This window comes from Equus przewalskii, chromosome 13 (assembly GCF_037783145.1).
Source record: "Equus przewalskii isolate Varuska chromosome 13, EquPr2, whole genome shotgun sequence".
Lineage (NCBI taxonomy): Eukaryota > Metazoa > Chordata > Mammalia > Perissodactyla > Equidae > Equus > Equus przewalskii.
In genome coordinates this window covers 46,934,589-47,222,946 of record NC_091843.1, presented here as the reverse complement: position 1 = coordinate 47,222,946, position 288,358 = coordinate 46,934,589, and the positions used below count along the sequence as shown (strand labels likewise).

At 40.7% G+C, this 288,358-nt stretch overlaps 2 protein-coding genes, 2 long non-coding RNA genes and 2 pseudogenes across 14 annotated transcripts; 3 read left to right on the top strand and 3 right to left on the bottom strand.

Annotated features, from left to right (window-relative positions):
- The first annotated feature begins 96,546 nt into the window (after window positions 1–96,546).
- GRAMD2B (GRAM domain containing 2B) lies at window positions 96,547–226,498 on the top strand. Of its 9 annotated transcripts, none has more exons than XM_070569369.1 (14): window positions 96,547–97,263; window positions 169,869–169,988; window positions 172,964–173,075; window positions 175,738–175,804; window positions 176,725–176,828; window positions 180,563–180,658; window positions 182,719–182,790; window positions 182,890–182,970; window positions 185,610–185,721; window positions 186,251–186,373; window positions 186,937–187,024; window positions 187,940–188,044; window positions 195,232–195,325; window positions 198,602–199,869. In XM_070569369.1, the coding sequence occupies exons 1-14, from the start codon at window positions 97,028–97,030 to the stop codon at window positions 198,641–198,643; spliced, it is 1,452 nt and encodes a 483-aa protein (XP_070425470.1). In that variant the 5' UTR covers window positions 96,547–97,027; the 3' UTR covers window positions 198,644–199,869. The 9 variants fall into 9 exon arrangements, with proteins under 9 accessions (XP_070425470.1, XP_070425466.1, XP_070425469.1 ...); XM_070569365.1 differs by lacking the exon at window positions 198,602–199,869 and adding an exon at window positions 225,471–226,498 and having other exon boundaries at window positions 96,991–97,263; XM_070569368.1 differs by having other exon boundaries at window positions 96,991–97,263; window positions 198,578–199,869.
- Window positions 121,945–131,910, bottom strand: LOC139075105 (uncharacterized). The gene is made up of 3 exons (XR_011525158.1): window positions 131,712–131,910; window positions 131,272–131,403; window positions 121,945–122,194 (listed from the first exon to the last, which is right to left on the bottom strand). It is a non-coding gene; the product is annotated as an uncharacterized lncRNA (long non-coding RNA).
- Window positions 200,645–201,535, top strand: LOC103557500 (ferritin heavy chain pseudogene; annotated as a pseudogene).
- Window positions 209,432–210,487, top strand: LOC103557454 (sorting nexin-15 pseudogene; annotated as a pseudogene).
- On the bottom strand, window positions 210,578–234,928 carry LOC103557447 (uncharacterized). Of its 2 annotated transcripts, XR_546470.2 has the most exons (6): window positions 234,774–234,910; window positions 223,323–223,426; window positions 219,940–220,100; window positions 218,859–219,013; window positions 213,522–213,659; window positions 211,334–211,881 (listed from the first exon to the last, which is right to left on the bottom strand). It is a non-coding gene; the product is annotated as an uncharacterized lncRNA (long non-coding RNA). The 2 variants fall into 2 exon arrangements; XR_011525157.1 differs by lacking the exon at window positions 213,522–213,659 and having other exon boundaries at window positions 210,578–211,881; window positions 234,774–234,928.
- A 12,267-nt stretch (window positions 234,929–247,195) lies between these two features.
- ALDH7A1 (aldehyde dehydrogenase 7 family member A1) lies at window positions 247,196–285,866 on the bottom strand. Of its 2 annotated transcripts, XM_008529976.2 has the most exons (18): window positions 285,612–285,866; window positions 284,282–284,335; window positions 283,385–283,450; window positions 277,038–277,118; window positions 276,339–276,462; window positions 272,985–273,117; window positions 271,217–271,261; window positions 267,734–267,811; window positions 265,820–265,917; window positions 261,373–261,414; window positions 258,780–258,874; window positions 256,531–256,615; window positions 255,238–255,344; window positions 253,387–253,503; window positions 252,366–252,463; window positions 252,085–252,158; window positions 248,813–248,888; window positions 247,196–247,477 (listed from the first exon to the last, which is right to left on the bottom strand). In XM_008529976.2, exons 1-18 carry the CDS (start codon window positions 285,801–285,803, stop codon window positions 247,423–247,425), a joined length of 1,620 nt encoding a protein of 539 aa, XP_008528198.2. In that variant the 5' UTR covers window positions 285,804–285,866; the 3' UTR covers window positions 247,196–247,422. The 2 variants fall into 2 exon arrangements, with proteins under 2 accessions (XP_008528198.2, XP_070425464.1); XM_070569363.1 differs by lacking the exon at window positions 261,373–261,414 and having other exon boundaries at window positions 285,612–285,855.
- Window positions 285,867–288,358: the final 2,492 nt, after the last annotated feature.

The window sequence follows — 288,358 nt, the reverse complement described above, 5'->3', positions numbered from 1 at the left end:
TGGAAATCATGGAATAGACATATTTCAGTGACAAATTTAACAGAAAAGAGAAAAACTGAAGGTCTGGATGAAAATTAAAAGACTGTGAAATAGGTGTGGGTTAATAAAGGTCGTACTAGAAAAGTCTTGCAGTTACATTCAAAATAGTTAAACATATCAGTTGGGCAATTCATTATTTTCTGATGAGCATTTTATGAATCAATTTCTTTACAATTCACAAATGAAAGACAAGAAGTACTATTATGCCAGGCATGCTAAGATGAGAGTCCATTCATTGTAACAAGAAATTAACATTCTTTTGAGTAAGAACGATCAAAGGATCTGACCTCTCACCTCCCTCTGGAAGAAAACTATATGTTCCAAATTCCTCCTGTCTCTGGATAACGCCACAATAAATCAAACAGTTGGAAGTAGGAAAGACTTAATATCTCTGATAGGAAGCTCTTTGTGAATCCAAGAGTAATTCTCCATGATTCCACAAACCTGTCGATTTCATGCTGTCTTCCTGAACCCTCTATTCTTTTAACTGCTTGATTTTATTACTGATTGAAATTTATATCAGTTATGATCATAATAGCTATATATTGTGTAGTATAATTTTAATAATTCAGTCTACACCATTGCCCACATGCAATAACTTCCTAAAATAGGGAGTGGACATCAGGGCTACCATATTTTTGCACGTAGCCCCAGACTTGTTTGCACTAATCATTTCTGAGCATGCCACCTCTCAGAGTGGGGCTTTGGGTGGCTAATCCTTGTTCCTTTGGCCTTTCTGTCTGAGGTCTGAGAAAGTGAGGATACAGTCAGTGAGCACTAATTCACTAGCGAAAGCTATAATAGAAGTCGTTCAATGTCTCCCACAAGACAGAGGAACGTGGTACTAAAGAAAAGAAGGGAAGAGGGAGTCAGGAACTCAATCATTTGAAGGACCAGTGTGATCACATCAGCACTGTGGAAATTTGTGTTAAAAGATAGTTTTTTAAAACATAAAATCACAATTCTCATACAAAAACAAGATGAACACGTGTTAAGATTTTATTTAACTCAATTAATGAGGGAATCAGTAAGATGTTAAAAAAAATTCAAATGAGTATTCAAAGGACTCATATATGGGTAATGCTGAAATGAATTTGCTCTTAGATGCAAAAATGGTCAATATTCAGGGGCAATAAAACGTAATATTTGGAAGTCAAATGGGGGGGACATCAATTACATTGCCACACGTGACAAAATTTATTTGCCTCTCACTGAAGAGGAACCATTTGCTTTACTGTGAACATCAAACCTCTACGTCGCCTATAATCTTTGCGCCCATTTCTAAATATTTCACAATTTTTCCTGACACTAGTATAATCCCCTAGTCCATTCTTCTGGGTTTACATTTTTCTTTAATATCCAATTTAATATCTAAGCCCTGGCCCCTAAATCATCAGAAATCCTGCGCCCTTCCAGATGTAATTGACAGTCCCCCCTTTCCTCACTCCCTAAAATCACCACAAAGAGAAGGCTGCAGGATTCAACAGATTCCTCCCAAGGGTTTGGGAATAACAGAGGAAATTACAACACAGCATAAAACAACATCTTAACATTCCTGAAGTTTATTTGGCTATCTCCACGCAAGGGAATTTCTCCCTGGCTGCTTTACTCCATGGAACTCATCTAGTTGCCGTGTTCCTGGTCCCCTCCTTGCTACCTTCATCGATGGCCTTTTTCCCATCTCTCTTCTCTTAGTTCCACGGACCCCAAACACCTTAATTCCAGGGATACCCATGTGCGTTGGGGATGCATGCCCCAACAGAAGAACACTAAAATTTGGCAGAGCACAGTAGCCCTTTTCTATCAATTTTCTTCTTCCAGCTAAGGTCAAAGTGGTGATGGTCAGGGAACTTGAGTTTCAGACCTAAAAAAGCCATCGCCACATTTTTCTAAATAACTCAGACAGCTATCCTGGATTTTCATCCTTGCCAGGGGAAGAACCAGCCAGAGCTTTGAAATTATAATTTTCCTTAACATGCCTCAGGTCAAATTCTTAGACAGTGCTCCATCCACCACAAAAGTATAGAAGAGAAGGACCAATAGTAAAATGTAGGTGTTCCCCATTCCTGGCAAACCACGTAAGTAATGTCAGTTTTTTTCTTTTTCCCATAATAGTATGTATGGTGTACATAAATTAAATTCTAAGTACTTTTAAAGGTTAGAGACAACATATAAACTATGAATATGTAAATCAAATTAACAATATTATTAAATCACCAATCATTTTCTTCTGAATATTTCTAGGAGCTAAAATTATAGACTCTAGAACTTCTAAGAGGCAGATAATAATAAAAGCAGCTCATTTTTAAATGTATTATGTATACTTACAATAAAGGAATTAAGATGGCTCAGATCAATGACACCTCTTCATCAAATGATACAAATCATTGAAATCATTAAAACCAGGATGAAAAGATTAAATGAATAGAGTAAAGGAAAACGGAAGGAGAGAAATCTCCCTTTTGTTTATTGTTGCTATTACAAAACTCTCTCGAGTACAGCATCTCTTTTGATTCTCACACCCTTCCCTGGACAAGGTAGCAGCCATGGCAATATTGCTTGACCATAGGACTGAAGACATACAGTGACTTTTACAGACAAAATAACTAAGGCACACAGAGGCTAGATGATTTGCCGCAGTCGGGAAAGTCTGAAGTGGCAGGTCCAGGTCTGGAAATTACATCATCTGACTCCAAGCCCAAGCCTCATTGCTTTCCACCATACCACCTTGAGGTTACAAAAACTAAAAAATCCTAACTTGTAAGATAGGTGTGACTAACAATATACTTTTAGAATTGTCTAGCAAATGCAACATATTTAATGCTAAGACCCTAGATTTCAAGTTGATTGGAAATTTACAATAAAACTTCAGTACCTTGGAGAAATACCCTTGAACTATAAGACCCTCAGCTGACAGAAGCAAATAAATGTCCCCAGAATTACTATCTGCCCCCTAGGCACCCACAGTCCCTAACTCCTCAAACCTCTTACCACCTGGCTGAGCTTTCACCCTAAACACTAGGTCTTGAATTGCTTAGTTAGTACAGAGTTGGGAAATTCAAACCTACTTTATTCAGGGGACTCTGATTGTCACATCATCCTTCCCACTATAATCACTGCAGCAGAAGAAATGTCGAGGCCAATGATTCAGCCCTGCAGCTGTTACCTTGATTATCTGGCTGCTAAATCCTTTTAACTGCGTGGATCTTCAATGCAGGAACATCCTTACTTCCAGCTGGGCTATCATCCCAGGCCATTTCCCTTTCTAAATTGCTGCTACATTTTCCCCACGTGCCTGCCTATACAGGATCAGCTCCTAGTAAATCTATCTACAATATAGGAAACATCCCACAGATAATGAATTTTACCAATATCACACAATAACTGTCAATCATAGCAGCTCCATTCCCCTCATGCTGACAACCTAAAATAAATTAACACATTTGTTCCTGTTCTTACAGTTTGTGTTCTTTAGATACTTCATGTTATTTTTATCATGGTTATTCTGGGGATATATATATTGTGGGGGGGGGGGCGATTTATCAACTTCTCTCATGGTGAGATCTACCTATGACTATATTCTTGAAAAAAATTTTTACTAAATCATTTAGAGCTTGCTGTTGGAAAAAGAATCTATTCTAAAAGGATCTAGTACTTAATGCTTTGAAAAGAAATTGCCTTCTTAGAATTTCAAACAGAAGAGAGAATTTTCTGAAGCATCAACTACGTTTTAAAAAATTATTGTTTTCTAATGTCCCCTACTCAAAAAATTATAATAGAAAAGTAAAGTCAACTTTCACTTAAAGTCAACATGAAAAACTAGCTACATATTTTTTCAAACTTCTTTTGTCTTTCAAAATTATTGAATTCCATCCTCTCAATAAGAGCTGTTTTTATTGTCTTGCCATATTTTGTCAAACATCCAAATCTCACAGATTTGAGACTAAGATTAAGCACACTAATAGAGAACAATTTTACATCAATTTTAAGATGAAGCATCTTTCCGTGTCTTGATATATGGAAGCAAGTATACTTTATTTCATGAAATCAAACACCTTCAAAAGTTCTTACACTAGACATTAACATACCTGAACTATGAAACACAAGTAAGGGGCCCTCGTCTACTGTGCCTCAGCTTTTCCCATGTGACAGCTTCTCAGTGAAAAAGCATTGAATTAATAAGTACTTAAAAGAATGAGATTTATGTATGTCAATGCACCAAAAATGTTTTTTTTTAATGAGACAAGTAGTTTGGGTTCTTTCCTTTAACAAACAAGAATATGGTCCACTCTTTCTTTAAAATTCATCAGGAGTTGTATGTGTGTGTGGTTGTGTGTGTGGGTGTGTGTGTGTGTAATATATAAGAAGTGAAGAACAAGAAAGGTGGAAACAGAGAGGAAAGAACAGAAATTCTACCAGAAAAGGTAGAAAGAAAACCCCCTCATACTAGGTAAGATTCACCCAGAAAGAAAGAAAAAAGATATTGTAGGAATAAGCCCAGAGTGGTAAAGTCCTACACTTTGTCTGTGTTTTCCATAATGCAATAGTGGTACCCACTCCCCATAGCCATGGATTGAAATAATCAACCCACTAGCTACTGGCACTGAAGCCCCTTTCCACCACCACACAAGGAATCCGGGGCTCACCTAGGGCCTAACAGTTGTTCCTGGGCCATTACTAGGAAGCATCTTCATTGGGTGTCCAAAGAATAAGGGAGCTAAATTTAGAAGCCCAAGTCAGGCCCCTAAGTTACTTCTGGTCAGGCTGCAAATTAGATGACCTGGAGCGAGTAGAGCAAAACTCCTAGTCACATGAAGACTGGCCAACAATTAAAACTGGACTTAGACCCAGCTCAGCTCCTGGGCCCTCAGCCAAGCCCATCTCTGACTGTGATCTGTGCTTCAGCCCACTCGGGGTACCTTGTTGTTATCCCAGCTCTGGGCCCCAAGCATTCAACCTCCTTCTCCCTTCTTCTCCCCTATTGCCAGCTTCCCATCTGTGCTCTTTTTATCCAGTTGCTCCAAAAGTCTTCTCTCATTTCCTTTCATGACAGCTTGAATGGCTATTCAGGAAAAGCCATTTATATCCATAAAATAAGATTGCAATCATAAGCAATAAAAAGTTAGTTCCCAATCCATGGAGAACATGGAGGGTTGAGGAGTGGGGTCAAGGGGTAAGGAGAGATTTGCATGGCTCTGTTGTCAGAAAACATAATTGCATGATTCTTTTCCCCTGACCCCCTCTTTGAGTTACAGAAAGAGTCAGAGAAAGGAAAAACGTCACTATTGCCATTGAACAACATCTAACATTCACATTCCGTTACAGAAACTAAGATTTCCCAAACATGCACCAAACTCGTGAGCAACAGTTGAATTGGCGTTTTGTGTATGTAATTTCCACATTTTTCCTCTTCATTATAGCAATGATAGAAATTAGTAAGGTGACAGGAAATACAGAGAGAGAAGTGAAAAAAGAAAACGTTGCCACATTATTGAACTACAAATGGCGCAGCCACACCACAAGACTCCAAAGATAAAAATCTAATGTGATGCAGGAAAGTGATGGAAGAGGAGAGGGAGAGAAAGCTGGGAGAACGCTGTGCGAGTGTAAGGAAGCAGCTTTTCTCTTTGAAAAGCAGATGAAGGTTAAGCCCTTGGGGAACTCTGACTGATGATTCCCTTTCATGAACCAACACATCTTAAACACATTTCCCTTGAGAAGTGGCATCACCATTTCATTTCATGTTCAAGGTCACTAAAATGCTCCAAAAATAAGTTTGAAGCAGGAGCAAAAGGGAAGAAAGCAAAAAAGCAGCTTTGACAACAAAATGATGATGTGAACAGGTACACTGTGCAGTGGTTCAAGGCTCTTAACCAGATGGGTCATTTAGCCCCTGTGGATGTGGCCTTTGCGTCTCTTTCTTCCCCTAATGACGCAGCCTATTTTCAATGGCTGCACACACATGGGAAGAAAGATGACAGAGGACATGCACAGTAATCAGAGCAATTAGTTTTGGAATATCACATAATACTGACCCTAATACAAATGACACAGTTCAAAGAAAAACTGAAAGTCTAGTGTTTCTTCAGGGTCACTGTCAAGAGTCCCTGAACAAGCAATGTCACAGTGAGCCTGGACTGTGTTATGGAAGGTGGCATAAATGGCCCCAGTATATTAAATGCACCAGATTAACTCAAGTCAAAGTTGGGGATTTCTTAGATTTTATTTGCTTCTCAGTATTTAATCCAATACCAAGTCCTGTTCTCTCTTTTCCTGCAACCTCACTGACAACTACCGTTACCCTTTATTTGACTTCTGTTCAGGCTGCAGATCCCTGACATCTCCCCTACTGCCTGCAACAACTCCCCAGATGGTCTCCCAGCCTCTGATCACTTCCAAACTTCAGCCCAGTCTGCATTTCATTGCCAGATCCATCTTCCTAAACCACTATTTATAAAACAACTTGTTCCATTGATTATTCCTCTGGCTGTTTAATTAAACTATCCCTTTCCTCTAGTTCTTTTTCACTAATGTAAAACATGCTTTGGCTTCCCTTTATTCTAATAACAACAACAATAATAATAGCCTATTCTCTTAAGCAAATTGTCCCCTCCAGCTACCACTGTGTTACCTCTTTTCCTTCACCATCACCTATTTGGAGAGCGTGGTCTTCGCTCAGCATCTTCATGTCTTTGACACCCTTCTACTCTTCAACCCACTGCATACTGCCTTCTGCTCTCTCTACCCTCCTCCACTGAGGCTCTGCCTACCAAAACCATCCACATCCTTCCAATTGTCAAAACCAAGAGCAGAGATCCCATCCTTCCCCTTTGGGATATTAGTGCAGCTTTTAACACTGATAACCAAGCTCTTCTGGAAGTTTTTGAGATCACACTCTTGATTCATCCTCCCCTTAGATCTTTATTTTTTGCCTTCTTTTCTAGCTTCTCTTCTCCTATCCCTCTGACTTGAGTGTTTGCCAGGTTCCATCCTGGGTGATACTTGCACCTTCCTACCCCCAGCACCCAACCCAATACTGCCCCTTGCCCTCAGGAGCCCCTTAATAAATGCAGGTTATTGATTTACAGATTTTTCAGATCGATTGAGTCATTTATCTGTCCCAAAGCTCTCCACTGCTTGCAGGGTAAAGTTCAACCTCTTCAGCCTAGAATTAAAAGCTTTCTGCCATCTGTTCCTCCCTTCCTGTTACACCTACCATTTCTCTTCTCCAACACAAACATTCCCCCAGGAATCCCATCACACTCCTCACTGGCCCAATTCTGGACTCAGACTTTGCTCAAGCAGTTTCTTTGTCCTGATGTATCCTTACCCCCTAGTCTTTTATGCCTATACCAATCATACCCATCCTCCATGATGTGCTTCAAATTCTCTCTCTTCTCAAAGGCATGCCTGACCACTCAAAAGAACAGCCATCTTGCCCTCCTCATACTTTCCATCAATTCTTCTCTGTCACACATTTAGATGCATACTTCATATTTACTCACCTGTTTGGGGAGCAATCTGGGAGGGGTAGAAGAATGTATGTGTACTTAATAGGTATGATGCTTGGGCTTGTGAAGAAGCATAAGTGTGCACACACATGTGGGCCTGTGGTGAGTTTCCCCAGAAGGCAGACAGTGTACTCATTAAATGTTTATGGACATCCCCTATTGTCAAATACAGCAACAGACATCTACTTGGAGCTCAATAAATACTTGGTAGAAACTGACTTTAAACTGCCAATCTTTATGTGCTCCATCCTGAATGATTCCATTGTTATGGACTTGAATGTGTGTCTCCCTCAAATTCATATGTTAAAATCCTGACCCCCAATGTAATGGTATTAGCAGGTGTGCCTTTGGGACATAAGTGGGTCATGAAAGTGAAGCCATCGTGGGTAGGATTAATGCCCTTCTAAGAAGAGACACAAGAGAGCTTGCTTCCTCTCTTTCTGCTCTCCACCGTGTGAGGACACGATGAGAACTCGGCAGTCTGCACCCTAGAAGAGGGCCCTCACCAGACCTTGACCATGGTGGCACCCTGATCACAGACTTCCAGCCTCTAGAATTATGAGGAGTAAATCTCTGTTGTTTGTAAGCCTCTTAGTCTGTGGTATTTTGCTATAGCAGCCAGAACTAAGACACCATGAACCAATACATACTCTCCAAAACAAACCCCTGGGAGTGCTGGACGTGGCACAAGTTTTCCTGAGGAACTGGGAAAGGAACTCATCCAATGGCCTCCTCCCAAAAAATAACCCAGGCTCCAGCCACAGATGAATGAATAAATAAAATGTGATATATACATACAATGAAATATTATTCAGTCTCAAAAAGGAATTAAATTTTGATATATGCTAGAATATGGATGAACCTTGAAAACATTATGCTTAGTCAAATAAGCCAGATACAGAAGGACAAATTTTGATTCCACTTACATAAGATACTTACAATAGCAAATTCATAGTGTCAGAAAGTAGAATAGACGTTACCAGGGGCAGGAGGGAGAGGGCAGAGGGAGTTATTGTTTAATAGGTACAGAGTTTTGTTGAGGATGATGAAAAATTTGGGGTTTAGGATGGTTACACAACATTGTGAATGTATTTAACGCCACAGAATTGGACACTTATGAATGGTTAAAATGATGACTATTAAATTATCTGTATTTTACTACTACAAGTTAAAAATTAAGAAAAAAAGTAAGCCAGGCTCTCTGATGAGCAGACTTCAGTGAAGGCAAGAAGCCCCAGTAGCCTTGCCTGGCAACCCACCTCACTTCCCCCTGCTGGACTGCACACTCGCAGTTGACCCAAGCCAGCTCAGAGACAGAAAGTCTCACACTCTCTCGCAGTGTGCTGGTGCTTCCTTTGGCATCTCCATCAGTAGGCAATTCCTCCTGAAAACAAAATGTACCAGAAATTCAAAACACACTGGAACATCTCAGCAGCTAAGCTTCCCTGCAAGGAGAAGAAAGATGTAGTCCCCAGGAGACTTTACCTCTCTCTTGAGTAGTATGCCATATTGAGCAAGAATCTTCCACTCTTTGAGCTTCAGCCTACCTACAGTAGAGAGGGAAAAATAGCACCTACTTTGCAGAGCTATTGTGTTATTTTGTAGTTCAACAGATGTATGATACATAAAACACCAGTAATGGTGTCTGGCATAAAGCAGAACCTCAACAGCGGTAGCTGTTATTATTAATAGTAGTCGTTTAATATTTTTTTTATTTTACCAGCATTATGCCTTCCAGGAATGGATTTCAGGAAGTTGTCCTTTCAAACATCATCAGGAACATTGACACTCGTTCTCATCACTGAATCCCCAAGAAAAAGAACTTGTACATTTATCAGAGATTTGACAGCAGTACATCAAAAAGAACCTATTGCAAACTACTGATGGGCGTTGGCTGTCACAGAGAGTGACAAAGGAACAGACATAGAGAGAAAAGTTTCAGGACCATTGGACCTGTAGACTCACGGGTAATGGACCTTCCTAGCCCCTCTAGGCTGTGCCAGCATTTCTGAAGAGGAGAACAGCTGTGCTACTGTAGTTGGTGACACCACAACTAAATCTAAAACAACATGCCTGACAAACGCCCCTGAACATGAGGAAATAATGTTCGTTCTGCACTTGTGACTCAGCTCTCAGATGATGTCAGCCCTTCCTGTAAGAGGGGACCGTCTCTGTCATTCATACGCATTCTGTGGCCCAGGTGTGCGGTGACACAACTTCAAGCAGAGATAATAATGGAAATTAAAGATGAGAGAATTATTAGGTCAGCAGGCCCTCTGCAATACTCAAGAAAAGGTAATTGGATGCTTAAAATGAAAAACGTAAAACAGATAGAGGAGATACTGCTCTATGCTGAGCACTCACAGGCGAAAGCAGAGTGAAACAGCCAGGCTCAAACAAGAAGAGTCAATACTAAGGTTTGAGGGGGAAAAGTCCAGAACATGTTTCATCTTTGTGAGGAAAGGGCTCTTGGACTTTCCTGTACCAATCTTCTCTTTGCAATTTACCCACGCTGGGTCTGTATAACCATGTTCCAAGACAAGTGCTGACAAATGGAAAAACAACAACCTTTGGAAAATGGTGGCAAATGCTTGGCATGTGAAGGAATGGTAAAATCGAATCATTTCTTGGAGTCCTCAACAAACACTGAAGAGGCAAAAGTTACCAAGTAGGAAAAATGCCCACTTTCTCCATAAGAGGAAAGAACAAAGATGTTGCGTTAAAGTCTTCATGGTGTCTTTTGCTCACCCTGATGTCCACGTGGAAACGCCACATAGAAATGCCCACACTCCATCAACTACATAAACACATCTTGAAGATTCTGGATGGATCATGACAGTAACTTAAATGCTCTCTAGACTTACAAAATATTTGAAATATTTGAGGATAAAATGAGAGAAAAGGGGTAATTGAAATTTTTTAAGGCATTCAACTACATATATTTTCTTTATATCTTTGATAAAGAGTATAGTTTAGTATTTTATAAGCTATTCAACACATATTTGGTAATATAGTAACTTCTATATAACCAATGATGGAAATAGGGATAAGATATAAGAAGCAACATTGAATATATTTTAGTTTTATCAATGCCTATTTCTACTGCATATTGTTTATAAATGCATGTATACACAGACATATATATATGTATACATGTACATACATAAATATACCATATATATGTATACACACACATACATATAATAGAAGCTAATTTTTTTATACTAGTTTCTTTTTTATCATCTTTTTTATTGCAGTAACATTGGTTTATAACATTATATAAATTTCAGGTGTACATCATAATATATTTCAAATTCTGTGTAGATTACATCATGTTCACCACCCAAAGGCTAATTACAAGCCATCACCTCACACATGTGCCTAATCCCCCCTTTCGCTAACCCCCTCCATGCTTCCCCTCTGGTAACCACCAATCCAATCTCTGTTGCTATGTGTTTGTGTCATTGTATTTATCTTCTACTTATGAGTGAGATCATACGATATTTGACTTTCTCCCTCTGACTTATTTCATTTAGCATAGTACACTCAAGGTCCATCCGTTTTGTCACAAATAGCTGGATTTCATTGTTTCTTCTGGCTGAGTAGTATTCCATTGTGTATATACACCACATCTTCTTTACCCATTCATCCTTTCATGGGCACCTAGGTTGCTTCCAAGTCTTGGCTATTGTGAATAATGTTGCGATGAACATAGAGGTGCATGTATCTTTATGCATTTGTGTTTTCAAGTTCTTTGGATAAATACCCAGCAGGGGAATAGCTGGATCATATCTTAAGATCTATTCTTAGTTTTCTGACGAATCTCCATACTGTTTTCCATAGTGGCCGCACCAGGTTGCACTGCCACCAGCAGTGTGCAAGGGTTCCCTTCTCTCCACATCCTCTCCAATGTTTGTTGTTTCCTGTCTTCTTAATTATAGGAATTCAGTTGGGTGTGAGGTGATATCTCATTGTAGTTTTGATTTGCATTTCCCCAGTAGCTAATGATGTTGAATATCCTTTCGTGTGCCTGTTGGCCATCTGTATATCTTCTTTGGAAAAATGTCTGTTCATATCTTTTGCCCATTTTTTAATTGGGTTGTTAGTTTTTTTGTTGTTTGAGATGTACGAGTTCTTTATATATTTTGGATATTAACCCCTTATCTGATATATGGTTTACAAATATCTTCTCCCAATTGTTATGTTGTCTTTTCATTCTGTTGATGGTTTCCTTTGCTGTGAAGAAGGTTTTTAGTTTGATGTAGTCCCATTTGTTTATTTTTTCTATTGTTTCCCTTGCCTAGTCAGACACGGTACTTGAAAATATGCTGCGAGAACTGATGTCAAAAAGCATACTGCCTATGTTTTCTTCTAGAAGTTTCATGATTTTGGGTCTTATAGTCAAGTCTGTAATACATTTTGAGTTAATTTTTGAGTATGGTGTAAGATAATGGTCTACTTTCATTCTTTTTATGCGGCTGTCCAGTTTCCCCAACACCATTTGTTGAAAAGCCTCTCCTTTCTCTATTGTATGTTCTTGGCTCCCTAGTCAAAAATTAGTTGTCCATCTATGTGTGGGTTTATTTCTGGGCTCTTGATTCTGTTCCATTGATCTGTGCATCTGTTTTTGTGCCAGTACCATGCTGTTTTGGTTACTATAGCTGTATAGCAAATTTTGAAATCAGGGAGTGTGATACCTCCAGCTTTGTTCTTTTTTCTCAGGATTCCTTTGGCTATTCGGGGTTTCAGGATTCCTTTGACAATTCGGGGTCTATTGTTCTATATAAATTTTAGGATTCTTTGCTCTATTTCTGTGAAAAATGTTGTTGGAACTTTGATAGGGATTGCACTGAATCTGTAGATTGCTTTGGGAAGTATGGACATTTTAACGATGTTAATTCTTCCAATCCAAGAGCATGGAATATCTTTCCATTTCTTTGTGTCTTCTTCAATTTCTTTCAACAATTTTTTTTACAGTTTTTGGTGTACAGATCTTTCACCTCTTTGGTCAAATTTATTCCTAGGAATTTTATTCTTTTTGTTGCAATTGTAAATGGACCTGTATTCTTAATTTCTCTTTCTGCTACTTTGTTGTTAGTGTATAGAAACACAACTGATTTCTGTATGTTGATTCTGTATCCTCCAAATTGACTGTATTCATTTATTATTTTTAAAAGTTTTTTAGTGGATTCTTCAGGGTTTTCTATATATGAAATCATGTCATCTGCAAATTGTGACAGTTTCACTTCTTCCTTTCCAATTTGGATCCCTTTTATTTCTTTTTCTTGCCTGATTGCTCTGGCTAGGACTTCCAATACTATGTCAAATAAGAGTGGTGATGGTGTGCCTCCTTGTCTGGTTCCCATTCTTAGAGGGATAGCTTTCAGTTTTTCTCTGTTGAGAATGATATTAGCTGTGGGTTTGTCATATATGGCCTTTATTACATTGAGGTATTTTCCTTCTATACCCATTTTATTCAGAGTTTTCGTTATAAATGGATGCTGTATCTTGTCAAACACTTTCTCTGCATCTATCAAGATGATCATGTGATTTTTATTCTTCACTTTGTTAATATGGTGTATCACATTGATTGATTTGCAGATGTTGAATCATCTCTGCACCCCTGGAATAAATCCCACTTGATCATGGCATATGATCTTTTTAATATATTGTTTTATTAGATTTGCTAGTATTTTTTTGAAGATTTTTCCATCAATGTTCACCAGTGATAATTTTCTTTTTTTGTGTTGTCCTTGTCTGGTTTTGCTGTCAGGATAATGTTGTCTTTGTAGAATGAGTTAGGAACCCTCCCCTCCTTTTCAATTTTTTGGAAGAGTTTGAGAAGGATAGTATTGTTTTGTTTGACTGTTTAGTAGAATTCAGCAGGAAAGCTGTCTGGTCCTAGACTTTTATTTTGGGGGAGATTTTTGGCTATTGTTTTGATCTCCTTTCTGATGATTGGTCTATTCAAATTCTCTATTTCTTCTTGATTCAATTTTGGAAGGTTGTATGATTCTAAGAATTTATCCATTTCTTCTAGATTATCCAATTTGTTGGCATATAGCTTTTTATAGTATTCTCTTATAATCTTCTGTATTTCTGAGGTGTCCATTGTAATTTCTCCTCTTTCATTTCTGATTTTATTAATACGAGCCATCTCTTTTTTTTTTCTTGGTGAGCCTAGCTAAAGGTTTGTCACTTTTGTTTATCTTTGCAAAGAACTAGAGAAGCTAATATTTATCACAGACCCCATATAAGCCAACATTTCTAAATTCTTTTTTTTCTTTTTAATTTTTATTTTTTTCGGATGTACATCATATTTCAAATTCTGGATACATTACATCATGTTCACCACCCAAACACTAATTATAGTGCATCCCCTCACATGTGACCCTAACCACCCCTTTTGCCCTCCCCCCTTCCCCAATGGTAACCACCAGTCCAATCTCCAATGCTATGTGGTGGGGTTTTTTTGTCATTTTTATCTTCTATTTATGAGTGAGATCATATGGTATTTGACTTTCTCCCTCTGACTTATTTCACTCAGCATAATACCCTCAAGGTCCATCCATGTTGTCACAAATGGCTGGATTTCATCATTTCTTATGGCTGAGTAGTACTCCATCGTGTATAAATACCACATCTTCTTTATCCATTCGTCCCTTGATGGGCACCTAGGTTGCTTCCAAGTCTTGGCTATTGTGTATAATGCCACAATGAACATAGGGGTGCAAGTATCTTTATGCCTTTGTGTTTTCAAGTTCTTTGGATAAATACCCAGCAGGGGAATAGCTGGATCATATGGTAGATCTATCCTAAATTCTCTGAGGATACTGCAAACTGCTTTCCATAGTGGCTGCACCAGTTTGCACTGCCACCAGCAGTGAACAAGGGTTCCCTTCTCTCCACACCCTCTCCATCCTTTGTTGTTTCCTGTCTTGTTAATTATAACCATTCTGACCGGAGTGAGGTGATACCTCATTGTAGTTTTGATTTGCATTTCCCTGATAGCTAATGACGTTGAGCATCTTTTCATATGCCTATTGGCCATCTGTATATCTTCTTTGGAGAGATCTCTAAATTCTTTAATACATTTAAATCTAAATTCTTTAAATGTATTAATTTATTTAATCCTACTAACTCCCCAGGAATAGGTACTATTAGAGTCCATATTTATATAGACAAGGAAACTGAAACAAAAGAAGTTTAGTAATTTGTACATTTCCTGCAGATTCTGTTTGGAAGACAAGCAGTTAGACCCCAGAATTCATGTTTTTAATTATCAGGATAAGCAGACACATACAAATGCATATTTATCTGATAAATGCACATTTATCGACCAGGACATTTTCATGTATAAATTAAGCACTGAGAAGGCCTTTTAATATTCACTGAACACATTGAAATAATTGTTCAAAGATTTGAAAAAAATTGTTCCAAACTGAGACTAGTTTGGAAAATCTGGAGCAAGATAATCCACTGAGATTTGAACACATTATGTTAAAGATTTTTTCCCTTCTTTTCTTTAATGCTGTTTGGAGTTTTCATGAGCTGTGACGTCTCAAGGGAACAAGTCAAAGTATTCTTGCAGAAATTCTGAATACCACTAAAACTAGCTGTCAACCATAAATCAGTATCTAGCTATTTTCCAACCTATTTATAAAAGTGTAGCTGTGAAATACATCTAAAATACAAATCTGAGTACATTTATCTGAAGATGGTACTTTTAGCAATAACCTTTCAAACAAACAAATGCCATCTGTCAAAAGCAGAATAATTGCAGTGTGTCAAAATGTTGGGGGTGGAGTACTTAAGTTACCCATGTAGCTGGTATGATAAATAGTGGAATTTCACCTGATGTCAGCTCCACTCCAGCTACCCCAGCGCTTAATGCTAGCACTAGCTCAGATCTGGTTTTTACTGAAAGAAGAAGAAATGTGTCAGAACCAGACAGTGTTTCTGGATTTCCAGTGAATACTCTCAGAGGTTCTAACATTTCATGCTCAAGATGAATTCAAGACTCCAAGATTAACTCTAGCATATGTTCCACATCATATTCTGAATCAATTTTCTCTTCAGAGGTATTAGCCTCTTGTCCTGGAAATTACACAAATGCCACATGTTTCTGATGCCCCTTTCTATGTTCATTCCCAGCAGCTGCACGTTAGTTTCATTAAACAAAATCAACCAGGAAAAATGAATACAAAAAGAACTTTCAGCCTCTTTGAAGCTCAAGATTTATACAAAAGTAGATACATGCCAGAACCATATGAGGTTCTGAGCAAATGCAGGTGTCATTTATTGGTATTCTTTCATTTGACAACAATTTTTGGATCACCGATTCATTGTCATATACATTCAATTGGAAAGCTCTAGGCATTTTGTTTAATTATAGTCGACCACCTGATGCATATAGAAAAGTCTGATCTCTATCACAATTCATAGTTCTTAAGTAGAAATCTGGGATAATCTAAAATAGAGATAGAACTCTGCACTGTGTGTGAGGGGGAAAAAAATGCCACATTATGTTCTAATTTCTAGGTACAGAGAAATCCTCTGAATTCTCTACCAAAAAGAAAGCATAGCATTTAAGAACAACAGCGTTGCAAGTTCTGCTCAATCATTTTAGCTAAACAAAGTCTTGATTTCAAGCATTTGATGTATACATAACAAAAGAAATCTAGGTAGACAGTAGTGTTTTGTTTTGTTTTTTTTTGAAGAAGATTAGCCCTGAGCTAACTGCTGCCAATCCTCCTCTTTTCGCTGAGGAAGACTCGCCCTGAGCTAACATCCATGCCCATCCTCTTTACTTTATATGTGGGACGCCTACCACAGCATGGTGTGTCAAGCGGTGCCATGTCTGCACCTGGGATCCGAACCAGCGAACCCCAGGCCGCCAAAGCAGAACGTGCGCACTTAACTGCTGCACCACCAGGCCAATCCCACTAGTGTTCTTTAAAGAAGACAATTGAATATCCACACTGATTGGTAAAGGTAGCTACTAATTCTAGCGTCATGCCATATTCCAAAGCTGAAAAACAATATTGTTTCTCTTATAAGCAAAACCAAAATCAAAAGGCTACTGTTGAACAATTTATTCTGTGAGCTGTGGATTTCAAAAATCCACTTTGTAGAAAGGAGTTAGGTGCAATTTGCAAGGTTTGGGGCACTCTGACTTTTTGCAAATTGTGTGCAGAAGTCGAGATGGCTCCGCACAAACCTGTGTGTAGTTAGCATCGTCAGCTGCTGTCTACTGAGTCATTCCATCTAGTGTGCTGAGTGCTTTGTACATCACTTCTAATCTTAACAACAACCTTTCAGATTAAGAAACTAAGGCAAAGAATTTTATACACCTGCCCCAGAGCCACGTGATGCTGAAGAATGTTGGCAGGCCCAAAACCTAGATCTTCTGACTGTGAAGCTGACCTCTTTCTTCTAAATCATGTTCCTCCCAAATGTGCAGCAGTGACCATCCTACTGCAAATCACTCAATATAGCTTATGTCTTCATTTTTTAAAGCCACAAAAAGATGTGATAAAGATATTAACTAGATTTATTGTGATGATCATTTCACAATATACACAAATATCAAATCATTAAGTTGCACACTGAAGCTAATATAATGTTATACGTCAATTATATCTCAATAAAAAAAGTGTGTGATGAAATTATATTACAGCTGATCTAAAATTCCTGGCAAAAATAACAAAGTCAGTAAAAAAAATAAATAACTTCAAAAAACGATGGAACAGACAGCAAAGTATTATCCTAATTGTTCCCCCTAACCACTACAACTGATTACAATATCAAAATCAGAACTATTCTAGTAAAAGTTTCATTTATTTTGGATTCCTTTCTCCTAGTTTAACTGGGAATTCCCAGGAAGAAAACTGGATGAAAGAGAGGTGAGATATTTTCTCAAAGTGATAGCCGTTCCCTTCGACTAACACAGTCAGCACACTAACCACTTGACTCATGAAATGATTTACTTATTTAAAATATGCATGTGCCTTGGAAGGCAGAAAAATACATTTAGTAGACCTATGCAGCAACATGAAATATGTGTGTATGTTTTAAGGGATAGGGGTATATAGATATACTGTAGTCCCCCCCTTATCCACAGGGGATATGTTCCAAGACCCCCAGGGGATGCCTGAAACCACGGACAGTAACGAACTCTATATATACTGCTTTTTCCTATACATACACACCTATGATAAAGTTTAATTTATAAATTAGGCACAGTAAGAGATTAACAACCAAAACTAATAATAAAATAAATTATAACAATATACTGTAATAAAAGTTACCGTAGATCTTAGCAACCTCGGCATACAATTTTTTCTTCTTTTTTTATTGTCAAGAACTTTCACCTTTTTACTTAAAGGAAACACTTTATGGCTTCTCTTTGGCATATCCAAATTGCCAGCATCACTACTCTTGTGCTTTGGGACCCTTATGAAGTAACTAAGGGTTACTTGAACACAAGCACTGCAATACCGAGACAGTCAATCTGATAACCGAGATGGCTCCTAAGTGACTAAGTTGCAGGCAGCATATCCAGCAAGGATCTGTCCGACAAAGGGATGAGTCATGTCCCAGGCAGGACAGAGCAAGACAGCACGAGATTTCATCAAGCCACTCAGAACGGCGCACAATTTAAAACTTAAGAATTATTGATTTCTGGAATTGTCTATTTAATATTTTTGGACTGTGAGTGACCCTGGGTAACTGAAACCATGCAAAGTGAAAACACAGATAAGGGGAGACTACTGTATACATCAAGTGATTTTATAAAGTGCACAATTTGAAAATTTAATAATGGAAATTTTAATAATAATGAATAATGGAATTTAATAAAATTTAATATCAACTTTGAGTATTAATGTTCATTTTAATCACTATCTGCTCCCAGGAAAATGTCAGTTGTTGATCCTTTTGTGTAACATATATATATGGTTTCTGTGGTATTACTTTGACATGTTATGAAATTTTCCCCTAAATTACAACAGTTTCATCATTTTTCATTGTACTTTCTTCCTGCAGGATTGTATTTCACATGGTTACTGGTTCATCCGTGAAATCTTTTTAAGAAAATGTACCGGCAGACCTGGACGAATTACCTGGCTACCTCCTATCACACCTGCTCCTTTCAGACCCTTTTTTTTTTTTTTACAGAATCTGTATAAATCTGTCTCCTCATCAAAACCACACACTTTGAATAAATTTAAGATTGTGCTCACAGAGGCAGTTCATGAAATCATTCAGCACCAAATGGAGAATATCCTCAATGGCTTAGAAAATCAAAATGAACAGTGCGTCACTAAAGATGGTACTTGTGCTGAAGTCTGGATATTTGAATTGGATGGTGTTAAAAACTCCATGAAAATAGGTTTGCATGAGATGTTTAAAGTTTGCTTCTATGATGTACAAAAAGTTATCAAATTTTAAAATTGCAAAAGGAATTTATAAACACCCTGTATTTGTAAAAATCCCACCAAACACCTCAGAGGATCTCTCTCCCAGGATTGGCAAAATGGTAAGAGAAACCTTAACTAAATTAGGAGTCAGGAAGGCCTGTAGGGGGAGCTGTCAAGCCCTATCATACATGCTCGATTACTTCAAAGAAGAGACTTACCTTGCATGTTGGACAAGAAGTAGAACTACGTTACTACTGAAGGAAGATTTGTCTCTCTACCTGGCAACAACCCAGCCGATGAAAAACACCACAACTCAGCCAACGAGAAACTATTGCTACCCAGAACTGTTAGCCTGGGCAATGAACTTTCCTCTAGAACAGCCCCACCTTACTCCCTCTTTTTCTCTGTAAGAGTAAGCTCTCCTCCTTTGTTCTCCAGATTTGCCTACGGTTCACCACAGCATGCACATTCCAAACTGCAATTTGACTTTTCCCAAATAAACTTGTTTTGAGGATAAAGTAACTTCAAATTTGCTTTTTAAGTTGACAGGATGGAAAACAGAGGTCTCAGTTTCACAGCTGTGATGTTAACCATGAAGCAGGGCCTCTTCCAAGGGAGACACATGCCAGTAGAGGTACAAATGATAGGCTTACCATATAGGAATGAACAAAATGCTCAATAAATGGAAATTATTTTTATATTACTATGTTGTCATGGGTTTTAGATTAGCTTGAACACTTTCTTCTTACCTTTGAAAATAATAACATGTTCTTGGGTCAGCCCAGTGGCACAGCAGTTAAGTGTGCATGTTCCATTTCCATGGCCCAGGGTTCACCAGTTTGGATCCTGGGTGCAGACATGGCACCGCTTATCAAGCCATGCTGTGGTAGGCGTCCCACACATAAAGTAGAGGAAGATGGGCACAGATGTTAGCTCAGGGCCAGTCTTCCTCAGCAAAAAGAGGAGGATTGGCAGGAGATGTTAGCTCAGGGCTAATCCTCCTCAAAAATAATAATAATAATAATAATAGTAACATGTTCTTGTAATCTACCTTAGGGGTTGACACCATCTATATGCATGTTTGGGAGGCTGTATAATATAAAGGGAAACATTCAGATTCAGAATTAGAAAAACTTAAATCTACACCCTGTATACATCTAACTCTAAGCCCACTGGGGAGGAAGTCAAATCTTTTATATAGGAAAGTTATAATATTTTATTAAGAAATATCCTTAAAAATTAAGTAAAGTTAGGGCCAGCCCCAGTGGCCTAGTGGTTAAGTTCAGTGTGCTCTGCTTTGGCAGCCCAGGTTCAGTTCCTGGGCACAGAGCTACACCACTTGTCTGTCAGTGGCCATGCCATTGCAGCAGCTCACATACAAAAAGAGAAAGATTCGCAACAGATGTTAGCTCAAAGCAAATCTTCCTCAGCCAAAAAAAAAAAAAAAAATAGTAAAGTTAGTTTATACTTTCCTGATTGTTCTTTTCTTTCCAAAATGTGTTTAGGAAATCTCATTTGAACATGGGCTTTGAATAATGAGTTCCATCCATATATATAACAAGGTTAAGATTACACCACGTATCATAAACTGTTCTAATCACTTTACATTAATTATTTCATTTAATCCTGACACAATCCCTGGAAGGTAATATTCTTATCCCCATTTTACTATTGAGGAAACTGAGTCAATGCAATGAAGTGACTTCCCTAAAAGCATACAGCTCTAAATGGCAGAGCCAGAATTCAGACCCAGTTCTCTCTCTGCAAAGCCTTGGCTGTATACTCTATTGCCTCTCAAAAATATCATAAGGTAGATCTCATTGAGTCCCTAGTCACTTTCTCACTATACGATACGTTTAAATTTGAGGACTTCAGTAGAATTTTACCAAACCTCCAGCATTAACCAGCTTAAGGACTAGAATTTAACCATAGGCTATAAGGAAAAACTGCAATTTAACTTTAAACCACAAACGCCACTCAGAAATAAAAATCTGTTCATAGCTTAAACTGAAATGTAGATCTTGCTTTCTGGAAAAAGGGAAAAAAACAAAAGAAACGCTTTCCGGGGCTGGCCCGGTGGAGCAGCAGTTAAGTTCGCTCGTTCCGCTTTGCTGGCCTGGGGTTCGCTAGTTTGGATCCCAAGTGTGGACATGGCACCACTTGGCAAGCCATGCTGTGGTAGGCGTCTCATATATAAAGTAGAGGAAGATGGGCATGGATGTTAGCTCAGGGCCAGTCTTCCTCAGCAAAAAGAGGAGGATTGGCAGCAGTTAGCTCAGGACTAATCTTCCTCAAAAAAAAAAAAAAAAAATAGGGATGGGGGAATTTTGGGGCCAGCCCCATGGCCAAGTGGTTAAGTTCGTGTGCTGTGCTTCAGCTGCCCAGGGTTTCACCGGTTCGGATCCTGGGCTCGGACATGGCAGTGCTCATCAGGCCATGCTGAGGCAGCGTCCCACATGTCACAACTAGAAGGACCCACAACTAAAAATTCACAACTATATACCAGGGGGCTTTGGGGAGAAAAAGGAAAAATAAAATCTTTCAAAACAAAACACTTTCCGCGTGTCAGCCGTGAGTCAACGAACCACACCTTATTTTGAAGTCACTCAGGTAATATTAACCTCAGATACAGTGCAGGTTTTGACTGTAAGAATGTGAGATCTGAGGTGAGTATGTGAAGAGACGCGTAACTCGCCTGGACCAAGCTCCCTTTCACTCAGATCTGTCTCCAGACAAGGACCAGCCACTGAGCCTAACTCTCAGGAGCAGCAGGCTCCACTGGTCATACGAGGAAAGTTGTACCTAGAAAATCCTTACAGCAGAAAGACACAGCATCCGTCCACCCAGAAACACCCTCCCATCCTCCATCCTCCGTGGTAAAATCTCTCTCCTCCTTAGGACCATTATAAAACACGTAGAGGTCCAGTGCAAAGTGAAAATGCAGAGCTCCTTTTTCAAAAATAGACTAAGAATTTCAAGAGAGCAACAATACAACATTAAACTAAGTGTGGAGCCTTCTAACCATGGGCCCTGGGTGACTGCACAGGTCACTTTCCCATGAAGTCAGCCCTGCTGCTCCTTAACACCCATTCCTACAAACATACCTCATGTCTGCTGGACTTGGGTGACTTTTATTCTCGTTCTCTAGATAGATAGATAGATAGATAGATAGATAGATAGATAGATAGATAGATAGATATAGTATATATATATATATATATATTTTTTTTTTTTTTTTTTTGCTGGGAAAGATTTGTCCTGAGCTGACATCTGTTGCCAATCTTCCTCTTTTTTTTTTCCCTCTCCAAAGCCCCAGTGCATAGTTGTATATTCTAATTGTAGGTCCTTCTAGTTCTTCTACATGAGCTGCTACCACAACATGGCAACTGACAGACAAGTGGTGTGGTTCCACGACCAGGAACCAAACCGGGGTCGCCAAAGCAGTGAGAGCACCAAACTTTAACCACGAGACCATCAGCGCTGGCTCTCTTTTGTGTTTTTCCACTGGGCAAAATTGTTGGTGAACGTGGGCCTCCAAAGTGCGGGTTTGGTCCTCGCTCAACAGCCCACTTGGTTCTGCAGGCCGTCCTTCACTTGGCAAGGCCGAGAGCTCACTCTGACATCACAAGCAACGCATTATTCAGAAATTGATGATCCAACGTAACTCTGTGAATTAAGACTTCTAAACTGAGCCCTTTAAGTCCTGTGGTCTTTCTTAAGGCTCAGTCTAGCTTAAAACATAGCTGATTCACAAGTATGCCTTGTGTTTGCTTCCTTTCTCAAATCCAAACACATTTATAACAAAAGGGATCAGTGCAATGTGTCCATTAATCCTCTTCCTTTCATAAGTTAAAAAACATGCCACAGCATGTACTTCAGCTGTTTAGTCCTCTTTTTGTGTTTCAGAGCCTCCCCACCAGTAGAACCGCATGATCATTTGCACCATCTGTGCATGGGAGAGAAACGCACTCTTACCCAAGCCAAGGCTAAGTGTGTTCTATCAAGAAAGGAACCAACTCATCAGAGAAAGGTAATGCAGGCAAGCTCCTGCCAGAAGACTCACTGTTTCTTCTCTTTCTCTCTCTCTCATTTGAAATTCATGAAGATGAAGTGCAGCTTTGGTTTCCCATCAGTGAGATGAGCCTTAATACACTCTTGCCAAGAGCGAGCTAACACAGAGTAATTGTTTTTCATCTAAATTGCATGTCCAACCTGCTTAGTCTTCAAAGAACATAGATGCTACAGCTTTGATACCCAACTGCAGGATGACAAAGGAGAGGGCGCAAGGCACATGGGCGCGATGAGAATTTTTAATCACCACCTATCAATCTGCAAGCCCTGGAACTCTGGGACAGTAGGAGAGGAGATTATTCATAAGGTAGATAAGGTTCCATATTTCATTCGAGACCAACTCTTTTTTTTTAAGGGGAAAAAAGTGATTTAGAGGGAATTAAGATTCCCCAAGGTGTTTTTAATCTCTTCTCACTCCAGGGCCAGGTGCCTCATGCAGCACTTAAAAGAGTTTCAAAAATGAAAGTAAATGCCTAGAACACAGAAAAGAGATATCCATCTACACAAAGCATCTGCCTTTGTTTAAGAAAAAAGTAGTTTCAGCTTTATGAACTTCACATCCAGACGTTTTATAATTTTGACCCTTTGCTTCTTATAGACTTTCGTTCTGTGTACACTACAGCCAACACATAAAAAGAGGCAAAAGTCATCAATATCTATTTTTTTGTATATATATCAAACTTTATGTCAGTGAGTGAGTTCATTTAATTGCACATAACAGCAGACTGTTTGCAAGGAGAGCTATGTGATGTGAATAAAACCACCCAAAGAAATGGAATGATCAAATCTGCTACCAATACCACCTTTAGCAGCTAGAGATGCCACCAAAAAGCTGTGTGGATTTTGTCATTGATCTTTGCGCTTCATTGTGCAACCAGGTGCCAAGACAAAAGATTTGATTCTGTTTATTGTGTTTGTTCCAGTTAATTTAATTCTTCTTGCCTGGTTTAAACTTCTATTTTCTAATTACATTCCTAAGCTCTGCCGAGACCGGAGCGCTACTACACCTTTGCTTGCGTGTAGAGAATATGAGCGTGAACTAAATTACTTCTGCAGCTGTCTGTAAATAGCGCTACTGTCCTCTGTGATCTAAATGTTAGAAGTTTTGACCCCAGACAGCCCAGAAATAGAAAGTTTCTCCCAGAATGCCAGCAAATAAGAGAAAAGACACTAGTAAGTCTACAGGGTAAGAAAGTAAGAGCAGGGGAAAGTGTGTGGTTGGAGATGTGGGTATTAGTGTCAGCTCCACAGCTAAATGCGCTGTACAGCTGAGTCCACATCACCTAAACCCTCTGAGCCTCGGTGTCACCTGTAAATTGAGAGTCCTGGACCCATCTCTAAGGTTATTCTTCCAGTAGAAAAGTCTATAACTTCAAGCTCTGTGCTTTCCTCTCTTAACGGAGAATCAATTTCTCTTTTGGAACAGAACAGCTTTTTCTAAAGGGAAAGTTTTGGCAAAAAACCAACTTTGGTTAACTGTGGCTTTTATGTAAAGGAGATACCCTACAATCATCAAGATGTTATTAAACACTAGAAAGCACCAACTTTAATGGTTTTGAAAATAAAATGTCAATTTTCAATGCTTACACTGTAGATATGTGTTTTTCTAGATCCAAACTGAAGAAAGAGAGAGATCTTGGATATGGATGTTTACTGGAGACCCATCATCCGACATTTCATTACACAGTTAGAAATGCTGTAAGAAATTTCCTTGAAACTATCTTATGACTTAGAAGGTTGGCACTACACCCATCGAGGTCCAGGTATTTCTCAGATACCCAACTCAGCTTATGTATTTGCCAGGAAGTTGAGACTCTTGGTTGGGGTTTTCAAACAAACCAACTTAAGCAAATAAGGGTATTTCTTGATTTATGTAACCGAAATTTTCAAAGGTATCACCAACTTCAGTCATAGCTGGATCTAGACACTTCGTGTCACCAGGGCTTGTTCTCTCTCTCTCTTTCCATCTCTTGGCTCTGTTTCCTCAAATGTTTGCTGCATTCTTAGGTAGACACTTTGTATATGGCAAACATGGCCCCTTGGCACCTCTTACATGGAGCCCAGGGAGGAAAAGAACATACATCAACTACAGATTAGGATCTCAGTATCATAATTGTCTTGTGTCTTTACACTAAACTAGAATAAATGAAGCCGGTTGGTACTGTCTGGTGATTAGAGAGCCCAGCTGAAAATTTCTGAAGGAGGCAAAAGCACTGAGGTAGCCCATTAGAGATCAGGGCTCCATTTGGTCTCTGCCAAGACATACTATTTCATTCTAATACCAAGCTCTCTGTGGCCTGATGCAATGATATTTTTAACGAATATGGTCACAAAATTCCTTTACTTTACCTCAGTTTGCAGAAAGACACATGATATGTACTAGAGATCCATAAGTATGATGAAAAGAGAATATTTGGAAGTCCAGGATTCTGGTTCTGACCCCAGCAGTTTGAACAGTCATTTAAACTCTCCATTTCATCATTGATAAAATTAGAGTGCTGAGTGAAGCCACTCAAAGGCTTGTTTGGGGTTCTGAAATGTTATGAATCTGTGTAGTGCTGACCTTGCTGTCATAAGGCTGCAGGTTTTGTTTTTTGCTTTCTTGATACGGTTCTTTCCTCAACAGGGAAATCTACCATTCAGAACCCTGAGAAACACTGACACTGAGTAGGCGAGAAACATTCTGCAAGAGCTGAAAGCACTCAGCAGTTTTGCAGGAGGTGAGTAGACAGGCCATTGGCTCAGTATCCTGAACACTTTGGCTTCCACAGGAAAACAGGCAAGCACAGAAAACAGTCAATCCAGCTTCAACAGGAGCTGAGTGCCCACGTATTGATCTTCTGTCTGACCAGGTCATGGGGTGCTGGTGTACATTAAGTAGGGGAAAGACTGAAAATTACATTAATTCAAATGGCTAAATCAATATTTAACAATGCAGTTAGTGGTAGTTGACCCTAAATGCACCTTTAATAAAACAAAGGTGATTCAGGCCAGCCTCTGGCATATGCCATTCAGGGATATGAATTAATACAGAATAGATACGCTAAAGACCCCTACCAAGGCAGACACCTTTGCAGATTGGGCTAACTGCAAGGAGAAGGTCGAAGCTGCTCTCTTACAAAGGCAAGAGATTCATCTGATGCTGTATCTTCATTTATCACTTCTCCCTGTCTCAAGGATTGGACAGCCTTGATCTCAGCATATTTAAAAGTAGGAAAAGGATTTCTACAACTATTTCCCAGCAAATTATAAATCTTTAGTGATAGCTTTGTAACCTTGAGCACTTTTTTCACAAACAAACATAGATGTTACCAGTCATTACTCTAGGAACCCTGACTGTCTTACTGTAACATGATTTGCATGTATTTGCATATAAACATATCCATTTGTACTCCACTTGCATTAAGAATTACTGAAATAAGTTTGCTTATATTACAGAGGATGCAAAAAAGAAAAAAGGAATACGGAGTAAATAGAGGCAATCTCTTCAAGATGTTAGAGAACCATCTCAGATGTTATTAGCTATCAGGCTCACAGATGTGAGACTTTTTTATATTGCTTTGCTGCCTGTAAAATGTCTTAAGCTACAGAGCATTATGGTTATCACTACTAAGGACTTGGTGATAACTCTAAGAAAAAGGTCAACCTAAGACTCTATTTCAATATATCTTAAGGCAGCAGGAGGCTCTAGGGAATACCCAAAGGAGCACAGGGAAGTTTCCATGATTTCGTGACCTAAAGATGCCAGTGCTGATGGTGCTGTTTCCCTTGCATTCTTATTTGGCTGCAAGGACAAATGTGTGATAATTAGAAACCTCTCCTGAGACACTGCCTTTTGATTTGTTGTTTGGTGATGGCTACAGTTCCTCTGCAGCCCTGCTTCTCTCAGGTTAGTCTGCTGGTTACCATGGCAATGTGGCTCAATGCATGCTATGAGCTAAATCAGCATTCTGTCTCATGCAAGCTACTGACAGTAGAACTTCACTGAGAATTGGGGAAGTTTCGAGGTTGAATGCAAAATCAATTGCTTGAAAATATGATCATATACTTAAAAGGATGGAGGGACATTCCACAGAACAAGATCACAGTTTCTTTGTCATCAAGGACATGGAACAAATATCTGATCTCTCATAGGGCCAGCCACAAGCCTTCTGGGCCGGGCAGGTGCTGGCAATAAGTGTTAGGTTCTCCAGCTAATGCTGAGACATGAACAGAAGTTGCCTATGACCTCAAGATAGCCAAGAAACAGCTTAGTTCCTGGAAATTCCCTCTGCCCAGGGCATCCCACAAACAAACCACAAGGCACACCCACATTTTCAAACAGCCTCTATGTCCGCATATTGACTGAATTTAAGAATAACTGTAGGAAGTTCATAATGATAAATGCCTACATCAAGAAAGAAGAAAGATCTCAAATAAACAACATGACGTTGCGCCTCAAGGAACTAGAAAAAGAAGAACAAACAAAGCCCAAAGTTAATAGAAGGAAAGAAATAACAAAGATCAGAACAGAAATAAATGAAATAGAAACTAAAAAGACAATAGAAAAGATCAATGAAACTAAGAGCTGGTCTTTTGAAAACATAAATAAAATTTACAAACCTTTAGCTAGACTCACCAAGATAAAAAGAGAGAGAACTCAAAATCAGAAATGAAAGAGGAGACACTGCAACTGATACCACAGAAATGCAAAGAATCATAAGAAACTACTTTGAACAATTATGTGCCAACTAATTGGGCAACCTAGAAGAAATGGATAAATTCCTAGAAACATACAACCGATCAAGACTGAATCATGAAGAAGTAGAAAATCTGAATAGACCAATTACTAGTAAGGAGATTGAATCAGTAATCAAAAACTTCCCAACAAAGAAAAGTACAGGATCATATGGTTTCACTGGTGAATTCTACCAAGCATTTAAAGAAGAATTAATACCAATCCTTCTCAAACTCTTCCAAAAAATAGAAGAAAAGGGAACACTTCCAAACTCATTTAACAAGGCCAGTACTACCCTGATACCAAAACCAGACCAGGATGCCACAAGAAAAGAAATTACAGGCCAATATCTCTGATGAACATAGATGCAAAAATATTCAACAAAATATTAGCAAACCAAATTCAAGAATACATTAATAGGATCATACACCATGATCAAGTGGGATTTATTCCAGGGATGCAGGGATGGTTCAACATCCGCAAATCAATGTGATACACCACATTAACAAAACAAAGGATAAAAACCATATGATCATCTCAATTCATGCATAAAAAAACACTTCACACAGTTTAATTAATGATGTCTTTTAAAAAGGAGTAGATGAAAATTAAAGTGAATGTTAAAACATGGTCAAGATTAACTTACTTTTGTACTTTTCCCTATATATGTATTTCCAAATGAGCTTATAACTTAAAAAGCTAAAACTCAAGAAAATATTGATTACTGTATTTCTCATCTCCCTGGCAATGATGCCTAAAATAGTTACAAATTCACATTTATTGATACACCTGGCTAATTCAGTCAGTTAAAGAAGTTACAGAGATAACATGGTCATGTAAGTTATGCATGTAAATTATTAACTGCATGTAAATTACATATTTTTTTCTTTATCAAACCTATAAGCATTATAATCTATAAGCCAATAACCCAGTAACCTCTCCCAGAGGCCTTATAAGGGAGGCTTTGATCTCTAGGAGGATAAAGAGAAATGGATTAATGCAAACAAAACATTGTCATTAGAAAAACAACTGAATTTCAGTCCATAGTATTATTTTCATAAGCAAACATACCTTTTTTAAAACAGGACCTAACATTTGTCAAACAAATATCCAGATCTGAAAGTCTGGTTAATCAAACACAAAACACTCACATTGGTAAAAAACCAGCAATGTGGGATACAGAGAATAGTTATTGTCGCTTCTAACTAAGAAACACAGTAAGTTTCGTTCGAAGTGTGAAATTTAATTCCAGGATGCAACAAAATTTTAACAGTATCAGGGGATTTCCACTTCCATTTAAGATGTGAAACAAGGGGTAGCCAACTTTCTCTGTAAAAGGCTAGAGTAAATAATTTTTACAGACCATATGGTCTCTGTTGCAGCTACTCAATTTGAAAAAACACATAAAATGAGCATGGCTGTGTTCCAACAAAATTGTGTTTATAGAAACAGGTGATGGGCAGGATTTGGTCCACAGATCAGTTTGCCAACATCTAATGCAGAAAGTCGCAAGTAAATGTTCTCACTCCAACAACAAGAACAAGCTGACTATATTCAAATAATAATTTTTTGCAATGTACATAGGAGTGCACATATCTTTTCAAATTAGTGTTTTCATTTTCTTTGGATAAATACCCAGAAATAGAATTTCTGGATTATATGGTAGTTCCCTTTTTAATTTTTTGAGGAAACTTCATACTGTTTTCCATAGTGGTTGCACCAATTTACATTCCCACAAACAATGCGTGAGGGTTTCCTTTTCTCCGTATCCTCCTGAACAGTTGTTATTTCTTGTCTTTTTGATAATAGCCCTTCTGACAGGTGTGAGGTAACACCTCATTGTGGTTTTGATTTGCATTTCCCTGATGATTAATGACATTGAGCGTCTTTTCATGTGTCTGTTGGCCATCTGTATGTGACACTTCATTTTTGTCATTGAATACTCTGCATGCTGGTCTTGAAAGGGAGTTTTTGGTTACTTTGCCAACACACTTCTGAGAGTCCTCACACACTTTTAGAAAAGGCCATGGAAGAATCTGGAAACACAAAATGGAGGTCTACTTAACAGTTCCCAGCTTATTTTAAAGAAAGTAATAATAATCTTTCATTTTTAAATGAAAAAGTAAAAACAGCATAAATGCTAAATTAGACAGGACACCAGGATGTTAGGAATAAATCAGGTCTGTCTCAGCCAAACAAGCTTATGTACTCCCAAACTTAATGGGATTGAAAAGTCACTAGGGCAAAGACTAAGGGCTGACTACACAAAGTCATTCACAGCTCCTTTCTCCTTTTACTTTCTCAACTTTACAGTTGGAAAGTTAGAACACCTTCTCATGCTCCCTGCAACTACTAGCGGCCTCAAGACCCAGTTCTAGCCAATGATTTGTAAGCAGATGCCACTGGGTGGGGTCTTTGGAGAAAACTTCTTAAAAGAGGCAGACTGGCATGTCCCTTCAGCTCATGGCCCTTCAGCCTTCCCCTTTCTATTTTCTTGTGTTCAAATATGATGGCTAGAGATCTAGTAGCCATCGTCCAACCATGAAGAATGAGGCAAGATGCCAATAAAGATGCCCGAGCACTTGATGATATTGTTGACATCATGGAGCACGGAGTGGCTGCACCAGCCTCTGGACCTCCAATTATGTACAAAAAATCCTTCTCTGTTCATATAGCTGTAGCAGGGTTTACTCCTGTTTGCAAAGAAACACTTTCCTAATTGAAATGCATCCAAGTTCTTTCAATAAAAATTGTAACATTCATTACACGCATAGAAGGGCTTCTTTCTCTGCTATTCTTCCCTAAGCTAACTCTACCTTAAATGGAACTTAGATGATTTATGGCTGGTATATGTTAGATCTAAAGTGTCATTTGAATTCGATAATTAAAAAACACACACTAACAAGCATTCTTAATACAATTGCTTTCTTTTCCAATTATTAAGCACGTTCTAGAGGTTGCCTGATATTTAACTTTTATGCATATAAGTCATCACAACTTTATTGAAAACTCCCCGAGGGCAGAGACAGGACCACATACTTTGGCTGACTTTGTGAAATGCATCAATGATTGATTGGAAGCACTTTGCACGTGCTTTTACTTTCCCAATAGCAGATGCTATTAGAAGTGTTTTCTCAAAGCTTTATGTTTTAAATGTTTTTAAAAGCTCTAAAACCTTTCTCTGATTCCAAGTTATGCAAAAACTTGGGTTGAAAAGCATATTTTTCTCCTTTCTTAGATTAGTTTTTTGGGAGGTTTTTTGTTTGTTTTTTGCTGAGGAAGATTAGCCCTGAGCTAACATCTGTTGCCAGTCATCTTTTTTTTTTTTTTGGTTGAGGAAGATTGGCCCTGAGCTAACATCTGTGCCAATCTTCCTCCGCTTTATATGTGGGTTGCCACCATGGCATGGCTGACAAGTGGTGTAGGTCCGAGCCTGGGATCCAAACCTGCAAACTCGGGCTGCCTAAGCAGAATGTGCCAAACTTAGCCACTACACCACAGGGCCAGCCCCCTTAGATTAGCTTTAAGTAAACTGAATTTTATATCTCTGTTTAATTTTTTTTAAGTCGATTGGCAAGAAGCCAGCTTTCAAAGTTGTGTAAATTAACCACCTGGGTTAGTTATAAAAAAAAAGCAAATAACTCATTTCAATCCCCCAAATCTATTTTTTACTTCCCTTAGAGTAGATCTGCTTTTAAATGAGAGGATGATTGTAAATCACTCTGAATTGCCCATAGACTGTGTTATATTGTTCCCCAAGATGAACTTTAAGAGGCATCTTATGATTTATGTATTTCTGATCAAAATAAAGACAGCCTGATGCATTTGCTGTGCGAGCAATTTGCATTCCACTTTATGTACTTAGTCAAATGCCAGGTACACAAGTGAGGTAGAGGAATGAAGAAAACAGAATAGGAGTAGGTCTTAGTACTGGAATTTACTTGGTTTTGCAAGATCTATAAGCGAATCACTTGGTTAGTTACACACTGTTCCGCTGGGATCCACTTGATAATACCTATGTGTGGATCAATCTTTCTTCCCCAACTAGACTGGTAACTTGAGGGCAGGAAATGTGCCTTTTATACATCATTTTCTATCTTCACTGCATGATGTGCTCCTGGGCACATAGTTGAAATGGAATGAATACCATTCAAATGATTGACTGACACCTCGTAAGTTGATAGCTATTTTAGGAAAGTAAGCCCTTCCAGTGATTACCAAAGAGAGAAGGATAGATTGTCCTTGATTCCCAGTATTTACAAGCACATGTTTAATAAGACAGCTCTCAAGGGCATTCCTTTCCACTTTGAAAATCCCTTGGAAAATATTTAGCAACTATTCTTAAAATCAGTATTGACTTGAAGGAAAATACTTATAAATTCTTTCAGACTTATTCCTTCTGTATTTTTCTTTTTCCTTATTGTATCCCCTTCTGCTAAAAACAAAAATCAAGCAAACAAGAAAACTTTCAACAATCCTCGCTTGTTTACTAAATTAACCAACCCTTTACCTTGACTTCAAAGCCTCCCAATTTACCCTTCTAACTATATCTGCTATTACAATTCTTTGTTCCAGCCAAATCACCTGAATTCTGCAATCCTGGACACAAGTCATGCTTCCCTGCCTCAACCTTGTCGTGCTGTTCTCTCTCCCTGCAACACCTTCCTACGGTCTTTGCCTGTCACAACTCTACTCATCTTTGAAAACACCTCCCAAATTTTACATCATCCATGACTTTCCCAAAGGGATATGAAGTCTTCCACTCCCTGATGTTTTGAAAGGTTTCCTAGGGCTCTTACTTGACTTTATTATATAAAATGATGAGGTATGCTTTAAACAGTTTCAGCTGCCTGTTACATGGAACTAGAAAACACCATTTATTAGGCGGTAACTGTGCCAGGAAACGTTAACTCTCTGCATGTTGTCATTTAATCATCACAATCCTTATTACTATCCCCATTTTACAGACGAAGAAGTGCTAAGCACAGGGTGGGGACTCAGATTTAAGCTTACATATGGCGTGACCAACAGTCCTGATTTGCCTGAGATGCAGGGGTTTCAGCGTTAGAATTGGGACAGTCCTAAGCAAACTGGGATGGTAGGTCATTCTACTTACGGAAGCTGGGCTCTCTCAAGAACATCTTCAGGCCATTCCTCACACTCAAAGACTCAGAAGTAGGAGAGGGTGGCTGTCATGGTCCAGCAGTCAGGAGCTTCCCCTCCCACACACACTCCCCCCTGCCCTAGTCATGGGCAGAGCCCGGTCAGAGTGAGCTGCTGAGATGAAGGGAAGGAAGCCCAAATGGGTGTGGGGTGGAGGAGATCTCCCCCCACATCTAGCCCCATTCCCAACTCCTGACTAGGGAGCATCTTCCCCCTGAGCTTAAGTGAGATTCTCTCACAGGCCTAACAGCCAAGCTTTGAGGACTTTGATAGGAAACTGGTTTCCTTTTGATAGGAAACCACCTGAATACCTCCACTCACACTCCCCACGGGAAAAACAGAACAAAATGCACATCTTTGCAGAGTTGCAAGAAGATGCTGGAGAAATACAACATTCTGCTCAAGCCCCTGATCAACCAGGTCACCCAATCCCTTTCGACACATCAAAGGAAGAACTAACCCCTCTGGAAACCCTGACTGTTCCAGACACACTGATAGACTCAATGCCGACAATTCTGTACAACCGGACAAGAGCAAACAGCCATTTGGCATAAACTGGCCATCCAAGACTTTCTGCTCCAGAGGAACAGACTAGCCCTCAGAAGCATCCTGGGTAGCCAACTTGTGCAGAAGCAGGCCAGGCTGACATTAGCTTCAAGTCTAGTGAGTAGGTTTCCCCATGGTTCATTTGGGCCTGATTATGATGTGATTACTCAGACTCAGTGATTCCCAAGCCTGTCTGCTCATTAGAACCACCTGTGGAGATTTTAAACCTACTGATGACCTGACCTTACCCCAGACCAATTAAACCAGAATGGCCAGAGTGAGGCCCAGGGGAATCTAATGTACTGCCAGGGTTAAACCCACTGCTCCAGCCTACTACCCCTCCAAGTGCTGTGCCTGGACCAGCATCATTGCTGGTTTGTTTTTATGCTAACAGGTAAAATTATGCTATAAAATAAAATTAATTCTGCATTTCCCTTGACTTCCAGTATAACAATAGAGGTGTCTCTGGCCATGAGAAAATGGCCCAAGGGGCAGAGTTTGGGCAAGAAAGATTTAATATAGTGATTATGTATATGGAAGATGCTTAAATAAGATAGAAATATGACTTTGTGATACTTAAGTCACAGGAGTTCCTCTCTACCTATCTCCGCTTTCCTTCATTGGACCCACCCAGTCTTTCTTGATTTCCTAGCATTTTCCCTAAATTTGAAAGTCTCTTTAATGAGCACTCCCAGGTGTCAAATTTGGCTTCCCACCTTTATCTGGAGAGTTTCCTCTCATAAAGCTATACTGGTTCAACACTCTATCCTTAGATGTTTTACTCTCACAATCTAAGTGCTAGTTTGAAGATCATACTCACCTGCTGCCCATGCCAGAGCTACCCAGACTTCGGTTAAGTACCAGCCTGCTGCTTCCACTCATTAATTTGGACCCAGAAAGTCGGTATAAATTTCAGGATATTGCTTTGTTCATTTTAAATAATTTATAGAAAAGAATCTATTGGAATGATACTCTGAAACTCTTGTGGTCTGAATTCTCTAACATTTACTTTTTTTAATTATCTTAATCACAGTAATTATTTTTCTAATGTTACATTAAAAGTGGCAGTTTAAACTGTTGGACAGGAAGAGGCTGTAATTTAATGAAGGGCATCTTTCTCCACATTGACATGGACGTTAAATCTTTTTTTTTAAGATTCTAATGTGGTCTAATTACTTTAATCTAAAATTCTGGGTGTGGATGTTTTATTCATGACTTTCTAGATGATTGAGAAAGTTTTTGCAGCTCCTTTGAAGCTCTGACTTTCGAAATATAACAAACAATGAAGCCGTCATATTTTCAAAATGCTCAGATAGAGGACACTTTTGAAAGACAGTGTAATTGTGAATCAAAGCTTAATCAGCTGCTGTGAAATGAGTTTTTAATTATTTCATTGCCCCTGATATGCTGGAGTTCACCAAGGTTAAGAGAATGACCTCACACATTTCCTCTGAAAGGGTAGAATTTTTTTTCCTTTGCAGCATTTCACTTTGAATATTCAGAAACGAAGTTGTTCTGCTTCCCACGAAAATACTCCTCAGAAACAATCTTTCACACTAACCCTTGGCTAATCTGGCACAAGAAATGGAAAGTGTCACTCATTTTTCGCTTACTGAAATGCACGATTTCTGCACTGGGATAAGGGCTTCTGAATCAGAATACTCACCCCTCCCACTGAAAAATTCACATTTTCCAAAGCAGTTTGTAAGCTTTTTAAAAGAGGATATCAAAAAGGTTGCTCAAAGCATAAATCTTTAGATTTCAGAATTCTGAGTCAAAATAACTGGTTTTATTTCAAGTGGCCAAAAATAATATATACTTTTCCAAACTGGAGAAGAGTGTGTTTGCAGAAGGAGGCTCTCCGGGGAAGTCAGTACTTGATGTCACTTCATGTAACATTCAACTCAAACAAATATCCATCTGTAGCAAATGGAACCTGCCTGAGCTGAGAGTGAAAGAGACACGCGTAAATAACTTCTGAAGCTTCCTGCCTCAAATGTAGACATTTATATCTTTATTCTAATTTCTGGCCATTAAATAAAACTAAGGGATCAGAGCTTAAATGTTTAAAGTTCCCTAAGAATGGTAAGAAAATTATCACACCACCACACGTCCAAAGCAAAATCAAAAGACTTTTGATTGCACATCTATTGCCATATTTTTCCTTCAGATTGTAAAAAGTTTTGCCAAATGAAAATCTAGGCTCTGCATAGAAATCAGCACTAACATCTTGACCTCTTCTAAAGCTCTCTCTACAGACGAGCCTGACCTGTGATTCCCATGCAGTTTTTAAGGAGGGGCATTTAAATCATTTTTCTGAAACTCAAAATCTCTCTGGTTCCTTAAATATATATATTCAATCAAATCAAAGAAACAGGTGAGATGTTGCATGAAGCATGACTCAGAGTTCCTGTTGACAGTTTCCCTTTCTGAGGAATGCAAACAACCTTGGGCTCATTTAATGAGAATAAACAGGATCCTGAAGCAAGTGTTCCTGGTAGGAGAGTTGTCATTAAAATGCTGCACCAGAGGTTTGATTTGCATAAGATCTGATTACATTTAGTCGCTGTTCACAAATCTGTGCTGAATCAATGTCAATTCATCAACACACAGGTTATCTTTTCTGCTCACTTTAGAATGGCCTCAACTTCTAATTGAGAAATACAGCATTGGATATCCCACGTGTGCTTCTGTCACATGCTTTGTTTGTGCTAGTTCTTGGCTGAAAACAGAGACCACTCAAGTCTTACATAGCATTTCTAAGGTTGGGCAAATACTATGTAATTTATCTCTTGAAAATGCCATCTAGGAAAGTATCTGACATCTCTGCCATTGGAGATAAGTAACATAAGAGCCAAAAGACTTACTAGAAATGATAGTAAAAGCTAGCATTTCCTGAGTAATTACTAACTGCCAGATCCTAAGGTAAGTGCTCCCCAAGCACTGAACCTTCTGGCAGCTAATGTTATTAACCCCATGTTTCCAGATGAGGAAACCAAGGCTTAAAGAGGTTACTTAATTTGCCCAAATCACAGGCTCCTCATTGGCGGAGTCAAGACTTAAACTCTAAAGTCCATGCTCTTAGACCCACACTTCCCAGGAGCTGAATTATCAATGTTCCAAGATTGTACAGACCCAACCAAAGTTAAAGCTGAGCTCTGCTCTCAGTAGCACTGTTGAAAATCAAAACTTCAGAAGCAAGTCCACCTCACAGGGACAAAAATCATTCAGAAGTGTCATCAAAATGCCTTGACCTCTCACTGACACTAAGCCCAGGGGAGGACTTGAGTTCCCACCCCCCATCTCCTATTCTCTACCACTGCTTCCTGGTTATTTACATCCCAGGCACTACCTGCTCCAGACCTTAATGTTTAACCACAAGGAAGAAAAACTGACAGAAAGCCAAAGTGATGCTTTTTGTAATGCACTGAAGCTCAGTTTGTGAATTTCTACTGTGGACACTGGAAACACCAGTTAGAAATTGGTGATTGATAGTATTGTGAGGCAGTAACAATAACAGAACTAAATAATTCCCAAAATTACTATTAAGCTATATTGACCACCTATGTAATTGCATGGATAGTGCTACAAACAAACAATGTCTGCTGTACACCCAAATATACCTATGTACATTAACACTAAGCGAATGGAAAGCTTTGCAATTAGAAATCAACCGACATGCAAATGCTGGGCTTCTGTTGTACGTGGCTGTGGTCCCAGTTCCACTCACACTGTTGGAATACAAGCAAGGCTTTTGTGTATATTATACTTCTTTAAGAAAGATTTTAAAACTCAAATACTGGGAGCCCTAGTCTTTGTCAGAATTGAGGCTTCCCGTGCCACAAATGCTGAATATGGTAGTGATTTAAATTGCTGGAATATATGCCCTAAGGAAATACACCTGTTAAAACAACAAAAAAATCTAGATTAAAATGAGATCATTTTGTGTAATTAAGAGAGATTTATGTGGCTGAATTGCAAACATATCAGTTCATGAATAACATATACTATATTCCACAATGAAGACTATTGCTTCTGGATAGATTTGGCATGTCCCATCAAATCAATCAATAAATATTTATTGAGTACCTACTATGAGCAAACCACAAGGATAGACACTAGGTAATACAAAATGATTAAGACAAGTCCACTACTCTGAAGGATATTACTATCTAGAAGACAGCCTGTCAAGAAAATATTACTAGGCTTGTTCTTAAAATTAAGCCGAATTGTTCACTAATCTATCTAAATCCCTGAGAGAAGAACTACGGTTTCCAAATTATTCCATCTCATCTGCTGTTGACTGAATTGCCAGAATTCACAGAGGCGTCATATGTGTAGCAAGAAAAAAGTAGTGTTTTTATATTTCAACCTAAAATATCTGAACTCCAAATTAGTTCCCAAGACATTTTGAATCATCCTTTTGTCTTCTCTGAGTAACTCTGTTACACTTCTGCCTACAGATCAGTCACTGATAAGTTTCCCTCTTTCACTGAGGAACAACATTGGATTTACCTTGGCCTGGGGAAGGGAGGCATTTGAATAATATTTGGATCAGTTTTACACCCTGATTAAAGAACAGAATGTTTCATGTGCAGTCAAAACAAGAGTCTAATGAGCATTAGACAGACTAGGTAGTGTTGGAGTGAAGACCTCTTCTCTGTGCACTATGCCGGCTGTTAGCTAGTTTCTCCCTCATCTCAGTGCTTCATTCCTCCCCTATCATTCCCCAAAATATGGAACCCACCCCTTTCTTCCCCCTCACCAATGCTGTGAGATGGATCTGAAGAAGATGTAACCAACTCTCCCTCTCTATTCCCATATTCTAGTACAACTCCTGGTTTCTGCTTGTGTCAGTTATTGTAAACATCTTTTACCTGGTGCCTAGCCTCCAGCCTCTACCTCTGAAAGTCGCCTTAAATCGCCACCTGATTAATCTTCTCCCAACAAGAATTTCAGCCTCCAATTACTCGCCATTGCTGGCAGAATAAAAGACAAAACTCTTTCCTACGGCGTTTAAGTCTCTCCACTTCAAGGCCCCTTGGGGACTGAATGACCCACATCCAGGTGATTATGACAACGGAAAGCATGCCCACACACTTAGGGAGACAGTTTTTCCTCAGGGAGACTTAGACGAACCTCATGCCAATCTGCAGATGCACGTGAGCAGGTCTGCTGTGGTCAAAGTCTGGGTCTGTTTCTAACCTTGTCTATGTTTTTCTGGGATGCATCTCACCGAATGAAAATGCTGAGACTCTAATTCTTAGTTAAATACAATTTTTTTTCCCAAGGCACGTAAGTTAACAGGAAAAGACACATAAGCATTAAAGAACTTGAAAAATGTCAGGATGACATACGTTTCCATAAATTGCTAGGAGTTGTGCAGAAGCGGATTCTCATGTGAAATGTACATTACTAGTCCTGTTTCCCTGGAAGCCAAACTAGAAATCATTATTCTATAAAGATTTAAATAGAGAAAATCCTGGGTCTGCCTTCCCCAAACTGTCCAAATTTTATTAATTTTCTTATCCATTCTACTCATATCTTTATTTTTCAGATGCTGCTAAAGCTTGAGGATATTTTAACTTTGGTATTTTTGAAAAATAACAAAATTATTTCCTGGAAAGGAATGTAATAGAGTGCACTAAATTTGAAATTCCCTGAGAGTAAGCATTGTTTTAATTATATTTGCAGCTTTGTTTTCTATCCAACTGCCTGGTCATTATTAGGGTGAGAAGAGTATGGGGAAAGCATGGGGTAGAAGGCAGGGATTTCAGCCCTTAATCTGTTACCTACTAACGACAAGATCTGGAGTCAAGCCCTTAACCCGTCTGAGTCTGAATTTGCTCAACAGCTGAAGAGTTAATAATACCACCTACGTCACAGGATATTGTTGTGAGGACTACATGAGATCATGTATTACAAGGTGGTTTGTAAATGATACACACTGCATAATATTAGTTATTATCACTCCCAAGTATGGGCTTCAAATCATAGAATGAGTAGAAAATAACAAGAGAAAGCTAAACAGCTGCAAAACAAACACCGTCTCAATCAGGAATGGCAATGCCAAAACCTGAAAACCGTCTTATCCATGTGAAAGTTGTCCTGTACTCTCTCTCTACAACAGAAGGGAAAAAAGATGAAAAGCTTTTTAACATATGGTGTATTGGATTTGGTTTCTATTCCATCAACTGAATTTGCCAAATCCAATAACAAATTGAAACAAAAAGTTTTGTTTTCAAACTATGTGGTTTATATGTCAAAGTAATTTGTATCACACTAACCTTCCAACTGCAAACCACTATAAATGATGGACAAAATACATAAAACAGATAAAATACATGAAACAAAGTCAGTAGAGATCAAATAAGTTAGCCATAACTTGAAGGACCAAGTCGCAGAGAGAAGACAAAAAGTAGATGTGCATTGGGGGTAATCTTGACATTAGCCTCCCCCTTTTCACCTTACACCATTTTCTGGCTCACTGCCTAAGAAGAGAGCCAAACTGAAAGCAGTGACCTAGAACTTGCAGCAGTCTCACTGAAAATGATTGATTGACTGATTGATAACTGAATTTAAGGATTCCATAGAGGAATTTAGTAGCAGATTAAAGAGAGTAAAAACGATCCTTGATAAACTAGAAGATAGGTCTGTAGAAATGTTCAGATTGAATCATGAATGGAAAAATGGAAGGAAAGCACGGAAAAGAGCTTAAGAGTGACACATGATTAAATGTTCTAACATACATATAATTGGAATCTCAGAAGGACAGGGGAAAGAATAAAACACAAGCAATATTTGAAGGCACAAATTACCAATATGAGAAATGAAATGGGAGATATTCCTACAGATATTACAGATACTTAAAAAGATGAGAGGGTATTACAAGCCACATAATGTTCATGGATTAGAGTCTCAGTGTTGCAAAGATGTGACTTGTCTCCAAAGCAATCTATAGATTCAAGGCAATCATATTCAAAATTCCAGGAAGACATTTTGTGGAAATTTAATAAGATATTTTAAAATGTATATAGAAAAACAACAATGGTCTGATAGTGGCAAAGACAATTTTAGAGAAGAAGAACAAGGTAGGAGGACTTATACTAGGAAATATAAAGACAACATAAAACTAGAATAATTAAAGTAGTGCATTATTGACGCAAGAATAGACAACAGATCAACAGAACTGAGTCCAGAAACTGATGCACACATATATGGTCAGAAAAGTACCATTGCATTGCAGTGCAGTTTGAACAATCATTTGAATAAGTAGTGTTGGATCATTGGTTATCCATATGGAAAAAAAGTTACTATTGACCTGCTACTTTATACCATATACCAAAAGAAAATCAGTTCCAGTTGGATCATAAATCTGAATATGAAAGGTAAATAATAAAGCTTCGAGAGTTAACACAGGAGAATATATTTATGATCTTAGGAAAGATTTCTTATATAGGACACAGAAAGAGCTAACCATGAAGAAAAACATTGATAAATTGGACACCATTACAATTAAGAAAGTCTATAAATCAAAAGATACCATTATAAGAGTGAAAAAGGCAAGACCCTAAGTGGGAAAAGATGTTTACAATATATATTTCCAACAAAGAACTCAATTCCAGAATATATAAAGAAATATTACATATCAATAAGAGAAAAACAGACAACCCAATTTTCAAAAATTGGACAAAAAAATCCTGAACAGGTATTTTGCAAAAAGAAAATACTTAAATTGCCTAATAAGTATATAAAAAGATGTTTAACATTATTCATCATAAAGAAAACAAGAAACCAATACGTAGTCACTAGAATGGACAACGTTTTTTTTTTTTTTAATGACAAAACCAAGTGTTAGTAAAAGTTTAAATCACCTGGAACACTATCACTAGGAGTATAAGCTAACAAAACCACTTTAGAAAACATTTTGTCAGTGTCTGCCAAAGTTGAACATACGCATCCCTATAACCCAGCAATTATAACAACACAAAAGCATAAAAATATGCAAAAAAGACACAGATGAGAGTGTTCACAGCAGCCTTATGCATAATTTCCCCAAACTAAAAACAACCCAAACATGTCTTAGCAGTAGAACGGTAAACAAGTTGTGGTATAGTCTTTCAATAGAACACTGCACAACCAGGGTCAGCAAACTGCGCCCTCGGGGTCAAATCCAGCTCTGCCCATTTACAGTATTGTGTATGGCTGCATTTGCACTGCAACAGTTGAGTTCAGTAGTTGCAACATAGACTATATGGCCTACAAAATTGAAAATATTTACTATCTGGACCTTTATAGAAAAAGTTCGCCAACCTCTGCTATACAGCAAAGAAAAAGAATCAGCTGTTACTACTACTACTAATGCTACCAATGCTACTACTGCTGTGCACAACAAGACGAAGCCCAGAGAAAACAAGCCAGACATAAAAGAATGCATGTCATGATTCAGTTTCAGTAAAGTTGAAGTACAAACAAAATTAATAGAAGCCAGATAGAAGTGGTGATAGAAGTCAGAATGGTGGTTACATTTTGGGAAACATAACTTGGAAGAACAATGGTGCAGCTGATCACTCTCTCTGAACTTGACCGTGTCACTTGTAAGTAAGGATGAAGCAAGCAGAACTGTGGAGAAGCACCCACACCTGACTGCACCCTCCCCACCGCGCCACAGAGGCCACAGGCACATCTCTCAGAGCATCTCATTACAGTCGCCCAAGGGGGGAAGACAAAAGGAGGCAAAAATCAATCCTTCAATAGCTGTTGGGCAGTTTAGATAAAAAGCTATCACGAAACTCCTCTAATCCCTATGGGTTTTAACTTCTTTGTATTTGAACAGTAGAAAAAAACAATGAACTACAACAATCTGAACTAAATAGAGTGTTTTAATGTCAACGAAAAGAACACGTCCCCCCTACGTCCACCTCCTTATTCAGATGAGGGAATGGAATTGCCTGAAGCACGTCAGAGTATTGATTTCAGAACAATGATTAAAATCTAATGGAGTTAATCAGTTTCACATAGAACTATAAATTTCATCCAAAAACGTGATAAATTGCTGAATAAGAATATCTGACTGTTCATCTACTCAATTTTTAAAAATTCAGATTTCATTTTCTGACAATGTTATTCATTTTAACTGAGAGAAATAGTCATACCATCTAAAGTGCTGGACATTATATTCTAAGAAGGGGAGGGAGAAAAAGAATCATTTGGTTCTTTATAGGGGTCAAATTATACATCAAATAAAGTATGAAGTTCCTTCGCCAGATACATTTCATAAAGTTAAATGGTTCTTTCAAGATTATGCTGACAATAGAGTCTTCAGTCTTTGTTATAATATAGTCTACGACCTTACTAATAAGGATAATAATGTATCATCAAAAAATGCTGTTAATTGAAAACTGCAAGTCTAATTAACCAGGGATGTGACCATGCATAACATGTTATTAATAGAATGAAAAGATTGCATTACCCCAACTGCTACCCAGAAAAAAAAACTACAAGGACAGTCCAGCAGTTCAAAGACTCTTCACATCCATTTTGGCAAAAGTTACTGATGATATTTTCCTTTCATTAAACTGTAGGCTTCATAGCAAAATGACTTGAAACCATAAGAAGAAAGTAGAGCCAGATTTAAAAGATGAGTCACAGGCCAGCGGCTAGGGGTCCAATCTATAAAGGGCCCTCAAACACGGCTGGAAGACATCAGAAATATGGTGCCAATTAATTCATGTTTCCACATGAAACTCTTTACATAATGGGTAAAATATAAATCGGTCCTACTCCCAATGAATTAGTTCCCTCTAATGAAAAATATAAATACTCTGTCCCAGTGCTCACCTCTTTCCACTGAGCATTTTGTAATGGACACATACAGGAAGGTTAGGGCCCTACAATTTCTTGACAAACCTGAAAACAGCCGGCTGATAGTTTCCAGAAGTCAGCAGTTATGGCCAAGCAAAATTTCAACACTCAAACGACATGTGCTACAGGAATGTCTCTAGAGAAAAATGGATTCATTTTATTATCTAAATTTTAAATTCTATGCCTCCTAAGAAGTTCTCCTATATCAGAAAAAGTCTTTTTAAAAATCTAACAAGTAAACTGCACTACAAGAAAATGGAACTCATTTTTCCAGTACTAAAAGAAAGTGTCTAGATCAAGATGACATTTTGAGAGCAAGTTAAAATCTCCTCCTTTCAACAGCTAGCACTTATAATAATAGATTAAATACAACGGATATAGATATAAATATGAAAATAGATATATTTACAGTTGAAGAGAAGAAAACAAAATCTTCATGTATTATAAATAGAGAGAAACTCAGTAATAAACAAATACTTCAGCCTCATGGCTCAAAGAAGTTTGGATCTGGGTGTGGGAAATTGAGACTAGGGCCTCAATGGTCTCATGGGATTGCTATCAAATGTCCCCCGTACAAGACAGAGGGCTCAAACCAGGCTCTGCTATTAAAGCTGGTTTGTCCAAAATACCTGTGCCCCCATGGGCACAATTGTGGCTGGGGAAGAAGCAGAATCTCGTACGGGACACAGAGCCCAGGCCTTTCCCATGCAGAGTACAGAGCTGTGTTCGCACCAGCTGCACAAAGCAAGATCCCACACTGAGCAGCCAACAGAAGATCCATTCCATAGGGCTGGGAGGGAGGGGTTTGAGGAACTTGCTAACAGTCAAGGTGGCTCTGTTCACTGAGCTAGAGCTTATTTTGATTCTTTCAAAATAAAGAATAAATCATAAAATTAGATAATCAAAGAAAGAGGCAAAAGTTTCAGAATATGAGGAAACCAAAAGACTAATCCAAATGTACTTCAGTTGCCCTTTATTCTCTACCATCAAACAACATTTAAGCAATAATCAGACATCATCCACTCATGTAGCCCTCTGTTTGTGAGGTATATTTTGCTTCAGATAATAAAGTAGAAGTGCATCCCCATATCCACCCCGCATTCACAGAGAATAGACAAAAAAGATTTTGCCCACAACCAAGAGATGGCTCCAAACTGGGGTGGTGTGCTAACTTGTATTTTTAATCCATCCCCAGGTAGTGACAATTCAGTGATACCCACATCCTCATGTGCAGCATGTTCTATGAGCATGACTCTCTCCGTTCTATAGTATCAAAATTAAATAGCAACCTGGAACCATTTTTGGAAAGAAATATTTCTTAACAGAAATTCTGAACTCACTACATGTTTCTTTTGCTGCAATATTTTAAAATTTTATTTCTGGTAAAGGTGTATATAAATCTTAGCAGGATTAGCATCAGCAAAAGAAACAACTGTAACAAATTGTTACATCTATTTGCTTCCCACAAGGAAACGTATGGGAAGGGTTAGTAGTCTTCAATTCTTAAAACAAAAATTTGATCAAAGAGCTTCTGAAACAATACACTTTTGATATGTTACATTGATAAGTTTTTTATCTTGTTCAGCAAATGGACAAGATTTATTTGAGGTTAAAAATATATATTTTATCTATTAAGGTAGAATAAAGATAATTGTTGGTAAGGCACTGAAAAGAACTTTAAAATAAGTGTCTAAGATCCTTAAAAATGTAAAAGTGGAATTAGAGTTCATAAAATAAAAGTAAGAGAATCCTAGAAATCAACTTTGCAATTGTTGAAATTTAAACATTTAATAAATAGACTATATAGTGTATTGGGCACAGCCAAAGAGAAAATTGCTAAAGTGGAAGATGAAATTGGGGAAATCACCCAGAACATGACATAAGGAGATAAGATATGGACATACAGAAGACAGATATAGAAGTCCCAACATACAGCTAAAAATGCCACAAGAAGACAATGGTAGAAAAACAACATTCAAGGAGATAATTACAGAGAATTACATAAAGCTGAAGAAAGACATGAAACCTTAGGTGGAAAAAAACCACTGAGTGTCAGGCAGGATAAATTTACTTTAAAAATCCATGCCTAAGCATATTGTGAGTAAAACAAAAAAATATATATCAAAAATAAAGTGAAATTCCTAAAAGCTTCCAAAGAGAAAAGGCATAGTCTACTAAAGAACGACAATTGGATTGATAGTAGCCATCTTATAATAACAACACTGGAAAAAATCTCAGTAACAGAAGTCAACAGAGTGATATTTTTGAAGTTTTATAAGAAAATAACTATAAACAAATTGTCATTCTAAACTGAGGGCAAAAATAACACTTCAGATTCAAAAGAGCTCAAAAAATTTATTACCTACAGACTTTCATTGGAAAGTGCTATTATCAGCAAGAGGAAGAAGAAATTTAGAAGTAGAAATGAGAAATAAGTAAAGTAAGCAAAGAAATTGATAAAACATACTAGCAAATTAAATAACGGTTGATGTAAAAAATAATAGGAACAATATTATATAATTTTCTAAATGTTGGAACTTAAATTTTATCCATCAGCCATACAGCATTGGCATCCAGTGGCCTGTGGAGGGCAGCAAAAGCTTTTCATCTTGTTCAGTAAGGGCTGGAGATATTTATCAATTTTATAATTTGTTAAGGAAAAAAATTTATATCAACCAATTCGAATTTAAAATAAAAATAAGAATAGAAGTAAAAAGGGAAAATTCATACTGAAAAAAGGGAATACTATCCAAGCAATCCAGAAAAAAAAGAACTGTAAACATATTTTGGACAATCCATGTGAGTGTCTTCTACACGTCCTGAGTATAGTATCCAGTTTTGAGTAATTTCACAGTCATGATTGAAAGGCAATTCTGAATAAAGTAAAATATTATATTTAGTCCACATACCAAATCTCTTATTTTAATTATATGAAAACAATTTATATACTTTTTTAATGAAATGTAATTTGTCAATTTCATATTAAGCATCGAGGTACCCTTGGCACCAGGTGTATCCCTGCCCTCGGTATATTCCACCTGATTTCATTTGATTGCTTTGAGCCACCAAAATATCTCTGCTAAGATTCATGAAAAACACAGTTCTCTTCTTTTAATTGTCAACTGAAATGGCTTTCTTATTTAGTATCATGAGGCAAGACTGATTTTGGTAAAGCCCCTTTTAAAAAATATGTATAATGCGCTTCCTTTTAGAAAATATGAAAAATGACTATGTATCAGATTACAGCTACAGAGAAGGAAAAGAAAAGGTTACCTGATACAGTCCAAATTTTCTCAATTAGCAACACCAAGGCTGTGTCAAGATCGTTATTGTCCTACTACTTAAAATGTAAAACCATTGTTTAATCTACCTTCACCACTGTCCTCATATCCTAGCCTTCTTACTAACTTACTCACTTACTAAATCTACTAAGCTTGCTAAAGTTCTTATTTCAAGGTCAGAGTGCCTGATGACGAATTACAGAAAATTATAATTACTATTCTCACATATGCACCCTCATACATAAGGGGAATTCAAAGCTCTTTCAAACCACGTCTATTACCATTCTTTGTGAAGAATTCTTCCCTGGGATGAATTTCCCCATTCTATAAAGCAGAGATTTGAATGTAGGAGAAATAAACAAATTTCCATTTCCTACGTCATGCAGCACCATAGCAGTAAGACAAATAGCAAAAGAAAGCCCAAAGCTTTTGCACGTTACGTGTCTTAATATGTTGAACACCGTACTAGTTCACAGAGAATTGAGTGCCTTATAGAATATATAGGACATATTTTAATTTAAACTAAATTTAAAAAGAAACAGAAAAATGAAGAGCCTTTCCAACTAGTTGTATAAAGCAATGTTAACAGAAGAGCTCAGCAAAGACAGTTTTCCACCTTGAAGAAAAAGTTGTAGATTTTTTTACTTCTGAATAAGCCCTTCCACCTGTATTTATATGTACTTCAGTCTAATTGAAAATGAAAAATCTCCAAGTTAGAGAAACACAGTGACATTGAGAGCCTAAGGCTTGACTTACAAAGTAATTCCAACAATAATATTTTCATGGTTGCAGAAAGTGGAAAAACACAGATATTTTGGCTTGTAGTATTAAATTTAATTCATAAAGTTTAGTAGCAATACTTTGGAGGATAGAGAAAAGTCAGCTTTCAATATAACTAGTCCAGAAAAAAATATATATTGCTATTGCAGAAATTGCCTACTCAAAATTTCAAAGTATAGGCTTTAGGGTTCTGAAACAGGGGAAGATATAAATGGTTTATTATGTATCGCAGATTGCAGAAGTATCAAAAAGATTTCCTATGGTTAACATAGCTGCCTAAAATCAAAGAATAAAATAACAGAACAAACAACAAAAGATCTTTTTCTATTATTATTAGTTCTCCTATCATTCATAATAAACTAATAGGATTCCAGTTTTTCTAGTTTTCTAAACAGATATTATGAGGTCCATAAAAACAGCTAGAGGCTAGCTTATTTTCCAAAGAAATTACATGTTTTTAAGAAAATAAAGAAAAGGAAAGAAAAAGTCTTGGTTTGTGAGTATATGCACATATATGTCATTTGAGGGGCTCTCCAAATATAATAGAAACCACTTACAAAGATCAAACCACATTCTTTCATTATTATCTGGCCATATGTCAGGGCACTGATACATTTAAGACTGCTATGTGCATTGAGTCACATGCACCCCTATGTACATTGCAGCATGATTTACAATAGCCAAGACCTGGAAACAACCTAAGTGCCCATCAACAGATGAATGGGTAAAGAAGATGTGGTATATATACACAATGGAATACTACTGAGCCATAAAAAAGATGAAATCTTGCCATTTGCAACAACATGGATGGAACTTGAGAGTATTATGCCAAGCAAAATAAGTCAGACAGAGAAAGACAAATATAGTATGATTTCACTCATATATAGAAGATAAAGAAAACAACCACCAACACATAGATATAGAGAACAAATCAGTGGTTACCAAGGGGAAGTGAGGTGGAAGGCAGTAAAGGGGGACATTTGTATGGTGACAAGTGGAAACTAGACTTTTTGCAGTGAAGACAATATGGTCTATACAGAAGCTGAAATGTAATGATGTACACTTGAAATAATGTTATAAACCAATGTTGCCTCAATAAAAAAAAAAGAAAGAAATGAAGAAAATTTCCCCCAAAGAAAATAGTAAATGCACCATCTTCTTCACGTTAGCATTTTAACTATATTAGGGGAAAGAAATTGGAAGCAACTTCAAATGTTCAAGTAATGACTTCAAAGTGGGTTTACATTTTGCATTATAAAGTACAAAACCTGTAATAAAATAACAATATGCTTTAAAAATACACTAAGTGAGGAAAATAATTACATTTGTAATTTAAATGAAATTCTGCAGTTCTTTTTTTAGTTAAGTATAACTGACATATAACTGCAATTCTTCATTTTTAAAGTATAATTTTCCCATGATCTATCTGACACCAAATCCTATTTCACCTTGGAAATAAACAAATACCTTTTTCCTTTAATTTAGTTCCAATATTGTTCTACCTTTTCAGAAGCCTAGCAAATATTTCACTTTATTAATGGTCTTTAGTTTTCAATCAATGGAAATAGCACCTGTCAGAAAGATTGTCCTCACTGCCATCACTCCCAAATTCCTTATTTTTTTAATGGCATCCTCAATCAACAGCAAGATTTGATAAATAACAATTACTAGCATTTCAGTTCTATTAGATAATCAATATTAAAAATATAATGTGGCTTCATCAAATAAGTTTGCAAAAGCATAAACCTTATTAAAGCTTATATTCTACACAAATAAAAACAGAAATGTAAACATTGAAAAACAACTGAACAAAGTGATTAAAGGGATATCCAAAAACAGTTGGTTTCATGGCTGAATTTTTTCACATCTTTAATAAATGGATATTTTGATTCTATTTATACTTTTCTAGGCCACAAAGAAAATTTTTATGGAACCATTGTAAGAGTAATTAAGAATATTAAACTTAATGAATACAGCATAAAAAATAAACTTCCAACCAATCTTTTTATGATTATGTATATACAGGTGCTAAATAAATATAGACTCAAGAGGTTTTATTAAGAATATTGTACCATGATCAAATAAGATCCTTACCAGGAATAAAAGGATAGTTTAATATTAGAAAACTATTTGAAGCAGTATCTAATTATATGCAAAACATATGATTGTATATGTGAAAACCCAAAAATATTTTCTCAAAAAAGCTATTAAAATGTAAAAGAATATAGAGGGAACGTACCTCAACGTAATAAAGGGCATAGATGACAAGCCCACAGCTAACATCATACTTAGTGGTGAAAAGCTGAAAGTCTTTGCTCTAAGATCAGGAACAAGACAAAGTGCCCACTCTTGTCACTTCTATTCAACATAGTGCTGGAAGTCCTAGCCAGAGCAATTTGGCAAGAAAAAGAAATAAAATTCTTCCAAATCAGAGAAGAAGTGAAACTCTCTCTATTTATAGATGACATGATATTATACATAGCAAATGCTAAAAGACCCCCCAAAAAACTATAAGAACTGATAAATAAATTCAGTAAAGTTGCAGGATCTAAAATCAATACACAAAAATCAGTTGCATTTCTATACGCTACAGCAAACTATCAGAAAGAACAATTAAGAAAATAAGAAAATCTCATTTACAATTGCATAAAAAAATAAAATAAAATAACCCCTACAGCAATTTTTCCCACACTTAAAAAGTCTCAGATCAACAGTTACTGTTGTCACAACAAAATTCCTGAAAATTTAGCTCTTAAAACCATGGTAAATATTTATTATCTGGCATGGTTTCTGTGGGTCAGGAATTGGGGGAAACTAACAGGATGGTTTGGCTCAGGTTCTTTCATGAGGTTGCAGTCAAGAGCTGCAGGGCTGCGGTCATCTGAGACGTCACTGGAGCTGAAGGATCCACATCCAACATGGCTCCCTCACATGGGAGGCACATTGGTTCTGGCTTCTGGTTAGAGAATTACCTCCAGGGGGCTTACTGAGTGACCTTGCAACATGGCAGCTGACATCCTGCATAGAAAGTGATCCAGGAGATCAAGGGCAAAGCCACAATGTCTTGTGTGACTTAGTCTCAGAAGTGACACATTGCTATTTCCACCACATTCTATTATTTAGAAGTGAATCACTAAGTCTGGCCCAGACTCAAGGGGACAGAAAGTAGGCTCCACCTTTTGAAAAAATGAATGTCAAAGAATTGGTGGACATATTTTAAATCACTACAGGAAAAAACTTAAATATCTAGTAATGAAAAGCTGGTTAAATGAAGTACGACCATTATCTCCAAATATTTTTTATAGCACACCCCTTCAGTAAAGAAAAAAAATTTATAAGTACATACTCCTAATATGAAAATACGAATTATATTCCTATTCCAATTATATACACGTACACTTGACTAACGTACTGCATATGTTACAAAATATACACAAAATGTTTTAAATTTAAATGAGATAAAAATAAACATAAAGGGAAGAGCTAATGATTTCTTCCCACACCTCCACGAATGTTGAGACTCCTTGAGGTGAATGTACTTATTTAAGAAACCACTGAAATATATGCTGTCATTGAAAAATGAAGCGGTTCTATGAATACAGACAAGAAAAGATGTCCAAATAAGAGAAGCAAAATGCCAACCAGTTTGTATATGTTGACCCCATCTTTGTAAAGAATGCAAACATATGTGCTTACACACACATTTAAAAATTATGTAAGACTATAAAGAAACTCTTAGGAATAGTTATCTCTGGGAAGGAGAATCAGTCAAGCTGTGATGAGAAAAACAGTTTTATTTATCTTTATATTCCCTCCTATAACTTTGGAATTTCACATATAGATGTTTTCATTTTTATAATTACAAATTTTAAATGTTTAAAGAAAATAAATGAAAATTAAAAATAAGCAAAAGATACGAAAAAATAGTTCTCAGAAAACGTGAGTAAAAATGCTTCTTAAATTTTTTTTTTTTTTTTGGAGGAAGATTAGCCCTCAGCTAACTACTGCCAGTCCTCCTCTTTTTGCTGAGGAAGCCTGGCTCTGAGCTAACATCCGTGCCCATCTTCCTCTAGTTTATACGTGGGACGGCTACCACAGCATGGCTGCCAAGCAGTGCCATGTCCCCACCCGGGATCCAAACCAGCGAACCCCGGGCCGCCGAGAAGCGGAACGTGCGAACTTAACCGCTGCGCCACCGGGCCGGCCCATCTTCTTAAATATTTTTTTAAATGTTCAACTTCACTTATAATAGAAATGTAAATGAAGTAATGTAAAGACACCACTTTTTACTTATCAGATTGGCAAACACCCTAAAGTTTGATAACACACTGTCTTGGCAGGGGGAAGAGTCACTTTCGTTCTTTGCCATAAATATTGTAAATGGATATAACCCTTATGGGGGCCCATTTGGAAATATCTACTAAAATTTAAAATGCACATACCCTTTAACCCAGCAATTCCACTTCTAGAAATTTATCCTACAGACATATGCAAATAACATATGTCCAGGGTTATTTGTTGCAGTACAGTTAATAATAGCGAATGGTTGGTATTAACCTAAATGACAATTAACAGGTGTCAAGTAAAATAAATTGTGATAAATCCATTCTATGTAGTATGATGCAGCTATTTAGGTGAACAAGAACCTCTTTACATATGTGTATATAAGCTCAAAGACATATTATTAAGTGAAAAAAAAAAGCAGGAGCAGAACACTATGTATAGTATGCTACCATATGGATTAAATTTTCACATACTTTACAGATGAGGACATCGAGGTCCAGGAAGACTAAGAAGAAGCCAAAGACCCCCCAGTGGTCAGGGGTGGGGCTACAATATCACACCAGGAGATCTTGGCCAGAAGCTACGCCATCCCTAGAAACTAAAGGGTGATAATAGCAACACTTTGTTGGAAGACACAGTTGTAATTATTCACTCTTCATAATAGTCAATAATTATCAATACAGAAGAGATTTTTTCCAGTGATATTGTCTTAACAGACTTTACAGATGCCTTTCAAATGGAATCAGCAGAAATGCACTAGAACAGCAATCAGGAAGTGTAGATTCTAGCCTGACCCTTCCGTAACTTTAATTTCTCTTGGCCTTCATTATAGAAGATGGACTAAGGAAATATCTAAGTTTCCTTTCAAAATCCAAACCCATTATGTGACCCAAGTTACCTGGATGATCACAAACCCTGCAGCATTTGCGGGCCTCCATTTTCTGCAAAGCCAAGTCAAATGGTTCATGTGCCTACCCCAAGTCATAACAGGGTCTAGCCTCCCCACCTCTTCCTCTTTCCAAAGGTCGTTTTGCTAATGTGCTTAAGACAACAGGAGTTACTTTGCACCCACCCCTAAGCCAGGCCACATAGAAGGCTACCTCTCTGCCTTTGGCCATGCACTCAATCATGCTGCAATTAGCTTCCATCCCTTACTGGTGGTCACTGCCGAGAGCCCGAGAACTGACATCTCTCTTCCTTTATCCCATCACAGCACCACTAACACAACAACACATGTTTTCAGGTATTACTGAAAGAATACAAAGCAAGACAGAAACAGCTTCGAATCAAAAATGAGGGAATGCCCTACTGTCTATATAGTGTTCAAATCACTTTACTGCAATGAGGGGCTGGGGTCAGTGCCTCTTCCTAATAAGGAAACAGGAGAAACTCTATTTCTTCCCCTTTTCCAAGCCCACTGCTAACAACAAAACTCCCTTTATAAAAAGTACAGTAATTTGTAGTAGTAATTTGTAGTTATGAGAGGGATGTTTAACCCAGCAAAGTTTGGTTTTACTCTGAGTAGGTGTTTGTTTATAGGCTCCATATAGTGGAATGCCCAAGGAGGTGACTAGCAGGGAAGGTTCATGAGCTTTCTTGTATTTAATCACCCATCCCCTGAAGGTCATAACTCAATAAAGAAGGAGAAAACACAGAAAACAGCTCCCTGTTTCCCCTAATTAAAACATCATCTCTGCAACAGGTGAAAACAAAGCCTTCAAGTTTCCCTGTGATTTAAAATCTCTTCTATCAACAGTGTGACAGAGAGCAAGAAAATTACACACCCTTGGAGCAAGACAGTGAAAATATATTACTGCCCTGTGCAGGAAGATGCAAATTGCTACAGGTGATTTTTTTATATACACATATAGAAATAAATGCACTGGCCAAATCTGTTCCTAAATACTACAGGGTATATTGGATATGTCTTCTAGAATTGAAACAATCCCAAGTCTTGTGTAACAATAGTAGGAACAATTTTATTATATCAATGGCAATCTACAGTTAGTCTCTCAAAATCATTTAAAATGACCACATGAAGAAGCCAAAGGGCAAAATAGTTGCCTACATGGCATCTTCCAGATCTTTAATGATATTAGCAGTCTCTCAGATTACCTCACCACTCTGTATTACTTTGTATTAACTCTCCAGATAACTGCCTAAATAATGGCAAACAGTGTAAGTTCTAGTACTGCCCTTTTAGAATTTCCACCCACAGGTGTTTTTAAATTACCTGGGTCCATTCTTGTATGGAGGCTGGCATTCTCCATCACTTTAACAGATGAAAAGATAATTTTTCAGGGAAACTAATGGCTCTGTTTTTCCTACTTCAGGAATTACAAGTACCTATTTTAACCCAACAAGAGGATATAACACTTGTACATATCTAGGCATCCAACAAAGGAATACCTAAACATATAAAGCAATTATTAACAGACATAAAAGGAGAAATAAACAGTAACACAATAATAGCAGTGGACTTTACACTCCACTCACACCAATGGATAGATCATCCAAACAGAAGATCAATAAGGAAACATTGGCCTTAAACAACACATTAGACCAGATGGACTTAGTAGATATACATAAAACATTCCATCCAAAAACTGCAGAATACACATTCTTTTCAAATGCACATGGAACATTTTCCAGGATTGATCACATATTAGGCTTCAAAACAAGTCTCAAAGAATTTAAGAAGACTGAAATATACCAAGTATCTTTTCTGACCACAAAAACATGAAACTAGAAATCAACTACAGGAAGAAAATCAGAAAAGCCACAAAAATGTGGAGATTAAATGAAAAGCTAGTGAACAACAATTGGGTCAATGAAGAAATCAAAGGAGAAATCAAAAAATACCTGGAGACAAAGGAAAATAAAATACAACATGCCAAAATCTATGGGATACGGCAAAAGTGGTTCTAAGAGGGAAGTTTATAGCAATTCAGACCTACCTCAACAAAGAAGAAAAATCCCAAATAAAAAATCTAACAGTACACCTAAAGGAACTGGAAAAGAAGAACAAACAAAGCCCAAAATCAGCACAAGGAAGTAAATAATAAAAATCACAGAAGAAATAAATGAAATAGAGACTTAAAAAAAAAAAGAAAAAATCAATGAAACCAAGAGTTGATTCTTTGAAAGATAAACAAAATTGACAAACCTTTAGCTAGACTCACCAAGAAAAGAAGAGAAAAGGCTCAAATAAATAAAATCAGAAATGAAAGAGGAGAAATTACAACAGACACCTCAGAAATAAAAAAGATTATAAGAGAATACTCTGAAAAGCTACACACCAACAAATTGGATAATCTAGAAGAAATAGATAAATTCTTAAAATTATACAATGTTCCAAAACTAAATCAAGAAAAATTAGAGAATTTGAATAGACCAATCACCAGTAAGGAGATCAAAAGAGTAATCAAAAACCTTCCAAAAAATAAAAGTCCAGGATCAGACAGCTTCCCTGGTGAATTCTACCAAACATTCAAACAAGACTTAATACTTATCCTTCTCAAACTCATCCAAAAAAATTGAAGAGAAGGGGAAGCTTCCCAACTCTCTCTGTGAAGCCAACATTACCCTGATACCAAAAGCAGACAAGGACAACACAAAAAAAGGAAATTACAGGCCAATATCACTGATGAACCTAGATGCAAAAATCCTCAACAAAATACTAGCAACAATACATTAAAAAGATCATATGCCATGATCAAGTGGGATTCATTCCAGGGATGCAGGAATGGTTCATCATCCACAAATCAATCAATGTGATACACCACATTAACAAAATGAAGAATAAAAATCACATGATCATCTCAATAGACGCAGAGAAAGCATTTGACAAGATGCAGCATCCATTTATGACAAAAACTCTGAATAAAATAGGTAGAGAAGGAAAATACATCAACATAATAAAGGCCATATATGACAAACCCACAGCTAATATCATTCTCAACAGAAAAACTGAAAGCTAACCCTCTAAGAACAGGAACCAGACAAGGATGCCCACTTTCACTGCTCTTATTTAACATAGTATTAGAAGTCCTAGACAGAGCAATCAGGCAAGAATAAGAAATAAAAGGAATCCAGGGAAAGGGAGAAGCGAAACTGTCACAATTTGCAGATGACATGATTTTATATACTGAAAATCCTAAAGAATCCACTGAAAAACTTTTAGAAATGATAAATGAATGCAGTCAAGTTGCAGGATACAAAGTCAACATACAGAAATCAGTTGTGTTTCTATACACTAACAACGAAGTAGCAGAAAGAGAAATTAAGAATACAGGTCCATTTACAATTGCAACAAAAAGAATAAAATACCTAGGACTAAATTTGACCAAAGAGGTGAAAGATCTATACACCAAAAACCATAAAAAAATTGTTGAAAGAAATTGAAGAAGACGCAAAGAAATGGAAAGATATATAAACAATGGGACTACATCAAACTAAAAAGGTTCTTCACTGCAAAGGAAGCCATCAACAAAATGAAAAGACAACCTAACAATTGGTAGAAGCTATTTGCAAACCATATATCAGATAAGGGGTTAATATCCAAAATATACAAAGAACTCATACATCTCAACAACAACAAAACTAACAACTCAATTAAAAATTGAGCAAAAGATCTGAACAGAGATTTCTCCAAAGAATATATACAGATGGCAAACAGGCACACGAAAAGATGTTCAACATCATTAACTGTCAGGGAAATGCAAATCAAAACTACAATGAGATATTACCTCACTCCTGTCAGAATGGCTGTAATTAACAAGACAGGAAACAATAAGCGTTGGAAAGGATTTGGAGAGAAGGGAACCCTCATACACTTGCTGGTGGGAGCGAAAACTGGTGCAGCCACAATGGAAAGCAGTATGGAGTATCCTCAGAAAATGAGGAATAGATCTACCATATGATCCAGCTATTCCACTGCTGGGTATTTATCCAAAGAACTTGAAAACACAAATGCATAAAGATACATGCACCCCTGTGTTCATTGCAGCATTATACACAATAGCCAAGACTTGGAAGCAACCTAGGTGCCCATCAAGGCATGAACAGATAAAGAAGATGTGGTATATATATACAATGGAATACTATTCAGCCAGAAGAAATGATGAAATCTGGCCATTTGTGACAAAATGGATGGAACTTGAGGGTATTATGCTAAGTGGAATAAGTCAGGAGAAGAAAGCCAAATACCGTATGATCTCACTCATAAGTAGAAGGTAAATACGACAACAAACACATAGCAACAGGGATTGCTATGGAATTGGAAGAATTGGATTGGAAGAATTAACATTGCTAAAATGCCCATACTTCCTAAAGCAATCTACAGATTCAATGCAATCCTTATCAAAGTTCTAACAAGACTTTTCACAGAAATAGAGCAAAGAATCCTAAAATTTACATGGAACAAGAAAAGACCCCGAATTGTCAAAGGAATCCTGAGAAAAAAGAACAAAGCTGGAGGAATCACACTCTCTGATTTCAGAGGGGCTTACCAGAGGGGCTGGGGGGAGGGAAGAGGGTGAAAGGGGTGATTAGACACGTGTGTGGTGATGGATTGTAATTAGCCTTTGGGTGGTGAACATGATGTAATCTACACAGAATTTGAGATATATTACTATGTACACCTGAAATTTATTTAATTTTATAAACCAATGTTACTGCAATAAAAAAAATTCTTAAAAAAAGGTTCCTATTTTCCTGAGCTCATTGCCTCACCCTCCAACCCACAAATGAAAAATATTCTGTGATATTTCCTTCAGAATTTGTCCGGCTTTCCTGGTGATTTCCAAGTGGTTCTAATCCTATGGTTAGTAATTTTCCAAAGAAGAACATGCTAAATTGTTCCATATCCAGTTGATTCAAACATGGGTGTGAGGTCCAGTGTCCTGGCAAAGATGAGCAAGTGCAAGGTCACCTGGAGTCAAGTCAAGGCACTCCCCATCGCCCTCCCCTTAGGGCTCTGGCAAGACTGCTGTCACCTTGAAGCCATTGCTTCATCAGTAATAGAGGCACATGGTGGACCTTTCATCAGTTGGTGTCCAAGGCACTGTGATTGAGTAGCCTCTTTGGCAGCAGAGTGTACAGCTGAGGCAATCGGAATGCTTTTAGCCCAACAAGAGGTAGAATGGTGTCCCAGTTAGGAGCTCGGCTGCCCACCAGCTGTGTAATTTTGATGGAGTCACCATTTTCTCAGTTAAAGTGGGGATAATAGATAAATCATGAGTTCTTTTTGAGCATTAAATGAATTTGTACATATAAAGTGCTTGGAACGGTGCCTGGCACAAAGTAACTACTCAATACATAAATGCATTAAGTACAATTAGCTATCATTATGTTACTTTTGGTTCTTAAAAGTCTGGTGACCAAGCCACAGGACAAGCTTTCCAATTCACACTGACATTCTAAGGGGCTAATGCCATGAAGTCTGTTGGCTTAGATAGTATGGTCCCCATCTTGTAGATCTCATTTAAAATAGGCAGGAGCTGTGTGGGTATGGGGAGTGTAATTATCCACCCCAGTAGGCCAGGCATGATACAACACCATGGATTTCCTCCTTAGTAATTTCTCTAATTCCATTCGAGATGGTTTTCTAGGAATGGAGAAATTTGACCGTTCCTCTAACTGGCTGCCACTCTCTCTTTGCTCCCATTATCCAGATCAGCAGTTTGGATGGATGGGGTAGCTCATTATACAAATAATGCAAATAGACTCCCTCCTACTCTGAACTCTGATCTTTACTTCCAGAGCCTGGCTAGGCAGCCAAGTCAAAACCCCTTCTCAATAAGTACTGAAAGGGGTGGGGATCCAGCTATTCCCTGTCACTCTCAATGGAACATGAGGCCATCCAGGGCCAACTGCCCTCAGCTTTGAGCTTTTAGACCAAAATTATGAGACAACAGGAAAGATCCCATTTGACATCCTGTTACATTTATACTTATTTTGCCCTATAACTTCTTTACCTTCCAATGCATTTGGAAACTCCAGGTCACCTGCAAAATGTCAGTAAAGCTATACACAAGGAAAGAAAGAACTCTGAAGAGTCCCTTTTGAGGTCAGCCAGCATGGGAAATAGCACAGCACTGAGCATTAAAAACGGCCACTGATCAAGTTTAACCAAGGCAAGGTGACTTGACTCAGAACTTCCCAAAAAGAGTAAATAAGAAATAAAATTGACTCAATTCATTTTGGCAGGTAACAGATAGAGTTTGGTTTATTTTCTTCCTGTCCTACAGAATAATGGGGTTTCTTTTAAGCAAAGGAAAAAAATAGATGAAAGGAACAGGGCAGACCCCAGGTCAATTTTTAAGTAAATTCTCTGCTTTGTCCAAAAGCAGTGCCGACTTCACATCAGGCACAAGAAAACTGAGATAAAGACTAGACAATCAAAACTTTAATCACTTGTCAATGCCCGTGAAGGCCACAGGGTACTGAGTAACAGGCTGCAGGATTTTGTGAAAAGCAAGTCCAGTCAGAATGCAAACATCCCCTCCTCTGAGGGGACAGACCAAGGAGAGATGATGGATTTGCTCCTGACTTGTGATTTTATTCTGTCACACACAAGGTAATAAGGTAGTGATCAAGGCTGCCTCCAGCCTTAGGGTTTAAAATATTCTCAGGCTCACACAATACAATAAAGAGTTGATTATCAAACATTATTTTAGAAAATATAACATCTTATGTCTTGGATTTGGGGTTTATACATTTGTCATTTCCTACACCAGATACACTGACAACTCTCACTTCTACTGATAATTAAAAGAAACTATAAATGTCTTTTATGTATAGCATAATTATCACTTTTGCCTTACATAATACAATTTGCCGCTCACACATTACCATTTTATCTGGCCCTTTAACTATGGATAATGATCCTTTATGAATCAAGCCCACAACCTGGAGATTTTCTATCTCATGTTCCTTTGGACCCTTGCAAAAACAATACCGAACGCCTGCAGTGTAAAATTAGGCCTAAACTTAATTATCTTGTAGCCTATTTCCTGAGTTTAATTAACTTTTCTGAGTGGTTTCTACTGCAATGAGGACTAGGCCCATTTTATATTATTTAGTGTCATAATTTCCCTTCTCTCTCAGTTCCAAGGACACCACGAGCTCCCTCCAGTCCTAATTGCCGTGGCAAATGCAGAGATATGAGAACTGAAAAACAGCTATAACCAAAATTAAGAATGTGCTGCTGTGCATACTAATATAGGAATGGAAATCTACGAGTGTGCTATCTATAATCCCTTCTAGCCTCTAAATGAACTGACTTTAAATATTTAATTATCTTGTTAAGTAAATTCAGATTATATATTCAAATCCTCGTCATTACAGATCATCAGGCTGTTTCAGAAGGAGAATAAATTGAGGCCAGGCCAACAGCCTTTAATAAACTGGAATATGACATACAGTTTACAGTTTACTCCATCCTTCTCTTCCATGCTTACGGATACTGCTTCTCTGGACTCAAAAAGACTGGATGTGGCAAGATATCCTGCCTCTATAGACTGTCTGAACCACTCCCCCATGAGGAGTAGAGTGAATGTGGCCTTTGGAGCCCAACAGATTGGCATCAATCCAGGCTGTTCTATTATTAGCTCTATGGCCACTGGCAAATTACTAAGTCTCTCCTAGACTAGATTGGCCCTCTGTTGAATGCTGGTAAAGGCAAATGCCCCACTGGGGGATTGTGATGATTAAATGAGATAACCAGTGAGCTCCCTCACCTTTTCCTGCCTCCATACAAAATGTTTTGGGAAGAAAACCATTTCCATCCAGGGAAAGCTGTAGGTTGACTTTTAACATGCAAATATGTTTTGTGAATGGCCGGCCGAGAGGGGACATGAACAGGAAAACAGACTTGGAGGAGGAAGGGGCTTCTCCTGAGACAGGTAAGAATAGAAAAACTGGAGGAAAGGTTGTAAAGACCTAAATGTTGTTTATAACAACAACAAAATAAACAGAAAAGACAGTAGAGGGAGGAAGGAAGAGAAAGAGAACATAAAACATCCAGAATATGCTGATGTAAAAAGGGCAAGAAAGAGGGCCACAACATCTAGGAGAGTCTATGCCCAAATCAAGGATAATCCAGAAAGAAAACAGGAGCTCTCCTAGGTCACCTTCTAGCTTCTGAGTCACTCCATATTTGTCCATGATTTTGGCACTGCTCTGCCCAGAGCCTGTCTTCACACCACAGGACCAGGGGGCCACTGAAGGTCGGTATTGGGAGATGCTGCAAACCTTTCTGATGCCACCAGACACTTTGTGCCTACCCACCTCTCCACTCATTCACTCATTCTTGCTGCTGGTTCAGTCACATAGCTGAGATTTTCCTTGTTTGAAGCACATTTTACAGCCTTAGTTCTTTAAAGGAAGAGTGTCTCACCACTGTCCTGGGTCAGAGGGACAACTCGACCAGGCCACGTTCAGTTGCTCCTTGGTCCCTCCTTGAGTAGGAGGGGAATTTGCTCCACACCAACATCCACCTTGTAACTGTCCAGGACCCAACTTCCCCTTTGGGAATAAGGGGAGGTAAAATGAGGCATGCTTAAGATTGTTCTAAGCCATGGGAAGGGGCGTCGCCACTCAAAGAAGACAGGACACAAATTGATGTCAATAGTAACAGGCAGGTGCTGGCCACATGAGATCCTCACGTGAGAGCAAAGAAAAGGACAATCACTGTAGATCTTTGGCTCAGGTGCCATGTGATGCTACAACTTAGACTAACACCAATGATCATGGCTGATACTCGCAATGTTCCTCCCTAGGCTTTCAGAGGTTGTTGTTCAGACTCTAAAACACTAAATATCTCTGGAAACATTCTTTTCCCCTGTGCTAAATGTCCTATATCTGAGGATGTTGGGGTTGAACTAAGCAATGACATGGCAATAACTAGGGCAATGACATGTGCCTGAGATCCTGGCATTTTTGTTTTGGCCATTATTGCTGTTCTCACAGCATCTCACAGACCAGGAAGAATTCCCCTCCACACATTCATCTTCTTACTGTTTTCATTCAGAATGTTCAAACCTACCTTGTCCAGGAAAACAATTCTCAATGAATTAGTCCAATATCTGATTTCATTCTTCAAAAATAAGAAAGACTCCTGGATAATAAGGGTCTATATTTTTCACACACTTAGTCCATAACCTTGACCATCACATGCCCTCACAATCCACATGCTAGTCCTTATTTTACATTAAAATTAAAATACGTCGCTTCGAGATTATACTGAGCCACAGAGGACTTTGATCTGAAGTCCTCCCTCCTGCGTCTCTTTCCCCAGCCGCCCACACACTCCACTGCACAGGCCTTAAATCATCCTGTACACCCTGCTCTTGTACCTGCCAACATCATCCACTGTCTAAATGCAGCTAGCAGCTGTTTATTTACAATTAGATCTGCCAGCTGGAAAGCAAACATTCTACGTTACCGAATCAATCAATGTTACAGGGAGAGAAAAAAATCAGGTACAGCATGAAATGGAGGACAGGAACATTACATTATATTGCAGCTGCCCTTGTCCAATGCCATTAGATGTTCTCAGCACCAAGAATTAATATAACTACAGTCTATGATCAGCTGTCTTCTAGTCACAGATTTGACATCTAAGAAATACAATCTAGTAGAGGTAAAGATTTGGGCCTTGGAAGTCCATAGCCTTCATCTGATGACATGAAAACACGGTCCTAAGGGGTGGTTCTCTATCGGGGAATCAGGGCCTCTGCTTCACACTATGCTTATCAATTTTATTTCCTCTCTTATTCAAGTAGTGATTAGGACTGAATCATGTATTGATATTAGGCTTTTAAAACAACAGCATATTACCATGTAGATTATTTGGGGGTATCCTTTCCTTCTGGAAATCTCTAATAATGATGAGTAGCACCTCCTCATCATAAAGTGGCCCCACACAAGTAATCCTCCCATTTTTATTGATTTATATATTTACCTATGTTCCTGACTTTGATTTAAACTTGCCTGTTCGTTCGCAAAGCATAAGTTAAAATACATTTGCCTGGTTTAGTCTTCGAAATTAGTAAAGCAAAAGAGAGTCACAATTTAGTAGGAATACAGGAACAAAAGCATGACAGTATGGCTTGGGCTTAAAAACTAACGCTCAAATTGGTGAGGCTCTTTCTTTATCTGCAGGATCTTTGTTGTTTCAATTTTTTTTTGTAGCGATTGATGGGAATCATGATAGAGAAGGAAGGGCTACTAATTATAAAATTGGAAGGTCACTAAATGTGAGACTCCAGTAGACAATCCAACATTTCTAACCCAAAAAATTCCTTATGAATGCATTCATACTTGTCAATGTGCCTTAAAACTCACTGCAGTTTGATCGAGCAGCATCGTAAGTAAACTCTATGAATGTCCTTCTCTGGTGCTGGTGTGCTATGAATTTGCAGGTTTCCCCTCTCTGCGTGCCAGCTCCTGATTGAAACCTCTGCTGCACTTGATGTAAATGCAGAAACATCTGCTGCCGCCACTAACAGCTCACTGGAAACGTTCAGCCAAGGCTGCTGCAGACCCCCTCTGCCCTCATTAGAAAATATGCTGGCAGGGGCCGGCCCGGTGGAGCAGCGGTTAAGTTCCCAGTTCAGCTTCTCGGCCGCCTGGGGTTCGAGGGTTCCGATCCTGGGTGCGGACATGGCACGACTTGGCACACCATGCTGTGGTAGGCATCCCACGTATAAAGTAGAGGAAGATGGGCACGGATGTTAGCTCAGGGCCAGTCTTCCTCAGCAAAAAGAGGAGGATTGGCAGTAGTTAGCTCAGGGCTAATCTTCCTCAAAAAAAAAAAAAAGAAAAAGAAAATATGCTGGCAGTCAACAGAAATACAGTAAAACTTGGAGAGCTTAAGGAATCTGGAAAAGACCATGAAGGCCTTCGGGAAAATAAATAAAATATTCTTGGCCAAGTAGTGGATTGGCCATTCATGAATGCAGAGCTTTCGTTAACAGCTTCTCATTTTCTATATCCAGGTTTTGTTTAAAATTGCAGGCCCAGACTCCACCCTACTTTTATATTACCTGGTTCACTTAAGCTCCAAAGTAGCCTTATGGACACCTAGCTTCCCAGAATACCTGGGAGAGGATGTGGTTTAAAATAATAAGCAAACGTTGGCCAATAGGTAATTAGAGATTTAACTTGCAGACAGGTCAGACTGAAGGGAAGGCAATCAGATCATCTCAGGACCTCTCTGTGTATGAGGGGATAAGGTCCTGAACTAAAGTGAGATCAACAAAAACTGAAAGAACAGTACCAGTGGCAGGGAGACTATCTCAGCCACACAGTGCAAAGTGTGGGGCAGTCATTTGCTTCCCTGTTCATGAAACCAAATATGAACATTGTGGATTGAGATGAAGCCTTTCTCTCTCTCTCAACAGCTCACCAAGTGCAAATCTTGCATGACCTGCTCAAAGTCACTGTGTTGTTACGTTTCCTTCGTTCTCTTTTCCTGTTGTTTTGCTCCTGGAAGACTCTCTTTTTTCTCTCCCGCCTGACATCCTCATTTCCATCCCTCATGACATCCAAGTAAAATCATATTAGTTTGGATTATTTGGTTGAATGCAACAAAAACGGGTTCTGGCTAACTTGAGCAAAAAAATTATTGTTGTCTGTTTAAATTTATATTTCCAAGTTGCTTTTTCTGGGCTCCAAACATGATAAATGTTAAAATGTCAGTTGTTAGATCAAGCCATGACACCAGCATGATTGTGAAGTTGGCTTTGTTTCTAATCACTGGAACAGGGAGAAAAGTTATCATAATATACCAAAGATAATTGACAGATGCCCCATCTCTCACTTATCATTCGTGAGGCCACGAAGGAAATTCAAGTACAAAGGGAATTCAAGCCTTCTGTGACTCAATAAAATTGTGTTTTACAGGAAATACATTCTACTTATTCTCATATAAAATCGCAAATAATTACTGCATAGAAAATTCTAACCTGTCCTTGACGCAATGCTTACTTGTCAACTCCACAAGTCTTACTGCAGTAAAAGAGCATAAACACCAGGTGGCAGCATTATATCAGCAAAGATGCTCAGACTCAGAAACTCAAGTACGTTTACAGGAATTGTCTTGGTGCAACGTCCAATCAATCTACATGCCTTATAGGTCTCTTCTTAGCTGATTAATTTTAGAATTTACTTTTAATAAATTATTATTATTATTATTTGAAATCTATTATTATTGTGACCTAAGCCATTCACTCTGAAATAGGCCTTAAATTCTTGGAATGTTAAGAGTTACCAATACCTTTAGGGTTAAGTAATGCAAAACTGCACAAAAGAAATTTTTTAATGAATTTTTTTTAAGTAGGGTCTTTGTTTATTATTAACCTATTTGTGTTATAAGCCAGCCCTGGTGATCTAGTGGTTAAGATTTGGCACTCTCACCACCCTGGCTGCAGCCTGGGTCTGTTCCGCAGTCAGGGAACCACACCACCCGTCTACTGGTTGCTATACTGTGGTGGCCACACATTGCTGTGATGCTGAAAGCTATACCATTCATATTTCAAATACCAGCAGGCTTCAGTGGAGCTTCCAGACTAGGTCAAACTAGGAAAAAGAAACTGGCCACCCACTTCCAAAAACATTGGCCGTGAAAACCCTGTGAATAGCTGCAGAGCATTGTCTGATATCACTCCGGAAAATGAGAGGATGGCGCAGAAAGACCAGGCAGGGTTCTGCTCTGCTGTACACAGGGTCACTAGAAGTCGGAATTGACTCAACGACAATAACAACCATAAATTTGTGTTATAGGCTCCTGGGAGTGATGAACGCTGCATTTTGCCAGAGAAATCCTGGATTGTTAAGATTTGTGTTCTGCAATCCCAGAAGTACTCTACAGTAGCTCAGGAGACAGCCTGGATAATGAGCAAAGAATCTCTTTCAAAATCTAGGAATTGCACTTCTGTGTACTCCAGAGATAAAATTTCAATCTCAGTTGTAATGCTTAAAAACCTGGTCTCCAACCAAATGAGAATCAGAGTCTCTTCTCTCACCCACCCCCTTTCCTTCACTCATGCCTCAACTTTGTTTTCAGTCTGCCACAGGAAACTGCCATCTCCTCACAATTCAAACATGTATTTTACCACAACAAAAAATTACATGTGTGTTTACGTGTGCACGTGTATCTGATGCCCGCCCTGATATCAGTTCCCCTACATTAAACCCAGCGTATATGGGGTTAAAACCAAAGCACTCTTTCCCTGCTTACTCTCTGGGTCCCTGGCTCCAGAATCCACCATCTACCATGGAGACAGACAGCCAAGGATAGCCACCTGGATTCCTTATCATCTCCTCCTCCTTCCTGCAAACAGCGTCCCAAGGCCAAACACAGGCTTGTGGAAAAGCTCTGACCAGCAAGACCACTGACTCCACCCCTCTACAAACAGCCACATTCCTCACAAACATTTAAAACCTCTAACCTCTCATCTTTCCGGTAGATGGGACAAAACAATGAATTTGAGGGCTCACTCTCCTCTCCCAGTTGATATCATCTGAAATAAAAATGGTTTCCTTGCCATAAGCTTGGCGTTCCAGTTTTTATTTGGCCCCTCTTGTGTGTCGGGTAGGGAACCTATGTTTATAGGTGCTAACATATCCATAATGCCATTTTCTACCTAAAAAGTAACAATTCCTTAATGTCGTCAAATATCCAGCAAGGGTTATAATTTTCAATTGTCTCATAAATGTCCTCAATTCTTTAAAAAATAAAACAATTTTACATACCTTTTACTCTTCCTGGCACCTACCCCTTACACAATTACATCTGGCTGAGGTCGTCAGATTTGGACTTGTGAATCCATTGTTGGGAGAAGCAGGTCAAGGCCAATGAGCAGGTTTTGACTTGAGCTGTCTGACCCTGAAGGTTCCCTCCCAAAAGGAGGACAGATTTGCCTCCATTAATAAGAATTAGCAAGTAAGAGTAGCTTCCAAACACGAGTATGGTCTGAGGATCCTTGCTCATTAAAGTCAGTGGCCGAAAGAGACAGGCAACTCGGAAATCGAGAGAGGTAGACAGCTGTCAAGCATGAGCATCAATGAGGAGATTGAAAAACCAAGCAAGACCTATCCCAGATAGCAAGGTTTCAAGGTAGAGGCCTACCCCAGGAAGGAGAAATCCATGGGCCACAGGTCATCTCAGGGACCAGTGATGCTACAGGTAAACAAGTGGGGTGAGGGCTGGCCTAGTGGTGCAGCGGTTAAGTTCACACATTCCACTTCTCAGTGGCCTGGGGTTCACTGGTTCGGATCCAAGGTGTGGACATGCCACCACTTGGCAAGCCATGCTGTGCTAGGCATCCCACATATAAAGTAGAGGAAGATGTGCACGGATGTTAGCTCAGGGCCAATCTTCCCCAGCAAAAAGAGGAGGATTGGCAGTAGTTAGCTCAGAACTAATTTTCCTAAAAAAACAAAAAAAAATGACATTGAATGAATGACTGAAGAAGTTTCCCTTGATATCTGAGTTGATATTAGATTATGTCTCTCTCGGTTCATTCAACTCATTTTTGGGGGCTGGCCCCATGGCCGAGTGGTTGGGTTCTCACGCTCTGCTTCAGCGGCCTAGAGTTTCGCCAGTTCGAATCCCGGGCACAGACATGGCACCGCTCGTCAAGCCACGCTGAGGCTGCATCCCACATGCCACAACTAGAAGGACCCACAACTAAAAATACACAACTATGTACCGGGGGCCTTTGGGAGAAAAAGGAAAAATAAAATCTTTAAAAAAAAATTGTTATAAAACAAAAAACAAGTGGGGTGATGTTGACACCCACCCAATTCCTTTATTTTCTCCTTCTACTAAAGCGATTCTTGATATATAAACTCTTTATATAAAGCTGATAATGAAATAAATCCAAGTTTCTATAGCTTTACAAAAAGTGGCTTCTAAAGTCTTAGCCTGGGGAAAAGAAAATTTTTATTTTCACATACACAGCCCTCTCCTAGTCCAGAGAAAATTGCCACATGTGTGGAAAAGAAAACTCAGTGCTCCCCTAGATAAAGAAGATTAATAGCAGGCTCTAGCTTTTCTGCCAATGGTGCTTTTTAAAAAGGGAATTTGTTTCACGTAAGAACACTTGTACTTCTTCCTTTGTAAGTCTGAGCCCTTTTAACTCAGACACATGTTAAAATCTCAGAATAGGTTCCTTAGATTTGTGAGCCTGCGCTGATTTTTCTCCTATGATCTGCGTTTCTAGTCTTGTCCGCCTTTCCACAAATGGACTCAAGTGCTCTGACTCCATCTCCAAAGAACGGATCTCTGCAGAGAGGACCCATAAACCCATCAATGACACTGTCTTTTTAAAAAATTCAAGAATTCCTCATTTGCATGGCTTAAAGACTATCTATTTTGACAACATTAACTAGAATCAAAAACTCAGTGCCGAAGTTATGGGTATAGTAATTTCACTGACATTTTGAGCTCCCATTTTGCTAAGATGGTAAAAACTCAATTTTCATTAATTTGGAGTTCCTTCCTTTTCATTGGTTGTATCTATGGTTTGGGGAGTTTATATAAAGTCAGGGGCTTGAGATGTGTATTCCGTCATTCTTTTGTCATCATCCTTGAAGGTGTCCTCCAGGCGGCACCCAGGTGCCCCAAGGGCTGAGAGAATCCACACCTTTGTGTGGATTGAACATATACCTGGAAATCCTAACAAAATGAGTCAAAGTTAGCGGAAGTTCACCAACTTTGTGCCAATAATTTTTTTTCTCAAACCAAACATTAAGTGGTGTGTCCAAGTCTGATGAATTCCATGAGTCAGAAAATCTCTGCTCTACACAGGAAAAAAATCATTCCCTAGATTCTACAACTAGTATCTAACATTTTCCTTATACAAGTATTTTTCCTAGGTCTTTGTGTATCAAAAATCTAGTTATGGGGCCAGCCTGATGGCATAGCAGTTAAGTTTGTGAGCTCCACTTCAGCGGCCCAGGGTTCGTCAGTTCAGATCCCAGGCACAGACATATGCACCGCTTGCCAAGTCACACTGTGGTAGGTGTCCCACATGTAAAGTAGCGGGAGATGGGCACAGATGTTAGCTCACGCTCCATCTTCCTCAGCAAAAAGAGGAGGATTGGCAGCGGATGTTAGCTCAGGGCTAATCTTCCTCAAAAAAAAAAAAATCTAATTATAACTCATCTTTATTCAATTCTCTTAAATCTTCCTTTCCTTCTCTTTTTTTTATTTTTTATTTTTTATTTTTTTTTACTCTTTAGTGATTCTAAATTACACACTATGGAGTGTAACTAATTTAGACTTAGCATGTACAGATCTGGCTTTAATTCATACTGGTAGGTACGCCATCTTCCCAAATAGATATTGTGGGGATTAGGATTGGCCACTCCAAATGTGTCTCTTTGCCTTGATTATTTTTAAGAACAAAAGACTGAAAGAAACTTTGACCTTCCCCCTAACTACCTAAAAGAATTTAAGATAGAAAGGCCTGACCCCAGGACAGGCCATCACCACAGATAAATCCAGGTATTGGTAGACTGTGAGGGTCCTTGCTAAGCCCATTCTAATCAAAGTTCTGTCTACCGAAAAGTTGCCTTTCCATTTCCATATGATTGCCTTCCTCCTCTTTGAAACCCCAAACCATTGCCCACAAAATCCTCCTTTGTCTTTAGCTGAAAATGGTATTTCAGATGGTGGCTTTAGCCATTCTGGCTGAGTTACTCAGTTTTCTTGGGTTTCTCCCATGTATACATGTTTTTAAACCTTGTTTGATTTTTCTCCTGTTATTCTGTCTCCTGTCAATTTAGTTCTTCAACCAGCCAGAAGGACCTAGAGGGTAGGAATCGTCTTCCTCCCCTACAATGTATTATCCCAAGGGTAACACCATGCTCTTCATAGGGCGTTTTTGTGCCTCTTTTCTCCTGTCAATCCCCACTGTAGTAGGTGTTCAACAAATGCAGGCCATCCTGTATTTCCCTTATGACAGTGGCAACATAAGAGTATGCTATCAAGAGCGTGGGCTCTGGACTCTGAGTGCTGGATTTAAGGACCAGCTCTGCCCCTTATTAACAGGGTAATCTTGAGCAAACTATCTGTATTCTTTATGCTTTAGTTTCCTCTTCTGTAGAATAGGGTAATAATGGTTCCCATCACATAGAGTTGTTTAAAGGAATAAATGACTTAATGTATACCATAAGCACATAGAAAAGTACATGGCACAAATATAGGCCATTTTTAAGATTTCCATGAAATCAAGTCATGAAACAGATCATTCTAAAGAGAATCATGTTTTCTTACACTACTCTACAAGAGTACTACACACTTGGGTAGTTTTTTTCGTTTGAGGGTTTTTATTTGTTTGTATAAAGACTGGCATCAAATGACTAGTGGCTACACCAGCAAAATTCTATGGAAACAAAAATAGGGCAAATGTAAGCCTTTGTAATTAATCAAAATAGTAATATGACTCAAATTTCATACTAGTACACCAACCAAACCTCTGTTTGTGTAGGTAAGTAACAGTCCATCTTAAAAAATCTTACTCTAATATCCACTCTCACTAGATGGCAATGCCCATATGTACCAAGAATGTCTAAATATAAAAAAGGAAAAGTCAAATAATTGTGCATGTCTTCATTTAACAGCACACCTCCAGAGGGCAATCCTCATGCATTTTCTATAGATTTTACCAGGAAGAAGAGGAGGGCTTACCCTTTTGACAAAGACCCTAAGGAATTATAATTCCCAAGACATATTCCTTTGATATTTTGGATACTGACTCCTCCAGGTTTGCAAGATTCAATCTTAGGGTTTTTTCTTCTGAAATCTCCTATGAAAAAGTCACAACCAGAGACAAGCAAGTGCTCCTTAGCCAAGTAACTATGTGTGTGTTGATTTAAAATCCTTCCAAAGATGACTCTCCCTGCTGTGAAGAGGCCTTCTTAGCCCTGAGCATTTCATTCATCATCCTTAGCTTTGCTGAAAAAAAGTTAGCTGCTCATCTCTCTCTAAAGATCACATCCACTGTGTTCAAGACAAATTGCTTCCTTCTTAGAGCTTTAAAAAAATATGTTTACTTCTAAATCCTAATGAAGATATATAACTTCAAAAGCCACAAAATAGAGGCCCCGATACAGCTTTTGAGTGAATCCCGAGAAAGGTCAGTCAGGTTGTAGGCATAAGAGGTTTCTGCTGCCTTGAATCAATCCCTTAAAGTGTTCCTTCCAGCTCTCTGCAGCCTGTGCTACCCAGCAGCCTTGGAAGATCAAGGAAGGGCCATCCGTTGGCAATGACTTGCATGTCTGACACAGCAACAGAACAATGAGATGATTTTTTTTCCTTAAGGGAGGATAATTTTACACATCTTTCAAACAATATGCTCAGAGGAGAAGACCAAAATAGCAGCAGAAAATGCTTTCCACTAAAGGTGGAATGACAATTCTCTTTACCCAAGCCCTTAGAAGGCAAGTGGCTCAGAGTTTTCCACCAGACAAGGAGGCACTCCGAGAAACATCAAGGTCCAGAAGAGCTCAAACCTCCACTCAATCAAGTACAAAGACACAGCTTTGAAGGACGGATACCAGCTGCTTCTTTCCTCCCAGAACCTCCCAGTGGTATACATCCCAATCAGAGGGCTTCACAGCAACTTTATGGAAAAGTGAGAGGGAAACGAGGTATGGAGATCCTGCGCGATTTTCAAAAGAGCTCTCAGCAACGCAGTGGAAGATGAGGACAACAGCTTTCCTGATTCTGATAGCTACATTTCATTTTCTCCAACCCAAGAATTGATCCTAGGTGTCCAACTACTAGATGACCAAAGTAACACAAGCTTTTCTTTTTAAGAGAACTAGCTGAAAATATAATGCGGAAAAGCAAAATATCATCTTAACAAGAGTCTCTGTTGTCCTCAAGATACTCCAAGCCACAATAATCTCTCCTGAATGCAGGAAGCACAGATTCAGGTCCAGTGGTTTTCAAACCCGGTTCCGTGGAGCCCCTTTAGAGCGCTCTGGAGGAGTTAGAAGAGCCAGATGGAGCTCTGCCTTTCCACCCCAACTGCAACAAGAGAAGTGCTAAGCTTAACTGCTTAAGGGGGTCCAGGATTTTTAAATATTTTTTAACAATCTAGACAAACCCTATCCCTTTGAAAATGAAGGAACAGAAGCAAAGAGAAATTAAATAACTGGAGAGAAGTACAGGTAAAAGAACAATTGGTGAAAATCAATATGTAAAGCAAGCAGCTAATGCCTGGGGTCTAAAGAAGAAAAGGAGGGGAACTTGGGTTATCCTAGGATCCAGGTGGATGAGCACTTTCAAGAAATGATTCTTTTGAGCCAGCCCAGTAGCATAGTGGTTAAGTTCGCACACTCTACTTCAGCAGCCCAGGGTTTGTGGGTTTGGATCCCAGGCACAGACCTAAACACCACTCATCAAGCCGTGCTGTGGCAGCATCCCACATACAAAATAGAGGAAGATTGGCACAGATGTTAGCTCAGTGACAATCTTCCTTAAGCAAAAAGAGGAAGATTGACAACAGATCTTAGCTCAAGGCCAATCTTCCTCACCAAAAAAAAAAGGGGAAGGAGAAGTGAATTCCTCATAAGCACATAATACAAACCCAAGATGGACTTTGTTGATTGACTTAATATTGGTCCCTCTTCCTTTGAATATCATTTGCACATTTTTTTTTTTTTTTTTTTTTGGTGAGGAAAGTTGGCCCTGAGCGAACATCCATTGCCAATCTCTCTCTTTTTGCTTGAAGAAGATTATACCTGAGCCAACATCTATGCCATTCTTCCTCTATTTTATACGTGGGATGCTTTCACAGCATGGCTTGATGAGCGGTGTATAGATCCATGCTCAGATCTGCAACCCTGGAGTCACCAAAGCGAAAGCACTTCACCACTACACCACTACACCACCAGGCAGGCCCCTGAGCATCATTTTCTTATAACAGTGAAGTAACGAACAGGAGCATGACCACTGATCTCTTTCATCATAAATACATTTATCCTCCTGCAAATTAATCTTATTCTTTTCTGTTTCTTCTCTTTCAATTCTAAAATCCTCCTCTTTTCCTTGACTACCTCTTCAAACCCCAACCCTTATAAGAGGTTTCATTCTGAATTACTGAAATAAATTTGGTTCCCCACAATTGCATGTAAGTTGTATTATCCAACAGGGTCAATTCAATCTTGCATCTGTGGCCAATTTCATTTTGTGAAAAACTCAGGAAAGAATACTTAAAATCATGCAAGAGATAATATAAGATTGTGAGTTCCATTCATATATTGGTACAATGGAACCAGATGATATGAGGAATCACAAACTGGAAGGGTCCTTAAGAGGCCATTCAAACCATCACCGCCACCTTCAGAGAGCAACATCGTTAGATTCTGACATTAAGAAACAATTTGAAAAGCATCCAGAGATAAGCTTTAACAGACACTTTAAGTGAAATAGTTCCCCTGCCTTCTCTTCTCAGTTCAATAACCTCATTTCTACACTCTGTTCCCATATTTTTATTTTCTATTTGTTACCTTTTGACCCCCTCTGTATTCCTCTTGGTTCTGCATATCTCCCTCTCATCTTGAAATGCCAGACTATCCACTAGGTTTCAATAATTGTCTGAATATGAAAAAGACCATTTTTCTAAGTTCCTACGTACTATATTCTTAACTGGACATCTGAGTTGCTTTTTCCCAAATTACCCAAAAGCCTACTAGCAACTAAATATTACATTAATATTTTAATATACTATATATTCTCTTGGTCTTTTTTCTCTGTAGAAGTATGCGTGGATGGATGGATAGATAAATAGATGGACAGATAGACAGGTAGATAGATTTGGAATCTTTTTTTTTTTTTTTTTGAGAAAGATTAGCCCTGAGCTAACATCTGCTGCCAATCCTCCTCTTTTTGCTGAGGAAGCCTAGCCCTGAGCTAACATCCATGCCCATCTTCCTCTACTTTATACGTGGGATGCCTGCCACAGCATGGCTTGCCAAGCAGTCCCATGTCCACACCCGGGATCCAAACCTGCGAACTCCGGGCCGCTGAAGTAGAATGTACGACCTTAACCACTGCGCCACCCGGCCAGCCCCTAGATTTGGAATCTTATTGCTCATGTTTTTGTAAACTTTTTTATTCAACAGTATCTTTTGGACATCTTTCTATAGCATTAAAATAGATCAACATTATTGTTTTAATGCTTTTATAGTATTCCATCATAAGTAGCAATAACTCATTTAAATCCAAGATGAAGTTTTCCTCCAGGAGTGGCTTCCTCAGTCTAGTTTAGAGTGGATTCTTCTGGCAGTTTCCTCCCTGGCCTCCTGTCTGCCTTCCCCTCTATAACCTACTATCCACGTGGTTGCTGACTTTTCCTTTCTAAAACGCATGGAGGATCATGCTACTCCCCATTTTACAATCCTTCTACTTTGGGTTAAATCCGAACTCCTGGGAAGGCATCGAAGATCCTCCCCAAATATGGGCCCAGCCTAGGTTTCCGGCTCCATTCCCCGCTCCCGCCTCCCCCAGCCATTTCTTGCTCCCCATTTCCTAATCCACTAACAGAACCACTTCTCGCCATTTCCGGCTCATCCGTAGAAATTGAAGCCTCTGAGCTTTGCCTGCTTCCTGTAATGTCATTCCCCTCTTTGCCTGGCAAGTTCCCCCTCCTCTGTTAAGATCCTCCTCTTCTCTGTAGCCTTCCTGTCACCAGGAGAGTTAGTTGCTTTTTCTCCGTATGTGAAGTCATTTCTACATTCCTATAAAATGGTGCCTATCATACTGTTAGAATTTTTCACGTACAAGTTTCTCTCTCTCACAATTCTAGCTTTATCCCTAGTGTTTTGTACACTAAAAGCCACTCAATAAATGTTTATTGAGGTGAATTCAGTCCCTCAACCTGTGGACCAGGGTTACAACAAGATGGGCATTTAGTTCAGCTTAAATTCTAGGTCCCAAGGGTGAAGTGTATTTCCACCATCCCAATTATAGCCCTGATAAATCAGCAGCGATTGAAATTGCTAATCTGTTTTTCCTCCTCTAACTTGCAGCTTAAAGTAATACCCTCGATATGCAGGGGATAGAGTCTCAAGGATAGTATCACTGATAGGATTTCAACTCTTTCTACTGGTAGAAGGGAATGATGAGTTCGGACCCTACATGAAACATTCTAGACAGTCTGCAAACCTCCTGGAAGAGGTGACAACCATGAGAGCAGTCAGTACTGTTATAGAAAGCAATAAAATCTGCCAACAACATAAAACTAACATTCAAGTGTGAATTTTGGCAAAGGTGAAATATTTCATTAATTTTACCAGTCTATAGGACTTCCTTTTCCTTTATCCTTCCAAGAAAGAATACACAACTTTTCTGCTGAATAGAATCAACTAAGAAATACTAAATGACATAGCCTAAACGGTTTTTCCAGGAAACAGAGAAAAAGGAGAAGTTGCCTAGATAGCATTGGCTTCAGTGATATCAGTGTTTAGTTTTCCGTTTCCTCTTAGGGTTTCTTGGCTTAGTGAGCGTGATGATTCTTTTCTCAATAAAATGTGGTCCTACAGCACTGCGATGCTAGTCATGTTCTGTTTGGATTTGCTTTATATTGTTTTGTTCTGTTTCTGATTTCCACTGATTTATTGGCTGTTTGACCTCCTAAATGTGGTTTATATGGAGACAGAAACCCAGTAAAAGCAAAATGAAGACTGCAATGAAGTGGGTCTGAAAAAGTAAACAAATGTTGCCAACTTAACGATTCTTTCCTAACAAACTACTAGAGACACCCAACCTCAGATTTCCCGTGAGAGTCAATGAGAACCACGCTTCCTTTAGTGTCCCACTTTCTAAAGAACTGTAACAAAGAAATAGAAAAGTGTATAAATCAGAAGTGTACTGCGCATTAAACTTTCACAAAGGGAGCCCACCAGTGTGCCCATACTTAGATCACCAGCAGCACCCCAGAAGCCCCACGTGCCCGCTCCCCAGCCCACCCCGCTAGGAGCCCCTATCCTGTTCTCACTGTGGATTAGCTCTGCCTGTGTTCGGACATTACATAAATGGACTCATCCACTGTTTACTCTTCTGTGTCTGGTTTCTTTTACTCCAAATTATGTTGGTGAGATTCATCTTCATTTTCACATGTGGCAACAGTTTGTTCACTGTCATCATTATACAGAATTCTCTTTTTCTTCGTTTGTTTCAGGAGCATCTAAACAAACAAGTGTTCTGAGGGTGACACTTTGAGACACGTGGATCCCAGTGTTAGAATATAAAAGCTTCAATCAAAAGAAGACGCAGTGAATCAGATGACCTTTTGAAACAGCCTGAAGTCAATTGTTAAGAAACAGCTATTCGAGGAGAGAAGTGGAAGAGTAAAAAGAGCCCCACGAGGGGCCGTCCCCATGGTCGAGGGGTTAAGTTCGCCTGCTCCGCTTCGGTGACCCAGGGTTTCACAGGTTCGGATCCTGGGCGTGGACCTAGCACTGCTCATCAAGCTATGCTGAGGCAGCGTCCCAAATAGCACAACTAGAAGGACCTGCAACTAGAATATACAACTAGGTACTGAGGGGCTTTGGGGAGAAGAAGGAAAAAAAAAAAGATTCGCAACAGATGTTAGCTCAGGGCCAATCCTTAATAAATAAAGAGAGCTCTGTGAGATAAGCCAGTAAAGCAGTCTTAGAAAGAAAGAACTGAGTCAGGGATCTTGGTTCAAAAGAAAATAACATATGCCTTTCTGCAAAGTTTTGATTTAGGGTGTCTTTGTTCTCACCTCTTGAGCAAAATCTTTCTTTTTCTGCCTGTCCACTCCTGCCTTCAGAGCCCCAGTTGTTCTGAAGGCGGCGCCTCTGTTAGGGATCAGCTTGGGCCACACGTTTTTCACACATTGTATGATATCTGATCAAAAAATCCTTCACATAAAAAGGCAATTGCAGGGGCTGGCCCCGTGGCCGAGTGGTTAAGTTCACGCGCTCCACTGCAGGTGGCCCAGTGTTTCGTTGGTTCGAATCCTGGGCGCGGACATAGCACTACTCATCAAACCATGCTGAGGCAGCGTCCCACATGCCACAACTAGAAGGGCCCACAACGAAGAACATACAACTATGTACTGGGGGGCTTTGGGGAGAAAAAGGAAAAAAAATTTTTTAAATCTTTAAAAAAAAAAAAGGCAATTGCATTCTGTTTCTGCCAATTTTAAACACAGGTTATCAAAAGCTCTCTTTGTAAGTTTTCGATATTTCCATTACAGTGAACTACTACTTAGTGAAAGTTTATAAGTTACTAAACTGTTGTTACCAGCTAAATCTAATTAAGATCCTGACATTTTTACTAGTGCTTCATAAAATTACCTGCATATAAAACATGGCATTTTTATTCTGTTATGAAAATGTTTATTAGAGCAGTTATCAAAATGGTCTCATTAATATTGATACCATATTCTAAAATACAATATCCTTTTCTCCCCTTAAAAAAAAGTAAATTCACAAAAAACTTTGTTTTTTATAAATCAACTCATTTGAAGTACATTTAATATAAGTTTTAAGAGATATTAATTAATTGAGTCCAGTGAATCTGAAAAGTATTTGTTCTCAGAATCTGTTTTCCTCTACCTCCTTCTACTTATTGGAAGGTTAACTAAAGCTGTCACAGATTACAAGGGTCTTGGCTTAAAATGTTTATCAGGAGCAAAAATAGGGGTATTGGAATATTTATCAGGGTATTAGTAAGAGAGGGTAGGAGTGATCTGCCAGCACAAGTAGTTTAAATTCTAGTTTTAAAACCAAATCTAGATAGAAGAGGACACCCAAAGTTCATTTCTTTGGCTACCAAAACCTACTGTAGTAAAAGTGGTCATAAACTATTTTAGCTCCTTCATCAAGAGAGTGAGTCTGTTTCCCCACCACGTGAATCTGAAGCAGACTGTGACTGCTTTGACTAACAGCATGAGCCAGAAGTGACATTGTATGACTTCTGAGCTTAGACTTCAAGAGACCTTGCAACTTTGCCGTCACCGTCCTGGACCTGTGGCCTCCGTGGGAGAAAGCCTGAGCTAGCCTGCTGCAGGAGGACATCGTGGGGAGCAAAGACAGGCTGTCTCTGCTGAAGTCCCAGTCTGTGCTGGTTACCTTTATGTGTCAACTTAACTGGCCTAAGGGATACCAGCTAGTTGGTAAAGCATGATTTCTGGGTGTGTCTGTGAGGATGTTTCTGGAAGAGATTAGCGTTTGATTCAATAGACTGAGTGAAGAGTCTGGGCTCACCAACGTGGGCAGGCATCGCTCAATCTGTTGGGGGTCTGAGTGGAACAAAAAGGTGAAGGGAGGGTGAATTCTCTCTTTTTGAGCTGGAACATCCATCTTCTCCTGCCCTTGGGCATCGGAGCTCCTGGTTCTCCCGCCGTTGTACTCCAGGAGTCACACCAGCAGCCCCCTGGTTCTCAGGCGTTCAGACTGGGAATGAATTATACCACCAGCTTTCCTAGTTCTTCAGCTTACAGACAGCAGATCGTGGGTCTTCCAGGCCTCTATAACTGCATAAGCCAATTCCTATCATAAATCTCCTCTTCTGTATATCTATCTACATCCTGTTAGCTTTGTTTCTCTGGAGAACTCTGACTAATACGGCCAGCACACTCCCAGAAGGCAACTACTTGAAAATACCCGCAGTAAGAGCAGCAGAACCGCCTAGCAGAGCCCAGCCCAAATTCATGAACAAATAAATTGTTGATTTAAACCATTAAATTTAGGTTTGTTACACATCAAGAGGTTACTGGGACAGCCACCCAGAGCCCATTTCAATATGTGACATACCAATTCAGTGAGGAAAACGGGCTAGCAAAGTTGAGGCTTTACTCTTAAGTCTCCACCTTTAAATTTCTACAGCACCACTCTGCCTAGTTTAGGCCAAATTTATGTCTAATCAGGACAATTGCAATTAACTCAACATCTGTCTCTGCCCTCATTTACTTCGCATACCAATTTAACCTCTCCATGTTACCCCCAAAGTATCTAGGATCCCAATTAAAATTTTCCTTGCCACCACTCCCCCCTTCAAACCCACTTCTACCTATGGGATAAAATCCTGAGCCTATCATTGATGACCCTTTGTAATGAGGCCCTTCCTGAAATAGGAGAGGCAGGAGTATTTACCCACTGGCCCTCTTCCCCACTGATCAAGTGTTGCTCCCAGAAGTATTAACCTTTCCTGTGCTTCCAAGCTGGGCATATGCCATAGCCTAGAAAGTTCCTCACAGCATCTGCAGCACCAAAGGAAACCCTAGGACATTAGGGGAAGCACTTGAAGAAAGACAGTGTCACTTTAAAATGAGTAGAAGCCTGCACAGAATTGTCCAGTACAGTCACAGTTGAAATCAGAGGGCAGCCAACCACATGTGAATCAATGTGCCACCTGTACCTGCTGTTCTGCGTCTGAGGTCATGTCTGAAGATCCATTTCCTTGGGAAGCCTCGAGAGGCCTTATGTAAATGGTCTCCTGAGAAATGCCAGGAGCTCCTCAGGTGGTTATGCAAACCCAGGATCTCCATGAATTACTAGATGTTCTCTTTTGAGATGATGTTATCTCAATTAAACTGATCTGTGGCCAGAATGTTCTTTCTAGACAAACTTACACAAGACAATCAGAAACATCTCTAGAGCCACCTGATGTGTGGTTATGTTTTAGAACAACAAACAACCAAAGGAGCTTCCATAACCCCAAGTGATCAAAATTAACAATATCAGAAATGGCATAAACTGGTATCGTGTGTTTTCCTTTAATTATTTTTATTGAGGTCAGACCGGCTTACAACATTGTATAAATTTCAGGTGTACATCAGCATATTTCAGTTTCTGTATAGACTGCATCGTGTTCACCACCAACAGTCCAGTTTTCATCCATCACCATACGTATGTGACCCTTTACCTCTTTCACTCTCCCCCTGCCCCCTTGTCCTCTGGTAACCACTAATCTATTCTCCTTGGCTACTTGTTCATTTGTCTTCCACATATGAGTGAAATCATACAGTATTTGTCTTTGTCTGACTTATTTCACTTAGCATAATACCCTCAAGGTCCATCCATGTTGCAGTAAATGGCACGATTTTGTCTTTTTTATGGCTGAGTAGTATTCCATGTGTATATACCACATCTTTATCCATTCATCCATTTATTGGGCACTTGGATTGCTTCCACGCCTTGGCTATTATGAATAATGCTGCAATGAACATAGGGATGCATAAATATTTTTGAATAATTGGATATGATGTGTTTCTTGATTTGATACAGTGAGAAGAACATAAACATCACTTCTTGCCAAAAACATATAATCTGAATTTAATCAAGAGGAAACATCAGAAAATCCAAATTGAAGGACATTCTAAACATAATTGTTTAATACTCTTCAAACGAGTCAAATCCAGTTTATTGAAAGATAAAGAATAAGGAATGTCACAGATTGGAGAATAAGGAGACATGATAATTAAACAGAATGTGAGATTCTGCATTGGATTGCAGAACAGAAAAAGAACTGTAATGGAACAATTGGAAAATTGAGATAAAGTCTATGTATCAAGTAATAGCATTGCATCAATGTTAATTTTCTGATAATCATACTATGGTTACATAAGGTGTTATCCCTTAGGGAATCCAAATTAAAGATATATGAAAATTCTTAGCATGTTTGCAACTATTTTGTAAGTCTGAAATGACTTTTTTAAGTCTTCAAAATGAAAAGTTAAAACCAAGTTTTTAATTGTAAAAGTCAATAGGATAGAAGATGATGGACAATTGAAGAAGACCCTTGAAATTCGGCAGATTACAGATGCCATCTGTCGTATTTAGTTGGATATTGACTGAGTAATGACTTGCACCCTGGTTTAGGACCACTCTATCCCACCCCCCATACACACACACCTTTTCATCTCTATTTGAGTTGAATATGTCACAAAACCCTCAGAAATTTTCAAAGTAGTATTGCTCAAAATTCACTTTTATTTTACAGTGTAAAATATTGTGTTTAAATACTTTTTCCAAGGGAAAAAGGAACAAAAAGGAAAACTCATTCAAACAAGAGGCTAATTTCCAGGAGGTTGTTCTGAATTTTAAAACCATCAGCTAAAGCAGAATCATCTGGGAAACTTGTTTTCAAAAACTCTGATGCCCCAGCCCTACGCCAAACCTGTTGAATCAGAATCTATAGGAGTAGGGTATTTGTACAGAAAAGTTTGAGAACCCTCATTTACGAAAACGACTGATCTTTAAAACAAGATTCTTAACCACTAGGTGGTGCCAGAATTTCAAAGATGGAACTTTCCAGTATTGTACACGTTTCCCTTTGAATAGACAGTGTATTCATGTCTCGTTTTTTCCTCTCTATTCCACATCTCCCCAACTTTTAGAAAAGGGTTATATCACACTGAAATAAATATATCATTATCAGTTTGACAAATTCTCCTTGAATTTATTTTGTTATAACAGACAGTCTTGTTCTGAGGGGATCTTGGGGCAGGTTTGTCAAAAACATGTACCCTGAATTTAATCAAGAGGAAACATCAAAAAACCCAAATTGAAGGACATTCTGAAAACAACTGTTCAATACACTTCAAGAAAGTCAAATCAAGATTTTTGAAAGACAATGATAGATTACAGAACATCACAGATTGGGGACCAAGGAGATGTGCTATTTAAACACAATGAGAGTCTGGATTGGATTGCAATTTAGGTTTTATTTTTAGCAAAATTGAAAATCATCAGAAGATTTTAAGGAGGAAAGAAATATGGTCTAAATTTTTTTTTTTTAAGGTCATTTTGGCTCTTGATTGTAGAGGGGACACAAGTGGAAGCAGAGAGAACAATTGACATACTGCTGTAATAGTCTAGACAAGAGATAATGGCAGCCTGGACTACTGATAGGAGTGGAAATGGAGAAGAGTGGTCAAATTCTGGACGTGTTCTGAAAGGACAGCCAATAAGACTTGTTGACGGACTGCATGTGGGGAATGAGGGGATGGGAGAAATCAACAACACCTGCACTGCTGTTTGATCAATGAGGGGGCGGGGGAAGCCATTTACAAAGGGTAAAGTGGGACAAAAAAGTTTAGAGGCGAGCTGTGAATTAAAAATTCTGTGATTTTTTAAAACTTTTTTTTAGCTTTTCATTTTGAAGACAAAAAAGTCTGTGAAATTTTTTTTTTTAATTCTGTGAACTTAAAAAAAATCTCATACTAAGTTTGAGATATTTAGTTAATATGGGAAAAGTTCAGGGGAATTATAAGATTAGGGAGTTATCAGCTTATAGATAGTATTTAAAGCTACAGGGCTGGATAATACCACCCAGAGAATGGATGTAGAAAGAGAAGAGTATCAAGGACTGAGTCCATTGACTCTGCATCAATGCTGTATTGTTACTCTCTCCTCAACAAGGGTGGAGTGGTGATCACAAAAATGATGAGCTAAGACCAATATCAGTAAAGTGAGAATAATAATACTCCATATGGTTACTGCAAGGAATAAATAAGGAATATATAAAATACGAAGACACGGCCTGACAGAGTAGGCACTCAACAAAATAAGAATTTTTTCCTATTTCCTTCCTTGGTAAAAGTGGACTCTGCAGTAAATTGAAATAGAACTAAAATCTCTTTATTAGCGCAGATGTCTTTACAGCCAAAGGAAGTCTTAAGAATCCTCTGTCTCCACATTTACAAGATAAGATTCTTCCCATAGGGAGGTAAGTTTCCAGGACCTCTGTTTAGTTAAGCCTGAGTTAATAAAGTTGAACAGACACATTCCATAGAGACCATAGAGACCTTCACAAAGGTGTCTAAGGGTTGAACTTGTGTGCAGCATTTCCCAACTTTCATACAGGCTAGAGAAATTGTCCACAGCCCACGGCTTAGGAAAACACTGGTTTACTCCACACCCACGCTTTACAGGTGAAAACGCTGAGGATGAGAGAGATGAAGTCGCCTAGCTTGGAGCTCATTATTTTCTAATCCACCATTATTATGATACTGCTTATTGTGACTAAAGTTACCCCACCTCTCCCGCCAGCCTTCCCCTCTCAGTAGCCTGTTCCTGCTCTTTTCCTAAAAGCTGAGTTTATGAGGTGTCTACGGTAGGCTTTCGGGTTAATGCGATGCCTCTAGAAGGCCTCGAGTTCCTTTATTTGGGTGAAATAGCACTCATGTGGCTTACAAGGAGTTGCCTAACTAAGAAGGACCGTGTTACATATCTATAACACGGAGTGGAAGGTAGATTTTAAAAGAATTTTTAAGCACAGATTAGATCATTAAACTGTTACCATATTTATGACTTTGCCTCCAATCATATGGTGACTTTGGATCCGTCCACATCGTGTAAAATCTCCAAACTTTCATTTCTCCTGTTGTTAATAATAAGAGCAGTAAAGTGAGGGTTAATATTTGCTAAAGCTTTGACCCATAACTCAAAGTTTCTAAATCAGCAGAAAATATCTTTACCAGTGATCAAAAGAACCTTGGACTAACTTTCTTAAAAGCAATAGCTTCTGTTTTTTCCTAATTCCTTTCCTTAACTGTATGGTTAAGCAGTGGAGAGAAGGAACAGAACCTTACCGAGGGCCTTTTCTCATCACCATTTTGCAGAGAAGAAAACTGGAGTACCCAGACTCTAAACACTTAGCACGTCTGAGGGCTCCTAACTCATGAGGCATGAGGCAGGACTGGACACCCGCTTTGTCTTACATGGAAGGAGTGCCACCCCTTTGATGCAAAAACCTGCAGTGCCCTCAGTAGAGGGGTGAGAAGAAGAAGGACTTCCTAACAGACCTGAGAAGAGTGAGTGGTGGGTACTGCTGTAAGCTTTGCATGGGGAGGCTAAGAATGGGGGCGGGAGGACCAGAGGGGAGGTTGGGGGGGAGGGGGATCTGGGGACAGGGTGGCAACAGTTTGTAGGTCTACCAAAATGGATTTTGAAATCCTTAATAGATGTCATCTACCCCACCTTAAAGCTACTTTTCCTCATTTCTAATGATAATAGGCCTCTGAAGGACATTAGGCTATTATCCCAGGAAGATTCCACTGTACTCCCTAAGTTTCCCTGTTCGCTTACTGAAACTGAAGACACTCTCAAAGTTACATCCATTAGGCTCAAGCAGTTGCCTGTAGTGAAAATGTAATTGCCTCTGGAGGAGCTATTATCATCTTACCCTCTTAGTAGTATGAATATAGGATCTGAGGTAGTAGGCTATTGCTGCAAACAAATCATCTCAAAACATATGGGTTTAAAACAACGATTTATTATTTCTCATGAGTCTACAGGTTTGTGGGTAGTCCTACTAATCTAGACCAATCAGACTTTGGCTGGGCTCAGTCATGTGTCTGTGGTCAGATGGCAGGTCAACTGGGAGCTGAGTGGTCTATGATAGCTGGAATGACTCAGCTCTACTCCCTTTGGTCTCACATGGAGCACACCCCTAATTCAGGCATGCCATCATGGTGACCACAGAGAAGCCGAAGAGAAAGCAAAAACTCGCAAGGCTTCTTGAGGTTTTTATTCAGAACGACCACAATATCACTTCTGCCACATTGTATTGGCCAAAGCAAGTCACAGACCAGCCCAAGTCAGAGTGGGCAGGGCCTATGAGGTTACCAGGCAAAGGGTACGGATACATAGAGGCCATTAATTTAATTGAGATCATCAGTGCCTTCAATCTAACACAGGATGGAAGGGCAAACGTTTTTTTTCTAATTTTGTTTTCTTTTCTTGCTTTCTCTTTTTTTTTTAGATTGGCACCTGAGCTAACAAGTGTTGCCACTCTTTTTTTTCTTCTTCTTCTTCTTCTCCCCAAAGCCCCCCAGTACATAGTTGTATATTCTAGTTGTAGGTCCTTCTGGTTGTGCTATGTAGGATGGTACCTCAGCATGGCTTGATGAGTGACACTAGGCCTGTGCCCAGGATCCAAACCTGTGAAACCCTGGGCCGCAGAAGTGGAGCACTCAAACTTAACCACCTGGCCACAGGGCCAGCCCCCAGGAAGGGCAAATTTTGATTAAAAGAGTAGGAAAGGGAGGATAGAGAAAAAAATTATTTGCATTCTTAATAATCTCGGGCATGGAAATCTCTTGTTCTATTATCTAGTGTTGAACTCAAGCAAACTGTATTCTTCCTTCTTATTTGTAAATCTTCATCTTAGTATTTCCTATGCAAGTAAATCATTTGTCTTACACTGACATTTTGTTTTGCAATGGTCTTAGATTAAAATTAATTAAATATTTAAAGATATCTAACCATTTGCGTTTAGCCCATTAGATTTTGTTCAATACAGAGTAAAAAAAAACTTTAATGTCATTTTATTATTATTCAAATTAATGAGCAACTTTAGTGTTTGCATTAGGGACATGATGGAAGAGCTAAAAAGAAGGAAGAATAAAAAAGATCAAATTCTCTGTGACTTTGCCTGCTAGCATAACAGTTTGATCATCAGAAAATATTGAGCCCCACAGTGAGGAAAGAACCATAATGAACACACGTACAAAACATGTTCTGGAAAAAAAAGTATATTCTGATTATAGAAAGCACAGATGAGCCATGAGAGGTAAAATGTTGATAATATTAATTAATAATGAATATCAAAGTTTTTACATTGGGTATGTTTAATTTAAATAATGTATAGTCATGAACTTATAGGAGTAAATTGAAAACCATTTGGGGAGAATTAGGGTGGAACCTCTGAGGTAGCACATACTCACTATCTTCTAAAGTGAGGAAAGACATCAGGATTGGAGTAAGACTTATGTCATCATGAGGAAGGGGTCCGTGAAAGTGACCCCACATCAGCATCAAGGTAAGATGGAAGTTCTTAGGCGAGAAGGTAATATTATCTTAGGAGTCACATAGAATGTCTCTGTGGTCATTTGCTGACCCACAGATGTGGGTTTCAGGTGCGGCTGACCCATCTCTCTGAGCAGACTCTGAAAGAGAAACCTGATGATATAGCACTTGTGAGGGATGAGCAGGCCACCTGGCTGGAAGGGCTGTCATTGGCCAGATCAGGAGAAAATTCAGAGTTCCTTCCTGGTACTCCTCAGAGTTTCTTGAAGATCAGTTGGCCTCTAGAAGATGTGGAGAAGACAGCAGGCCCTACCAGCAAAGAGGAGCATCCAGCAGACATTCCGAGCACAGCTCCTGCCCTGGAAGAGCATGCTCCAGGGGAAGGAAGTGAAGCCAATGGATCCAGACCTGGAACTGTAAGTGACAGGTCTCAGACCTGGAAACAACAGTTGAGAGTAGAGTATTGCCTCTTTGCCATGAAAGGTCTTTTTGGTATCTCAATGACAGAAAGTCTCCACATGGAGGAGGTCTTTGCTCGCCCATTGTGGGTATTTTCCTTGGTTATCATCAAGGGCTCAAGTAAAAATAAGAGGGATCGCACATGTTTTAAAGTACTCAGGAACCTGTGACACAAGCGCATTTTGCATATAGGTTTATTGGATAGAAGAACTGGCAGGTTTGAAGTTTTTCATGTTATTCAAGCTGGAAAAAGAGGACTCGAGCCGAGGGGGACAACGAGCAATGCTAGGAAAGGCTTGAAAAGTATGGCTGCAATTGAGGACTCAATCTATTCGGGAGAACTCAGCATTTCCCAGTTACAGGAAAACAGGATTATAACACCCTTGCACTGTCACCCTTGCCGTGTCAACTCTGTAGGTTTTGGTTTTAAGTTCCTTTTCATCTAGAAAGATAAGTTTGGTTTTAGGTTAGGTTTCTTTGACTTCCTTGTGAGCAGACACTCTGGGCGAGGCTTTTGGCTTTTTTGGCTTTTGCTTTGTTTTCTAGTTTAAATTTTGTAAAACTGCTAGCAGAGTACCAAGTAGACGTAAACATATTTAATTTTTTAAAATTCCTCTAGAGTTCCAAATGCAATTGCTTGAATATCCCTCAAAGAATCCTATCTTCAAAAGAAAGTGTTTTATGGGAAAATTATTAGGTTCAGCCCTAACCTGGGGCAATAAAGAGAAGCCTCCAGAAAGATGTTTGAAGGCTTCACCATGGATACATAGGAACACTGTGAAGGCAAACACCATCCGTGAGGCATGATGGGAACAGAAAACATAAAATGCAAATGGCTTGAGGAGACTAAGAATCATGTGCTTTATTTTCCTTCCCGGAGATTGTGTGTAATAGTGGAAAGACGCAGGACTCTGGATCCTACAAACCCGCATTTGAATCCCAGCTCTGCTGCTGCTTAACTGAATGTGCAGACTAGGAAAACAGACAATTTCTCTGGAGTCTGGTTATCTTATCTCCAAAATGGTGAGAAATGTACCTATTTCCTTGTGTTGTTAGGAGGAATAAATAAATTTCTATATGCAAAGTGGTAGACAGATAGAAATTACACAATAACTAAGTTCCCTTCCACTCTTTATCCTCCCTCTCAGAAAATCTGGAAACACTGGAACACAGTCTCTTGGAAAAACAGCCTGTGTCTCTGCAGCCCCCATTAGGGCCCAGCCTGGTCACCAAACCCCACTGTACGCTGTAGAGTTTTCACAGGTGCATAGGGCAGATGTAGAAATCAAACTCTAGTTTACCAGAAATCTCAAAGTGACATCTCATCTGTCTGGGCTAAAGGCTCACAGTGGCTATGGAGGCGTTGGTAAGCATCTCTATCTGAGTTTGAGTCTCAGCTTTGTCACTCGCAAGCTGTGAGACATGAGATCAGTTCATTAGACTCTCTGAGCCTTAGCAAAACGAGGATGATCACTCCTTTATGGAATCATTTCCAGCATTGCACATGAGTCTGTTAAGAAGCCTACCACCATCACCACAAATGTGGTGATTTTTTTTAAAAAACTCTGCCAACTTGTTACCCAATTGGGTCGTCTTCCACATTTTTTGAGAAGTAGTAGAGAATATTTTTCATTTGTTCATGAGCCATGTGCATTTCTTCTCCCATAAATTGCATGCTTATGACCTGACTCGCATCTTAAAAGATCCTATGAGCTAAATTCTCAAGACTAAACTATCACAGATGCACCATCTCAGTCACCTGTTCTGAATGTGGCCCAGCCTCACTGCACTTCACTGTTTTTTAAAAATTGTGGGATGAATGCTAAATTGAAGAGATGTCATCATCAGTCACATAGATATGTATTAGTATGTGAATCTCTTTCTCTTTGCCTGTCTTTAAGAGATGATAGTTCATGCTCTTCTAAATGCCTGAAGATTTAGTAGAGTGTCATCATTGTTAGTGTTCTTTGTCATTACCATTGATACAAACAGGTGAAATAACACATAAAACACAGGATTTTTAGGATTATCAAGAAGGATAAAGGGAAAATACCAAAAGTCCTGAATCCAGACTTATGTAGACATGCATAAAAAAAGATAAAAACACATGTCTGCAAAAGGAACTGTGATAATCAAATTCACCAATTGTAAATAAGTGTCTAAATTGATAAAAATAATTGGTTAGCCAGAAATAAACCCTAATATTTATGGTCAGCTCAGTTTCAGCAAAGGAGATAAGACAATTCAACGGGAAAGGAACAGTCTTTTCAACAATAGTGTCAGGAAGACTGAACTAAAGAGCAAAGTGCCAGGACAACATGCAAAGGAATAAAGCTGGATCCCTACCTCACAACACACACAAGAATTAACTCAAAGTGGGTCAAAGACTTTAGACTTCTGTAAATGCTAAAACTATAAAACTCTTAGAAGAAAACATAGGAGTAAACCACCATGACATTTGGTTAGGCAATTATTTCTTAGGTATAATACCAAAAGCACAAGTGATAAAAGAAAGGATTGATAAATTGGACATTATCAAAATTAAAATTTTTCTGCTTCAAAAGACTCCATGAAGAAAATGAAAAGAGGGGCCAGCCTGGTGGCATAGCAGTTAAGTTGGCATGCTCCACTTCAGCGGCCCAGGGTTCACCGGTTCGGATTCTGGGAATGGACCTATGTACCACTCGTCAAGGAGTGCTGTGGCAGGCTTCCCACACATAAAACAGAGGAAGATGGGCATGGATGTTAGCTTGGAGCCAATCTTCCTCAGCAAAAAGAGGAGGACTGGTGGCAGATGTCAGCTCAAGGTTAACCTTCCCCCCCCCCCAAAAAAAAGAAAATGAAGAGACAACCTACGAAATGAGAGAAAATACTTGCAAATTATATATCTGATAAGGGACTTGTATATACAATATATATAGGACACAACTCAATGATAAAAAGACAAATAACCCAATTTGAAAATGGGCAAAAGATTTGAATAGATTTTTCTCCAAAAAAGATACATAAATGGCCAAAAAGCACATAAAAGATGCTCAACATCATTAGTTATTAGGAAAATGCAAACCAAAAACATAATTAAATATCATTTCACATCCACTAGAATGGCTATAATCAAAAAGAAAAAAATAATAAGTGTTGGCAAGCATATGGAGAAATCGAAACACTCATCCATTGCTAGTTGGAATGTAAAATGGTGCAGCCACTTCGGGAAACAGTTGGCAACTCTTCAAAAAGTTAACCATAGCAATTTCACTCCTAGGTATATAACCAAGATAATTGAAAATATATGTCCACACAAAACTTGTAGGCAAATTTCCATAGCAGCGTTACTCATAGTAGCCAAAATATGGAAACAATCCAAATATCCATCAGCTGGAGAACGGGTAAATAAAATGTGGTCTATCCATACAATAGAATATTATTTGTTCATAAAATGGAGTGAAGTACTGATACTTGTTACAACATGAAGGAACCTTGAATATAACATGCTTAGTGAAAGAAGCCAAACACAAAAGACTACATATAATGTGATCCCATTTATATGAAACGTCCAGAAGAGGTACTTTCTCTCTCTGTAGATGAGATATGAAATGTCAGAGAGAGAAAGTACGTTAGTAGATTAGCAGTTGCCTAAGGCAGAGAAGCGGGAGGCAGAGGGATGGAGAGTAACCGCTAACGGGTACAAAGTTTCTTTTTGGAGTGATGAAAATGTTCTAAAATTAGACGATGGGGTGGTTGCATAACTTTGTAAATATACTAAACACTATAATCTATACACTTTAAACAAGTGGCCTTTATGTTATGTAAATTATATCCTAAACTGTTTTTAAAACCTTCAAAAATGGATAGCTATTTTAAACAAGGCCCTGTGATTTTATTATAAATGTTAGTAAAAATAATTATAAATGTTGGTAATAATAATTATAACAACTTCCTGCGTGCTTATTGTGTGCCAGGAAAATATTCAAAGTCTTTACAAGTATTAACTAATTTATTTTCCCAACCAATCTATTAGGTAAATACTATTATTATTCTCATTTTAGAGATTAGAAAACTAAAGCCATTAAGTGATCAGAAGAATTCAAACCCACAGAGTCTGTGTTTTTAAACAAAATATGTGCTGGCCCTGGAATCAAATCACAAAATATGGGAAGGAAATCCCTGAAATTCAGAGAATGGGGGAAAGTTTAAAATTAAAATTAATGGCAGAGCCTCAGAAAGTGCCTAAGAGTAAAAAATATATATATTTTGCTATTATTACTTCTCACAACAGCAGTGGAAAATGAAAGGCTGAAGGTTACGTGACGGTGTCCCTCTCTTGTATTGTAGAAAGACAATATTAAGCAGGTGGGCTGTTGCCAGGAGTCCCTGGCACGCCTACATTCGCCCATGAGTTACAGGAGGAGGATTCTGTATAGCAGCGTGGTGCGAACAGGAGCCAGACTGCCAGGCCAGGACCGAAGGAGAGCAGCCCTGGCTCTGCCACAAATTATTCATGTGACCTTGCGTAGGTCATCTAACCCCTCTGGGCACAAATGACAGATCCATAACGTGAAGTATCTTTAGCAGATGCTTTCTATGGTCCCCATTTGTTCTAAAATCTCATCATCTACCATCCAGTTTCCAGACTAATCTCAAAAACATCTCAGCCAGTGTTATGTTTACTCCCAAACAAATCTTCCTCAAATCTGTTTCCTGGAATTCTCCAAACACGTCTTTTCTGGCTCTATGTCAACTACCCCAGCCCCTGACACTCCAGCCGTGCAGAGGGAACTGAGAAGATGTGTCTGTTTGGTCCTCACTTTGCATGCTAGGGACTTTTGAAAAGAATAAAAATCTGTTTAGCAAATGTTGGATACACTTTCAGGATTACCAAACTATTCTGACAACCCTTTAGAGTAAAACATAATTCTGATGATGCTAAAATGTTCACTGTAATTATCTCTGGGGGCTGAGGATTACAGATGACTTTTTAATTTTCTTTTTTTATTTTGTGTATTTTGTCTTATGAACAAAAAATGTGTATTTTTAACACCTTATGGCACAACATTATGAAAGTAGTTAATGCCACTGGCTGTACACTTTAAAACAATGAAGATGGTAAATTTTACGTTACATATATTTAACCACAAAAAATAATCCCTTACGGGGACATTAAAAATCACATGATGTTCATAAATATTGCCCTGGAAACAATTACCAATTTGTATAAAATCAAACAAAGGCAGAAAATACAATGACTACTATGCAACTTGTCAGATGATAATGCTATTTAAATCAGAGAACACAGTCTGTCAAATCTGAGCCAAATTCATACATTTTACCAAACGGTGAAGTCGGAATGTTTCAATGTTTACAGTGGTTTGGGGAGTCAGATCCCACTGGCTCACAAAAGCTAACTGTCAGCATCTCTCCCCAAAGTCCCGTTCAGTGGCATCATGCTGGTAGCTTAAAAATCAGCCATGGTGGGAGTATTTACACTCTTGAAATTGGCAAATGCTACAAATCAGAGCTCTTTTTTTCCCCAAGGAAAATCAGTGTACCAGCACACTACTGTTTAAATAATAAATACACCAATCAACAGAAATTTACACTAACAGAATGTTTAAAATCAACGGTCTCAACTCATCTTATAAATTTAAGCAAGGGCAATTAAGAGCAGTGCAAAGACTTGCCCAAGTGAGTGGCAGGGCTGGAACAAGAACTTGCGTTTTCAAATTTCTTTCTCTTATATCACAAGCCAAAGGCCAAAAAGAAAGCTTGCCTTAAGTCTGACATTGCCATGTTTCCTGGAACTGCAAGATCAACTCTCTGATCTTTCTGGGAGCATACCTCCCTCTCAAGTCACCAGCTGCTTCAGGTAGTAACAGTTTTCCGTCGAGGGTAACATATATCATCTCTCTGCACCCTCTCAGAGAAGGGCTCAGGACTTAGGGGAGGAGCTAACCTCCTCTCCAATCATAATCATAGAAACCACAGAATAAAAGAGCTTGAGGGGCCGGCCCCCCACCCCCACCCCGTGGCCTAGTGGTTAGGTTTGGTGCGCTCCACTTCAGTGGCCACATTCAGTTCCAGGCGCAGACCTACACCACTCATTGGTGGCCATGTTGTGGTGACAGCTCACATCAGAACAGAGGAAGATTGGCAGAGATGTTAGCTCCAGGTGATCTTCCTCAGCAAAATAAAAAGAGGAAAGAGGAAGAGCTTTAGATATGATCTAGTCCATTAGTTAGACTGGGATATTCCAGGCTGCCTGGCAAGGGCATTAACACCACTGTCAACACCCATAGGCCCAAGTTTTTAACACTCACTCTCCCTCTGGGATTAGGTCATCCACAGTCACATGCAGCCACAGTTGATGTCACATTCAGAAAAGGAAATCATATCTTTCAATTCTATTATAATAAGACTCCACTCAACTTTAGTGAAAGCATAACCAGCTCAAATCATAATCTTCTCCTCCTCCTCCTCAATAGTATTTTCTAAATGTTTACTATGTGCAGGCTTCATGCTCAAACTTTACATTATCATCAAACCCTCAAAATAGACTTTTGAGGCACATACTATTCTTATTATCATTTTTGACAGGGGCTCGGAGAGGTTAAGCACCTTTCTAAAGCAACACAGCAAGGAAATAATGGAGCCAGCCTTCAATGCAGACAACCTGACCCCCAAGCCCACACTCCAAACCACGACATCACACAGCCCACTCCAGGAATGCGGGTATATTCACTCTACACCCAGACACTCGTTTTCTATATATGGCTACTCCATGAGGAAGTCTGAATCGCCAGAAATTTCCCCAGACCACACGCTTCTGTGCCCAGATGGCAGCAGTATGTGCTTAGAGTATACAGACTAATTTTATGAATCCTGCCCTGAACACAGCATAATCCACCAGATAACTCTTAAAGCACAAATATTTGTAACGTTGCTTACTTGTAGAGGAGATCTATTTATTTATAAATGGAAATTTAAATTCCGTGTGCCTCTGGAAAGCTTGGTTTGGAAGCTTTGCTTCTCTGGTGTTTTCAGTTTGGTCTTGTGCCTCAACATCCAATTCCCACACCTTGAGGAGGAGGAGGAGCATATGCAGGCATGTGTTCCCCACCCCCTATCTAGCCTAGCACCAGTAGGCATATTTGTTCCCTATTTGTGGACTTGAGAAGGGCTGGATATAATAACCAAAGATTATCATCATGGCACAAGACTAAATTCTTGGAACTATGGAGCTTGTTTCAGTGAAGAAAGAAAAAATTCTTATAGTAAAACTTTAATGAGCAGGGTTTAAGGAAGGAAAACTAGAGGTAGAGAAGATTTTTAACATCATCTGGGCCCAGGGTTTTAAACTCAAATGCAGGTTATGAGAACCAGTGACTCAAAGCAGGCAGAGTAAGACAATGAGGAAGGGTGGAGACTGCAGCAAAGTGCAAAGTGCAGCCGTGTCACAAGGGGGCACTACTACTTAGTGCCACCCAACTATTGCCATACTCTTGCCAGATCTGATTTTCTAGGCAAGGCCAGATAACCATGTTTTACATGAAACGTATAAGAAATTTCTACTTATATAGTAAATGCCAAACAGAACATGTCAGCAGGCCAAGTCCAGCATTATATGTCTTCCTTTGGTAGAAGGGGAAAAAAAAAGTCCAGAAACATTAACTGAACATACCAAGTGGCAGAACTCAAATTCATTGTTCTCTTTTCTATGTCAGACTCTCTTACAATCTCTATTTATAAAGATATAATATTGTGACTTATTGGAGAGCATCAAAAAAATGAGATACTTGAATCACTGGTGGTCTTTCTTAAAATTGTCTGCTAGTTGTCAGCTTTTGCCTTGTTTGGTTTGTTTTTTAATTTCAATTTCCATGAATGGATATAAAAGAGTCTCTGCTATCTTTATTTTAGTTGTATTCTAGTCATCATAGATTATTCATTTTTTGCCAGTGTGTAACTCCTTTTATAGTTCTATTGACGTAAACGTCCTACTCCAGTTGTTTATCTTTGATTGCCTGGTCTTTGTTTTAATTTTCACACACAAAAATGAAAGCTGTGGCAAAGGCTACGAGTGCCTTGAGCAGAGGCTGCATCCAACCAGTCAAAGGGGTCAGACAGTGGCAGCTGTGTGCCTGCTGATATGGATTGGGGCACAGCAGTCAACTGCCATTAATCTTAAAAAATTAAGCAGTCAGAATTCACATTTTCTTTCAGGGGTCGTGTGCCATCAGAACCTTATTCCCGTTTGAATATAAAGTCCAAACATAACTACTAGCAAATTTTGAAAGATTTAGCATAAGCAGCTCATATCAAGAAGTAACCTTCAGGGAGCAAGCCACAGCTGAATCCCACCCTCGGACAGGTTCAGGTTGCCCCTCCCACCAGGATCTGTTACATTTAAAACTTGAATGCCCCTGGGGAAGGCAGAAGCCCTGTGTTTTTCTACCACTCTGTTGGCTTCTAGTGCCACCTTATAGCTTTACTTACCTTTCTGGCACTTGAAGGCATTTCAGTTTGCGACTCTTGCTCTAGACTTTCAGCAAACCTCATCTTTGACACAATTTCTTATGATAAGGTATTAACTCAACATCTTACATAAGAGTTCAATGAATACTCTTGGAACTACTTCGGAGCTGCTCCCATAGGCTGGCAGTCGCTGCCTAAATGAAATAACCATATCACCAGATGATTGCAGTAATGGTCCAGTTCATCTCTTTCTGCTTCTGAAGCATCATGCCCATGGCTATCAAACCAATCTTTCATCATTTTATTCCCATTACCTACAAGACAAAGCTTGAACAGCCCACTGGCATTCAGGGTCTTTCATAATACAGCGTCCATCCAAATATTTAAGGCTCCTCCCCTACCTGGCCAACACAAACTCTCCATTCTCCCACACACCTGGTCCGTGCCTATTTATTTGTTCATGAGCTCTACTCTCATCCCTGTCTGTTTTTCCAATGTCTCCTCATTTTTCAGAGCTCAACTCAGACTCCACATTTTCCATTAGGCTTTTCTAAATCACCCCAGTCTCAAATGATCTTAACTCCTTTTAAAGGTGAATGCTCAATACACATTTGTTGAATGAATGAATTCTGGCATGACCACATTCTTATAACTACTTAGTTGTGGCCAAGTTGCTTAACCTTTTTAAGATAAGTTTCATTAGCAGTAAAAATGTGGTTTTGGCAAGGATTAAATAAGATGTTATTATGAAATTATCTAGCAGAGATGCTACATAGACTCAAAAGAGATTAGGTGGTTCAGGGAGTCAAGAAAAAATAGCCTGATTTACTGTCTTCCTCCCTCTTTTATTGTTAGTTAACTTTTCAATTCTGTATATTATCTCTTCCTAGCTACATTTTTGAAGCAAGGACCCGTTTCTTAAAATCTTTTTGTACCACTCACGGCAGCTAGCATGGAGCCTTGCTAATAAAATATTCTTGATTGAATGAGTACAAAGAAGGCTTCTCTATTAAAAAATATATCCAAAGACTGGCTGCTGACATTGGAATTTCCTTCTTAAGAAACATTTTGCTCTATGTTAAGCATTGCCTCCAGTTAAATTCCAAACCCGCCTCAGAGAGTAACATATTATGTTTCATTATTATGAATATCTGTGCTTATTAGACTTTTTTGTTTACAGGAAGCAGAAACTACCTTGCAGGTTGCTGCTGTTATATGAGGTAGTATGATTGGTTTGTTTAATCCAATACTTTAGTATAGCTTAGCTTATCCAGGAAGGACAAGGAGGGGAGCTGGGTGCAGTGCACCACCAGAATTGCAGCATGGTGGTACTGGGAACTGGGGTGGCCGCCTGTCACGGTTTGCCCAGCACTAAGGGATTCCTAGGATGCGGGGCCTTCAGCAGCAATACCAGGAAAACCTCCGACAAACTGGGATAAGTTGTTCGCTCTGTTTGGCTCTGGTGAAATCCTTCGTCTGACTTCAAAAGTGTGCTTAGAGTCAGTACTGCACACAGAGCGGCACAGAACTGTCCCTGGCTGGTTATCAGCTGGTTCGAGCAAAGTGCTGAGGAGGCCAAGGCTAAAGGTTTGATTTGCTAGGAAACTTTGCTCTCTTCCACAGTCAGAATCTGTGTGCTTCACTTAAGCCAGTCATTCCCCAATGTCATTGACTAATCACAAGGGGAACAAGGAGAGAGAGAACATAGCTGCTTGGGACCAAATCCTTCACTGCTCCTAGGAACACTGGTGGAGAGACACCGATGTTCTCCTTGTGCATGAACATTAAGTGACTGAAGATTGTCACATAAAGAAATTCATTTTCTGAACTTTCTGCTTAAATGGGTGCTAAATAACAGCAACGATAATATATAACAGATTTGGAAATTTCCACAGCATATTCTCCTACATAACTTCATCCTAATCCTGGGAGATAGGCATGGCAGATACCAAGCTCAGCAGGGTTGGGATCACTCGTGCTTGGTTACTCAACCAGCAAACAACGGAGATGGAGCTGGAGCCCTTGCCTTCTAGTGTCTTTTATTTGTTTGCTGTCGTTGTTGTTGTTTGGGTACAGGTCACAGCTTCCTGTAACGCAGCAAAATAGATAACGCTCAGGTTCCTTTGACTTTGTACCTTTCATTTTCCCAAGAACTCCAGAACTCCACAGGCCCCGGGGCCCTAGCAGCACAGCCTTCAAGCTCCCGCGCGTCTTGCCAAGCACTGGCTGCAACACGCTGGGGGGCTGGTTATTTCATGTATGTGCAAAGACATAAAGCACATCCACATTCTTCACGCTGCTGGTCAGGCCCAGGGGATTAGAAAAAGCACCTCTGCCGTTAATGCTTAGATGTTACCCATCTCTGCACCTCATCGTTTTGTTTTGTCTAAGTCTTTACTTTTCCATAGACTTTTCTGCCTTAGTCCACAGGGTTGTGTGGTGTTCGTACCAGTAAACTGAAAGCTAAATTTCCCAAACACGTTTATTTTTCCTTTAGAGCAAACGTGGGTAGGATGAAATCCACTCTGTGTTATACTTACATGTTACTCATTAACTGACTTCAAAAAAAATAGCCTCGGCTAGATTAGGAGTCATGTGAAAACAGAGCTTCCTGCAATGCGGGAACTGAGCAGAGCTAAATGTCAAGAGATTTTCACATTATTGGGGAAATTCAGAAATGAGCCTTTGAGCTTATTTCTTAACTTAGTGATCGACAAGCACACAATGATGAAGAAAAAGACATCGTCTTCCAGCGACATAGTGTTCCGGTTTGAGATTCCGGGCAGCCCAAGGAAGCCCAACGCTGAGGCCCCACACAGCTCTGCTGACAGCCCCAGCTCGGTGTTTCTCAGGTGGGTACATGCTGTCTGCCCCGCTGATGGCCTCTGCCACCTGACGGGTGTTCCATGGAGAGCTCCTTCCTCGCCCCTGAGGTAGCAATCTGCCAAGGGGAAAGAGAAGGCACAGCCTAGACATCTGGGTCAGTGGATTTGAAGGGGGGACATGGCAAGAGATGTGATCAGCTAAGCAAACAGAACTATTACCACTATTAAGGGAAAGTAATTGTTGGTGCCTTCTTTAGGACTTTTTAGTACCGGATAACTTGCCAGCTATGCAGCTCCTCAGTTCCCGATTCACTCTCAGGTTCATAGGAAGTAAAGGCAAACAGTTAACCCAAAAACCTTACTCTGGTGTCAAAATAGCCTGTGCTATTATTAAAATAGTCGCTATTAAAATATTAAAATAATTGCCCACTTTTTGGCCTTCTAGATTAAATATTAAAATAGCACTAGCTGCTCTGGTTCAACTATTTACTGTACATACAGTGATTTACAACAGCTTTGACCAGATCCAGAACATGTCCTTTTTAGCTGTAAATGTGAATATCTATATCAATACTATTCTGATAATTGCATATTTTTAATGAAAATTCATTTATTAACTCTTTATTCATTTTGTCTCATAATAATTCTCTAGCAACATATAAAAGGTAGAAATTAAGCGGAGTGGAAATCAATTATAAAAAAAGTTTCTCATCCAACTTTGATGAAAACTTTAATGTAACTTTCATGTAAACGTCTCAAATGAAGGCAGAGGAATGACCTCCACTCCTGAAGTTGACTTTTACATAGAACCATATCCAGAAAGCCAATCATTTGTTTTATTTTAAATCATTTACACAAAGAAGTGCTCAAAATTATAGCTTTTAAAAGTTAAATAGAAAACAAAGAAGTTCCATTTCAAATAATGGTGTTCACATATCAGAATGTCAGGTTATAAATACAAAATTAAATAATTTTAAGAAGAAGTTTTAGAGACTGAGTCTGAATTTATGCAAAATGTTGCTAAATACATCTTTTTGAAAGTTAGCTTAATAATTACACTCATCATTAAAATGATGCAATGTGGTTGTTTGAACAAGAGCACAATTTCTGTGATTGAAAATGTAAAACTCTTGCATTATTTCTATATTTTGCTGATTTTGCGTGTTTCTCAAATTGCTTTTTCTGCTTAATCCATCTCTAATGTGAACGCTAGGGCAAACTCTTCTTTGGAGCTCAAGCTCTCACCAAGAAAAATAAAATTAAATCAAAATGCATAGACATAAATAAACGTTAAAATTATATAAAATCCATGAAGTATAATTTAAATAAATGTAATACATACAATTTAAATGATTATAGATAAACAAATAGAAAATAAAAATAAAATTAAAAACTGCATCAACCTAAATTCAAGCCTCTTTCAAAAAAAGCCCAGGCCTATTTCATGTGCATGTTAGAATATTAAATATCAATATCTATAAGTGGGTTTTTTTCCCCCAATGTGTATTAGAACCAACCTAAAAACATTACACATATCTCCAAACAGTTTTGGCATTGGAGGAGTTTTATTCTAGTTCAAAGATCTATTTAATGTGTTATATATAAAATTATTGAAAATAATTTGTAGACGCATTCAGGTACATGTTGGTTAATTATTTGAGGGCAAAAATAAGACCAGATAAACACTTCCCTTTACCTTCTAAATAAATATTATTAATTTATGTGGCTGTTGTGCTATCCGATTATCCCTTCCATGAACTAGAGCTAATAAAATGTACTCTCAGATCAACAAACTACTTCAAGTAGGCACAGATACAATTTACGCAGTGTTTTTATTCAATCATTCAATTCAACAAAGACCTACGGAGTAACTATTCTATGCCAGGCTGTGTGGAAGGCACCGGGGATACAATCATAAGCAAGACGGACTTACTCCCTATGCTCCTTGAGGCTGTTAGTTTAATGTCGAAGACAGGACAAAAAAATTATGAATGAATACACACATACATACATAATTCGAATATTAATGTATGTTACTATAGGAAACAAATACAAGGCTAAGATAGAGAATAAGATGAGGAAAACTAATTTAGATGGAGGGGCAAGTAAAGGACTCTCTAAGGAAGTGATATTTAGGCCAACTTAGAGGACGAAAAAAGAGCCAACCATGGAATACCAGGGAAGGAGCATGTTGCCCCAAGGTGGGGAAGATCTTGTGTCTTGAGGAACCTGGGGAGAGGGACGCACGATGAAATCAATCGGAGAGAGAAGCAGAGGATGAAGGGAGTTAGAATTCTATTCTAATGGTGATAGGAAGCCACTGGAAGGTTTAGAGTAGAAGAGTATCAAGATGTGATGCTCACTTTAGGAGGGCATTCTGGCCCCCATAGATTATTATCTCCTGTTTTTTGCTCATTCAAGCCCTGCTACATCTTTGCCCATGTCTCCCAGTGGGCCTGTGTGAGACTGCCTCTAACGTATGTACCTAGGAGAGAAACTGCTGTGTCATAGGTGATGCACACGATTAATTTTACTCATTAATATTAAATTGTGTCCCAAAGTTCCGTATCATTACGCAGTTATGCAGTTATTCTGCTGTCTCAACAACATCTATATTGTCTAACCTTTTAACTTTTTCCAATTGGAAAGATGAGAAATGGCACATTGATGTGGTTTTAATGTGCATTTCCCTTATTAACACAGGAGGAGGATTTTTTCAACATGTCTATTTTTTAACTGCCTTTTTTTGTTGATGTAATTAAATTTCTAAATTGATCTTATATTCAACATCCTTGCAAAATCTTATTTTTAATAATTAATCTGTAGACTCTAAGAGGTTTTCTTTGTAGACGGTACTACTATTTGAAGTAATACAAATTTTGTTTCTACTTTTCTGATCTTTACTCCTTTTAAGCCTTCTTTATTTTATTATACAAGCAAAGAACTCCATTATAATGTTGAAGATAGGTAGTAATTCCAGGCATTCTTGTTTTGTTCCTGATTTTAAAGAGAATGTTTTCACATTTCAGGTTTCATAAGCCTTTCTTAGGTTAACAAGGTTCCCTTCTAATTAAGGTTTCTAAGAGGTTATTGAAACTATTGAGTGCTTTCCTGGCCTCCGCTGAGATGTTCCTCATTTGAAAATCTTTCACATTCACAATGTGCACAGTACCTCAACATTCAAAATTCACAAGAAATCATCATTTCCCAAAATATGCAGAACATTGGGCAGGCTTTGAAAAACATGAATTACTGTAAACTTTATAAGTACTTGACTGAAAAAGGCTCTGGTGAATTAATAGTTCCACAAATTAGTCATTTAGCAAGTAAAAATCGGAAATTTCTATTGAATTAATTAGCTTTTGGAGATTTATTATGCAAATCAGCCATTAGATCTATTGCTTTCAAGAAACTTGTTTTCCCAAAACATTTCTCTTTAGAGTATCACTCTATTTCAGTTTCCGGCAAAGGTGAAAGTTGCCCAGCAGAGCTAACGTGTAGAATGGGCTGCCACGGGCCTTGGGTATACAAACAAGGTCCAAGATGGCAACCAAGGAGGGCAAATATGAAGCAGCGTTAAGCAGAAATGTGGGACCAGGGTGGGACCAGCCCAGGCCTGCTCAGACTCCTGTGCTCTGAGTTGGGGACCACTCTAGGCTGCAGTCAACAATAACCTTGGCAGGTCCAAGGCAGCCTTGCCGTCACACTCATCATGCCTCCGCTTAGTGGCTCCAACCACTCTGCCTCTACTCCTCTACTCTTCCAGCTGCCAGTAGTGAGGGCAAGAGGAAATGTCTGCCCTTCTTCCTTTCCCTCTCCTCTCCCAAGAGCCTTGCTTTTTCTTAGCCAAACCCACTTCTCCTGCTATTTTTTCTTTCAGAGTCCTCAATTTTATTTCATATCTATTTGAAACAGCTAGAAGAAATCAAAAGTTTAAGAATCATCCATATCCTCACAACTCTTACAACACTATTTTCACTTTTTGTTGCCTTTTTATCTGTATCTATTTGAATATAGAGCATTTACATAGTTATAGCAATGGTATGTAGATATAGATATATAATTTTGTCTTCTGCTTTTTTCACCTATTCTCTATTTTTACATATAGTTATTATACTAACTTATGGATGACTGCACAAAATTCTGTCCTGTTTATTAGTAATAGCTTAGGGAGCAAACATTTATCTAGCACCTTCTGTCGGCATGTTACATAATTTAATTTACCCCTCACAGCAACTCTTCTTATTAGGACCCCCTCTTTATGGACCAGGAAACTGAGTGTTACTTGTTGTTATTTTTGTTGTTATTGTTGTTGTTAATAATATGTTATTTCACAATGAATCATGGGATGTAGGCTAATAAATAATTTTAATGCAAATGAACTTAAATCCTATAATGGAAGTCACAGATGCTATAAGGCAACAAAGCAGAGAACAGCTCCCTCTGCGTGTGGAAGAAGAAGTCTGGGAAGGCTTCCTGCAGGAGGTGATTCCGTGATCTCTCAGATAAGGAGGCTGTGTACGGGTATGAAAGGGTTCCGTGGAAGGCAAGGCAAGTGTAGGAAGGCAAGGAAGACAGGGAGGACACGAGGTGTCAGAAAACGAGGGGTCATCTGTGTGTCTAGAACACAGGCGAGTGGGAGAGAAGAAGCAGGGCTCATGCTGGACCTCAGCCTGCAGGCGGCTCGAAGCAGGGGCGTGACACGATCAGGGCTGCGCTTTAGAAGATCACTGGGTGGCCTGGAGGATAAATTAGAAGGGGCAGAGAACAGAGGGGAAGCTATGGCACCACCACTTCTCCTGCTGTTAAGGAAAGGATAGGAGTGCTATTTGGTACCTGAAAACAAGAACACAGTAGACATCTGAGCAGGACCCGTTTTCACGAAGTAAGCCTATGGCCTCAGCTCCTGTTCACTGGAGTTGTAGAGATCAGAGTAATATTTAGAAGCTGAAGGAAGCTGAGTTCTGGGAAATGGGCTTCCTTCTGCAGGAGCAGGGATAATGAGGTAGAAGTCAAAGAAACCAAAATTGGGTTAAGGGAATATATAATAGTATTAGTGTTCCGAGCATGTTGGTGGCCAGGCGGAGGTATTTCAGTGAAAGGAGTAAATCTATTTTTAGTAGGTAAGGTCGAGGTAGCAGGACCTATGAACTCTGCCGAGCCTCAGAGAAGAGTGAGGGGTGGTAAGTCAGAAGGCAGACAGAGAAGGAAGCGCACCAGGATGTAGTGAAATGGGGCCTTAGAAGTTAGAATGAAGAGGTGAAGTGCAGAGGACAAGGCCTCTTTGATAGCAGAGTTAGAATTTTACAAGCAGGAGAGAATAGAACTCCCCAGCAACTAAAGTTGCCAGGTGAGAATAGACCTACAGATTCTTTCCCAAACTTCGCCAGTCACTTCCCCACTGTCTGTTTATATAAAGCACTCATATTTTCTCAATACATGTCCTCTCTCTTGTCACCAGACTTTTGAACATCCTGGAAGCCTGAAAATTCCTATTCATCTTTCAAGATGTACCTCCTGAAGGTCTAGAATAATATCCAGGGAGACTTTCCCGTAGCCTCCTACTTCCACCCCTCAGAACTAGCAGCCTTTTCTTATTTATTGGCACCATTTCCCATGTTAACGACTTATCAGAATGTGCTACCACCAGAGGAGTGCTTATTATAAAGCCAGTGAAGCATAAGCTTCTACTTTCAGTTATACAGGCCCCTTCCGAGGCCCTGGGAGTGTCCCTAGCAAGATGTTCACATAGTTACACATTTCTGTAAACTTTTCAGACAGTATTTTAACCACAGTTATGATTGCTCTCTCTCTCCACTCCAATTTTCCCTCTTTCAACTTCTCCAGTCAGGTAGCCAGGCGCATTTTTGGCATTCTGAGCGAAGGGAAAGTTGTTTGGAGCTACATTTAGTTTGGGATTAGTGGAATATATTTATGTGATTTGCCATTATTTCCTTGTGCACATAAGTTATTGCTGGTCATCCAGGAATACTCCCACCACCCACTAAGCCAATTCACCCTGCTTGGCGATACAGAAGTACAGGGCCAGAGATGAGATCATGATATAAACACGTCCTAAAGGTGACATGCATCAGAAGTACGTGGGTAAAAGAGGAGAAACAAAGTTGGAAATGTACTGAGCCAGAAGCTAGTCTCTGGCAAATTCTTTCAGTCACCAGATGTGTACATTTTTTTTTTTTTTTTTAAAGATTTTATTTTTTCCTTTTTCTCCCCAAAGACCCCCCGGTACATAGTTGTATATTCCTCGTTGCGGGTCCTTCCAGTTGCGGCATGTGGGACGCCGCCTCAGCGTGGTTTGATGAGCAGTGTCATGTCCGCGCCCAGGACTCGAACCAACGAAACACTGGGCCGCCTGCAGCGGAGCGCGCGAACTTAACCACTCGGCCACGGGGCCAGCCCCCAGATGTGTACATTTTAAGTGGTGGATTCTGGTCTCACTAATGCCAAGTCAAAACAGAAATTGTCTCCTGTCAGGACTACATACTTGATAATGCAGCTGATATAATTATAAGTACACCAAACATCTTTAGGCTAAGTGCACAATTTCTCAGAATTCCTGTGTTTAGGGGCAAAACACAAGGTAATACTAAAAACAGTCCTTGCCCCTGTGTGTGTCACATAGCAGATCACATCTTAGCACAACATTATCAAGAAGAGGTTTGAATCTGAAAGAAAATGTCTAGCTATCAACAAAAACTAAGCTGTTTCTAGAGAAAAGACTAAATTATCTCTTTATCGAAAATACTCCAAAACTGTTGCCAAATGAAGAGATGAATAAGTATCAGCTAAAAGTTCTAAGACAATATCATAGCGTATGTCACGCAGTTAATTCACAGGAGTGTTACATTACTTTTGTAGATTTGGAGATGTTTATGAAATTTGTCAGCTTTTTCGATTTAATAATTTGACTTCTTTCCTGACTCTAAATAGATATTCACTTTAGTACCTAATTTTTTATTCGTAATTTTTCTTAAAGAACATCCTAAACTTCTATAGGCTTCAGGCCCACAAAACCTGGATCTGCCCCGGATTCTAATTCTGTGTCTGTGCTCTGTGACAAATCTGAGCTTTTTGTATCTATAGAACTTGACCCAGGCCATGTACGTTGTAGTGCTGAGCAAAGGAATGGATGTGATTCTGCCAGCTGGGGGAACGAACTCGGGAGTGGAATGCATGTTGGCTTGTTACTGCTTGTTATCAGTCCCTCATTTTTGGCAATTTTGAAAATATTTCTAGAAAAACTAATGTTACAAAAATGTTTTTGATCAGTGTTCACTACATTCAATTTTCCAGAACATCTAAAATTTTTTTTACAAAAGTACAATTTAATAACCTATGCTTTAATCCTTGACTTGTTTTTTAAAAGAAGTTTTAAAACCTCATGGAAATCTATTTTGGATGAGTTCAACCTAAAGTCCCCACTTTCATTAGAAGCTTTTTATTGTAACAGATAAAAAGAAAATCCGGTTTATTTACACGACTTCATATCGCTCTCTCTCTTTCTTTCACCTCTGTGTTTACCAAAACAAAACCAGGCAAGGGTAATTAAATTGAAAGTTCTGGGAGTTGCTTCTGTGTGTAACTATGTGGAGCTACACGAAGGCAAATTGGGAAGCCCTGCCAAGAAGTACATAAGTGATGAATGAGTGCTTCTGTGTAACCCAGCAGTAATAATAATAACCGCCTCTTCTATTTGCGCAGTGCCTTACTCATGGGAACTTTTTACAGACGTGACCCTATAAATCTTGGTGGCCTTTCACTATAATAGATGGATTATGGTTATCCCCTATATTGCTTAGATGAGGAAAGCAAGTAACAGAAAAGGAAAAGAGGTTTTCTGTTGTTGCTGTGTGGCAAAATTAAGCCGCTAAAATGAGTTCAGGTAGTGCATGACCAAAATGGCACTATCACACGTCGCTGACCAGTTTTTTCACCTGGCTTGGCTTCCGATTATTTGGGCTATTTCCAAAAATCAAATCCATCTTCGAAGGTCATGTAATTCAGTTTCTCCATCCCACCCAGAGTGACTTTTTCAGCTCCAGAGAGGTCACTGGTTTCAGACGCAGGCACACTACTCTGTTTGAAAGAGGAAAGTTAAGGAGACCTACCTGGGATTCTGATTCTGTGCTGACTCATTATGTGATTCTGTGGGTTTCAGTTAAATTTATCTGTAAAGAGACAATGGTATTTACACCATGTGCTTGTGAGGATTGGGGAAAGAACAGGATGATGAGTAGTTTCATTTAACAAATAGTCGTGGACTGCTTCCCATAATCTGCACACAGATGCTCTGTATGGGGAGGACTGCCTGGCATCCATCTAGTTTTGTCACTTTCTAGCTCTGCAATCTCTCCGTGCCTCACTTTCCTCAACTGTGAAGTGAGGAGAATCATAGGATGGTGGAGAGTATTAAATGAGGTAATATACGAAGTGCTTGGCACACAGCAAATGTTGTACTGCTAGCTGTGATCATTGTAAGACAGTGGGAGAGAGCCACAGGAAAATAATGGTACATCATTTATCACCTAGAGCTCTTAGAGGCTGGGAGTACATCCTCTCCTTTCTATCCCCAGCACCTAGCACATAGAAGAAACTCTGTTATAAGAAGAGACTCTTGTGAAGTAAATAAATGCCTCAGCCCCAGCTCCTCCTTCCAGGTGCTCCAATCTCTCGGCAAAAGGCACATCCCCCCGCTATATAGAGGGCAGGCAATGCGGACACACTTTGAAGGTTAAATTATTAGCCCAACTCTCCAAACTATAATTTCCCACAACATGTTTCCCGTTAATCCCCTTGTTGCAATACTTAGATCTAGGAATAAACCGCCCATTTCAAAAGCTTAGTGGAACAAAATAAACTTTGCCTAATGTGAAAAGCTAACAGCTGCCAGTATGATACTGGAGAAAAAGAAACCTTCCGTTTTATTCTCTCCAATAAACCCACAGGGCAGAGCAAAGTGCCGTGAACGAGCCTCACTCCAAACATGCTCCTGCAAAAGCAGAAAGAAACCTGGAAGCAGGAACAGTGAAGTCATACAAGTGTGTTCCTTTATCTCACAGAGTCGTCCTCTGGACTCTGAGAACGACCCTCTGTGACCCGCTGGGCCTCCCGAGTCACATCTCTTGCCGTCTTCATGCGCCATGAAGACCCTGCTCCAGCCAGGCACAGTAGTTCTGGGTCTTTGCCCCTTCCTCTCTGCCTATGACACGCTGGCAGAGTGAATTCTGAGCTGTCCTTCAAAACTGGAGCAGGTCTCACGCTTTCAGAAAGCCTACCCTGCCACCTAGGTCCCTCTCTCAGTGCTCACACTATACCTTTTGGTTACTTCCATTGGAGTATTTATCACACACCAAGTCACACTTGCTGTTATATTTGTCTTTCTTCCTCACTCTGCTGCCTTTGCTTTCTAACTAGCCACTCAGCACAGGTCCTAGCACAAAGTAGAAAACAATAAACGTTAGATGGATAAATAAATGGTGGTGTGTGATGGGTAAATAAAGAGCTCCCTGAGTTGATAAGCAAGGCTGACCCTTACTGGGGTACTGCTGACCCCATCCCAGGAAGGCTGAAGCTCAGCAGAACAGTCAGGGCACACAAGTCAAGAATCTGCTCAATGCGGGGAGGAGAGCTAGTGGCAAAGTCAAATGAGGTATCAGACCTTCTGACTCACAGCCCAGGACCGTCTCACTGCTCCACAATGATGTGATTAGATCTGAACTGGTTGCCTCACTGTCGTCCCAAATGTTTTATCCTTGCAATTGGGAAAAGAGAGGGAAAAAATTACAGAACTAAAAGGCTACAAGCAGCAATATAGGCTGAAATTTCCGTTTCCATAAATTAAATATAAACTTAATTTCACACTAAGTTTAAAAATAAACTTAATTGGGGCTGGCCTGGTGGTGTAGTGGTTAAGTTTGAGTGCTCCACTTCAGTGGCCCAGGGCTCACGGGTTCAGATTCCTGGTGCGGACCTACACACTGCTCTTCAAGCCCTGCCATGGTGGCATCCCATATACAAAATAGAGGAAGATTGGCACAGATGTTAGCCCAGCAACAATCTTCCTTAAGCAAAAAACGAGAAAGATTGGCAACGCTTGTTAGCTCAGGGCCAATCTTCCTCACAAAAAATACAATTAAAAAATTAACTTAACTATTGTAAAATTGAATTAAAATAGATTTGAAAGAAGTAAGAACTTAATAAACATCAAATTTTAATTTGATAAATAAGCCCTCCCACACGCCACACACTTTGATATCTTCACGCCCCTGCACTTGTTTTTTCTCGGCCTGGGATCCCCTTTCCCTGAAGCAGTGCCGCAGCAACAAGTATTTTGCATTTTTGCGATATCCTGTTGGTTACACAGGTCCCCCCTGTGTATTCAGCGTGGAAGGGAATAATACAAGGGTTGGAATACCAAGAGAGGGGGGTCGTATGGGGCCATCCTCAAGGCTGGCCACCACAATAGCTGCGGGGGACCCCAAAACTATGATGTATTTCTAATCTGAAAGGTAGGATATGGTGAAAGGGCAGTAGCCTTGGAGGCACTTAGACCCGTGTTGAATCACAGCTCCAACACTTACTGAACCATCTTAGTCCAGTTATCTAATCTTGCTAAACCACTGCTTTTCTCATTAGTAAGATGGGACAAATAATACCTACCCTTTAGGACTGTTTTGAGGATTGGGTATGGATAATATATGGTGGCTGGCAAGTAGGAGCAACCAAGAATTACTGTTATTACAATAAAAAAGTATGTGAAGTGTTACTATAGAAACATAGTTGGAAGTGATAATGCACACAGCCCTGTGTCAAACTCTAGGGGTTTTCTATTTGTTTTATTATCCCCATACGTTCTTTTATAACATAAACGATTTAGTGAGAGATAAACACAGGGAAAGAAAGAAGACAAAGCTAAAAAAATACATTTGAATACATGTAGAAACATGAAGACTTTAAAATCCAAACTTGAAGAGCCAAGCATCTGTCGAGCTATTTCCTTTCCCCCATATGGCTGAAGTCCATATTATGACGACTTTAAAGAAACATGAAAATAAGGTAGAGAAAAGACCCCTGCCAGTACTGAGCAAAGTAGTTTTCTCAAAATTACGGCTCTTCTGGAAAAAAAAAAAAAAGTGATTATTTCTAGAAAAAAGACATAGTGGTAAAGTTCTGTCTCATGTCAAAATGAAACATTTTTTTCCAACAGCGCTACTGGTTTACAGGTTAAACAATGTTCCATACTCAGGAATTTGAGAGTTAGTGCTTTGCTTTGTTGTAAATTTCTCCAAACTTAGTTTCTTCTCTGGTAAAACAAGAATAAAGACACTAAGAGAAGAAGCTTCTTCATATCTGACTCAAAATAGGAATTGTTTCTCCAAATTCATATGCTGAAAGTATCATGGAAAGAGCCCAGGCCGGGCCGTGACAGGCTTATGTGACCTGGAGCGAGTCACTGACCCTCTCTTTTTCCTCACCTCACAAAATGCAGAGATCTATTGTGAGCAGCATTTTCCAGACAGTGGAGAAATAAAAAGGAGGCAAAAGGTCAAGTGAGGGGATTTTTATAAAGTTACAAGCTCCTTCTGAGGAAAAAAAAGTGAAGAATTCTTTTCAGGTATTATTTTATTCTTATTCTTACAGCATTTTTAAAAAATGTATTTTAGTTGCTATCTGCAGTAGTGGATTTACGATGAAGCCGATGAAGCTGTAACGTCAGCACCTACCACTGGAATGAACCTCTTCTAGTTCAATACTTACTGTTTGCACCTAATTTTGTATTTTTTTCTGAAAGAAGTACCCTACCAAACTGAATCTGCTCTAGTTGCTATTGTTAACGTAAAGATGCATTTTTCAACCAAGAGCAATTTTGTAAATATTATCATCAGTGTTTCATACCAGTAAATGGGATATTATTTACTAACAGTTAACAATTCTACACAAGAAACTATTATTATGGTATGAAAGGGTATTTTCAAAATGATTGATTCCTGGAAAATATGGAAATGAAATTTATCCCTTACAGAGACATAATTTTTTTTTTTGGAACATGCATATTGTCATCATATAAGATGACGACATTATAGAAACCATATAATTCATAAACCATATTGTATACTAGAGTATATAAAATATATTTAATGTAGAATTTAATTTTAGAGTAAAACATAGATAAAAGTGGTAGCATCTTTATCTTCTTTCCTAAAAGAGAGAAAAAGTTATTGAATCTTTTATTTATCTACATTATTATATGCCACATTTTGGGGGTTTTGAAGAAGTAGAGATTTCGGAAATCCTAACGCTACTCTACTAGTAATAATTCCTATTTGAGTTGAGAAGCAGCATAGAAGAGTCGTTCAGTACAGCAGCTGCTCAGCCAGGCGGCCGGGGTTCCCATCTCGTCTGAGTGGCTTGGCATGTCTGTACTCCAGTTTCCTCTCCGTTAAAAAGAGGAATGATGGCTCCTACCGCACAGGGTTATTGTAAGGACTGAATGAGTTACCCCTCTGTGAGGTGCTTAGAAAACCTCCTAGCACATACAAGCATGATGTAAGTTACTTAAAACACCTTTGGCTGGTTTCTAACTTGGGCTGTCATCTCACGTACTGCCTTATCAACCTGGGCAATGATTGAAAACTTTGGGGGCTGGCCCCGTGGTGCAGCAATTAAGTGCTCACGTTCCACTTCGGCGGCCCAGGTTTCACCAGTTCGGATCCCAGGTGCGGACATGACACTGCTTGGCAAGCCATGCTGTGGTAGGCGTCCCACATATAAAGTAGAGGAAGATGGACATGGATGTTAGCTCAGGGCCAGTCTTCCACAGCAAAAAGAGGAGGATTGGCAGTAGTTAGCTCAGGGCTAATCTTCCTCAAAAAGAAAAGAAAACTTTGTTTTATCCCACTGTCATTTTTCCATTAGTGACAACACCTTGCTTCTAGATCACCTACTGAATTGCCACATTTTTAGTGGAAAAGACTATGTTATTCATCTTTGTAACCCCCCAGGGTATTGTTTAGTCTCTGTCCTTTGTAAGAACAAAAGTAATCCTTAAGTGTTGTTTTAGCATTGAAAGTTAATAGAGGAATAACTCAAATAGAAAAACGTGTAGTTTAACTTAAAGTAAATGTTTCATGGCATAAGATTATTATTTTTTTAAAAGTGTTTTTAATATTTTCTAAATTGTCCACATTAGGAAATATATGATGGCAATTACTCACCAAGAGTTTAACTTTTGATGATGAATAAAGTGGCAAAATTTTAGGCTGTTGTTTAAACAAAAGTTTAAAAAGAAAAAAGGTCTCTTGCTATTAAATATGAATAAGCACATCTCTATTGGAAGGTGCCTCATTTATTAGTCTACCTGCCATGCAGGAGCAGGCTGAGGAGACAATTTGACTTTGAACTTTCACCGATGTCTGGATTTATAATAACAAAACAGAGTGTGCGATCTTGTGGGCCTAAACCACTCTGTACCTGTGAACGCAAAATGATTGGCTCGTTAATATGAAAGTTCTGAGGTAATGCTGTAAAACATGGTAAATAGGTAACAGAAAAATCACTGTGACTTTTCTTAAAGTCTTTTAGCTAAGTGATGGGGAAGGAGTTTTGTTTGTTAATTTCCCTGTAGTTATATAAATGGCCCTTAATTAATGATAAATAATAATAAGCACACATCATGATGAAACATTCAATATGCTGACGCCCGTTTTTTGGTCTAGGGTTCTCCTTTGGATCCCAAAGAGCAAAAATAGCATTGTTTATTCCTGAATTCAAAAGAAATAACATTCTTCTGCTGTCTGCCTATCAGATTTTTCCATGGTGCCTGAAGGCTATATAACCATTAGCAAAGGTATAGTTTTATGTAATTTCAGCAGCCTTTCAGAAATGCATGGCTAGGAGCAGAGTAATAACTTTAGTTATGTCCCGTAATTCCTGATTAAGTCCAAATTTCGTTCCACGGCCTCTTAATAAAAATGACAACAACTTAACATTTATTAGATGTCTTCTGTGTGCCAGATAGTACACCAAGCCCTTTTCACAAATTAGCTAATTCAAATTCACAATAACTTATGAAACAGGAACTATTATTACCCCATTTTCCAGGTAGGAAACTGAGGCTTGGAAAGATTAAATACTAATTCCATGACAGAAGAACTGGACTCCATCTCAAGACTCTAAAACCAATGCTTTTTCTACCTCGCTGTGCTCCAACTCCCCCTGCCCTTAATCTCCTTCCATCATGGAGTAGCAGAATTGGGCTAACAGATATAGACCTCCTAAAGTAAGTTGGGTGATTAAAATCTGACATGAGAGCTATATATGAGTAACCAAAAGCACAAATTACAAAAGAAATAATAAGTAAATTGGATCTCTTCAAAAGTAAATATGAAAAACATTGTCAAGAAAGTGAAGACCATCCACAGAACGGAAGAAAATATTTACAAATTGGGTATCTGATAAAGGTTCAGTATCCAGAATATATAAAGAATTCTTACAACTCAACAATAAAAAGACAACACATTTAAAAATGAGCAAAGGATTTGAATAGCTTTTTCTCCAAGGAAGATATACAAAGGGCCAATAAGATGCAATGTGGTACTTAACATGATGAAATGCAAATGGAAGGAAATGCAAATGAAAACCACAGTGAGATAACACTTCATACCTACTAGAATGACTATATTCAAAAAGACAGACAATAACAAGTGTTGGTGCACACATAGAGGAATTGGAACCCTCATACATTGTTGGTGGGAATGTAAAATGGTGCAACCACTTTAGAAAACAGTTTGGCACTTCCTCAAATAGTTAAACATAGAGTTACATATGACCCAGTAATTCCACTCCTCAGTATATATCCAAGAGAACTGAAAACACATGTCCATGCAAAAATCTGTTCAAGGATATTCATAGCAGTATTATTCATAATAGCTAAAAAGTGGAAACAACCCAAATGTCCATCTACTGATGAATAAAATGTGGTATATTCACAGAATAGAACATTATTTGGCCATGAAAAGGAATGAAGTACTGTTGTATGCCTCAACGTGGATGAAAGAAGCTAGTCAAAAAAGACCACATGATTCTATTTATATAAAATGTCTAGAACAGGAAAATCTATAGAGATAGAAAACAGAGTTAGTGGTTCCCAGGGGCTAGGGGGAAGGGATGATGAGGATTGACTTAATGGTTACAGGGTGTCTTTTTGTAGTGATAAAAATGTTCTAGAATAAGTGGTGATAGTTACACAATTCTGTTTAGTGGTACTAAAAACAATGAATTGTAGGCTTTAAAAGAGTGAATTTCGGGGCCAGCCTCATGGCCTAGTGGTTCAGTTTAGTGTGCTCCCTTTCGGCAGCCTGAGTTCAGTTCCTGGGCACAGACCTACATCACTCATCAGCGGCCATGCTGTGGTGGTGACCCATATGCAAAATAAAGGAAGATTGGCACAGATGTTAGCTTAGGGCAAATCTTCCTCAGGGAAGAAAAAAAAAGGAGTGAATTTCATAGTGTATGAATTATATCTCAAATCTATTATCAGAAAAAAAGGTAACGAGAGATCCTAAGAAATCATTCCTTTTTTTAAAGTTCATATTCTGTAAATACAAAGTATATAAATAATTTTTTCATGACTATAAATTGGCTTCCTGATTTTCAAGAGAATTAACACATTTTTATTAAACTAGATCTTCTAGATCAATATTTTCTTTGTTTGCCACTTAACTTTTCAGAAACACTTCTCTTTTATCCTATCACTAAAATCATGTAGGGTTAAGATAGGGATGTAAGAGGATGAGTAGTGTAGAAGAGGAGTTGTGTCAGGGGTCCCCGAGACCACCCCACACTCAGAGAATTACTAGAAGGACACATGCAACTCAGCATATAGTTGTACATATGGCTAAGATTTATTACAGTGATATAGTAAGCTGGGTCATAAGGGAAAAAGATGCAGGTGGAGTCTGGAGGAATCCATTATAGGCTTCCTTACACTCTGTCTCTCTCTCTCTTATGAAAGGTCACAGAGAATACACTCTTCCCCTAGCAACAAAAATGTAGCAACATATGCACAATGTTTCTGCCCAGAGAAGCCTAGCAAAGACTTGAGACCCAAGGTGTTTAATTGGAGGCTGGTCACACAGGCACCCCATCCTTAACACATACCCCAAATTTCAGCTCCCAGAAGAAAAGCAGATGTTCAGCATAAATCATACTGTTTGCATAGTTTAGGTCCAATGAGCCACCTTTATCAGTCAGGGAACAGTGGGAACACTCCCAAAATCCAAGTTCCCAAATGCCAGCTAAGGGTCAACCTTGCAAACAGGCATTTCTAAGAATAGCAGTCTCAGGCCTGCTGTGGTAACTTTTCTGCATAGGCGTGAAAAACGAAGATCTCACAACCACCATCCGATGAAAACAAATCCTTGGGGGAAAGAGGAAGAGGACTAAGAGACTCTGGAAAAGGCTCAGCAGGGTTTCAGGATCAAGGGGACACTGGGAGGTTTGGTTCTCAAGTCAGAAGTCTACTGATACCCATGACCCTGGCAAGTTGGACTGGTTCAAGGAACAGACTTAGGGCCAGTTAGGCCTGATCACTCTGAAGTGGTCCCAGGACCATTGGCTTTACCACCATCATGGCCTTGGACTCTCCAGCCCTCCAAGTGAAAGTAAACCCTTGATGCTTTGCTAGAATCAGCATGTCTTTCGAGGAGAGGCAAAAGGAAGGAGAAAAGAAATACAAAGGTTCTTAGACTTTTATCTTTTGCCCCTGGCATTCAAGAAAGAATCCTCACAGATGAACAGATACTGAAATGGGCAACACCAAGAACAGAGCTCATGACATACCCCTGAAATACTTACTAGCCCAGCTGTTCTTATTATAAGCCCAGATGTGATAGTCAAAGAAGTAACCTTGAGAAATAAACCCTAAGCAGGAAGACCCTAATTTAGTCCTTTTCTGTACTGCAAACGCTTAGTAAGAATTTCCTTCTATCTCATGGCAAGGTGGAAGGATCTGTTTGCTGTCCCAGCTCTTTCTGGAACCAGTAACCACCACAAATCAACTAGAGCATATTTGAAAAACGAGTGGAAGGGATGTCTTTTTTTCCCAGAACAAAACATTTCTGTTATGTAAGAACTGTTTAACTTTGACTAGTGAGTTATAAAACATATCTTTACAGTACAGGACTCAAAGTGCACGTGGGAAAACAGTTAAGGACCCCGGGGCTACTTGGAATTTCTGAGACGTCCTACCTTCTCTGCCCCTTTCCTTTTACCCTCCCTTCTTCCTTTTCTCTTCGCTACTTTCACCCATCAGCTTCCTCCTTCTTTTCCCTCCTTCCTATTGTTCCCATCTCCCCAAACAATTAGAAACTGACTGTAGTTTCAAAGGATTCAAATAACTCAAAAAAACTGTTTTCTTTTACAATTTTATTTCTCTGATTACCCAAATGTAAGATATTATCTCAGTAACAGATTACTTCTAATAAAAATTCCTACCTGTTTGCATATACATTTACCTGCATCTTGCACATTAATAATTTGATTTCAAAATTACCTTCAGTAAATATCAATTCAGGAACATCAATAAATTCTCTCTGCTAAATTGTACCTTTAGCCCTATGAAAAAATAGATAGTAAATTCTTATTTAGTAGCAGCCTTTCAAAATCTTCAAAGCTCTGCCTTAACTATCAGGCAGTCACATGGGGAAACAGTTTCCCGGAATCAGACTCAGTAGTCCCATTGATTGGCTTGGCTTCCATGTAGGAAACATTCCTGGCAGAGATCACACAGGGAGGGACCTTTCATCTAACTCTCCAGGTTTAATCTTCACAAAGAGTCAGGTTATCTTGAATCCAAGTAAGTCAACTTAGAGACAAGCACAACAGATGAACCATTAGCAGGCTAAGGCTGCCTCCAAGACGATAATTATCTTCCATTTAATTTGCCTTCCATTGAGACCGGATTTTGTTAAGACTAAAATAGAAGTTCTCTTTGAAAAGCTTAAAAATCAATTCTTTCAAAAAATTAAAAAATTAGTTTGATATCAAACAGCATAAATCGACTCTAGAAAGAATAACAATCCTATGCAGGTGAGGCCTTCCCCCAACCATGGTGGGTACTATGTAAAGGTGATTATCTCAGAGGTGAGCATCAGAGAGTATGAGGGGACACTCAGATCTATGTCAGCTGAGAAAGAACCAGGGATATTAATCCGCGGAAGCAAAGCTCAGAGGCCAAGTAGAGAGAGCAGGGCATGAGGGTCAACTCAGATAGTGAAAGGTTTGTCACGTGGTGGAGCAAATCTACATGGCCTGAAGGGCTCAAATGGAACAACTGAGTGGGAAGAAATAACAGTTCAATCATAATAAAAAAGAACTCAAAACAACCAGAATTCTCAAGGATGAACTGGGCTACTTTGAAGGGTAAGGAGTTTCCTGTCACCAAAGGTGTTCAAGTCTTTGATAGATTCATTCAACATTCTGCATTCCTTTATCAAATATTTACTCTGGAGGCCCGACACTGGCTACACAGGTGAAAGAAATAGTCATAGTCCCTTCTCTCATCCAGCCTAGAGTCGGCCCGGGTGGTTTGGTGAGATGTACAGAGGGGACTCAAACATGCACCCAGGAAGGACCTGTGAAGTTTTTCCTAATCTCAAGAAACTGATTCTATGAAATAAAAGCCCTGGGTTTTTCTACATTTGGAGAGCCTAAAATGTTTTTTCTTAACAAGAATGAGCCAGCCAAATTAATAACCCTTAGCTATGAAAGAGCTTACAGCTAGATTAAAGAATACTTGGGATAGTATTGGGATCAAGGCATTAAAGTTGTAAGTGTGAGTCTCCAAAGTACATTAATGAAGAAGAATGAACCCATTTTCCTAAATTGAGCTATTTAGAATCAACCTTTTCCTCTTGGCTACAGTTCTTATAACTTAGAGTTATATATATTTTATGGCTAGAAGATATTTTTCCTTTGGAAAAATGGAACAGCAGTGTTTTGTAATTAAGAAAGAAACACAAGGCTGGTATATATTGAAGAAACATACTAAAAAGGATTTTTTTTTTAATGGTTAGCATTTAGTCTCAGAATTAAATTCCTTAATGCACAAAGCTGATTAAGTACAATCTATTCTTGCCTATTAATTGTAATTAATGAAGTTCACTTTCTAGCCACTTTCATAATCAGCACATTTCAAAACATGATCACGTTACCTTAATCTGAATTTAACAACTGTGATCTTAGACTTGAATCACAGGCCCCTTGGAGTGTGCCGAGCTTGACAGGAGGCAGAGGAGAGGGCTCTGGGAAATTCCAGGGTGTTAGCCTCCCTGGGCCTCCCAGCGTGGCTCCAGGCAACACAGAACTCATAAACACAGCTTCATGGAACATAAACTGCCATTAACAAAAGCTTATTTCATTCCTTTTTTTTTTAAGCTTTTTTTTATTGCTAAGACTAATCCAAAAAGATCTATTAGCAAGCTACATGTTAATCAATGCTAGAAATTTAAGAGAGAAAAAAGAACAACGTCAGGGACTGAAAAGTCAAAAGCAGCAGGAGAGAACCTGCTACAGCACTCAGTTTCCAAAACATAAAGGAATGTTTTATGGAAACTTCTGGATAAAAATCTGCTTTACCTAGCACTTAAACAGAAAAGTTTACTATCAACTAGAACAATGATACTTTACATTATTATACAGTTTTCTTTTTTTGGGGGGGAAGACTAGCCCTGAGCTAACTACTGCCAATCCTCCTCTTTTTGCTGAGGAAGACTGGCCCTGAGCTAACATCCATGCCCAGCTTCCTCTACTTTATATGTGGGACGCCTACCACAGCATAGCTTTTTGCCAAGCGGTGCCATCTCTGTACCCAGGATCCGACCCGGTAAACCCCGGGCCGCCAAGAAGTGGAATGTGCGAACTTAACTGCCGCGCCACTGGGCAGGTCCCTACAGTTTTCTAACCATATGTCTTGAGTAGCCCATTATCTCTGCTACTGGTTAAATACCAAAGTAACCTTTATGACCCCGGGTCATACTCGGGGTCAGACATTCTTACCCCAGCAGGTGATACAAATGTGTAAATCATAGAAGTAAGATACAAAGAAAGATAGAAGTAAGGACGGACCATGGAGCCAAGAGTAAATTAGAAAGTTCACAGTTCATTGTTAGGCTTTCAAATTCTAGCAAAACACACTGGTTGGTCGTATTTAGCTGAGGGTCACTATTTCATGACTGCTGAACTAGTCATAGGGAAAATCAGAAGCGTAGGTGGGGTCCCTGAATCAGGTTTGAGGCCTCACTCTCTTCCAGTATTGGCACTCCCCTCCAGCACTTTCAATAGCATCCAGCCTTTTCAAGTATCTGTGGGGCTTCTGCCAACATCCCCACTGGGGCTCAAGGCTGTCTCTGTGCCTTCCTGTTTCCCCACCACAAGTGGAAAGAAGTCTTTTCTCCAAGTGTGACAGTTCTTTCAGCCAACTGAGGAGGCCTGGCTTCATAAGCAATAGGCCTTCTAATCACAAACTTACCGCTAAGGAGTCGGAGGGGTGGCTGAGCTAGGGGGCCTTGGGAAATACTGCCTTGGAAAATATTCTCAGCATTCTCCTCAAAAGAGATGATTCCCCTATCTCCAGGTAGGGTCTCTGCCACTTGAGAACTCAGTCCAGGGTTCTGGAAATGGGACAATCTTCATCATTTTCTTCTTTGAGACATAATCTCTTTGGCATATAGATCCACAATCCCCTACCAGCAATTCTGAGATAGAAATAGCTCTGAAGGGCTGGCCCGGTGGCGCAGCTGTTAAGTTTGCACGTTCCGCTTCGGTGGCCCGGGGTTTGCTCGTTCAGATCCCAGGTGTGGACATGGCGCTGCTTGGCAAGCCATGCTGTGGCAAGTGTCCCACATATAAAGTAGAGGAAGATGGGTAAGGATGTTAGCTCAGAGCCAGTCTTCCTCAGCAAAAAGAGGAGGATTGGCAGCAGATGTTAGCTCAGGGCTAATCTTCCTCAAAAAGAAAGAAAGAAAGAAAAAGAAATAGCTCTGAAAACAAAGTGACTCTGATAACTTTGCCAGCAGAACCTGAATTGAAGTGATGTCAGGTTCTAAACAATATCTATTCATTTCACTTAGTGGGAATATTCACACCTTTAGCTGAAGAAATATTATTGTGTTGAATTACAAGCTCAATATATCACGCAACATGCAGCATATGTGTCATGTTACCTTTCTAAAACCCAAAACTCTCTCTGAATTCCAAAACACATCCGGCCCCACAGGTTTTGGATAAAGGCCTGTGGATCTGTAGTGGCTTCAAAATTAGTTCCAGAGTTTTCCTTCACAATTTTCCTTAGGAAGCTGAAGTAATTATACAGGATGTGTGGCTAAAAGGAGAAGTCCTCATAATTTAGGGAAGAATTTAATGGAAGGAGAGGACTCTTATACAGTCCCCCACAAAGCCCTGGAGAAGACAATATTGACCCCTTAGTGGCGAGTTTCTCATGTCTATGGATACGTTTGACTAATGTTTACCCAGGAAGGAGATGACATAGAGGAAAATTCATGCCTGACTTCAGTGGGGAGTTCACCGTAGGATAAAAAGTGCCTTCACTATATAAACCAGTTTTTAAATGATGCTTCAATTCCCATGCTAACACGGAAAAGTTTGCGCTGGAGTAGCTAAAACAATAGAATTTACAATACGAAGTAAACTTGCTTTTATGACCGAACCTAGGAATCTAAATTCTTTTCACATTACTCCTTATATGAGAAAATATATTCTGCATCCCAAATAATGAAATACAAAATGCCATTTAGAACACAACGCATTTCTAAGTTGGATGTTGCCCATAACATGTAGTATTTCCCTAATTGTCATTTATTGTTCAAGAAATAGTTATTGACCATTTATAATAGGTACTACTAGAAAGAAAGGGCTCGACAAGAGACTATGAACCGGTCCTCACAGAGTTTAGACACCAGGGGTAGAGACAGCAAGAAAAAAAAAGTAACAGGTAAAAGTGAACTCATCTTAATGGAAAATTAAGGATTTGATAAAGTTTCATTTTTCTTGTAATTCTACACATCAGAACTTTCCTATGATGAGTTTCATTTTATTTCAAAGCAGCTTTATATTTCCTGATACAGAGTTTGACACACTAAAAGATTCACCTTGAGTAACATACAAGTCTCCAAAGCTTCACAAAGGTCAGGGAGACTTTCTAATACATATATTTACCCCCCAAGTTCTGCTAATCAGGAAGGGGCGACCTGGAAAAGGACAATTTATAAAGCTCACAGTGGAATGACAGCAGCATTTTCCCAAAAATTAGACATTGAACAATATTTGAATCTTAAAACTATAGAGCTAAAATTTGTCATTAAAAGAAAATCCACAACTTTGCCAAAAGAGGATGGAACGCTAAAGTCCAATAGCCGGAGTCCACACTTTCAGAAAGCTTGTCACAACCTTTTACATACCATACTTTTAAAAGCAATAGATTGGTACTGTTGAGATGCCAAGGTTAAATATTCTGAGTGGAAATCAAAAAACAATAGCTACCTTTCCTGAAATCAGGAAATCTCAGGATTCCACAGTCTCAACTTACCTCAAGGCAATGAAGCCTTAATTTACACAGGTCCTTTTTGTGATGGCAATATTGGATACAGAGGAGAATGTGAAAGGAAACAAAAAGTGTTAAAGGCCTTACTTTTCCTCATGGTTGCTCGTAGGTGGAGTTCAAGGTACCAGTATCAATGGAAATGGGAAGCTGTGGGTAGAAAACACATACTAGGATTACTGGTTGCGTTAGACCAGTGCATCAACCCCATAATACCAAGGATAAAAAGTCAGTCCATGCTTAATATTAATCCCCTAAAGGAACAACAAAGAAATAACTAATTCCCAAATGGAATCACGGGCATATGTAACTACCCCTGTGCTTTTAGATGTCTAACAGCAAGGAGGAATCCAGGGAGAAATTGCCAGCCTGGGAATCAATAATCAAGATCCTCAAGAGAAGCAGAATAAGGTCTTGGAGGCTTGGATTCTGTACTTGATGGAGTCATTAACTGGGGAAATTTGAAAAAATGTGGAAAATTTGGAAAAAGTCCTTAATTAGGAAAATGAAAGCAAACCACCAGCACTTTGTTCAGTGTTTAGAATTGTTAAGCACTGATCTTGGCACTGAGGGAAGAATTGCAAAAATGTGCAAGAAACCATCTCCATCTCACTGAGGAGACAAGCCTGTATAGATGTAACCGTAAACCGAAAGAGAAGTACTATGGAGCATAATAATAAAAAGTAATCGCTAACACACAAAAAACACTTAGCACACGCCACATTCCATTCTAAAGAACTTTCTATGTTTTAATTCATTTAGTTATCACAACCACTCTATAAGATAGGTACTCTTACTGTCTCCTTTTTCACAGTGAGGAAACTGAAGCTCAGAGAGGTTGAGTAACTTATCCAAGGTCACACACCCCAAAGGGGTAGATCAGAGATTTAAATTCAGGCTCCAGATGCCACTTACTCTTGCCCACCACTCGATATAGCATGTAAAGGATTTTAATGATGGTGGATTACGGGGCAGGATGAGGTGGGAAGATGGAGAGCTGAGTATAGAAAGCTTCTAGGAGGAAATGATAACTGAGATGTGCGTTATGAGATGGATACAATATAACCTCCCTTGCCTCAGTTTCCTTATCTCCAAACAAGTGGGATTGATGAGATTACCTCTAAAATCTCTTTGAATCTTTTAATCACTTTGGAATTCACCTCTTTTGACATCAGGAGAGATAGCACAAAGAGCAAGCTTTGGAAAACAACACAACTTAATTATTAGCTGTGTGATCTTGGGAGAGTTGTTTACCCTTTCTGAACCTTAGTTTCTTCACTGATGCAATGAGACAATCCTCATAGGATTGTTGTAAAGAGTAAATAATCTATGCTAGTCACAGGGCTTGGCACATAGGAGGCAATTAACTAATTTCAGTCTTTCCATTCCCTTTCCTTTTTCTTTAATTGTATATAATCTCAGTTCTTGAATTCACCTATATCTTAGATCATGGTGTAGCTGGCTACACATGAGTAGAGTACCCTTTAGAGGTAGATTGAAAAATAGGATATTTGGGGGGTGTCAAATATTTTCTAAAATATCTGGAAGGTTCTAATTTGCAATACCTCTATTTTATATTAAAATACTGTTTGCTTCTCTTGATCCTTTTGATTATACAATTCAACTAACTTATTAAATAGTCACACGATAAACTCGAGACCACGAGGTGAAGATACATACTATTCATAAGCCATGACTGATACGGCCTAGGAAGCTTTTGAGAGATGCTTCATAGGTTATGCAAAAATTGTGCAGTTAAAAACTTTGTAATGTTACATACTGAAATAAATATGTGGATGGAAGTGGGCAGAAAAAGTCCTATCCAAAAGTTCTTCTGGCCTAATGTGAAGTTTTATTCTCAAAGATCAAGTAACAACAGAGATAATGAGAGATATATCTATAGAAAAGAGTAAAGAGACAAAGATCATATTGATATCCAAGAGAAAAAAGAGATTAAAAACTTTATGTAAGCAGGTGTTTTCTTTCTTCTGTTACTTTATTAACTCAGAAGATACCTAACAATGGGCTTGCTCTGCTAGCCCCGATCTGAGCCAATTAATCACAACGAGTTAGAGATTGAGAAAGGAAGTTTAATTAGATTAGCCAGCTAATCGGAAGATGGGTGACTTATGTCTCAAAAACCCATCTTCAAGGATTACAGAATCTTGAAGCAGTCACATAGGGAAAATGGGCGGTGAGGAGAGGATCCAGGGATGTCGGTCCCCAGGCATGGATGGGCTCCAGGCATCACATTATTCCATTCTTCTGTCAGTTGTGAGGGATACCTTGTAGGTGTGTTTCCCATCTGTGGTCGGCCTGTTCCTGGAGGGAAACTCACAGAACAAAGTTTTAATTTATCAAGCTATCAGGGAGTACATATGTAAGCAGAGGCCATAAATCAGGAGAGCATGTGAATTTTTTTAGAGCATGTGCAGAGAAGAGAATAGTCACACAGAGGAGGGGCCAGGGCCATTTAGCATAACAAGATGGCCTCACTTTTGCTCACTTACAAGAATAGATTTTTTTTCTTACCAGCTTTAGCTAAAGAGATTTGAGGCTTTTCTTTTCTTTTTACTTTTTTTTTTTTTTTGAGGAAGATTAGCCCTCAGCTAACACCTGCCACCAATCCTCCTGAGGAAGGCTGGCCCTGAGCTAACATCTGTGCCCATCTTCCTCTACTTTATATGTGGGACGCCTACCACAGCATGGCTTGCCAAGCGGTGCCATGTCTGCACCCGGGATCGAACCAGCGAACCCCGGGCCGCTGAAGCAGAACGTGCAAAGTTAACCGTTGTGCCACCCAGCCAGCCCCTCTTTTTACTTTTTTAAACTGAAGTTTAATCTAAATATATTTAAATGAACAAATCTTAAGTGTACACTCAATAAATTTTTATATATGCATACACTCTTGTAATCACCACCCAGCTCAATATATATATAGAAAATTTCCAGCACCCCTTTTTTTTTTGAGGAAGATTAGCCCTGAGCTAACATCTGCTGCCAATCCTCCTCTTTTTGCTGAGGAAGATTGGCCCTGAGCTAACATCCGTGCACGTCTTCCTCTACTTTACATGTGTTTTCTGGTGGGAGCTAGAGGCTTTCATTACAAAGCTTACTCATTGGCAGTTTAGTTACCATTAGATACCAAGGCTCTAAGGAATTAGCTCACTGGGTGATAAACTGAAAACCATAGCCTGGAGCTTAAGAGAATCAGCCTTCAGGTTCTTACTTGTAGTAGAGTCAGATGACCTATTTCTTCCTTCTAGAGCAAAGTGATTAAAGAAAGCATCTGGAGAATTAAACCAGATTGTTTACAATCTCAAGGTCAACATAAATGTGACCAATGAGGTCTAAACAAAAATTCTGCCTTATGGTTAGCAAAGTGAAGGGAAATATTAACAATGAGTCACTTAGACTCAAACTCTTGACTGGGTCATGAAGCTATCAACTCTGTGCAAAGAGATGCCTCTGATTTGAGATCAAGGGAGCACAAACTTTAGGTTGTTCTTCAAGTAATTGTTATAATTTGACATGCTAACATACATTTGTTTTTACCCCACTGTTCTGATAACTTTCAGGTTATTTAATAGAAGTTGGGAGCACACTAAGTGACAGAGGGTAGCGTACTGGGCAGTAAGGCAATCAGATCCAAGAGTTTGGCTCATTAGATGCTTTGTCTAAACAAGTGAGCCATTACAATATTTTAGTTTGGTCAATGCTATAGAATGGTTATCAATAAATTTCCCAAACAGGGACACCTTTTGAGAATGAAATGGACTCTCTTATAATTATTTCAGAATAGTAGGACTAAATCAGGACCATCCCTAGCAAACCAGGACATACAGTCACTCTAGCTATCATAGGCCTCCACTCCATAAGCGTTCATATTGATTAACTCTTAATTCCAATGATTCCTTTACTAGTTGAGCAAAAGCTTTTACGGTGGCAAAGACATCTAAGAGAGGAAAAAATCCAAGGACACATGAGAGATCATAGCTGAGATCTAGCAAGTTAAATCTATCAATGCCTCTGATCTAAGGATGCGGCCTTAGCTTCTGACATAAAGAAATCAGCCTGAAGAGGGTCGAGGACTCAGAAGGGAACAGAGGGGACATCTTCTCTAGCTTTAGTAACTCCCTCTATCATATGACATAATACTCTACACACTGTGCCTTGTCATAAATAATGATGCTGATGAACTAAGGGAGAGCGATATCCTCAATTTGTTAAAATATTATCTGGTCAACAATGTGACAATGGTAATTAATAGTTTATATGAATTGAGTACTTACTGTGCACCTGGCATACTGTACCAATTCCTTTATATACATTAGCTCTTTAAATTCCCCAATGGTCCTATAAAATAGATACTACTGCTAGTCCCATTTTTTTCCCCACAGATGAGGAAACTGAGGCTTAGAGGCGGTAAGTCACTCGTCCAAGGTAGAAAGATGCATATTAGGATTCTCAGATCAATCTGACTCTTAACTATTCCCTTATTCTAACCCTCAGCCCCACCCCTCCCCAGTGAGGGCTCTTTTACTGCCAGCACCACCCATTCAACAAGCTCAAACAAGAGAGTTGTTTACTGAAAGGATACCACAGGCAATCCCCTGGACACCAAGGGCAGAAAAGTAAATATGGCAGGACCACCTGGGTGAGGGTATAACTGAGAGGCTAGCAACCAAGACCATTCCCACCAGCTCTCATCATCTGTTTCTTTGTAGTGTCTACTACTAATTTATATAATACTTTTGCAAAATCTAGGGGTTTGGGAGTCTATAGGACCAAGCATTTCCAAGGTCTGAATCTCCCTCTACTAGGTGTCTTATTAAAGAGCTTATTTTATGTTTTTTGATATGGAGGAAAGAGGAACTTTAATTTCATTTCTTTGAACACTACTAAAAATAAAAGTTAAATTCTGATTTTAATTAGTCAGTGATCTTAACACACAGGGAAACACTCCGTTTTCATCTGCTGTGCTTTTAAAAGTAGAAACTAACACAAAGAAGCCCTATAGGAAGAAGGTAAATGCACCTAGCTTCTCAAGTGAATAGATTTCAATAATTGCTTTCGCCTCATGGAATTGATTTAAAGTTGCCATTTTGCAATTAGTAAATGCAACATTTCTGTGTAAAAAGTCCCCCCCTCTTTCTTATAGTTAGTCTATATAAGGCAGAAACTGATATTGCTGTAACCATGAGATCCAGGGTCCTTTCCTTGATGCCAGCATTCTGTTACTTCAATGCTGTATTCCATTATTAGATTCACATTCTGGTACAAAGCACAGTGCTCGGACTAGAGCCCAGTTCTCCTGACTTCCAGCCTAAGCCTTTTTGACAAGTGGTGCAGATGTATGTGGGAGTGAGGGGGACGAGGGGTGAAGGTGGGGAGTGGGGGTGGCTTGTGTGTGATCCAAAACAGAAGAACACAAAGCATCATGTGGCCATCTCCTACCCCTGTCCATCATGTGACATCATGATGTTACTTCGTCCAGGTGTCTAGTTATGATATACGAACGTGATAGTTTTTGACTAAAGTTCTGTGTAAGTATGTTTTGTAAATATCTGTTTATTGAATTCTTTCCCACTCTACTGAAAATTCACTTATAGCAAGCAGATGCTTATTTATTTTCATACTTCTGTAACCCAGAATATAGCCTGGCACACAAAAGGCATCATTTTTTTGATGGTTGGAAAGAAGGAAGGAAGGACAGACAGACAGACAGACTGCACAATTTGCCTCAAATGAAGAGTCTATTTATAAAGTTTCAGCCAAAAAGTAAAAGCAAAGTAAATCTGCTTGAAAGAAATAGAAAAACTTCCTTATTGGCCTGAAATATTTTCTATGTTCCCTTCTCCCTTGTTCTTTTTTTACCAGCTTATTTATTAGATAATTTTAACAGATGAATAGTTCTACATAGAGAAGAGACTGGAAAAAGATAACAAAATGCTAACAGGAATTGTCAAAAAAGAATAATACAATGAAAGTATGTAAAAAAAGAATGAAAATTCAGAAAAAGCCATTAAAAGTGTGCCACATAGGTGATATAAAGAAAAAATGTAACTTGCAGAAACTACTTTAATAATAAATATTAACTGCTTCAAAGCGATGCACTGATTGCACTGCATGGACCTCACTGTCAAAACATTTCACAGGGAGGAAACAGAACACGCCCCAGCAGGGTACGAGGAAGGAGAAAGGCCAGGCCTCTTGCTGATCGTGTGTTCATTAGTTCCCAAAACAAGGAAAGGAAGTAGCTGGATGAATGTTTCTCTAAGAAAATATGAGAGATTCCATAAGTTGAAATTGTTGCCTGTGGATTGTAAACCGCGATTCTTGGACTTGCTCCCGAGCCAGACCATCTGGGAGTCATGGGACCTTTCTGACCTGTTTGAAGCACTTGCTGTCAACCAGCTGACAAGTGATAAGTCGCATGAGCCCAAGGTGTTCCTTTTTAAATTGGGGGATGGGAGGGATTTAAGTTATATTTCTTCTTCATTCACTCTTTTTCCCCCCTCCAAATTTAAAAAAGACCAATATTACTCAACATTAACATTTTACGTCAGGTAGAGTTCCAGAGGAGTATGCTTGAGAACCACTGGATGGAAACAAGCACCCAATGATTCATTCATTCATTCAACACATATTTATTGAGCATCTAACATGAACCAGGCACTGTAGATCCAGTGGCAAACACAACAGACAAGTCCCTTGTTTTTGAGAAGATTCCATTCTTGTGGGAGAGGGCAGATAATAAACAAACGGACAGAGAAGATAATATCTTTATGAGATCATCTCCCACCAAACTTGTCTTCCCTCGTTATATTCCAGGCACAGTGGAGAATAGCGCCTTCCTGCTGTTCCTTGAATATGCCAAATTTGGTCCTGCCTCGAGGCCTTTATCCACGCTCTTCCCTCCCGCTGATGCAAGACTTTGCACTGAGGCCTCACACAGCTTTCTCCCCCCCCCACCCCCACTTCCCCAAGTCTCTGCTGAGACGTCACCTCAAAGAGGCTTCCCTGATCTTCCCATGGAGAATAGACCTCCCTTCCTCTCCGTGACTTTCTGCTTTATTTTCTTTCTATCTCTTATCTGTTGAAACTGTTATTCATGTGCTTACTTTTTTTATTTTCAGTCTCTCCCACTAGAATGTAAGAACCATGGCACCAGGGTTTTGCCAATTTTGTTCACCTCTGTATCTCACGCGTTTAGAACAGTGATGTTAGAAAGGCCCATTTGCACACATGCCCAGTGACAAAGTATCTATAGTCAGAGGGCCTAATCTAAGATCTGCACTGTGGTAGCTGGTCTCCAAAGACAGTCTCCGGTGAAATACACTCCTAGTATTCACACCTTGTGTAGTTCTCTTGCCTTGAACCTGGGCTGGCCCTGTGGCTCACCTTTGACCAATAGAATGCAGCAGAGGTGACTGACGTCCAAGGCTATCTCACAGGAATCCTTGGTATCACGGAACACGTGCTCTGGAGGAAGCCAGCCACTAAGTAAAATGTCCAACTATCCTGAGACTGCCATGATGTAAGGAAGCCCAAGCTAGCCATGTGCAGGGCCATGTAGAGAAATTAAAATGCTCAGCTGGTCCCTGGCTGTTGCAGCCATCCCAGCTGAAGCATCAGACTGGGGAATTGCACATCCAGTTCAGTATTGTCTTCAAATGACTCCAGCCCTGGGTCCCATCTGACTGCAGCTGCATGAGAGACCCCAAGTGAGAACCATCCAGCTGAGCCCTGTCAATCCACTGTGGCATGAGAGAAAATAATACATTATTGGTTTAAGCCACCAAGCTTTGAGGTGGTTAGTTATGCAGCAATAGATAACTACAAAATGCGGCCACCACAGATAGCTCCAGATTCATACATTTCTTTCCCCACAAACATTACATGTGTTGAAGGGTCCTTGGGCTCCCCCAACACACACTCTCTTATAAGGCACGTGTCTCTGCCATCAACAAACTCTGTTTTGCACTGTTCACTCTCCTACACCCCAACAACTACCCCCCTGGAAGTCAGGGGAGCTGAGTCTTCGTCCTCATGGGATCACTGTAATTTTGGCCAAGATACTCTCTGAAGCATAGGCTCTTCTCTGAAAAATTATGGTGGGGATTTGATTTTTAAATTTTGTTTAGTGTGTGGCAGGCAATCTTTTCCCCTTCCCTCAGATAGAAACTCACACAGAACGCAAATACATTCCTCTTAACACAGGTGCTAAGCTTAGTTCTTGCCTCATCCCTCAAGAGAGAAAGAGAGTATTTCAGATTTCCCCATCTGCAGTATAACTTGGCTTGGGAAATGCTGGTTCAAAACCATTCTATTTGGGGCCAGCCCGGTGTCACAGTGGTTAAGTTCGCATGTCCCACTTCGACAGCCCGGGGTTTGCTGGTTCTGATCCCGGGTGCGGACATGGCACCCCTTGGCAAGCCGTGCTGTGGTAGCTGTCCCACATATAAGGTAGAGGAAGATGGGCACGGATGTTAGCTCAGGGCCAGTCTTCCTCAGCAAAAAAAGGAGGATTGGAGGCAGATGTTAGCTCAGGGCTAATCTTCCTCAAAACAAAAAGAAAATTCTATTTTTTTTTAAATATTATTTTCAAAGGCCTCTATAGAAGGAGATTGCATAGCCTACGATAGATTCCCATTCCAATGTTTAATGGCTGCATTCATCAGGAAACTTTCCTTCATTTTTGACAGAAATTATTTAATAAAGGTCCCATTCATGTAATGCTCCTCAACCCTCATTCTTATGACTTTTTTTTAACAGTTTTTTTTTTTTTTTTTTGAGGAACATTAGCTCTGAGCTAACATCCGCCGCCAATCCTCCTCTTTTTACTGAGGAAGATTGTCCCTGAGCTAACATCCATGCCCATCTTTCTCTACTTTATATGTGGGATGCCTGACACAGCATGGCTTGATAAGGGATGCATAGGTCGGCCCCCCGGGATCCGAACCAGTGAACCTCAGGCCACGGAAGCGCAGCACATGAGCTTAACCGCTAGGCCACCGGGCCAGCCTATCTTACAACTTTTTTATGAAGTTTGATAATTAAATTCTTCGGAGTCACTGTATGGCTTTCTTCTGAACTCTCTCAATTTTTTCCCATTTAATTCTCCTTTGGATATTGACTTTCAATTGAAAATAGGAATGGTCTGATGAATGTTCCTAGAATCCTCTGACTTATGACATTGATATATTAAATATTACGCACAGTTAAATTATTACAGAGCTTCCAGGTTACATCTTGATAAGAGAATCAACATCTAAAACATGTCATCAGACAACATGCATAAAATTACAGGAATGTGACAACACTTTACATGTACTTATATTGGCTAATAAATACATCCCCTGACACGTGCTATAAAGTAGGAAACTACCTGAACATACATTGGAACCTTATCTCCACTCACATCTCCAAACTCTGTCCCAGAGACTATGGACAGAAGTGCAGTGTATCTGATCAGTTAAAAAGAGACCAACATTTCATCAGTAGTCTAAGCTGTTGAGTAGAAGCCCTTATCTACTGAAAGGCGCGAGTTAGCCATTTTCTACTGTACCTGCTTGAGTATCGGCTAGAACTCTTCTTTGATATTAGAAACAAGAAATTATGTTCCCAGAAGCTTAGAGGAAGAAAAGTAAAGGGTCTTTTATTGGAGCAAAGTCAAGGAGCCCCTTAAAATATATTTTAGCCATAATCTTATGTCTCAATTTTGTCACACTACAATGAAATTTCCCCTATTGTTTATCTGCTGCTGCTTTTTAAATACTGCATTCCATTTTATTGTATACTAGCCCCAAGGATAAACGAATGAGGAAGCTGTTTGACAACATCTTTTAAACCTAAGCGAATGCCACCAGGTAAAATAATGCAGTTTTCTTGCTCCTTTTGAATTCCTCCCCACTCTAGGAAAGCACTATCCGCTATTTTCCCCACCCACCACTACCCTCAGCCCCTCCCCTCCTTTCTCATTTAAGACCACACTATTGGAAGTCTTCAACCCATACACTAAAGAACAAGTTTCAGGGCAACTGCGTGCTTGTTAATTGAGCTGTAAATCCATGCTGGGGAAGCTCTGAACACTTGACCTTACTCATGCATCAAAAGAGGTCTGACCATGGTTTCTAAAAAGGTTTAACACAGAACTACCATATGACCCAGCAATCCCCCTCGTAGGTAGAAACCCAAAAGAACTGAGAGCAGGGACTTGAACAGATATTTGCACATCAACGTTCATAGCAGCATTACTCACAACAGCCAAAAGGTGGAAACAACCCAAGTGTTCACCAATAGATGAAGGGATAAACAAATATGGAATATACATACAATGGAATAGTATTCAGCCATAAAAAAGAACGAAGTCTGATACATGCTACAACTTGGATGGACCTTGAAAACATTATGCTTCAGGAGATAAGCCAGACACAGAAGGAAAAACATCGTATGATTTCACTTATATGAGGTACCTGGAATAGACAAATTTATAGAGACAGAAAGTAAAATAGAGGTTATGATGGGCTTGGAGGAGGGAGGAAGAAGGACTTATTGTTGAACGGGTACAGAGTTTACGTTGGGGATGATAAAAAATGTTTTGGGTATAGATAGTGGTGACGGTTATAGATACTGTGAATGTATTTAATGTCACTGAATTGTACACTTACCAATGGTTAAAATGATAAATATTATGTTATTTATATTTTCCTGAAATAAAAAAAATTACTTGGGGGAGCACAAAAGGTCAGTTCGGCTCTGAGCTCTGAGTGGGGGCGGGTTGGAGGACACCTGAGATTTAAGGAGAGAGTCATTACCCAGAGTTCAGGAGAGTGACGACTTCATCAAATCCCACTCCAGCCCAAGTAAGATGGGGAGCTCCAGGAGGGACTCGAAGGTGAAAGTGTTGGTGATGTCTGCAGGAAGAGCCAGTTATGGACACTGAAGAGACAGCTTCCAAGCTTCCAGGTCACCCAGAGCCTTCCCGACTCCGCCAAGCCAGGCTCCCCCAGTAAGGAGGGTCAGTGGTCAGGAATAAAGAGACAGAGCCCTGACCAGGTCAACTCTCACAGAATTTATGTAAACTTTTTCCCTTTGGCTTATTTGTCAAGTGTCACGAGAGTCAATTTTGGAGCAAGCAGGCTACAAAAAGATGCCTTTGTTCTCTCGGCCTAATGATAGAAGCTCATAAATGGAGTGGGAACAAGAAAACTTTGGAAAGCACTTTCATCTCTAAAATGTTTGAGGTTATTTAGAAGGGTAGGCAGGTGTTTTCTTTTACACACACACACACACACACAAACACACACACATATATATAAATACTGTGGTTGTATATTCTTTGTGATTATCCCTAAATCTAAAATTAATTTTTAAAGAAAAAATGAAGGACTTACAGCCCCAGAGCATAGCCTTAGTAATTTTTCCCCAGCCATGTCATGCTCCACCGTTGCGCTTGTAATTGTTTTAAAGCAAAGTTAGGCTTCCAACAATAAGGTTTATATTAGTTTTTCTTATTCTCAACGACTCTGTAACAAATCAGAAAACCACCAACACATACATTATTTGCTATACGAAGTGAATCTTTACAATAATGCCTGCAACATGGTAGCTCTCAAAACTTTGTTAAATGAGTTCATAGATGCTTCAAATGCAAAACTTCAGACAGAACCAGCAAGTTAATACCTCACCCAAAGGCGGGAAGACGAGGCATTCATTTTATTGGTTGAGTGCATTGTAACTAAGTTGCTAATGAGGTTTTGATGAATGCTTCTCCCCCGACAGAACTAGGAAGGGTTAACCAGGTGACCCCCTAAAAGCAACCACCTTTTAGTACCTTTGTTATTGAACTTTAAGCCCTGACCAGGCCGTCCTCAATGAGGCAACATCCTGTCTGAATAATTTAGGCAGGAGCAGAGGCCAGCCCACACAGAGCATCTGTTGAGAGAGAGCCTCCCTCGGTCGTTTCCATTTCCTGTATCTGCAGCCGGCTGCCCATTTTTAAAATCCCCTAGTTACAGTCCGGGTAGAAAAAACCCTCCAGTTTACGAGGAGGCTAAATATATGGTGCCTTGTTAGGCAAATGTTTCACCTGCTCGGCCAATTAGCTTCCTCTCCCAGAAAGACTCGTTCAACAGGTTTCCTTTTTCTCTTCCTCTGCCTCCTGGGTTGGGGCAAGAGGCTGTCACTTCGCTTCGACCCTCCCCTTCCCTCCCTCCCGGCTCTTCCACGCTCGCTCGGCCCAAGCGCTCGGGCTCGAACGTGTCCAGGTCGGCAGGCGTCGCGCTCGGCCGGCCTGGATGCGCCGATCGCCGGGGGCGCAGGGGACGGCGCGGCGCGGCTCCCGGGCCTGCGCCCGGACGGGGAGACCCGAGCGGGAGGAGGGGGAGCGGACTGCAGGCGCGCGGGGGGCTGAAGGTGCCCTGCAGACGCGGCCCTGATGACTGAGCTACAGCAAGATGTGGACGACACAAAGCCTGCCAAAGTGCTCGGGAAGAAAGAGAGCAAAGTTGGCTCAGCCCAGTAAGTAGGCTCCGCTGGGACCCAGCCGGGGCGGCGGAAAGTGCGCTGCTCAAACTTTTCTGCCAGGGACGAGTTTGGAGTGGAAACGGTTTTCTGGAACTTTAACATGGACAGCCCTGAGGCTTGAACTCTTTTCCGTGGCGCCGGGTCTCTTTTCTTCTCAGATTCTGTAGTAAAGAAAAAGCACCGGAGCATTTCAGGAATGTCCTGTAGCTTGCAGTCCGGTGGGGATGTGAATTATTTGAGCTGAAAGCACGATGGGTGTTTTATAATTCCCGAGGGAGGTGTGCGGATCTCGAAGCCGTGTCAAGAAACAGCGCTCACATTTATTTCAGTTGTCCTACTTCTTAATGACGTGTGGCTAGATGCTGTTGTCTGGTAGATGTCCTCTGGTCATTAGCTTCACAGTGATGTGTATTTTGTCATTGGATTCCGAGCTTGGGAGTATCTTTCCTCCGTTCCCTTCGCTGTTCCCCTCAAGAGAGAGGAAAAGTAGTGGAAAAAATAGGCTTTATCTTTCGCCTCAAAGACTGCCTGCCTTTGGTTGGGTACTTAACACAAACTTGTTACACACTTATTTTTGAGAGAGGGTGTAAGGGTGGAGTGGGGGAGCACAACTAATATGGATTAAAACACTTCAAATATTGGTGATGACTATCCTCGTATAAGATTCATGTGCATAATAGGATTTTCACATTGTTTGACCTGTAAACTCTTATGGTTTAAGAAACTGAAAACGCAAATATTTTGGTCACAAGGATTAGTTTCCTGTAATGAAACTTATTTATCTTCCCCTGTACTACTTTGGTTTTTTTTTTTTTAATCCAGAATGACTATTTACATGGTTATTAGTCCCAAACATTCTTCTTTTAGAAAGGAAAAGAATCTTTCAGTATTTGCTTATTTGCTATATCCCTATAACATTAAGTAATAATAAATGTTTAAATATGCCCAGATGTATTTTTTGTGTTACCAAGCTGTTGGGGGTGCTTAAGATGCTGTAGTTATACTAGTATAAACAGATGATAAAATTTTAAATAGTGAAGATTCAATCTCCATCATTCATTATTTCAGCGTTTACTCGTTTTTTAAAACCCAGCCTGGTTCCACATAGTGACTTGTGTTCATAAAAGCATATTCCATCTGTATCTCTGTTGAAGTTTAAGCTAAAGTTTTGGAAGAAGAAGAGCTTTATTAGCTGCTTTGATTTGTTGTTTCAAAGGCTTTGGTCCTGTTGTGTTCCAGTGTCTGCTTTCCTTGGCTGCTCTTTCCTTTGCCCTCCCAGCATGGTCGACTTAAGCTGATGTTCTTTCCTCTATGAGAGATCAAAGATGACAGAAAAAGTTGCTCGAGGTATAACCCTCACAAATGTTTTTGTTTTCTCACCCAAAAATAAAATCCTAACTCTATACTGGTAATTCAAACCCAAGAAAAAGAACTAGCAAATGACATCTATTTCCTTTGCACTTGATCATTCTTGCATATACTTTACTTCTCTGAGGAAGATGTTTTGTGGATGGTCTTACCACCGTTTCATAGATGTTGGAGGTGACAGGAAAACTTGAAACTCCTAGGACAGAACTGATCCAGAGGCAATATTTAGTTCCATTTACACAAAGCTGAATGATTCAAATCCACCCTATAGCTACTCAATTTTAAATCTTCACATTCTCGGTGGTCTAATCTCCTTGGTTAAGGAGATTGTTTTCATTGAGTGGAAAAGTCTGCTAGGGCTTTTAGACTAATTCTATTAACTTAAAACTCTAGATGTTGGGGAAATAGTTTTGTAGAATATAAGCGTAACAACATTGAGGCTCAAGGCCCCAGCCCTTCATTTGGAACAGCCAGTTTCACAAATTTATTTCGGTTCAACAAATATTGGAAAACCTCCTATTTGTTAGTAATAGTGGGGAATACAAGAATGAGTGTGATTTGGTGTCTGCCCTTCTGGAGCTCTAAGAGCGGTGTTAAGAGGAGGCACGTGTATATTACTGTGTTTCAGGGGACATTGGTAGCCATTGCCATATTAAACACACAAACAAGATATTATAAAAAGTTTGGCCTGTAACTGAATCTTCTCCACAATCAGGATGTTTATCCATTTGGCAGTCTTTGGTAAATATCTCTTGGTTTATTGGGTTGTTTGTTTTTCCCTACAAAGTGGTAATTTCCGGGCCTACGGAAGTCACCTCTGATTCTGGCTGAGATTTTAGAAACTCTCTTCTTCTGGGCTCTTAAACTATTGCTTTGATAACAGAATAAGAGTAATTTTAAGACGGAGGTAATTATCACAGTGATATATTAGTGTGATAATTCCATATTTGAAATCATTTTGAGTAGCAAAATTTTTATGCTTAGAAACCCAGTCTAACCTCTGTTTTGAACTTTGTAACTTAGATTAATTATCACCACGCTCCAAGTTGTTGAAGTCCAGGTGTCCCTTCTTCTGAGTATTAGAATGGCTTGCTCCTCCCCATTTCCCTGGGTCTGTAACTACACCCACATAGGCGTCACCCCCAGAAGCTGGACTCCTCATTAATAAGGGCTGGCATTTATTGAGAATGCTTGTTATGTGACAGGCAGTGTGCTCAATACTTTACAATTACTCTACAGAATGAGGTAGATTCTGTCATGATCTCCATTTTACAAATAAGAACACTGAAGCTCAGAGAAGTTAAGCAACTAGGCAGAGATACAGTTAATAAGAGAACAGCTCAAGTTCAAGTCCAGGACTCTTAACTCTAGAGCCTGGGCGCGAATACTTCATCTTTACTCCTCTACTCCATAATCTATGATTGCCCCTTCATGACCTACTCTAAAAAACAGGCCTCTCTGCCAAGAACTTGAAACTTTTAATGATCTGGACACACATGGACCATTTCAACCTCATTTCCTAATCCTAGCCAGCATGGGCATCTTTTATAGCCAACCAATCATACTAGCAGCCCTAGACCCAAGAGGTGATAATACGGATGAATAAGGAACAGGTGTGCCAAACATAGGACTAAATGAAGTTCCCTTCATTCTTCCCTCCTCATCTCTATTACTTTGCTTAAGCAGTTCCCTCTCTCATTTCTCTTAGTGTATTTCTAAAAATCAGCTCAGGTTTTCCTTCATTTAAAGTCTTCCCTCATCACCGGCCGTGCTCATCTCTTCCTTATCAGTGCTCGCCTTGTATGTATGGGTCAGCCCCATAGAATTTAGCTGCTGCCATTATTACTATTAATTAATAACTTTTATTGAATGTTTAATATATACAAATTGCTGTTTTAAGTTGTTAATGTATATTAACTCACACACTAGTCCTGTGTATATTAGTTAACTTTCCCCTAAGTAGATTGCAAACTGCAATCACAACTTTCCTCATTGAAATTCTCAAAGCGCCCAACAGTCACTTTCAATAACCATCTGTTGGTGATCTGAGACCCCAATCCCTCTAATTAAGGTATATAATATGCTTATAGCTGACATTCATTCTCAGGGGAAATTCTACTCTTTTAAAATTTCTTAATCAAATTTGCTATCAGTAGCAGTTAGAATTTTTAGGTACATTTACTTGCCTGAAAGCTGAGGTTTACGTATTCATCTTTATGCTAGAAGTGAGGCTGCAGATTTATTCATTACCAAAGTGCATATTTGATTAAAAAATACAACCTACTCCTTTCCTAACCAAGAACTGGTAATTTAGCTCTGTGTTTCCTTTTGAGATCCTGGTTTTCCCCCACTCTCAGTACCTTTTTCATTCTGAATTTTATGTTCCCAATATAGACAGTTCTAACATAGCTTCACTTTTTGGCACACATTTTATGAGATACACTTTTTTTCTTAAAGTCTCTTGTGGATCTAATTTAGTAATGGCCACGTTACTTTTAATGAATTTCAAAAAGTATCTAAAACTATTTCTGGGCAAAAGTTATCTTGATTCATATTTCATATAATTACATCACATGTGACATAGATTTATTTATAATGCAATTTGAATTTTTAACATTTAACTTTTAATTACTTGGGACATAAAATTTCTAGAAATTTATTCAACTCTGTATGTGGAGAAAAAGAGGGTGAATGTGGGCAATATAAACATTTACCTTAAAAGGGAGCTCTCTAGTAGTATCAAGAAATAATAATGATTTTAGGGACATATTTTGACTTTAAATGGTGACGGCAAGAAAAAATAGATTGCCTGCAGTGAAAACATTTATCATTCAACTATACTGTCTTTGTGCATGGCGTATTGGGGATACTTGACAAGCAGAATAAGAGCTGAAGTTGGGAATTGATCTTGGATTGGAAGCAAGAGGAGCAAAGACAAATAATTATTGAACATAACTTGATTTCTTAGTGCTTGCTTAACTCCTAACTTTGAAAGTTTCCGTTTAGCAAGAGAATCTCTATATTGCATATGTATTATCTTTCCATATGTTTGTATGTACACATACTTTTTCGTTTTTTGTTGTTTTTTTTTTTTTGAGGAAGATTAGCCCTGAGCCAACATCTGCTACCAATCCTCCTCTTTTTGCTGAGGAAAACTGGCCCTGAGCTAACATCCGTGCCCATCTTCCTCCATTTTATATGTGGGATGCCTGCCACAGCATGGCTTGCCAAATGGTGCCATGTCCTCACCCAGGATCCAAACCGGCAAACCCCGGGCCGCCAAAGCGGAATGTGCACACTTAACCACTGCGCCACCAGGCTGGCCCCCATATTTTTTTCTTTTGTAATTTTAATGTCCAGGTTACTAAATCTGACAGATTGCCTAGTGCATTTTTCCATATAAATTTTTGGAATAGGAAGAAAAAATTATAATGTGTTAGAAAATATAAAAATTAAAACAATGGAGAGGTTTGAAAAGATGGAGAGAAATAAACAGTGTGTTCTGATTTAAATGTTTTGGAAGAAAATTTAATGAACCAAATTGGCTGTAAGACTAGAGGTTAATATCACATGAAATTGCTGATTTGTCAAGGCAGTACGTAAAGTGGGTAAGAATGCAGGTTCTTCATACAACTCAAGAACAAAAGAACAACCAGATCAAAAAATGGGCAGAAGATATGAACAGCCGTTTTTCCAAAGAGGATATGCAGAAGGCCAACAGGCACATGAAAAGATGTTCAGCATCACTAATTATTAGGGAAATGCAAGTCAAAACTACAATGAGATATCACCTCGCATCTGTCAGAACAGCTGTAATTAAGAAGACAAAAAATAACAAATGTTGGAGAGGATGTGGCGAAAATGGAACCCTCATACACTGCTGGTGCGCATGCAAACTGGTGCCGCCACGATGGAAAACAGTATGGAGATTTCTCAAAAAATTAAAAATAGAAATACCATATGATCCAGCTAGCCCACTGTTTATCCAAAGAACATTAAATCTACAATACAAAGAGATTTATGCACCTGTATGTGCCTTGTAGCATTATTCACAATAGCCAAGGTAGAAGCAACCCAAGTGCCCATCAGTGATAATGGATAAAGACGATATGGTATATATACAATGGATACTACTCAGCCATAAAAAAGGACAAAGTTGTCCGATTTGCAACAACGTGGATGGACCTGGAGGGTGCTATATTAAGCAAAACAAGCCAGATAAAAAAAGACAATCGCTGTATGATTTAGCGTATGTGGAAGATAAACACATGGATTAGGAGAACAGAGTAGTGGTTACAAGAGGGGAAAAGGGTAGAGGGTGGGCAAAAGTGGTAAAGGAGCACATAGGTATGGTGACGGGTCAAAGCTAGGCTATTGGTGGTCGACAATGCAGCCTATACAGGGGCTGATATGTGATGCTGTATACCTGACGTTACACAATGTTATAAACCAATATGACCTCAGTAAAATAATTTGTTTTCTTCCTCTTTGTCTCCCCAAAGCCCTCCAGTACATAGCTGTATATTCTAGTTGTAGGTCCTTCTGGTTGAGCTATGTGGGACGCGGCCTCAGCATGGCTTGATAAGCGGTGCCATGTCCATGTCCAGGACCCAAACTGGCAAAACCCTGGGCCGTAGAAGCACAGCGTGCGAACTTAACCCCTCAGCCACGGGCCAGCCCCTCAAATAATTTTTTTAAAAAAGATAATCTATGGCACTATGACCCTCAATAAATATTCTTTGACATAATTACAAAAAAAAAAAAAGAATGCAGATTCTAGGAAACTAGGATTTGAAATCTGACTTTCCTTTTTTCCCAGAATTGTGACCCTAGCAAGTGGCTTAGCACCTCTAGTTCTCAGTTTTGTCATCTGTAGGGGGGAGTTCTTAAGTCATCTGTTTCATATAGTGTTGCTTGGAAGTTTAAATGGAAAATGTAAGAAAGGCACTTCAGGGGCCGGCCCCGTGGCCGAGTTGTTAAGTTCGCACCCTCCACTTCAGTGGCCCAGAGTTTTGCCAGTTTGGATCCTGGGCGCAGACATGGCACCGCTCATCAGTCCATGCTGAGGTGGCATCCCACATGGCTCGACTAGAAGGACCTGCAACTATAATATACAGCTATGTACTGGGGGGCTTTAGGGAGCAGGAAAAAAAAAAAAAAAGAAATGTACTTCACCTAGTGCCTGATATTGTCAGCTCTCCATAAATCATAGCTTTGTTAGTCCTCACCGTTGAGGGTCTGGGACATGCTATGGGGTAGGGGTGGGAGCAGGATAAAATGTAATTAAACTAAAAAGTCAAAACTCAGAAGGGGGCTGGCCCCGTGGCCGAGTGGTTAAGTTCCTGTGCTCCGAGTTGGTGGCCGGGGATTTTACCAGTTCAGATCCTGGGTGTGGACATGGCACCGCTCATCAGGCCATGCTGAGGCGGTGTCCCACATGCCACAACTAGAAGGACCCACAGCTAAAATATACAACTATGTACTGGGGGGATTTGGGGAGAAAAAGCAGAAGATAAAAAGAAGATTGGCAACAGTTGTTAGCTCAGGTGCCAATCTTTAAAAAAAAAAACTCAAAAGGCTTAAACTCTTACAGTAGCACACAGTAGTGTTCTGTTAGATGAGCTTTCATTCCATCAGCTCCACTGTGAGGATATTTCTGACAGTCGTGAGCATTCCCATGAATCCAATGTGGCATCTTGTTTTTAGTTTATGCTAAAAGAATCTCATGCCATTACTATTTAGTGACCTGCCAGCTTATTGAAATATTACTTACTGATTTGGTATTACCACATCTGTCATCCAATACTTTTACCTATGATGCATTCATTTCCACACCCTGCTTCCTGACGCTGAGCTTTTCTCTCGTGGCTCTACATCTTTAAACTGCTGAATTTTTTCCTTTTGCTAATCTCCGGCAGAACCCTCCTTCAGAATCTTTCTAATTCTTTAAATGCTCAGCTTTAGGCACTTCACACATTTTCAAATGGCATAAAGCACAGGTCCTGGAGAGAGACTTCTCCACAGCTACCTTAGTAATTACTCCTTCTCCTTAAAGAAATGCGAGTGTTTTTATCCAACCTCATGTTTGATTATTTACCCTTAGAAGATAAGCAGAGCCAAGTTAAACTGCATTGCATAAAGTAAACCAGTTTATATGCACTCACTCTCTCACTGGTCACTCCACTGTGCCAGAGGTTCCTACCTTCATAATGGGACATGATGTCCCAAGATGCAGATTATTTTTAAGAGGTTTATTGTGATATGTTTTACATGTCATAAAATTTACCCATTTCACGTGTACAATTCAATGATTTTTAGTAGCTTTACTGAGTGGTGCACCATCACTGTACCCAGTTTTAGAAAATTTTCACCCCCCTAATAAGATCCCTTGGGCCCATTTATACTTAATCCTCATTCCCACCCATTTACCTCCATCTTCAGCCCCAGGTAGTCACTAATCTACTTTCTATCTCTATTTATTTGCCTTTCGTATAAATGGAATCATGTAACAGTTGGTCCCGTATCTGGCTTCTTTCACTTAACATCATGTTTTTGAGATTCATCCACAAAGTAGCATATGTCAATAGTTCATTTCTTTTTGATACTGAATGGTATTCCATTGTGTGGAGATACACACACACACACACACACACACACATTTTATCTGTCTATTCACCTGTCCATGAACATTTGGGTTGTTTCCACTTGTTGGTTGTTATGAATAATGCTGCTATGAATATTTATGTGCAAGTCTTTGTGCGAACAAATACTTTCATTTCTCTTGAGTATATACCTGGAAATGGAATTGCTGGGTCATATGGTAATTCTGTGTTTAACTTTTTGGGGAAGTGGCAAACTGTTTTCCAAAGGAGATACATCATTTCATATTCCCCCAGCAATGTATTAGGGCCCCTGGTGTAGATTTAAGAGAAACGGCTTTCATATGGCAGGGCTGGAAGATTGTAAACACATAAAGGTAGGTCAGTGCCTCACGCTTTATAACATAATAAATATCCGTTGAATGTTGACTAAGTTTTATTTAGGATTTTGAAAACTCTTCCCAACTGCAATCTCAAAGAAACTCAGCCTGTCATAATTGGGTACTTTTTTTTACACCCTCTTAAAATTTCGCATGTAATGTTTATTACTGTTTTTTTATGACAGAGTAATACAAAGAAGAAATTTTAAAAATTGGACCATAATCTTCTCCATCCATGTCGATATATTTTAAAGCAATACATGTATAAGGTTAAAAAATTAAAATAGTATAGATATGTACAAAATGAAGAGTGAGGGCCTTCTTCCTGTCTCCCACCTTACACTTCCTTGTCTCAAAGGTAACCACTTGCCAAGGTTTGGGGCTTTGTTCTTAGGCTATTGTCATTTAAGGCAAGAATCAAGTTTTTCATTGATTTGTTTTTCCTTAGATTACTCTCCTTGTAATACACATACTATATAAGTGTGTTGGATGTGGCGAAATGAAGCACCTCATGACGCTGTAATGAGGGTTGAGCGTGATCGTACGGTACTTGACTGCACACCCTACGAGAGCTCCATGAATGGAAGACATTATTCTCATAAACCACATTTTTTCCAAACTTCTTTGCAGAATAGCTATCTACCAATAAAGTGACCTACACAGGTTTAACATTAATGGATAAATAAATGCATCAGAACACAACTTTTTTAAGATGACCTTAGCGAAGTGGACTCATGGTGTTAAATGGAGGGATTGGTTTCTGACTGAGCCGTCCTCAAGCAATCCATTCATCTTCTTATCTCATCTGTTCCCCTCTTCTAACTGGATGATCCCAGATAGGCCCCTAATCAGATGAGGTGGCAATATCTGGGCCACCCTATGAAGAGGTCACAACAGTGGTGAGACCTGTTTAGAAGGAGAAGAGGCCAACGTGGAGAAATGAAAATGTGAAGTTGGAGACAATGAGTAAGGAGATGGGGAGAAAATAGAAGAGAGTTAGAAAAAGAGAAGGGAAAATAGTGAGGTATATTAAAAGAGAAAGAAAAAAGTGCCAATTTACCATCATCCTGTGTGAACTTCTGCTTCTCTCCTGGCAGATGCACCTCCTTGGCTCTCCCTGTACTCGTCTGTGTTCTGTCAGTGAGGTCTCAGGCACTGACATGGGTGGCTCATATGCCCCTTCTTCCTTAATGGAGATATTGATTTGTGTATAAATGTTGGTGTTTTCTTTCTTTCTTTCTTTTTTTTTTTTTTGAGGAAGATTAGCCCTGAGCTAACATCTGCTGCCAAGCCTCTTTTTTTTTTTTTTGCTGAGGAAGACTTGCTCTGAGCTAACATCTGTGCCCCCCATCTTCCTCTGCTTTATACATGGGACCCCTACCACAGCACAGCTTGCCAAGCGGTGCCATGTCCACACCCCAGATCTGAACCAGCAAACCCTGGGCCCCCGAAACGGAAAGTGCACACAACTGCTGCACCACCAGGCCAGCCCCAATCTTGGTATTTTCTTATATATGTTTCTTATATATGTTTCCCCATTTATATCAGATATCCATATTTGTTGTCTTCTGGATTTTTCAAATTATGTCTTCTGTCCTATGCACTGAGTTAAAAACTGTGCAGAACCTCAGAAATAGGCTAATTTTGGTGTCTGACTATGAAGTATTGTTATCTGAAAACAGTTATCTTGTGATCCCGCAGATTGTCTTGAAGCCCCTAGTGAGTAGTGCTGTAAAAGGTGTATTGTGAATTGAGTTGCTGTTTATCGACAGTGATGAAAAACTAACTTATCATGACAACTTTTATTATCACCATTTTTTTTCTATAATTCATTAGGAAACAACTCCTCATTTGATCCTAACAACTTAAATATTGTGCTGGATGCTTTATATAACATATAATGTGGTGCTCTGAGAGCCTGTTATGAACTGTAAAGAATATATTTCTTTCCCTTCCTCTCTCAATAATCAAGTTCTGTGGTATATAAGGTTGGACTTGTTTTGACATGCAGTTGGTAGATTTCTTAACGCTTGTTCTTTTTTTTTTGAGGAAGATTAGCCCTGAGTTAACTGCTGCCAATCCTCCTCTTTTCACTGAGGAAGACTGGCCCTAAGCTAACATCCACACCCACCTTCCTCTACTTTATACGTGGGATGCCTACCACAGCATGGTGTGCCAAGCAGTGCCATGTCCGCACCCAGGATTCGAACTGGCGAACCCAGGGCTGCCAAAGCAGAACGTGTGCACTTAACCGCTGTGCCACCAGGCCTGCCCCTTAACGCTTGTTCTTGATTTGATCAGAATCTTCTCTGAAAATTTTACAAAGCATCACAACATCTTTTCTGAACTCAAATTCTAAAATCATAAAATATCAGACTTTTCATCAGAACCTATGAGATGAGAGAATAATAAATGGCATATGAGCTAGGAGAAAGGCAGTGTTTAACCATTGATAATGACCAGAGAGATTCCCTCATGTTCTCACAACTGGCATTTACTAAAAGGTTCTGTGTGTTGGGCACAATGCTGAGTGTCATGGCAATCACCAAGACGCAGAAGATAAGGCCTTTGCCCATAAGGAAAATAGAGTAGACAAAAGGAATAGTTTGTTTTGAGATTTGATCTTCTTTCAAAGAAGAGACTAGGTAACTCCAGAAAATATATCAAAGCTTAGAAAAGATGAGATAATATCATTTCTATGTCCTAGACACTGTTCAAAGTACTTTTACATATATGCATATAATGATGTAGGTACTATTATCATCACATTTATGCATAACAGAGACACAGTGACTTACTTGCCCAAGGTCCTAACAGCTGTTGACGTGTTGGACCCAAAATTCAAATGCAGGTGGTATAATCTGAACCTGCCTCCTAAAATCATTCATTATAGAAGCTCACTTGACTTAGGAAGAGCAAAGATGTAGGAGGACAAGTGCCTCCCATTAAGTGTCTCTGCATTCCTGAGTAGATCTCTTCACTTTTATAGGTCTGTTTTCTCAACTATGAAACTGAGACTCATTTCGATTCTACCTTTCTAAACATTGAAAGGATTTCTAATGTTCTGAAGGAGAGGGTAGAGGGAGCACCGTTAGCTGTCAGTGGGGCACTGGTACTTTATGTATTGTCAAACACAGGTACCTCTGGATACTTTGTATTCATCAGTGTTCAGACCTGACCTTAGGGAACTTAATGGTTTCAGTTGCAGCTTTCCACCGACAGCAGTTATCCATAGATTCCAATTCTTAAAACCATAGTTGGGTTCTTCTTTGCACGAGTACAGTGTTTCTGTAAAGTAATGTGACTGATTTGTTTTAAAAACATGCAGTGTTCTTTAAAAGTAGTCACCCAAGGAACCTGAGAACTTTTCCAAAAATGCTGCAGTTGCACAAAATCTTTTTGAAATTCTTTTTGCAGAGTTGCTTTCAAAGCCTGGAGCCCATTCTTTGAATAGTCATACAGTTGGCAAGTCCTCTTCCTTTGAGAATGAATTCAATTTTTGGAGACAGACTGAAGCCAAATTTGGTGAATACAGTGGATAAGGACAGTTTAAATACCTTTAAACCACTCTGGATGGAATCATTTTTGATTCAAAACAAGATGTGACTATAAAATCATAAGACCGAGTTTCTGGTGATACTTCTAATCCAGTTTCTATACTTCCAAATTTAGGTTTATTATTTCATTACTTCATTCTGAAAACAGTGAAATCTTATAGTTATTATTCTGTCCTGAAATCATTTTTCAGTATTTATAATATATCCACATAGGTGTTGGGCATATCATAAGCATTAAGAAATACTTTGAGGATGCAAATGTAACATGTGATGTCTTTTTCTTGAAGAGTATACCCTATGTATTATGGAAAACATAATTTTTGAAAAAATTTCCATGAGTTTAGACAGTGAAATAGTGAAAGTTCAACTATCACAATCTTCTTGTACTATCTTACTTCATTACACGTTATGAGAATTTGTGTACAAATGACATTTTTTCAGGTCCTCTCCCCATATCATAGTTTTACACCAAATGGACTTTTTTCACTGCAAGCAAGGCACTACTCCTGACTTTCCCACATGACAGCTATCAGTTATCAGCACAAAGCCTTCCATTTTTCTCTCAGCGTTGCCTGCTCATTAATATCTGTGAGCTGATTGGTCTGCTCCCCGGTATGTCTTTGAGCATACTTAAGGACAGGCATATTTTCCTGTTCCCTGTTGTTGATCTTTGGTCAGAATGGATTTGTTAGCATAGCAGCTTTATCTGAGATCTGATTTTAATACTTCATTGTTCCGTAAATTTTATGTGGTATGTCTCCACTCTTTAATCCAGCGTAACTCAACAAGCACTTCCCTACCACTTACTCTCTATGCTGGGAAGAGAAGGCTAAATGAGATGGCTGTGATGCCCTTTAGGAGCTCCCAGTCTGGAGAGAGCAGGGCGGGACACACACATACCTACAACTAGTACTTTGTGATAAGAATTCCCCAGTAGTTATCAGATCCTAGTGGGAACAGAGATGTAGACACTTTGGGTTTTATTTATTTATTTATTTATTTTGAGCTGAGCTGACCTAAGAGGTGATGTTTGAGTGAGGTTGATGGATAAGAAAAAATTTGGCCTCAGCTGGAGGGAGAAAATTATTCCAGGCGAAGGAAGGATACTTGAAAGTTCTCAGTGGTGTTTTTGATGAACGCCTAGGGGTCTGCCGTGGCTAGACGGGCTGGGGCCAGGAGGAGGAGGGGCAGAACAGGGAAGAACTTGGAGTCCCCAATTAGAATTCTCCTCATTGCTTTGTTCTCTTTGCTTCACTTCCGGCTTTGGCGCCACTACTGATTCTTTGAAGTCATTCTCTCTGGTCTGCAGTTTCCTCTTCTGTAAAGAGAGAGGGCTGAATGGCCTGATTTGTTAGATCCCTTCCAACCTGAAGAGTATGAGTCTTTGAAGAAACTGCCCTACTTTTCTGTACTCTTCCATAGCCTTTGTGCCAAGAATTCTATCAGACTGAACAAACTGAGGAAAGCTTTTTGAATATGAATAGAATCCTTGCTTTCTTACTTGGTTTGGCCTCTTTTATTTTTTTTCTTCTATTTCTCCCCCTGGGTAAACTTATACCTGGTTAAGGCAAGACTGCCACTGGAACATACCTAAACTATCCTCTTACAAATTTGTAGATACGCATCAGCATTCACATTGCATTCAGACAGCCCTGTTTTGCCCTCTGGCTACAGGTGACAGAGCCACAGTGCCTTCTGGAGCAGTCATAATAGAAATGTCTAATCAGGTAATTTAACATAAAACCTATAGCACAAATGGGGACCAAATTTGTTATCAGTAGAATTATACTTCAGACCTGGTATACTTCAGGTCTGAAAATAATCATACTGCACTTGAATAGAGAATACAATTTAAGGTTAAAAAGCCCTTTTCCTCAGAAATGAAGTGAGGGAAACTAGCTTACCACTTCAACTTCATAAGTATGATGGCATTTTTAGTATATTATAATATACTTTCTAATCTTTAAAGTACTTTTACTTACATCAGTAGTTGGAATTTAACACACATTTTTTTGAGAACCTACAATTGTTAGGCACTATACTATGTTATAGGGATATTGATACTGAACCTCTTAGTCTCAAGTTCATGTGCCCCATGTGCAGTAAGCCAATCACTGAGACACTGGTTCTTGGAGATGGAGAAAGGTTTATTCAAACTGGGCAAAACAAGAAGGCAGGAGGGTAGGTTCTCTCAAATAGACCTTAACAAGAGGAGGAAGCAGGGGCGTTTATAGAGCTAAGGGGCTTGGCAGGAGGAATTCCAGAGAAACAAAGGGGTAATCCATATTTCTTTCACTCCAGATAAGGCCCTGGGCAATCTGACTTCTGGGCATCAGTGGCAGCTAGGGGCTCGTTATCTGGTGATCATAACTTCCTTGAAGGCATTCTTTTTCTTCTGTAAAACAAGCTCATAAATCCTTGTGACCCTTGAGTTACCCCTCAGGTTAAAGAAGAAAAACAGCAAATTGACAAGATTAACTTCTTTTCATAACAAGTTCAAAAGGTAATCTTACTGAATATTTACAGTAACCCTCAGGTACCGGCTTCCACATCAGAATATGTTAGACATGGACCTTGCCCTCAAGAACATTAGAGCAATATTTTAATATGACATTGAATATGAACTTCAGTCTATTGTGATAAATAAGAATATGTACAGGCATTTTAAGAGAACAGTGGAGAAGAATCTAGCCCAGTGTGGGGATTGAGTAAAGATGACTTAGAGGAAATGATGATACCTAAGTTTTGAAGGAGGAATAGGAGTTAGCCAAAAAAAAAAAGAAAGGAGAGAGAGAGATCATTCTATCCAGAAAGAATGGCCTAAATGAAGACACAATGATATGAAACAATCTGGTGGCTATGGAGAACTCAGAATACTAGAACGTAAGATGTGGAATAGTCGGTGGCAATCCATGAGGCAGGAGCAGTAGACTGGAGGAAGGTCACAGAGGATGACCTTTTATGTTATGAGAAGGCGCTTGGACTTACCTGTAAGACAGAGAGAGCCACTGAAGGGTTTACCTAGAGATGTGGTACAGCAGGGATTTTTAGAAATGACTTCAGTAGTAAGGTTTAAGATAGATTTGATGGAGAACGAAACAAGAGGCAGGGATTAGCTGGCTGTGAAACAATCCAGGTGAGATAGTTTTAGTAGGAAAAATGGAGGGGAGAATAGGCTTGAGAAATGTCAAGGGCATCAAATTTGGAAGGACCAGGTGATGGATTGGCTTGAAAGAGATAGGAAGCTAGAATGACTCTTAGTTTCTCTCTCCAGGAAGGTGGCATGGATTGTGGTGCCGTTAATTAAGCCATGGAACATAGAAGGAAAAGGAGATGTGGGGTATTAAGATGATGAGTCAAGATTGGGATGGAGGTCTATGCTATAATAAGAAATATATTTTGTCTTTGTCCCCAATTCTTGGCACAGAGACCCTAAACATTGGAATTTTCTGAGTGATAGGAATGTCTTATTCTTCATAATGAGACCCTTTTTTTTTCTGCTTTATCTCCCCAACCCCCCAGCCCGTACATAGTTGTATATCTTACTTGTGGGTCCTTCCAGTTGTGGCATGTGGAACGCCACCTCAATGTGACCTGACGAGCAGTGCCACGTCTGCGCCCAGGATCTGAACCCTGGGCCTCCACAGCGGAGCGTGCGAACTTAACCAGTCGGCCACGGGGCCGGCCCTGAGACCCTTTTGATCACAACTGAGTTTATGCTAATGAGATGACTTAGGATAGGGCCCCTAGATAGCCTCGGGATGAGGCTGGTCACCTGAAAGGCCAAGTGATTAGAGGTTGGCAGCTTTCAGCCCGATCCCCAACCTCCTGGAAGGGGAGGGGGCCTGGAGATTAAGTGCTGTAAAAACTCTTGACCAGCACTATTTGGTGAGCTTCCAGATTGGTGAATACGTCAAGGTGCTGGGAGGGTGGTGCACCCAGAGAGGGCTTGGAAGCTCCACAGGCCCCCATACCTTGCCCTATGCATCTCTTCCATCTGGCTGGTCTTGAGTTGTATCCTTTATAATAAATTGATAAATGTAAATTAAGCATTTCCCTGAGTTCTGTGAGCCATTCTAGCAAATGATTGAACCTGATGAGGGGGTCATGGGAACCCCTGATTTACAGCTGGTTGGCCTGGGACTTGGAACTGGTGTCTGAAGCGGTGGCAGTCTTGTGGGACTGAGCCCTTAACCTGTGGATCTGTGCTGACTCCAGGTAGTTAGTGTCAGAATTGAATTGAATTGTTGGATACCCAGTTGGTGTCTGGAGAACTCAGAGAATTGGTTGTTGGTGTCAGAAAACACTCCAGAAGGTCAGAGCTGGGAGATAGATTTGAGCATTGTCAGCATATAGGTGATAGTTAAAATCATGAGAGTGGATGTAATTTTCCAAGGGAGAGAAGACTAGAGGACTAAAGAGAGAACCTAGGAATGATCCTATTTTGGGATAAAGGTCAAAAGAAGAAGCCACAAAGGTGATGGAGAGTAAATAGCACAACAGAAAACAAAACAAAAATAAAATTAAACAAAATAGAATAGAAACATAAACAAGGGGAGGAGACTCTCAAGATCGTCAACAGTGGCAGGGGCTACCAATAGCAGCATTAAGAGAACACCTGAAATGCCGTTGGCATTTAGCAATACAAAGGTCACTGGTAAACTCTGCCAGAGAAATTTTGGTGGAGCAATGGGAATGGAGGCCAGACTATAGTGAACTGGGTTAGTGGGAAGCGAGGAAGCAGACACATTGTGGGTAGACTATGGCTTTGAAACTTGTCTGAGAAGTGAAGGACAGAGAGGAAGGTAACTAGAGGAAGTGAGGTCGAAGGAAGGTTTTGGTTTTTAGATGGGAGAGCCTTGTGAGCCTGTACGTAGACTAGGAGAAGGAGCCAGCAGAGAGGGAAAAGACGAAGATGTCGCACAAAGATGGAATAAATAACCGATGGAATAAGCCCAGGGGTATCAGAAAATGGGCTTGAACATCGAGAGGAGAGAGACCTTGTCTTCTCAAACTGGAGGCACATACAGATGCAGTAGATGCAGACATAGGTAATTTTAGATCGGGGACAACATGTGACTGCACTCGTCTGAATACTTCAATTTTCAGTTTTCTTAGCAAAGTTGTGACATGGCCCTTTTCATCCAGAGGAATGGGTTGTGTTTGGTTAGGGGCTTGAGGACCACAGCAAGTGTTTGGAATATGAGTTGAGGGAACAGGAGAGGACAATGTCCAAGGACTGCTGAGGGCCCAGCTGTGACAGAAAAGGCACCAATCCACAATAAGGGCTAGTTTTTCTCTCTTCAGCAGTGCTCCGAATCCGGGGACTAAAAGTTAAAAAGGCTAATTTTGAGCTGATCGTGGGGTGTTTGTGGTGAGTGGGTGCAGACGGACTGGCATAATTGGAAACTGAAGGTGATCAATCACGTATATGGTCTGAGCTGCTTGAGGAAATAAGTCCAAAATGGATTGATAGACTAGAAGAACATGGAAGTATCAAGGACTGTTGTCTGTCGCTGAGGCTGAGAAATACATGTGGTAGGAGTGAGAATTGGAAGGATAGAAGATTCTGGGCAGACAGTGGGAGGTTAGAGATGTCATATTGACAGAGGATTTCTGTATGGAGCAGCCAGAGCAATGATGAAAGCCAGGCATTGACAAACTGAAAGTAAAGGTCAGTGGAGTTAATGCCAAGCTGTTGGATGCTGTCTCTCATGGACATTGAAGGATCCAGGTGCCAGAGTTCTCAAGAAAAGGAGTGATCAGTGTGTTGGAGGATGAAGGCAAAAAGGAACAGCAAGGGTAACCCACAAGAGTTGGACTTCTGTATGCTGAGTATAGGTGAAAATTGATTTTATTTTTTAAACTCAAGTGAACTAACACAAAAACAATTAGAAACAAGAGTATTGAATAAGTTGATAAATTACCAGAAGAATTTTTTAAATTAATTACCTTTCTTGCCAACAGTAACAAAGTAAAAAAGTAAATTGGAGGAAAAGGCACAGGCAAGCAATAAAAAATATGGAATACCCAGAAATAAGTTTAATAGGACTTAAGGTGAAACAATAGACCTGCTAAAGGAAGTGACTTAAATGGAGAGATTTACCTTCTTTAAAAGGAAAACTTAACATTATAAAGATAGCTGTGTTCCTTATATTTATAAGTTCAATGCAACCAAACAAAATCTCAATGACTTTCTTGAGAAAACATTACAGAATGATTCTAACATTCTTCTGAAAGAAAAAGCATGTAAGAGTATCCAGGCTAAACCTAAGTGATAGAAGTTAGATTCCTGGCTTGTCATGGTGTATTCTCAAGCTATAGGATTTAAATTTAGCACATTAACCCATTAACTCCTAATCTCATCATCAACAAACTTCTTTACCTGAATATTTACATCAGTAGTAATTTTGGAACAAACTCATTCAAAACCCTAGTTAAAGTGCATTTTCCAGGGTATATTCAAATTACGCATTATAAAATTTCTGAATTTTCCTGTGAGCCTCCTGTTTAAAATTCCTCCCTGAATCCCTAAAAATGATTATTCCCATACTGCTCTAGTTTAAGATATTGTGCATAACTGGTGTCTCAAAATCCAATGTGGTCCCTTTTCCTTCTTCTCTTTTGAACAGAGCTTTGAAAGAAATTATCATCTTTGATTATAAGAAGCTCGTTATAGTAACCGTGACAACCACAGATCATAGCAAAAAATAAAACAAAAATCGCCAGTAATTGTATCTCCCGAAGAAAACTGAAACGTGGTTTGTATTTGATTTTGGATGGTGCATTTAACTAATATAGAAACTTCATTCCTGAGGGTAGCATTACATATTCATTATTAATGGGGATTATCTTTCCAAACTATGAGTTTGTGCTGATAATTTACCACTCTGTCCCAACCCCCCTTATGGGAATGCTGGGTGAAAGAAACAAAAGTAATTGATTCCCTTCCCACTTGGCCCAATAGTCTTGGCTTGGTTGACACTCAGTAGTTCCAAGATTTTAGTGAGTATAAGATTTAAGTCTTTAAGTAGGGCTAAGAATGTGCATTTTACAAGCCTTCCACCCCCAACCCCCAGGTGTTCCTCACATAGAAGTTCCTTAGGCCCCACTTTGAGAACTACTAATTTGTGGGGTTCACAGACTGATCTTACCAAAAACCGTATGGCTCAAGCACACCTAAAATGACCTGTCATGGAAGAGAGAAAAGTTCTTCGGCCTTGTTTGTATTCTCAGTCCTGGTTTAGGTAAGTGTGGTTTCAGTCTGTGTATTTGTGTCCTCCACCAGGGTCCTATTAATTAGGTAAAAGACAGCTGTCCCCTCCACGCAAAACGGTGAGACTGCAGGGCCTGCCCACATCCTCTTTCACATCGTTCCAGTTGCCTCCAAGGACACTTTGTACCCGGACACCTACTGTTGTCCCAGTGAGATGTTGACACAGTTGATGACTTTCCTGCACAGGACCTTTGCTCTCTCCCCTCCGTAAAACCGGCTTTCTCTCAGCTGTGATGGAAAGATGCCATCAGTGACTTCACACGTTTGTGTTGTTAGGTTCATAACAGTAAAAGATAGAGATGCCTTCTAACACCCACCCTCCCATCCCCCACCCCCCACCCCCCACCCTATCCTGGCTTACATTTTCAAAGAAGATTATTCCAAAGAAATATAGGTGAGGCACATGGGTTGGGGGCTGGAGGGGCATGCATACCCCGTACAGTGGTAAGGCGATTCAGGGACAATACAAAAGAGGAGCCCTTCCCATCATCTCTCACTATTGAGCAAACCATACTATGCAGCTAGCTGCCTTAAAAAGAAGCTGGCCTTCCAGCTTAGAAGATATTTCTTCACTGTCTTTTCTAAGGTAACCTGGTATTTGGTATCTGAAACCAGTCAAGGAGAGGGTAGGAATTATTGTTACATGTAAGAGCTGTTTTTCATACACAGAATTATATAAGTTTTTGTTCTAAGAATTGGCAAGAACCTTGGGTCTGGCCTGGTGGTGTAGTGGTTCAGTTTGTGCACTCTACTTCGGTGGCCTGGGGTTTGCTGGTTCAGATCCTGGGGGTGGACCTACACACCACTCATCAAGCCATGCTATGGCAGCATCCCACGTATAGAATAGAGGAAGATTGGCAACGGATGTTAGCTCAGGGCCAATCTTCCTCACCACCAAAAAAAAGAAAAAAATTGGCAAGAACCTCTTGCAAAGATAAGGGGGAGGTATTATTTGTGGCATAAATTTATGATTGACAACTTCTGAGAATCTAATACTTTTGAGAGAGCAGATCTTTGCCCGTAGAACTCCATACTGCTTGCTTTTGAGATGGATGCAGAATTGTCAGTTTTCTGTGCTCAGGAAGTCTGATCTAACCCTGCAGTTTCTCAAAGGCAAATGAGCATATCTTTGGGAAAGCCCAGACAATGTCACAGCCCAAGGCCTCAGTGACACACAGTATGGATGGGCAGAGGAAATGGACACTGAGCTATCACATCACCACCTGTGTCTGCTGCTCAGGTTTCTCTCAAGAGTGTCCCTTAGATGGGGTTGGGGGATCGGAGAGGAGCAGCTGCAGCATGAGGCCAGGCAGGATACGGGTGTGGCTCCATCCCCCCACCTAAAGTCATGATAGCTCATGCAGTTAGCTACATTCTGCTCACAATTACAACTAGCTTCTTGTTGATCTATGTAATTGCAAATCTCTTTTCCTCCATCCCCAAGAAAACCTAATGTGGCCCAGGTGTTGAGATTAGGGAATGTCATTTCTATTTCTGCCTCTCCCCAGAGTAGCCCGAGCTGCTAGGCCCCAAGAGAAAAAGGACCACAGCACGTGGAGATATCAAAGTGAGTAGCTCCTGTTGCCAAGCTGGCGACAGCCATGTAGATGAATGCAGGGAATGTGAACTCTCCCAGGTCCCATTCTGGGTACTCAAATATCCAGCAATGTGCCTAGAGATGACTTAGTCCACTGCAATCCTAAATTCTGGAGAGGAGGAAAAGAAATTTTCCCTCTCCCCATCTGACTTCTTAGCTGAGATTCCTAGAATAAAAGATAGATTAACAAGAGAAAAGCAAACAGAAGTTTATTAACATGTATACGTCATGTATACATGGGACATGCCCAGGGAAAAATGAGTCACTTCCCAGATGGCTTAGAATTTAGGAGTAAATACCATCTTACGAGGGAAAGGGAGGGGGGTGTAGGCCTTTCAGGAGAGAGTCAGGAATTTTTAGGAAAGATAAAGGGCCCATAGAAGAATAGACGGGAAGTATGATAGTGTGTGACAAAGTTTGTCTGGGTGTGATGTCGACTTCTAGTCTCCTGTCTTGTGATGAGTCAGTCCTCCCTGGTTGATGAAACTCTTGAGGAGATTTAGGACAACTGAGTTCCTTTTAGAGGGTCTGTCTATGGCAGATAAGGGGAGTTAGAGAAAGCCTCTCCCTGCATTTGCTGTTCCACAGGTGCCTATGGCTCTAAATAATCAGTCTGCTGAAGTGGCATCGTTTGGGCGGGCATCTCCTGCTACTCTTCAATAATAATACATAATGCTATTTTCCCTGAAGAGCAGCTAGATTTCACTTATTTTATTTTATTTTTTTTCCTTTTTCTCCCCAAAGTCCCCTGGTACATAGTTGTATATTCTTCGTTGTGGGTCCTTCTAGTTGTGGTATGTGGGACGCTGCCTCAGCGTGGTTCAGTGAACAGTGCCATGTCCGCACCCAGGATTCGAACCAACGAAACACTGGGCCGCCTGCAGCGGAGCACGCGAACTTAGCCACTCGGCCACGGGGCCAGCCCCAGATTTCACTTATTTTTTTTAATCAATTACAATTGTTAATCTTTTTTGGGTTTGATATTGGTATTGTGTTTATCTTTTGTAAAAAAAGGAATTCTTATCTTCTAAAGCTACGTACTGCAATGCTTACAGATGCAAAGATAATGTTGGGATTTGCTTCAAAATAAATCAGAGGTGGGAGGAGTGGGCAGGGATATGACTGAGACAAGACTAGCCATGAGTTGATAATCATTCTTCTGTCTACTTTGTATATGTCATAAAATTTTCATAGTAGGTGGTTGGAAAGTTTTCTAATCACTTACAAAAACACATGGGCACCTTTAATTACTCAGTCAACTATGATATAACTTAACTATTAATCTCAAAAAGTAGACCAGTCTGAGTTTTTCTAATGAAATCTATGACTGATCCTCAGCCATTGCCACTGTTCCTTTTGTCGATGCCGCCTAGCTTCATTGGTCCTATAGAAAATGCATACACTCCTGTAAGTGCCTTTACCCAGAATTTTTTAAATTGAGGAAAAAAAAAAAAGCATGTGTTTCCTAAATTCAAGTTTGATGTGACAGAGAGCTGCTCTGTGTAGTGCAGCTGTGTACGTGTAGCGCTTGCTGTGGGGGGAGGACCTGGTGTGGAGGCGAGAAGGTTGGGCTCTTATTCAGACGCTGAAATATGATAAACATCCCTTCTGAAGATGCCACTCCCAGAAACTGCATTGGGCTACTCTGAGGAAGCCACAGATCATGGAATAGATTCTTTTCCTTGAGCCTTACCCATTTCAGAGGTGTAAAATGAAGAAAAGCAATCCTATTTTCTTCCAGTTTCTTGGAATGTGCACTATCTAAGCATTGCCCTTTAAACTCTTAACAAAGTAAAGTCAACTAAGGCATGATGGCCACTCGCAGCCATAAGGACAGCTCATTTGGCCTTAGGAAGGCAGACTGCGCTACCTTTCACCCAGTTTCACGGGAAGAAACAGTAAAGCTTCCTCAATGGAAATGTTTCTTCTTTGCCCACAACCTCTGCAGGATGGATTTGTCAAATCTTTGGTTGGAAGAATTGGAAGGGCGGCCATTGCCTCACTAAAACTGCCCCTGACTGGTTTGGTCTAAGTTTGCCAGAACACGATCCAGCCCCCAGCAGAAAACTTCTCTGGCCTTTCCCATGCCAGTTTTCCCAAGTCCAGGAATTCCGAGTGAAGTCCATCCCTTCCTCTTGCTATTTATACTGTCTGGTGTAGCCAAAGAGGCCTCTGTGCTAGAAATCAGAGCACCTAGCCTCTAGTGCAAGTTTAAGAAACATGAAGTAACTTAAGGGAAATGAGTGGAGCACCTTCCCCCTAGGAATACTTAGACATCCCAGCCTCAGACCCTGCCCTCCAGAGGCTTATGGTCTAAGAAGGGGAAAGACAAGTAAACAGCAGCCCATTCATAACTTTAAACAAACCCCATGTTAAAGCATACAATTGTTGTGGCAGTCATACCTTGTAGGGTACTGGGGAGGAACATTGAAAAAAGGAATGTCAGTCCTCAGAGCACAGAGGGGTTGGGGTAGGCTTCCTATAGGAGGAGACCCCCGCCGGAGCTAAATCTTGGAAGATGAGCAGTGCTTGGGGCAGGGGGCGGGGGGCTCGGTTAGGCAGCCCAAGCCAGGGTTGGGGAAACATGGCAGGAGGTTAAAAGCCAGTGAGGGAGGCTCCAGATTGCAGAGGGCCTCCTGTACTTATCTTCAGCTTTATCTTGTAGGCAGTAGAGAACCAAAAGGGTTTTAAATGGGGTGGGGGTGGGGAGATGATGTGAATATCATATCATATTTGGGCTTTTCAAAGATAACAGGGCAAAGTATCTTCCATGTAGATGGAAGGAGGTGTGAGACGGAAGAAGCAAGTGTCACATACAGCTTAAATGAGGGAGGAAGGTATAGTCCAGGCAGGAGGCACTGAGGAGCCTCCCTAAGCCAACAGAACTGGAAAGAACAGAAGCGGGCATTGCTGGAAAATATTAAAGAGGCACAATCTACAGCCAGCCCTGGTGGTCTAGGGGTTAAGATTCAGCACTCTCACCACCGCAGCCTGGGTTTGTTTCCCAGTCAGGGAACCACACCAGTCGTCGGTTGTCATAATGTGGTGGCTGCATGTTACTGTGATGCTGAAAGCTATGCCACTGGTATTTCAAATAGCAGCAGGGTCACCATAGTGGACAGGTTTCAGTGGAACTTCTAGACTGACGGACTAGGAAGAAGGACCTGGCCACTCACTTTCCAAAAAATTGCCCACGAAAACCCTATGAGGGCCAGCCCCATGGCCTAGTGGTTAAGTTTGGCACGCTCTGCTTCGGCAGCTGGGGTTCAGATCCCAGGTGCGGACCTCCACCACTCATCTGCTAGCAGCTATGCTGTGGCTGCAACCCACATACAAAGAAAAAAAGAGAGGAAGATTGACAACAGGTGTTAGCTCAGGGTGAATCTTCCTCAGCAAAAAAACAAAAACAAAGAAACCCTGTGAGTAGCAGTGGAGCATTGTCGATATAGTGCCAGAAGGTGAGAGAATGGTGCAAAAAGAATGGGCAGGCTTCCACTCTGCTGTACGCAGGGTCACTAGGAATGGGAATTGACTCAAGAGCACTGACAACGAAATCCACAGGTCTTAGTGTCTGACTTGATTTGGTGGGAGATAGATAGTCAGAGTATGAGAGTAATGGAGGTTCCAGTGTGGTCCCTCAACACTCTCATCTTGGTTTCCTTATTTGTGAAATATGAGTAATGCCTGTCCTACATACTTGCCTCATAAGGTTGGCAGGAGGGCTAGTATGGTATTGTGGTGTGGGTGTGAATGCTCTTTGAGAACAGCAATGCAAATGTAAAGTCCCCTGAAAAATCCAGTAGGAAGGAGTAGTGAGGAAGAGGGAAGAGGCAGAGAACAGATATTTTCCAAAACAATATATTTTAGGACAGGTAGAAAAAAATGCTTATTTGTGGTGGGAGAAATTAAGGGCAGGGAATAAGGATGTCAGATTTAAGATTTAATAAAAAATCTGTTTAGACTTACTGCTTATTTCCTTGGAAGAGGTACTAATTGTCATTTATAAATTACATTAATTCTAATTCTTCTATCCTATGCCAGTTAGTTATCTTTAAAATATTGGGATAAACATTTCTTTTCAACAGCAGTGAGGAGTTATTAGTTCTCTAATTATTCCATGTTTTGATATATATGATAATTATAATATAATTATAATATAAATAATGACCATGTGGAATAATTCCATGTCGTTGACACTAGTGTGTGTAAAACACAGGGATGGGTTCTGGGGCAAAACAAATACAGAGAAGAGACAGTTAATAGGTTTACTTTCATTAGTAAGTTACATTAACGCTTTTGAAACTCACAACTTGAAATAACTAAAAATGTACTTTTTAAATTTTTTTCCATGGGATAGCATGAACTATTCTTTCCTTAAGGAAATCTATCTAGTTTGGAGGTCTTTTGGTTAAACCAAGGCTTTTACAGAAAACTGTTTGCTCTAATGTATAGATAGCCCATTTTTAAAAAGTGACAGTACTTGTCTCATCTAGAAGTTGAGGCCGGTTAATTTTTCGTTGGAAAAAAAGGAATCCCAAATTTTCATAATACACAGCATTTAAGCAAAGAAAATTTTCAAGTGTGCTAATGACGTCCATAATGTCCCATGCCCGTTTTGATTCCTGGGGGTGATGTGGCATGAGCTCTGAAACTGGCCTCTGGGAAGTTCCTATAGAGCACAGCCCTGCGAACGTCCTGAGCCTCATATGCAGAGAATTCTGAACTATGGCGTCTGAGCACAGGAGATTGAGGAAGTGGTCATGCCAAGGCGGGGAAGCAAAAGAGGGACAGGTTTCTAGAGCGCTCTCTGGTGCTATCTTGGATTCTTGTGGCAACTTTTAACTGTGCTGCAGTGCCCGCAATCTCAGTCTTTTAGCTCTCTTGCTTTTTATCTTTTTCTTTTTTTCCCCTACATGGAACAGATAGACAGAGTTCCAGGAAATGAAGGGTATGAGAGGAAAGAAAGCTCTTCAGTCAAGACAGATGACAGCCAGGGAGACAGGAGGTCGCTCATCTCTGATGCTTCAGGTCCAATGCCTTCTCCAGCAGCTCAGGGCCAAGGAGCGCCCCGCGTTTCCACGGGGTCGGGAGGTGGGTCCTCAAAAACAAAAGCAGACTCTCTTCCCAAGTCTGCTTCTAATGGCCCTGGGTTTTTTGTGGTTTTCTTTTTTAACCTTTAAATGTTACTGTGCTATTAACAGGTAAAATATTCTCTTCTGGCTAAATACATGTATTTCTGGCATGATCCATTCTCCGCCCCCCCGAATAAAACTTATTATCATAGGTATAGTAAGAAGAGAAATGAAATGTAATTCAAGAGGAATTTGTACTCACGGAAAAGAATGTTCTGCCCACGAAGTTGACTATGCTGTCTCGCTGTGGGGCCTCTCTACCTCCTCCCTTTTCCCCGCCTCACTATGCCTGTTCCTCATTCCTTGTCTTTGCTAGAAGAGTCCTTCAAATCAGGTCTCCGTACCATTACTCTCTTCCAGTACCCATGTATCAGAAGATACACTATTTTCTCAGGAGTACCGTTTTCATAAAGCTGTGCCTCATCTCAGGAAACCCTGGCAGGGTCTGTTCTCTCATAAATTCGGAACTCCTCTGCTCACCCCTCCATCTCTAAGTTCAGCGCCTCAGCTGCCCGAGTCCTCATCATTCTGCTCACCTATCAGGTTCTTATACTACAAACACCTTCTCTCTGGCGTTCCTCATATACAACTTACTTGTTCTTTCCTTTCTTCTTCTTTGTGTACTGTAACTTTTCATGACTTGCCTGAACTCCTCATGCTCCCAATTTTGTATAATCTTTGGTCCTCTCTTCCTTTAAAATGGGGTTCCAAGTTGATATTCTTTGTGATGGACCCCACTTAATTCTGGAAACTCCAAAACAGAGGCATTAACATTTTTTATTTGGGGTTTTAATGGGGTTGATATCAGAGTGGGTTTTGTTTTTAATGTGTGTGCTTAATCTCTTCATTTCAACTGTAAATCCATTGAGATTAGGGACAGTCCTTAGATGTTGGTTCTTCCTCAAAACTATGTGTGTTTCGATTTATCACAGGTATAGGATCTCTTTTGGTGTAGAGGTGCTTAGAAATAGACCAGATTCCTATTTGAAATTTTTAGTTGTAGCCCTACCCAAAGCTAAGTGAAAGAACTTCTTAATTATCCTTAATTTTTACAATCCCTGCTCTGAGGAATAGGCATACTTGTGAATTTGACCAGTTGCAAGTCCAGTGCCTGTAAACAGCTTCGCTTCATTTTGTCATTCAGAATTGTCTTTAATTCCAAATGGCTTTTTTGATTTACCACATGGCATATTCTTTTTCTGTATTACCTCTCAAGAAAATAGTCCCAATGACCCAATTGCTCTCCATAATCTAGTTTATAGCTTATCTATAGATATTAGGTATAGTTATCTAATTTGTAGTTATTTCTAAATACCTGAGGTTCTTTTCAATCTTATTTGGTATTTATGATATTTTGAATATTTGCCATAATAGCTGAAGATTTGTTAATATTGTACTTTCTCTAAATGTTTTTTCCTGGATTTAATGCCATATCTTGCATTCCTATAATTCTGTTTTGGTATGTTTTTCATTCCACTTTTAAAATCTAATTCTTCCCCACACACACCCTTCAGGCCAAAAGCCTTAACTAAATAGACGTCCTCTAATATATCTTAGGTGTATGAAAAGGAGTTTATTCTCACGTTCAGCAATTGCTGGTGAAGAACAACTTCAAAAAAGGAGTAGAGATAGAAATACAAAAAATATTTAAAGTCCCTGCCCCTAAGAAGATTATATTCTAGTTTGAAGGCGATATAATAAATAACGTATTTTTAGATGTTTTGTTAGCTCTGAGCAATGCAACATACAAAATACTGTTTACATGCTGAGGGTGTAAATAACAAAAAGGCACTTACTATCTGCAGCATCAATCTATCTTTCCTGGAAATTGGAAAAGTCACTTGCTGCCTCCTTGATGCATTTTCTTGTCATTTTCCTTTGTTGTTTTCCACTTGTGCTTGGCCTCAAAATACCACTGCTAAGTTATTTAGTTTGATTATGATTTTGCTTACAATTGTTTCCTCTAAAAGTGAAGATAGTCTGTTCAAGTTTCCATATGGTTTCCAATTATTACTCACCTAACTAATAATCAGTTTGAAAACTAAGTTTGCACACAATGCTGATTCAGTGAAAGTGAAAAAACAGCCTTTTTCTCCCTTCTCCCACATACAACATGGCCCTCTTCCAGCAGAACTTGTAAATCGCACTTGGGAAGGAGTTTACTACGTAGGTTTTGAGATAAAATTTAAGCCTAAGCACTCTTTTGAATGCTAATTGTTGTCCTATACTGCAGATATACTCAAAGTTGTCCAGTCAAAAAGTATTAGTGGCACAATTTCTTGTATCTAGCCACTGGAAGTAAAGAAACGGGGGCCAGTATCAAAAGGGTATGTAATGGGACATGTCCTGGGCATGGAACAATGGATAGCTGTAGGTACTTAGGAAGGAGCAGAGAAAGTATTCCAGGTTAGAAGAACCAAGAGCCAAAGCACAGAGGGAGAGTGGAACATGATGTAAGCGAGGCCATGGTGAGAAGACCAACATGGCTGGAATGGAGAATTCTTTTTGAAAAGTAGAGGGAGACTGCAAAACTGTAGAGGGTCTTGGCTTGTATCCAGATGCTGCAGTCTGATGCTCAATAGAAAGTCATTGTTGGTTCTGGAGCAGTGGCATGACATAATGGAGGCGATGTCTCAGGAGAATGAATTGAGCATTGATGTCCCAGAAGACTTGGAGAGGGAGACCCTGGAGATCGCGGCTGTGTGTTCCAGAGGTTGACGGGGATCGTCTGCAGCTGCAGCTATTCTCTACTGTTGACTTCATCTTAAAACAGAGACAAAAGCCCTTCTGGGTTGTTGGGTTTTTTTTAAAAAAAAAGCTAGTTTGAGTTGGGTTTCTGTCCCTTCAGTATTAGAATCCTGACGATTAAATGCTTTTTGGAGTTATGTGCTTTGCCTTAGGCTTTGAAAGAAAAGCACTGATTTAGGAAAACAGAATTAGGAGCAGGTGTAAAGAAGGAAGTGATTCACATGATTGTTCTGGGACAATGACTTGTCCAGTTTAATGGGAACAGAGGGGAGCTCTGTGAGACCATCTTAAAGAGGTCTCTGGGGGCCTGTTGGTGGCTGTGCTATGCCATTCCTCCGGCCCTAGGGTAGCAGCTGAGCTTCAGGTATTACTCGTTGCCATGGCAATGTGCTTGGGACTCAACAGAAAGAGTTTCCAATTGGCGGAATCCTTCCTCTGCAGAGTCAGATACTCTTTTTCTTGTTCTTTTGGGCTCTTTTGGTTTTTTAGGTACAGCTTTCTATCTGCTAACAATATTTGTCTATCATATCTAAAACTAGATTCGCATGATCCCTCCCACCAGACTACATTTCCTTTTGTGTTCCCTGTAACCGTTTGTGGCAATGCTATCTTCTCCATCCCCCAGATAACCTCGAGGTTATCTTGGATGTTCTTTTCCATTGCTTGCTTTCTGCACTTGTTCTTGTGTTCTCTCTGGGTTATCTCTCCAGTGCAGTCTCTGCTTCTTGCCTTCAAACTTGTCCCCCTATCTGCCTCCAGCCTCCACACTCCCCAATGCCCTGTTCTTGTACACTGATGCATATAGTCCTCCAGAAGCACACATCTCGTCAGGCCCCTCATGATGTATATGTGGGAAAAGGTGGGCACTTGATATCTCGTCTTTTCATTCCTTCGGTTTAAATATCTTCACTTAATCCCTACTGCCAACCAAATGAAGTCAGAAAGCAGCCCTCCCTTATCAGGAATCAAACTTCACAACCACCTAATTGCTGCTGCTTTCTGGTGTCTATACTCCAGAGAAAACCAAACTGTTAGATTCCTTGTGCATGTGTGACTCTCCCTTGTCTGCATGTTTTCGCTTCTGCCTTTCCTTGTATTTCTCATGCCCTTTTTTGGTATCTTCACAAGTCCAAGCTATATGTACCCAGCTCAAATGTCAATCCTTCCACAATAAGTTTTGCTGCAAATACATTGTTTCTTTGGGTAGAGAAGTGGCACAGATGACTACCATGTGATAATGGAAGGTTTTGATTTTTTCCATCCAAAGAAACTGTTTTATTTTTATTGTTTTGTAAGACAAATGGAAATATAATTTACACTCTGGTTTCTTCTACTGAATTGTATTTCTGACACTTATAATATTTGTCTGCTAAGTTAGAAAAATATAGTGTCCCACCCTCACACAACGTCATGGTTATTTCCCCCACAAAACTTCCCTGATTCTCTTCTTTACAATTAGAAGAGATTTCTGAATTCCCAAGACACTATCTTTCTGGCAGATATCCCTTATGCTTTATTTATGTGCTAAACTCAAATTCTCAGCACAGGCTGAGTCCTTTGAGAGTACAGCGTCTGGCAGTATGTTTTACACATAGTAGGAACTCAAGCATTTGAAGATTGTAAATCCACCTATTTTCTGATCTTTACGGTATTTTACATCTTTTCTACATCTTCTTTACATCTTCCCACCTCTCCTATTCTCTATCTGCCTCCCCAGTAGCTTCTTTTAACTGTACCAATTTTGGTTGTAGTGGTTACTTCTTTATACATGTGTATATCCCTCGCTTTCTTAATTTTAGTCCTTATCTCTCAACTTCCTGTTTTGATGGAACATAAGAGTCAGCCCACTTACACTCATTCTCTGCCTCCCTCTCTTCCTACTCCCAGTGTTAAATAGGCATATCACTTTCTAGTTCCTATTTTCACACATTTATCTCTTTAAATAATACATCAGCGTAACTCTCATGTTAAATCAATTTGACTCTCCACTTTTCAGGATAAGAAATTAGTAACCTCTGCCCTTCTTTCACCTTCTCACCATTCTTTTTTTTTTTTTTAAAGATTTTATTGTTCCTTTTTCTCCCAAAGTGCCCCGGTACATAGTTTTGTATTTTTAATTGTGAGTCCTTCTAGTTGTGGCATGTGGGATGCCGCCACAGCATGGCCTGATGAGCGGTGCCATGTCCGTGCCCAGGATCCGACCCAGCGAAACCCTGGGCCACCGAAGCGGAGTGTGCAAACTTAACCACTCGGCCATGGGGATGGCCCCCACACCTGTAGTTTAATCTAACATTTTTGACAACTTCTTACGTCCTCCTCCTCTAGCACCTCACTGGACTCTGACAAACAGATCACTATTCTCTTAGCTTCCACTGATGCCCATTATTTCTGAAACTACAGCTTCCTCTACTTTGCTGCACTAGTTAATATTGTACTTTACTTTCTACTTTCCATTTTCCAGAAATTTTGGGAAATCGCTCTCCTGTGGATAGTTTCCTCCATCGTTGTAAGCAGGATTATTACTTCTTTTGTACATAATCATTTTAACAGGCCTCAGAAAGGAGAGACAAACATTTGTGCTCCTGTGCTGCCCCCTGAACTGGAAGCCTGTCAGGTTTCATTAAAGGTTTTGCTGAAACAAAAGAATATTATGTTTTGGGGATGCCTTTTTTTCTATCTGCCATAGACTGTCAAGGAAAAAAATAGTTACTTTATCATTAACATTTTATTTTAACGTTACTGACCTCTAATATCTACTTAACTTTTCTAAATGTTTAAGATTATTTATTTAGAAAGTCAATTCTAGATTATTGCCAAGAATTGGTGATGCAGGTTTGATGATAATTGTTTTCCCTGAATGTTTTAATCAACAACCCCCTAGAAAACTTGACAAAATGTACATACCAACAGCTAATTCACAAAACAGGAAATTAAAAAAACACTCTTAAATGCATGAAAATACACTCAATCTTACCAGTAAGAGAAATGTAAATCAAAACCATGCTGGGATTTTTTTTTTTTCCACCTCTCACATTTACAAAGATAAAAACGTTTAATACTAATCATCATTAAAATTATTGTTATTATATGTGCCATGTGTTCTACTAGGCACTTTTTTTTTTTATTTAATACTTAGTTAATGAGAGTGTGTAAACTGCTATATATTGTGGGCATGGGTCACAAAACCTCTACTGAGAGTAGTTTGGCAATAACTATAAAAGTTTTAAATTATCTGGCAATAAAAGTTTTAAATTATTTTATTTACGTTTTGAGACAGTGGTTACATTTCCAGGAAAGTATCCTTTGATATTTACACACCATAAATATACAAGGACATTTGTTGCAATGTTGTTTGTATTTGTCATAAGACTGACATCCACCTAAATGCCCATCAATAAGGAACTGGTTAAATTATAATTCACCCATGACAGTGGAACTCTATGCAGTCATTAAAAAGAATGAGGAAGCTCTACGTGTAATGATACGGAAAAAGCACCAAGATGTAGTAGTAAAAAGAAACCCAGCAAGATGTGAAGTAGCATGCTATCATTTGTGCTTAAAAAATACACACAGTCATGCACACAGATTCTCCCTAGAAGGACACACAGGAGCTGGGACAGTAGGCACCTTTCTGGACAAAAGCAGGACCACCGTGAAACAGAGGTAGAAGGGAGATTTCTTTTTCCATTTGTAACTTATGAATTTGTACTTGTGCTTCTAGTGCCTATTCAGAAATAAATGTGTAGATAGACAGATAGATGAAATGTAAAGTTTCTAGCAAAGATATCAGAATTGTAAGTGAAAGACTCTTCTTCCTGACATAAAAATCTGGTTTGGGAGAATCTGGGTTTACTTTGCAGTTGGAGAGGCTGAGGGGTCTTGGAGGGGTCCTGCTCTCCCTCACCACCTCCTGCACCATTCTGCACCCCATTCTGCTTCCTTCTTTTGGTTACTGTGATGTCTCTCTCTGCACGACGGCTGCTGCCCAGCGGTCCCCAGAGCCCTCCTCTCTCCCTGTTGCCCATCTGCTTCCCAAGTGTTGCCGCCCCTGCTGCCAGCCATGGGGCCACTGAGCAGGCAGCATACCAAAAACAAGAGTCTGTGAGGCCCCAGGTCTTGGCAGTTCCAGGTGCAGCCTAGTTTTCAGTACAGGGCTTCAGCAGCACTCTATGTTCACAGACCTAGCCTTAATCACAACAATCCCATTTCTACGATTTTATCCCATCAGATCCTCTAGTGATACATACCCTACCTTCAAGTCACTTCTAAGCCTTTGTTGGTCAAGACTGTGGTTTTAAGAAACGGTGATCAGGGATTTTTTTTTAATGATAGTGGGGTCAAACTGCCCTCACCCATATCACCCTAAGGGAGTTTAGTGACATTTTTTATGCCTTAGCTTATACGAATTTAACTTGAAGGTAGACTCAAATAAAGGGTTTGTCACTGTAACTAGAAAGGAACACAGCTTCCTGGACTAAACCCTAGTGAGGCACTTGTTTTCACGTACCTGAGAGGCGGCTTAATCACTCATCTGAGATGCAACTTCATCATCATTCTACCGCGTATCTGCTCACTTGACTTGCATGTGCTGCTGCCTGAATACGTGCATTGAAGTGACGGGAGAAAGGAGTGCTCGGTTTTTCTTAAATTCACAGAGACTGTCTCTGGGAGGAATGATAGTTGACCCCATGTAAGAATTCTAATTCTGAAAAGTTGTGAAATCTGAATCAGGTCATCATCAGACTAATGAGGTCTGGAAATTGACAAATATTGGACTGTTGCTAGGGATTGTCCACCTGTTTTTTATTTTTTTGTAGATTGTGTAACAGTGTGTGGCAGTGTCTTATTGAAACCAGCACTTCCTAGCTCATAATAAAAATGCTGTCCCCAGGGGCCGGCCCCATGGCTGAGTGGTTAAGTTCGCATGCTCTGCTTCAGTGGCCCAGGGTTTCGCCGGTTCAAATCCTGGGCACGGACATGGCACCGCTCATCAAGCCATGCTGAGGTGGCATCCCACATGCCACAACTAGAAGGAGCCACAACTAAAAATACACAACTATGTACTGGGGGTCTTTGGGGAGCAGAAGAAGAAGAAAAAAAAGAAGATTGGCAACAGATGTTAGCTCAGGTGCCAATCTTTAAAAAAAAATAAAAATGCTGTCCCCAAATAGGTGAAGTCAGGCTTGGTTGGCATACGCATGACTATCTGTCTCACTGCTCTGAAATTCCTACTGAAAAGTTGTCAGGGCCCATAGCTGATGCTGGAGTTGGGTTGGAGATGGGAGAAGAAATAACCTGCCAAGGCCAGGTGAAGGTTGATCCTGTGTCCCAGCACCTTCTGCTGTTTCCGTTTCTATGGATACTTACAACTGTCACTCACTCCTCTGTCTCACCCACCCACCTCTGAGCATCCTGCCCTGCCAGCAGGGACCCTTCAATAAACATTTGTTGAAAAAGGAGGATTGTTTTTGGGGTTTGGTTTTGTTTTTTTAGTTGACTCGTTTAGTCAGTATCTTGAAAGAGCCTTGTCTTCTTGTTTTAAAAAAACAAAGAACCGATTTCTTCATTTTCGTGATTTAAATGAGACCTGTAGTTTCACCTCCCTTGTCAGTGAGAGTTCAGCTTCACCGACAGTAACTTTAGAGTTACTGAGAGGCCCGGAGGAAGCCTGCCATTTCCCCTCCCACACTCTGCTCACCCAAACGCGGCCCGTCTCCGCCATTTGGATTCCACATAGTTTTCATCTGCTGCTGCTGAGACCTCCGAGGGAAGGGTTGCCCGCCAGAATAATCTCTCCCGTGTTCAGAATTCACTTGCTTGAGTTTCCATAGCATCTTTAAGTAAACAAAAACCTAAAATTGAATTGGCCCATAGATGAATTTCACTTCCTCTCTGAGACACTGCAGAATTAATCCCACATCCAACACCACATGCAAATGACCACTGTGAGCAGAAGCCTGATCTGGTGCTGTGGAAAAAAAGAAGTTCCCTGCTTTTAAGGAACTTAGTCCAGTAGTTGGATAAATAAGACATTTGGGAAAAAAGTGAACAGAGCAAGGCAGTAATTGATTAGGGGCCTCGTCGTTATACAGCCAGCAGCAGCATTGCCCAGACCACTTGGTTGGAAGGCTTTGTGGAGCCTGTGCCTTCAAGGAGAGAACCAGTGCTGGAGACTAAGCACAAGTGGAAGGCACAGTGGGGTGGAGACTGTCTAGAAAGAAGCCATTTTCACTTGAGCATACAGGTATGTGCTGTCATTAAATGACATTGCTGAGGGGGTTGATATAGAGGTGCACACTGTATCTTTTCAGTGCTAAGCTAGGGGCCCTGAAAGAGGACCACCACACGTGGTGAAGCTCCCAGTGCCCCACACTGCAGAAAGTGCCTGACCAGGAAGGGGCAAGGGGCAAGGACGGGCAGACTCTAGCCGAGCTCTGCTTCCTGTGCACCTTGGTGCTGGGCTGTTTCTGCCCAGAGCAAGGGGCACCTTGTCTCTGCCAGGCCATGTGTCAGTAGGGCTATGTCCCGAATGAGGGGCACCTTCTTATTTTTTTTTTAATTTTATTATTTATTTTTTTAATTGCAGTAACATTGGATTATAAGATTATATAGCTTTCGGATGTACATCATTATTATTTCGAGTTCTGTGTAAATTACATCATGTTGACCACCCAAAAACTAGTTATAGTGCATCCCCTTACATGTGAGCCTAATCACCCCTTTTGCCCTCCCCCCTTCTCCTGTGGTAACCACCAATCCAATCTCCAATGCTCTGTGTTTGTTTGTCGTTGTTGAGGGGCCCCTTCTTATGAATGCATCCTAGTGGAGTGGTCCTGGTACACAAAGGTGCTGTACAGGACAGCTACAGCTCTGCCCCCAAGTCTGAATCTGACCCCGCTTAAGATTCAGCAAATATTTGAAGGGATGCTGAGATGGATAATTGAAGTTCCACACACACTTCATCTCTCTACTTTAAGAGGGACACTCAAGTATATTTCTGCCTGATGGTTTTGAAGGATAGAAGTAATGTGTGTGTCTTGTGGGGTAGAAGGAAAAGGCAGAGACATGCTCGAAGGCCCCTTAACAGTTCTAAAATTCTCTGAGTCCATAAATTAAACATGATGCTAGATTTAAATAAAATCTTCTATTTTAAGTCAAAGCAGTGTTTTCCTGTTAACATTTGAAGGCCTTCTATGTACCCTTTGTCACATAATGCAGTTCAGTTGTGGACTGAGCCCTTTTAGTGTACATAAGTGTTTTCAGTGCTTTGAGAAGAATTGAAGAAGTAGCAGGTGGGGGCTCTGTCCTCGAATATTTATCTACTTAGGAAAAGATAAATGCTAATTACAAAGTGAGCATCAACCATTCGTAGGGATTATTAATTGGATACTTTGTCAGATACACTTGGTCTTGATTTTGACACTACACTAGGACCCCTAGTGTGGGCTGGAATTTTCATATGCTGTGAAAAGTGGTAAGCAAGCAACCACAAAGTTTAAATTAACCAATAACATTTCCTGCCTGAGCGGTCATTTGCAGGTGAAGATACCAAATGGGTGGTAAATTAGGATTAAAATTAGCTAAACTGTCATAGCGGTGCTATCTTATGTCTTCTTTGATGCTCAGCCACCGTGGAGTTCTCACATCCTTAGAAGCAGGTTTTTGCTGTGCAGGCTGACACCAGAGAAGGTCTGATCCATGGACAACAGCATGTATTCTCCCTTACCACGTCCCTTCCCCTGCTCCTTCCCACACTGGAAATGCTTTCCCCTGTTCCCGAGTTTGAGGGAGCTCACTTCTGCGTCCACCACCCTGGCTGGCCTCCGTTTGTTCTCTCCATTCCCTCTTTGACCAAGGTCATACATAAGCACGATAACAGGCTCTTGGAAACTAGATCAGTTTTCCAAGAGCCTGTTATCGTGCTTATGTACTAACACCATCCTAGACCCTATGGTCAATAGAAAAATCAATAAGGATTCTCACCCCACCCTAGAGCTCTCACACTGAAGAGCTAATAAGGGGCTAAACGGACAGATGTATGGTTGGGGGGATGAGTGTATTGGGGAGGGGGGAGAGAGAGAGAGAAAGCAAGAAGGAGAATGTGTGTACACAAAGGCCTCCCTGATGGACAGACCTGAGGTTGAATACCAGCTCAGACGGTAGTTCTGTGAACTTGGGCAAGATAGTCAATATCTGAGAGCCTCAGGTGCCTCGTCTGTGAGATAGGGGTAATAATTCCTGCCTAGGCTGTGCAGATTAGACACTGTAAATTGCTTAGAGACGTGGTTGGTTAAAATAGCAGCAGCCCAAAGTGGGACGTATGTAACTACAACAAAAGGTGATAGGTGACATAAAGGAAGTGCAAACAGAGGGCAGTGTGGCTTCCCAGCAGGAGGCCACACGTCAGCATGAGCATGAGCATACAGGTGTGCTCAGGGTACCTCCCAGCCGCCAGGTGACCTGCCGCCTTGCTCCTGGGTTGGCAGGGCAGAGCTGGGCAGTGCCCGGCCCACAGGGCGCAGAGCTGGGAGGCAGCAGGTTTCCGCAAAGTCATGCTGTTACCTGACCGCAAACCTGGACTTTTACCTGCTGGAGCAGGCGTGACCTGCAGCTAGTGTGCTTGAGGCGCCAGCCGAGAGGGGTTATTATAATGGAGATTTGGAGAGGGCACAGCTGTCCTAGTTGACTTCAGCCTGTTGGTGGAGACTGAAGATCATTCTGCCCCCCCAGAAAGCCAAGCAGCTGCTTCGCTTTTCCGTCCACCCCGCTCTGGATGTCTAAGGTGAAGCGTTTTTCTCTCTTCTCCAGCTCAGAGGCTGAGAATGGTGTGGAGGAGAAAAAGAAGGTCTGCAGGTCCCCAACAGCCCAGTCTCCTGCCCCGTGCAGCGAGGCCGAGTCCCCAGACCCGAAGAGGCTCATCTCCCTGTGGTGAGTCCACCCATTGACTCTCTGCTTGCTTTTTGACCTTTTGGGGAAGAGGGGCTGCTGAGAGGAGCTGGTGTTTCTAGTTTTAGGGTGGTTGTTAAAAGACTGAGAGTCTTCTGTAGGCAAACAAAGAAGGGGGGTGCTTTTCCTTGACCTCCAGGCACTGGCGCTCGCCGCTTTCTCTCATCTCTTCCCCTCATCTCTTCCCAGGAGCATCTTTTCTCCTTCCTGCCCCAGCCTTCTGTGGAATGTCTGCCCCTTTCTTAAAGCACTGATTTTGCTAACCAGTAAAGCCAGAGTGGCCCAGGCTCTGGCACAGATTTATAAAGCACCTGGAAAGGTTGGCCAGGTTGCTAATGAGGCCTGCCCGGGTTGGAGTGTCCGCTCAGCCTGTGGGTGTGCATAAGTGCGGTCACACTTATCTAGTAGCCATAAAAAAGAGCAGAGGGGAACACCATCTGGGATCTCCATGCAGGGTGTACACGTCTTAGGGGGTTGCCCGTTTCCTGGGGCCAGAGTCGGTCGGATCGTGGGGCTGTGAGGGGACAGCTGGTTTTAAGATGTGGAGCTGTGGTCCCCATCACTCTCAGAGGCACCAATTATGTGCCTTCTTTCACAAAGAAGGAAGAAATAGGCACTTAAAGTTGCTTTTCAGCCCTTAAAAGAAAATGGTTAAGCCAGTGGTCAATTTCAGGTCAATGTGGCCACTTATCCATCCAAGTGGAGGAGTGATTGCTCCCTCCCTATTATTAGAACTGTCAGAACTGCTATCTTCTATGCTTTTGGCCTCTGCTAAGGGATGATTAAATCCTGCTTTTCCCTTTCTTTCTGGCTACCCAGCCCATACCTTCTCTCCAAATCTATACTTCACTCAAGACCAAGTGTAAGTTTTCACTCTTCCCCCCAATTTTTCTTCCTATCACTCCCAATTATCTCTCCATCTTTTCTGCATGCCTGTTTTAACACATCTCACTTTTAACCATTCTTTCTAGAGCTGTTTCCTGTCAGAGCATCCTGCCTCACTCACCAAATGAGTCTCTCCGCAGAGGCACCAAGCATGTCGTTTCTTGTATTTTTCACCACTGCTGACTGGCTACTGCAGGCATTTTTAAAACACTGTTGGTTTTACTCCAACTTCCCCAGGCTTCAGAGAATAATACATTCATCATCAGGGCATGTGTGTTAAATTTCGTGGGCATGTGATCTGTGGATTTGCAAAGAGCCCATGCTTAGTTTAATGCTCTCCTCTTGCTGTCGGGAAGTTTTGAATAAGAGGCCCACATGTTCCTTTGCACTCAGCGTCCGGTCCTGCTCATCATCATCTGTAGGAAGTGAGAATAACATGGTTGAGAAGACCCAAAGAAATCAATACTGTGTAAATAGGCACCCCTCCCACTCCCACCACAGAGGCCAATACTATGCAGCAGCCCCTTCAGCTCTGCCTCTTAAAATTAGCAAGGGGGGAGCTGCCCTGCTTGTCACGTGTGCTTCCAGGCCATAGTTCTTCAAAAGGTCTAATCGTTGCCTTGGTGATTCCAGTAGCATTTATTAATTTGAATCAGTGGAGGTGATAAATTCAAATTAGTGGATGGTACAAATAATAGGTAAAGTTGACATTTGTAAAAATAATTTTATTTTCAAGTAGAGTATAGATGTTTTCTCATAATTTCAAAAAAAAAAAAAGTGATCCCTAGAATTCCAAAGGAATTTATATCCATGAATAGATTCATTGGCTGCTAGCTCAATCCGAATCTGTGTACCTTGAATTGCTGAGAGGTATTTCCACCTGTGGTTTGAGCATCACGCAGTTGAACTGTTGGGGCAGGACATGGCCTAGGACGTCACATAGTCCTTCTTTTCCCAGCTGAGAAAACCAGAGCCTAGTATCTCTCTAACGTCAGTCATTTCTGTCCCTCTGTCACACCCCATACCACTTGAATTGCTTAAGATTCTTCTTAAATCCACTTTGAACCAAATATTGTTTTAACTGAGCCTCATTCTAAGAAATCATATTGTAGAATCATGGATCTCATGAACTATTTTCCTCCAATAAACAAAAAAAACCTACATAATTGTATCATCAAACTTGTTTGTATAAATACCTCTAAAAATCATACCCGCATTCCTCTTTGAAATGACTGTGTTCAGCTCTAGGTTTGCAGATATGTGCAGATTCACACGTCCACTGAAATGGAGAGCCAGGACTGGAACACCTTAGAGACAAGTCCTAGAGCTCTGACTTCTGCCTTGACAAGAACGAAGGAAGACTTGACTTCCAAACATGTTCGTCTTTTTTATCCTGACTTCACTTCTACCATTTTCCCACCCTGGGATGTTCTGTTTCTCTTTTCCTCAGATCCAACTCCTGTTCATCCTGTTAGGCCCAGTGTATTAAACCCACCTCATCCTATTGGTCTCTTCTCTTACCTCCTGTTGGACTTATTATCTCAACGCCTATGATATGTCTTGTTTGGCTGCTAAATCATGTGCTGCCTTTTTAAAAGATGTTTGATGCCTGCACAGACTCCTTAAGGACAAAGACTGTTTCCTGTGCCCCAGGGCATTTAACACTGTGCCCCACTCAATTAACACTTGTCAAATAGAATTCTAAAACAAAAATCTTCTTTGATTGAACTCTAGCTGCAGTTTTCTTGGGTAATTTGCCTCCAGTACTCCTCTATACACTGATTAAAATACTTTTGATACAATTACTTTCACAACTCGATTGTGACTTCTCCCTTCTGTAAGTTACCATGTCTGCAGTTTGAGATTACAGCCTGCTGAAATCCGCTAGTCTCCTCCAGCTCGGGCTGTGTAAATGCTCGTAGAGGCTTCTGAGTGATTCTTGATGTCTAGAAGAGAAAAACGAATGTCATGTTCTCTTGTGAGGTGGTATAATAATCAAGATTTATTATAATAAAATTAATGAGTAGCATAAAAAATTCATCTTATAGACTCCCTGGGCTTTCTTTCCTCAGGTCAAAATCCAGTTTTGACGGTGCCTCTTTAGCAAGTGACAAGAATGACTGTAAAACAGAAAGCAAAAATGACTCTAAATCTGAAAGGAAAAAGTCTTCATCTTCCAGCCAGGTAATCTGGGAATGAGACATGTGCTGTCTCAGAGGGTGACAGAAGCATTAAAGCCAATGGGAAGAAAGAACCCCAGTGGGTAGCTTCCTGCTAGTCAGGACTAACGTAGGTATAGATTGTAGAGAATCTAGAAGAAAGGACGGGCTACACTTCCTTCAGTTAATTTGATGCTGTATTTCACAGCTGACCTTCCAACACAGGCTGAGTGGTAGTGAGTCCTACACCGTGACACCAAACTCTGACAAGTGCCCAGAGAGCAAGGACCAGCACAGAGTCATGTGCCTGTCTAATAATTAGCCAGAACCAGGAGAGGTATAACATCCTTGCATTAAAAGTAAAGAGTCTGGGGGCCGGCCCAGTGGCGTAGTAGTCAAGTTCATGAGCTCTGCTTTGGCAGCCTGAGGGTTCGCAGGTTCAGATCCCAGGCAGAGACCTACATACCACTCATCAAGCCATGCTGTGGTGGTGTCCCACATACAAAATAGAGGAGGATTGGCATAGATGTTATCTCAGTGACAATCTTCCTCAAGCAAAAAGAAGAAGATTGGCACAGATGTTAGCTCAGGGCCAATCTTCTTCCTCCCTGCCAAAAAGAAAAGTCTGATAAGGCACGTGTGCGAATAGAAGGTGACCCACCTGTCCACAGAGGAGGAAAACCTGTGAACAGGGTCATGATTCTCATCCAGCAGTAATTTTGATTCTGATCTAAAATATACCCAGATAGGTAACAAAGCCCAGTTCTGTGTCAGAGTGTGACACACTTACTCAGTCAACAGTTTTAGGTGTTTTTTTTGGACGTCACCCCTAACTACTTAAATATGTATCTCCTAAGAACTAGAACAAAAAACTGTTGGCACACCCAAGAAATTTAACTGAATAGTAAATATACAAAAATATTATTAATATAAAATCCATTTTGGAATTTCCAGAATTGTCCCAATAGTAAATGTCCTTTATAAAGGTTTTTTCTTCCCCTTTCTCTAGAATCCAATCAAGAGCCATGTATTGCATTTATTTGTCATGTCGCTTTTAATTTAGATCAGTCCCAGTACATTTTTTGGTTTTTTGCCTTTTTTTTTTTTTTTTGAGGAAGATTAGCCCTGAGCTAACTGCTGCCAATCCTCCTCTTTTTGCTGAGGAAGACTGTCCCTGAGCTAACATCCATGCCCGTCTTCCTCTGCTTTATATGTGGGACGCCTACCACAGCATGGCATGCCAAGCGGTGCCATGTCCGCACCCGGGATCTGAACCTGCGAACTCCGGGCCGCTAAAGCAGATGTGTGAACTTAACTGCTGCGCCACCGGGCTGGCCCCTACATTCATATTTTTGAAGACTCTATGGCCTAGGACATTTTGAAATCAAGTGTGCACCCAGTGTTCATTGTAGCCATTAAAAACAAAATGTTAGTGAAGCCCGTATAGATCACCTAGCTTTAGTCTAGGTTACTCTCTGCATGTATAGTGTTCTCCCAGGAAGCTGCGTGAGGTAACCTACTTTATATGTGGTATTTATCTATAAAATAGTGACTTGCAGGACAATCTGTTGTCTGCATAGCTGCATAAAGTTCTTTTTTATGGCAATACTAGGGCCAGTTCTGCCATTGAGACCACTCCTACTTTGGATAAGAAAGCATCGAGGGCCTCCTTGTAGATCTCTCTGTTCTGTTCATAAGACTTTTTCATCAAAACATCCTATCAGGCAGAGTGGTCCTGTGGAAGGAGGACACAGCTGTTCCTCTTAGTAGCTGTGTGGTACCAGTTCAGTCGCTCAGTATCCCTGAGGCACAGTGTCCTGACTCATGGAATGGGGACATCAGTTCCCAGGTTATTGTGGGGATGGTGTTTGTGAAAGCATTTGACAAACTGTAAATTGCTGTCTATATAATGTTGTTGTCACAGTCGTGGAAACAGATGTGTTGAAAGTGAAGTGATGGAGCATTTCAGACTCTTGGGGGGTCTGCCGCCCTGGAGAGTTAGGTCTTTTGTGTGAAATCCTCCTTGTCATCTCCCCACCCCCAACACTAGCTAAGGAAATGCCTTCACGACAATGATAGTGTTAGTGACAATACCAGATAGTAGGTCCCTTAGATGTACTATCCCATTTAAGCCTTATGGCATCCTTCTGAGACAGTTACTGTTTTTGCGTCTGGCACAGAAGAAGAAACTGAGGCCAGAGAAATTAAGTGACTCGGCCACCATCATATACCAAAGGAGAGGTGCAGCCAAGACGTAGACTTAGGTTTATCTGACTACAAAGCCTTTAGCCCTTGCCCTCTGCTAAGAGTGCTCACTTTTCTTTAATGTCCTGGGATCCGCTGCCTTCCCTGGTGAGGTTCCTTAGAATCTACTCATTTCTTATTAAGCACATCCTTGTCCGGCCTCCTTGGCAGCAGGCTGACCACGAGCCGCATCATGATTGTAGATGCATGTCCAACCAACAGGTCACTAATCTTCTTGGAAAGTGAAACCTTTGTGCCCTGCCTTCCACTGTTTTTTTCACTGAAGTGTTGTCTTGGAGACTATAGATCAGGGAGGAGGAATCTCTAAGGTTGCTATATTAGGGGAGGGAAAATTTGTTATGTAATTTAAATTGAAGTTAAAATTTGTTGATGTTTCACAAAAAAGCGAGAGCAGTAATCCCTATGTTTTGTTCTCATTATAGTACAAGGCAAATATGCACTTTCACAAGCTGTTTCTTGATGTCCCAACTGAGGAACCACTGAGGCAAAGTAAGTTGTGACCTGTTTGACCTCCTAGCTACATATTTGAAAAGATGCAAATTGGTTTGGCGGAAGAGAGAGGGCACGGTCTCGGGGCTGAATCACCAAGGGGAATAGGTTTCTGAAAGTCATGGTGTAACAATCATGCCAGCTTCATTCAGCTTTCACCAAGCACCTTGAAAGATATGAGAGTAGAATGGGAAACTGAATCTTTCCATGATATGGAATCATCCAAGAGGATCACAGAATGCTATCCTTGCCTTCCACATTCACTGCCAAGATGCATTGTGATTGGACTGTCATGAGTTTTAGGATAACAGGACTGGAGTAAGAGAGGCCGCTAGAAGGATGCTAAAAGGCAACCTAGATTTAAGTGCACAGACAAGTGTTGATGCCGGTTCTGTGCAGGGCATGATAATCACACCTAAACATCTTGCCTCGCACACCAGTTAAGCACCTACCCTGCTCCTCTGTGGTTCATCAAGGGGCCCAGGGTTCCATGCTAGCCTCCCTCAGATGCTGGATTCCCACCGTGCTCTCCAGACAGGAAGTCTGCTCCTCCTGCAGTGGGAAGAGGAGTTGTTAGTGATATTCCCAGGGAAGGAGGGCGGGGTGCTAACATTAGCACTAGGGTGACACACCTTCCTAAATAGAGGAGATGTTTGCAACACCATTCTTGATCTTTCATTTGCAATGATAGACTTGCCTTTCCATTTTTATTTTTATACTAAAGCTTGTAAGACTTTGAATTAAAAAACAAACTCTCGTCTCTGTAGCTTTATCCCACTAAAGATGACTGAAAAAGAGGGGATAGATCTTTTGAGTATGTGAGTGTATTATCGCTGCCCGTCCCTGAGTCACCAACGTATATACACAGTTTCCAATGGTGGAAATTCTCAATGGTGTCATACCTGTACATATTTTCTCAGGTTTTACCTGTGCTCTACAGAAAGAAATACTGTACCAAGGGAAGCTCTTTGTATCAGAAAACTGGATTTGTTTTCATTCCAAGGTCTTTGGAAAAGACACTAAGGTTGGTATAATTTTTTTAAAGGAAAGCTAACCCTGCTCTTTGTTATATATTGTGAACATTAATTGTTTTAAATATAGCAATATTTATAAATATTGCTATTAATATTTATATTATATTAATTATATTTATTATAATATTTATAAATATAAATAAAGGTGTATTTATTATACCTTTATACCAAGTTTCCTTTACTGTAGTTCTAAAGATTACGGGTTCTAAATGCCTCTAGATGACGCCAACTTTTCTCTTCCCCTAAACACCACTCTCATTCATTTCCTTATATACATGTATTTTTCCTACAACTCTATCGTAAATTCTTTTTACCCAGATGTCACCAGCAAACTCTCAAAGTTGTTCATATGAAGAGTGTGCCATGATTTGTTCAAAGACATATATTAAACCCAAAACAATTTTTTTAAACCCAAACCAATCTTTGCACCATATTCATACCAGTTACCATCAGAGACGTCTAGGCAAACAGGCCTGTAAATGAGGTATTTATTAGAGCTTACTTGGTATCATCACCAGCACAAAATGAGCAGGAACTGGAGTGTCTAAAGCCTAAGTCTGGCAGAGTCTCATACCCACAATCCCCGGTGGACGCTGACTGACGTTTTTTCATTCTCATTAAACACAGATTTGGGGGAGCTGTGACCCCTGGGCCATTAAGGAGAATAGCCTGAAGGAAGTGGCATTTTTCCCAAGGCACCGCCTTAAACAAGGACCTTGAGACTGTGTCATAAGGGAAAAGATAATTTCCTCCTGTTGACATTCTTTCCCTTTGAGCTGTAATGTCACATCATACAAATTCATTCAGGCCACCAGAATAAGGCGTCAGAGAAACACCTTAGATTTGCGTGACATGAATGAGCCTTCAGTCATTCTGATTCATGATTATGAATAAGCAGCCTTTATACTCATGAAGTAGCTCATTAAAAACTTTTGTTTTGACTGGTAGATAAGTTTTATTTAAATATTCTCCCGAAAGCCACTGGTAATCTTAACAAACATAATGGAAATTCTTTATTTTGTTGGTGTTTGGTCAGCAGACTAGTATATTATTATTTTGGTCAAACATGTTGTTTTTATATTATTCCTTTATTATATAGAGTTATGTTTAGATAAACGTTTTAGATTCACAGTATTATCTGGATCAGTATAATGCAAAGCAAGATTAAGCAATATTTCACCATATTTCTAGATTTCTGGATTCTAAGAACTTGCTTATGGAGTGGGGAAGGGGATTGGGAAGTACTGATCTCCAGTTCAATGTGACAAAGATAATTCTGAGGAATACAGAGAGAGCCAGCACCTCAAAGCAGCAGGGGTTGAAGACATTAATGAGCAAATAATTAAAGAAGTAGTCTTTGTTAAGGGATGGGGGAATTCACAAAGCCAGTAAGTACAGTTTCAAGTTAATATGATTCTAGCAATGGTTTCAAAATCGTACTTCTACCTAAGAGAGAACTGACAAAGAAAAGGTAAAAGGAGTGGCCCTGGTTTTTTAAAGACATAATACACTGGAATTGCTTTTGCATGTGCTGTATCTAATCCAAGAGACAAGAGATGGAAAATTAGCAGGGGGTGGGAACATAAGATTATAATAGTGACATGTACGTTTCTTCCCTACCAAGGATGGTGTCAAGGAGATTTGGGCTTCAGCTCTGTGGCAGAACGTCCTCACTGCCAACAGACCTTGGTCCCGCAGGATCCAATGTCAACAAAGGCAACCAAACAGTCTGCTCTAGGAGGGAGAATTTTCTAAGCATCCTAGCCTGAAAAAAAACATTAATAAAGTGCAGCCTTAATTTAATCAGGTCATTTTAGTCAGCCCGTCGCTATTCTCAGATGCTAGTAAAATTAAGAGCATGTATCACATTCCATCAAGGCTCAAACTGAAAAGTGATTTATGCTTTATTTCTCAAATAGCATTGTTGTCATTTTACACTCATGAAGCAATTGATTGAAAACTCCTTCTTACGGATGTTCCATGCTTTAGATTATGCAAAAATCCAAATTTATAGCCCCTTGTCACTGTGTGTTTGTGTTGTTGCTCAGAAACAAAATTAGACTCGTTTTTATATCATCATCTATCTTGATAGATAGATGATGTAAATTCTTTTTTTCCAAAGTTATCCCAACTTATAACTTCTGAATTATCTCCCACACTTCAAAAGTTTTGTGGGAAACTATCTTTGGCAAAACAGTTTTTCGAAAATGTCTCATTCAGATTAGCCCCTTATTCTTGCACAGTCTTCCTATCTGGAACTTTGAGAGGCAATAGAACAACTTTATCTCATAAACATAAATATGGATGGAAATATTCAGAATTAAAAGCTCGCTGTTCTTCCTTCAAGCTGGCAGTTCTAATAGAAAGGCCCTCATCTTCCCCACTGACCTTGTTGATCTCTTTCAGAATATGTGAAGCATTTTTACAAAATAGATGTTTGAGTGAGTGTGTGTACCTATGGAGGGAGTCAGGTCATTTTTTTTTTTTTTACTGTGTGTGACTGTTTCTAGGGATCAAAGTGATGTGATCCATTTTTCTTTGAGAACAAACCTGGTTGGAGGGATATAACATGAAAGTATCAGGAACAACTACTATTCTCTGTGGCATCTGATACATTCTTGTAGTACGTTGTATGAAAAAGAACCTGCATTTTGGGTCAGATTGGTTCACGTTCCATCTTGTAACATTATATTTATGACCTTGCACAAGTCATACACCCCTCTAAACAAATGTCCTTGCCTCTTAGAATACCTACTTTATAGGATTGTCATAATTCAATGACATTCTCATCTGGCAAATAGGAACCAATGATAGTAGCTGCTACATTTGTCATTGTGGTTGTTTTCTATTGTTTGAACTAGAAAGAAACTTAAAGTTCTTTTATTTCACCCATCCTTTTCTTTTTATGTATATATATATATTTAACTTTATTTTTTTCACGTTCATTGTAATATATTTTTAATTCTGTGTAGATTACATCATATTCACCAAACACAGTCTTATTATAATCATCACTACACATGTGTGCCTAATCACCCCTTTCACCTCTCCTTTTTTTATGAGACAAATGAGGAAATGAATGACATTTTAAACAAGTGCTAGGCATTTTCCATATATTTTCTCATTTAATCCACAGAAAATCCTGGGACGTGGGTAAGACTATCTCCATTTTACAAATCAGGAAACTGAGGCCTAGAAAGGATAGTTTGTCAGGTTGAGTAGGTCATGTAGATGGTAACAGAACTGAGCCGAGAATTCAGGGCCCAGACTTTCTGTCCACTATTGGTTCTACCACACTGGTGCTTTTCAACATTCTCCCCACCCACAGGCACCTGTGGTCAGAGGATAGTGGGGTACATGGGGACCAGCCTCAAGTGGATGACCACAAACTCAGAACTTATTTAGAGCCTTGGGCTTATCTGTAAAATGATTGTAAATTTTGCATTCTATTCTCAAGTCTAAGGATACAGATTTCCCAGCAAGCCCTTCAGTAGAATTGATGATCCAGATTAGTCCTATGGCTTTGTAAACACCACTTTGAGGAGGCCAGGGACACTCCCATGCCACTCTGTAAGATTTTATTTTCTTCAAGGACGCTGGAGAGCTTGCTGGTGGTTTTGATTTCGTTGTCAGTCTTTTTTTTTTAATTTTTCATTTAACATGAAGATTTGAAGCGCTGTTCTGTGAAGCCTGAACCAGTGTTAACTCGGTGATTCTGTTTCAGATCTCTATTCCGGCTTTCTCGGTAACGCTAATAAAGAAAACCAAAACTGCTCTTCTGGTGCCAAATGCCCTGATTATAGCAACAGTCACAGACAGGGTGAGTACATAGTGGAGCGGGGGCACCTGTACTCTGTTCCACCCTGGGCTCTGTTGTCTTGGGGCCAAGACAAGGACCAAGAGCCTGAACCATAAATATCGTAATCTCCTATGGTGAATCAGGAGATGTGCTCTAAGACTAATTGGTAAAATCACAGCCTGTGGAGTGTTGTTTCCCCTCACAAGCTGATTTATTCTCATAACTGTTGCCAATTTTGAATTTCCTGCTGATTTAATTACACTTGCTTGACCAAGGTCAAAAGATAAAATTCTTTCCCTAACATCTGTTAGGTCAGGCTAAACTGATATATTCAGTTTCTTCAATAATATTTGAAACCACCACCACTGCCACCACCTTGTTGACAGGGTGAGGCAGGGTGACAGTGAGGTGCCCCTGGGGTGGCATGGCCAGCCTCCCCATAACCTCAGTTGGTACCTCTCCATTGCCATCCCCAATACATCAAGCTCGTGCTTGCTATGCGAGTGCAGCTTCAGGACGGGTTTCCAGCCCGTCTTTGCTTCCAGGTTGCCTTAACTCTCCCTTTTCTACACAGAAACGCTCAAGCTGTTGTTGACTTTGGGCTACCCCAGCCATGTGCAACCGGAAATATTTGCATTGAGAGTAGTGTGTATTTTAGCTTGGCAAGAGAGGGGAAACATAATAGTTTGGTTACTCATTTTTCACGTGAAATTATTGTTTTAATATTTTACCTACTATTTCTATGAAAGCCTAAAAACAACATCCATTTCTAACCATACTGGATAACTTGAAGAGGGAAGAAGGGAGAAAGAAAGATAAAAGAGGCTATTCTGATGAGCTAGGAAATATGTTAATAGCTATTTTTGAGAATTTCTTTTTAAATACTAGTGGCTAACAAGCTTCACTTACTGCTTGCCAGGCATACGCTGAATGCTTTCCTTGTATTTTCACATTTATTCCACACTACCACCCTATCGTTAAGAAAACTTGGGGCTGGCCCTGTGGCTAAGTGGTTAAATTCATGAGCTCCACTTTGGCGGCTCAGGGTTTCGCTGGTTCGGATCCTAGGCGCGGACATGGCACTGCTCATCAGGCCATGCTGAGGTGGCGTCCCACATGCCACAACAAGAAGGACCCACAACTAAAATATACAACTATGTACTGGAGTGCTTTGGGGAGAAAGGAAAGAAAAAGAAAAAGAAAACTGAAGCTAAGAGGGATTAAGTAAGCAGTTTGCTCAACGTCAGCCACTTAATAAGCGTTAAAGCCAAAATTTGCAACTGGGTCTGTCTAAAGCCAGACCCCACAATGTTAGCTACTTTGGAATACAATACTTGCTTGGAAATTATATCAAGTTCTCTCATGGGTGAGTGAGAGGGGTAATCACAAACTTTGGAAAGGGGATCTAGAAAGATTCTGTGGCTAAAATAGATGCAGAAAGAGTGAGTTTTTGTTTTTTCACAATGTACTGTTTTTGGTACAATCATTTTTCCTTATGTCATTTGTCTCCAAATTACTTGACTAGCTCTGATTTTACTCCTTTCCCATAGCTTACTTATAAGAATCCATTAGAAAATCTCCATATTTGTACAAGGAATAATCTGGAAGCGGTTTGAAAAAGAATGAGCCTGTTAGAGCTGCTGGGAAAGTTTCAATGGAAATCTAGGTCAGGGCAGAGAAAGTGGACCCTCGGGAATTGTTAAATACCTTTTTAAAAAAGGAGAGAGAGAGACTTTAAAGAGGACCTAGCAAATATCATTAGCCTCTTTTTAATGTCCAGGCCTTTTCCTGTCTGTTCTTGTTTGGGGCACCGATGTCAGGGTGTTGCAGCCTTGGTTTTGTTCTGCATTTCTTTATTAAATTGAGTTTGGGGGTTTTGTTGCTATTGTGCGGGAATATATTAGCTTTACTCCAGGCATAGAATAAAACTGAATGTGTGGATGAGCAGAATGAGAATATAGACCAGAGAACAGTCTATATTGTTTGAAAATGACAAAAACATATACAGACAAATTTTTGAGCTCTGAGCCCTCGCTTCTCATCAGGCGGTATCTGTTCATAATTTCATGTTTGTTTTTCAGTACATATTTGTCTCCTTACTCTCCAGAGATTCAACTTACAAACTACTAAAATCCGTATGTGGACACTTAGAAGTGAGTACAACATCCCTGAGCCTCCGTTGCTGTCTCTCCTCTGTATTTCTTACGGTTTCATAGTTGATCTGGTTTTTCATTTTGTTTTAATAATTTCAGAATACGAGTGTTGGTAACAGTCCCAGTCCGTCTTCTCTTGTAAACAGTTTCGGGGCAGATCGTCCTTCATCTTTGCCTCTGGTGAGTTCCCTATGTAACTATCTAAATGCAAAAGGAAGAGACTATGTCCCACAATTACACTTCTCCTTACACCATGACCAGGGTGCAGGGGGAACTTAGGACCATAATATTTGAGGCAAAGTTGAAAAAAACAGGGCATTTCTGTCCTGAAGAAGTGGGGACCGTAGGAGGCCATAAATTTTTTTCAAGTAATTGAAGAATTGCCCTGCAAAAGAAAAGAAACATCATGGGCTATCTTGGCAAGTTTACTGGTTGCCGAAGGTATTGATAGTTTTGCCGCATTTGCTTGTCAATGTTGTTTTAGAGGGATTCACAGTCTACTTGGGGTAGGGCATGATTCATCCCACAAATCGTTGAATGTCTTCTACGTTCAATGCGCTATGCTAGTGTACCCTTTAAGAACATCAGGAAAAATCAAAACTAGTTCTTGCCTTCACAGACTTTATAGCTTAGTAGAGAAAATGAGGAATACCCAGAAATAACTGTAAAGAAAGTTATAATGCCCAGGTGAAAGATAGAGATTCTTTGATTCCTTTAGGTGTTGTTGACTGCAGAGTAAATCGCCACTGGGAAGTAGCTGCCCCCATTTGTACACTATTTGTACCTATAATGGTAGAATGTTGGCCTGAGAGAGTTCTAGGCAGATTATTCGAGTGATTATTCCTAAATTGATTATTATTAAATAGTGAAAGGCCTTTGGCGAAGCACTGTGAACCCATGGTTTCAACATCTACAGATCTTTTTTTGAGAACTGTTAGAAGGTAGAGGGATTAAAAACATATTCACACAAAAACTTGTACAAGAATGTTCATAGCTGCATTATTCATAGCAGCCAAAAAGTGGAAACAACCATCAACTGGTGAATGGATAAATAAAATGGAATATATCCATACAATGGAATATTATTTGACCATAAAAAGGGAGAAGTACTGATACATACACAACATGGATGAATCTTAAAAACATGCTAACTGAAAGAAGCCAGACACAAAAGGCCACATATTGTTTGATGCCATTTATATCAAATGTCCCAAGAAGACAAATCCATAGGGACAGAAAGTAGATTAGTGGTTGCCAAAGGATGGGGGAGGGAGAAATTGGGAGTGACTGCTAATGGGTAAAGGGTTTCTTTCTGGGGGTGATGGAAATGTTCTGAAATAAAACAGTGATGGTTGCACAATATTGTGGTTATTCTAAAAACTACTAAATTGTATGCTTACAATGGTGAATTTTATGTTGTGTGAATTTTATCTCAATTTAAGAAAAATCTACCTTAAACAAAAGGTAGTTGGGGGCCAGCCCCGTGGCCGAGTGGTTAAGTTTGCGCACTCCACTTTGGCGGCCGGGGGTTTTGCTGGTTTGGATCCTGGGCGCAGACATGGCACCACTCGTCAGGCCATGCTGAGGTGACGTCCCACGTGCCACAACTAGAAGGACCTACAACTAAAATATACAGCTATGTATGAGGGGGGTTGGGGGAGAAAAAGCAGGAAAAAAAAAAGGTTGGCAACAGTTGTTATCTCAGGTGCCAGTCTTTAAAAAAAAAAAAAAAGTGGTGCGAATAGTACAAACTAGAATGAAACAGATATGATTTGGAATCCAACAAACCTGGTTTCAAATCTGGTTCCACCCAGCTGAACTATGTCGTGGGAGAAGCTGTAACTGCTATCACTCGGTTTCTTCATCCAGTAAAATGCCAGCCTCACAAGGTGGCTGTGAAGATTAAGTGCGATCCTGTGTGTGAGGAGCTTTGCATACTGCCTGATACATGATAGGCATTCAATAAAGAATTATTAAGTCAAAGAGACTTGAATTTTTCAATTTTCCTTCCCCTATAAATTCTTGCATGAAATTGAAATGAGTGTTGAAGTGACCAAAAGACAGCTAGCTTAAGGTGAAAGATTGGTAATTTGCTTACAAGACAAGCCTCTTCATTTGGCAGCTAACTAAATTGTGAGAAGCTCAGCCTAATTGGACCTTTGCCTGGGCATTTTAATGACACCTCTTGTCTCTTCAGTTCTTAAGCACTTTGGGAGAACAAGTGGGATACAAAATAAAACATCCCAGCTTTTTCCCTAATTCTCACTCCTATCCTCCTTCTGTAATTTAAATGTTTTATCACTGACCCTATTTTGATTTGGTCGAGGGAAGGAAAAAAGCCAAAACTTTCCCTTCAGTGTCTCATTTGCCAAACCCATTTTCCCTTTTCTGTTTCCAATACCTTTTTTTAAACTATAATGTAAGAATACCTTCCTCTCTGCATTTAGAACTTTCTATCTACTTTTTTCTCTCACATGGGTCCAATTTCAGTCACTTTTTCTAATTACGAAGTGATAACGATGAGGCTTCTCCAGCTTTACCCTGGAAGCTTTTCAATCATCAGCATTCCAGTTTTTTTCTAGATGTTCGTTGTTTCAAACAAGTTGGCCACTGTTGAAAGAATTCTAGCTGCCCAGAAAAATGTGTTTCAATAACCAGATACTGTGTGATCTGCTGGGAAAATCCCAGAAGTGTGGGGTAATCCTTCCTCCTTCTCCCTATTTTATAGATCAGGCCTGAGCGAAAGGGCAGGGGGTTACAAGGCCTGCCTGTTTAATAAGGGAAAATTGACCTCTCTTCATTTCATGATTTCCCTTCAGGATTTCAACGATGAATTCTCAGACCTGGATGGAGTGGTTCGACATCGACAGCAAGACATGGAAGGATACAGCAGTTCTGGTTCTCAGACTCCTGAATCTGAGAACTCTCGAGGTCTGGGAAATTTTTGTATCTGTACTAAAATTTCATTTTCCACAAAATATCCTTATCCCTCAAAACAACAACAACAACAACAAAAAACCCCACCTTGTCTTCCTAGTTAACAATTAAGAAGGGACTCTGAAGAAAGGGTAGTTTGAAAGTTCAAGGAAAGGGAATTACCTACGTGGTGAAAATCCATTTCCCTTTATACACATTTAACAAATGTCTCTTAAATATTGGGGTGGATAAAAGAGAGAAACATGTAATATTTTCTTACTTCTTCTTTCAGTAATATTATTCATTGTTATAGCTCAATTGTCCCCATGAGTCAGTGGGCTAAGGACAGACTGTCCTTATAGCATTTTATTAGTTATTTGCTTGAGCACTGGATTTCAATCCCTGACCACTCAACCAGCTTGGGGGACGATCCATGTATATTCTTGGACATTAGGCCTATTAAGGGATTGGTTTGCTTTGGTGACTCCTATGTTTTTAAATGCAGTGGGGAGAAAACTTACCCAGTCCTGTTGTGGCTTGATAGATTTCCACGTGACAGAATCCCAGATGGTGCTGAATGTCTCCAAGGGAGAAGCAAAACCAGCCCGGGCGGATGCCCACGTGAACAGAGTGCCGGAAGGAAAAGCCAAGAGTCTCCCGGCACATGGTAACAAATGGACTATTTTACATCTGTTCGTAACTTTTAAAGGATCCTCGCGTTTCACTTTACGACTGCCTTTCATGTTCCCTCCCCTTCCTTTCTGCAGTAGGTCTTTGCATATTAATTCATTTAGTCATTCATCAAACAGTACCCAGTTCTCTCCTTTACTGTGGGGGATAGAAAGGTGAATAGCCTTCATGGAGGTCCCTTCATTATTCAGACTACTTTGAGATTATGATTCAAAAATTACCAGTGGAAGTCATTATTTAATTATGTCTTATTTACTAATCTAATAACTGGTATGAGATCAAGGTAGGTGTCTGTATTGTTCACCATTCAGTCCTTCGCAGTGCTTGACACAGAGAAGGCTCTCAGCAAATACGTATTGAATGAAACATGTTGGAAGGAATTGTAGCTGCAACCTGAAGACTTCATTTGGTATTTTGTCTGACTTATATTACCTGGGAATAATTCTCTCTCTCAAGTACTTCTTCTCCATAGGAATATTGCTGGATGGAGGAGGTGTGTTGTGGTTTCAAAAGAGTCACTTTTTGTTTTCCACCCAACAGGTCAGTCAGAAACCATTGGAATTGTAAACAAAGTAAAGTCTCAGAAATATCCGACTCTCCACCATATTCTTATATTCTATGCAATTGTGTAAGTAAATGAATTTACTATGAGAGACTTAAGAAAATGACTCAGTTCACCAAAGGAATGATGTCTTCGTGTTGCAAAGAGGCACTGTAAATCTGAGTGGTCTCTAATGTAACCCAAGTCTTTTCTTTGACAATTTTTGTCTCCTACTTCAACGTTTTTTTCTTAGACTTAGTTTATATTTTCACATTCATCCCCTTCTTATTTAAATAAATAGTGAGAAGGGACGAAGGAAAAGCAAACTGTGCCAGATCTAGCAGAGGACTAAGTTCTGAGTGGATACTCTTACTTGGGAAATTGTTCTGTGAATTTGAAGCATCTTTGTCCTTGTTTATTTTTCCATCTCTCCCATGTTCTCTGGATAGAGACCAAAACAACTTTAAAATGTCATCTCCTTTGCTGAAAACTTAGGCATTGACTTTTTTAACTTCCCCCCTCAGCTTCCAGTCTGTAACCAGTTATTCTTCTGAAAATAGCCTGACCCAGTTCTAGGCTGTTCCTCACAACCAAGGAGGATGTGCCCAGTTTGGTTTCCAGATAAAGCAGGGAATTTGTGAGTCACCAGAGAACAAGACTGGACGCTCCCTGGCAAGGCCCTTCTAGCCAGGGAGACAGTAGCTCGTGGGAGGAGAAGCACTGGCTTGGTAATCTACCTTGGCTGGCCTTGAGTGATCCTATTAGAATGGCCATTGTTTGTAAATTGAGGGACTTGGGCTAGAGGACTTTAAATATCCTTCCAGTTCTAAAGTTTTGTGACAAGCATCAGCCTGTTGAAAAAAACACTTTCTAAAGTCTCTTGAACCAAGTTATTTTGGAAAATACCTTGCTTCATACGTACAGCATTGCCTCTGAGTTTATTTATGAACATCCGGTCCTGGCTATTAACCCACTGAGAATTTCTCTTTTATCCCTTTCCAGTGTCTGTGCACTAATCATCTCGACCTTCTACATGAGATACAGAATTAATACTCTGGAGGAGCGGCTGGGGTCACTAACCTCCGTCGTGGACACCCATCATACTGAGTAAGACAGTTCCCTCCAGTGCTATCATCTGCTTGCTCTTCAGATTAGTATGTTTGACCTGAGCTTAGCATCCTTCGTAGCAAACGTTAATTGAGGACACATTCTGGATGAGAAATTTTGTTAAGTGTCTATATGGGAAGGAAAGAGGAGGAAAGTCCTAGAACTGAATGACCTGACTCTGCACCTTCTTGAGTTGCTATAGTGTCACCAGGGATAAGGCAAGAAACAAGCCTAATTTTACATTGTCTTGTTCTGTTATCCTAAGACCCAGTTATGACCTTGGCCCATTTAATAAAATATTCAAGTTTATCTTCGTATAATGGTAGTGAGTCAAGACATTCATAGAAAAGAAGCAATTAAAATAAATTGGCACATTTCATTATGTATAACTCTTTAAATTAATTCATTTATTTACAAAACTCCTGACAACTATAAAGATCCATATGACTAGTAATTAGTTGAATGTGTCTGTGATTTTCCATCATTGTCATTTTTAACATACCTGACCTATTGAAATCTATTGATATAGACGTCTTTCCTTTAAACCTATTTACGTGAAGATTTTGACACATTGCCTGAAAAGTAAAATAAAATAAATTATTCCATGTTAAAAGCATACTTTTAGCCCAAGTTTTAAAGATTTTCTTTTTTCTTTTTTTTCTTCAAAGCCCCCAGTACATAATTGTATATTCTAGTTGCAGGTCCTTCTAGTTGTGGCATGTGGGACGCCACCTCGACATGGCCTGATGAGCGGTGCCATGTCCACGCCCATGATCCGAACTGGCAAAACCCTGGGCCTCGGCAGCAGAGCATGCAAACTTAACCACTCGGCCACGGGGCCAGCCCCCTAGCCCAAGTTTTAAAAGTAGAGATATTCCTTTACAGAGTACATACCACATGCTAGAGACTCTACTAGAATAGATACATACATGCACAAATACAAACAATTTTCTGTCATTGTATCTTCACCATAACCTTATAAGTTGGCTATTATTCCTGTTTTACAGATGAGAAAACTGAGACTCAGAGAAATAATTAGCTTAATGTCTTACAGTTTGTAACAGATTCAGGATTCAAATGCAGGTCTACATGACTACAAAGACCAAAGGCTTCCCATTCTACCAGTGATTCCCTTGGTTGTGAGGAAAAGCCTGGAATTGGGTCAGGCTATTTTCAGTGTGCATCGGAATCATCTGGAAGGCTTGTTAACACAGACTGTGGGCCCATCCCCAGAGGTTCTGACACTATAGATCTGGAGTAGGGCCTGAGAATTTGCATTTCTATCAGTTGCCCAGGTGATGGTGGTGGTGTTGGCCTGAGGTCCACACTTTGAGAACTATTCTGCTATACCATTCTAGGGCCTTTCTTTGTGCTCTAACAACTACCTAAAAGTCTTATTCTGTGGACCGAATATAGCAATATATCAAAAAGATTATACACCATGATCAAGTGGGATTTATACCAGGGACACAGGGATGGTTCAACATCCGCAAGTCAATCAACGTGATTCACTACATTAACAATATGAGAAACAAAAACCACATGATCATCTCAATAGATGCAGAGAAAGCATTCGACAAGATCCAACATCCATTTATGATAAAAACCCTCAATAAAATAGGTGTATAAGGAAAGTACCTCAACATAATAAAGGCCATATATGACAAACCCACAGCCAAGATCATACTCAATGGACAAAAACTGAAACCCATCCCTCTCAGAACAGGAACAAGACAAGGGTGCCCACTTTCACCACTCCTATTCAACATAGTACTGGAGGTGTTGGCCAGAGCTATTCGGCAGGAAAAAGAAATAAAAGGAATCCAAATAGGCAACGAAGAAGTAAAACTCTCGCTGTTTGCAGACGATATGATCTTATATATAGAAAACCCCAAAGAATCCATACAAAAACTATTAGAAACAATCAACAACTACAGCAAAGTTGCACGGTATAAAATCAACATACATAAATCAGTAGCATTTCTATATGCTAACAATGAACTAACAGAAAAAGATCTCAAGAACTCAATCCCATTCACGATAGCAACAAAAAGAATAAAATACCTTGGGATAAATTTAACCAAGGAAGTGAAAGATCTATACAACGAAAACTACAAGACCTTCTTGAAAGAAATTGACGACGACATAAAGAGATGGAAAGACATTCCATGCACATGGATTGGAAGAATAAACATAGTTAAAATGTCCATACTACCTAAAGCAATATACAGATTCAACTCTATCCCAATCAGAATTCCAATGTCATTCTTTACAGAAATCGAACAAAGAATCCAAAAATTCATATGGGGGAACAAAAGACCCCGAATTGCTAAAGCAATCCTGAGAAAGAAGAACAAAGCTGGAGGCATCACAATCCCTGACTTCAAAACATACTACAAAGCCACAGTAATCAAAACAGCATGGTACTGGTACAAAAACAGATGCACAGATCAATGGAACAGAATTGAAAGCCCAGAAATAAAACCACACATCTATGGACAGCTAATCTTTGACAAAGGAGCTGAGGGCCTACAATGGAGGAAAGAAAGTCTCTTCAACAAATGGTGCTGGGAAAACTGGACAGCCACATGTAAAAGAATGAAAATCAACCATTCTTTTTCACCATTTACTAAAATAAACTCAAAATGGATCAAAGACCTAAAGATTAGGCCTGAAACAATAAGTCTGCTAGAAGAGACAGCACACACTTTGACATCAGCTTCAAAAGAATTTTTTCAGACACCATAACCCCTCACATGAGGGAAACAATAGAAAGAATAAACAAATGGGACTTCATCAGGCTAAAGAGCTTCTTCAGGGCAAGGGAAAACAGGATTGAAACAAAAAAACAGCCCACTAAGTGGGAAAAAATATTCACAAGTTATTTATCCGACAAAGGGTTAATCTCCATAATATACAAAGAACTCACACAACTCAACAATAAAAAATCAAATAACCCAATTACAAAATGGGCAGGGGACATGAACAGACATTTCTCCAAAGAAGATATACGGATGGCCAATAGACACATGAAAAGGTGCTCATCATCACTAATCATCAGGGAAATGCAAATCAAAACTACACTAAGATATCATCTTACACCTGTTAGAATGGCAAAAATATCCAAAACCAAGAGTGACAAATGTTGGAGAGGCTGTGGAGAAAAGGGAACCCTCATACACTGCTGGTGGGAATGCAAACTGGTGCAGCCACTATGGAAAACAGTATGGAGATTCCTCAAAAAGTTAAGAATAGAAATACCTTATGACCCAGCCATCCCACTACTGGTTATATATCCTAAGAACCTGAAATCAGCAATTTCAGAAGCTCTATGCACCCCTATCTTCATTGCAGCATTATTCACAATAGCCAAGTCATGGAACCAACCTAAGTGCCCAGCAACTGATGATTGGATAAAGAAGTTGTGGTATATTTATACAATGGAATACTACTCAGCCATAAAAAAGGACAAAGTTGTCCCATTCACAACAACATGGATAGACCTTGAGAATATTATGTTGAGTGAAATAAGCCAGACAGAGAAAGACGAACTTGGCATGACTCCACTCATAGGTGGTAGTTAACCTATGGACAAAGAGAACTGATCAATGGTTGGCAGGGGGAAGGGGGGTGGGGGAGGGCACTAGGGGTGAAGTGGTGTACCTACAACATGACTAATAATAATGTACAACTGTAATTTCACAAGGATGTTAACTTTTATAACCTTAATAAAAAAAAAGTCTTATTCTGTGGCTTCTGCATATGCTGGCATACAGATTATTTTTGAACCATAAATAAACATTTGAACCAATAATACATGAGCCTAATGAATGGTTTGGAATAGATTTTATGCCCTTACTCTCCCATCTTGCTCAAAATGTTAATATACTTAGAACTAGCAGGTGACTCTACATTGTTGCAAACTGTTATTGTTAACTATGGTAGAAGGGGCTGATTTTATCAGGAAAATGTACCTCTTAGCCTGTTATCATTTAATTAACTTGGTGATGATGAAGGGAAAATTCCACTAACAGAAGGCAAATGGAATATTCATTCTAACAATAAAACTGTTACTATTTGTGATGACATGATTTTGTATGCAGAAAACCCTAAAGAATCTGCCAGAAAACTATTAGAAATAATAAATGAATACAGTAAAGTTACAGGGTTCAAAAATGAACATACAAAAACAGTTGTGTTTCTGTATACTATCAACAAACTAGCAGAAAGAGAAATCAAGAATACAGTCCCATTTACAATCACAACAAAAAGAATAAAATACCTAGGAATAAACTTAAGCAAGGAGGTGAAAGACCTATACACTGAAAACTATAAGACATTGCTGAAAGAAATTGAAGAAGACATAAAGAAATGGAAAGATATTCCATGCTCCTGGATTGGAAGAACTAACATAATTAAAATGTCCATATTACGTAAAACAATCTACAGGTTCAATGCTATCCTTATCAAAATCCCAGTGACATTTTTCAGAAATAGAACAAAGAATCCTAAAATTTATATGGAACAGCAAAACACCCCAAATAGCCAAAGCAATCCTGAGAAAAAGGAACATAGCTGGAGATATCGTATTACCTGATTTCAAAGTACACTACAAAACTATAGTAATCAATACAGCATGGTACTGGCAGAAAAACAGACACAGAGATCAATGGAACATAATTGAAATCCCAGAAATAAACCCACTCATCTACAGACAGCTAATCTTCAACAAAGGAGCCAAGAACATACAATGGAGAAAAAGAAAGTCTCTTCAATAAATGGTGTTGGGAAAACTGGACAGCCACATGCAAAAGAATGAAAGTAGACCATTAACTTATACCATACACAAAAATTAACTGAAAATGGATTAAAGACTTGCAGGTAAGACCTGAAATCATAAAACTCCTAGAAGAAATTATAGGCAGTAGATTCTAGGACATCAAACTTAGCAGTATCTTTTCAAATACCACGTCTACTCAGGCAAGGGAAACAAAAGAAAAAATAAATGGGACTGCATCAAACTAAAAAAGCTTCTGCAAAACAAAGGAAACCATCAACAAAACCAAAAAACCTACTGATTAGAAGAAGATATTTGCAAGTCATATATCTGATAAGGGGTTAATATCCAAAATATCTAAAGAAATCATACAGTCAACAACAAAAAAGCAAACAACCCAATTAAAAAATGGGCAGAGGATATAAACAGTCATTTTTCCAAAGAAGATATACAAATGGCAAACAGGCACATGAAAAGATCTTCAGCATCACTAATTATTAGGGAAATGCAAATCAAAACTACAATGTGATGTTATCTCACACCCATCAGAATGGCTATTATTAAAAAGACAAGGAATAACAAGTGTTGGAGAAGATATGGAAAAAAGGGAACTTTTATACATTGCTGATGAGAATGTAAATTCGTATAGCCACTATGGAAAACAGTATAGAGATTCCTCAAAAAATTAAGACTAGAAGCACCCTATGATCCAGCAATTCCACTTATGGGTATTTATCCAAAGAACACAAAAATACTAATTCAAAAAGATATATCCTCCCTGTCTTCATTGCAGCATTATTCACAATAGCCAAGACTTGGAAACAACCTAAGTGCCCATCTATGGATGAATGGATAAAGAAGATATGGTATATATACACAATGGAATACTACTCGGCCATAAAAAAGATAGAATCTTGGGGCTGACCCAGTGGCATAGTGGCTAAGTTCATGTGCTCCACTTCGGCTGTCTGGGATTCACAGGTTCAGATCCCAGGCTCGGACATACACACCACTTGTCAAGCCATGCTGTGACGGCATCCCACATACAAAGTGGAGGAAGATTAGCATAGATGTCAGCTTGGGGACAATCTTCTTCAAGCAAAAAGGGGAAGTTAGCAACAGATGTTAGCTCAGGGCCAATCTTCCTCACCAAAAGAAAAAGATGAAATCTTGCCATTTGTCACAACGTGGATGGACCTTGAGGGTCTTAGGCCAAACGAAATATGTCAGATGGACAAAGCTAAATACTGTATGATTTCACTCATGTTTGGAATATAAACAAACAAGCAAGGACATAAGATAAGGAGAACAGATTGGTGGTTACCCGAGGGGAAGATAAGAGGGGAGGGCAAAAGATGTGAAGGGGCACATATGTATGGTGACGGATAAAAACTAGACTCTTGGTGGTGAACGCAATGTAGTCTATACAGAAGTTGAAATTTAATGATGTACACCTGAAATTTATATAACGTTATAAACCAATGTGACCTCAATTAAAAATAATCTTTTGGTACTAGTAAATGAAAAACATCTGATTGCTTTCTTAATATTTAGATAATCATCAATACTTAACCCAGTGCCTACATCTCAAAAATGAATCCTACATAAAATAAATTAGAACAGTCATTGCCATCTAAAAACTTAATGGTTAAAATTAAATTACAGCCAAGAGCTATTGAGGAGACACAAAGCTATGGTTCTTAAACTTAACATGAAACTCTCATAAACAGTTTTAGACCAGCTCTCCAGCAAAGTGTACATAACATCTCTAAATTTCCTACAGTTTTAGCTGGTATAGGGCCCCAGTGCACTCCAGAGTAAGAGCCCATGCTGTAAATAGTCAAATATTTAGTGACTGCAATAGTCAAATAAATACTGACTACATCTGTTACATTTTAAGACAAGAGCAGTTACATTTGTATGGCAAGACTCAAAGAAAACCACAGAAGTCTCACATTTCAACTGAAATTTGGTCAAAGACATTCCTAATCATTCTGAAAGTTCTAGTGTAAATGGTTCCTTCTCCCATAAAGAATATGTATGTGACGGAGAAGAGCAATAATTCTCACAAATTTATGCAGTAGTGGGGACAGGGGACATTAGGGGTTAATAGAAGAAACCGTGTGCTTGAGAAGAATTGTCTCACTTTTGTTTGAAAGCTGAGGCACGACACAGCCACTTAAACAAAAATAGCTTAAGAGATTTCCAGCTGAGCTGTTAAGAATTAGTCCCGTACACATCTTAGTCTGGGGCTGTGGATTACTGGAGGGCCATGCTGAGGTTAACAAGTTAAATGCTCCCTCTCTTCTGTTATAACCTAGTTTTCTGTTCAAGTAGATTTAAAACATGTTCATTCCACTTCTATCTTTGCCATTCCAGCCCACAATAATTTTTCTCTTTGCTCTTACAGACAGACGGCACCATCCGGCCTGGGGTCACAAGTACAATTAAACGTGGAAGTCCTCTGCCAAGAGCTTACGGCTAACATAATGAAGTTGGAAAAGGTGACTGACTTCTTTCCCGTGTTTGGGGGCAGTCAAAGTAGTGCTTGTGAGTCGCCATGATCGGGGTTACACACTAAAACACCTTCGGCGTGCAGCAGGCAACCTCAGTGACCAGGCCCAGCCAGGGGATTGCATTGTAAATGTGAAAGGATGTTTTTTATTTCCACAAAGAAATAGATTTTAATCTTATTTTCCTTGTTGCTCTGTCTTCTGGTTTTCCACCTCGGTTAGAAATATGTCTGTACCATAGGGCCCAATGCTAAGTGCCCACTGACACGGGGCTCAGTGGAGGGACACTGTAGGGAGTGTCCCGACCAGAGAATAGAGCCCAGCTCCACCCAGGCTGATTGTTGCCAGACATACAATATTGCATTCAGTGTCTATTACAGCCCTGGGAGATAGATGTCATTGTTTCCATCGGACAGACGAAGAATCAAAGTTTCAAATTAACTTGCTCAAGGAGACACACCTAGAAAGTTGGCAGACCTGGAATTTAAAGCCGGTCTATCTGACTCCAAAGGTGTGCGTAGGAGCCCTTTGCCTTCCTGCTCCTCAGAACCCAACCTTCAGCTTTGCTGACAAGGCCGCTGATATTCTTTACCTCTAAAAGTATCTTCCTGTGGGGCAACTTTAGGGCAAATATGTCCTTAGGCTTGTGGTTTATGTAGAAGTCAATAGAAGGATGAACAAGGAGAAGAAGGTAGGCACGCCAGAAATAGCCCAAAGTGAAACCTGGTTAATATTTCTTACTTCTCCTTTCAACATGTCTATCCGCTCCCATCTGATACTTTGCTTTTACCCTAATCCTTAAGGATAGGTTTGGAGTGAAGTGTCCAATTCAAACTGCTACCACAAACGCCCAGTATCCGGCGGCTTTCCATAATTGGGCACTGGTGCTTACTTGGAAAGAAACATGAAATACAAAGTAGTCAAATTCTGTTCATTTTGCTATACTAAACGTTATCTAGCATTTAACCACTGAAGGAAGTATTGAGAGCAAAAGAGTTTCCAAACTTCTGGTCTACGCCAAGGCATGACAGATAATTACTATTGAATCATTGTATCTATGGGCAAACTTGGAAACTTTCTCTTTTAAATCCAAAATCAACCTAGAGATGGTCTGGTGTAGCAACCAGAATTGTTTTCCTTCCTAAATGTTAGTCACTGACAATTGAAGATAAATTATTATTATTAATTTTTTTTGTAATGAAATGCTTACAGATGTTTGGCTTCCACGCTGACGTAGAGAATGGGGTGGTATTTGTTTTCTGTTTTGTTCACTCTGGCATATAGTAGTCTTCTTTGGACTAGAATCACACAGAATCCCACTGCCCTCTTGTGCATTTCTTCCCACTCTCCTGCCAGCCCTGGCTAAGACACCACTTTCTGTAATGAGGGACAGAGAAATAGCACGCTTGTCCACAAGAGGCGGACAGCTGGCCGTATCTGGTACAGGGCTTCAGATAGAGCCCAGCTACTCAGCTAGGAGGCCTAAAGTACCAATAGAAAGCCATGTCCCAAAGCAGAGGCAGTAAAAAGTGGACATAGGGTCAAAATGCATTTATTGAAGTTCTAAAATGTTATAAGCTGCACACATTGGTCGAAGGAGCCTAAGCATAAAAGCAGTTACCAGGCCACACCCAGATTCCTCGTGATTGCTCTGCCCCCTCAGAGGCAGCCGGCGATAATGCAGCACAGCCTGGTGGTGGAATAGCAGCTACATGCTGTGGGAAGGTTGGAGCCATGTCTCAGCTCTTTTTACTCAGTACCGGCAATTCCTTCCCACTCTCCTTCAGGGACTGGCCATGTCTAAGCCTCCTGATCCTCCCTACTGTGACTCCCTGATTTCTGTTCATGGCATCACTGCCCTTTCAGGCATCCTTGGTGGAAATCTAAGAAGAATGTTTAACTCCTTCCTCACTTGTCACTGCCTAATTAGTTGACAAGTCCTATGCAATCTGTCTTCAAATGGCTCCTCAAGTTCTCTTTCCACTGACCCCAACTTAGTCCCTTCTGGCCTCCTACTGCCAGTCTAAGAGCATGAAATCAGGTCCCATTATGGTCTGTATTTGCATTTTCCCAGTTACTGCTGCATTTGAACATCTTTTCATATACTTATTGGCCATTTGGATTTTCTTCCGTAAATTGCCCATTTACCTCCTTTGTTTTCCTTTTGGGTTTTTTTGTCTTTGTAGATGTGTTTTATTATTTTTCCGATATCAGTCCTTTGTTTCATTTTTTTTCTACCTTCTGACTCCTACTTTTCCATTTATCTTTGGTCCTGGGGGATAGGTAGGGAAGACATGAAGTAGGAATGTGGGAATGAAGGCAATGCTTTTTATGGGTAAAGAAGTGAACACTTTTTCTTAGTACTGGAAATGGCATTAATGGTGGAGCAGTGTAGAAGAAAGAGCATAAATTTTGGAGTCAAACCTCTCTTCTTATCCCTACTCTGCCACTTACTATCTGTGTAACTAGTCTTGTCATATAGCCTCTCTGGCCCTCAGTCTCGCATGTGAAACGTGCCTCTGTGTGGTGGTGTGTGGTTAAGGTGAGCACGTGGGAAGTTCCTGGCAGAGACACTGGATCCCTCCTCTTCGCTTACCCTGTGTGTGCCTGTAAGACATCACAGACTGTTCTTCCAAAAGAAGAATATAGTCTGTCTCTTTTGTTCCACAGGGCTCTATGCTCTCATCACAGTATTGGCTGTTGAGAATTCCTTGCTCTGAATTCTTTAAAGTTCATTTACTCAACAAACACGTACTGAGCACGTTTTATGTCCAACACTGCACTGTAGTCTTGAGAGCCAGAGACAGGGCATGGCCCCTGTCTCTGTGAAATTCAATCCTCTGGGAAATGTTGTATTGTATCTAAGAGGAGGGTTAAACATTATTATGTGGTGTTTGTCTGATTCGGACCATCACATGGGCTCATAAAGACCAGTTTCCCATCGTCTCTGAATGCATTTGGGTTACACCTGGAGTTCATGCTCTCGTTCTTTTTCTTCCATCTGATTTCTCTTGGTCTCTACTGACATTTTCATCTTCGCACCCCTCTTTCTTTTTTAGCCTTATCTTTTTTCATTTTAAAGTGGATTGTCAAACCGAGTTCTAGTCCATTAAAAAGCATTTACTTGCCTGATCTAAATTTAACACGTGTAGCTTTTTATTCAAGGTAGAATAGATTAACCTCAAGCATTATATAGGCCGTAGCAAACATGCCCTTAATACACTCCATTCTATTTAATAACAGGAGCTTCTCTCTTATTATTTCAAGATACAAAACAACTTACAAAAGCTGCTTGAGAACGGTGACTGATACACCAGATTGCTTGGGCCAACACAATACCTCGCGCTTCCCTTTAAAGAAGGTGCTCCAAGGTGTTGCGATGGAGCGTTCCCTGCTGGCCAGAGGAGCGAGTGGACGGGCATGCCCAGCCATGTTTGTGCTCCGAGGTCTCCGGCTCAGGAATGGGGGGAAGGGGAATAATTTTGGTTCCTGTGCAATAAAAGTTGACCTTGGCTCTCTGAGGAAGTTTCAGTGCTGCTGCCCGAAGAAAACAGACCCATCTCTGGAGGTCTCGGGAAGGGCCTGGTGGACTCTCTCTTGGATAATTGTGGTTGGATGGTTATTGTGACCATGTCAGCAAACACACTCCACTTCATGCTTTTTTAGTCCTCCCCACCCTCCTTTTCTCTCCTTTACTCTCCTCTTAACCAGCGTTCAAACTAAGGGATATATCATGTGCCAACCAGCTTGATGTGGTCCTTTAAAGAATTGGCCATGACTCTCCAAAAAGGCCATAAATAGCTCTAATGGACAGACTTGCTTCAAACATTTAACACCAACATTTTGTCTATTGTTTTTTTTTCCTTTCTTTCTTCTGCTGTTATGTTTTGGTTTAAATCAGCTATGTATCTTAACTTCTCAATTGAGTACTGGCAAGAATATCAGGCAAAGTGGATTAAACTGCCCCATTTATGTTTTGTGTTGTTCCTCCAACTAATACTTAATTGGACTGATTCTCACCCACCCCAGGTCAAAAATCTGTTGAGACATGGGACAAAGTACTAAATTAAACTTACTTTGAAAGCAAAACTAATCTTTAAACCAAAAAAGTATACTGGTGATTTGATACAAGATGAAAAACACTGAATTTTTAAGATTATAGGTGGACAATGTTAGTTTTGAAACAAGATGTCTCTATTAAGTGCTGAAACCCATGTCAGCATGATGATGGCATGCCTTTCTCTTTTGCTGACTAAAATAAATAACTGGTGGTTTGCTAACTTCTATTTACCATATGGATTGGCTGGTTTTTATTAATAATTACTTAGGTACCATAAGATCTGTAATACAAAAGATACTCCATTTCTATCTGCAATGCATTTTATAATCATTTCTATGAAATGTATTTTGTTTAATCAAATAAGCTAATAAATGAATTGGTTACATCATTTGTATTTGTTAGCCTACTAGACAAGAATTGTGCCTGGTGCACCCCAGCTTTTAATAAATACTCAGTGGTTACAATGCCCTGCTAACACTGTATTTTGTAAGTTTGTGAATTCTCTTAACTAAGACAATATGTTTTTTAACTGCTTCTCGCCTCCTTTCTACTACTTCCGACTTACCCGTACTTACTTCCTCCCGAGTGTTCATTTCAAAACTCAAAAATGATTTGAATTCTTGGGCTGCAATGATATAGGGGAAAGAAAATGAACTTTGAAATCACAGAACCAATGCTTGATTCCTAGGTCCCTATTTTATGAGTTGTGTGACCTTAAGTAAGGTATTTGGCCATTGTCCCCCATTTTATTGATGAGGCTGAAAGTACCAACAAAAACTGTCATTGTGGGGATTAAATGTGATAATGTCTCTAATGCTTATCACCGTGTCAAGGCAAGTAGCATACACTCTTATAACAGGTACTATATTCATTGTTACAAAAAATGTTTTCAGGCCTGACATTCTACTTTTATAAAAGTTATATGTCAATGCTTTATAGTCAAGACCCATTAGAGATTCAAGTGGGTCAGCCACCTCTGGAGAGAAATTTTACAACTGTATGAAGAGCCTTTAAAACATTCAAATTTCACTGAATTAGTAACCTGCTATCTAGGAATTTATCCTAAAGCAATAAGCAGAGATCTAGTCAAAATTTATATACAGGAATATTCTTTGAAGCATTATGAAGCAAAATAGTGTAGACTCAAATATTCAACAGAAGAACAGTTAAATGATGTAGCTATTTAGAATTGTATTGTTAAAGAATAGCATAGAAACGGTCTTCGTTGGAGTTGCCGCGGTTTCCTGCTTCGACAGTGCTTGAACGGGAACCCGGCGCTCGCTCCCCGCCCCGGCCGGCCACCCAGAGTCAGCCCTCCTTCACCTCCTCACAGCGCCCTCGGCCGGCCGCAAGGCTCCCGCCGCCGCTCCAGCGCCGCCCCGCCGCCGTCTTCTCCTCTCCTCAGCCGTCCGCCATGACGACCGCGTTCCCCTCGCAGGTGGGCCAGAACTACCACCAGGACTAGGAGGCCGCCATCAACCATCAGATCAACCTGGAGCTCCACGCCTCCTGTGTGTACCTGTCCATGTCTTTCTATTTTGATCGCGATGATGTGGCTTTGAAGAACTTTGCCAAATATTTTCTTCACCAATCTCATGAGGAGAGGGAACATGCTGAGAAACTGATGAAGCTGCAGAACCAACGAGGCGGCCGGGTCTTCCTTCAGGACATCAAGAAACCAGACCAGGATGACTGGGAGAATGGGCTGAAGGCAATGGAGTGTGCATTACACTTGGAAGAAAATGTGAATGAGTCACTATTGGAACTGCACAAACTGGCCACTGACAAAAATGACCCCCACTTGTGTGACTTCCTCGAGACTCATTACCTGAATGAGCAGGTGAAAGCCATCAAAGAATTGGGTGACCACGTAAACCAACCTGCGCAGGATGGGGGCCCCCGAATCTGGCATGGCAGAGTATCTCTTTGACAAGCACACCCTGGGAGAGTGTGACGAGAGCTAAGTCTCAAGCCAGCTTCCCCCAGCCACCAGGTGACTTCCCTGATCCACTGAGGCCGTGCATGCATGTTGGGGTTACCTTTACCTTTTCTATAAGTTGTACCAAAACATCTACTTAAGTTCTTGGATTTGTACCATTCCTTCAAATAAAGTAATTTGGTACCCAAAAAAAAAAAAAGAATAGCATAGAAAATAGCATTAAAAGAGTAGGAACAAAACTTTATGGTATGACCCCAATTTTATGAAGAAACTGCTACGTGTATGTGTGCATGTATACACATATGTACATACATATGGAAGCACACACACATTGACCTTTTCTGTATTCTTTAAGTTTTGCATAATGAGCAGTTACTAGCTTTTTTTAATTAGATAAGTTGATTAAAAGTATTAAGTAGCCCTCAGCAAGGAGTCAGATCTTAAAGCTGTGCCCCCCCTCACATAACACTGCTGCTAGTTCTACACCAGAAGCCACTTTTTTAGTGGTTTTTCCAACAACCACTACAGTTGATTCTTCCAAAGAGAGAAAAAGCACTTCATTTCTAGATTTAGTTATTTTTGCTTTGGGGATGTTGTTGCTTGTTCTCTTTTCTGTTACTATCTTCTAAGTCAAAATCTGGTGCAGGTGGATCTGAACGGTGGCGCCCAGGTCATATGTGTGCATATTAACTACAAAGAAGCGGGGACAACAAGCATCTGGGATTTTTCAGCCTCCAGCACCTTGATACAAAAGTAAGGAATTCTAACATAGGAAGTGATTTCACATACTGAGTGGCCAAAATAATAGGAAATGTCCACCATATACCTTGCCCTTTAAAACTTGAGTATTTCCTCTCTATAATCAGAAAAAAGAAAAAAAGTGAAATGAGATTATTGGTTAAAATGCTATTTCTATGCATTCTGATATTTTAATCTATGATTAAATATATACTATTTTGATGAACAGAAATTACCCATCTCACATAAAGTGGAAATGCTATAATTACCAACCTTTCAAGCTTTGTGAATATATAGATACTTTCCTACTTATACTCTGCAACACTCCAAGGCATTTCCCAGGTGTTAATTTATGCAAGTCTTTGAAACCATCCCAGACACATTTTTTAAGATGTCTTCTCCTTGCCTTCCACAACTCATCCCAATTCATAAATTCATGGAGTCAGACCAAAAAATTTCCAACTTAAATGTGGATTGTCTCATATGCTGTTTTGATTTATGTATCCTATTAGTGAAATTTTGATGATGCTTTCATTGTTCATCTGTTTGTTTCTGGTCATGGACACTAACATGGTATAGATAGCGCAGGTGATTTTGCTCTCAAGCATTTTTTTAAAAGTCAAAATTCTACACATCAGTAATAGTTGTGCTGTCGTTTGGGATTCATAACCTGATCTTCTCACAAAGGAGTCCAATGATATAATATTCTTTTCATGTGATTTTTTAAAGTCTATCCCTGCTAATAATGATATTACCAGTTCTTGACCAAAAAAAAAAATCAGAGACAGTAAATGAAGCATCTCTGACCACTGAATTTCCAGTACTTCATTATTCTTTCCAAATGCTAAGCCTTACCCAAAGCAATCAGCAGATTCAATGTGATCCCTATCAAAATTTCAATACCATTTTTCACAAAAATAAAACAAACAATCCTAAAATTTGTATGGAACCACAAAAGACGCTAAATAGCCAAAGCAATCTTGAGAAAGAAGAACAAAGCTGGAGGCATCACACTCCCTGATATCCAACTATGCTACAAAGCTATAGTAATCAAAGCAGTATGGTATTGGCATAAAACAGACACACAGATCAGTTGGAAAAAATTGAGAGCCCAGAAATAAACCCATGCATATATGGTCAATTAATTTACAACAAAGAAGACAAGACTATACCATGGGGAAAGGACAGTCTCTTCAATAAATGGTGTTAGGAAAACTGAATGGCCACACGCAAAAGAATGAAAGTAGATCGTTATCTTACACCATAAACAAAAATTAACTCAGAAACGGATGAAAGACTTGAATGTAAGGCCTGAAATCATAAAACTAGAAGAAAACAGAAGCAGTAAGCTCCTTGACATTGGTCTTGGTGAGGATGTTTTTGATCTGACTCCAAAAGCAAAGACAACAAAAGCAAAAATAAACAAATAGGACTACATCAAACTAAAAAGCTTCTGCACAGCAAAGAAACCATCAACAAAGTGAAAAGGCAACCTACTGAATGGGAGAAAATATTTGCAAATCATATATCTGATAAGGGGCTAATATCCAAAATATATAAAGAACTCATAGAACTCAATAACAAAAAAAATCCCATTAAAAAATGGTCAAGAGATCTGAATAGACATTTTTCCAAAGGCATACAGATGGCCAATAGGTACATGCAAAGGTACTCAACATCACTTATCACCAGGGAAATGCAAATCAAAACAACAATGAGGTATCACCTCACACGTGTTAGAATGGCTATTACCGAAAAGACAAGAAATAACAAGTGTTGGCCGGGATGTGGAGAAAAGGGAACTCGGGCATTGTTGGTGGGAAAGTAAATTGGTGCAACCACTATGGAAAACAGTATGGAGGTTCCTCAAGAACTAAAAATAGAACTACGATGTGATCTAGCAATTCCACTTCTGGGTATTTATCTCAAGAAAAAGAAAACACTAACTCAAAAATTATCTGCACCCCCGTGTTCATTGCAACATTATTTACAATAGCCAAGATATGCAAACAATCTAAATGTCTATCTATGGATGAATGGAGAAAGAAAATGTGGAGTATATATATACAATGGGATATTATTCAGCCATAAAAATAAATAAAATCTTGCCATTTGCGACAACGTGGATGGACCTTGAGGGCATTTTGTTCAGTGCATTAAGTCAGATAGAGAAAGACAAATATTGTATGGTCTCACTTATAATGCAAAATCTTAAAAAAGGAAAAAAGCTCATAGATTTAGAGAACAGATTGGTGGTTGCCAGAGGCAGGAGTTGGGAGATGGGTAAAATAAAATGGGTGAAGGGGGTCAAAAGGTACAAACTGCTAGTTATAAAATAATAAGTCACGGTGATGTAATTTACAGCATGGTGACTATAGTTAATAATACTGTATTGCCTATTTGAAAGTTGCTAAGAGTAAATCTTAAAAGTCCTCGTCACAAGAAAAAAATTTTTGTAACTATGTATGGTGACAGATGTTCACTAGGCTATTGTAGTGAGCGTTTTGCAATATATACAAATACTGAATCATTATGTTGTACACCTGAAACGAATATAATATGTCAATTTAAAAAAAAAATAAGAATTTCTGTTTTTAGCTACTCTTGCTAAGGTGAAATTCTTTTCAGTGTCTGCTTTTAATCTCCTAAGTGGCTGTTATAGGTCTAATTCTGTCTTCTAAGGAAGTGTATTTTCTCAAAGAATATTTTAAAAAGCAGCAAAGATATGTTCGACGTTAAGATGTTCAGTGAAAAAGTCTGAGTGCAAAATTATATCACAACTTCTAGGTAAAAATATTCAGCCATATGGACAAATCCCTGGAAGAGGATGCAAAGTAGTGAAAATACTTGTTAAGGTGGTGAAATTGTGAATTACAAAATTGTTTTCCTTTAATATTGCTATTATTTGACAAAAAAGATAATTTTTTAAAATGGTAAGGCTTTTTCTAATTTGAAAAAAAAACAGAGACCTGACTGTTGTCACTTTACTTCTCGTAATTTCTCTTATCTCTTTATGTTTCTAACCCCTTTATATAGTCTCTCTTCACACACACACACACACACACACACACACACACACACACATACAGCATCCCCCATACCAATAATCCCAGCATGTGGTAATGACAAGTGGGAGGACAAGATGGTCCTTGCTTTCCATAGACAAAACCACTGTCTCAATGGGTCTTGGTGAACCATGAAGCCCATTCTCCTTAGGTCTTTAAATATTCCACCAGAAATTCTCACTTGCACTGTTCTTTATGAAATTGACCTTGATTATAAGAAGACTTCTGATACATGGAAGTGAAAGAGTCATACAAGGAAGCATGTGTCCCTCTGTCCTGCCACCACTGCACCGATGCTGGGGCATGTTAGCATACCTCCTTCTGTCTCCACAAGGCTACAATTATGCCTTTTTCAGCATGTCACTTGTTCTGTTTCTGATTGTTCCCAAGCTACATGTGCATAAATTTCAGCTGTATATTTTTTTTTCTGATTTCTGCATGCATCTAAATTTTGTGGGGGATTTTTTATTGTGGTAACATTGGTTTATAACATTATGCAAATTTCAGGTGTACATCATTATATTTCAGTTTCTGTGTAGATTAAATCATGTTCACCACCCAAAGACTAATTACCATCTATCACCATACACATGCGCCTAGTGACCCCTTTCACCCTCCTCACTCCCCCCTTCCCCTCAGGTAACCACCACTCCAATCTTTGTCCCTATGTGTTTGCTTGTCATTATCTTCTACTTATGAGTGAGATCATATGGTATTTTACTTTCTCCCTGTGACTTATTTCACTCAACATAATACCCTCAAGCTCCATCTATGTCGTTACAAATGGCCGGATTTCATCCTTTTTTTGTGGCTGAGTGGTATTCCATTGTGTATATATACCACATCATCTTTATCCATTCTTCCCTTGATGGGCACCTAGGTTGCTTCCAAGTCTTGTTAGCCATATTTTTTTTCATTCCCCCCTCCTCATATGATAATGGAGTGAGAGAATAGCCAGTAATCTCACTCACTCTTGGGCCCTGGCCAGGCAGTGATCCCATTACTCCTTTGCTCTTTCTCCATTTCAAGATGGTGACTCTCAACTCTACTCCTTCTTGTCTACACATATATGAGCCACAGTAGGAAGTAACAATCTTCCCCAGGAGTCACAGCTGGCCACGGCTTGCCTCAGGGTGAGAGCTACTCCAGTGAGAGTGATTCCAAGGCAGGAGAAGTAGGAGAGAAATATGTTTATTAGCTGCCAAAAGGAATGTCTGTGCAGTTTTGTCTTACCAGCCTCACCCTAACACATTCTAATTTTTAACACTTTTATTGAGGTATAACATATACAGTAAATTACACGTTTAAAGTATACAATTTAAGTTTTGACAAGTATATACTTATGAAACCATCACCACAATCAAGATAATAAACATAGCTATCACCCCCCAAAAGTAATCCGTTTGCAATCCCTCTCCTGTGCCCTTGTTGACGTCTCCCTTCTCCAAGCAACTGCAGATCTGCTTTCTATCCCTATATATTAGTTTGCATTTTCTAGAATTTTAAATAAATGATAACATACAGTATGTACTCCTTTTTTGTCTGGATTCTTTCATTCAGAATAATTATTTTAAACTTTATCTACTTTTTGCTTGTTTCAATAATTCATTCCTTTTTATTTCTGAATAGTGTTCCATTCTATGTATATACCACATATTGTTTATTCGTCAGCCTGTGGATGGACACTTGGGTTGTTTCTAGCTTTTGTTTATTACAAATAAAGCTGCTACGAACATTCCTGTGTGAGCCTCTGTATGGAAATACACTTTGATTTCTCTTGGGTAAACACCTAGTGGTGGGATGCCTGGGTCACATGGGAGATAAATGTTTAACGTGTTAAACTGCCAAACTGTTTTTCCAAAGTACCACTTGACATTCCCACCAGCAGAGTATGAGAGGGCCAGTTCCGCTGCATCCTCACCAACCTTAGTATGATCAGTTTTTAAATTTTAGAGTTTCTAATATAGGTGCGTTATGGTATCTCACCGTACTTCCAATTTGCCTTTCCTGAATGACTGCTGATGTTGAGCATCGTTTCACATGCTGTTTGACATCATCTGTATCTATTTTTTGGTGAAATGTCTGTTCAAATCTTTTTTTTTTCCTCCTTCTTCTCCCCAAAGCCCCCCGCTACATAGCTGTATATTCTAGTTGTGAGTGCCTCTGGTTGTGCTATGTGGAACGCTACCCCAGCATGGCCTGATGAGTGGTGACATATCTGTGCCCGGGATCCCAACCGGCGAAACCCTGGGCCACCGAAGCGGAGTGCACAAACTTAACCACTCGGCCACAGGCCGGCCCCTGTTCAAATCTTTTGCCTATTTTTTCTTGGACTGTTTTCTTATTATTGAGCTTTGAGAGTTCATTGCATATTCTTTATAAGTCCTTGATCAGATACAGGATTTGCAAACATTTTCTCCCAGACCATGGCTTTTCATTCTCTGTATGTCTCTTTTTTTTCCTTAAAGATTTTATTTTTTTTCCTTTTTCTCCCCAAAGCCCCCTGGTACACAGTTGTATATTCTTCGTTGTGGGTCCTTGTAGTTGTGGTATGTGGGACGCCGCCTCAGCATGGCCTGATGAGCAGTGCCATGTCCGCGCCCAGGATTCGAACCGACGAAAGCCTGGGCCGCCTGCAGCCAAGTGCACGAACTTAACCACTCGGCCACGGGGCCAGCCCTTCTCTGTATGCCTTTTAAAGAAGTGTTCTCTCCTCGCCAGTGCTCTGCTCTGCCACCTGTAGCCACCTGGGCTTACCCTCAACTCCATTCCTGAAGCTCATTTCTGCAGCTTATTTCTGCCTGGGTTCCTCGCCCTGCCCCACAGCCTGAAAACCTTCTCCAGGCCATGAGCAGGGCCGTCACACGGCTTGCCTCCACCGTTTCCCTTCTCTCAGCCATAACTGTCCTGCGTTCCTGGATTTTTAGTGTCTGGAAAACCATTGTTCATATATCTTGTCTGGATTTTTTTGATTGTTTCAGGTGTTAAAATCAAGCACAAATGGACAGCAGCTTTGAAAATTCCCTGAGCAGACAAAACAGTTTAGTCATACAAACAAAGCTTAATTTAGCTTATTATGCAAGACTAATCTGACCTGAGTAATGTCTTGTTTAGCCTCTGGAAATCCTAAGCAAAACTTAAACTGTTTTCCAAGGTTGACAGAAGGTAACCATTGACCAATTCCCCATCATTTAAGAAAGTTCTAAAATTATAACCAATCCTTGTTACAGCCTTCTGACATCTATTACTGAATAAGCAGTAAATGCCTCCTCGCTATATAAGCTGCTTTACAACAATATAACCCTGAGTGTCATTCCATGTTTGGTTGGAGTGCTCCCCGTTCAAGAACAGTCTTTTTGGTATGTGCACAACAAACTTTTACTAATTACTACTGCAGTGGTTCATTGATTTTGTTTTGGCTATTGCTGAACTTTTGACACAGTTGAGAAGTGAAAGCGAGGCTCTGTTGGTCCATCTTGGATAGAAAGGGAAGTCCCACACCAGAAAGAAATTGACATCAAGGACTGGAAACCAGGAAGGAAGAACTGTTAACTTGGTGACAGAAAAGGGAAACAGTAGACTAAGATAGCACGGAGCTAGCAAACCAATGTTCAGGGAACAAGAGAGAAGTGGTCGAAACTGTTAGAGCTTGGAAGCTCAGGAGGGGCTCCCTGGAGCTGAAACCCAGCCTTCTGAGGAAGGGGCCTACCAGGTGGCAGGAATGTCTCAGAGCGGGCATGAAGAGGCTGGCTCTGCAAATAGCGGGGAAACTGCAAACTGGATTCAGCTGCTGCTACACATGTAAACTGCCTTGCCAGGGTGAAGAGGCGAGAATAAGGGGACACTCACTGGCACAGGAAGAAGTCAAGAAGTTCTCGGGGGCAAACAGGAAGGAGCAAGCCCTTCTTCCCTTCCAGCCTCACAGGCTTTCAGTAGTGCCCCCTATTAGCAGAACGGAGCGGGGAGCAGCTGGCAAACAGAAACACGGTTTGAAAAGTCTCAAAATTAGCATCACGAAGCAGAGACTAGAAGAGAGGGCTTAGAGCTAAGAGATAATAGCTTAGTAACTAGCTAGTAGTAACTCCGTTGGCTACTCAGCAGCCATACACACCCTTCTGTACATATCTGAATGCTCACACAAGAAATAGAACTCTATGTTTCCGTCTAACGAAAGGCAACTATAGTTCATACAAAGGAAGATATTCATTCTCACCCTTATCTGAAAAGGATGAGATGCAAAGTCCTAACGCTGTCTGCGGTACAGACACTTCCACAAGCTGCGTGGAGACCTGACCCACACCCCCGCTTTCTCTTCCTCACCTCCAGGAGCTCTCTGGTCCCCTACACCCCAGGCTTTGGCTGGTGGGAAACCTCAGTGACGCGGGAGCGGTGACAGGGGACTGAGGACTTCACTCACCATGCACATCCCCGCCCCCAACAACAGCCCCCAACTCAAGGAGTTCTTCTGGCGTGGGGAGGTGACACCGCCCTCTAAGGTGTCCAGGGACCTGCACATCCTGTCACTCCCTCTGATCCCCACACTGCCTTCTGACAAGCCCCTGCAGCTGCCTGATGACCCTGGTTGCACCAACCACTCCTGGCAGAAAGGAGGGGCCTCGAGGAGTTGGAGGTACCAGCGGACCCCCGCCATCCAGCCCTGCATCTGCTTTTGAACTGTGGGAGCCCGGAGCGGATATGCAGGCCCCTACTGCAGGCCCCCGTCACTGAGGCTGAGCTTGCTCTCTTCGACCCCTTCTCCAAGGAGGAAGATGCAGGGCCCACTCCTACCCACATAGGTGGGCTGGCAGTGATGCAGGCAGAGCCCGGAAGGCCAGACCAGGAACCTCAGGAGCCAGGAGGGCAGGAGGAGGAGGAGGAAGAGGACGGAGGCCCTGCCTCCTGCCTATCTGAGGCAGCCACCAAGCTCATCACCCAGGCCCTGCTTGACGAAGGCAGGGGCCTACCCTGCAGCTCCGCAGGGCTACTAGGATGGCTGCACACCCTGCTTCAGGGAGTTCCCAGTGACCCATCCCCTGCCCGCTGGGAGGGTGTGAAGCAGACAGCTGAGTACCTGAAGCTAGTGGAGGAAATCCTGCAGCTGCACCTGTCCAGTCGCACCCTGAGAGGAAGGGGACCCTCCCCAGGACTCCAGCGCCAGCACTGCCAGCCACCCTTTTCTCTCCCTGGCGCTGGCCCTTCCTCCTGGTCTTGAAACTCCAGGGGATGCTTCTGTATGTAACGGGACCAAGAATGAGATAAACAAAGAATTCTCAACTCCCCCCAAATTAACTAAATTTAAAAATAAAATAACTAAAAATTAATAAAATTAATTATCTTAATTATTCCTCAAATTGGGTCACAGTGCCATCTGAATACTCTGTTTTCTGATGACTAAATTGTAAAGTTTGCTTCTGACAAAACGTGGAAGAGAGAAAACAAAATTGTCACTATAGATACATTTATTATATATATACCATAAACCACGTGATACACATGCACACACACACACAAAGCAAGGGAGAAAAATATGCATAGCCGCTATAGCCTTCATTTCTGTAACTAATCACAAAGATATATTTATAACCATCTTCCTTCTTTTTTTTTTTTAATGATTTTATCTTTTTTCCTTTTTCTCCCCAAAGCCCCCCGGTACATAGTTGCATATTCTTAGTTGTGGTCCTTCTAGTTGTGGCACGTGGGACGCTGCCTCAGCGTGGTTTGATGAGCAGTGCCAGGTCCATGCCCAGGATTCAAACCAACGAAACACTGGGTGGCTTGCCGTGGAGCGCACGAACTTAACCACTCAGCCACGGGGCCAGCCCCACCATCTTCTTTCTTACCCTACCCATTTCATCTTTTCTTTGCCCTCAGAAAGAACTTCAGCTGGTCATGATTCTTTACCTGGTGAGGTGACCCAAATCTTTATTCCCGAAGGGTCTGCATTCTCAGAGCCTTTCTTTTCTTTCTCTCGTTTTTTGTTGTTGCTGCTGTAGTTTGGGGCTGTTAGTTCAATGGCAGTAGTAGATTAAAAGGAATATTTGGCAGTCTTAGCTTCCAACTCAACGGAAACATTTGTCCCGTCAGGAGCCAAAATCGTCAAACCAGCAGAGCTCAAAACTGCAAGGATGGGTGCCGCCGAGACCAGCTAGGCAGCCTGCCAAAGGGGCGGACAGAACTAATAGACAGAATACAAACTATATTATTCAATGGGACAGGGGACCATCAGCCTCAAGGACTGAGGTGAGGTCCCTCGGTTCGCCACATATTTATTTTCGGGTAAAGAATCACAAGCAATCACAATAGCAGAAACTCATGCCTGCAGGGACACGCAGGCCAGAGTCCAAAGGTTCTATTCTTCATCCCCTGAAGCACACCAGACCATCCCAGGTCATTCCCTTGGGGAGTATCTTAAGGACAATCAGCAAGGTATGCAGGCAGCGTTCTGTTCCTGCAAGGGCCAGGCGTTCCTAAGTCCCTTGCCTTCATTCCCAATAACATATTCCCCTCTGGCCTGAGAGTCCAAAGCACAAGCAATCTGGTATAATGATTATGAGGATCAGCAGATCACATACCCCACCAGTCACCCATTTGGAATTTCTTTTTCCTTAGGCTTAAAGCCTAGCAAGAATGCTGCTATGATCTCCTGCAGCATTTCCCCCTTTTTGTTTTTGTAAGAGGAGGTAGGCGATCCGGGCAGCTTCTCTCTTAGTCAGGTCTCAGAAGGTTTTTCTCGTGTATCTGAGGACTAAGCAGAAAATAATGAAAAATATACATCCTGATATAACAATTCCAATAAGGCCACTGCCAATGGTTTTTATCCAATCAGTAGGAAACATCTTTGATAAGACAGTATGTATACCATCAAACAGTTCAGATTCAGGTAGCAAGGATAATTTAGCATCTTGCATATGTTTTACTTTAACTTGCAATAAATCTATATCTAATGTGAGATTGTCCTTGAGGTGGCTCTTTAAATGCCACCTTATAGTGCTCCAGGCATGCTCACTATCATCCTAAGGATGTGGTGTAATACAGAACTCAGTAACATTCCAATCACATTGCAGTCTGACTAGCTTTTTTAAGTTATGTACTTCAGCTCCCAATATTAATACAGCATTTTGCAGATCCACTAGCTGTTCATTGACTCCCTGATCAATTCTTATCCTACTGTTCCATGCTTCACAGGCATTTTCGGGCCATTGTTGAACAAAGGTAGTGGTTTGAATTGTTTGATGCAGTGCCATCCCAGCAACAGCGGCAGTGGATGCTATTGCTATAATGCCTGATATAGCAGCAATTAATAATCCTATAAATCTTTTAGATCTTTTTAAGACTTTCTGAATTATTTGTAGTAAGGCGTGGGTATCCGGAGATCCTTCCCACGGCCTATTTTGACCTACTGGAAGCCAAACGCCCAAACGTCGCCTCAATAGCATATATGAGTGAGAATCATTGTATAAGGAGCTATTGAGACAAGTGTATAATTTGCAGTCCTTACAATCCACAGTTTTATCTGCTTCATTAATAGATACTGTACCTATGGCCAATACATATGGATCTCGGACTCAGGCTTTGATGTAAAAAGTCCAATTGGCGGATGTGTTGAAAGACAATTTTGTGTTCTCATAGTTTCCATCCTAAATTCTGAATCGCCTTAGACTAAAGGCTAGTTTCCATAAGTCAATCTGTGGTCTACCCATATTAAATTGAGGTTGCAGAGGAGAAAAATCCTTCCCCGTGCCATAAAATGGGATATACTCTATGTGTTGTAATACTGGTGTGCTTACACCCTGAAATTTGCCATCTTAACCTTTTATAGGGATTGCAGGCAGAGTCTGTATGGGAGCAATTTGAGACTGTATACCTTTTGGGGGACCAGTCCCATACTGTTCCATAGGTAATCAAAATTACCCCCTCCGTCCCGCGACAAACATCCCAATGTATTCGATCAATTTTATCCACACATAATCTTTGACCAGCACACACTGGACGATTTGGAGCCGTAAGATTGTTTGGGGGGGCAATAGAATAGTGGAAACTGTAACCCGATAACATATGTAACTGTGCTTGGCTATGATTTCTATCGAGCATGTAAGCAGATAGCCAAGCCTGTGTAGTGAAATTTAAACAGCCTCTTCCTCTTCTTATGCAAATAGGCCAAGGGTCGAAACCAAAATGAGTTGTTTCATATGGGGTACCTTCTTCCTTTTCAAATATAGGTAGACGGACATCCTCGGGCCCCAAGACCCAGGATGAATCATTAACATATACAGGGACAGAATTTTCTCCCCAGTTCACTACTCTGATCAATGGGGGGTTAGGAATGTAAGCCCAATATGTATAAGTACTGTTATTCGGCTGGGCTATGGCCCCGGATATACTTACGGCCACCAACACCAGGGCGAACATCGCCAGAGCCAAGTTATTTGGAGTGACGGGTTTCTTTTCTTGTTCAAACACCTTCTCTGCTTGTTGAGCCAATTTATTTATTTGTCCCCAGGTTGGAATTGATGTACGATGTGTCTGTGGCAGTGGGAATGTGATTTTAGTAGTCTTCAGGCTTAAACCCTGAAAACGCATCACCAGTGGTTCATGAGCACCCCGCCAAGAAAACATCCATTCGCGGTGGACGTCCTACATTAATCGATGTTTTCTTGGCGAGGTGCCCATGATATGGCTTAAGATGTCTAGAAGGAACCCAGATCGGCTTTTCTAAATCTCCTGGTGAAACACAAGCAAAACCTCGTCCCCCTGTTATTAGTGACCCCCTATTCCATGTATTACTCCCAGGATCGAACCAACAGATAGATGGTTTGTTTTTCTTCGTCTGCTCTTGTGCATAATGCTTTTCTGCTGGGGTTCCTTCCTCATATGGTTGCAAAAAATTCAAAGTGAATAATGCTTTGTAAATTCTTTGTGGAGGGGAGATAGTGGCATCTCCCCCTTTTTGTTTTTGTAGCATGGCTTTCAGAGTTCGATTTGCTCGTTCTACTATGGGCTGTCCCTGAGGATTATATGGAATGCCTGTAGAATGGCGGATAGCCCAATCTGTTAAGAATTTAGCAAGAGAGATGCTGGTGTAGGCCGGACCGTTATCTGTCTTTATGGCTTTAGGTCGGCCCATTACTGCCATACAACTACGAAGGTGCATTATCACATGTTTGGCTGTCTCTCCCGTAGTGGCAGTTGCCCAAATATAATGAGAAAAAGTATCAATACAAATGTGTACAAATGACATCTTCCCAAAGGAGGGAATATGAGTATCATCCATTTGCCAGAGGTCATTAGGCTTTAAACCTCTAGGATTAACTCCTGTATGAGTTTCAGGGACTATGTTTACTTCTTGACAAGGGGGACAAGTTCGTACAATTTGATTAGCTTGGGCCCATGTTAAGTCATATTGCATCTTTAAACCTTTAGCATTACAGTGAGTTAAAGCATGAAATTGTTGAGCATCAGAAAAAATTGGGAATAGTAATATATCTGCTCAGGCGTTTCCCTCTGTGAGAGGACCTGGAAGAGAAGTATGGGCTCTGATACGGGTTATGTAAAATATGTGGTGCCAGTTACGAATGGTGGTTTGTAGATCATTGAAAAGAACATACAAAGAATCAGGAAGATTTAGTTTGATAAGTGCTGTTTCAATCAAATGTGTTACTTGAACAGCATATTGGGAATCAGATAAAATATTAATAGGTTCCTGGATATTTTGCAAAGCATGAGCGATCGCTTTTAACTCAGCCTGCTGAGCTGATAATCCGGGGATATCTATGACACAGGTATATGCTCCGGTGTAACCGGCCTTATGATTACTAGAGCCATCTGTAAATATAACGTTGGCACCGGACATAGGAGTCAATTTAGTGATCTTTGGAATGATCCACTGAGTCCTTTGTAAAAATTCTAATACAGGTATTTTGGGAAAATGATTATCTATTTTTCACACATAATCAGCAAAAGCCAATTGCCATTTCATATGATTTTGAAAACATTGTGATACTTCTTTGTGGGATAACATCAAGCAAAGAGTATCCAGGTCATTTCCAGAAAGTTGTTTAGTTCTTTCTCCTCCCCGACTTAGTACTTCAACAATAAGATCTAGGTATGGGGGAATGGATTTAGACATATTATTAAGTAAGAATATCCATTCTATTAAATTATTTTGCTGCATTAGGATTCCTGTTGGTGAATGGGGTGTAGAAATAATATATAATGAAATTGGAATACGAAGGTTGACTCTATGCGTTTGGGCAGTTTGAATATATTGCTCAATTAGTTCTAACTCTTGATTTGCTTCTTTTGTCAAGCTTCTAGGGCTATTTAAATCGGAATTTCTTCTCAGAAGAGAGAATAAATGTGATAAAGCACACGTAGGTATTCCTAATTTTGGTCTTAGCCAGTTAATGTCACCAAGCAATTTTTGTAAATCATTTAAAGTAGTGATTGAGTCCCTCTGAATTTGAACCTTTTGAGGTCAGATAGTGGTTTTTCCTACTATTGTGACTAAGTAGAGATAAGGTTTGGTGAGTTGAACCCTTTCTGGGGCTATTTTTAGCCCCGCATGATTCAAATGAAGTTGTAATTCTTGGAAGACAGTAGACAATAAATTAGTGTCTGGGGCTGCACAAAGGATGTCATCCATATAATGAATAATATACGCTTGTGGGTACTTTGCCCTCACGGGGTCTACAGCTTTAGCAACACAATTTTGACATATAGTAGGGCTATTCAACATCCCTTGTGGTAGAACAGTCCAATGAAACCTCTTGTATGGCTCGGCCAAATTAATGGAGGGCACAGAGAAAGCAAAGCGCATTTGATCCTTTTCATGTAGGGGGATGGTAAAGAAACAATCTTTCAGATCTATGACTAAAATTTTCCAGACCTTTGGTATCATATTAGGACTCAGTAATCCAGGTTGTAAGGCACCCATAGGAATTATAGTAGCATTAATAGCCCTCAAATCGGTTAACATTCTCCATTTTTCTGTTTTCTTTTTAATTACAAAAACAGGAGAATTCCAGGGGCTAAGCGTCTCTTGATATGCCCCTTTTCGAGCTGTTCATTAACTAATTCTTTAAGAGCTTCCAATTTCTCCTTTTTCAAAGGCCACTGCTCCACCCACACAGGTTTGTCAGATTTCCACGCCAATGCTATAGGCGTCGGTGGGGGAAGCTTTATATGAGCGGTGGCCTCCATTAAAAAGGCGAGTATCTTAACCCATGCTTATTCTGTTTCCCATTAGGGGCTACAGGGTTTACTGTTTCCTGTAATTGCTTTCCTAGTCCTAAACCTGGGACATATTGTTGTTTTTCCATAATTTTTTGTGATCGCTCACTATAAGAATACCTGAGGAGGAATATATATTTCTGCTTTCTATTGTTCTAACAAGTCTCATCCCCATAGATTAATGGGAAGATCAGTGACATAAGGCTGTAAGGTAGCCTTTTGTCCATTTGGCCTCGTGCAATGTAATATATTTGAACTCTGCCTCAACGCCTGTGCTGCCCCAAGGCCGATAACTGAAATCAGGGGAGGAGTGGTAGGCCAGTGATAAGGTCAGTGTTTAGAGCTGATGATGGAGACATCTGCCCCGCTATCAATTAAGCCATCAAATGTTTTTCCATTGGTGTTCATTTTGCAGGTTGGGTGAGGTTCTAAATTTTTTTCAGTAAGGAAAACCCCCGCTTGCCCCGTACTGCCAAATCCTCGTTGCCCTCTAGTTTGTTGTGAGTTTCCTATAGCAATATAGGGCAAGATTAAAAGTTAAGCAATGCTATCTCCCTTTTGTATCTGCCAGGGAATTGATGTAGACACCATAACCTTTATTTCTCCTTGATAATCACTATCTATAAACCCAGTATGCACCCTAACCCCTTGTGAAGTCAATCCTGACCTCCCTAAAAGTAGTCCAACCGTGCCTTTAAGTAAGCGACCAGATATCCCAGTGTTAATCTGAGGAGGCGTTTCAGCAGGAGTGACTATACAATTCTCACTGCTGGTTAGGCCTACTGCAGCACCTCTGCTGTGGGGTGGGATAAATCCAAGGCACGGCCGTGTAATTATTGGTGTCGTTTTCCTGCTTCTAAGCAGGGAAGGCCCCCTCGTCTGTCGGGGCTGGGAGCCCGCCCCTCCGGTAGTTTCCTGATAGTACATTCCCATTCTTATAACATTTAGATTGGCATTGACTAGCCCAGTGATTCCCTTTCTGGCAACGAGGACACAGCCCAGAGATGGCAGGTGTTTTCCTCACTTTTTGGTTAGAGCCATTATCACTTTTCTGCCTTTTTATCCTGCATTCCTTTCAAGTGTGGCCCGATTTCCCACAACAAAAACATACTCCGGGAAATTTGCCCACTCGCAGACCTGCCATGGCTTGTGCTAACATCTCCGCCTTCAAAGTCTCAGTTCCCACTCCCTGGCACATTTTTATATAATCAGTCAAATTACCCTTTCCCTTAAATGGCCCAAGCACCTTCTTACAATCAGAATTAGCATTCTCATAAGCCAGTAATTGTAAAATAGTGTCTGCTGCCTCTCCATTAGTTATCTGTCATTTAATAGCTTCTTGTAGTCTAGCAATAAATTCTGTGTATGGTTCTTTAGGCCCTTGACTGATTCTCTGAAATGAGACCGTGGCAATACTTTTCGTCTCAATCTTTTCCCACGCTCTCAGGCAGCAGCGTCTTAATGGTTCTACAGCTTGATCCTCCGTCCTTAGCTGATTTTGTCGTCAGCCCAAGGTCCGATGCCCATCAATTGTTCTAAAGATATCGGAATCTGTCCGGCCTGATTATGCGCGGCTGCTGTCTCCGCGTGATCTTGCCACCAGGTATGAAATTGTAAAAACTCCCCAGGGGCTAAGACAGTCTTTGCCAAAGTTGACCAGTCTGCAGGGATCAGTGTATTGCCCTCAGCAATCCCCTGAACTATCCCGACTGTGAAGGGAGAGTTAACTCCATAATTCTCAACGGCCTGTTTTAACTCTTTTAAGATCTTAAAAGGGAAAGGATCATGAACCGCCTTACATATGCCATTGAGATTTTGAGGATCAACACCAGGAGCCCCTCTCTCATGAACGGTTACGGGGAATGCCACGTGAAGGGCTTCCAGATCTCCCTCCTTTACTGCTCGTCTAATTCCCATTTGTAAAGGTGAAAGTGTGGGAGCCGGAGGACGCTTAGCTATGGCGCCGCCAACAAACTCCAGAATGAGTGGAGGAGGGAATGGGACCGGAGCGGGTGGTGGAAATATATCATCAGGCTCAGGTGCTGACGGCCACATGTGCTCTTCCTTTTAGTAGCCGTCTCTTCAAGGACTGCATAATCAGGGCTCTTTATGTGATCAGTAAAGGAGGCCCCACCTTCGCTGTCTGTCTCTCCTTCGCTCCCCTTTGAGGAGTCCTGGGTTTGGAGGGGCTCTAGTACGGAACGAATTAATGATCAAGTGTTCCATATAGTCACAGGCATCAGAATGCCTGTCTGATATTCTTTCTTTAATTCAGTTCCCACCTTTTCCCATGATTGTAAATCTAACGTACCTAGAGTAGGAAATCAAGTACAATGGTTCTCTATGATTTGCAACAACTCAAACAATTGATTTTTACTGACCTTAGCCCCCACTGCCCTCAGCAATTGCCTGAGTAAGCAGATGTAAGGGCGATACCGTTCTGTACTTTCAAAATTACCCATTTACCCTGTTGAAACTTCTGGAAGCACTTACCGACACGGGGAATCTTTTGAGGCCTCACACCGCTTCCAGCTTCCGCACCGCTGAAACTCCACCGTCGCTCTTTGGCGGCTCTTCCTTCGTGCCCCACATTGGGCACCACTTGCGGCCAAGACCAGCTAGGCAGCCAGCCGAAGGGGTGGACAGAACTAATAGACAGAACACAATCTATATTATTCAATGGGACAGGGGACCATCAGCCTCAAGGACTGAGGTGAGGTCCCTCAGTTTGCCACATATTTATTTGCGTAAAGAATAAATTTGGGTAAAGAATCACAAGCAATTACAACAGCAGAAACTCATGCCTGCAGGGACACGCAGGCCAGAGTCCAAAGGTTCTATTCTTCATCCCCTGAAGCACACCAGACCATCCCAGGTCATTCCCTTGGGGAGTATCTTAAGGACAATCAGCAAGGTATGCAGGCAGCGTTCTGTTCCTGCAAGGGCCAGGCGTTCCTAAGTCCCTTGCCTTCATTCCCAATAACATATTCCCCTCTGGCCTGAGAGTCCAAAGCACAAGCAATCTGGTATAATGACTATGAGGATCAGCAGATCACATACCCCACCAGTCACCCATTTGGAATTTCTTTTTCCTTAGGCTTAAAGCCTAGCAAGAATGCTGCTATGATCTCCTGCAGCAGATGGGAAGCAAGAATTCTACAAGTAGGTTATTAGTTGTAATCATGAAAGGAGCCATTGCTGCTCCCAACCTTGACTCTTGGACCCATGGCTATAGGAGAGGCACACGGATATTGGCTTCTGCTTCACAGCATCTACTGCATCCTGTGTGACAGAACCACCTGCTTTCAGGGTGTCTCTCCTAACTGGCAGCTAACAGGGGGCTTCAATAGGCCATGATCCTGTCCTGTTAACCAGCAGCTTCTGAGTGTTGGAGGATGTGGTGAAAACCAGTGGATTCAATGGGCACGTCTCCTCTGCTGAAATGCTTTTGCCATGAAATGAGCTTCTTGATCAGAAGCAATATGGTGTGGAGTGTGGAATGAAGTCACCACGCTGGTGAATAAGACAGAAACATTATGGGTAATGAAGGCAGATCAATATTGAGAACACATACCTAATCCAAAGAAGACAAATCTCTTCCCACTCCATGCTGGAAGAGGTCCAATGTAATAGTCTAGCCACCAAGTGGCCGGCTGGTCCGCAGGCGAATGATGCTCTATTGAAGGTTCAGTGACTGTCTCTGCTGTTGCCAAGGCAGGCACTCAGCCAGGTCGGCTTTGGGGAGGGGAAGTCCATGTGGTTGAACCCAGAAGAAAACATCATGATAAGTGATATATATTCTCAATTTAAAGATTAACATTTCAATGGGTTATTTTAGATTGAAGGCAGAGCATGGACTCTTGCCCTTACAGCGGCACTTCCAAAAAACAAAAGAGATATTCACAGGTTCCAGTCTTCCTCCCCATCAGCACTGGACTGGTTAAAATGCTATTTATTCAGTGAGTGCTCTGTGAGGAAGTCAGTCAGAGCCCATGAGCTGTCAGGGAGGTGTGAAAAAATTTCCTAGACTGCTTGGCGTTAAATGGTTCTGCTAAATATTTCAGGAGAGAACAGTGGTGAACGAACAATCTGCCTTTCTGCCACTGCACTTTGCCTCATTTTTAAATGTGGCAAAGTTTCACTCAAGGGTTAAACTCACTCATGGGAAATTAAGCCATTTCTTGCTAAATTAAGAAGTAAGAACAACAGTCACATGATAACATTGGGGCTCTGACACGGTTGATCTGTGTAACGTGGCATGGAGGATGCAATGTGCTGTCAGCTTTACAGATAAGCATATTGTGACCCAATTTGTTTGCCAGGCAGTTGTTCCAGAGAGGTAGTTTACTGACAGAAGAAAATTGAAGGCAGATTACTGACTGCGCAATCAAAGCCGAGTGGCTGCAGAACTGAATAAAATGTTGTGTGAATCCAGAAGTCACCCTGGAGTAAAGAAAATTAAACAGCAAGGAGGAAGAGGGATTAACTCACAACAAATGCCAGGTGATTTCTACCTGCGTCACCCCATCCAACAGTGACCTAGTGAACAAAGCCCAGTAAATTTGACTCCATCCTGGTTCAAATGCCTCCCCAGGAGCAGAATTCTATAGGCAACCTTGGTAAAAGAAGTGAATAAGCTTTGGGTCAACAAACATATCCATTTGCTATCACTGTTTTTTAACTTTTAGGAAAACTTAGATTTTCCACTGTATTTTACATCTTGTTGTATGACCAGTGAGTAGTACTAGATATTGATGCTTCCTCTAACACTATTTTCTCTAAGGCCACAACATGAAATTCAGCTTAAGGCAGGCCTGTCTTGCAGGCTTGTGACTGTATTGATCCTACTGCCCGAATGGATTTTTAAATGAATTTTACAAGAAAATAACACTGTATGTGGACTCTTTGTGGGGCTTGAGCCCCCTCAAGGCTCCTGATATTCTTCCTTGTACTTTCAATGTCAAAAATAATCATTAATTTCTTTTTCTTTTTTTTTTTTTTGAGGAAGATTAGCCTTGAGCTAACACCCACCGCCAATCCTCCACTTTCTGCTGAGGAAGGCTGGCACTAAGCTAACATCCATGCCCATCTTCCTCTACTTTATACGTGGGACGCCTACCACAGCATGGTTTGCCAAGCTGTGCCGTGTCTGCACCCGGGATCCAAACTAGTGAATCCCGGGCCGCCAAAGTGGAACATGTGAACTTAACTGCTGTGCCACCAGGCCGGCCCCAGGAATAATCAATAATTTCAAAGCACAAGTGATATGAAAACAGATCTCTCAAAGTGCGATGAATGTGGTGGTCATTTGGAGCAACAGTAAACCTTTCTGAGCAATTGATTCCTGTCTCTTTTTGAAGGGAAGAGTATTAAATTGGGTGGGAATCCAAACTCTACGTCAAGTTGTAGTCTCCAGAAAGATTTTGGAAATACGCCCTCCCGTGATCTAGCCAGAGAAGGAAAGGACATGACCGGGTCCAATCAGAACTAGAGTCTTCTTCCGTTTTTACATGGAGCCTAATGAAGGTTAAAAGTTTGCTAAATGTTATACAGGGAAGAGGTGAGGAATATGAGATAAGGACACTTGTAAAGCCCTTGAAGCTATAAAATAGCATAAAACTGTGGGAAAGGCCATGAGCTTTCTATTTGGTTCTGCTGCAAGTAAATATTCACACATGACCACACCTGCCGCTGAGGTGGATACCTAAAACGAGGAACACTGTCTTCCTGGAAAAATAGGAGGTGTATCTGTTTCTAAATCAATATTGTTATAGTCTTTTGTTTGGGTACCGTCAGGTTTTTTACATGTGGAGACTTGCTGACATTAGGGTAAATATTAATAAATCAACCCATGACGATTATAAAGGACAAAATCTGTCACTCCCATCCTCTGCTTCCAACTTCACAAACAGGACCTGAGACAGTAAGATTAAATAATTCTCTGGAGGCCAAGCAACCAGGACTAACCAAAGGGGACTTGCTGTAGACAATTCTGCTTTCTTTCAAATCTGGGAGCTCATCAGGTGGATATTTTTACTTATAACATTTGTACCATCTAGACCCTGATTTAAAGAAATGAACAAGCATGGAACTTAGTTTTTCCTCCCACGAATTTGGTTTTCATTAAGTATTTAGGATCCCATAAACACTTTCTTATTTCATGTTTGATAATATTTTTCTTTTTTGGCACTTGGCACCAATAATGAATACAGCACCAAACAATATAACTAGACACTGTAATTCCCTGATGAGATTCTAATTTATTCAGCTAGGACACAAGCACTGCCCAAGGTTGAAACACTTGAAGCTTTAGCTGCTCATTTTCCTAGGTATTTAAATCTCCCTATCTTTCAAGCTGTCACAGGCACACGGCTCTCCTAACTTACTCTGGGCCTGCAGAAAACACAGGCCGCCAAAACAAAATCGCCATGTTCTGCCCCTCTTTCTGAATCTGATGATTCTGAGGCTGTGAGCCAAGTCTGCGGAGGAATTCTTCGGTTGGGCTGTTTTAGTTTGCAACTCTGCTTCCCCAGGGATTTACTGGCAATGAGATTAAAGGTCCTCCCGCCAAAACAATGTGATCCAAGGAATGCCTACCACAGAATCCTAGGGAGGGACATGTTTGTTAAAACAGATCCCAAAGCACCTGCCCCATGGCCAAGTGGTTAAGTTGGTGCGCCCCGCTTCGGGGGCCAGGGTTTCATCGGTTTGGATCCTGGGCGCGGACGTGGCACTTCTCATCAGGCCATGTTGAGACAGCGTCCCACACAGCACAACCAGAAGGACCACAACTACAATATACAGCTACGTAATGGGGGGGCTTCGGGGAGAAGATTGGCAACAGTGGTTAGCTCAGGTGCCAATCTTTAAAAACAAACAGATCCTGAGACCCCTCATCAGATCTCCTGAATTACAGTCTCTGGTGGTGGGTTTGGGAATCCAGGGCCACCCACTTACAATAGAGAAAAACGGTTCAATCCAAATTGGCTCTGGTTGTAAACCATGAGGTCCTTTAGGAACGTAAAGGAACATCCTTTGCAAGCAAAATCCAAGTCCAGGAGCTGCGGGAAAGAGGAAGAAAGCAACATTGCGTTCAGCTCAGGTTAGGCCCTGAATTCCTTTAGGCCATCCCAGATTCCTTTTTAGCCCTGAGGATGTGGCCTAGGACTTGTCTTTACCGATGCACAATACACTGGTTACGCCTATTCCAGATTCATTAATGGCAAGAGTAGGTCTAAACCACTGTCAATACAGAGCATGAATAAAAATGTTCATTGAGAGATGCCAGAGCACATTTCAACCAGAAATTTCCATTGACGTAAACTCAGGAGTGCATGTCTAAAGCAGATCATAAACAAGAGCATCTCCGGAGAAAAGGAAATGTTTGTGTTCCCAAATCAGAGGCAGAGGTCCTTGAAAATACCACATTGTTGGCTCCCAGAATGGGGCGCTCTCATGCCCTAAATGACGAATCAGGTCCATTTGTTCTGCTTTGTATTTCTCACTGTTTTTCTGCACCGGTGGTGAAATTTAAATAGATTTCATCCGCATCAAAGAAAATAAATTCCTCGGTGGACTTTAAATGTTAAGAATTCTGAGATGTGTGCTCTTCTGTCTCAGAAATGAGAATGCACTGAAACAGGAAGTCAGCCTCACAAAGGGGAGGAACCTCAGAGAAATATAACTTAAACCTTTTTGAACATATTCCATTTAGGGGGACAAAGTCCCCCATAGCTTGCCCACCTCATCCATTCCAACTTTCCCATGGGGAAAATAAAGGCTTGATAACAAACAATTACAAGAGAGGAACAAATCAATCAAAATGGTAATAATGGAGCAATTACATTAAGAACAAAAACAATTACCAAAAGAAAACCACAATAATAATTTTACAAATACATTATTTAATACAAAAACATCAACACCTCCAGAGCACAGCCAACTTAAGTGATGACTGATTTTTAGGGTGATGGCATAATTTGTCATCCACACCATGACACTTGTGAAAGTAAAAAGTGGTGCTATGAATAATTTCATCAGGACAGCAGGCATACACCAGAACTGCCCCAGGAGATCCAGGGGTCATGGTCACCTAACTGATAATTCACAAACAACATATCTTTCCACAAGAGTGTGGGTATTCCAAGCATCTAGATGTGCACTTGCTCAGTGAAGACTTTGCAACATTATTGGTGGTAAAACACTGAAAGCAAGGCTTCGGAATTCTCTAGCAACAGGCTGATTCTAGTGGCAAATACTCATGACAGTTTTGGCCTTCTTGCACCTCAGAGATTTAGGTCAGCCTGACTCCAGTCCACAGGGTCCATATCCACAACCCCCTCAACTCTCATGTCATTCAGTTCCAAATATTTCTTAATTTGGGGTTCTTCTTAAATGTATGAGTTCCTTTTAAATCTAAGAGTTCTTTAGTAATGTTATTTGGTTCCAACACATGAGATGTTTAAGCTATTCTTCTGTTACTAATTTCTAATTATATTGACCATTATGGTCAGATAAGATAGTCGGGATGATATTGTTCCTTTTGGAATATATTAAGGTATCCTATATGGCCTAGTGCGTTATATTAGTTGGAGTTTTCCAGGGAAACAGTATCAATAGGCTATATATTGTTATATGAGGAGATTTATTATGGGAATTGGCTCACGCAATTATGGAGGTTGAAAAGTCCCATAACATGCCATCTGCAAGCTGGAGACCCTGAAAAGCTGGTGGTATAATTCAGTCTGTGTCCCAAGGCCTGAGAACCAGGAGCTCCGATGTCCAAGGGCCGGAGAAGACAGATGTCACAGCTCAAAAAGAGAGCAAATTCACCCTTCCTTGCCTTTTCAATCTATTTGGGCCCCAAAGGATTAAATGCCCACCTACATTGGTGAGGGCAATCTTTTTATTCAGTCTACTGATTCAAATACTAGTCGCTTCCCAAGATGCCCTCACAGACACACCCTGAAAGAATGTTTTACCAGGTGTCTGGGCATCCCTCTGCCCAGTCAATTTGACACATAAAATTAACCATCAAATGTGTGGTTTACTCTTTTTAAAATATTTCGTTTATGCTCAAAATGAATGTATTTTTCTGTTTGACAGGTCTCCCATTTTTTACTTCCTCGTGGTGCCACTTGTGTGTCTGTGGATGCTGTTGACTTGGACACCACTGTCTTCATCAGTTTCCCCAAAAGATCCAGCACAAGTTCCTGCGTGTATAACTTTCCTGGTGATTTGAGAGGTCCCGGGGAGAGCGTTCATCATGCACTGTCCAGCCTCTGCTACCACACTGCTCTCCCTCCCCCCTCCCCCATCTCTCAGTCTGCCCTTTGCCAGGGTCCTTGCTCACACCATGTGACCTTCCCTGAGCATGTACCACAGGCAGCGGCCCCTCCAGCCAGCCAGCCTCCCCACCTGGAGGGCTACCTTCTGTCCCCGACAGGGCTTCTGCCTATATTGCCTCCCCAGAGATGGAGCCCTCCCTACAATGATTTGTTTACCAGCTGCAAAGGGAATATGATCATCTCCATAGGTTGCACCAAGTGATAGTAATTCTAAATATCACATTTATTAGGTAACTTGAGAACTTAGTTCTCAGCCCAACATACTAAAAGGGATCACAATATGCCATCCCAAAATATGCCATTTGGGCATAAGGATTATTTTGAGCTGAAGGCATTTAAGTCGCTGAAATCTCTTATCTACCTAAAAGCAGAACCTCCCAAAAGAACTTAACTGTCATAAATCCCCTCCCTGAGAAGAACTCTAATCTAATCACACCCAAACAGACATTGTCACAAGACTAGCATATCTCCATCTAGTCTCCTGAGTGTCCACTTATCTCTCCAAAGTCATTTGTTTCCCCATAACTGCCTCTTCTCCCTCTCCCCTTCTCCCACTAAGTTAGGTAGATAAGCCTCCAAGTCTAACTACTTCTTGGGGTTTTCACTTCTTTTCTGTGAAGTCCTTCATACGTGTAAAATTATTAACATCAGTAAAATCTGTACACCTTTACTCCTGTTAATCTGCCTTTTGTCAATTTAATTCACAGGCCCCCAAAAACGAGAGTAACAGAGTAGAAGAAAAGTTTTTCCTCCCCTACAATATCAAATAAAGTTCATGGAAATTTGTGCGTGCCACTTATCTATTAGAACAACAAGAAAAATTCTGCATTTTTAGATCAGACCTGGCCCAGCCAGGGGCTGGCCCGGTGGTGCAGCAGTTAAGTTCGCATGCTCCCCTCCGGTGGCCTGAGGTTCACCTGTTCGGATCCCGAGCATGGACCTATGAACCGCTTATCAAGCCACGCTGTGGCAGGTGTCCCACATATAAAATAGAGGAAGATGGGCACAGATGTTAGCTCAGAGCTAATCTTCCCCCCCCAAAAAAAGATACACATTTAAAAAAAAAAAAGACCTGGCCCAATATCAAGTAAAGTTCATGGAAATTTGTGCCATTCATCCATTAGAACAACGAGAAAAATTCTGCATTTTTAGATCAGACCTGGCCCAGCCAAAGGACCTTGATATTTCCAAGAGTTCTGGAAGAAGAGATGCGCCAGTGAAGACAATATTCCTAAACCCAGTGACTTGTGAGCTCAAAGGCAAAGTTATCAAGCGTTGAGAGTATGGATTCTAGAACCCAAACCTCTAGATTCAAATTTTTCTTCTGTGACTTCCTAATGGTGAGGTTTGGCAAAGTACCCTATCTTTTTACGCACTATCACATCACATGGGGATAATGACTCACAATTCTGCAGGTCTGTTGGAAGCATTCAATGAGGTAATGAGCACAGTGATGCAGCAATGGGGTCACCACGTGCTCAGTGCTACTGCTGTTGCTGGCATCTTGGGAAGAGAGCTAGGCCTCACCTACCAGGAATGTTGTATGCATACCTCCCCTTTATGGTTTTCTTTTTTTTTTTAACTTGGTTAAGAATCACTTGTGTTAGAGACGAGTGCCTTGTGATTGAATGGAATTAACAACAAACCTGTCGTTTCTCTTTCTGAGTGACAAATTAGATGAACATTGTCTTCCTCAAACAAACAGTAATAGGAACTTGTTACAAAGTCCTTTTTTATACAATCTGCCCTCAAGTCACAGAAAAATCTGGTAAAAAAAAAATGTTCATGGGGGTCGGCCACATGGCCGAGTGGTTAAGTTCGCATGCTCCACTTTGGTGGCCCAGGGTTTTCTCTGGTTCGGATCCCGGGCGCAGACATGGCTCTGCTCATCAGGCCAGGCTGAGGCAGCGTCCCACATGCCACAGCTAGAAGGACCCACAACTAAAATATACAACTATCTACTGGGGGGATTTCGGGAGAAAAAGCAGAAAAAAAAAAAAGAAGATTGGCAACAGTTGTTAGCTCAGGTGCCAAGCTTTAAAAATGAAAAAAAGTTCAGGAACACATTAGTGTTAACATTTTATAGATGAGGAAGCTGAATTCCAAGAAGCTAAATGAGTTGCCAAGAGACTCAACTGCAGGGAAAAGCACTTGGATCCAGGTGTTCTGGTCCAAAAGCCCAGCCTCTTTCTACCACACTCTACGCCTCAGGAGTTTGTCCGAAATCCAGAGGGTAAAGCTTTGAAAAATGTCATAACTAGTTGGAAAAAAAAAAAAACCTAATTCCAAAAGACTCCCAAAATTAAAATTATTGTCAACTACATGTTCTATCACATCTCATTAACCATCAAACATCACCAGCAAGCTATTACATGGACCGGATTAATACAACCATTGTTTAAATAACTGACTCAGTTTGCATTTTTTGTTAAATGTAACAGTAGCTCAAGAATTTACATTTTGCCTCGAGTTATGCAAACCTTCTCCAGAAACTTTGAAACGAGTTTGATTTTGATCTTGTTGGGACAACTCACCTTTGCTTAAGGGCAAAGTGTTGGGCTTGGTAGCCTCTCAAAATGCATATAGTGCTACAATCCTATGACTTTACTGAGACCTGAAGTTTAAGCAACTGTTTCCTTCAACAAAAGAGCTTCATTTGTCCCAGAATTGGGTGTGCCTTAATATCTCTGCCACACTCAGTAGGCTAGGAGCAGCCGTGGGGGCCTGGCCTCAGTGAACCCTGGTGACAGATGTCAGTGCACCGCGGCTGGGCTCTTGGTCAGTTACACTCCCTGCAGTTGGAGGTTTGCAGAGCGTATCCTAATGGCCACCACACTCTCCCACCCCATTTTATAGGTAGTGAAATTAAGTCACAGAGAAGTAACTTACCAAAAGTCAGAGCTGGTTAGCAGAGGAGCCAGAATTTGATGCTCTGGTCCCAGAAGGCTTGCTGGTGACCATTATGCTAGACTATCTCCTATCTAAGTCCACACTTTCTGCACCTGCAGAAACTGTCTGAAGTTCACATCAGTGTCTTTAACAAACAATCACAAGCATTTCACTTGTTCTACAGTGATCAAGAAAAGGAAGTCTAGAGCCATCCCTGATGGCCTAGTGTTTAAAATTCGGTGCGTTCCACTTCAGCATCCTAAGTTCAATTCCCTGTCCTGGAACCACACCACTTGTCTGTTGGTAGCCATGATGTGGCAGCAACTCGCATAGAAGAATTAGGACTTATAACTAGAATATACAACTATGTACTGGGGCTTTGGGGAGGAAAAAACAGAGAGGAAGATTGGCAACAGACGTTAGCTCAGGGCAAATCTTTCCCAGAAAAAAAAAGAAAAGGAAGTCCATAATAGTTCAAATAGATGTCCATATAAACAGCTAATATGTTTACAAACCACCAAAATCAGGAGATCAATTCCCAAGCCTAGATAACTACAGAGCAATCTGGAAAAGTGACATATCCAGAGTGACTCTTGAGCCCATAATATGGGATAATTGAGATTATTGCTATTTATTTTTAATAGCACAATGACATCAGAAAACTCTACTATTTCACTAGGTCCCTCAAATCTTAGAATACTGGAATTAAGTTTCCATTGTCTAGGAACACATGAGGGCAAAATGTGAATGGGAAACCAGGTAAATAATCCTGTATCACGGCATGAGGTTTTTCTTAATAGGCTCAAAAACATGTCTCAACACCATGGTTTATGTCCTAAAAATAAACATTTCCAGAAAAAGTTTCCTTTTCAGAGAAGGGACTAGAGAAATGAAAGCCCTGGGAACCAAAGCTGCACACGGGCTGCCGGGGCCTCCCCACGGGGCCCGGAGGCTGAGCCACGTCTCACGGCTGCTGCCTCCAGCCCAGCTCCTGCAGCCAGTACGGGCTCTCTCAGCCCTGCGGCAGCACAGCCACCCTCATCTAATTCTCCATGAGGCCGCAACTCCTACAGCCAGCACCCATTGCCCGGGAACCAAAGACATGAGGGACCAAAGTCACTTCTCATTTCAACCTTGCACAGAGGCCCAAACTTCCCATTTCTTAATAATTCCTGGGAGTAAATCTATTAAATTGTTCAAGATTCCTAAGGCCAATGAAAACTCCCTGCATTTTTCTAATGACGACTTCAGTAGTATGGGGCATTGCTTCTAAATGATCCCAACTAAATAGGGTCTCCTGTGTTTTGGGAAGCCATGCAGCAGAGAAAATCCACATACTGACTTCCCTCCCCATTCAATGCTGCACCTGAGGTCACCCATTTTGGAATCTTCCAGCTTCCCTAGATCCTGCATCATACATGGCAGTTTTCTTGTCCTCTTTCTGGGCCTCAGACTTGCTTAATAAAAAATATTCCATGAGTCTTCCTCTCTCCACATGTGACAGATGGCCAGGAAACTTAGGTTTTATTTGAAAAAAAAGCCATTAAAAGCAATAACTTATTTGGGTTAATTTGATTTTGTTTCCTTATGATAACTCAGGAAAACAACTGCCAAGTGTAAAGGTCCCAAATCTTCTAAATCTCAGACTGGTCTGGATCTGCAGTGTGTGTGGCCACCCCCAGCAACGCACACACACACACCAGTCATGGAATGTTCTGGGCTCATAGGACTACAGCTACAGCCAGCTGTCACATCTGAGATCCAGGTTTTACTGAAAAGTGGGCCAAGAGGGGAATTCCAGCTGGGTGGGGACCAAGGGTGGTTTTTCCCTCAGATTGGGTCTGTGAGAATGGGGAGGTGCCTTTTCTCACAAACGAGCACAGCTTTCCAGTGCACAAACCCGAAAGAATTTCTCTTCTCTGAGACCTGTGTCAGCCCCGGGAAATTACCCACCGGGTATAAAATGGTCCCTGGCCTGTTTTGTTTGTTTGCTTTGTCTTGGGTAAGCCTGTCACCGAGTACCACCCAAAATACACCAAATTACTTTTGCTGTACTTGTCGCTCAAAACGTTGTCTTTTTCACTTAAGCCTATGAAGTTCGTCTTGGTAGCACTGGATATGGTGATTGTCAATGCTGAAACTCTAAAAGCAACTCATGTCCCAGCCCTGGCAGGAGCCATTTGGCCTGTGGCTGTTCAGTGATTATCAACTGAAAACAGTGACAGTGACCAAAAAGAGCACAGTGATGCGAAGCAAACCATCTCCCCAGCTGCCCCACGGATCCGCCAGCTGAACGGCAGACGGGTGGGCAAACGTCTTGGAGAAATCAGAGAATCGCTCTGGCTAAACTCTGAGTTTTGTCATGTGAGATTCAGAAGAAAATAAGAGCAGATAGATAACGTGATTTTGAGGTCTTACAACTTAATTAATGATATTAACATTGTGTACAAATTCAATTTTATCCTCTGCCTGGGCTTCAGAGAGGGCAGGAGACAAGCCAGCAAGAAGAAGAAACTTTTCCTGACGGGAAAACCCGGTAAGTGGGTTTTTCCTCGGTCCTAGGGGAACTACGTTCATAGACGCACATACAGCGAAGTGGCAGTTTTTCTCTTTCCTAATTTATATTTTATTGGTAGAAATAGGCAGTCTAGTTCTCTCTCTTGCAAAGGCAGTGAGAGAGCAACAAAGAGACAGGGTCACCCGGGTAAGGACGCTCGTGCATCAAAGACTATGGACCCAACATGGACATATTGATGATGAAGAGAAACAAGTTACAAACGATCATGTACACAGAATTATTCCATTTTTGTTTTTTAAATGACATAGAAAATTATTGTCCCCATGGGACAGAATTCCAGCTCTCTTCCAAGCCCTGTGCAAGTGTGGACCACAGGTCCTGGCCCACGTCCCCTGCCTCACTCCAGGCCTCACTCCCACACTGGCCTCCTCTTCCTCCTCCTGGGAAGTCTGTCAACTGTGCCAGCCTCCTTCAAGCTGGAGGGGAAGAGAGCCTTCTCTTCTACCTCTCAGCTTCTGCGCCTGGGCCTATGAACTGAACTGACAAAAGACAGACAGACAGGAGAAAAAACGTGCAAATTGTATTTGATGTTAATATTCTCCCACGGCAGGAGGGGCTTCCTAGAGAAGTGGAAACCCCAAAGAGGCAGTTAGACCCAAGGGCTTATACACCACTTTAACAAAGAGTGGTCAATTGTAGAGACATGAAGACAAAGGAAAAGTGGGTTTGTGCTAAGAGCAGTAAATTGTAGGCAAGTGACTAGGAAATACATGGGGGAAACTAATGGAAAACAGGGTCATTTTCACAAGGTTTGTTTGTGCAGACTCATCTTGCGTCAACTGCCTGTCTCTGATAATAGGAATGTTCTCCCCTTCCTGGCACAGGGCGGAGAGGGTGGGGAAGGGGGGCACTTTTCCCACAGGAAAGATATGCCCTGCTTTGAGGGAGAAAGCAGAAGGAAGACAGCCCTTCCTGCATCTGCTGTTTCTCAAGTGCCTTCAGCTCAAAATAATCAGTATGCCAAAGAGGGCTCGTCTGGAGCGGGGTGTTCTGATCCGCTTCACTGCCCCGGCTGTATGTTTGCCTGGACAGTCAGCTCTTGGCGTCACTATTGACCGCTCTCAGCAGAAATGTCTCCTTCTCAAGAAGGCCTTTTCTGACCCCCTCGTCTAAGTTAGGATGTTCCCTGCTCCTCTCTCACCTCATCATTCTGTATCACACTTGGTTTCAAATATCTCAATTTGTAGTCAATGTGTTCGTTGACTGACTTGTTTATTGACTTTGCCCTCCTCTAGACCCAGGGGCCAAGACTACGCCTTCTTGTTCTGTGAGGTCTCCCAGCTCTGAGGACAGTGCCTGGCACAGAGTGGGAGCTCCATAAACATATGTTAAATAAACGCGCACCAGAGACAAGGACACACATCCACATGTTAACTGTGTTTGTCTCTGGCTGGTGAGGTCGTGACTGCCAAACGTCTTCTCTCTTGCCTACCTGTACTTTCTGGATGTTTTTCTTCAACACTCTACTTTCATAAGAAAATAAGTTATTTGTACATTTAAAAAAGATGATTAACATGAACAACATGATGAAATGCTTTCATTTTAAGCAGTCATGTAACTTAGTTGTATACAAGCCCAAGGCTTTTCAATAGCTTCAGAACATTTCTGCAGTGATTTCTCTCTTCTAAACTTGACCAGGGAGACTACGACATTGAATACAAGGAAGGGGCAGTGAGCCTTGATGAAAAGATCATGGGTTTCAGGTTCAGCCAGATCCAGGTTTCCATAATGACTCTTCCAGTTCCCAGCTCTGTACACTTGGGCAAAGAACCTCAACTCTCTGAGCCTTATTTTCCTTATCTATAAGTTACTCATTTAAAAAATATGCATTTTCTGGGGCCAGCCCAGAGGTGTAGTGGTTTAGTTTGCACACTCCACTTCGGCAGCCCACACTTCATAGGTTCAGATCCTGGGTGTGGACCTACACACCACTCATCAAGCCATGCTGTGGCAGCATGCCACATACAAATTGGAGGAAGACTGGCACAGATGTTAGCTCAACACCAACCTTCCCCAAGCAAAAAGAGAAAGATTGGCAATAGATGTTAGCCCAGGGCCAATCTTCCTCACCAAAACAAACAAAAAAAATCCATTTTCAGCATTGTTTTATATACAATATTTTGTTCCTGGTAATATTCATGCCTGCTATTTTAAGTCAATTCTTCTTGAAAAAAGTACGCAAACTAAAACCTCATCTGTAGGTTGAACCAAATAAACTGCCAATATTTGACCTTTTTTTGTTTTCAAAGTTGTTTTTTGGGTGAGGAAGATTGGCCCTGAGCTAACATCTGTTGCCAATCTTCCTCTTTTTCTTTTTTCTCTCTAAAGCCTCAGCTCACAGTTGTATATCCTAGCTGTAAGTCATTCTAGTTCTTCCATGCAGCAATGCCACCGCAGCAATGCCACCACATCATGGCTTGATGAGCAAGCAGTGCTAGGCCTGCACCCAGGATCGGAACCAGCAGACCCTGGGCCACCTAAGCACGAACTTAACCCCTTGGCCCTGGGGTCAGCCCCCTAACAATTTTTTAAACTTAAAAACAAAATGGCAATTTGATATGATTCAACATAACTGGTGTTTTTCTACCTGGGGGTTCAGTAGGAAGCCTAACGATTTGGACTCCGCAGCCAGCCCAGGCATCGTCCAAACCAATGAAAATTTCCAATACGGCTCAACCTGTTGGCCCAGTCTGCTTTTTGGTCCCTGCTAGTTCAGGGTCCGGAGGCATGCAGACTATCACTCTTATTTTAAAGACCCATGACTCCAATTCCATTGATAAAGTTCCCAATTCCATAATTGTCTGGGCTTAATGGGAATTCCCATAGAAAAAAAGAAAGTATTATGTACTTAAAAATGAAGGGAAAGAATTTTCTCATAAAGCTGTTCGTCTTGAGGTATAGCTCATAGACTGCCCCCTCCCCACTGTATGCATGTCACCCACAGACACTCCCCTTTAAAAAGACAGAATTTCCTTGTTCCTTTATGGTTAAGAAGGTAAGCGCAACACGGTTAGACAGCCAGTGTATATAGGAAAGAACTAGTTTAAGAAATAAGAAAACATGCCACTGTCAAGGAAGTTCTCATTCGTTTGAGCTGTCAAACTAGGTAATAAAGAAATTCAAATTCTGTAAAGGAAACCAAGAACAAGAAATTGGTTCGAGTAACACAATAATAGGAGGAAATCTTTAAAAAAGAAAAAGCAATTGGTTGCCTTCTCCTTACGTCTAAGAGCGAAAAAAATACCCAGGTGGAAGGCGTCGGGAACATCAAACTTCCTGGCTTGTTGCCGGTTGCAAGTGCACAGATATTTTCAGCCTAATAGGACACATCAAATACATCAACATTTTAATGTACTAATTTGTTACTAACATTTCTAAGCCAAGGGGTAAGAGGGAAAGAGGAGACACGCTCCACACTTGTGAGTGGATAAATGTGAAATAATTTAGCAAAGAAAATAACTTCAGCTTAGGCTGTCATAAGATTCTGTGCACCTCTAACTGGCATGGTTTTCTTTGGTCATCCCAGGTAGATTTAGATTTTTCAATCCCAATCTCTCCTTGGTCCTCAGAAATGCAAATGTTAAACCAACATACCTGTTACGATTAGGTTTGCCTGCAAGTAAGAAACAAAACACCAAAATTACAACAGCATGAACGAGATAGAAGGTTCTCCCTCCATCTCAGAAGAGCCCAGGTCCGCAGTCTAGAGCTGGTGTGTCTGCGCCCAGAAGCCCTCAGGAAGCCAGCCTACTTTTACACATGGCTGCCCCTTGCTGCAAAGAGACTGCAAGATGCTGTCTTTAGTCCAGGCAGCCATGCACCCACTGTAAGAGGGAGAGGATGGATGCTGGAGACGGTAGCGACCTGTCTCTAGCACAACCAAATTCTACCAAACACAGAAAGGGATCAGAATATGCCACCCCCAAATATGCTACTTTGGCATAAGGATTATTTTGCACTGATGGCAATTGAAAAGAATCAGACACAGGAAGAGCTCTCTGCCCATCCTCCATCTGCCTAAAACCTTCCCTTCCCTTGCGAAGCTGCCCCCTCCTCTCTTAGCTGAAAGGGAAGAACAACACTTCTCAGGGCGGGAGAGGGGGAAGGTGAGGATACAGAAACTAAACCCTCTTACACAAACCTTCTCTTCCATGAGTCTCCCATACACTTACCTTCCCACAATTTACCGCCTCTGGAAGCCCAAATCCCTTTTCCTTTGTCTTGTGAGACAATTTATCATCCTTTGTTAAAATAGTATGTAAGCCCCCACACTCAACCACTTCTCTGGGTCTTCACTTCATTTTTACGAAGGCCTCTGTGCACATACAAATTATAATAGTAATATCAAATAAAATTTGTATTCCTTTTCTCCTGTTAACCTTTTTTCAGTTTACTTCACTGGTTCCAGTGAAAGAACCTAAAAGGGTAGAGGAAATTTTTTTTTCCTCCCCCACACATACAAAAAGAAGACAAAACCTCCACAGGGCATCCATTTATTTGCTTATTCAACAATACTGATTCCATACTAGGTGCCAGGCATCTCACTGGATGCAGGAGAGACAGGAAGCTTGAATAAGCTAGACAAAGTCCTGCCCTCAGAGAGCTCTCCTTTAGTGAGGGAAATAGACATTAAAAAATAAAGGTCATGGGGCTGGCTCTGTGGCCGAGTGGTTAAGTTCGCACGCTCCGCTGCAGGCGGCCCAGTGCTTCGTTAGTTCGAATCCTGGGCGCGGACATGGCACTGCTCATCAGACCACGCTGAGGCAGCGTCCCACATGCCACAACTAGAAGAACCCACAACGAAGAATGCACAACTATGTACCGGGGGGGCTTTGGGGAGAAAAAGGAAAAAATAAAATCTTTAAAAAAAAAAAAAAAAGGAAGATTGGCAACACTTTTTAGCCCAGGTGCCAATCTTTGGGGGGGGGGAGTAAGATTGGCAACACTTGTTATCCCAGGTGCCAATCTTTGGCGGGGGGAGTAAGATTGGCAACACTTGTTATCCCAGGTGCCAATCTTTGGGGGGGGGGGAGTAAGATTGGCAACACTTGTTAGCCCAGGTGCCAATCTTTAAAAAAATAAAGGTCATGATGCAGTCTATACAGAAACTGAAATATAATAATGTACATCTGAAATTTATACAATATTATAAGCCAGTATGACTGCAATAAAATAAAAAAATAATAAGGGTGCATTGTAGCTGTCGGGGGCAAAAAGAGGGAGAAGTCAATTTCACTTTGGGGTGAGGATAGTCAGAAAAAACTTTCTGTAACCTTCCTTACTGTTGTTAAGGGTCAGACACAAAAAAAGAAATAACAAACCAGAAGCAGATCTTGTAAGCTCAATAATAACCCTGAAGCAAATTTCCCACAGTGATCATTTGACTATGAGCCACAGTGCAGCGGCACAGTGCAGCTCGCTGGTAAACACAGGTCAGCCAGGGAGGCTGCGCTGGAAGGAACAGTTTTTCCAGTGAAAAGGCCGTTTTGTTTCTGAATGCTACTAAAAACCCAAGCCCTTCAAGTGGTTTAGGAAACTCTGAGGAAACAATCAGGCATTTGCCTACTTCAGAGAAAGCAGTTTACAGAGATGAGTCCTGCTGGGGGAAGAGAGGGTGGCACACTGACTAGGTTATTTATAAACATGCAGGACTGAGAGGATGCGATGACTCTAGCCACTCAGCCCGAGAGGCAGGGAGGCTGTGAGGTCTCAACTGTGGGGCACGCTGCGTCGGGGGTGCAGGTTCTGAGAGGCCCCAGGGGAGAGAGTTCCTGGGAAGGCCAAACCAGCCGCAGCTGGTGTGGTTCTGCGCTTCCTGTGAGCAAGAATAACACGAAATCCCTCAAGAAGGAACGGAGGTGGTGTGATCACGAGAAAGTCATAAATGTGTAGGGGTCAAAAAGTACAAACGGAGAATGAGGCCAGAGGCACTTGGCTTACCTGCACTCACAGGAAATACTAGAATGATTTGCTATTTATTTGGCAGCTGAGGCGATGGCAGAGGAAGGCAGAGGTGAGAAAATGTCTTATCTTTGTCTGACTCTTTGCACAGGGCAAACTACGAGAGTAGAAATTCATTGAGTCATTGCTGCAGGGTCTATAGTCCAGAAGCTGTAGAAAATTTTCTCACTTTTTCGTTGGAGGTTCTTTTCCATTTCAAGAGGCTAAAATTATTTGATCATTCCCCTGTGACTATCTGGAGTCTAGATTTAAAACATGAGGGAAACATTGCTATGATTATGCATAATTTTTTAAGTTGGAGCACATCATTACTTCAAGACAAGAGAGAAAAATCTTCAATGAATCATCTTGATGAATCATATAACGGTTTGCTATTTTTTAAAATTTTTTTAAAGATTGTCACCTGAGCTAACATCTGTTGCCAATCTTTTTTTCTTCTTCTTCTCCCAAAGACCCCCAGTACATAATTCTGTATTCTAGTTGTAGGTCCCTCTGGTTGTGCTATGTGGGATGCTGCCTCAACGTGGCCTGATGAGTGGTGCCATGTCCACACCCAGGATCCGAACCAGCGAAACCCTGGGCCACCGAAGTGGAGCGCGCAAACAACCACTCAGCCACAGGGCGGGCCCCCTGCTATGTTTTTAAATGAAAGCTGTTACTACTGAGGGGTGTGGTACAAAACTAACATCTGCTTCTCCAAGTTGCAGTACAAAATAGAGTGAGATACATCCTTGAGACACTGTCCCCTCACACTATCCCCTGAAAAAATAAGGCAGTGTGTCATTTCAGCCCCAAAAAAGGGCACAGGCAAAGCTTCTCTCACGGGTACTGTTTGAGACCATGAGCACTCTCACCTTCACAGCTGAATGTCCTCGTGTTGGCAGCCTACTCAAATGACCCCCTAAACAGGAGAAAATGTCTCCTCCTTCCACTCAGGGGACTTTCACAGCTGAAAGCCAAACAATTTGAATCTGAATTCACCAGCTCAAACCAGGTCGAAAACAGAGAGCGAGTCAGTTGTACAGCTACTTGGCTGGCTGCAACCAAGATCAAACCAGTTCTAGCCACAGTTCCTGGGTCCTTGTCAAAAGTCCTGGGCTAGGGGGCTGGATCCGTGGCCGAGTGGTTAAGTTTGCGCACTGCGCTGCAGGCGGCCCAGTGTTTCGTTGGTTCAAATCCTGGGCACGGACATGGCACTGCTCATCAAGCCACGCTGAGGCCGCGTCCCACATGCCACAACTAGAAGGACCCACAACGAAGAATATACAACTATGTACCGGGGGGCTTTGGGGGGCAAAAGGAAAAAAATAAAATCTTAAAAAAAAAAAAAAGGCCTGGGCTAGGACTTCCTTACAGGACTCCACGCCCACCAGAGGCAGCCTGGAGACCCCACCACACCTCCAGTAGCCCACCCCAAGTTGTTTCTGACTCTACCCCTGAGACGTGCCCATCTCCTTCTTCTCCACCTCTCCAGACAGGTGTTTACTCAGAAAGCCCAGGTCCTGGATCTGCCTAACAGGGTCCTAAGCCCCCAGACCCTGTTTGCCGAAGGAATGACCTTTGAATCGGGGGTGATTCCATCAGTCCAGACCTCTGAGCCTCTCAACTAAATCAGTGCCCCTGGATGGCCCAGGCCCAGGCCAGCTCCACCCAGAACACAGGGAGCTCTACTGCCTCTAACAGGAACACCGTCTCTCTATCGTACTCCACGCGGAAAGTCTGCACAGTCAACGTTACCTTTGAATTTTATAAGAGTGTTGGGAAGAGGAGAATGGCAGGCAGATTATGCTCAAGTTACAGAGGAGGACACTGGGTCTTAGAAGAGATGTGACTTTCCCAGTTGGGAAGTGAACCCAGGTCTTCTGACAGCCCTGATGTCATAGAGTAAGAATCCACTGAGCCAGAGCAGAGAAAATGGAGCAGAGGCCATGCTGAAGGAAGCTCACGTCTGGTTCCTGGTCTCACTTCCGTTTCCGCTTCTCTTACCTTTCCCAGGTGCCCATTCTTTCCACTCAGCCTATCGGCCCGCCACTGGGCTTCCTACCCATCTTGACCAACCCGACCTCCAACTGTTTGTCCAAACTTCTCTCTTCCACTTCCCTCTCTTTCCTAACCAACTTTGAAATTTCCCTGATTGGCTGCTTTTGGAAGCTGCTTACTTCTATCTTTTACTAAGGAATGAGTGACGAATAACCATGGAAATGATAGTAGACTCTAAATGAATTCTTAATTGGCAGGTTATCAGATGGCATAAAGAAGTAAAATGGCATGTGACAGAGGATATTCCAGACAGTGGGCGGAGGGGAGTATTTTTAACAAATACTGTTGTGGGAGAGGCTAATTTCCTCCCAACATCCATTCTGTCCTCTCTTAACATAACAGAACACCCAACTTTTGACTGGATACCTGGCTCCTAAGAATAAAGGTTTCTCAACCTCTCATTAGGCTGTATATGCTACGTGACTAAGTTCTGCCAAAGTGATGTGAGTGGAAAGGTGCAACTTCTGGGTCACACCCTTAAACGGAAGGGGGCCCTCCTCTAACTAGACACAGGCTGAAATGTGTGGTGGCTATGAGCCATCTTTCACTACACGGAACAACAACATAGAAGAAGCCTAAGGCCTGGACACCAGGACTCACCAATCCACCCTGGACTATTTACACCTGGACTATTAAATGAGAGAGAGAGACGATCTTGTTGACCCTTTATTCTTTGCAGTCTCTGTTAGAGCAGCTAATATCCTAAATGATACCAGGGCCCTGTCTGGAAGTCTGTAAACTGTTTCACTCTTCTTGGTAGAAACACTGCCCTTAGCCAAGAAGGGGTAGTTTGAGGCAAGCCTAATTCATCAGAGCCTAGAGAATAAAGCCATGGAAAGAAAATGTGTGAAGCTGGGAAAGAATCTGAGCTTGGCCCAGCTGTGGCTAACTGGAGTGCACAGCCTCCACCTAAAGAAACTTACATTTGGTTTTTTGGAAAGCTCACTCCCAAACAAAACCCTTAGGCCAATTTTGGCCCATGGGGCATCAGTTTTTTACTTCAGATTTGGTCCAATTCGTTTTACAGATGAGAGAGCTAGGGCACAGAGAGGCCAGATTTCCTCTCTCAGAGCCTTCAGCCCCTTAGAATCAGTACTGTTCCTAGAACACAGGTGTTCCGCCTCCCAGACCTGTGCCACCCCATATCCCCGGCTGAAGCCCCCCAGGCATCTCCAGCTCCCTGGCAGGCGGGCAGGGTGGGGGGAAGTCAGGTACCATTTTGATTCTGCCTCAAAATTCTGCATTTAAGAAAAGGTCAGTTCCTCTTTCTCTGCCTCTCTTCTTTCAGAACAGTTCAGTCCTAAAGTCATTAGATGGGTGAGAATGACGTCCCCATGTCAGGGCAGCTGTGCATGGGGTGCCTGAGTTGGGTGAGGAGGACATCATGTGGGGGACGAGACCAGCACCCTCAGAACCAGAATAAGATGAGGAAGGCATCCTCAGGAGGATGGGAGCTTGGTTATACCAACAAGAGAAAGCATGACAGGTAACAGGAGGCAGCTTTCTTACTGTCAGAGATAGTTGTAAATACTGAAAGGGAAAAACTAAAATGAACCCTGTGATGTTGGGTTGGACATCAAGTTTTGATGTGAACTCATGGTTATCAATATAAATGGATTTAGAAATATATATGTACTTGTGTGTACATGTGCTTCCCAGCTCCGTCCACTGTGAGGACCTGGGAGCAGTGACATCTTCATGTCAACAGACATACCTATGCCAGATCCGGGCTTCGAATTATGATTCTCCTTGGAGAAATGACTGATTTCTGGGCTGCAGGGGGGAAAGCACAGGAAGAACCTGGGACATCTTGTTCTGAAAAACAAGGAAGTGCTCAAAGAAGAATGGGGACAGATCAAAAGAACACAGAAGCCAGCTTAAAGGGAATACTGCTGGGCAACAGGGACATCAACATGTATTCTGAGCATCGGAATAAGTAATGTAATAAATAGATTATAACACTGGATAAAATAGGAAAACATAAGGTACAAATATAAATAAGTGAATGAATGGAAAGTTTGATGGAGGACAGGACACATAGGTAGTTTCAAAGTGCTTCCCCACAAAAACATTAATTTACAAAGGGGAAAAGAAATACTTCACCCTGGAGAAAGCTGAGACACCACACTAATCAAGAGATCAAGGTCACCATCATCAGTAATGAACGAATCCCAATCACACACCACCTCTAGGAGGCAGCGAGGGGAACACAGCATCTCTTGCCACTGCACTGCGAAAATGTACAACCTGAACCTAATCATGAGGAATCACCACGTGGACGGACATTCTACCAAATAAGTGACCTGTAATTTCCAAAGTATCAAGGTTATAAAAGTCAGGAGAAAACTAAAGGAAACTAAGCAGATACGACACAGCTGCTTTGCCTATAAAGGACATTACTGGCACAAGTGACAAAAGCTGAATAGGATCAAAGAATTAGAATGTTAACATACGAAAATTTTCTGATTTTGGTCGTAGTATTGAAATTACATAGGAAAATGTCCTTATTTGTGGGACACATACTCTAAAGTATTTGGAGTTGATGTGGCGTCAGTTTAAGGGAAAAAAGTTTTTGCACTGTACATCCAATTTTTAAGTTTGTGATTATGTCAAAATAAAAACAAAAATAAAGAATATTACAAAAGAAAAAAGGAAAGGTCAGCAATTAGAGAGGCGGGCAGGGGAGGAGGGCGTTGTAAGAGCTGTACAATTTCTGGGGGTGCAATTCACATTACCAGAGCACTAACTCTGCAGCCAGACTGCTTGCATTCAAATTTCAGCCCCACTGTTTACCAGCTGTGTGACTTGGGGAAAGTTACTTAACCTCTCTGTTCCTCCGTTTCCTCATTAACAAGGATCATAATATTACCTACTTGGAGAGTTATGAGAATTAAATGGCTTTAGATTTGTTAAGTGCTTTGAAAAGTGCCTGGAACATATTACCATGTAAGTGTAAGTAAAAGAAACAAAATGTCCCCTGCAGTTGTTCAAAATGGAGCAACCTCACACATGCTCACGGCGGGGAAGGGGGAGTGGATGGAAAATAGACAATTACGTTTCTTAATTTAAGAGAAAAGACACTACTCTGCAATTACAGCCAAACATAGTCTTCTCGCTGACGTTTTGGGGCTTGTTTTAGCCAAGAGTAATCAACGGAGGCTCAGGCGATCCGTGTCGTTACGGGACGGGAGGGAGGGAAGGCGGGTTACCGACGGTGCCGGAATGAAAAGCAGCTCATAAAAGGGGGGCACTGAGCTGAGCACATCTGTCTGCTGAACGCAGTGCCTTTTCCATGGATACCAACGTCAACACGACTCACTTCCCAGCCAAATGGAGGCGTCTGCTCTGACCAACACTGCCACCTGCAGGTCAACGCCGTAAAGACAATTTGATCGTATCTGAACCCCGGCCAGATTTCTAGACCATGGCATCGCCACACTGACCAGACCTTCAACCAGCAAACAGCAAACGTTGAGCAGTTATTGGATCCATGTTTGTGTTTTCAAACCTACTCTACCTTGGAAAGTACATGGCCTCTGCAATAATTATGCAGAAGGAGGGAGAAATCCAATTTACAGTAAAGTCATAAAATATATAGGAATAAACTTAAAATTCTGCTAATCATAAATATTTGAACAAATCAGCATGCATACCATATACCTAGATTTTAAAAACCTGAGTGCTATAAATTGGTTCTTTCCTAATTTATTTATAAATCTAATGTGATTCCAATAAAAATCTTAAGGAAATTTCCTTTTCCAAAACCTGAAAAACTTCTACATTTAAGGAAGATAAAAAAAAAACCCAAAACTGCAAAATATGGGAAACATCCTAATAACCACAGCCAACACTCATGAACCCTTACCATGTGCCAGGCCCTGCATTACTTCTGTAACTTTTCTCTTTAATCTTTACAATTGTGTGGGCTGCGTATTATTACCATCCCACAGAGTGGAAGTGTATTGTTAGCTGATGAGCATCTGTGTTTCTTTCCTAATGTCGCTCCAATTTCCCTGGGGGAATTGCATTCCCTTGATTTCAGCATTGACTATTGATCCAGCTGTCCTGCTCTCCCCAAGGGGCAGGCAAATTACCTCACAGGCATGTGATCCCTGCCTGCAGCTTCAAAACTTTAATTTCGAGTAAAGAAGTAAAAAGCCTAAAAATAGTTGAAGTTCACTCATTCTGGCAGTAGTGTGCTGACGAGGCAGTTGATTATTACCTTCTCTCTAGCTGGACCCCTGGAGGGAAGGAATCAAGGAGGGAAGGTGAGGAACCAGGAAGCATCAAGAGAACGCCATTTCCAACAGCAGCCTCAAGGGCAAGGGAGTGGCGTGCCCAGAATCCCACGCAGCCAGAGCAGAGGGGCCACAGGGTCTTTGGTCATAGGAAAAGGAATGAAACCACTGGTAGTAACTACCAAGGGCTGGCAAGGAGGGACTGGGGAAATTAGTACCCTGACCTCTCTGCTTCAATTTTCTACCCCTGGACAAACACAATCAAAAGCCGGAAGACGAAACGCCCAGAGTCAGCCCCGAAGGATACGCTGCAGGAGACAATGTCAGAGAATGGACCTGCTGCACAAACGGAGTCTGACCAACATGCTTTCCAGTTGTTGCTAAAGGCAGAGCTGGTTCAGCTTGTGACAAAGCAGCCAAACTGACACAGCCCCCGTTACAGATAAGAAAATGAAGTTCAAAGAGGGTGAACAAGGGATCAAACCAGGAGTAAGACAAGGGGGGTGTCGGGGACCATAGGCACTGAAGTGCACCTGCCCCTGTCTGGAAATAGCGAAACTGAAAACATTTTAAAACATTCCAAACCAGCTGCCCCAGTGGCAATCTAGTTAGACTGGAGACAACAGGAGAAAGGTCTGGAGGCTCCAGGGATGAGCAGAAGAGCTACGACAATGACCCCTGCTGGTCCCTTCAGCATTGCCACGGACAGAGATGCCACTGAGAATGTTCTGTGGTTGCAGAGCAAGAGAGGGAGGAGGCTGAAGCGGAGGGAGAGGAGTGAAAGAATAGCAACTCAATTTCCTTCCAGAACCCTGCCTCGTCTCCATCATGTGGTGCCATCATCAGGAGAGCCTGCCTCCCAGAATGGAAGCCAGAAGACCAAGGCTTCCATCCCCTTCCTATGGAACCACGAGAGCCAGATCCCAGGCTCAGCTGACTGGATGCTCTCTCCAGGTACTGGAGAAGTACAGCAAGAGCCTAAGAAACTTAGGGTTCACGGCAGTGGCACAAGTCGGCATGCTAACCACAGCTCCTCATGTCCACAATGGGGGCTGGGAATGGCAAAGTAGCTACAACACAGGATGCAGGCAGTAGGTGCAGGACAGTCACGAGGGGCTCAGCAATACAGGACTCCTGGCACCTTAAAATACACGGCCAGTGACAACACATACAAATGTACATTTTAACTTTCATGGTTAATACTAATAACATACTTTTCTGTGGGGTTTTTTTGGTGAGGAAGATTGGCCCTGCGCTAACATCTATTGCCAATCTTCCTTTTTGCTGGAGGAAGATTGTCACCAAGCTAACATCCATGCCAATCGTCCTCTAGGTTGTATGTGGGAAGCCACCTCAGCATGGCTTGACGAGTGGTGTGTAGGTCAGTGCCCAGGATCCGAACTCACAAACCCTGGGCTGCTGAAGCAGAGCACACAAACTTAACCACTACACCATTGGGCTGGCCCCTAATAACATACTTTTATTTGTCAAATCAGTAAAAAAAGAACAGAATACCAATTTAAAGGCAAAATTTTTATTAAATGTTATGACAAAAAAAGGTTACAATTTTGTTGTTGCTAGAAATTATAGAAAAATTATGAATTAGTTTCAAAAAAAAGCTTTCAGACTCAGTTTTACGCAACTCTATACCTAATATTAGAGCTGCTGGTCACCCCTCTAACCAGCATACTAGAAACTATTATTCCAAATTGGCCACAACGTCATGGCTTTAGCAGACAGACAATAGGGAGATGGAGAGCCTCCTTAAATATCTAATTGGAGAGAAAATATAAATGTAATAATTTTAAAATTAAACACTGATACAGCCTGTATTTTTGAACATTTGTTTCAAAATAATATGCTGGAAAAAAACAGGATATAAGAAAATATTTCAATCAAAAAACAATCTTGCACAATTTCACAAAATGGAAATGGCCTATTATTACATGACTCCTAAAAATGTTTTAAACTGTGCTTTACTTTCCTCAGACAGTATTATAGTCACTAAATAAGACTGTGACCTAAAAAGAAAAACCATAGCAAGACTTTTAAAGTTAATGCCCAAATTGCATGATTCTCTTAAGCAACCACCTATTTTAAAAAGTATATGTATCTCAAATACAATCTAATCTAGTCTATTTTGAACTTTCAAATAGGGAGCAAATTTTGGCTTTTGGTAGGATCGTTTCATGAGATACTTAGAGGGCCTCTAGGTCAATAATGGGGAGCAGACAAGTGTGCACGTGTGTGCTGGGGAGGGGGGTGGAGGAGAGGAGGCTGGAAATGCAGGACTCCAAGCATCTGATTCTTCAACATCATGGTCATTTCTGCTGCCTTTAATTTTTATCAGAATTATACATTCTCTTGATTTAGAGAGTCCAATCTCTCAAAGCTTGTTATGAAAAAGAGCAATCCCTCCTGTCCCCGTGCCCACCAATCTGCCTTCCCTTGAGGCGATGCTTTTTCAGAATTTACCTCCCCATCTTCACAAGCCTCTGTTCCTATTTCTTGCTTTTGTGATTTCAGCATTCCTGATTTTCCGCTACAGACCGTGAAGAGCAATCTGCCTTCTGACCTACCCGCCCCTTCTTTCTGCCAACATGCTCTCAAATAGGCACATTGTCGGTATTTGCCTTGATTTATATTCAGGGTTGACAACGGCATACTTAGGTGGGCGGTGGAGCTATCGGGAATGCCTTTCCTTCCCTGATAAATTTACAATCGCTTAGTTTTCTCATTTGCTTATTTCTGTGTCCTAAGTCAATCCCATACTCTTTGCCAGTCGTCCAATCTCTCCACACATCCTAGTGCATCAGGTCATCTACAAATGTCACCTTCTTCAAAAGGCTTCTGCCCGGGGCCCAGCTGGCAGGAGTCAAGGGAGTGGCGGCTGCTACCCAGTGTGGGAGTGCAGACTGCCAGGAAGACGAGAGAACTGCAGGAGCCAGTGTGGGCTCCACAGAAGCCCCAGGCAGAACTACTTCCTAAAGCTCCTGCATAGCTTCTCAAGAGAAGGAGGCAGAGTCTCAGCAAAGACAGTGCACTTTCCCCAGTTCACCGCTAATACACGCGGCCACACACATACTGGCTATTCCCCACAAACAAATCCAAGGGCAACTGCAGAAGCCTAACAGCTAAAGAAAATGGTAAAACCCACAACTAGAAGGACCTGCAACTAAGATATACAACTGTGTACGGGGGGGTTTGGGGAGTTAAAGCAGGAAAAAAAAAAAAAAGATTGGCAACAGTTGTCAGCCCAGGTGCCAATCTTTAAAAAAAAAAAAGAAAGAAAAGAAAAGAAAATGGTCTAAGGTTGCCTAAGAAATCCAGATGTGCTTTCAACAGAATTATGCGCAGGTGCACTTGGCATCCTTGGCAGGTGCAGGCTCTGGGGCAGGAGCGAAACATATGTCCACCCAGCAAATCTCTTCCATGGTGACAAAAGCCATCATGAGTAAGAGAAGGTGTAATGGTGATGAATACCCTTAGTTATCTTAAACAGAGCGAGTCACTCCACACGGATGTCGTGCTCCGGTCCTCTACACGTAAGGGGTACAACTCCCTTGCAATCACACCCTTTCCGATACACGCTAGAGGAGGGTCACGGGAATGAATACTCGCTGCAGAATTCTGGACTTCCTCAGGAGGTGATCCTGCATCTACTGTCTTCTCCATTCTGTTCTGTGTTTTGCAAAATCCTACTATGGCATGTACTATTTTTTCTAAATTATAATCATCATCATAAACTTTTAAAAAAATCAAGAACTACAAATGACATAAAAGTCCATCTAATCTTTTACTAAATATGGCTATGTTGTGACAATTTTAGTTTTAAAAAAAAAAATGAGTCTCTTGATTTAATCAGGGCCTCGGGAGCTAAAGGATTAGCCACTGTCATATTCAAAATGATGCATTTATTGAGGGCAAATCTTAACTGTGTCTTCTTCAGAAGCACGAGCTGCAAGAACGGCTAAAAGATTGAAGTCATCAGTTTACTGTCACCTTTACTGAAACTTGATTCCTTGAGCCAGAGGAAGGTCCTTACTGTAGTTGATGGTACTGGGGGAAAAAACGAACAAGTTATATGAATGATAGTACATATATAATATAGAATATACTTATGCCATTAATGAAAAAACATCTAGCACCAGGGTGAAATGTCCAAGTTACAAGCTGGTGAAGAAAAAAATTAGGATACAAAACAATGTTAAGATAGATTCAGTTTTATAAAATAAAGAAAAAAGAGGAGAAAAACACAAAAGTCTAGAAAGGTGCCTATCATACACGCTATTTAGTTTTCAGGGCACAAGAATATGGGGATTGTGACTTTCTTCTTTATCTCTCTCAGTAACTTGCATTGAATTAGCAGGAAAAACATAGATGTTCTCATTCTGAAGGGAATAAATAATAAATAAATAAAATAGGAAACTATAATAATTCAGAAAATAAAAGCTTCCCTGTTAACTAATCACCTGGTTTTTCTCCTGAGAGGAATGGTACCCCCATTAAATCAGTTCCAAAAAGGCTGTAGCTCAACGTTTGCCATTCTGGATCTCAGGTGCACAAGAAAAGTTAAAAGGAACACGACTGACTTCAAAGAATGGGAATCAGGTAGAGTGTGCGTGTGTGAGACTTAACCAGCCACAGCCAAAGGCACCTCAGGAATTCCTGACAGACTAAGTCACTGAGGCGCTAAGGAGCCAAGGTTGGGGCGCCCAGGCGAGGTCACAGAGCTAGTGAGAGGCAGTAAATGGGACCAAGATGAGTGTCCTTGGTGCCTCACCCCGTGCCTCCCACAACGTAACACCACATGGGCCTGACCCCACATACTCTGCTTTATTGCACTTGGAAGAAGCTATTTCTACCCAAGGGGGAGGAAAACAGAACACAAGTAAAAGAAATAACTCCTAGTCAAAAGCCCCCAGAAGCAGGCTCCCTCGCCAGCTGCCTACGGGCTGGGCGAACAAGCTAATCCACTTTTCAAGGGTCATGCTCTCTATTCCAGAGCTGGCGTCCCCCAGCTTGCCAGCCAGGCCCACAGCCCCCACCCACCTCCATCTCCCACTGCTTTTACAATCTGCAAGGGTGGAAACTGCACTCAGGGAGAGCTAAACAGACAGCTTCTGCTGCTGGTTGACCCCGTGTCTGGCTCCTACGCTCTCTCTAGATAGAAACCACCAAGGAGACAGTTTCACAGTCGGGGGTTGGGCACCAGCTGAAGCTGGAGAAGAGTAGAAAGATAACGGTACAAAATGGATGCTCCTGGAGGAGGGGAGAGCTGTGGGAGGTTAGACAAATGAACTCAAGTGAAACTGCACGAAGAGCAGAAAGGAGAAGTAAAAGCACATTCCAGTCTCTTGAAGCCCAAACCCGTCTCCCCACAGCCTTCCTCACCAAGTAGATCTTCGCATGTATTGCTTCCAGGCATCGCTACCGGACTCCCTGCCACCACCAGTGTGCTTTTCTCCTCCTAGAGAAACACAAAAACAGGTCCCAGTCTCTCTCTGTGCGGACGCCCCCTCAGTCGCACTGAGATGAGGAGACCACAAGGAGACCAGAGCTACCCGACCAGTGACTTCACATGAAGCCCAGACTGTCTCCTCTGCAAACACGTCAATACAAGACAGACCAAAACAAACAGGCAAACAGAACCAAGAGGGAAATAAAATAAAAGGAATTAAGAGAAACAACTGCCTCGGGAAGCAGCAAAAAAACCTTTAAAAAAACTTTACCATTAGACCAAGGTGTTGAGTGGAAACCTCTTGAAGGTGGAAATATAATTTTATTTTCTCATTTATGCTTATCTATACATAATTTTGTACAACATAATCTGCTTTTATAATAAAATATTTTTAAAAGTTATACTGATATCCTTAGATTACAAGAAGATAATGATTCCATAAAACAAGAAAAGGATACTATTTAAAAGTATGCCATCAAAGCATAAGAAAATAAGTTCTTGGTGTTGGGTTATTTTGGTTGTTTTTTTGGTGAGGAAGATTGGCCCTGAGCTAACATCCATTGCCAATCCTCCTCTTTTTGCTTGAGGTGGATCGTTGCTGAGCTAATTTCTGTGCCAATCTTCCTCTATTTTGTATATGGGATGCTGCCCAGCGTGGCTTGGTGAGTGGTGTGCATGTCCACGCTCGGGATCTGAAACTGTGAACCCCGGCCTGCTGAAGTGGGGCACGTGAACTTAACCGCTACATCACCGGGCCTGCACCTAATGTCGTTTTAAAAACAGCAGAGGAGAAAAAACTTAATAGAAGGATTAGAAGAAAAAATTGAGGAAATCTCCCATATGAAAAGCAAAAAAGAATAAAGAGATGGAATACAGGAGGGAAAAGATAAAATTAGACAATCAATTCTTCAAGAGATAACATTCAAATAATAGAGCTCTAGAACTTAAAATAGACAGGAAAAAGTTGTCGAAGAAATACTATGAAAATAAAAGAAAACTAGCAAAAACTTCTTAGAACTGAAAATTATGAGCCCCAATATTCTAAGGCCAATCACTGGCTCACTGACTGTCCAACAGAAATTTTTACAAAGATCTACACTGGGGCGTATTGCTGTGAAATTTCAGAATATCAGACAGAAATGGCAAACCTAAAAGATTTTGAAATAGGGAAAAAAGAAATCAGAAATCAAAGTAGATCGGGCTTTTCAACTGCAATACTGGAAATGAGATGACAAATGAGTAATATATTTAAAATTCTGAGGAAAAAATTACCACAAATTGTGCAGAAATAGCATAAAAGGCATTGCAGGTCTGCTTGCAGTGTTGCTGGCATCTGGGAACTTGGCTGGAAAACAGGTCCCTACGCTGATATAAAACTTTCCCCAAATGACAAGGGCATCACACTGGGCTTAAACTGTTTTTGTACAAACAGTGTGGTCTATAAACCCCTGCTTTCCTTCTGGAGTTTGGAATTTTGGTGTGTGCTTGGCAGTAGGCGCCTATATGACCAGCCCCCAATGAAAGCCTTGGGCGCCGAGTCTCTCGTGAGCTCTCCTGGTAGACAACATTTCACGTGTCTTGTCACAATCCATTGCTGGTAGAATTAAGCACATCTTATGTGACTCCACCGGGAGAAGACTCTCAGGAGCTTGTACCTGGTTTCCTCTTCACCTCATCCCATGCAATAATGTCATATCATGCACAGGGAAAAAGAGGCAGGGTTTAAGAAGATTAATCTATCATAACAGAGGGTCAGTCCATAACGTCTAAAGTTGTGAAAGAGAGGAGTGAAAGCACACCACTTAGAAAAGCTGAAGTTCGTTCAAAGGTAAATTTACTTTTTTTCTTTTAGTAAGTATCTCAAAGTAGTTGCCTATGGGACAGAAGGAGGAAGAGAAAAGTGTGGGCAGAACAGCTTTTTCCATTTTAAGACTTTTAAAAAACTTTAAAAATTGATAGTGAAAGCTCAAATGAAGAAGAGTCAACTGGAGAGAGAAGGCACGGGCTGGAAACGGGGATTAAAGGCCCAGAGAAGGGGCACGCAGACACATATTCAGGCCACTAAATAGTGGAGGGCAGGGGTGAAGGGCTGAAATGAAAATGGGAACCTTTGTCCAAAGTCTGCACATTAAATAATAATTATGTGTTTGGTCAAAAATAGACAAAAGAATGCCACTAATTATTTAAACTTTTACAGGTATTAACGCATGTTTGTTTTGCTTCTACATATATTTAAAAAAAATCCAAGGCAATCTGTTTTTACTATACTTTGTATCATTTTTAATAAGTAAACTTAATATATGATTGGTGGGAGGGTTTTTTTTTTTTTTAACTATTAGGATTAATAAGTTTAAGCACTAAGAACTCAAGGCTTATTAAGAGAAAATAGGGGCAGGTCCCAGTGAAAAGAAATAACTTGGTATTTTATCTAAGATAAAAAATAACGTTTAACATTTACTATGCCCACTTTGCAAATAAACACCAGAGTTTTTTGTGTAAAATTTTCTGGCTCTAAAGCAGGGGTTCTTACTCTTTTTTGGGTTAGGATCCTCTCCCCACAAAACAGATGCCACCATTTCAGGGCTCCACATATCTCGAGTTAAGGGCCCCTACCCTAACGTGATGCTGCATCTCAGAATAAAACGCAGGACCTTGGACAATAAGTCCAAATATGGAACATAAGCTCTCTCAAGCATGTTAGACCAGATAAGATTATTATTTCAGTTTCTTGGTCAAAGTTTTTTAAAAGCTACTATTGCTTTTGCTTTGCCACCTGCTATGGACTGAGTTGTGTCCCCTCTCAAAATTTATTTGTTGAAGCCCTAATCTCCAATACCTTAGAATGTGGCTGTACGTGGCAACAGGGCTTTTAAGGAGGTAAAGCTAAATGAAGTCATAAGGATGGAGCCCTAAACCAACAGGCCCAGTATCCTTCTAAGAAGACGGAGGGACACCAGGGATGCGTGTGCACAGAGACAAAGCCTCGTGAGGACAGCAGAAGAAGGTGGGTGTCTGTAAGCCAGGAAGAGAGGCCTCGGGAGAAACCAAACCTAAAAACACCTTGACTTCCGACTCCCAGCCTCCAGAACTGTGAGAAACCAACTTCTGCTGTTTAAGTCGCCTAGTCTGTGGAATTTTGCTATGGCAGCTCCAGCGAACGAATACACTGCCCAACACGGAAAAGGAGAAACGACTCTCTACATACCAAATGCACCTCCAATCTCAGCCCCGCTCGTTGGAATATTGACGTTTACAATGCCGCAGTCTGATCCTTTCGGTCTGTGTGTAAAAAGGGAGGCACGGTGAGAGCAATGGATAGGAAAGTAAAAAACAAAGTAAATAAATAAAAAATCCAAACAAAACCTCTAAGACTCTCAATGATGAAAAACGGATTGTCAACTACGATGATTTCATTTTCTTTTTTTTAAAGTCCATTCGCCACACAAATCAGACTTAGATAGGTTTTGAAAATAGACAAAGTTATACCCAAGCCAGCGGAAGATTCTGCCCAAATCCTTGGTGAAGATGCTACTTGAAAGCCCCTGTTTTACTTCATTATTCCATGCAAAGACCTCTTCTTCATTCTAAAAAGACAGATGTTGGCAGCTGTTAGATGACATGCAGTGTTCAGGTCAAAGTTCACTGATGGTACACTCATTTCATGACATGTACCAGTCTAATTTTAGTGCACAAAAGGAAACTCAAGAATCAGCATCTTACTAATTTTATGTTTCTCTTATACAGTGCTTTGTGGGGTTTTCCTCTTAATTGTACTTTGAGAAACACACGGATGAGTACGTTCTTCCAACCAAGCTACTACATATACATAATAGCTAATATTCATTGAGCTCTTATTGTGCGCAACACACTGACCTAAGCACTTAGCATGCACTGAGTTACTTAACTCACCCTATGACACAGTTTTATATTACCCTCAATTTACAGATTAGGCAAGAGAGGCTAAATAATTTGCTCAAGAACTCATAGTCAAACACACACACACTACAAAACATGAAATTATACTGTCCAGTCACGTTATGTGCAACAATGATAGACAATTCAAAGCAAGATTTTTAAAAATGCAATCATATAATTACAACAAGGTGCAATTCTCATTATTCTATTAATCATGGCATATTCAAACCTTGAATCAGTCTCTAAATATTTGCTAGCGTGCCTAGGGCCTGTCTCATGCTGGGTAGAAGCTGACTTGACGGCCCACACAGTTCAGAATCTGGTGACATGAGACGAGGGCCCCATTCTCCATAAGGTCCCACATTGGTCCTCTGCTCGTCCTGGTTTCCCTGGTAGCTGGCGTGACAGGCTCTACGGCTTAAAGTGTTCATCTCATCATAGTTTATCCTTAACCTTCAAATTTCTACCAACCAGAATGACTTTCTAAAATCTCCCTAATTACGAATTGAGTGAAATTTAATACACCTTCATTTTCTCCTAGTCTTCGCATTTGTTTCAAACTTAGAGAAAAGAGAGACAGAACTCATTTTACCTTGAATTTAAAGACATAAAGAATCGGAGCAAAAGTCTCTGTGTGTGCAATGGACGCGTTGTGGGCAAGACCTGTCACAATCGTCGGTTCTACGTAATTTCCAGGGCGATCCATAACCTTCAGTAGAGGAATGAAGTAAAAAGAATAAAAGCATTTTGTTGTCAGAGGATACAATCTTTGCCTATACTTACAAGAAAAAAATAAACACCCTTTATAAGTGAATTATTTCTCCAAAATAACTTCCCATCATGAATGAGAATTTTCTCTGCCTTCCATTGGTTCTAACTTAGTTGATCAGAGAAAAATAGAAAATAGGAGACAAGGATAGAGAGCTGTGCATGTGTCATGACCAAGTTACACGGAAAAAAACACGGTTACAGGTGGTTATTTTAAAATTTCTATCACTTAAAAATAGGTAATCTATACCCACTGTGTTATGGACTGTATCGTGCCTCCCACCTCCAAATTCCTCTGCTGAAGCCTTAACCCCCTAGTGTGACTGAATTTGGAGACAGGACCTTTAAGGAGGTAATTAAAGGTAAATGAGGTCATATGGGTGGGGTCCTAATCTAACAGAACTGATGCCCTGCTAAGGGGAAGAAGACACACCAGAGACCTCCTCTCTCCAGGCATGGAGGAAAGGCCACGCGAGGACACTGCGAGAAGGTGGTCGTCTGCACGCCAGGAACAGAGGCGTCACCAGAAACCAACCCTGCCAGCACCCTGATTTTAGACTCAACCGCCAGAACTGTAAGAAACACTTCCGTTGTTTAAGACACCCAGTCTGCAGTATTTTGTGATGGCAGCCCTAGCAAACTAATACACATTGTACAGAAGTCAGACACTCCCAAAGGGGATACTGCAGACACTCTTTTAACCAACCCCCATGTAACCAAATTACTAGTTCACATCCATTCAACTAATGCTCTCTTTTCCATCTATAAAATATCCCGATGCCCACAGCGAGCTGCTCGGGCTGGTGGTTAACTCTCCAGAAGCCTGTGTTTTTCCGCTTTCACCCTGAGCTGTGTTATTTACCAAGAGTCAGCTGCATTTACTCCCAATCCTGTGCATGGCAGCTGTATTTGTTATTGTAATGCCATATTACATTACATAACTTAAATATTACACTAAGGAAAAAAAGAGCTATTTCTAAAGATTAAGTTGAATGATTCAGAAAAAACTCAATATTAGTGAGTAACCAAAAAAATACACAAATATCCATACACACCTCTGTCCGATAAGATATGGGTGTGTCACTGATAAGATGACTGAGGGAAAGGATTCTGCTCTCAGATTGCTTTGCAAGAGACTCAGTTTCTCAGTAAATTTTAAAGAAAGTGAAACTAAATTATAGATAATAAATTATCGGCATAGCTTATGTAAGGATGAAGACAAATTCCTACGACACATGAAGAAAACACCTTGGTTCTACATAAGAAGAATCAAACAAATGTAATTATATGTGTTAAATTAAAATAAAATGTTTTTGGTATGTATTTTTGATTCCCTGCTTTACCTGACTTTTAGAAATAACCAGTAAATATGGATTCTAATTGCTCTGTATACAAAGTCTTCTGCCGTACCATGAAAATGAGGTCTCCTTTCCATACAAATTCCCAGGGACTCAATTCAAAGGCAACCATGGCTCTGAGTTTCTTTGATGTCCTTCCAGAAATATTCTATGCGTTTTATGGCGTCATTCTTTAACACATATATTTCCTCCTTACAAAAGGGATGGAAAAAAGAAAGATGGCCATCGGGGACCCTTCAACAATTTGCCCAGAGCCCTGCTTGTGCCTAAGGGAAAGGAAGTAAAAGTTTGTCACTAGCGATCTCAGTTTTCATTACCTTGCCACCATAGACCACGGTGCCACCTTCTTTCTTTGCTTCTTCCACTGCTCCAAGAAACATGCTCACTGCCTGCTTGGTATGGAGTGGCCCATAGAGCACATTAGCTGGAGAGAAAAAAGGAATGCTCTTCATTTCACCCTAAATGGCATCATTTTATTATTGTAACAGCTTTCCCAATGAACAGACCAATCGCTTCACACATCCTCTCAGTTTACAGCAGGAGTCAGCAACCTTTTCCTATCAAGGGTCAGATAGTAAATATTTAATGCTTTGCATGACCTATGTGGTCTCTGCCACAACCACTCAACTCTGCCACTGTACTGTGAAAACAGGCATGGAAGATATGTAAACAAGTGGGTGTGGCTTTGTCCTGATAAACTTTCTTTACAAAAATGGGTGGTAGGGCAAATCTGGCTGTCAACCCCTGGTTTAGAGTACTGGTTATCAGTTAAATCAAAGCACTGCATTAAAAATACAGGACTTGTTTATTCATTCCAGTGTGATCACTCTCAATGGGATCAACTCAGGCTCAGCAGGTGGTGTGCAACTCAAGGGGGAGAGACTGATGCTGCCCTAGGTATGGCTGCCGGAAACCAGAGCATTAGAGATGACCCCAGGCACAGAGGGAGAAGGAAGATTTAGAGAGGCCTCAGTCAGGAGGTGGCATTTGAGCAGAGCCAGTCACGGGAAGAACATTTCCAGCAGAGAGCAGTAAGACAGAGCCTGGAATTCCTGAAGCACTGGGAGAAGCTGGGGCTCAGGGACAAGGGGGCAAATGGTACACACGGGATCAGAAGCTGGGCAGGCGAGGAGGCAGGGTCAGATCACCAAAGACTGTAAGCCTGCACAGGAGGGACTCAGGAGGAATTTAGGTTTCAGTGTAAAAGCAATGAGAAGTCCCTGGAGAGTTTTAAGCAGGAGAGTGAATTATCTAATTACATTTTTAAAAATCACTCTGGTTACTGTCGAAGGCAGAAGGGGAAGCAGGCAAGTCAGTTTAGCGACTTGCATTCTTCCACGAGAGAGGATGGTGGTGGCTCAGTCAAGGTAACAGTGGTGAAGGGAGAAAAGCTCATCAAACTCATCCCGTCTAAACACCAGCGCCCAGGCTCACCCACCAGCCCACATCAAGCACTCAGGATCCTAACCTAGGGGCAGACAAGTCCCTCCAAATGCCAAAGAACCTGCTTCATATGCCATCAACTCAGAAAAGGAGAAAAAAAAAAAAGTAGATGAGAACACTTATAACACCAGCTGTCCGAAAGGAGCATCTTTGAAATCAGTACTCACAGTCCCAGGGGTTCCCGACGCGAACCTGTGCATAGGCCTTTTTGAGTCTATTTACAACTTCGTCGTGGATGCTTTCATGTAAAAACTAAGTGAAAAAAGAAACAGTCATGGGAATAGTAAATGTACAAATCCATTAACGTACCATTTTTCTTAATATTATTAGTTTTTGAAATATTGTGATCTCTGAAAATAGAAGTATGTTTTTTATTTTAATAATTTTTAAATATTAAAATAATCATTATTTTAATAAATTTTTTAATTTCTAATTTTAATATTAACTACATGAAGACAATAGTTTCCCATAGGTGAATGTTAGAATAAAATCAAGAACCATGTCTTTATCAAGTTTCTAAGGACTTACTTGGCCAAAGTTCACAAATCAATGCTGTCTGTTTCTGTTCCAGAGAATTCGAAGTGTTAATTAGCAGGGAACCTCAGAGTACACCCGTCTCCCAGGGTACCCGTTCGAGTCTTAGTGAACACACACCACAACAGTCTGGTCAGCCTCCCTCTGCTAAGTAACCGCATGCCCTGAGCCTCAGGCTGAGCAGGTCTCCAGAGTGAGGCCTTAAGCAGGTGAGGGCAGCCCTCGGACTCATTCTGGGTAGGATGTGAGCTTCATGCTACATTCCCAGTGGCAGAGGTGAACTTGTCAAACCATCCATTCTCTGGGTTGGTCTCCATGTGATGAATGGACCAACATTATGAGAACTAGTCAGGGAGAGGTCTGTAGTACCAGAATGGTTTTTCCTACAAACCACTAATTGTCCCTATGGAAATCAATATGGGCATGACTAATAGCATCTTCTAATATTTAGCACTAAGTATAAAGCATGGCTATGTATATTTGCTCTAAGACACAAGGGAAAAATGAAAGTTGACTGAATAGAGACATGCTTGCCTTTATGTCATTTCTTGTTTGACCGTGTAATGAAGGTTACCATCTTTTCGAGCATCCCTGCTTCCTTCTTAGCATTAATGTAATAAATGATTAAGCTGAACAAATTTAACAAATTGTAAGTAAGTACTTACAAGATAAGTATATCGTACCTTAGACTTTTTTGAGAACTTTCAAATGAGTAATATAAAAACAAAGGAAAGATTGATATTCATTTGTTGTAAAATACAGGAAAAGATGAAAATGAAAAGTCATGGGGGGAGCCAGCCCCATGGCTGAGTGGTTAAGTTCGTGCACTCTGCTTTGGCGGCCCAGTGTTTCGCCAGTTCAAATCCTAGGTGCGCACATGCCACCGCTCATCAAGCCATGCTGAGGCAGCATCCCACATGCCACAACTAGAAGGACCCACAACTAAGGATACGCAGCTATATACCAGGAGACTTTGGGAGAAAAAGGAAAAATTAAAAAAAAAATCTTTAAAAAAAAAAGAAAAGTCATGGGAAAAGTAAAGACTTAACTTTCACATATCTTTTATTCTAATTAATTTAGATTATGTCAGCCTTATAAAGATTTTGATCATATTCATGATGGGTGACATTAAAAACTCAAAACGAATTCCTCTGTAATTTAATTGTAAACGATTTCTTTTTAAATTACGAGGAAAACTCAACAACAATAAAAAAATGGCAAATGTACCCCAACTTTGTACCCAACCAAAACTTGTTTGGTTGCAATATACACAGTTTTTCAGTATCATAAGAGTCATGAAAATCATGGTTGTATCCCACATAAGACTGAAATCCAGCTCAAGTCTAAGTGTGAACATTAAACTTCCCAAACCCCATACACTGAAGCTAAACAACATCTCGTTATATATACTTAGTATTAACGTGTCCTATACCTATGTGGTCAGACTATATAAAGAGAACACACAGACAGAGTCATTTGCTTTTCAGTAAACCACGTCGCATCAAGTCAAATCTAAGACTTCGACTTACAGATTTAGTTTTTGAATTTTTCAAACTTTTAGCTTGTTTGATTCTCCAAGTGACACTGGACTTTGTCCACATCATTCTACATGTAGGACTGAAAATAGGTCTCATCTCCCAGTCCAACTTCAATCAATTGGCGTGAGACTATTTTTAGCTTGGGGGGAGGGCGGTAAGGCAGAGTCTCTCGTTGATTAGCAACATCTGCCATGAGCACAGAAGACAGCAGGGCCACACGTTTGCCAACCACATCTAGAGAATACATTTTTCTAGCAGTACTTCTATGACACCTCCCTAACAGTACAATTTGTTAAACTGTTTGAAGATAGGACAATCTCACGTGCCTATGCAGACACACTCACCAGGCGCCTTGCGGTGGTACACCTCTGGCCAGCTGTCCCCACGGCCGCAAAGAGAGCTGATGGAACAACTAAACTGAGGTCTGCATCCTCAAAAGCTTAAAGAAGCACAAACACACACTCATCAGTGTCTCGAAGTAGGCAGACAAGGTACTTGTAACTGGTATAAAATGATGTCTTGAGAAAGCGCAATAAGAGAACATCAGAACTTCCCTGTAAAATAAGCATGTTCACATTGCAGAGGCAACTTTTCTTCCAAGGAAGATGATATGAGAATAGAGCAATGAGCTCTATGGTCTTCACCCAAGTACAGATGTAAATTGAGGCTCCTACTTCTTCATCTTTCATCTCGCAAAGTTTCTGATACTAAGTCTCCTCTGTCCCCTCATTATGTGGTCTCTTCTCTAAGCCCACCATCTTCTTTGTCAGTGACTTACCTTCAGTCTCCAGCCTAGGGCCCATCTTGATGCTGGCTTCCCTGGGACCAGAGAGGGCAAGAGGATTCTTCTGATTATCATCACCATCTAACCATGCTCTCCAGCAACATCTACACCCTCACCTGCAGCAGTCCATGCCCTTAAATTCCTCTCGTTGCCCCTCTACAGATTTCCAAGTCTCTGAAACCCCTCAAGCTTTTTACTCCTGCACCAAAGGACCTCACCCCCTACTTCATGGAAAATGTCCAAGTGTTTTTGGTTTGTTTTTTATAAAGATCGGCACCTGAGCTAACAACTGTTGCCAATCTTCTTTTTTTCTTCTTCTTCATCTTCTCCCCAAAGCCTGCCAGTACATAGCTGTATATTCTAGTTGTGAGTGTCTCTGGTTGTGCCATGTGGGACGCCGCCTTAGCATGGCCTAATGAGCAGTGCCATGTCCATGCCCAGGATCCAAACCAGAAAAACCCTGGGCCACCGAAGCAAAGCAGGCAAACCCAACCACTCGGCCACGGGGTCAGCCCCTGTCCAAGTGTTTACACAAAAGGCCTTTTTCAGCTTCCTCTGAAGAAATGAATACAAAATCACTTTCAAATTCCTCTCTACTTTTGTCTATTCCTTCCTCTTCCGCCTTGAAAGAAAAACTAGTCTTTACAAGGTTAACCCTTCTATTTATGTTATTTGTAATTTCTTCCTTCTCATCCCTTCCAGAAATTTACAGTCTCAATTTCCTCTTATATCTTCAACTTTTCCCTGTCCAATTTAATAGCATTCTCAAATAGCAGATGGTTAAGAAGGTGGCCTGTGTAACCAAACAGACCAGGGTTCTTGTCTATCTCCTCCACTTTTTTTTTTTGGTGAGGAATATTGGCCCTGAGCTAATATCTGTTGCCAATTTACCTCTTTTTGCTGGAGGAAGATTCGCCCTGAGCTAACATCTGTGGCAATCTTCCTCTATTTTATGTGGGATGCCACCACAGCCTGGCTTGATAAGTGGTGAATAGGTCTGTACCAGGATCCGAACCTTCGAACCCTGGGCCACCGAAGCATATCACGCACACTTAACCACTACACCACGGGGCCAGCCCCTTCACCACTTTTTAATTGTGTTATTTTACCTTTTTGAGCCTCAGTTTCCTCATCCGTAAAATGGATAATGATGTCTGAGGTGCTGACACATGATAGTAAGGAGTTAAGGAAAGAGCTGTGCTCTGGGGTCTGATTATCAGGATACAATCGCTGGCTCTGTCACTGGTGAGCCTGTCACTTCAGGCACATAATCATCTGAAGCCTCAGAGTGTAACCTCCGAATGAGATTAATAATGGTATCTACCTCATGGGATTATTGTGGGCATTAGATAAAATGATGCATAGGAAACAGCTGAGCACAGTACCTGGCAAACGCCAGTGCCCACTAAATGCTAACTATACATGGAAACGAACTCTCCCTCTAACTAGGTTAGGAGTTCATCCAGAACACACCCTTCAGCATGCACTTCTTAAACTTCTGGTACACACCACTAAGATCCAGGCCTTTAAACACGATGATAATGACGGCAACATAACAATTAGCAAGCTTTGCTTTCTATCACAAAATCCATGCTTCTACTAAGTCTCAGCATACTGATGCTCATTACAGTATCCAGAAGTTACGCTGGTAGACTCCTTTCGCGCCAAACAGTTGAAAAAAAGAAGTAATACCCAATCCTATAGGTAAGCGATGAGATGCCTTAAGGAAGTGTTGCTTTCCAATAAAAAAGCACTTAATATTCTTCTGAAGACAAATTGATGTTTGAAATCAAAAGGAATCAGCAAGTGACAGAACAGTCACTTACTTATTCTAGAGAAACATGTGGCCAGTTTCCAGAAAATAGGAGAAGGAAAAACAAGAAACAATGCCACACTAGGAAGTCTCAAACACAGGTTCTAAGCCCCAGGTAACATTTTCCAAACGTGAACCCCTTTCCTTCCTAGTTATCTCTGCCTTCAAACCATTGCGTCCCGCTCACAAGTAAAGCTCCTAACATGGGAATTAGGTCACAGACACACATAGTATAGAAGGGACGAGTTCCTACACAAACAAGTTCTATATATTCAGGATGGCTGTTGGAGCTATTCTGAACCGAAAAACAAGCAAACCGAAAAATAAAGGGCAGCCTTACCAATAATGGCATTGTTTCCTCCAAGCTCTAACAAACTTCTCCCTTTAAAAATATATAAACGCAAATTAATGCCTATTTTAGTATTTAATGCACACTGCTATATGGTGTCAAATCATAGCGTATCCTAATTAAGTTTTATTTTCCTATTTAAAACATAGCATGATTTTGCATCAATGTCCAATTTCCTAATTTTAATAATTGCACCATGGTTATATGACAGAATGTCCTTGTTCTTAGGAAATACACCAAAATATGTAATGGTAAAGGAACACAATGTCTGCAACTTTCTCAAAGGTTCAAAAGTAATATGCACCCAAAATGCGTGTGTGTGTATGTTGGAGAGGGAGAAAATGATAACCAAATGGGGCAAAATGTAAGCAAATGGTGAACCTCATTAAAGGGTATACAGGAATTCCTTGCATAAGTCTTGTAACTTTTCCCTAAGTTTGAAATTACATCCCCAAAAACTCCAAACAGTGCAAAGTGGTACAGTCACTGTGGGAAATCATACGACAATTTCCCAAGAAATTAAACACAGAATTACCAACGATCTAGCAATCCCGCTTCTGGGTACCTAACCAAAAGACATGAAAGCAAGGACTTGAACAGATACTTGTACACTCATGATCATAACAGCATTATTCACAATAGCTAAAAGGTGGGAGCAACCCAAGTGTCTATCGACGAATGGATAAACAAAACGTGATGTCTACATACGGCTTTAAAAAGGAAGGAAATTTTGACACATAATATGGACCAACCTTGAAGACATTATGCTAAGTGAAGTAAATCAGACACGAAAAGACAAATATTGTGTGATTCTACTTATATAAGGTTCTTAGAGTAGTCAAATCCACAGAGGCAGAAAGTAAAATGGTGGTTGCCGACGGTTGGGAGAAGGCAGTAATGGGGAGTTAGTTTTAATGGGTACAGAGTTGGGAAAACAAAAAAGTTCTGGAGATGGACAGTGGTGATGGTTGCATGACAATGTAAATATACTTAGTGCCACAGAACCGTACACTTCAAAGTGATTAAAAAGGTAAGTTTTATGTTATATATATATTTACTACCACACACAAAAAAGTTGAATAACATGCTTATTCTAGAAATTATTTTTAAAAAGAAGCAAGCATCAAGCAGGCAAAAAGCTATGGGCCATAGGTCACCACAAAATCTCTCTTCATAATTTGGTATAGTGTCTTCCAAGCTCTCTTCTGTGCATTTATATTTAGTTGAGATCATACTATCTAATTAATTTTGCTTTATTTTCCGATTAATATACCTTTTCCCTAACTTATTAAGAGCTGTTTAAAAAAAAAAATCACTGCATAGTATTCCATCATGATGATGTACCAAATTTTATTTAGCTACTTCTCTAGTGTTGAATATGTTGGGTACTGATTATTAACTTGGTTATCAACTTAGGTCAGGGCCAAAGGGTATAAATGTGAGAGCTCCTGATATACAATGCCAACCTACATTCTAGGAAAGTTATACAGCAGGCTATGAATGCCATTCTTAGTTTATACTCGCCAGCATGAAGATTTGAGATTTGTTTGCCTCAAATTTTTTTTTCCCCCTCAGGAAGATTGGCCCTGAGCTAACATCTATTGCCAATCTTCCCCTTTTTGCTTGAGGAAGATTTGCCCTGAGCTACGTGCCAAGCCTCGTCTGTTTTGTATGTGGGTTGCCACCACAGCATGGCCACTGATGAGTGGCATAGGTCCACGCCTGGGGAGTGAACCTGGGCTGCCAAAGTGGAGTGCACTGAACTCCACCACTAGGCCACAGGGCTGGCCCCTGCCTCAATTTTAGAGCTGTATTTACTACTGATCTTTAAAACATAAATTTATTTTTCCTTAAATGCACTTTAAAATCAGCTTCCACGTGAGTAACTTTTATTTATTTTGGATATGAGGAGCTTACGTGACAGCAGGAGACTATGTTCTCACCTCTGCCACTCTGAAACAATTAAGCCTCAGGTGGTTATTAATTATAAGGGGTAGGGCTGTTACTACCAAAAGCCACTGAGCACTACCTCAGCTTGTCTCCACTGCAACAGTTAATTTAACGACAGCTTGCTGGTTGCAGCAGAGCACTATCCTAGGTGCTAAGAAAAGGAAGGAAACAGAAAATTCTACACCTAACATGGGCTCCTCCTGCCTGGCTTCAAGTGATATGCGGCAGAAGAGGAGGGACTTATACTTTCTATATCCTTCCAGTTCTCTATGTGCTCCCTAACCACACTCAGAACCGCCAACCCCCTCCAAGAAAGCAGCTGTAACTTACAACAGGCAGATACATTTTTTAAAAATTGTAATCCTACTAATGGTACTACTTAAGAGAGAACAAACCACTGCTTTGAGTAAGAAGGGGAAGGGAGAAGGAGAAGATGAAATCTCCTAGTGAAAGAAGCAGGACTAATCATCTTGAGCACCTTTATTTGCACATGCTTATCGGCCATTTGTATATCTCTGAAGAAATACCTATTCATTAGAATGCTGTCCCATTTTTTAATTGGGTTTTTTATATTGTTGAATTGTAAGAGGTCTTTATATATTTTAGATACAAATCCTTGATCACCTAAAGGATTTGCAAATATTTTCTCCCACTCTGTAGACTGTTCTTTTCATTTCTTTGATGGGGTTTTTTGAAACAACAAAAATGTTGGATTTTGATGAAGTCTAATTTATCTGTTTTTTCGTGTGCTGCTTGTGCTTTAGGAGTCACATCTAAGAAACCATTGCCTCATCCAAGGTCACAAAAATCTATTCCTATGCCGCCTTCTAAGAGTTTTATAGTTCTAGCTCTTACATTTAGGTCTGATACATTGTGAGTTAGTTTTTGTGTATATGATGAGGTAGGGGTCAACTTCACACATACCTATGTGGATACCTGGTTATCCCAGCACCATTTGTTGAAAAGACCATTGTTTCCCATTGAGATGTTTTGGGACCCTTGTCAAAACTCAATTGACCATAAATGTAAAGGTGTATTTCTGGGATCTGAAGTCTATTCCTCTGATCTTTACATCTATCCTTATGCCAGTACACAGTCTTAATTACTGTACTTTTACCGTAAGTTTTGAAATTGGGAAGTATGAGTCCTCTGACTTTGTTCTTCTTTTTGAAGATTGTTTTGGCTATTTGGGGTCCTTTGCATTTCATATGAATTTTAGGATCAGCTTGTCAATTTCTACAAAGAAGCCAGATGACATTCTGAAAGGGCCTGTACTGAGTTTGTGGAGCACTTGGACTGTATTGATCTTGGACAGTAACAATATTAAGTTCTCCAAAAAGTGAAAGTGGGATATCTTTATATGTATTTAGGTCTTCTTTAATTTCTTTCAATGGTGCTTTGTAGTACTCTGTGTGAAAGACTTATACTTCCTTTGTTAAACTTATTCCTAAGTATTTGATTCTTTTTGATGCTACTGTAAATGAAATTGTTTTCTGAATTTCATTTTCAGATGGTTCATTGTTAATATATAGAAATACAATTGAAGTCAGAGGGAGAAAGTCAAATACCATATGATCTCACTCATAAGTAGAAGATAAAAACGACGACACACAAACACATAGAAAAAGAGACTGAATTGGTGGTTACCTAATGGGAAGCGGGGAGGAAGGAGGGTGAAAGGGGTGATTAGGCTCACATGTGTGTGGTGATGGATTGTAACTAGTCTTTGGGTGGTGGACATGATGTAATCTACACAGAAATCGAAATACATAACGAGGTACACCTGCAATTTATGTTATAAAAACCAGTTACTGCAATAAAAAAAAATTTTTTTAAAGAAATACAATTGACTTTCGAATATTGAACCCTGCTGACCTTGTTTATCAGCTCTAATAGTTAGTAAACTTGCATTTTAAAAGCAATGCTCATACAGCAAAATGGCTGGCAGATTAACTAGTCAAGTCTCCTCTTATGCTAGGGTTAGAGTCTAAATTCAGCATAATAGCCAAAAATTGAAAGTCGATATTATCCTTGGAAACCACTTTAACGAGCCACAAAGTGGAGAGTACAAAGCTCTGTCTATACAACCCTTTTCAGTCATATATACATGAAATATAAACGATAGAAGAACAGGTAAGTCTTCTGTTCCACATTCGCTCTAGGTCCTGTACACCCACTCATCCTGTATAAATTGTGAGTTCTCTTTTTTTAATTTGTTAATCAGGCCTGATAGAAATTGATAAATATATTTGATACGATTCTACTATAGTCATTTAGGAGGATAATGACATCCTTTTCCAAATTATGCTATTAAATTCAGGACCTCTCTAATATCAACCCACTAATAACAATACTCTTTCTTTCATTTGGACTTTGAGATAAATGGCTGATGTCTCCATGGAAAGGGTCAAGGAAAAAAACCTCAACTTTTAGATTTCACATCCACACCAGAGGGAATTAAAATCCTCATTAGAAAGCCAACACTTACCAAACCTCTCCTGCACCATAAGGGCCACCTGTTTTCCCACCTGAGTGCTCCCAGTGAAGGACAGCAGGTTCACTCGCTCATCTTTGGCCATTGCTGTGCTGCAGGGGAACAGACACGGTCACCCAAGCAGAGAAACCCAGCAACGGTGGCACCTGACAGACTAGACAACTCTGACCTGGGGTCTCGTCATCGAAAGTCAGTCAAAGACACAAGGAAGCCTATCCCAGGGGAGCAAGGGAAGGTGTTCATGAAAATGAACTAGATTCTCACAAGTACATCCATACAACAGAATGAGCTAACCTGCTCTGTGAGCTTTCTGTAAACAGAAATCACCTCGAGGACGTTGTTAAGGAATTAAGCCCCTCCTGTACTGAGTGGGTGACTAGACAACGCGACCTTAGCACTTCCTTGATGAGCATCCCAGTTATTCTGCAGACTCTTAAACTACTAATTCCCTTAAGAATTAAAAGTCTAAAGACTGTAAGGAAACATCCTAAGTATCCCTCACGGAAGCTGACTTATAAAGGCTGTGCTGGGATTTCCAGCTGCTTCTAAGGAATGTAGACGAGAAACTAAGGATTTGAACCCCTTTCCTCATAGTTTAGTGCTTCAAAGGCACTGGGCCAAGCAGGGCAGTTACAGCATCAGGGTAATGTAGGGCTGGAACAGCTTGACGAGATTAAACACGTAGGCTTCCCCAAGTTCAGCCCAGCAAACATGAGCACTGATACTCAGGGTGGCTGCTGCTTCATGCACTCCTGCATGCACTACTGTAATTATTTGAGCTATTCCAAGGTCAACACGAGGGACTGGCTGCCCAAAGTACAAGAACAGAGTGGGTCAAAGGATAGGCTAATCATGTTTTAAATGACATTTAGATAGTACTTGACTATGCATTCTATATATGGGAGTTGTATTTTCTAATATTTTCTCATTTATATGAAAAAAGGAGTAATTTATTACTTCTTTTTGAGATTACCTATTAAGTACAGTAGTACCGTCAAAGCAATGGAGGGAAACTAACATTTTAACCACACCAGTACGGGTTTATGAGACCTGACTCCTATAAAACCTCACCTAATCAAAGACTAAGCCAGTAATAAAACAACCTCAGCATGGTTCAGAGCAATTATCATCAGTTCCAGCTTAAAAAGAGGCTATGGCATTATGCTAAAAGAAGCCAGATACAAAAGGGCACATATTGTATGATTCTATTTACATGAAATGTCCAAAATAGGCAAAGCCAGAGACAGAAAGTAGATAAGTGGTTGCCAGAGGCTGGGGCAGGGGCGATGGGCAGTGACTGCCAATGGGTATGAGGCTCCTTTTGAGGGTAATACAAATGTTCTGGAATAAGATAATGGTGATGGTTGCACAACATGGTGAATCTTCTAAAAACCACTGAATTACACATTTCTAAACAGAGAATTTTATGGCATGTGAATGATATGGCGATTTCCAAAAAACGGTAAATTTTTTAAAAGAAGTTATACTCCCAGAGCTCCCTTTTTTGGTCAGCCGAAGAACCCAGCCAATTGGATAGGTTTCCAGCGGGGAGTGAAACCCTAGACTACAGTCTCACAGCTTTGCTCTGTAAGCAAGCACCTTTATGACCTTTATAAATCAAGCGTCAGGAAGCCCTGGACTGTCCACCGGGAGAGCAGTTTGTTATCTTAGGATTTAAACACCTTCCAGTAGTAGCTCTGGGCAATGAAAAAGCCAATTCTTACTCATCTTCCATCAGAGGCTATGCATTAATAAAGTAAGAGCCCAGTGAGGTCCATAATAATGATGATTCCAAAAAGTCATTCTCACCTCCTCTGGGGTACTGGATTTCACTACTCTAATAAAGATGGATCTAGTCAGTCATCCAGCATCCTTCTACAGAAAGACACCCTCGGGCTGTTAACCTACCCAAGATCTGCTCCACCACAAGTCAAGGAACAAATCGCACCAGGCAGCTTGTTGTCCTCCAGAACCTTGGCTATTATCCTAGAAAGAAAAAGCAATTACTAAGTAAGGAAATAATTTAATTTCTTAGGATTTTTTGAAAAACTAGGAATAAATTCCAACCACCTGACTTTCCTTTTTCAACTCTCTCTCCCAGCCCTCAAACATCCAGGCCTCAAGTTCTCCTGACATATTAGAGATATGGTTTTCAAACACTTAAAAGCAGAACTCTTTTTTTTCCTAAAAGAATCTTAAGAAGAAAAACACAAACAAAATGAATAAAAGACATAAAGCAACGGTTAGGCAGCTCAAATGATCATTGTTCTCAAGTATTTTCTGCCAAACTATGAAGATATATCCGGTTCAAGATGGTAGACTGACTGCAGGGCATTTTTTTTTTTTTGCAGACCACAAATCCATTAAAATGATGGCAAAGAAATAAAAAAAGAAATAATATGGAATAAAATCTAGAAAGATGAAGAAAAAGAAGGAAACGAGAGCCTTCAACACATCTCTGCAAAGCAGAGCCAGCCAGAAAAGTGAGAATGAAAAGGAAAAGAGATTCCCCACAACCTAGAGTAGATGCTGAGGAGATACAGCAGAGGGAGCTGGACCTGCCCACAGAACCCTCAAGAAGTTCAGGACTAGCGTCCACTGGCTCCACACCAAACCTCCTGGTCAGGAAACATGAGCACCCTCCAGGCTAAAGTACTGTGGACAAACACAGTTTTTTGTTAATTAGTCTCCCACAACTTATGCTATTAGAGTTAAGATGATAAATACAGTTCAATGCTACTTAAATCTGATTTCAAGTTGTATAAAATGGCTCTAGTGGGTCTGGCCTGGTGGCGTGGTGGTTAAATTTGTGCGCTCCGCTTCAGCAGCCCAGGGTTCACGGGTTCGGATCCTGAGTGTGGACCTACCTACCACTCGCCAAGCCACACTGTGGCAGCATCCCACATACGAAATAGGAGGATTGGTACAGATGTTAGTTCAGCAACAATCTTCCTCAAGCAAAAAGAGAAGGAATGGCGACAGATGTTAGCTCAGGGCCAACCCTCCTCACCAAAAAAAAAAAAAAAAAAGCCTCCAGTAAGTCTGGTTTCTCTGAAACAGAGTTCTTCCATTCATTTTGAACTTTTTGAGGAGTATGGATCTAAATAAGCACAGGTTCTTTTCATCAATCACCCCAACTTGCTGGAGACTTTCAAATTTGTTTAATTTTAAAAAGATCCAAACCCTACACTCACTGCCATAAAAAAGACACCATTGTCATATGTAAGTAAATTTTCCAATCGTCACCAAAAATGTCCACTACAGCAGTTTTTTTTTTTCCATCCGATCAAGGATCACACATGGCAGTTGCACATCTGAGACCTGGTGTTGGGTAGTACAATTCTTCCAGGGACTTAGGGTGCATCTACTGTCTGCACAAGTGGACTGACTGCTCTGGAAGGGGTGGGATTTTGCTTTGGACCTGTGAGTAAAGATTAACAAACACCCTTCCCCTAATGCATGAGAATCTGACCTTGGGTTAACTCTCTAGTTCTGTTCCACAAGTTACCTGATAAACATCAGAATGTCAACAATGCTACACAGACAACATGGCTTATGGTAAAAATGACCCTCCTAGCCATCTGCATCTGGACTGCGATAACCACCTGAGAACTAGAAATGGGAACCTCATGCTTCTAGGCCTGGCCTGAGTGCAGTGACTCCTGTAACTGCATGTCCCTGTGGGCGCTGAAAGCTACACCTATAGATTTCTTACATGCCAGTTTGGCTCCTGTGGGGCATTAGGCTTTTAAGCCAGGGCCACCCCCCATCTGCCCAACGCAGATCTCATCTCCTTACCCCTGCATAAACTGCTACAAAGACGCTGACTAAAGAGGAATGTCTGATGCTATCCTCTCAGCAAACTTTGTTCCTGTCCCACATCCTTCCGAATAGGCAGATGTACCAGAAGTGGCCCATGCTCGTCTTCTGAGTCTGAATGTTTAGCTGAATTTAAGAACTCCTGGTAGACACTGTTGTACCCTTGATTAATTCCAGCAAAATTCAGCATCATTTTGCTTATTGTCTTCCATTACAAAATCAGATAATATTCTCAATTATCTAAAAAATCAGCCATGTTGCTATATGAACATTTCAAACCCTTCAAACGGCTTAAAGCAAATAAATATAAAAAAGCTCAGAGCCACAATAACTTAGAACATTTGAAACTAATATTAAAATTAATATTTTAACCAGCTGCTTAACAATAATTGGCAAGTTAGTTCACTATGTTTACATTAACTGTTTTAAGAGTTTTTTATTCTTGAAAACTTCCTGAAGAAACTCATCAATTTTATGTGTTTTGTATAGCAAAGTTCTATTTAATATTTAATTTGAACACCCCTGCCTTGGAGAATATCGTTTCCTCAATATCACATATTTCTTTCAAGCAAACACTCACACACACTACTCTTTCTTAGCCCCCGTTTCAATTCCTAAGCCAGTGTTCCTAAATGATCTTCCAACACTAAGGACCCTCTTACATATGGTTTCCACCACAGCTTTCTACCGACAATCCTTAAATAAGAGAATGCAGACCAGGCAACAATGGAGCATCACGGGTGCACCCTCACCCTACGTGAGAAGGTGCCCTCTCCCATACATTCTCTAAATTCTGAATGAAAAATTAGTAACACTGAATTTATGACCTAATCAGAGTTTTCAAGTTCTCAAATGTGAATAAATAAAACATCAATAATGTCTTAATCAAAAGATGAAATATATTTTAGATAGAAGAATCAGTGGAATAGTATAACCATTTCTTTCTGTTTGGCTAACAGCCTATCAAACAAAAGCAATAAAAGTATTAGCTGGGTAGGACAAAAACCATTAACATGTTGAATAGTTATAAAATATAGCCCATAGGGGCCAGTCTGGTGGCCTAGTGGTTAAGTTTGGCATGCTCCGCGTCAGCAGCCTGGGGTCAGTTCCCAGGCACAGACCTATGTGGCGGCAACCCAGATACAAAATAGAGGAAGACTGGCACAGACGTTAGCTCAGGCTCAATCTTTCTCAAGCAAAAAGAGAAGAATTGGCAACAGAGGTTAGCTCAGGCCGAATCTTCCTTAGGGGAAAAAAAAACCATAAATTGCAAGGATATTTCCTTTCCACTGCATTTGTTTTTATTTTGCAAGTGACAAAAATGTTTATAATAGCTCAAGTTCAACATATATCAATATCTGACATGTTTCCAAAGAGTTAAATGATGTGGCTCTGAAAGAGCTCTATCAACTGCAAAATGATACAAAAATATTATTATAACCAAAGGAGAAAGAGGTTATCCAAATGCCATGCTTAAATAAATGACACTTTCACGTCAGATTAAATTCAGTGCCTATGAGTGCCTTTCACAATTATTTCATACCCAGGAAAAAGGAAGCCACGCATACTTACTTTGTAACAGCCACACTAATGAGGGAAGTTGTTGGAGCTCCTTTCCTTGAGAGAGGTGAAAAAAGGCAACTTAATTTGCTGGAAATCATAAATACCTTTTATTATCAAGCAGAAGCAAAAGTTGTGATACAAAGTTCTGTCCAATTAGACAATTGAGTCTAATAACTAAAACAAGAAATCTGTCCTTGAGCTTGTTGTCTCTGGGGCCTAAGGGACGAAAAAACTCTCATGAATATAAAAATGACACCAAGCAGTTTTGAACCTGCTGCTGCACTGATCACATGAACTGTTACGTTACTGCTGCCAATTTTGAGAACTGAGTGAAACAGAGATCAATCAACATGAACTCTTGTTGGCAGGCTCAAGAGCTGAGAAAACCTACATGGTAGCCTTTGGCAACACGGTGTCAAATCCTCATCCTCCCACGATGCCTTGCTTTTGTAGACAGTCTTTGAGCACATTCAATTGCATACACGACATCAAGATCCCTACAAAACTAGTGGGACAGGTGCAAAACAGGCAAGGACAGCTCCTGGTTTTCCTGGCCTAAGTTCTTTCACTGAACACGAAACCTAAAAACAAGCAATATTCTGTCATCTATAAAAGAGTGACATTTTCACAGCTAACTTTTACTATCAAATATTTTAGAGAAATGTAAAACTTAATCCATCAATGGGAACATTGGCCCAGTGCCTCAGAATCACTTGGGAATTCACTACCAAATTTTTATTCAAGGAAAAAAAAAAGTCAAACTCTAAAAAGAAGGTTGTGACTTATCACAAGTTCTTTTTTTTTTCTTTCAGTTGTTTATTTAGTTTGCTATTTGGGGAGTGTAGTATAACAAAGAATATATCTGGTCTTTGTCCCTAGTTTCTGGCACAAAGCTTCAAAATCCCTTGGAATTTCCTGAGTGATAGAAGTGTCTTTGTTATGCTAACGAGGTGACCTGTGGGGGTCCCTAGATAGCTTCAGGATGGGGGCTGGTCACTGGTCACCAGAAAGACCAACCAGGGAGAGGGGAAGAGGAATGGAGATTGAGTCAACCACAGGTCCAGTGATTTAATCAATCATGCCTATGTAACAAAACTCCATTAAAAACTCTGGACACCAAAGCTCAGTGGAGTCTCCTGGCTGGAAAGGTGTCACGTCCTCACTTAACAGGGAGAGGGCATGGCAGTTCTGCTTCTGGGACACTTCTGGACCTTGCCCTTCGTGCATCCTTTATAATAAAACTGTGATCATTAAGTATTGTGCTTTCTTGAGTTCTGTGGGTCATTCTAATGAATTGTTGAAACCGAGTGATCATGGGAACCTCCGAAATTTGTAGATGGCTGGTGAGAGTGCAGATGTCCTGGGGACCTGGAGACACTTGTGGCTTGCATCTAAAGTGGGGGAAGTCCCACGGAGAACTGAGCCCTAAAATATGTGGAGTCAGACACTAAATCCAGGTAGTATCAGAATTCAATTACAGTACACACGCTTGGGGTGGAAACAGTTGGGAGGAATAGGGGGACAGGGGACAAGGCTATGTCAAAAAAAATTTTGCCAATGATAAAATTATGTAATAATTAAAAATCAGCATTTCACAACTAGCAGTGTGACTTAATATGTTAAATGAAAGAGTAGAGTAGTAGAAAACATTCAACACATTTAAAATAGTTTTTGCAGTTCCTGAAAATGGCTACTTTTATCATCTTACTAAGATGATAAGTGAGATAAGAAAGAGATAAGAGATAAGATAAGAGATAAGAAAGTGAGCAGGTCTTACCAAAGGCAGACATTCCCACAGATCATTGCAATGGCATTGTTCCAGCCATACACTGCCACAGGGAAGTTGAACGCAGTGATGATTCCAACCAGACCTACAGGATTCCACTGTTCAATGAGTGCATGGCCAGGTCCTGAGGACAGGGAGAGGCATGGAACATGCTTAAGCATGCTAATTTAATGCATGTCAAATTAATAAGAACAAAGTCTGAAATCTTCCATTTCCAGAACAAAGGTGCACTGGACCAAGTGGGGATTTTAGATGCCTTGTAGCGGATCACTCTACACAGCTGTGGGATATCGGTACATTAATTAGCACACAGAGCTGTTATTACTACACTACCTTATAAACCATAATGATACCTATTTATGCCTCTGACCCTCAGAGGAACTGTGTGGATCAGGGCAGTATTCATCCCAGCTGGGAGACAAGGAAACTTCAGAGAGGGGATGAGAGGTGCCCCAGTGATGTGACTGCAAAGGGCCAAACATCCAGGACACAGCAGTTGTGACTCTCAGGCCCGGGTTATTTACATTGCCTGACAAGCCCTCAGCTAACTTCTCCAAATGCAAGACAAGGCGGCTCATTTATGGGGGGAAAAAAAAAGTTCTAATAATTACATGTATATTGAATGAATTGCACAAATCTTTACATTCACTATAGGAAAACTGAAAATAAAACTTTAAAGACACTCACAATCCCGCAAGGGGTTTATTTTAATCATAGGCAGCTGGAGCAGTGAACAAACGCAGCAAGGACTGTGACGGTTCACAAACCCTGGTTAAAACCACAGACCAACCAAAAGGCAGCTCTCCCACCCCTCCATCTTTGTGGCCATGCTCACACTGCGAGCTAGAAACGGGGAACCCGCCCAATGCTGTGCCTCATTCCCAGGCCCTCCTTTAGCCTAGGTATCCTAATCTCTGTTGAGATGATGTGCCAACCTGGCAGCACCTGCCTCCTCTCCTGCCCTCCCCTCTCTCTCCTTCTCCCCAAGGAGCCCAGTGCAGATCTGATGACATCACTCCCTTGCTTACAACTCTTTGGTGTCTGGACCACTACTGCAGCTGCCCTCAGGATAAAGTGCACACTTCCTGACAGGAAAGACCCTCTGGAGGCTCCTGCTCCACCCATCCCTCCCCTCATACTGTGCCCTCCCCCTGAAGGGATAGTTTCCCAAATAAGCCACATTCTCCCATTTTAAGCTTTCACATGGGCTTTTTCCCTGTTTCAAACCAGCCATGGCCCAGCACTCCACCGTATTCTTCCTTGAGGACTTCACTTAGATCACGTTCTCTGGGAGGCCTTTCCTGACTGCCACCACAAGGCTGGCTCACCATCCTATCCTCCACCCCATCACAGAGCTCACTACACCCTACTAATTACCCTTTAACTTGTCCCCCACTCTAAAATGTAGGGAATCTATATGCTTATAAATTCCTTGAGGGGGCCGGCCCCGTGGCCAAGTGGTTAAGTTCGCACGCTCCGCTTCAGCGACCCAGGGTTTCGCCAGTTCGGAACCTGGGCACGGACATAGCACCGCTCATCGAGCCATGCTGAGGCAGTGTCCCACATGCCACAACTTGAAGGACCCACAACTAGAAATGCACAACTATGTAACAAGGGGCTTTGGGGAAAAAAAGGAAAAATAAAATCCTTAAAAAAAAAAATTCCTTGAGAACAAGGACTATGCCCTATCGATCATATATCATTATTAGATCACCTGGTAGACACTTAACGACCATTTATTGCATTAATGTAGTCAAAGTGACACCCAAGCCTCTGCATTGATGAATAATCTACTCTTTTTCAAAAATGTATAAACAACTGAAAAACATTTTAATTGGTAAGGCAGACATTATATAGGTATAAATCAAAGAAATCACTTGCTTGCACAGGTATACTTCCTCAAATGGGCAGTTTACTAACTTTTTCAACTGAAAAAACCTACCACAAGTGTTCAGTGATACAAAATTAATTTTGAATAACAGGAATTGCTGTTACATATCTAAGTACATTAGATATTTAAAAAGGGCCCCTCAATTCTTCCTATGAGTAGGGAATTTGCCCAACATTCCAAGAAAAATAGAAAAACATGAACATCAAAAAAAAGTCCTTTCTTTTCCTAATTATAAATGTAACATAACTCCCCATCAAGGAAATCTGGCCAAGTATAGAAAAATAGAAGGACAGTAACAACAAGCAATAATTCTGTCACACACACATACCCGCTGTTACCACTTTGGCACAGCTCCACCACTTGAATTTTCAGTGCAGATACACAAGGTCACCTGGTTTGCTCCATTAATACTGAGAACATTACAAATCACATAAGCCCTTAGCCTCATCAATGAAACCTCCTCAGAGTACCAGGTTGGTCCTCACAACATAGTCTAATAGTGAAAGACTAAAAACATCCTAAATATCCATCATTTGGGAACTGGCTAAATTAATTAATAATACCTTTACTGCAAAGAGACAGCCAGAAAAAAAGATGAAGTCTCTTACTGTAATAATATGAAACAATTTCTAGGACATATTAAGTAGGGAAAAGTATAGAACAGAACGTATAGTTTGCTAATGTTTTTGTCCCAAAAAGACACATATTTGCCTGAAAGTGAGTAAAAACTCTAAAGAGATACACAAGAAACCAGACACATTCTCTGCTTCCATGAGGATACTATGGGTTACCCAGGGGCGTAATGAGGGAAGCTTCTCATCCTTGGCCCTTTCTAATTTTGTGATATGAATACACCACCTCCTAAAAAAAAAACTGAAACAATTTAAGAATAAGTAAAAACAACTTTCCCATGAAAGTGTGGGGTTGGGAAGACAATCTTCATAAATATTCTTTTTAGTATCTGCTAAGAGACTACCAAAATTAGCTTAACCTTTGTCTTATAATTTGACTTCTAGGTCATTTCTAATGTTTCCTACTAATGCTGCAATGAGTATCTTTACACATAAACCTTTGTGACATTTCAGATTATTTACTTAGATTCTTGAAGCTGGTATTACATGTAAGGCTCTTCGGATTATTTCCAAAATGTTTTCCAGGTGGACTGGCAATTCACTTTGCCACAAGTCCCTATAAAAACTGTTTGTCTTATCCATGGATGTGCTAACACTGAGTCTCACCTTTAAAAATAAAAAAATTTAAAAAGTGTCTCGACCTGATGTTTTCACCTGTTTTAATCTGCATTTCTTAGTAGAGAAATCAAAGATATTCTCATGTATTTATAGGCCACTTAGAATTCCTTTTGCAAACCGTTCACAGCCAAAGCATTTTTTGGAGCTTTCTGTAATAGAGACAAAACCCTTAGCTTGACTGACTTCAGAAGGCTTATTGCTTACTTTCCGAAGGCAAGATGGGTCCCCCAATCATCCGTGACAAGCCAACAGCATAATCACAAATATCCACGTACTCCTGGACTTCTCCCACACCTTCCACTAAGATCTTCCCCATCTCCAAAGACACCTAAAAATACAAAAAGCCAAGTAGCATTTTTCCAACAGAATTCATGTTTTAAACATTAAATTGATGAGGGGGAAAAAAGCAAAATATTTTGTGTCTGTTTTGTGAAGGTAATAAACCTCAGAAAGTCTGTTCTTATTTTCCCAAAAATTTTAAAACCCAAGAATAGTCTTCACTTTTTCCTGTCCATCTTGGTCATCTTTCCTCTAAAGAGAAGACTTTTGAAATGTATAAATTGCTTTTCTTAAAATCACAATCTTCAGGCAGGCCCAGTGGCGCAGCGATTAAGTTCGCAGGTTCCACTTTGGCGGCCCGGGGTTCGCCAGTTCGGATGCTGGGTGTGGACATGGCACTGCTTGGCAGAGCATGCTGTGGCAGGCGTCCCACATATAAAGTAAAGGAAGATGGGCACGGATGTTAGCTCAGGGCCAGTCTTCCTCAGCAAAAAGAGGACGGTTGGCAGCAGTTAGCTCAGGGCTAATCATCCTCAAAAAAAAAAAAATCACAACCTCATATACAGAGATGCATGATGGCCTTTTTCTCCCAAGAATTGTATATTTACTACGGAAATACTTTACCAAGCTTCCTAGTACTTGGATCTTCTCCCGCAGGGCATCACCAATCTGTCTCACTACTTCTCCTCGCTTTGGAGCAGGAACCTAAGAAAAGAACAGAATTTTAGTGTCTAATTCAAAGTGTAAACACGTGTCTATGAGACAGTATTAAATAAATGTGCTGTAAGATACCAAAGCATAAGCCCATCAATGGCAACTGTTTTTTGAGGAAGACTGGCCCTGAGCTAACATCCATGCCCATTTTCCTCTACTTTATATGTGGGACGCCTACCACAGCATAGTTTGATAGGTGGTGCATAAGTCCGCAGCCGGGATCCAGACTGTCGAACCCCAGGCCACCAAAGCAAAGCACGCAAACTTAATCGCTACACCACCAGGTTAGCCTCAAAGACAGCTTTTTCCTTTAATCACCTCAAGACTGTGATATGGCAGGCCCCAAAACCGATACCAGAACGCCAGAAAATATCCAGATGATAGATTCACGGTGAGCAAAGGACTGTGCCAAGTATTGAGAGAAATTCAGAGATTGAACAGAACCTTTTGGGATGACTCCAGAAAACTTAAAATACCTTAAATACCTACAGGCCTTTATGAGTCCCAGTGATGTTTTCCTATGGCTCAAACTGATTGCATGCCCAAACCCTTGATTCGGCTTATAAACTGGTATTCCATAACCCATTCAAATCACACCATTCACTCATCAAGTATTTTCTGAGCACCTACTATGTGACAAGAGTAATGCTAGGCACTGGGGCTAAAATAAGTGAGGCACGCATGGAGCTAATTAGTATCTAGCAGCATTCATGGAGCCCATAACAGAGGAAAACAGGCAACAAGTAATTACAAATTGCTGCAAGTTCTATAAAGACAAAGGAAATAAACAGCATGCTGAGACAGAAAATAGCAGGTTTGGAGCATAAATGGGTAAATTATTTTACCTAAGATGTTCTAAGGCAAAATCTCCAAGGAGGTGAGATTTAAGTTGAAAGCTAAGGTTGGGAAAAGTCAACCACAGCAATATTCTTCCCAGGGAAAAGAAAAACACGTAAGAGATCCATGGAAAATAAAAGCTTGTTGTATTCGACGGGCTGACTGGGAAAGGCCAGCACCCCTAGAGCTAGAAGATTCTAAGGAGTTGGAATCTTACTCCAGGTGCAATGGGAGGTCCTTAATGGTTTTTAAGGAGCAGAATAAGATGACTTGCTTTACCTTTTAAGATTGAAACCTAGAAGTGAGTTAAAGGGTCCCTGGATTAGGATGAAATTGTGCTTGTACCCACAAGGTTAACGTGGGAGACAAAGTAACCAAAGTTTCTGAGTTTGCCTTGCAGAACAGCAGGAGGACCAACAAAGCAGCTGGCTGACAGCCCTCTGCCTGCCGAAGCATCGCGCAAAAGCACTGAGAAGCTAAAATGACCGACTGTAAGCTTCGCATGCCATAGACTAAAGATCCACCGCATACAACACATAGAACCCCCCGAATGTACACATGCAGCCCATGAAGAAAAATGAAAGACAGCGTCCTTGTGCAGAGGACTCTTAGAACTTCAGCCCCCAGGCCACATGCTCCCCCTCCCCATCTTATTCTCACAATATGCTTTGGAAAAATGCTTAGAACTGCACATAGGCAAGCTAGTCTGTGACCAGTAGAAAGAATAACACATTAGCAAAAAATTTATATCCTCTGCCAAACTGTTCCTTCTGTCTCAGATTAGGAAGTAACTAAGGTTTTCCTAGATTCCTCAGGAATGTTGTGTTCAGCAGATCTGCTACAGAGACGTGCCCAACGTCCTATGGTCACTCATCACCTGATGTTTCTGAGCCCCCTCCCCAACCCCGTTTGCCTTATATAAGTCATTTCCAAATCAGTTCCATCTAAGATGGGTTTTTTTTAGGACAATAGTCCACCATCTTCCGATTTGCCAGCTTATTGCTTATTAAAGTTCTTTCTCCACCACTGCCTGTTTGGCCTGTTATCTTGCGGGGAGCAGATCAAGCCCTTGCTCAGTATCAAGATCACTATCAGAGGGGTGGAGAAAAGAGGAGAAGCAGGGAGACCAACGAAGAACATACCCTTGAAGCCAAGGCAAAAGATTATGGTAACTTAGTTTTAAGACTGAAAGGAGACAAAAAGTGGACTCAGGATCTACTTTGGAAGTAGAGTGGGCAAGACACACTAACGGAATAGGTGCATGAAACGAGGGAAATGGAAGATCTAAGGATGACTCCTACGTCTCTGGCTTGAATAGTTAGGTAGATGGAAGTACAATTACAGGGATGAAGATGACTCAGAAGAAGTCTCAGGGTTTTTTAGAGGTGAAGAGAAGGGGTTGTGCCATATTAAGTCTGAGATGTAATTCATGAATGGAGACATACTTTCACCAACTGTGATCAGCACCCTGCTCTCCCCTCCAGGTCTTCCAGATTAATGCTACCTCTAAATTAGTAAATTACAACTAAAAGGACCATTCCCCTCCATGGAACCTTCCCACCCCACCTCACAGAGAGGGCCATCACAGCACTGCTCATGTTCCACCTCCCAGTGCCTGACCATGAGTTCAGGGCTCTTCTTTGCTCTCTTCTTCTCAAATGTATCACCATGTCTTAGTACAGCTTTTCTGGAGGATAACTTGGCATTCTATTAACATTTAAAACGTTCCTACCCTTTGACTAGGCAATGCCACCTCTGGAAATGGAGCATATATAAGCGTACGAATGTATGGGTACAACATTCATTGCAGTGCTGTTTCTAGTAGAGAAAAACAGAAACCATCTAAATGTCCACCAGCACATGACTGGTTAATTATGGGGCAGCCATAAAATGGAATACTTCACACTGTCTAAAAAGAATAAGGTACATTTATAACAAAAAACATTTGCTGAAACAGGATAATAGAAAACAGCAAAATAATGCATAAAGTTGCTTGAATTTTAAGGAATATACAAGATGTCAACAGTGGTAATTTCTGGGGAATGGAATTATAATAGACTTTCATTCCCCACATTTTACGTCTACAATGTTTGCCATTCTTACGATACCTGTACTCTTTCAGAAACAGGGAACAAAATTGTCATGTTAAATGAATCAGCCCAGATCCTATACATTTCCTAGCCCATGGAATGAGTTTAATAATGTTTCAATTGAGCTTAACCCACACACAAGTTTAGCAAATTGGTTCATTTTAACTCAGAATGGCCAGTACACATGGCCTTTTACCTCCCATTCTGCACATATTTATTCAATCAGTCTTTCAACCAATTATTGCATACCTTCTGTGTGCCAGATTCTGTGCTAATCCTTGGGGATACTAGGGAAACAAGGCAGCTACAAATCATGCCCAGTAGAGCCAACAGTCCAGTGGAGGTGACAGAGATAAGAAACATGCGATTACAATCTCATGTGGTAGGCGCCATGATGGAGGAGCTACACTGTCCAATTGGAGCACGCAGGAGTGTTAATTTAGTGTCACTTGGGGTAAGGAAGTGGGGAGGAAAGAGGCTTTTTAAAGAAGTTGAGAATTAAGACCCAAGACCTAAAGCATGATTGGTGTTCTCCAAGTGAAGAGATAGAAAAAGTAGAAAAAAATGATGGGAGACGAAGAACACAGCATATGTAAAGGCAAAGGCAAGAGAGAATAGAATAGGGTGGTTTTGGAAAATCACAAGGAGTTCAAAGAGGCAGGGGAGGAAAGTAAGGGCCACACTGCTAAAGGCCATGTAAAGGATCCAAAAAACAGTGGGGAAATTACTGGAGGGTATTAAACGATGAGGGGGAAATCACAGTGCATTTTAAGATATCACTCTAGTTGTGACGTAGAAAATGGCTCAGAGAGAAAAAAGTCTCGGGTAGGAAGACCATTAGGCTAGATGAGAGATGGTGGATGTCTGGACAACAAAAGTGGCAGAAGAGATAAATGTAATTTAAAATGTTCAACACTTGGTAACTGATCGATTCTCAACCCTGGCTATACATTAGAATTGCCACCTATGGAACTTTTAGGCTCGATTCCATCCCAGACCACTCAAATCCGGCATCTTCATTTATTTTCCAGCTTCTCAGATGATTTTAAGGAGCAGCAAAAGCTGAGAAAGCTGGGATTAGGTTTGGGGAGAGGGAAATGAGGGAGGAGTAGGAAACAAGGAAGACAGCCTCATTTCCTGTGCTTGCTCACTGGTCCCAGCTTGCAGGGTGTCAACAACCTCAAACTCTCCTGAGATGGGCAACGAGAGTCCTCATCCCCGCACACTTCACCCTTGAAGTCACATTTCAAAGGAGCATCAAAGACAGCCATGAGGAGGGAACTAGAGCAGCCAGGGAACTATTAGCTGAGCCTCTGGGGAAATAATACAAAGATCCTCATGTTAAAGTGCTACCCGGTATCACATATTCCTTTATTCAGTTAGAGACAGCCCATTAACGGTTCCCGTCCTGAAGAGAGGGAAGACACTCTGGGCCTTCCTCACTAGAGAGGGAGAGGAAAAATGAGGACACGTAGGGGATGCAGGGGGGCTGAAACTAGTTCAAAGAAGAAAGCAGCAGAGCCAGTGTCCCCACCAGGTTCTCTGCAGTTCGTTTTTGGTTTGGTTTTTTTTTAAACATTGGCACCTGAGCTAACAACTGTTGCCAATCTTTTTTTCCTTCTTCTCCCAAAAGCCCCCCAGTACATAGTTGTATATTCTAGTTGTGAGTGCCTCTGGCTCTGCTATGTGGAACGCCTCCTCAGCATGGCCTGATGAGTGGTGTCGTGACCGCGCCAGGGATCCCAACCAGCGAAACCCTGGGCGGAAGAAGCAGAGCGTGCAAACTTAACCACTCGGCCACCGGGCTGGCCCCCTCTGCAGTTAGTTTTAATGAGGAGGAGGAAATTAGTTTTTATAAACTACTTTTGCATATTTTTATTCTATTTCCTTTTCCCTTAAAGAAAAACGTTCCCTTTGAAAAATTCCAGAATTACCACAAATGAACTAAGTGAAACACTGGTTTGTCCTCACACAGGCCAAGCCAGTCAAAAGGATCAGGGCCGAGCAGTAGCAGCCCCACATGAGTGAGGACCCAGGGCGGAGCATGTAGACCAGGAGGGGATCAAGCTTTGGTGTGTTCTCTGTTGAGGCCTTAGTTGCTCGTAAGTCATCGCCCCATTGGCAGGAACCCCAGAGGCACGTTAAGAAAAGGCTCTGCCTCGTCTCTAAACTTGAATTCAATAGCTTAACTCAAATTCTAACAAGTGTGATCCCCAAGTGACTCTACCATCACCCAGGAAAGCAACCTGTTCCCATTTAGCACCCCTACTCTACTGAGAGGTCTAAAAGGCATGAGAAGTATGAAAAAGGATGTTAGGTGCAGAGGCCTTAAGCCAAAATTAGTTAAAGTAGAGGAAAGATGTTCTTCATGCTTTGCACAGAGGTGGTCTCTTGGCTGATAAGAAAGCTGCATCCAACCCAGGGCTCTCCAGGAGTCTGCCCCTCCCCAAGTCCACTAGCCATCACTGATTCAGAGAAAAGGGCGGCTCGGCAGTCCCAGACCCAGCTGTCCTTGGTTCCAGAACTAGCAGGTGCTGAGGTTTGCCTCGTGGCCCATAGGCACTCGTCATGATTGACTCATTTAACCCTCAGGATAACTATGGGAGATAGGCACACCAGGTCTCCCCTTTCTACAAGACAAAGTACACTGAGGTGAAGTAATTTACCCAGGGATAGAGCTGAATTAACCATCCAGGATATTCCTACAGCCTCAGGCCTAGAATCTTTGCTGGGAGACTAAAAGGGATATTCAGGGAGGGGGGACGGGGAAATTCAAGCTACCCCAGTTCTGTACTCTCCCCTCCCCCAGAGCCTGGCCCTCATCTAGAGGCAGCTCACTGTGGCCAGCCCAGTTCCAGCTCCTACCCTTGCTCATATCACCCCTGGTGGAGACGGACGGTCAGGTGAACTCAAGCCCCTGCCCTTTGAAAGAGCTGCTGATCTTTGAACAAGGAATATTGACCCATTGCTGAGGTACTCCCCCACCATAAAGCCGGCAGGGGAGGGAGGAGAGGAGCAAACAGGTATTTTTAGCACAGATATTCCTTTCTCTTTGCTCAACTATAAATGCAGGTAACTTCAATTGGAGAACAAAGAGTGTTCACAGCTTGAATTTATGATCTATCAGTACAGAGTTTTAATCCATTTAAAATTACCCATTTACTGAAGGCCAAATATGGAAACAACACTATCCTTGGACTACAGCAGAGATTATCACAGCCCCCAAGGAGCTCCCCTCTCGGCAAGGCAGCACTGACCCGCTCATCAGCAGCTGTTTCATTATCTCATTGCAATTACAGTAGGTAATCCTACCACGGCCTCCATACTTACATCCGCCCAGATTCTCCATGCTTCTTGTGCTTTCTTTACGGTCTCTTCATAGTCGGCCACACTGGCCTAAATTAAGGATTAGAGGGAGACAAAGGGAAAAGGAGAAGGAAGTGACAATCTCCTCCTAAGAACACACAGACCAGTTTTGGAAAAGAAATGGAAAATCTCTGGGTGATCCTAAGATTTTTGGTTTAGAATGATTTTCACAGCCTACACTTCCAAAACCTCTTAAGAACCCAGTAAGACGTTAGAATCTCACTGTGCTTTTATATTTTTTTTGGTGAGGAAGTTTGGCCCTGAGCTAACATCTGTTGCCAATCTTCCTCTTTTTGCTTGAGGAAGATTGACCCTGAGCTAACATCTGTGCCAAACTTCCTCTATTTTGTACGTGGGACACTGCCACAGCATGGGCACTGTGTAGGTCCGTGCCTGGGATCCCAACCCATGAACCCCGGGCCACCGAAGCAGAGTGCAAACTTAACCACTATGCCACCTGGTTGGCCCCTCTAACCGTGCTTCTAAAACTTGGCTTCTCAAAGCACAATCTGTTAGCCTCCACGGGGAACAACACCTGAGATGTTGTTAGAAATTCTGTATTAGAAATTTAGAACCTTGGGCTCCAAACCAGATTTAAGAGGTCAGAACTTTCACTCTAATGAAGTTCTCAGGTGATTCAGAAGCATGGCCTTAAACAGACCCCCTCCCTAGTTCTCGCTATGGTTCACCATTTCTAGGGCACACACCCCCTCCCCCTCAAAGAGTGGACAGTCTATCCCAGACATTCTAAACATCAAGTGAAAAAGAAACACACTAGCCTTTGACTTTGTAATTTTGTATTGTTCTATCAGTCCCATAAACTCCCTGTGGGCAATTTGCATTAAAAAGCAAAGCACTTACCTGTCGGACTCTTGCTATTGGCTCATTGTTAGCTGGACAATAGGTCGTGATAACCTTAAAACAAAAAGAACCACCATATGTAGAAAATGTAATCCCTTCCAAATTGTGAGAACTGACCAAATGGGGGAAGAAAAACAGGAGGAAAAAAAGGACTAAGATACAATATCTAAACTCAGAACCTTTATTTTAACTTCTGTTACTAACAATACTCTACAAAGCTAGTATTCAGAACCACATTTCTGCAAAACTCACTGGCGTCATCTAAATATGAAGTATATAAACAAAAGCCTAAATGTAACCTGTTGTTTCACCTCTATTTCCATTAACAGACCAAACTGAGTTTTACTTATTCCTTCTCTCCCTCACCCTGCCCACCCCGGGGTCAGAGGGTGAAATGGCCAAAGCTGGACAAGTGGGAAAGGCCTGTGTCCACACAACCTGGAGAGATCAATTAGAAAGAAAAAAAATCAAGGACTAGCCAAAAAAAAAAAGGCCTTCAGGGGAGGGTGTTCTATCCACAACCTAATGATTAGACGCCGCAGGAAAAACAGAACGACTACCAACGGGGAAAAGGGGGTGGGGGAGTGACTTGGGGATGAGTAAAACCACCTCCCTCTCCTGCAGTCACAGGGAACCAACAGGAAGATGTGTTTCCTCTAAAAAACCAGGTTCAATATATAACAATATATTGAACAATAACATTTTCTTATAAAAGCTTTCTTTTGCAGCTTTCAAAAACTCTGGGCGATAATAACCTTACCTTTCCATTGTATTTTGTAAAATATCTTATTGAGCATTAACCGGGTGCCAGGCATGGTGTTAGGCTCCGGGCAATAGAGAAATGCTGAAAACCCGGTCCTCAAGAACGGTCAGAGCCCAAGGAAAACATGACACGAGTGCAGCAAGTCCGAGGCTGCAAACTTCAAAGGATTTCAGGAAAGGCGACAACATAAAACTACACTTTAGAGCATGCCCTGTGGTGCATGACACATCTCAGGAGCCACCAGTCAAGCTCAAAAGTAATTTCCACTGCTAAGCCTGCAGCATTCCTCTCTCCAGATAGCAGGACTCTGCCATAATGTTTTACATACGCGTGGTTAGTTTAACCCCTACTAGCTCCAAAATGACCTCGGTTCTCCACAGCACACAAGGGCCTAAAATCTAAGAGATTTTTTTTAAGGCACCCTCCAAGAGAAGTTTTATTGTAGAGTTTCAAAACTTCCCATCCAGGATAACCCCTAGAGCGCCAGCGGGGAGTGGGACCGGGCAGGGCCCGCCCGGGCTCCCGGGCGAACTGAGGCAGCTGAGATTTCCCGGGACGCCCGCATACCTCTCCCCGGCCGCCCCAGCTTCCATTATACACGCCCTCGTTCTCCTCGCGGAGCTCCAGCTCCTTGAGCCAGGCATACTGGGGCTGATTGATGAGCAGAGTGGACATGAAGGCGGCAGGCCTGTTCCAAAGTCCGGAGAGCCGGATGCCTCCTGCAGCTTGCACACACAGCTGGCGACCAACGCGCCACATACTGAGCCCAGGGCGCACAACGCGCCTGCGGCCCGAGGAGCCGCGGAAATAGAGCCCCGCCCCCCGCCCAGGACAGCCCATTGGGCAGCCCCGGCCCCGCCCCGCCCCGCCCCTCCCTGCCCTCGGTGCACACCCCCTACCACTGCCCCGCCCGCCCGGGTCTTCCGGAGGAGCCAGGAGCTTAGTTAACCCTGGCCTGGACCAATGAGGAAGCGCAAGGGCTGCTGCCATCTGGTGAGAAACGCCGGGAACCGCGGCAGCAGCTAGAAATTCTTCTCAGCAAAATATTGTCTGTAAAGTACAGTAGGTTAGAGCAGGGGTTCTCAGACTATAATGTGCATGTAATCACCTGGCCATCATGTTAAATGCACTTTCTGATTCAGTGGGTCCGCGCTGGACTCTGAGAGTCGGCATTTCTAACCAGCTCCCAAGTGATGGTCACGCTGCTGTTCCGTGCAGTAGCCATGGAGGGGTTTTTTGGTAGAGGGAGGGAGAGGGTATTTTGTTTTCATGGCTTTGTTAAATTACAAATCAGAGTTTTATAATTAATGAAAAACGTTAAATTATGGTACTTCCTTCTAAATATCCTGCCTGGGTATATTCTTGCTTTTGAAGAACAAAGATAGCTTTGATTAATTTCCTTCATTCTCCGTTTCTTCTATGTTCCTGCAATATCCTTTCCGCCCAACCTCCTTTTTCATCCCATCTCCCATTAATTCCACAACTAGGCCTACCCTATAGAAGAGAAATACTAACATCTCAATCAGCATGATTTGGACGTCAGTTAAAAATATACACGCACCCTCAAATCAATTGAATTAATAGATGTCTCAGTGATTCCCGACCTACTTTTCCAAAGTATTAGTTGTCTCACTACTTGCCTTGAGGCCTTCCACGCTGCAGCCAAAGTCACTTTATGTTTTTTTCCTCCCACCGTGTCTTTGCCCTCGCTGTTCTTTCCACCTGTAAAACCCTTCCTTCCATCTCTGCATTGAAGCTTGAGCTTTGTCTGTTCCACGCTTATGGCACAAATTATTTCAACATATAGTCAGCATGTATCAAGCACCTATCAGAAATTGTAGTAAGTGTTGGAGATGCATGAATGATGCTTCCATTTGTAAACATTACGTTTTTCCCTGTTAAGGCAAGGACCATCTCTGACTCATCCTTGCATGGTTCCACAACTCCCAGTATTATACAGGGCTCATGTCCCCTTACATGAATGAATGAACAAATGAACCTATGAATACACCTCAGGAGTAATAAGCATGGACACCCTGTCCAGCATCAGTGATCTCTGTCAACACCCCAGCTACTGTCTTCTGTCTACCCCTAGGACTGAGGCATTAATTTCCTTCCTTTCATTCTCAGACTTTTTAACTGAGAATTTGATTCTCCTCACTTTCTGGCTGCCAGCAAGATTCTTTATTCCATATATCCCAACACCATGCCTTTCCTTCTCTTCTCCTCCGTTTGATTCAAAAAATGAAAAGACATTTACAGTTGCACCAAATTTTAGGAGCAACACACAATGCCCTCAAGGAATGTTAGCTTCTTTCTCTTCATTAAGTCAAGGAGAGGTTCATGACTGTCTCTCTAAAGTAGTTCTGCAACGATGGACACCAGCAACTACCCACATTGAAAACAGTGATTGCATCTCTCCTCCACCTCCTTTTTTTTAAAGATTGGCATCTGAGCTAACAACTGTTGCCAATCTTCTTTTTTTTTTTTTTTGCTTTTTCTCCCCAAGTCCCCTAGTACATAGTTGTATATTTTAGTTGTGGGTCCTTCTAGTTGTGGCATGTGGGACGCCACTCCAGCGTGGCCTTGTGAGCAGTGCCATGTCCGCACCCAGGATCGAACCAGTGAAACCCTGGGCCACTGAAGCGGAGCATGTGAACTTAACCACTCAGGCACCAGGCCAGCCCCTCCACCTCCTTTTTTAAAAACTCACTTAGCCCTGTCCAACAGGAGGTCAGAAAAATCATAAACAATGAATTTTGATGGGGCAGAGCAAGAAAAGATAGAATTAAATGAATTATATGAAATCACATTTCATATATGAAAGACACTTAAATTAATCACATATAAAACCATATATAGGAACTGCAAAGCACTATAGAAATTTAAATGTACTGACTGAACTCAGGACGCCTTGAACCAATTCTGTACTAAAAGTTGCAGAGTTTGCAAACAGCCAGTTCTGCTCTTCAAATGACTTATCAGGGGCCAGTCTGGTGGCGTAGTGGTTAAGTTCAGTGCACTCTGCTTTGGCCCTCCCACCCCTACCCATATTGACAGGTTCGGATCCCAGGCTCAGACCTACACCACTGGTCAAGCCATACTGTAGTGGCAACCCACATACAAAGTGGAGGAAGGTTGGCACAGATGTCAGCTCAGGGCCAATCTTCCTCACCAAAAAAACCAAAAACAAATGACTTATCAAAGGCATCATAGGGTGATGGTTAAAGCAAGGACTCTGGAGTTACAGCATAGGTAGAAAGGACCTGTGCTTAGGATGTCCTCAATGAATGCTAGCTGTCTTCATTCTTCAA

What these genes read in the sequence shown, in the direction of transcription:
- GRAMD2B (XM_070569365.1), top strand. Translation starts at nt 97,028, where the DNA reads ATGCGGGAACTGAGCAGAGCTAAATGTCAAGAGATTTTCACATTATTG. An exon ending in TCTTTGGAAAAGACACTAAG is followed by an intron (nt 176,829 to 180,562) that starts GTTGGTATAATT and finishes ATTCTGTTTCAG; the next exon opens with ATCTCTATTCCGGCTTTCTC. An exon ending in GTGGACACCCATCATACTGA is followed by an intron (nt 188,045 to 195,231) that starts GTAAGACAGTTC and finishes TTGCTCTTACAG; the next exon opens with ACAGACGGCACCATCCGGCC.
- ALDH7A1 (XM_008529976.2), bottom strand. Translation starts at nt 285,803, where the DNA reads ATGTGGCGCGTTGGTCGCCAGCTGTGTGTGCAAGCTGCAGGAGGCATC. An exon ending in TGTGGGAATGTCTGCCTTTG is followed by an intron (nt 271,262 to 272,984) that starts GTAAGACCTGCT and finishes ACCTCTCTCAAG; the next exon opens with GAAAGGAGCTCCAACAACTT. An exon ending in TTTATGTCTTTAAATTCAAG is followed by an intron (nt 252,464 to 253,386) that starts GTAAAATGAGTT and finishes CTGTCTTTTTAG; the next exon opens with AATGAAGAAGAGGTCTTTGC.